Raw genomic sequence first — 231,214 nt, forward strand, 5'->3', positions numbered from 1 at the left:
TGGACAATAGCAGATATGCAAACTCACAGCACATCTCATTCAAGACACTGAACTTGCAGATCTGCCATTTTTGAACACACTATAAAGTTAACCATTTATCATGCTGCTCTACGTGGCACTGCATTCTGTGACATTAAACCAAATGGCATTTTCCACTCTATGACACTACTGTTCTACATTTTTGTCTAATAAAATAGGCTATTAATTTAATCAATCAAACTGCATTAACTAACAGAGATACTACTAACCAAGCTATCCATGTCAACATGCTCTATAGGAGTCTCAATAACAGGTATAAGTAACGTTTAATGTTTAGTAATGTTTAATGTAGCAGAAGAGGCCATTCATTGAACAGAGTTTTGCACAATTTTAACATCCCAGATCGATTGAAATATGAATCTACTGTGCTGTGCTACACCATGATATATTAAGAGTACAATAACATTCCATTGTGAATAAAAACCTATTAACCACAGTGTAATGCTAAAGGTTTCATCACAGGGCTGTCTGCTTCATGTAATATCATTAAAAGTGTTGTTGGTGACAGTTATATGAGTTGGAAGCATTAAGACCCATTTTAACCCTCAATGGCTTCCTTTCTGACAAATAACGTTATTGTAAAAAAAAAAAAAAAAGATTCACGCGTTCATATGTAGCTATTTTGCATTAGAAGCGGATGGGACCAAGGGACCCGGATGTAACGTAAGAGGACTACAATAGATTCGCGGTTAAATCTCGCGGGCGTGGCCTCACACCGGAAGGAAGTGCCGCCGCCCTCAAATACGGAAGAGACGCGTGGAGGTAGGTTTGGTCAGTGTTTGTTTGGAACGTGCCACGTCACCATCGCGGGTCCGTCTTCGGAGCAAGTAAGTGATTAAATGTTATTTAATACTTAACGCTGTTGTTGTTTGTGTGTTCAAACGTCTATCACTTGAAGTTACTTGTTATGATGTTTGTACGAAACTGTAAAACAGTGTTTCAGTAGCCGAATGGTTAGTGTCGAAGGTTTATAAACAACTATGCCCGGCCTCAATGTTTACTAACCGTCGACAGTACCCACTCGACTACCGAAACACGGCTTTAAAGAGTAGTATTTACATATCTAAACACAACAAGTAACTTCAAAAGTGATAACATGTTTGAGCCACGGACCACCATTTCACATTAATAGACTCTCACAATGGTGGTCAGTGGCTCAAATGGGTCTGAGAGACTAGATGGCCTCAAATGGTGGTCCGTGGCTCAAACGCTGAATAAATAATCGACTAGAGGTGAAAATAGTATTGTTTGGTAGGTAAAAGGACAAACATTCTGTGAAAATTGGCACGAAGCAACAAACATTCTTTGAAATTGGTGGGAAACGATCCCGGGCACTCATGTTAACAAAGCTCAGTCACTAACCACTATGCTACAATCAGCATTATATAATCAAAGGATCAAAAGTAGCAATCTTCTACATTCTCTAATTGTGTAGTTTTTTTGGAAATTAAGCAGATGCTTAACAACAATTGAACTATTGAGAGTGTAAAGATCTACTATTGGGGTCAATTTGGTTACCTAAATTAAATTGCTCTGTATTGTGACAGTAATCATTGCTATAGTGTGTGTTCAGTAACAGTGTTAAATAGCTCTATATTGTGACAGTAATCATTGCTATAGTGTGTGTGTTCAGTAACAGTGTTAAATAGCTCTATATTGTGACAGTAATCATTGCTATAGTGTGTGTGTTCAGTAACAGTGTTAAATAGCTCTATATTGTGACAGTAATCATTGCTATAGTGTGTGTTCAGTAACAGTGTTAAATAGCTCTATAGTGTGACAGTAATCATTGCTATAGTGTGTGTTCAGTAACTTGCAACACAGCAGCCAAGTATATGCAGAACACATATACACGCATTTGACATAACACAAACAAGACAATTTACATACATAAAGACATGAAGAAAAGAGCAATATCCACCGCTTAGATTATCCTGTGGCTACTACAACTCCTGATTAAACCCTTTTCTATTTATTAAAGAGCTGGAGAGACAGGAATATTCCTGTTACTGAACACACACTATAGCAATTATTACTGTCACAATAACTTTGTACTTTTGCTACTGATGTTTGTGTGCAACATTTGAGCTGGTGTCAAGTCACCTTAATTCAAGTGATAGATTATATACAGGGGCATGCCGTATGGTCTACCTGCACAGCCTTTGTGATTACTGGTAGATCACAATGTACCTTTTGGGCACCCCTGCAATACAGGATTCCTGTCCAGAATTGTTTTTTATTAAATATAGAGGGTTTAAGTGTAGGGTTTGTCATGTTGGTGTTCTCTATAACTTTTCGTCCTGGGCATGACGTTAAACTGTCCAGTGTAACTCCAAGTTACATGGGGTGGGTATGGTTTGAGAGTTTGTGATGCTCAGTTCTTTTTTTGCGTCTCGGTTCCTCAGGTGGAAGCTGCATAGTTGGGTTTTTGATGGGTTGGGTTTCAAGTGGCTGGTCGTTTGTTTAGATATTGAAAAGGAGGGGGGCGAGCGCGCTACCTTGTGGGAGGCCGTTCTTTTCGGCTTTCCATTTACTCCTCTGGTCATTTAACTGAACATAGAAGCGCCTGTTGTTGAGGAGGCTTTTCCTGACCATTGTGCGGTGTTGGACAGTGTCGTAGGCAGCAGAGAGATCTCTGAATGCTGCTCCAGTTATTTGTTTCCCCTCAAACCCATCCTCAATGTGTTGGGTGAGGTTGAGCTCTGTCCAGCACAGGAGCGGCTGGGACGGAAACCAGCTTGGTCTTTAGTCAGCTTGGTATCTATGAGTGGCAACAAGGCGTTGGAGTAGCAGCTTCTCATATAGCCTTGTAGGTGATGCAGAGGGAAATGGGTCGGTAGCTCTTTGTGGATAATGGGTCTATGCCAGGTTTAGGGATTGCAACCACGTTGGCCTTTTCCCAGACAGAAGGGCTGGTTTTCTGTGCTATGCATGTGTTCAGCATCCCCACAAGCCAGGTCTTTGCGTTGGGTCCCAGGTGCTGTAACATTTCTGCCAGTAGGTCATCAATCCCTGCTGCTTTTCCGGGTTTCAACTTTCCCATTGCAGTTTCAAGTTCTTCTAGGTCGAAGGGTTTGGTTTGAGGGCTGGCTGATTGTGGTTGGTCTGATACCACTGTGCGATGGTATTCTCCTGTGGGTCGGTGGCGGTCTTGGTCACAACTGGTGGCCAACAGTTGTAACCAACACCGCCACCGACCCACATAGAATACCATCGCACAGTGGTATCAGACCAACCACAATCAGCCAGCCCTCAAACCAAACCCTTCGACTTAGAAGAACGTGAAACTGCAATGGGAAAGTTGAAACCCGGAAAAGCAGCAGGGATTGATGGCATACTGGCAGAAATGATACAGCACCTGGGACCTATCGCAAGGACCTGGCTTGTGGGGATGCTGAACACATGCATAGCACAGAAAACCATCCCTTCTGTTTGGAAAAAGGCTGGAGTAGTTGCAATCCCTAAACCTGGCAAAGACCCATTATCCCCGAAGAGCTACCGACCCATTTCCCTCCTCTGCATCACCTACAAGCTCTATGAGAGGCACTACAATTTCTGAACAGACTATATTTACATCAATATGTCTGGGTCCCCACCTACTCACTCAGGGTTGACGTGTCACACCTGCAGTGATGGGAGGGGCACCAAAATGTGGTATTTTGATTGTTTAATGGGGGCACTCCCGTAGTATAAAAGTGTATGTTTTGTGTACACATGACCTGATGAAGATCAAATGGATCGAAACGCTGTCAGTATTTCAACAAAGAACGTCTTTCTTATACCTGTGGTGTGCGGGCTCCATCCAATACCTACACCAGTTGTGATGCAACAGAGTTTGCTGTGACCGTTGTGAATTATGGGTGGTGTGGTTTTTGCCAAGACGGTGGATTGTGGCCCATGCCTTCCTGCTGTTATTTGACATGTTGGTGTTCTCTATATCTTTTCGTCCTGGGCATGACGTTAAACTGTTCCGTTCGAGAGGACCAGCGACCCTCGAATGTAAACGGCCACGAAAGGAAATTATGTGTGTGTGAGGTGTTCTCTATAGGTTGGGTTTCAGGTGGTTGTATTGTAGTAGCTTGACATTTCTTGGAGGGCACTTTCAAGGGCAGACTCAATCTTCTGGAAGTCTGCTTGTTGGGTCGTAATGCAGAGGTTGTCGGCGTAGATGAAACGCTGGCATTAGGCATTGGGTAGTGGCTGGTCGTTTGTGTAGATATTGAAAAGGAGGGGGGCGAGCACGCTACCTTGTTGGAGGCCGTTCTTTTGGGCTTTCCATTTACTCCTCTGGTCATTTAACTGGACATAGAAGCGCCTGTTGTTGAGGAGGCTTTTCCTGACCATTGTGCGGTGTTGGACAGTGTCGTAGGCAGCAGAGAGATCTCTGAATGCTGCTCCAGTTATTTGTTTCCCCTCAAACCCATCCTCAATGTGTTGGGTGAGGTTGAGCTCTGTCCAGCACAGGAGCGGCTGGGACGGAAACCAGCTTGGTCTTTAGTCAGCTTGGTATCTATGAGTGGCAACAAGGCGTTGGAGTAGCAGCTTCTCATATAGCCTTGTAGGTGATGCAGAGGGAAATGGGTCGGTAGCTCTTTGTGGATAATGGGTCTTTGCCAGGTTTAGGGATTGCAACCACTTTGGCCTTTTCCCAGACAGAAGGGATGGTTTTCTGTGCTATGCATGTGTTCAGCATACCCACAAGCCAGGTCTTTGCGTTGGGTCCCAGGTGCTGTAACATTTCTGCCAGTAGGTCATCAATCCCTGCTGCTTTTCCGGGTTTCAACTTTCCCATTGCAGTTTCAAGTTCTTCTAGGTCGAAGGGTTTGGTTTGAGGGCTGGCTGATTGTGGTTGGTCTGATACCACTGTGCGATGGTATTCTCCTGTGGGTCGGTGGCGGTCTTGGTCACAACTGGTGGCCAACAGTTGTAACCAACACCGCCACCGACCCACATAGAATACCATCGCACAGTGGTATCAGACCAACCACAATCAGCCAGCCTTCAAACCAAACCCTTCGACTTAGAAGAACGTGAAACTGCAATGGGAAAGTTGAAACCCGGAAAAGCAGCAGGGATTGATGGCATACTGGCAGAAATGATACAGCACCTGGGACCTATCGCAAGGACCTGGCTTGTGGGGATGCTGAACACATGCATAGCACAGAAAACCATCCCTTCTGTTTGGAAAAAGGCTGGAGTAGTTGCAATCCCTAAACCTGGCAAAGACCCATTATCCCCGAAGAGCTACCGACCCATTTCCCTCCTCTGCATCACCTACAAGCTCTATGAGAGGCACTACAATTTCTGAACAGACTATATTTACATCAATATGTCTGGGTCCCCACCTACTCACTCAGGGTTGACGTGTCACACCTGCAGTGATGGGAGGGGCACCAAAATGTGGTATTTTGATTGTTTAATGGGGGCACTCCCTTAGTATAAAAGTGTATGTTTTGTGTACACATGACCTGATGAAGATCAAATGGATCGAAACGCTGTCAGTATTTCAACAAAGAACGTCTTTCTTATACCTGTGGTGTGCGGGCTCCATCCAATACCTACACCAGTTGTGATGCAACAGAGTTTGCTGTGACCGTTGTGAATTATGGGTGGTGTGGTTTTTGCCAAGACAGTGGATTGTGGCCCATGCCTTCCTGCTGTTATTTGACATGTTGGTGTTCTCTATATCTTTTCGTCCTGGGCATGACGTTAAACTGTTCCGTTCGAGAGGACCAGCGACCCTCGAATGTAAACGGCCACGAAAGGAAATTATGTGTGTGTGAGGTGTTCTCTATAGGTTGGGTTTCAGGTGGTTGTATTGTAGTAGCTTGACATTTCTTGGAGGGCACTTTCAAGGACAGACTCAATCTTCTGGAAGTCTGCTTGTTGGGTCGTAATGCAGAGGTTGTCGGCGTAGATGAAACGCTGGCATTAGGCATTGGGTAGTGGCTGGTCGTTTGTGTAGATATTGAAAAGGAGGGGGGCGAGCACGCGACCTTGTTGGAGGCCGTTCTTTTGGGCTTTCCATTTACTCCTCTGGTCATTTAACTGGACATAGAAGCGCCTGTTGTTGAGGAGGCTTTTCCTGACCATTGTGTGGTGTTGGACAGTGTCGTAGGCAGCAGAGAGATCTCTGAATGCTGCTCCAGTTATTTGTTTCCCCTCAAACCCATCCTCAATGTGTTGGGTGAGGTTGAGCTCTGTCCAGCACAGGAGCGGCTGGGACGGAAACCAGCTTGGTCTTTAGTCAGCTTGGTATCTATGAGTGGCAACAAGGCGTTGGAGTAGCAGCTTCTCATATAGCCTTGTAGGTGATGCAGAGGGAAATGGGTCGGTAGCTCTTTGTGGATAATGGGTCTTTGCCAGGTTTAGGGATTGCAACCACTTTGGCCTTTTCCCAGACAGAAGGGATGGTTTTCTGTGCTATGCATGTGTTCAGCATCCCCACAAGCCAGGTCTTTGCGTTGGGTCCCAGGTGCTGTAACATTTCTGCCAGTAGGTCATCAATCCCTGCTGCTTTTCCGGGTTTCAACTTTCCCATTGCAGTTTCAAGTTCTTCTAGGTCGAAGGGTTTGGTTTGAGGGCTGGCTGATTGTAGTTGGTCTGATACCACTGTGCGATGGTATTCTCCTGTGGGTCGGTGGCGGTCTTGGTCACAACTGGTGGCCAACAGTTGTAACCAACACTGCCACCGACCCACATAGAATACCATCGCACAGTGGTATCAGACCAACCACAATCAGCCAGCCCTCAAACCAAACCCTTCGACTTAGAAGAACGTGAAACTGCAATGGGAAAGTTGAAACCCGGAAAAGCAGCAGGGATTGATGGCATACTGGCAGAAATGATACAGCACCTGGGACCTATCGCAAGGACCTGGCTTGTGGGGATGCTGAACACATGCATAGCACAGAAAACCATCCCTTCTGTTTGGAAAAAGGCTGGAGTAGTTGCAATCCCTAAACCTGGCAAAGACCCATTATCCCCGAAGAGCTACCGACCCATTTCCCTCCTCTGCATCACCTACAAGCTCTATGAGAGGCACTACAATTTCTGAACAGACTATATTTACATCAATATGTCTGGGTCCCCACCTACTCACTCAGGGTTGACGTGTCACACCTGCAGTGATGGGAGGGGCACCAAAATGTGGTATTTTGATTGTTTAATGGGGGCACTCCCTTAGTATAAAAGTGTATGTTTTGTGTACACATGACCTGATGAAGATCAAATGGCTCGAAACGCTGTCAGTATTTCAACAAAGAACGTCTTTCTTATACCTGTGGTGTGCGGGCTCCATCCAATACCTACACCAGTTGTGATGCAACAGAGTTTGCTGTGACCGTTGTGAATTATGGGTGGTGTGGTTTTTGCCAAGACGGTGGATTGTGGCCCATGCCTTCCTGCTGTTATTTGACATGTTGGTGTTCTCTATATCTTTTCGTCCTGGGCATGACGTTAAACTGTTCCGTTCGAGAGGACCAGCGACCCTCGAATGTAAACGGCCACGAAAGGAAATTATGTGTGTGTGAGGTGTTCTCTATAGGTTGGGTTTCAGGTGGTTGTATTGTAGTAGCTTGACATTTCTTGGAGGGCACTTTCAAGGACAGACTCAATCTTCTGGAAGTCTGCTTGTTGGGTCGTAATGCAGAGGTTGTCGGCGTAGATGAAACGCTGGCATTAGGCATTGGGTAGTGGCTGGTCGTTTGTGTAGATATTGAAAAGGAGGGGGGCGAGCACGCTACCTTGTTGGAGGCCGTTCTTTTGGGCTTTCCATTTACTCCTCTGGTCATTTAACTGGACATAGAAGCGCCTGTTGTTGAGGAGGCTTTTCCTGACCATTGTGCGGTGTTGGACAGTGTCGTAGGCAGCAGAGAGATCTCTGAATGCTGCTCCAGTTATTTGTTTCCCCTCAAACCCATCCTCAATGTGTTGGGTGAGGTTGAGCTCTGTCCAGCACAGGAGCGGCTGGGACGGAAACCAGCTTGGTCTTTAGTCAGCTTGGTATCTATGAGTGGCAACAAGGCGTTGGAGTAGCAGCTTCTCATATAGCCTTGTAGGTGATGCAGAGGGAAATGGGTCGGTAGCTCTTTGTGGATAATGGGTCTTTGCCAGGTTTAGGGATTGCAACCACTTTGGCCTTTTCCCAGACAGAAGGGATGGTTTTCTGTGCTATGCATGTGTTCAGCATCCCCACAAGCCAAGTCTTTGCGTTGGGTCCCAGGTGCTGTAACATTTCTGCCAGTAGGTCATCAATCCCTGCTGCTTTTCCGGGTTTCAACTTTCCCATTGCAGTTTCAAGTTCTTCTAGGTCGAAGGGTTTGGTTTGAGGGCTGGCTGATTGTGGTTGGTCTGATACCACTGTGCGATGGTATTCTCCTGTGGGTCGGTGGCGGTCTTGGTCACAACTGGTGGCCAACAGTTGTAACCAACACCGCCACCGACCCACATAGAATACCATCGCACAGTGGTATCAGACCAACCACAATCAGCCAGCCCTCAAACCAAACCCTTCGACTTAGAAGAACGTGAAACTGCAATGGGAAAGTTGAAACCCGGAAAAGCAGCAGGGATTGATGGCATACTTGCAGAAATGATACAGCACCTGGGACCTATCGCAAGGACCTGGCTTGTGGGGATGCTGAACACATGCATAGCACAGAAAACCATCCCTTCTGTTTGGAAAAAGGCTGGAGTAGTTGCAATCCGTAAACCTGGCAAAGACCCATTATCCCCGAAGAGCTACCGACCCATTTCCCTCCTCTGCATCACGTCTTTCTTATACCTGTGGTGTGCGGGCTCCATCCAATACCTACACCAGTTGTGATGCAACAGAGTTTGCTGTGACCGTTGTGAATTATGGGTGGTGTGGTCTTTGCCAAGACGGTGGATTGTGGCCCATGCCTTCCTGCTGTTATTTGTCATTATGGTGTTCTCTATATCTTTTCGTCCTGGGCATGACGTTAAACTGTTCCGTTCGAGAGGACCGGCGACCCTCGAATGTAAACGGCCACGAAAGGAAACTGTGTGTGTGAGGTGTTCTCTATCATTTCATTCCAGACTTCACTGTCTATCTCCTGTGTTTTCCATTCATCTTGAGCGTTACACAGTCGTCTGATGTGCGGGGGGAGGTGCCGGCTAGCGCATAAAGGCACGGACGGGACAGGTGTTGTCTTGACCCATCCCGTGATGATGCGACAGGTGTCATTTAGGGCTGTGTCGACCAATTTGGTGTGACGTGATCGGCTCCAGCTTGAGCAGGCATACTCTGCTGTAGAGAAAGACAGGGCCATGGCAGTTGCACGGATTGTTTGTGGGTCTGCGCCCCACTTGGGAGTTCACTAGTTTTCACAGGATGTTATTGTGGGTGTTGACCGTGGCTTTTGTGTTCTCCAGGTGTTTTTTTGAAGAAGAGTGTCCTGTCCAGTGTAACTCCAAGATACATGGGGTGGGTATGGTTGGAGAGTTTGTGACCATCCCAAGTGACGCTCAGTTCTTTTCTCGCGTCTCGGTTCCTCAGGTGGAAGCTGCATAGTTGGGTTTGTGTGTCTTTCTTTTTCTGTCTTTCTTTCTTAGGACGGAGATCAAGGTAGACGCCATAGGAAGGCTCAACACTAGCCGATGCCCCTAGAGATCCATCCCAAAGCTTCCCTCAGGGAGCACAGCAAGCCAGCTAGCCAGCAAGCCTGCCCAGTCAGCCAACGCAGCCAGTCAGCTCCGCCAGTCAGCCAGTGTAGAAAGTCAGGCTGCCAAGCCAGAGCATATCAGCCCTTGCAGTCAGCCATTGCAGCCATACCAGCCTTGCTCAGTCAGCTCAGCCAGGCCTCTCTTGAGGCCTGGCTCTCTGTCTGCCTGGCCCGGTCTGCCCTGCCCTGCCTTGCAGCAACAGAACCAGCCTTTCTGGAAAGCCAGCCAGCTCAGAATGCGAGCTGAGCAAGCCAGTGCAGCAGCAAGCCCAGACTAGGTTACCGCAGCCTTACTGTGCAGCCACAGCCACTCAGTCTAGACCAGCAGGAGCTGGCCAGGCTCCAACCCTTGCAGCGCAGCCTTAGGCCGGACAGTCCCCCTGCCTGCACTTTGTTGCCTTCCTGGCCTGTCTGCCTGCCTAGGCGCCTCGGTCTTCCTGTCTGTCTGCCTTGGCCTGCCAGTCTGAAACTGGTTTAGACTAACTGCGTGCTTGCCAGCTGCGCTGGCTTGCTGAGCTCGTATTCTGAGCTGGCTGGCTTGCCAGCAAGGCTGGTTCTGTTGCTGCAAGGCAGGGCGGGGCAGACCGGGCCAGGCAGACAGAGAGCCAGGCCTCGAGAGAGGCCTGGCTGAGCTGACTGAGCAAGGCTGGTATGGCTACAATGGTTGACTGCAAGGGCTGATGTGCGCTGGCTTGGCAGCCTGACTTTCTACACTGGCTGACTGGCGGAGCTGGCTGGCTGCATTGGCTGACTGGGCGGGCTTGCTGGCTAGCTGGCTTGCTGGACTCCCTGAGGGAAGCTTTGGGATGGATCTCTAGGGGCATCGGCTTGTGTTGAGCCTTCCAACGGCGTCTACCTTGATCTTCGTCCTAAGAAAGAAAGACAGAAAAAGAAACACACACACAAACTCAACTATGCAGCTTCCACATGAGGAAGGCAGGCAGGCACGCAGGCAGGCACAAGCTGCCTGCGTGCTTGCTTCGCCCTCCAGTTGCTGCTCCAGTTATTTGTTTTCCCTCAAACCCATCCTCAATGTGTTGGGTGAGGTTGAGCTCTGTCCAGCACAGGACGGGATGGAAACCAGCTTGGTCTTTAGTCAGCTTGGTGTCTATGAGTGGTATGAGGCGTTGGAGTAGCAGCCTCTCTTGTAGGTGATGCAGAGGAGGGAAATGGGTCGGTAGCTCTTTGAGGATGATGGGTCTTTGCCAGGTTTGGGGATTGCAACCACTTTGGCTTTTCTCCAGACAGAAGGGATGGTTTTCTGTGCCATGCATGTGTTCAGCATCCCCACGAGCCAGGTCTTTGCGTTAGGTTCCAGGTGCTGTATAATTTCTGCCAGTATGTCATCAATCCCTGCTGCTTTTCCGGGTTTCAACTTTCCCATTGCAGTTTTGAGTTCTTCTAGGTCGAAGGGTTTGGTTTGAGGGCTGGCTGATTGTGGTTGGTCTGATACCACTGTGCGATGGTATTCTCCTGTGGGTCGTGGCGGTGTTGGTTACGACTGTTGGCCACCAGTTGTGATGCAACAGAGTTCGCTGTGACCGTTGTGAATTATGGGTGGCTCCCTGAGGTCCTTGATCGCCATTGGGTCCAACAGTGGTCATTGAAGCGTGCACACACATGCACACATGCACCTACACACACAGGGGCACATGCGTATGCACACCTGGACCTTTAAATGAACAACAACACAAAAACTAAGGCACTGGTGTCGGACTTCTGGTTTACCGGAACGGGGTTCAACTCCCTGCAGTGCCCTGCTCAATGTGTTGTATTTCATTCATTGGTCCATGGTCTCAGGTCATTGAGCGGCGCGCTATAGTGTGCGATTCTTCATCATTGTTGAGGATTTTTTAAAGGTGAAAATCAAGGAAAAGCAAAAGGCTATAGTCCATGGTCACGGACCGCATACTGGTCAAGGTCATTTATACTGGTGAAGATCATTTACTAGTCTTCTAAAGGTCATTTATACTGGTGAAGATCATTTACTAGTCTTCTAAAGGTCATTTATACTGGTCAAGGTCAATTACTAGTCTCATGAAGGTAATTTATACTGGTCACAGTCATATACTGGTCACGGTCATTTATACTGGTGAAGGTCATTTATACTGGTCAAGGTCATTTGTACTTGTCAAGGTCATTTATACTGGTCAAGGTCATTTACTAGTCTTATTGAAGGTAATTTATACTGCTCAAGGTCATTGATATTGGTCAAGGTCATTAAGTGGCACGCTATAGTGCGCGATTCTTCATCATTGTTGAGGATTTGAAAAAAGGTTAAATTGCAGAAAAGCGAAAGGCTAAAGTCCATGGTCACGGAGGGCATACTATAGTATGTTGTTTTTCTTTTTTTTGGTGGTGTGCGGGCTCCATCCAATAACTACACCAGTTGTGATGCAATAGAGTTTGCTGTGACCGTTGTGAATTATGGGTGGTGTGGTCTTTGCCAAGACGGTGGATTGTGGCCCATGCCTTCCTGCTGTTATTTGTCATGTTGGTGTTCTCTATATCTTTTCGTCCTGGGCATGACGTTAAACTGTTCCGTTCGAGAGGACCGGCGACCCTCGAATGTAAACAGGTGTTGGGACAGGGTCAGGTGTTGTCTTGATGCATCCTATGATGATGCGACAGGTGTCATTTAGGGCTGTGTCGACCAATTTGGTGTGACGTGATCGGCTCCAGCTTGAGCAGGAATACTCTGCTGTAGAGAAAGACAGGGCCATGGCAGTTGCACGGATTGTTTGTGGGTCTGCGCCCCACTTGGGAGTTCACTAGTTTTCACAGGATGTTATTGTGGGTGTTGACCGTGGCTTTTGTGTTCTCCAGGTGTTTTTTTGAAGAAGAGTGTCCTGTCCAGTGTAACTCCAAGATACATGGGGTGGGTATGGTTGGAGAGTTTGTGACCATCCCAAGTGACGCTCAGTTCTTTTCTCGCGTCTCGGTTCCTCAGGTGGAAGCTGCATAGTTGGGTTTGTGTGTCTTTCTTTTTCTGTCTTTCTTTCTTAGGACGGAGATCAAGGTAGACGCCATAGGAAGGCTCAACACTAGCCGATGCCCCTAGAGATCCATCCCAAAGCTTCCCTCAGGGAGCACAGCAAGCCAGCTAGCCAGAAAGCCTGCCCAGTCAGCCAACGCAGCCAGTCAGCTCCGCCAGTCAGCCAGTGTAGAAAGTCAGGCTGCCAAGCCAGAGCATATCAGCCCTTGCAGTCAGCCATTGCAGCCATACCAGCCTTGCTCAGTCAGCTCAGCCAGGCCTCTCTTGAGGCCTGGCTCTCTGTCTGCCTGGCCCGGTCTGCCCTGCCCTGCCTTGCAGCAACAGAACCAGCCTTTCTGGAAAGCCAGCCAGCTCAGAATGCGAGCTGAGCAAGCCAGTGCAGCAGCAAGCCCAGACTAGGTTACCGCAGCCTTACTGTGCAGCCACAGCCACTCAGTCTAGACCAGCAGGAGCTGGCCAGGCTCCAACCCTTGCAGCGCAGCCTTAGGCCGGACAGTCCCCCTGCCTGCACTTTGTTGCCTTCCTGGCCTGTCTGCCTGCCTAGGCGCCTCGGTCTTCCTGTCTGTCTGCCTTGGCCTGCCAGTCTGAAACTGGTTTAGACTAACTGCGTGCTTGCCAGCTGCGCTGGCTTGCTGAGCTCGTATTCTGAGCTGGCTGGCTTGCCAGCAAGGCTGGTTCTGTTGCTGCAAGGCAGGGCGGGGCAGACCGGGCCAGGCAGACAGAGAGCCAGGCCTCGAGAGAGGCCTGGCTGAGCTGTCTGAGCAAGGCTGGTATGGCTACAATGGTTGACTGCAAGGGCTGATGTGCGCTGGCTTGGCAGCCTGACTTTCTACACTGGCTGACTGGCGGAGCTGGCTGGCTGCATTGGCTGACTGGGCGGGCTTGCTGGCTAGCTGGCTTGCTGGACTCCCTGAGGGAAGCTTTGGGATGGATCTCTAGGGGCATCGGCTTGTGTTGAGCCTTCCAACGGCGTCTACCTTGATCTTCGTCCTAAGAAAGAAAGACAGAAAAAGAAACACACACACAAACTCAACTATGCAGCTTCCACATGAGGAAGGCAGGCAGGCACGCAGGCAGGCACAAGCTGCCTGTGTGCTTGCTTCGCCCTCCAGTTGCTGCTCCAGTTATTTGTTTTCCCTCAAACCCATCCTCAATGTGTTGGGTGAGGTTGAGCTCTGTCCAGCACAGGACGGGACGGAAACCAGCTTGGTCTTTAGTCAGCTTGGTGTCTATGAGTGGTATGAGGCGTTGGAGTAGCAGCCTCTCTTGTAGGTGATGCAGAGGAGGGAAATGGGTCGGTAGCTCTTTGAGGATGATGGGTCTTTGCCAGGTTTGGGGATTGCAACCACTTTGGCTTTTCTCCAGACAGAAGGGATGGTTTTCTGTGCCATGCATGTGTTCAGCATCCCCACGAGCCAGGTCTTTGCGTTAGGTTCCAGGTGCTGTATAATTTCTGCCAGTATGTCATCAATCCCTGCTGCTTTTCCGGGTTTCAACTTTCCCATTGCAGTTTTGAGTTCTTCTAGGTCGAAGGGTTTGGTTTGAGGGCTGGCTGATTGTGGTTGGTCTGATACCACTGTGCAATGGTATTCTCCTGTGGGTCGTGGCGGTGTTGGTTACGACTGTTGGCCACCAGTTGTGATGCAACAGAGTTCGCTGTGACCGTTGTGAATTATGGGTGGCTCCCTGAGGTCCTTGATCGCCATTGGGTCCAACAGTGGTCATTGAAGCGTGCACACACATGCACACATGCACCTACACACACAGGGGCACATGCGTATGCACACCTGGACCTTTAAATGAACAACAAAACAAAAACTAAGACACTGGTGTCGGACTTCTGGTTTACCGGAACGGGGTTCAACTCCCTGCAGTGCCCTGCTCAATGTGTTGTATTTCATTCATTGGTCCATGGTCTCAGGTCATTGAGCGGCACGCTATAGTGTGCGATTCTTCATCATTGTTGAGGATTTTTTAAAGGTGAAAATCAAGGAAAAGCAAAAGGCTATAGTCCATGGTCACGGACCGCATACTGGTCAAGGTCATTTATACTGGTGAAGATCATTTACTAGTCTTCTAAAGGTCATTTATACTGGTGAAGATCATTTACTAGTCTTCTAAAGGTCATTTATACTGGTCAAGGTCATTTACTAGTCTCATGAAGGTAATTTATACTGGTCAGTCATATACTGGTCACGGTCATTTATACTGGTCAAGGTCATTTGTACTTGTCAAGGTCATTTATACTGGTCAAGGTCATTTACTAGTCTTATTGAAGGTCATTTATACTGCTCAAGGTTATTGATCAATATCAATGACCTTGATGACCCCAAGGTCATTAAGTGGCATGCTATAGTGCGCGATTCTTCATCATTGTTCACGATTTGAAAAAAGGTTAAATCGCGGAAAAGCGAAAGGCTATAGTCCATAGTCTCGGAGGGCATACAAAAATGTGTGGTGCTATACAGGCCGTTCTGGAAAATTTGGGACAGAGGTTCATCGTTGGCATCCAGGGAGTGTGTGTGCAAAATTTGGCATCGACCGGGTTAATGGTGCTGGAGATTAGCTGTTAACAAACTGACGGACACACACACACACACACACACACTCACTCAGAGTGCAAAACATACTCTATCCCCATGGCTTTGGCCTGGTGCCATACCGTTATTAATTATTGCCTACAATGTCAATTGTGAAATTACTTTACCGTTGCAATGCAAAATTTACATTTCAACGAATGGACCTCGTAAAACAAAACAAAAACCAAGGCACTGGTTGTGGTACTTCTGGTTTACCGGAATGGGGTTCAACTCCCTGCAGTGCTCTGCTCAATTTGTTGTATTTACATGGTTCATTTTTATTTTCTGCTCATTGTGTTGCCTTTTCATAGATGATAACCCCCAGGTTCTTTAATGTGTTTGCACTCCCTACAGTTAGGTTACCAAGTCTATTTATTTATTATTTCTGTTCACTAGAACTAGAACCAATTACCAAAGTAGGCTTTCTAATGACACAACTCGCCTTTGTTTTTATGTGTAGCAAAAACGTTCTTTTTATTTACGCCAAAGAGTAGAGGCTGGTCATGCGAGCGGGGAAGTTTAGAGTAACATAGCTCTAAATGAAACGCATTAGAGCTATGGACCAGAGCTAGTAGTCATAGCACTTCATGGTATATGCATAGTTTATATAGTTTCATTATAGATATATTAAACAGAGAGGACTGGAGTCAATTGGGTTATATTATGTTTAACACTAATTTGAAGCTGTCAAAATCTGACAGACTTCTGGCGGCCATGGCCACGCCCACCTTTTGGTAACGCCCACTTTCGGCCAAGCCCACAAAAAGGACCCCCCATGTCATTTGCCAGGCAGGCTCCACTCTCAGACAGATATTTGGCTCCGTCTTATGAGCTAATTTAGAACTTCCTGTCTGAGAGCTAGCTAATTTAAGACATCCGGTTGCCTTCAGAATAAAATAAGGTTATTTAATTCGTTAATTAAATAATTGTCAATGCCCCAAGGCACAGCACTTTTTTGAGCGTTGACCTCAGTAGAAGGTCTGCTGCCGTGAATTTTACACCTCTCCCACTTAGCGGAGAGTGGGGTGTGGTACAGGACATCTCCCCGAACGCGTGGGTATACTGCATCTACAAGTAGTACAAGATAAATTGAAACCATTGACACCTACTTCGATGGTTCAGTTGTCATCTATGCCGGGGAATTTAGCAGCTCTCATTCAAGCGTTTTTTCAAAATCCAGGTCACACATTTGATTGCAAAACAATCTGTGGTGTCACTCAACAACTAGTGAATAGCATCTTACTTGGCCTTAGGAATGCACAATGACCCATTAGATTTTATACACAAACTAGTAGTTTGGTTGAGTATGTGTGGTGTCCACACAGTTGTTCAAGCAAAACATACAGACATCTGTACATTCTGTGCCTGGACAGTTGAAAGCAATTAACAGAACAATAACGGAGGACAATTTGGAAGAAGATGATGATGATGTGGTTTTATGCAATGAAAGTCTAAATGACAATATGTGTGAAGCTATACCATTACCAATTCTAACATTTCTACAACAGACATCTGCTATCAAAAAATGTCACACACGGCTTGAAGAAGCAGCAGCGCAGGACTCAACATTTAGACGGAAACTTGAGAAATTCAATCTAGCCAACACATCAGTGTCATTAGTGTCTCAGAAATGTTCTAGGACAGAAGTATGCACCATATTAAATAGATTTGTAGAATACACACTTCGGTCTCCTTTCCTTGGAGATGACCTGCTTTGCCTGAAAAGTCTTAGTCTGTATAGTTGTACTCAATGTGGTGACAAGGCCTTACCATCTACAAAGAACATGTCACAATTCATAGTGCAGCCACTTGACGTGTCACAAAAAGGCATCTTAGACACTATTGCACAAATATTACCTGCTCAATCTGAACAATGTGAAACATGTCAGCAGGAAAAGAGCTTATCAACATATGAAGTAATTAACAGCCCACAGACCTTACTTCTCCTGTTAAGAGCTGGCACAAAAATTCCAAAAACGTTCAATTTATCCTGTCTGTACCACCAAAATGAGTATGCTTTGACCAGTATGTGTGTATTTTTCGACAGGCCACCATATGCGTCATTGTACATCCTTAAAGATCATAAATGGCATATCTGGACAAATGAATCGAATGACACAGCAGGCTATACCTTTGAGCTGATGCAAAGAACATCCGCTCGACAGCACACAAAGACAGTAGTCACAAGTAGTTTCTATGTCGTGTCATACGAGAAAATAAACAGTCGAGAAATAATCAAGTTTCGTCAGGACAAACAAATGCATAAATGCACAGACAGATGCAATCAACGCACACAAGTGACACCCATTCCAAAGCTAGAGGTAACTCCTTGACCTGACTTAGCTTGCGTAGAGAAAGTGATTTCATGTCAATGCCCCAAGGCACAGCACTTTTTTGAGCGTTGACCCCAGTAGAAGGTCTGCTGCTGTGAATTTTACACCTCTCTCTCTTAGCGGAGAGTGGGGTGTGGTAGAGGACATCTCCCCGAACACGTGGGTATGTCCAGATAGTTGCCTCGCGGAGGCCTCTTTGTCCAGTGTCCATTCTGGGTCCGGAAACGGTACTTTTTGTCAGCATTGACCCCAGTAGAAGGTCTGCTGCTGTGAATTTTACACCTCTCCCGCTTAGCGGAGAGTGTGGTGTGGTAGAGGACATCTCCCCGAACGCGTGGGTATGTCCAGATAGTTGCCTCGCGGAGGCCTCTTTGTCCAGTGTCCATTCTGGGTCCGGAAACGGTACTTTTTTCAGCGTTGACCACAGTAGAAGGTCTGCTGCTGTGAATTTTACACCTCTCCCGCTTAGCGGAGAGTGGGGTGTGGTACAGGACATCTCCCCGAACGCGTGGGTATGTCCAGATAGTTCCCTCGCGGAGCCGTCTTTTGTCCAGTGTCCATTCTGGGTCCGGAAACGGTACTTTTTGTCAGCCTTGACCCCAGTAGAAGGTCTGCTGCTGTGAATTTTACACCTCTCCCGCTTAGCGGAGAGTGTGGTGTGGTAGATGACATCTCCCCGAACGTGTGGGTATGTCCAGATAGTTGCCTCGCGGAGGCCTCTTTGTCCAGTGTCCATTCTGGGTCCGGAAACGGTACTTTTTGTCAGCATTGACCCCAGTAGAAGGTCTGCTGCTGTGAATTTTACACCTCTCCCGCTTAGCGGAGAGTGGGGTGTGGTACAGGACATCTCCCCGAACGCGTGGGTATGTCCAGATAGTTGCCTCGCGGAGCCGTCTTTTGTCCAGTGTCCATTCTGGGTCCGGAAACGGTACTTTTTGTCAGCCTTGACCCCAGTAGAAGGTCTGCTGCTGTGAATTTTACACCTCTCCCGCTTAGCGGAGAGTGTGGTGTGGTAGAGGACATCTCCCCGAACGTGTGGGTATGTCCAGATAGTTGCCTCGCGGAGGCCTCTTTGTCCAGTGTCCATTCTGGGTCCGGAAACGGTACTTTTTGTCAGCATTGACCCCAGTAGAAGGTCTGCTGCTGTGAATTTTACACCTCTCCCGCTTAGCGGAGAGTGTGGTGTGGTAGAGGACATCTCCCCGAACGTGTGGGTATGTCCAGATAGTTGCCTCGCAGAGGCCTCTTTGTCCAGTGTCCATTCTGGGTCCGGAAACGGTACTTTTTTCAGCGTTGACCACAGTAGAAGGTCTGCTGCTGTGAATTTTACACCTCTCCCGCTTAGCGGAGAGTGGGGTGTGGTACAGGACATCTCCCCGAACGCGTGGGTATGTCCAGATAGTTGCCTCGCAGAGCCGTCTTTTGTCCAGTGTCCATTCTGGGTCCGGAAACGGTACTTTTTGTCAGCCTTGACCCCAGTAGAAGGTCTGCTACTGTGAATTTTACACCTCTCCCGCTTAGCGGAGAGTGGGGTGTGGTATAGGACATCTCCCCGAACGTGTGGGTATGTCCAGATAGTTGCCTTGCGGAGCCGTCTTTTGTCCAGTGTCCACTTTATAAAGTCCATGCACTCCAGTGAATAGCATTTATCCATTTAGATAACTTTATTATTATTATTATTATAAGGATTTAATTACTTATTCTTACACAGAAACATAATGTGTGTCTTATAGCATCATATAGCATCATTTAAATGCTTAATTTGTAGTTTTAATGTGCAAATTAAACTTTTTTTCAATACTCTAGAGGGTACTCTTATTTTGAAGAGATAGTCCACCGGAAGTCTTAAATTAGCTCACTAGATTAGCTCACTAGACGCTGCCCCCACCCCCTGCCTCCTTCTCCCTGGACTCTCCTGCCTCCCTATTTTCTTCCGATGCTGCAGAATGGTACCTTAGATGTTACTGGATCTAGTCCCCGTGCCGTGAAGCTGTTTCCGCACAGATTTCCTGAATGTAAAAGGTAAATGTTTAAGAATTTAAGAATGTGTTTGGTCGAGGGCTTTTCTTATTTGCGATTTTCTTTTAAGCCTATAGGCCTATTAATTAACTAGAAAGGTGGAGCATTGTCGACACTGCTGAATGTCGCATTAGCTTAATATTTTAAAACAAATCTCCGTATTAACACACTCTTGTAAATACCGTATTTAGAAGAGTGTGTTTATATTGCAATTGCAGCTGTACGGTGTAGTCAACTAACCTGCATGGAGGTAATTGTACAGTATAGGTGAATGTGAATCAAGCAAGTGCAGCGTGTGTCGTGTGCTCGCATGCGTGTGTTCGTGGGCGCGTGTTCCTGTGGAAGAATATGTATTATGTACCTGTCCTAAACTCTGTTCCAAAGCGAGAAAAGACACATCATCCCAATAGATTGTTCTCTAACTGGCTTTACTGTTTGGGGTGAAGGGTGAGCCTGTGTGTGTGAGCTTTATCAGGAACACAAACACGACAGCATTACGAAGTGAGTGACTGATTTGTAATGTGATTTGATCATACTCATAGTCATCCTCCAAGAATCCTTGTTGGATTGTGTTGCAGTGAACTATGGAGAGGAGCAGATTTGTGTGTGTGTGTGTGTGTGTGTGTGTGTGTGTGTGTGTGTGTGTGTGTGTGTGTGTGCGAGCGTGCATGTACAGGAATCACATGCTATTTGATGTGTCTGTTGAGCAGCAGTGAGTGACAGACCAGTGTTTCTTTGCAAATAATACAAATGTAGATGAGTGTCTGACTGGTGAACTGTACACACTGTATCAGATAATCAGAAGACCCTATAGGCACAGTTTCCATACGTACAGTAGGCCCCACACAGAGGAATGGTGGTAACGGTTTCTGTACTCATCTCCTCTCAGTCTGTTCCTGTAGGTTGGTGGGTTGTTGTTGTTGCTGTACACAAAGAAGACAGTATGGAAGCAGCTAGGTCAGGAGTACTATACCGTATGCCTCCATTTTCACTCATCTTCAATATTTTATGGTTCCAGTTCAGTGGTAAGCAGAGATCCGCAGAGAATTTACTATCACGATCTGTGATCCAGTTCAGAAATCAGGCATGGATGTAATTTCACTTAGGATGGAAGCCGTAAGCATGTCACACAGTCACACACAGGCATGCACTATACTCATGGCAGAATAATGCTCAGATGTGACAAGGGGTGTTGATGATCGAAGGTCAGGCCACCATGTTGCCTATACCAGGAGGCAGGTAGTGAGGTTAGTGGAGGATAGGTGGGTGAGGGATGGGGGAAGGGAGCGTACTCATGGAAGCGCATTGGAGGTCTGGGCATAAATCTTATAGCATAAAGGCTCGGCAATAAAAGCAGTGGGGGCATAAACAACAGAGGGGAGAGCATGAGAAAGCCAGCACAGGCCACAGATGGGTATCATGTGCAGTGTGGGATAGGATTCATTCTAAATAAACACATAACCAACAAGTGGAAGAAGATAAGTTTGTCTAAGAACCTAGCTGTCCTCCCTCTGTGTGTGTGTGTGTGTGTGTGTGTGTGTGTGTGTGTGTGTGTGTGTGTGTGTGTGTGTGCGTGTGTGCGTGCGTGCGTGTGTTTGTGCGTGCATGTGTTTGTGCGTGCGTGCGTGTGTGCATGCATGTGCATGTGTGTGTTCATAGAACTTCTACGCTAACTGAATAAACTCCCATTTCCTCATTAGTAATTCAGTGTGTCTTTTTGTAGTTTATTTTTAATTTTTTACAAGGGCAACTTACTTGAATGACACATGTGCCATAGTCATCATGTCAGATCCTCCTCCAGGAAGATACTTTGCTGCTCTGGTCTTCCGGTGGGCTGCACTATGAATTTTAGGATAGTAATCAAATTTTCAGAAGCAGGGAAAGCAATCAAAGTGGCAGGACAGTTGTGGAATGATGGCTCCATGGTTCTTATTTTTGTTATCTGGTGCTTAGGCATTGCACACATTTTGTGAATCTTTATCAGGACATTAGCTTTTTTTATGCAGCTGGACAGCACTACATCACCCCCAGTATAATGTATGAGACCGGATAGGGAGACCAGAGGGGCAGGTGTAATGGATTCTGATTTATTGGCCTCAGTTCTGCACTGCAGGTGCTGAGGCAGCATTTGTGTGTCTGCTCGACAAGCCACTCCCACAACTGCTCAAATGGCATGTTGCATTGAACTTATCTCTCTGCTGAGTCCACCACCCACAGAAGTGGATTACTAATTACTAATTAGCTTATTTTACTGGGGAGCACAGGTTCGAACTGGGAACCTAGTGGTTCCCATCCGGCCACTCTACCCCTGAGTCACCGCTGCTCCTGTTTTAACTGAGAGTGTAACTGTGAGAGTGTATGAATAAATAGTATTAAAAACGACAATAAATATGTTAAAAGGTCATATCACAATTTAAAAGGCTATATAGGCTATACCCTTGGAAAGGAGTCACATGATCAGAGTGTCACCTGTCAGAAGCGTGAAGAGTTGCTGCAGAGAAGTCACTTTTATGGGAATGTCAGAGAGAGAATAATAATTCACCTGCACATGATTCAAGAGGCACAGATGGTAGGCTACATGTTCTTTATTGATTGTTTGTTGTGATGTGTTTGTTGAATGTTGCTGTAATGTAGAACTGCAAACTTTTGATTGAGAATTGGATGAACCTGTGTGTAATCACTAATCAGATGACTCGTAGGGACATACCCTTGTTTCTTTGAGTTGTCACTGTGTCTGGGTGTCTGTTTGGAGGAGTTGGATTAAAGGCCCATGTTAAAATAAAACCAAGATAAAGACATCTGTATGATGCGTGGACAACTGGACATTTTATTGAACCTGTGGCAGTTGCAGAGAGTGTACCAATTGTCCCTTCTGGTCCCATTTGTACTCACTCTCTCTGACTGTTGGCGTGTTGGGTGCAGAATAGCTGAATTAAAAGAACAACTTCACCCATTTTCAACCTATCTTCATATCATATCTTCATCAGACTCCTCACTAAAACGGTACAATTTGCCTTCTAGTCGGTCTGTGTCTCATAAGAGGGCTATGGAGTGTGGACACTTCAGCCTACCAGTGATATCATCATTTGGCGTGTTTTCATTATCTATTATTTTACTAACACGAGAACAATGGCTTCCATTATAACATACTAACTGTCTAAACCTGCAGTAACTTTCTATTGGCTTGGATTCCCCAGCAATGAGGATGAGCACTGGTAGGCAGGTTTCTGAACTGTCCACAGCCCTCCTCTGAGACACAGACTGAGTAGACAAAAATGGTACCATTAAAATGAAAATTAGTGAGGACCAATTATATGAACTTAAAGGGCCACTTCACCCCTTTTGCAATCAGAGCTTATTTGAATGATGCTTGGGAGACAAGACACACTTTCCTGAGGTTTTTATGTGTGTAATATTAGATATTTTAGTTCATGACCAAAAACCTGTCATGAACGCGAGCATGGGATATTCAGCGTGTTTGAGTAGATGGTGCACTGTGATTGGCCAGTCGCTGTGATTGACAGCCTGAACCTAACCGTAACCCTAAACCTAACATCAGTAAAACTATTCCTAAACCAAGAGCCATAGCGTAAGACAGAGTTCTGACAACTCCGTTCACTTCATGGGGCCAGTCCAATGGCGGCTCTTCTACATAGACTTCTATTGGTGAAGAGCATTGTGAGTATGGACCGTCCCGAACAGGGACAGTCCTGGACCGGAAGTTGGCAGAAATGCATTGGACTCAGGCAACAGCCCAGCTTTAATTATCTTAAGTCCCTTTATTTTATATTGTTTTTTTTAGTAATAGTACAACAAACATTACAGAGACTTATTTCCATTAATACATTCATGCAAGTTTCACCATACTAGACAACTAAAATAGCAAAACAACAACATGGTATTGTAAATGGAACCTGCTTCCACTCAACTAATTGATGATTATTAGGTCCAGCAGCTCTTTATGGAGGACTTGAAGTTAACAATGGAGCTAATCGTCTTAAGGCTTGCATCTGTCATGAGCATCTGTCACGAGCAGCCAAACCTTAGGGTTGTTGATCCTTTGAGATTTACAGTTTTTACACTGTTAAACAAGTTCCTTAAATGATCTCATTGGGACAGTCAGTGACACATGATGTTTTTGTTGGCATACGGTACTTCTTTCCACCTTAAGTCACAGGCAGGCTGGTATGATTTCAAGTTTATGATGTCTTCAGACATTAGCTGATGAGGTGGAACCAGTCTTTTGCTTTATCTGCAGCAACAATGTCATCTTTAAAGGCTGATTTTCTTTAGTTAAAACTAAATTCAAAAGTTAAAGCTCTATATTCATTGCTATAGAGTTTAATAACATGGGGTCTCCCCATCTCTCTATCTGTAATAATTAGAGGTGGATTTGAGGTAGATTAACAATTCCAGCCAACCAGGAGAGACATTTCACCTGTATATCATGTATTAGTTCTTTCTCCTGATTGGATAAAATTTCTATCCCGAGAAAATGCATTTCTTTTTGTTTACTGAACATAAACTTGAGTCTATAGCGATGATTATATATGGATAGTTTACACTTGGATAGTTTATCCATATATGGATAGTTTACTAGTATGTTTGTGTTTACACAGCCCCTCAAACTGGACATAGCAAGCTCCCCTAAAAAAAGAATAAAAGAAAGTACTGCTGTATGCATGCACATAATCACCACAACAATCTCTGTTTAGTTGTCAGATATCTCTCATTACCTTCTGATAATGTGACATCTGGATTTACTAGCATTTTAGATACTTCCAGGAGAAATTGAAACATTGAATGAATTGTCAAAATGTAGGCTACTAACCAGACATTGAGAACATCTGTGATTGAACTGGGTTACTGCTTGGATTTTGTGTCAAAACGAATGAGTCTTGTCGACAAAGTCTCTTCTCAGCTGTTTCACACTGGGACCAGATTTTTGCGTTAAGGGTATTAAATAATACAAACTTCCTCTATAAATTGGTAATAATCTCTCAGAACATTTGGCTCCACCACCGACTGTTATGAGTCCCCATTGGTCTAATTCAGTGGTTCTCAAAGTGGGGTGCCAGGGCCCCCAGTGGTCCTTAGCCCATTCTGAACGGGCACCCATTTTGGTGTCAGCATCATGTTATGCTTTGAGCTATTTAAAAATAGCAGATCTACAAGCTCATATCGCGCCACCGAGTGGCGCGATACGAGCTTGTAGGTCTGCTATTTTTTTTAAATCGAAGAGCGACTGACATTTCTAGAATCTGATCTCAGGTCAGAATGGGTTAATCAGACCAGTGGTGTGTCCGGCGGAAACCTCGTATGAATATGATCTCAGGTCAGAATGGGTTAGGGTATACTGGGTCCCTAGTACAACACAAATCTCTTATCATATCATATCAAATACATACTGCATGAAAATGTTGTGTTATAGGTCGCACCGGAGCCTCATTCTAACAAGAGCGATATTCCAGCATAACTGTGCTCTTGCTCTTCAGAATCAGCAGAGACAGTTATTTTTCTTAAAGGCCCTACAATAGTCTGTTGTGTTGTCCTTGCCATACTGCCCCATTTATGAAGATTTGTCTGCAACTGGATAGGACTGCGTTGTTTTCTCATAACAGAGACATTGTTAGTCACATGATAAACCATATTTACCCAGTTGTAGAAAATCACCATGGTTTTGAAGACCCATTGCATACAGACTCAGAGTACGTACCTTTTCTAAATATTATTTCAAGCAACTGCACAAAACACTTTCAGAAAAAGATGACAATGGCTTTGGCAAAAGTAGGTCATACCAGTGCTTTCTAAAAAGGCATTGAGTTAGTTCAGTCAGATATACTCGAGGGGTTTCATGCTGTGCTCAAGGGCGCATATATACTCAAGGGGTTAATTTGCTGCATTACTATGTGGGTGTACTGCGTCGCCCGCGTGAATCTCGTTTGCGTCCGAGCATAGGCATGGTAACGGCCCGCCTGCCTGTGATTGGCCTACCGACACTGCCCGTCTTTGACATGTCCTCCGAGGTGGATATAGCTACCGGTTAAGGTACGGTTACGGTATGATACAAGAGAACTATAACTTGTAACTTTTATTTTTGTAGAAGAGGCAAACTAATATTGTTTATGCCGTTTACGTTGATGGAATAATTGATTGAACATGCACTTCGTAATATTATTTGATTTGGGTGTGTTCTAAAATAAAGTGTTTGTTGATTATGGGGGAATTTGTTTGTATGTGTAAACTTTAAACATTATTGTACTATAAAAAGGTCTATTTTCCCTTAATCTTTATCCTTTTTAGTGTAATAGTATTAGTTAACTATAATTAGATTAATACACAATAATCAACACTAACACTTTATTTAGAACACACCCAAATCAAATTATAGTACAACGTATGTGTTCAATCAATTATTATTAAACAATATTAGTTCGCCTCTTCTACAAAAATAAAACGTACAAGTTAGTTACAAGGCTGCATTCTGTCGCACGTGCCAAGCTGTCATTCTCTTGTTGTATTATTTATTTCTCAATCTCACCACGGAGTAACCTTGCGTCCCGACAGTCAAGACAGGCAGTGTCGGTAGGCCAATCACAGGCAGGCGGGGCGTTACCATGCCTCAGCCATGCCTATGCTCGGACACAAACGAGATTGTGCCGAGCAGGGAGAAAAATGTAGCCAAGATAAAATATTATATGCACACGTGTATTCTCATTCTATAATAAATATTGGTTAAATATATTTGTGAGTTATCTGACTGAACTACCGTCAATGGTATTTATTATAATGGTGTCTATTATACTCCCCTGTGGTTTTTGTTCCTTGCCAGTTTGTGTCACCTGTGTTAGTTCTTGGCCCCCTGTTTCCTTGTAGATCTCCCAGTATTCCTAGTGCTTTATCCCCTAGTGTTTTCTTTAGTTTATTGTATAAATAAACCCCTTGCTTTCATACTGCCTTTCCTTGACTTTTCTGCACCTGGGTCCTGACTCGTACTGGTACTGTTCTATCAATGTGCAAAGCTTTATCAATACATATTTTATCTGTCAAGTGCCAAAATATAAAAAGGAATTTTCTCTTCTGTCAATGCACAGTGAAGTTTGATTTGCTTATATTATACAGAGTACGTAGTCTTTTATTTAACACGTACACCACAGTGCAGAAAACACTTGTTTGTGTGTACAGTATGCTTATTGTGATTTGTACATTAGGCTCTATGACTTAACCCATTCTGACCGGGCACCCATTTTGGTGTTGGCATCATGTTATGCTTTAGCTATTGAAAAATAGCAGATCTACAAGCTCATATCGCGCCACCGAGTGGCGCGATACGAGCTTGTAGGTCTGCTATTTTTTGAAAAATCGAAGAATGACTGACATTTTTAGAATCTGATCTCAGGTCAGAATGGGTTCATCAGACCAGTGTGTGTCCGGCGGAAACCTCGTATGAATCTGATCTCAGGTCAGAATGGGTTAAACATTCTTCCTGATTTATAACTGATTGTTTAGGTAGCATTTTTCATTTGTATGTTCGCCAGATTTGGTAACCTCTTGTGTGGGACAGTTGAGAACCTCTTGAGTCTCTCAGGCAGTGCCTGCAATTAATGTTTTGTTTGATGGCTCCTAGTATAAGTCAACTAAGCAATATTAAGATAATAGGTTAATAACGTAATTGTTCTATAGTCTCTCTATAAAAACTTTTGTATCACTACTATTATTAGTTAACTTCAGTAAACTTCAGAAGAATACATCTGGAACCTCAATCTAAGCTTTTCCGACGCTTGTAAGATATATTCTCTGGAATAAACCCAAATATAAAATTTAATCTGTTAATTGATGTAATGAATTAATATACTGACAGATGGATATGGACTGGTATTTACTAGAGAAAAATAACGCTATCACTGATAATGCCGATGTTTTGTTGATTCTGTCTTAGCTTTTGTTTTGGTTCACTTATCTATTAAAAACAATGTTTAGCTTTAATCTTTGAAACCAAGATCAGGTCAAGAAATGGTGCAGCAAGTTTGTTTTTTTATTGGAGGCTGACTGATTTTGGAAATTATACATATACATTGTGTGTGTGCGTGAGTGTGTAGTGTGTGTTTTGCATTGTATTAATTATGTTTTTCTTTTCAACTTTACTCTGCACAGGATAAGGGCCTCAGATGTCATGGCGAAACAACACCAGTGTGATATCATGTTCTACCCTCTGACTGTCTGAACATAGGAGGGATGTGACCATCATGTCAGGCTCATACTGTGCCACTCAGACAAGTGACAGGCCCTGAAGCGACTTCTTAATCTGATGACATGGATGGTTGATTGTTCAACTGTTCCTGTGAGCTGTTTGTAAAATGAGTGAGCAAGGAGAGCCCATTGTCCCAGGGGAGATGAGGAACAACAACCAGCGGGACTGCAGTGTGACATCTGATGGGGATGCCAACGCCAACGAAATCCAGGCAGGGGAAGGCAGCAGGGGGACGGGAGACATTGGCACTACTCTGTATGGGTTACGGAGTCAAACAGCGGAGCAGGACAAGGTCATCATCTGGGGCACAGACTCCCAGTGCGACGACCCAGAGCTGGCTGAGTTTGAAATGCTGGAGTGTCAGGAGCTGGAGGCATACCTAGTGGGGGAGGGAGAGGATTATGTCGGGCTTGGAGAACGGAAGGAGCTTCATGGTCAGCCGGTATCACACAGTGGGGATGCAGCAGAACCAGCAACGGACAAAACTAACAAAGAAGAGAGTAGGGCCATTCAGTGTGGTGCCAGTGACCAGGAGACCAATGCCTCTCATGTCTCTGAGAGCAGAGGAGGTGCTGGATGTGTGACCAAGACAGAGTGTGGTTCTGAAAATGATGTCTTTGTGACATGTCTGTCCACCTTGTCCAGTCTAGGGGGAAGCTTGGCCAGTGCCTTGGACACTGCAGGCCAGACACATACAACAGATTCCTGGCACATTGTATCCAGTCCTTACCGGACGATCTCAGAAGACCTGACACTGGCCTCTCAGTCCTGCACCGTCTCAGAAAGAAGCGAGGTCCCTCAAAGGGCCGAGCGTCATTCACTTCCCTCTGCAATAAGCACAATACAGACGAAGGATATGGATGTGAATCGTAATTCCACGTCCACGTCTCCCTCTGAGGAGGCCATTTTAGAAGCACAAGTGACCAAAGCAGTTCCTCAAAATATAGCACACATTGAGGATGTTTTTGGTGAGCACAACGGAAATCTTAACCAGGCATATAAACTGGGACATGCTACTGTGGTAGAGAGAAACGGATGTCATGGTCAAGGAGGCAGCTATGCAAGGACTACTCAAGACTGTCGTACTGACTCTGCAACAAAGTCACAGGAAGAAAGCTGCAAAAGAATTGATAAAAGCACCCAAGCAAATGAGACCCTGAACAAAAACCATAATCTGCCTAGAACAGACACAAAGGCAACACAATCATCAATTGAATCCAAAGCCATAAAGAAACAAGGTTCATTTGATAGAAGTTTAAACAAACAAAACTCATTTGACAAGACCTTGAAGAAACAGACCTCCTTTGAGAGTTCTTTAAAGAAGCAATGCTCTTTTGAAAACTCCGTCAACAGACAGGGCTCTTTTGAGAACTCACAGCAGCGTTCTAGAAATTCAAGCCTGGAGCGGAGGAAGCCATGGGGAAGTCCTAGTCGACCAGTTACACCTTCGTCCCCCAAAACCACATGTTCCCCTAACAAGAGGCCCCCTGTTTCTCCGGCCAAGGTCCAGGGCACCAGAGCACCCAGCTTGGAGCATAGTGACCCCTTCCAGAGAGTAATCAGTGGAGTCAAACAGCTCAGTAAGGTGAGCAGTAGCATTCCGAAACCTGTTACACCCCAACAGAAAGAAACTGAGACTCCTCGTAGGTCCTCTCCCCCACAGAAGCCGAAAAATGTTCGTCCAAAAATCATCACCTATGTCCGGAAGAGTCCTCAGACAAAGGGCCAGGTCACAGAAGCCCCACATGAGGCTTCTGCTCTACCACTTAAACTGTCCTCTTACCCCAGTCCCCCAGCTCATAAAGAACCAAACGTTGAGCCTCAGCTCAAAGCCCCGCCTGTACTCTGTTCCTCCAACCTGCTGTTTGACAAATATCGGCAAGAGATGCAGAAGACGGGCTACTATCCGGCAGGCATATCTGTGTCTGGCACGAAGGCCACACACAGCACTGTCCCTCGTAAAAGTAGTGACAAATCTGAGAGCTTTCATGGAGAACTGTCTGAGAAATATCTACAGGAGGTAAGAGAAGTATTGATGATTTTGTGTATTATCATAATTTAAGTGTGTATTACTTACATTTTGTGTCAGTTTCCCTCCTTAGACAGCCAATGGCTTTTTACAGTGTCATTAGTTTATAGTTTCATTGCTGAAAGTCTAATAAATGTTCAGTGTTGCAGTGATCATTTGTGATATTACTGTCAACAGCACCCTCCTCAAGATGCAGGCGGTCACTTTCGCGCACCCAGAGCCCTCAGGCCTCAGCTGGGGCTGGGGGCTGTCAACAGACAGACTTCAACCAAGTCTAGGGTACCTCAGACGGGTCAAAGGGCAACGATGGCCCTCAATCAGTCTGGCCAGGCAGCTGGAGTGTCCACCCATGGCTACCAGGACCTGACAGGTGAGACCATTCCACAGTTGTTTGAGCATGCTTTGTTTCATTTGTTATTCAGTGATAATTAGAAGAGGAAAAATAAATAATAATAATAATCTGGTGATAATTAATTTGATTCTTTATCCTCCTACAGCCATTATCTGTTTTGCAAAAAATAAAAAAGCCTATCCTTTTCTACTACACAGTAAAATTAAACGATGATCTCTTTAATGGATTTTATGGCATATACTGGAGACACAAGAATGATGAGAGCTTATTCTTCCATACTGTACTGTACAGAGTCATTACCAAGCCAGTGTTTTCTGAATGAATGGTCAAGCTATTATGGGAAAGTATTTGTGTAAGCACTTTCCCTGCTTGCTATCAAGCACCAGAGTAGAGTAGATTGTAGTGTATGTTAGTTATTAACTCAGAACTGTATCCAAACTGGGGAGGTGAATGTGTCAAAGTGGACGTCAGATGGATGAACTTTAAAGATCAGTAGCATTATGTTAATTGGACATAATCAGGTATGTCAGAGCGGGTTTATCTGACTTGCTGCGTCTTCTTGTGTATCTTTAGCAGATCACAGGCGGCCAGGGTCAGAGACCACCCCCAAGGCCCCCCTGATCAAACCGGGCCAGTCTGGAGTCTCTGGACTTCGACCCCCAGGCTTCTCTGCCCTGCCACCTGCCCGTCTGGCTGCCTTCGGTTTTGTCCGCAGTGCCAGCGTCTCCTCTGTGTCCAGCAACCAGTCCAACGACAGCACCCATAGTGACCCCTGCCGACCCTCTCAGTGTGAGTAACACATCCTTTACATAATGTTTAAAATATATTCTCTTTATACATGTGTTTCCTTCCAAGTAAAAGGAAATAAACAATATATAGAAGCTTGGAGATAAATCCACAATATTTATAGATTCAAAGAAATATATTTCTCTCCTTGAAAAAACAAATATTGTTTAAGATTAATATTTCGGTTACTTTTGTCTTCTAACTCAAGGACCTGAATCACATTTTTCAGTGTATATATATGTGAGTACATTGCATAATATACTGTGCATGTATCATTATCCCCTGACTGACTACTGCAGCATGCAATCTCAATCAAATCCAGTTGCTCAGCTTTAATCTGCCTCCTGCAGTCATCATTTGAAGGAATCACTAACTGTCAAATTATATTGAAAAGCGCATATGTCAAATGGAATCTCTCTGCATGAAGGACCTGTTACAGGACCTCAAGCTGTTTTGGGTTAATAATCTTTAATACACAGTACACACAGTTGTCACAGAGGACACTTGCTATTTACACGAGGATGGTGTTCATATAAGACGTCAAAATAAAGTATCGTTTGCTGCTGAAACCACCTCCCAGAGTGGAAATCTTTCAGAACGCCGTTTCCTATGGTCTCCATATAAACAGGCAAAACGGTGAATCCGCAAAACTTATGACATCATGGCTCACGTTGGCTCACAGGGCATATGTTTATTACATTGATGCAGAGCCATATAATTATGATATAATGGAGTTCCTGAACAAGCCTCCCTCCTCGCCTACAAAGTGCTGCTCATCAGCGATGTGATAGATAGATAGACGGCAGCCGCGGCAGCAGCGTTTATGTAGCCTAATGTATTATAAAATATATACCATCCCGTGGCGCGCCCAGAGCCGTGTTGCGCAGGCTTGCGTGAAGGTTTCTTCTTCTTGTACGTGGGTGACCTGTCTATTTGGCAGCCCGTTATCGCCACCTAGCGACAGTATAGCATAATAGCACATCATATCATAACGTGTGCGTTCTCGTGTAAAGGGTAAGAAAAAATGAGAACGCAACGGGACTTTGACGTGTTATATGGAGATGGTCGCCGTCTAAAAGAGGCCTTAAACCTTCTGTGTAAAACACCCCCCTGTGAGCCAGATTTTTTGGCTCATGGATGTAATTTGGAACGTCTTAACAGGCTGTGCTCTTCTTGGCTCATACATTCTTGGCTCATACAGTACCTCCTTAAATTTTTAGCGGCTCACACCGTGCCATATTAATGTCTCACAGCTTTGATTGGTTAAATTAAGTATAAAATGCCCAGTCATGAGCCATGTCTTATACAGTTTAAATTAGGCTACATTTTCTGTTCTGTTACAAATGTTCTGTTACAAATGTATAGAAAACAAACAAACAAAAAACTGTGAGTGGTTTGTTTTTCCAGCCCTCCAATTAAGGTGGTTGCACACCTTAATGTTCGGAAAACCGATGGAGAAACCTTTAGTCTTGCACACTCCTGTTCCACTGCAGGTACAGTACAATAATAAGTGCTGATTCAAACCAGCTATTGTCTGCATATAAAATGCTGACATGTTATAGAAAAATGTCCTCTACCTGCTCTCTTTATTATTAGCTTCAGACGGAACGCCTCCGTCATCGTAACTGTTTTTTACCTAAACTACTCCTTACTACTCTGTTTTCACCAAGTGGGCAGAGTGATCCGCTCCAATCGGGGCAACAAAAACTATGCCTACACCTAACCTTAATCCTAATAACATACTTTGCAACGCATTTTAGATAAGATAAATAAGCACCGGGATTCGTCTAGTGCTTAATCCGGTAGGAAAGAGAGACTCATGGTGCTCCCTGTCTTCTATGGTGCTTCCTATGGTTCTTCCCTATCTTCTATAGTGCTAATCACTGTATAACCAGGAGGATAGGAGTTTTTCTGATAGTGTATACCGATTTGCATGATGTATGGATACAATCTGTACGAGTAATGTAAAGAAAAGTGTTTTGGAAAATGTTGCCTCACAGGCAGATGTGAAAAATGCAGGGCAAAGGCTTTTCCTTGGCCTCTAGGGAGTGCGCATACAAAGTTGTAAACAAATTGGTGCAGTTATAGGTAAAAACATGATTCGGGCTGTTATAGTGCCACCATGAGGCTGATTTGAAGAAAAAAAATGAAGTGGCATTTCTTCCTCAGCATAGTGGGAATGTGCATGCGTAATTTTACAGAGATTGCATGCTGTGTTTTGAGCCATTTTGTTCGAAACGGGCCAGTCATGCAAACTTTAGATGTCAATCATAGCCAATCAAGATGGAATATGAAAAATTAAACAGATCTGTGTTGATCACATGACTATAGAGATAGTGTATACCGATTTGCGTGATGTATGGATGAAATCTGTATGAGTAATGTAAAGAAGTGTTTTGGAAAATTGGCCTCATGGTGGCGCTATAACAGGCAGTTGTGAAGAATGCAGGGCAAAGGCTTTTCCTTGGCTTCTAGGGAGTGCACATACAAAGTTTTACACAGATCGGTGCAGTTATAGATTAAAACAGGAATTGGCCTGTTATAGCGCCATCGTGAGGCTGATTTGATTTTTTTTAAATGGCATTCGTCCTTGGCCTAGTGGGATATTGCGTGTATAATTTTGCAGAAATCGCAAACTGTGTTCACGATTTGTGGCATTTTGTTCGAAAGAGATCAATGCTGCAAGCTTTGGAAGGCAATCTTAGGGGATGGATTATGGGAAATGTGACAGATCCGTGTTGATCACATGACTATAGAGATAGTGTTGGCTATACCGATTTGCGTCATGTATGGATAACATGTGTATTGTGTACGAGTAATGTAATGAAATGTGTTTCGCAAATGGTGGCACTATAAGAGGCTGTTGAAAAAATAAATTGGGGCAGAGGTTTGTCGTTGGCAACCACTCTTGAAATCTCATTTAAATTCATGTGAATGGAGTCTGGACTCTGGTTACGAGACTACAGCGTTGGCAGACAATTAGCTGAACACGGAATGTGATGTATGAATGTGACGTATGATGATAAGAGCGCCCCTCACTTTACATGAGTGTGATTTATTTATTTATTTATCACTTGTCAAATAATTTCAGTTATCAATGTTTATATAGCTAATTGTGTATATTGCTTTTTTATTTTTGGCCTTATTGCTGCTTGTAGTTATATTTAATTGAATTGACTGGACATTCCAGTAAAACACTTTCATGAGCTTATTTGTGAAGAGACATATAATATCATATTTAGGTTCAGATTCCATCTAGGATCAATCTTGACATGATTGATCTTAAATAACTGTAGATTAAATGAAAACATTCATTTTAGAAGGTTATGAGATATAATGATGTGTTGTGAGGAAAGGAGACATTAACATTTGTGTCAGATTAATTCTGACAGTAGTGGAGGTTGCATTGTGCTGAAGCATACTGCACCATTCTGTGGATGCTCACAGCAAGGGGTAGACTTTTGCATGTGGGATAGAAACATACATTTGCCAATGAGAGTCAAATACAAACCCTCCCTCAGCCAATCAGCTCTTGCCTTACCATCCATTTCTAGTGGGTACTTTGACCGGGAAAAAAAAGGCATCTGCTGCTTCTCCCAGGTGAATAGGTTCCCTAGCAATAAGACGACCAACTGTGCTTCAATTATAATTTGTGGGGTTCACAAGGCTGCAGGCATTTTAAGCTCCAGAAAAAGCTTGTTATTTTCTTACCCACCGTATTATGCTAATTATGTTATGTATAACTTGAGCCAAAGAAGTAATGCATATTGATATAGCAAATCACAAAATGGTAGGCTACAGTCTACTGTACATGATCAATCCAAGAATTGGGGCATAATTTTCCCTGTGATTTGTCTGTAATTTAACCACTTTCAACCAGGTATCCATATTTTGAGCTGCCATTATACAGGAAATTGAAAATAGCCTATGTACAGTACAAGCTCACAACAGTAGATAGTTTTGCTATTTGTCTTACAATTAAGTATATTTATAGGCCTTAATGATTAAGGCCTAATTAACCATTAAGGCTTAATGGTACAAGGGCTATGGTCTTACTTCAACTGAAGTGAAAGGTGTAATTTCACTAGATAATACAATTTGTACTGTGGTGCAATTAATAGTAGCAGTGCCACTATGATGTTAAGTGCATGCAGAGCCTGTGCAGTATTTTATCAGCCGGTGTCTCAACCCACCGTGTTGACCAACCTGAATAATAAATAATATATAAATCCAATGACATAAACATCCTCCTACTCTACCCTGTGTTTCTTCCTGACTGGAGAGTACAGGGTTCTGTTTCAGTAATGTTATGGGAGCATGCTGGTATTGATTCAATAAGTAGTGCTGCATATTGTATGACAGTCATTCAGAGGTTCGGTTTGCAACTCCAGCATTTACAAAGTAATTTTAGATGATGGTGGATATATATGGATATATCAGGTGTTGGAGTCTTTTGTTAAAAAGGAAGTTCAACAGAAACTATACACTATAAAGGGAAAAGGTTGCATTCATAAAACATGTTTAAGTGGATGGAGGGTTTTCATTCTTGCGTAAATGTTATTTCATACTGGGACTAGCATGACCACACTCTTGTAATGATGCAGAAACCTTTAATGTCTCCACAATGCCAAAGGCATACCACATATTAAAATGTGGTCATGAATAATTTAATTGTATTTATCTTGCCTTGATCATTTGTACTGTACAGTTTGGAAGAAAATACAGTACAATGAATAGTGATAATACCTTCTCTGATGGGCCTCCGTGCTACTATTAATTGCACCACACTACAAATTGTATTATCTAGTGAAATTACACCTTTCACTTCAGTTGAAGTACAGCCAGCCCTTGTACGGTTGGTCAGTTCAGCTGATAAGGCGGTCACAAGACGACTCACCCTTTTTCACCAAACACGTGACTCAACTCACCCCAGACATCTCACCCCGAAGGCCGGACGACTCACCAGACATCTCACCCCAAAAGTCCGGACGACTCACCAGACATCTCACCCCGAAAGTGAAGACAGCTCACCCCGGTGATCTGTCTTCACTTTCAGGGTGAGTTGTCTCGGGGTGAGTTGAGTGTTTGCACAGAGTGTGTGTGCATACATTTGATTACCCTTTGAGCTCTTTTTGTATAGTTTACTGAATATACCCTTTGAGCTCTTGGAGTGGTGCAACCACTCCAAGGAACAGCAATGTCCGTGTACACCTACCTACCTATGCGCTGTGCCAGAGAGAGATAGTGCTGCGCTGTTGCCTGCTAATGAGAGAGAGAGAGAGAGAGAGAGAGATAGGAGGAGGAGGGGGGGAGGGGAGTTGCACCACTCAGTTCACACGGGTGTGATTTTTTTAATATAGTTTACTGAATATTTCACAATAATATAACACAGAGTGTTGCCAGTTTCATACAAATAACAATAACAATAACAAGTAAGTGTATGCAGCAGGACAACTGTGGATACTACAGAATAAAACAATACAAATATAATCATTATCGTTATTATGAACTACTATTTTACAACGTTATGCAATTTGTTCTGTTAGCACCCTCACCTATCACCCTCTAGGCCTACAGACAGTAGGCCTATTGAACAATAGCATGTACAGGGGAGGATGCTAGATTGCAATTTGTTTTAATTACCAAACACATAGTAGCCTACGATTGATGTACCAATCTGATGGGTCTGTTAGCACCATCCCTCACCCATCATCCTCTGTGAGCTGTCTGTATTGAACAATAGCTAATGAACATTCTTCAGACAGCAAAAGGCAATAACAGCTTATTTAACAATGTCTTAGTAATTTATACTGTGGTCGGGAAATATTAAGGCGAGCTGTCCGCGTCTCTTGGGCGAGCTGTCCGTCTTTTCCCTTTACTAACTCGCCCCCGCAGGAAAGTACAGACAACTCACCCCGCCATGTCAGAAAGTGAAGACAACTCACCGGGGTGAGTTGTCCAGTATTCGATAAGGCACTGTCTGTATGAAGAGGATTGATTTCACCAAAGGTTAATGCAATTACAATGGAGCTCCCCTAAGTTACCATAGGTTCTAAAATGACATGCATTACATAACATGTCTCAACAGTCATGATCATCATCATCATCATCATCACTATATGAATCTTTACTTATACATTGGTGCTTAATCCAATACAAGCCAATACAAACTACTGTAATATTACTACTATCATTCCATGCATTTAAGATACCACAGTTCAAAGCATTAGTTGTAAAAGGAATTATCTATTCCATTTAACTTTGATAGACGGATAAATGGCATTGCCACAAAAGCTAAAGTAAATTAATAGTATAACACAACACGTTTCATTAGCAGGAAATTGAAAACAATGTTAATTTTCAGATTATTGTGTACTGTATCAATGTATAGTTTGTATACAGGTAAAATGTCATGTTAAAGGAGAATTTCAGACTAGAAGGCTTTCTTACCTTTATTTGTAGTTGTTACGTCCCCACCAAAGAGGTCCAGGTGTTATTTTGTGCAAAAGTGCATTATTGGCTATTTCCCCTACCATAAGCCCTCAATGAAATTAATTGTATTGAATTGAATTGAATTGGGCATTGGGGTGTTGTGCTAATTCGCTTATTTCCATCGCTCAAAAATCATTTTTTTGTATATATCCTCTCTTCATAATGTAAATAGTATCCCAAGCGGCACACTTATTTTGATGGAAATAAGCGAATTAGCACAAAAACCCTACCCCTATTGAGGGCTTATATTAGGGAAAATAGCCGATAATGCACAATACGTGGGGACGTAACAACTACAAATAAAGGTAAGAACGCCTTCTAGTCCAAAATTCTCCTTTAAATGAGCTACCATCAAAGACATGACAATAACACTGATGACATGTTGTCTCCTCTACACTGTAGATCCAAGCAATAGCAGTGAGGACATTCCTCTCCACAAGGCCCCAGCGCCCCCCAGTGATGCTTCCTGCACTCCCACGCGCAGCAGTCCCCAACCTCCCAACGCCCCCGCTCCACAGCGACGCAATCTGGTGCCCCCGCCTCGGTGCTCTCCACTCGGTATGTCTCCTCAACTCACTGTGTGTTAGGGCTGCTATACATACATACATACATACATACATGCGGTCTAGCTTAACTTGGACTCAGGGGGGTGGACGCCTCTGCCTTGCATAGTCCCCAGTGAATAGGCAGTTTGCCCTTCACTGGTAACCCTATTTTGGACTTATTTTTAAATATATGAAGGTATTGCGGCCAGGGATTTTTACAAAAAAGCCCCCCTTTTAAAATACATACACACATACATACATACATTTTAGAAGTTGAAGCAGTTTTTAAGGACCCACTTTTAGGCCAGTGCACCAGAGCAAGCTTTTGCCTTTTTTTAAACCCTACCCATTTTAACCAAATACATACATACATACATACATACATACATTTTTTTAACTGCTCCGGTTGCTGTGCACGGTTTCTAGGGCCCGCCCACACTGTCTCTTTCTCCATAGCCATTAGCTTCTGTTTTAGCCTCAGCCTTTGCACGCTTCTTTCTCTGAAACTACGGCACTATCCGTGGTTTTGAACTAATCGCCGATGTTCAGGGGTCTTTTCTGATTATCCGGTGAGCACGATTCAGGAGGCAGGCGGCACTCATTGTGTTAACCACTGTTAAACACTTAATTTATACTTTAGCTACGTTGTAGCTTTTTTTTCTTTTTGTTTTAAATTCATAAAAGATATTACCTACAGTATATGACCAAAATAGGAATTGATTATTAATCAATTATTTAATTGAATTATCGAGTATTTTTTTATATTGTTAGATTAATTGTTTTACACCTAGTTGTGTTGTGTTGTGACTCGTGAGTTGTCCACGACTCTATTTTTGTACGTGTGCATCTTTAGCGCACTTTGCTATCTGTAAGGACAACATATTGTCCCTCCCGTCATTCAAGGTCATTCTGACTGCCGATCACATGATTAGAGATGCAGTGCATGTCGTGGGGGTGTGGGCAGGGAGGAGCTTAGCTGTGGCATGCACATGTTGGTGGTTGTTGAGACAGACGACCGTCATACCTCATGGCCACTGACACAAACCAGTGTCGCTGTGACGACAGACTCACACCTACTCACAAGCATTCTCTTGTATCTGTCCATTCTATAGAGAGGAAGCTTCCAGCACTGGAATGACAGCTCTGTAACTACCAGACATGTCATTCTCAGAAATGGCTGGGTGCTGAATGTGTCATTTGTCTTTGTTCAGTGCTGTCCTTGTTTTACATAATGGAGTTAGGAGCCAAAGACAGCTAACGAATGCTGGGTATGTGAGAGGTGGTGGTGGGCAGTGTAACTGAACCTGCAAGGAATGTCACTGTGCTACTCTGTACAATTGTGTAATTGGCTAGTGGTAGCCATTGGCCAGGCCACTTGTTGCTAACGAAGAGAAACTACTGGAGTCAAAGAGAAGGGACCACCGACCTATGTCTATATTAATAATAATAATAATAATAATAATAATGTATGCTTGTTAACATGTTTGTGAACAACAATGTTAATGTTTTCAACCAGTGAATTTGAAATCATAACATTGTTGATTTAATTTATGCCTTACATGAAATGAATTAAACCACTTTAAAAACATCTTCTTCCTAAACATACCAAACTGTTAGTAGGCTACTGTAACTTTGTGAAGGTAGCTGATTTACGACCAGCAACCTTCACAACTGAGCCAAACTGAACCAAAGTTATTTATTTATTTATTTTCACTATTGTTTACATTTGAAAATTCTACACGCAGGCCTACAACCGCCGCCCTATCATTACTGTACATGCCTGTACTCTTAATCAGTGGCATAGTACCTTTATGATGAGTACAACCTCTGCTAATGATGGCTATGTTTTTGTTTCTTTTTTGCTTTGAAAGTGCATTTGAGACATCTAGTGGCCGTAGAGAGGATTGTAGTATAAAGCAGTAGGAATTTGTCAGCATGATCATAAATCAGGGTTGCTTATAAAGGATAACTGGAACAGCAGCTCCAGCTAGTGGTCACTCTACTATATTGATTTCACTACTTCTATTATTTTTCTATACATACTGACTTTATAATACATACTAGGCTCTCATTGCCTTGTGCCTAATATAATAATAATAATAATAATAACCAGTGGCAGTAAGGTGTCTTACTTGTTATAATAATTTTTAAATCTATTCTGTCTTTGACCAGTGGAGGTCATTGAGGACTGGTGTGATGTGATCCCTGCTTCTGGTGAGCAGGCAGTATTGTACATACTGTAGAATTTTGGGAACCTTGTTGGTGACAGGCTATTGCAGTAGTCAAGTCTGGATGTGATGAAGGGCAAGGCATGGATGAGTGTCTCAGCAGCAGTGTGTGTTGGGCTGGGACGGAAGCGGGCAATGTTACGAAGATTAAAGAAGGCAGTTTTTGTGATCTGGTTGACCTGGGACTGGAAGGAGAGGATGGGGATCCAGGATGACACCAAGGTTGCGAACGTCGCTGGAGGGGGTGACAGTGGAGCCATCGATATTGAGGGAGATGTCATGAGGTTTCAGTTTTATTTCAGTTGAGTTTTAGAACGTTTGTTTGCATCCATGTTTTGATGTCGGCCAGGCAGGAGGTGAAGGTGGAGTGGGTGATGGCAGTGAATCGTGATATGGTTGCGGAGGGGAGGAGTTGAGTGTCATCGGCATTACAGTGCAAACTGAGGCCGTGTCTGGGTGGCCAGCTGGTGGATACTGTTCATTTTGTCCTGAAAGCTTAAGAAAGTTAGCACGCGATTTCCAATTGACCCTATTTTCTCCTATACCGGTATGTTCTTTGCTTTAATAAAGTTTTATGTTTTGTTTCCTGTAGTGTAAAGTGTCTTTGAGTACTAGCACTATGTACTGTAAAAGCACTATGTACTGTAAGTCTGATGTTTAATTATTATTACTCAGCTTCTAGAAAGGATGTAATGAAGGATACAGAGATGGTACAACCACCAGCATCTTCCCCCAAACGCTTTGCAGTGGTTCCTCCCAAGCCTCAGTCCCCTGGTGAGTGTACAGTATAGACACAGAACGTATCAAATTTCAGCATGCATTTGTGGCTCAATGGTGATAAATACAGTAGATCACTGAGCAACACCATGACCATCTTTGTTTTCCCCTACCAAATAATGATTGTCACCAGCACAAAGTATTGCCTGTCCTCTTTCTCTCATTCTGTCAAGGTCTCTCATTGCTAATGTAATGATAGTCTGCTGTTGTCATAGAGACCATGCTAGCTGCCATGCTACTCTAGTGTAGGGCATAGTTGGCTGCTGAAATGTTGCTGTTTTGGTCAGGTCAGATTTCCCATTCACAAGTCAGCAATTTCTCCTTTTGTCAGAGACAAGACTATAATATATGAAATGATGATGTATATGTGTTATACAGTACAATATTACAGGAAAATGTAATAGAAAATGTGAATGTAAAAGAGCTGATTACTAATCATTATATATAAGAAAGACAAACGCATAAATGAATGTAAAAACAAAAACAAAAGAACAGATCTAGCTATATACATCTACCATCTCCACTCTCTCTGTCCTATTTGTCTGTCATGATGATGACTGACTATACTTTCCATGCTCTCTCCTCCTGTAGTCCGTGGGTCATCTGCGATGGGCCGTGGTACTGCCCGGACTGAAAGAACACGGGAGACAGAGCGCCTTCTGGTCCAGCAACTGCAGGAGCGCTGTGAGGAGCAGACCAGGCAGCTCCACAACCTCCAGGCCCAGCTGAAGAAGGCCTCCGTTGGCCTAGAGGTCTTTGCCATCACCACACAGCACTTCTGTCAGAAGGTAGGCTACCCCAGGTCGGACCTCATTTAAATACTTCTCCATATGTAGGAGTGCAACCGTTAATCAAACTAATCAATTTAGTTGATTATAAAAATAAATCACACCTGAAGTGAAGTGAGGGACACTCTTATCATCATACATCATCATACATCATACATCATATACTGTACAGTACATCACATTCTGTCCTCAGCCACTCAAATCATCACAAATGTCATTCCGTTCAATCACAATTTGCGTCTTCACTTTTCTGCCCTCACTTTTGTCTTCAATGTTTGTGTTTACATAAACACGGAAAGCTGGGCATAGGAGCCCTCAAAAATGACATGATACTGAACAGATCAACATGGGCACGCATGCACCTTGAGGAGGCACGCAAGTTGTGACTCCTTATTTAGGCGGAGGAGAAAATTCCAGTATCTTACTGCCTTAACTGTCTAATGCTATGGTGCCAAATTGTGGTTGTTTTTAAGCTTATATTTAAATTAAAATAGTTCATGGATCGCCTTGGCTCATTTTGGTGCCCCCTCTGCACTGTGGTGCCCTACGCACAGTGCATGCTGTGTGTGTGCATAGTGGCGGTACTGATACTGACCATTTTTTCAGACATGATACTGACCATGATAATGACATGATACTGACCATTTTTCAGACATGATAATGACATGATACTGACCATTTTACAGACATGATACTGACCATGATAATGACATGATACTGACCATTTTTCAGACATGATAATGGCATGATACTGACCATTTTTCAGACATGATACTGACCATGATAATGACATGATACTGACCATGATAATGACATGATACTGACCATTTTACAGACATGACACTGACCATGATAATGACATGATACTGACCATTTTACAGACATGATACTGACCATGATAATGACATGATACTGACCATTTTACAGACATGACACTGACCATGATAATGACATGATACTGACCATTTTACAGACATGATACTGACCATGATAATGACATGATACTGACCATTTTACAGACATGACACTGACCATGATAATGACATGATACTGACCATTTTACAGACATGATACTGACCATGATAATGACATGATACTGACCATTTTACAGACATGACACTGACAATGATAATGACATGATAATGACCATTTTACAGACATGACACTGACCATGATAATGACATGATACTGACCATTTTACAGACATGATACTGACCATGATAATGAGATGATACTGACAGTTTGACAGACATGATACTGACCATTTTACAGACATGATACTGACCATGATAATGACATGATACTGACCATTTTACAGACATGACACTGACCATGATAATGACATGATACTGACCATTTTACAGACATGATACTGACCATGATAATGACATGATACTGACCATGATAATGAGATGATACTGACAGTTTGACAGACATGATACTGACCATGATAATGTCATGATACTGACCATTTTACAGACATGATACTGACCATGATAATGACATGATACTGACCATTTTACAGACATGATACTGACCATGATAATGACATGATAGTGACCATTTTACAGACATGATACTGACCATGATAATGACATGATACTGACCATGATAATGACATGATACTGACCATTTTCAGACATGATACTGACCATGATAATGTCATGATACTGACCATTTTACAGACATGATACTGACCATGATAATGACATGATAGTGACCATTTTACAGACATGATACTGACCATGATAATGACATGATACTGACCATGATAATGACATGATACTGACCATTTTCAGACATGATACTGACCATGATAATGACAGGATACTGACCATTTTCAGACATGATACTGACCATGATAATGACCATTTTCAGACATGATACTGACCATGATAATGACCATGATAATGACATGATACTGACCATGATAATGACATGATACTGACCATTTTCAGACATGATACTGACCATGATAATGACATGATACTGACCATGATAATGAGATGATACTGACAGTTTGACAGACATGATACTGACCATGATAATGACATGATATTGACAGTTTTACAGACATGATACTGACCATGATAATGACATGATACTGACAGTTTTACAGACATGATACTGACCATGATAATGAGATGATACTGACAGTTTTACAGACATGATACTGACCATGATAATGAGATGATACTGACAGTTTTACAGACATGATACTGACCATGATAATTACAATGTTGCGGCGGCGCATCAGCTCACTGATTTTAACTGAATGTTGTGCATGACACCGTAGTGTGAAGAAGTATAAAATAAGGCATAAGTGGTTAATCAGACTAATCAATTTTGTTTATTTTTGTTTTTTTTCAAATGTGGTTCTGGATTATTATTGATGATTCATGGGAAAACATAATTTGCACCCCAATCCCCTGGCCTACACCACACCTGTATTGTAACTGCTAATGTTGCTGTCAGTATTGCTGTGTTCATGAAGGCCAGCTGTTGCTTTGATATAGGACTGGGGAGCTTCCCAGAGCTTCTTTTTTGCAAACAGTGTAGTATCAGAGAGATCTATCAGTGAGAGAGACAGTTGAGAGAACACAGGGCACATGCAAAGGCTTTGCCTGCCGTCAGTGCAGCGATATAAAACAGTGCAATTTTGTGATGTACTGTATGTGGCTGTGTGTGTGTCAGGAATCAAGAGAGATTTATGCTGCTTGTACCTGCTTGTACCTCATTCATTCATGCAGGTACAAGCAGCAAAATGTGTGTCTAAAAGACAGGATGTTGTGTTCAAGACATTTGAGGAATAATTATGTTAAAATGAATTACACCAGCTATTATTATTATGTTTCCTTATGGTATGATATCATCTGACATTTTATAAAAGTCAAGATGCCATGGCTTATGCTTGGTATCTATAGTTTAGGGTACAGCTTGGTCCCATGACACAACCAAGCTCCCCTCTTATCTTTGTATTTAGTGTAACTAATAGGCTCTCTCCCTGCTTTCTCATGAGAACTACTGCACCACCACCCTGAATGTTGTGTACTTCTCCCACAATCTCATGTATTAAACTTCTGTCTTAAAACATATTATAATGTTTCCGACTATAGTGTGGAGGCAAACTGTTGCCTCAACAATTATGAATTCATTGCACCTGTGTACTGACTGGTCCAAAAAGGTTTGAGAAACACTGCTCTATCGATTTGCAGTACCACTACTCCATTAATTTCTACCCGTATTACATGCATCATTGAAAGAAATAGCCAAACAAATAGCCCAAAAAAAGCCATTATTTGATTATTTCAATAGCTTTACATAAATTGTTTCATGTCTGAGTGTTGATTAGCCATTTACAATTCACTGTGGCTGTGTGAGCACATGTGTAATGTATGCACATGATTGTACTGTATGCCTCCTTGTGTGCTAGACCAGCTAATTGGCAACTTATTGATTACTTCCATCCTCCGTGTTTTGGTGACGAAAAAGCCCTGCACATGTGTATATGCATGCCAGCGCATTGTGTGTGTGTGTGTGTGTGTGTGTGTGTGTGTGTGTGTGTGTGTGTGTGTGTGTGTGTGTGTGTGTGTGTGTGTGTGTGTGTGTGTGTGTGTGTGTGGAGGGGTGGTTCAAGGCAGGGCAGGGTGTGTTTGTGTCTGGCTGGTAGCCTTTGTTCGAGCAGCGATCATGCTGGACGCATCAGGAAAAGAGAGGTGAGGCTCCCGTCCTTCTATCTCCCCTCCCCTCTCGCTTGCTTTTCCTGGTTCCCTCCCTCCCCTCCTCTTGTTCTACCCTATATCTCTCCGTCTCTCTGTCACCGCCGCATCCAGCCTCAGGGATGCTGTCTGCCAGCTTAGTATGGGCCACTGCTGCTCTAAGCTACATCTCCAACGACTGCACTGCCTGGACCAAACGGTAAAGGCAGCATCCTTTGCCTGAGGATTCCTTTGTGTGTGTGTGTGTGTGTGTGTGTGTGTGTGTGTGTGTGTGTGTGTGTGTGTGTGTGTGTGTGTGTGTGAGTGTGCGTGCATGTGATTGGAGGGAGGCGGTTGTCTTGCAGTGAGCATCTATGTGAGGTTTTCTGTCAACTGGTTTCCTACTAGCAGCTAGAGTGCCAAGGAGGCAGTGAGATTAGCTCTGCATTATTCTGCTGAGTCAAAACTCTCTCTCTGTCTCTCTCTCTCTCTCTCTCTCTCTCTCTCTCTCTCTCTTACATTTTGCAGTGCTATTAAATACCTTACTATGCTACTTAGCTTGTAGGTCTGCTTGTGTTGGTTCCTGGCAGGCAAGCATACTGTTCATACATAGCATGTATGCTAGTGTGTAGTCCGTTCACTTCTGCATGTGTCTGTCCTGAGTGACTCCCTGCATCAGCTGTGTTTCTACTTTCTGAGAGAGAAAGTGTCACAATACTGATCTGATTTTGCTGCTCTTGTCTGAGCATGGAATGGGCAAGTTTACATTTATATCACTTTTGGATTCATAGAAGTGTCCTTCTTCCGTCTTAACTGCCATGTAATTTGGTTCTCAGGGCCAAAGACATTGACCCTTGATTTGTGACCTGCTTGTAAGCTAGACATTTTTACAGATTCTTTTTTTTTTACAGCTGATGTCCTTGTAGAATGTAGAAGCTTGCTTGTGGAAGCCATGTTTATTCTGTTCACTAGCTGTGCTCAAGGAACTAAAACGGATTAAGTTGCCACAGAGATGGCTGAACATGAGATGGAAAAATTGTAATGCATGTCACGCACTCCCTTGAGACAGTAGGCTGGGCTGGGGCAGGATATGGGTGGGGTGGGATTGGATGGGGGTCTGGGCAGGACCATGGGGGGTTTATATGCTGGGTGGCAGCCTGACGAATTACAAGTGAAACCTTTAGTGACCCTCCTCCACCCTCGGTGAGGTCACTGCAATCTCTGTCTGATGACAGTATATGTTACGAGCAAGACCTTTGAGAGGGGTAATTGCTGCATTCAGTGGATGTATATTACTCACGCTAAAATCCTCACTGTTAATTGAACTCTGAGAATGTGAAAATAGACCAATTTTTAAACACAGAGATAAATGATTGAATACTGATGATTGTACTGTGCTGGCTCTCACACATCACTGTCCATCATTTGTCCAATGAGAAGGAGGGACTCTGAGGAGGTCACGCTATGAACAGTCCCCAGTGGATACAGTGTAGGAAGCCACCCACTGACATTCTAATGCCTTGTTCTGTTACCAGTACAATTACATTGATTTGTGTAGTTAAATGGACAGACACGTTGTCACTGCCGTTGTTTCAGGTTTTATGATAACCACTTTCACTATGATGTGTATCATGGTCAATATTAGGGGTGGGACGATATGGGTACCTCACGATACGATATATATCGCGATATTAGGCCCTCGATAACGATAATATCATGATATTCGATATATTGCGATATTTGCGATATATCAATATATTGTATGAAATTTCATCAACGATATATCACGATATCTGCAACTACAAAATACTTGGAACTGAAAAAAACGCTATTTTCGTGCTCGGACACAGGGAGACAACACAGCTGTCTATAGGAGTGGTTGCACCACTCAAACACAAAATTAATACTCAATAAACTCCCCCTTTGCATACCCTCATCATAATACCTCACAAACACCACCAACTGACCATTATCACTGCACTGGTATCATCATAATGCCTCACAAACACCACCAACTGACCATTATCACTGGCATCATCATGATACCTCACAAACACCACCAACTGACCATTATCACTGGCATCATCATGATACCTCACAAACACCACCAACTGACCATTATCACTGGTATCAGTGGACTTGTCCACTGCTGGGGAAATGCATTCTGCATTTTGTATTCCCACAAAGCTGTTTGGACAAATCACCATCCAGTAATTCAGTATTTCTGGTTGCTGTGGAATGTGAGAGTGGGATTTGCTTTATTTTAGCTGTCATTTCCTCCTTTTCTAAACATGTTTTTCATCACTTCATTATGAAGTTTGTTTTTCTTTCGATATCGATATTTTAATAATCAATATTGATTATTTATCACGGGAGGACGTATCGATATATATCGCAATATCGATATTTCAGCACACCCCTAGTAAATATCATATCATTGATACATCGTGTCAGTATCATGGTCAGTATCATGGTCAGTATCATGTCTGTATCATGGTCAGTATCATGGTCAGTATCATGTCTGTATCATGGTCAGTATCATGGTCAGTATCATGTCAGTATCATGGTCAGTATCATGGTCAGTATCATGTCAGTATCATGTCAGTATCATGTCTGTATCATGGTCAGTATCATGGTCTGTATCATGGTCTGTATCATGGTCAATATCATGTCAGTGTCATGGTTAGTTTCATGTCAGTATCATGGTCAGCATCATGTCAGTGTCATGGTCAGTATCTTGTCTGTATCATGGTCATAAGGCTGGCCGATATGGATACAATGGAAGATATCTCAGTAATATGAATTAACCAAATACCTTGATAGCGATGTTATTGTGACGATAAGAACCAACATGCTGTGCTTTCTGTGTCTGTGTTTTAGAGTGAGACTGCCATTGTGAAGGAGAGGGAACTGTCCCTGGAGCTCGCCAGAATCAGGGATGAAGTGGGTAAGTGGGATGTCCCTCTGCAGGACTTGTGTAATGCATAAACATTATACATATATTTCCATGAATCACAGTGAGAACAAGCATCCCCTGAGTGCCCATCCCCTGTTGGTCATTTAAGTGGTATATTGTATGATGTCATGGTGCACCAGTGTGGTGCACCATTGACTGATGTCATGGTACGTACAGTAAAATCATCAGTGTTCATTTAACTTCAGTGTATAAATTAACCCAATCCTAGGAATCCTCAGATTTGTTATACTAGCCCTTACCCGTTGGGAGATATTTGCCCCCCCTTGTGGACGTGGGGGGTACTGCGCCCGGGTGCGTTTGTAATTGACTAATCAATTCATTAATAATCATTAATGTGTCAAATCGAAAAAAGGGCTGTTTTACGCCCTCCACATGCATATGGTCAATGATTGGTGCAGGCAGTAAGGAGTTACGACACTCAGACATTGTTAGAATTATAGTATGATGATGATGATGATAGTACCTCATTGTAATTATTTCACGTATAATTATTTTCAGTACAAGTGTGATATTACACTGTATGCACATTAACAACACAACACAACACTCTCGCAAACCAATTGGGTTTAAAGTCACAGAGTCAGGGTGCTCAGTTACAAACACAATGCCTATTGAGGACCCCTATTACATTGCTCCATTTCAACTCGTTGACACTTCCTTGACACACTCATCACAATAACACACAACCTTGGATCTCTGGTAAATCCAACGGCTGCTGTGCCTTGTTGTGGTCCAGCTTTCAGTGTTGCACGCTGGGAGCATCTGCAGCGGGAAAAGGAGGAGCTGGAGCAGCGTTTTGAGAGCCAGCTGCAGGGTCTGCGGGAACAGCAGCGGGTTGAGCTGGGGGCGCTGGAGGAGAGGCTGAGGGCCCAGCACACAGCAGAGACACAGCGCCTGCAGGACCAGCAACACAGCGAGCTGGAGGAGCTACGCACCACGCAGCAGGAACAGGTGTGTGTGTGTGTGTGTGTGTGTGTGTGTGTGTGTGTGTGTGTGTGTGTGTGTGTGTGTGTGTGTGTGTGTGTGTGTGTGTGTGTGTGTGTGTGTGTGTGTGTGTGTGTGTGTGTGTGTGTGTGTGTGTGTGTGTGTGTGTGTGTGTGTGTGTGTGTGTGTGAGAGTTCGTAGCAGGCTGTCTGTGGAGGCACGTGAGCAGAGTCTGCATTCTAGTCCACTATCCATTGATATCATGGTCCCAAGACACCTTTGTTTCATATAAAGTAGGTCAAGACCATAATCTTACAGAGATCCAACAATTCCCCCCTGAGCTTGGCAATGGTGACAAAGGAAAACTCCTGTTTAACGGGAAGAAACCTCAACCTTGAACGGTTGGGTTGAGACTAGAGTGAGGGGTGAGATGGACAAAGGACACTTTGACACTAAGCCAGCAGGAGCCTACTAACCTCCTGAGCTACTGACGCCCTCCACACATATATTGTTAATTACAGTACAGGTATGTTAGTTCCCATTATAACCATGGTGTTATTAGGGTGACACATTTTGTTTAAGCTTTAAGTTATGATGGTGCCTGACCATTAATGGCCTTCTGAGGAGGAGGATTTAAAAGTCAGTTCCTTATAAGTGCACATGTCATTGTCCCAGATTGAGGACATGAGCGATAGCCATGAAGGCTCCTTGATGGAGATGGAGACAACTCACAGTGACACTCTGGCCACCCTGCAAGAGGAACACGCCAGGACAGTCAAAAGTAAGCACTACATCCTCCACCATCATACCGACTGAAATCGTACTTGACAGAGAAAGGTGTTAAAGGGCCGCTTCACCCCTTTTGCAACCCGATCTCATTTTAATGATGTTTAGGTCACAAGAAACACTTTCCTGTGTGTAATGTGTGTTTTTAGATATGTTAGTATTTCAAAGTGCCTGTGATGTCACAGGCTGCACAGGCACTGATCTCACTTCCTTCCTGGACTACATGTTGTCTCGTCTCAGTAACACTGCATCCACACTGTAGCGTCAAAAAGATGCCAAAAGCTGTGAGCGGCAGGTGTCTCTTCCTCGTTTTTAAATAGCTGGTGAATGGAAATGAAGCTCCCCACCACACGGTAAAATGCAGCGTTCACCAGCTGTCTAAAAACCAGGAAGAGACGCCTGTCGCTTGTGGCTTTTGGCATCTACATGACGCTACTGGCTACAGTTTGGATGCAGTGTGTGACAGCCCCCCCCCCCCCCCCCTCTCCACAAGGAGGAGCAGTGCACCAAAGCATCATGGCCATTGTTCTCCACCATTACCCTACCCTTTTTTTTGTTATCAAATGTTTTTTATTTTAAGACAAAAATCACAATAAGACACGTTAACAACATGAAAGACTTAAAGCAAACAAAACACATATAAAACAACACATAACAGCAAAAGCAAGGAACACAAAAACAAACAATCCCACCCACCCCTCCCCCCCGAGACCAAAGATGCCACAAAATGTCATTACTCCTACTACTGTGCAATGGAAACAAAAAATAAATAAATAATGATAATAATAATAATGATTAAACCATGCCCTTAACCAAATCTGCAATACCAGACCAAATCTCAATGTTTTCCTCTTTTGCACCATGCAATCTTGCTGTAGACATTTCTAGATAAATGATATCCAGAAAGGTCAAAGCCCATTGGCGAAATGACAATGTATGAGGCGGTTTCCAGTGCGAAGCAACCATCTTCTTTGCGGCCGTTACGCCAGCAAAGAAGACACGAATACGGGTGTTATTTAATGGCAACTGGGATACATCATTTAATAAGAATAGAGATGGGGAGGGTGTGATGTTAACTTGTAGAATAGTCGAAAGGTTAGTAGCAACCAAATTCCAAAATGTGAGGACACTCGGACACTCCCACACCATATGAAAGAATGTACCTATGGTGTTTGACTGTTTGAAGTGCAGAAAGTGCAGTTGTGATTATTTAAAATCCGCATAGCACACAATCTACGGGGGGTTAAGTATGTCCTATGAACAAAATTTAGATGAATTTGTTGATGATCAGGATTCCTAGAAGACAGGACAACATTAGACCACACTGTATCCCAGCTCCAATCTGGATCTAGATTTGGTATGTCATTCCTCCATACAGTATCGACAAGCAAGGTCCCATAACTAGATTCTAATAAATAATCATACAATACGGAAACAAAACCTCTTGACCTAACATCACAGATAAGTCTATGCAAAGGGTGCATTGCAAGGGGGGTCTGCCATGGCACCCCATATGTCCTCATGGCAGTTCTCAATTGTAAATAGAAAAAAAAAGAGTTACCAGGCAAGTTAAAAATATCACATAAATTCTGGAAAGAACGTAAACCATTAACATCAAATAAATCACCCAAAGTATCTGGGAAAACGAATAGGACGATTGTCCAAAAGCAAACCATCATTGTTGAACACTGGGGAAAACGAATTCCATTTCAAATCAATCTTGCGCAATTTTTCAGCCGCTCTCCACACTGTTACTAAATGAGAAATGATTGGCCCAAAGCGAACTTTGCATTGATTATTCGTTATGTTTGAATAGATCAGATCTCTCAATTCAACAGGATGAACCAAACTCTCCTCAAGCTCTCGCCAACAAACCTTTATAGTTGTGTCGAAATATCTTAAAAGGGGGCGAAGAGTGAAAGCCCAATAATATAATTTGAAGTTAGGCAACGAGAGACCAGCTCTGGTCCGCTGTAACAAGGAAAGTTTGAGACGTGGGCGTTTCCTATTCCACACAAATTTAGATATAGCATAATGAATCTTAGTCCAATACTGTGCTGGCGGTGGCAGTGGGAGCATAGAACTCACAAAATTAACCCTAGGGAGGACATTCATCTTTATGATTGATACTCGAGCTCGAAGAGAGTTGGGCAATGACGACCATCTGTCTAAATCAAGACAAATTTTGTTCAAAGTGTCACTATAATTGTTTTTAACAGTAGCTTGAAGAGACGGGAACACATCTATGCCAAGATATTTAAATTTGTTCACTATACTGGGATTATGGGAGGCAGAACAACAGATCGCATCTCCTCATTTGGCGGCAAAAGGGCTGACTGATTTTGTAGCCTGAGATGGCACTGAACTGATCAAAAATCTTAAGAATGTGTGTAATTCTTAAGTGTGTGACTGTGGAGCATTCTCAATAAACAGCAGGATGTCGTCCGCATATAAAGAAATACGATGTTGTGTGTTGTTAACTGAGATAGGTGTGATCGCTGTGGACTGACGTACTGTCTGCGCTAACGGTTCGAGCGAGAGGGCAAAAAGGAGAGGACTAAGGGGGCAACCTTGCCTCGATGACCTGCCTATCATGAACAGTGGAGAACAAATCTTGCCTGTTAATACCATCGCTGTTGGATTTGAGTACAATACCTTAATCAATGTGAATGAATGTGGGACCAAATCCCATCTTATCTAGCACCGCCCACAGAAAAGGCCACTCCAAACGGTCAAAGGCCTTCATAGCATCGAGCGACAGCACCGCAGCAGGAGATCGGAGGTCACCAGCTCGGTCAATAATATGCAACAATCGTCTAACATTATCAGTGGCCAATCTGGTGCCTATAAAACCTGTCTGATCACAATGTACCAACCTAGTCATGTAACCCTGTAAACGACGTGCGAGCACCTTAGCAAATATTTTTATGTCAGCATTCAACAGTGAGAGCGGCCTGTAGCTCCCACATTCCGTGGGGTCTTTGTTCTTCTTCAACAACAAAGATATAATGGCTACATTAACGTCTCTGGAGAAGGAGCCCCTTTCAATCTCAAACTGAAACATATCATGCATGTGCGGACCCAGATCGTCCCAAAACAGAGTGTATAGTTCAGGTGGTATCCCATCCAAACCCAGTGACTTGCCTTTGCGCATCCCACTGACTGCTTCCTTTAATTCCGCTCTAGAAATTGGTCTGTCTAAAGCCTCTGCGTCGGCCTCGCTGAGGGTTGGTAACTGAATTGTAGATAGAAAGTCATTACATTTACCTACATTATGAACGACCTCAGAGGTGTAGAGCTCATTATAAAAATCACGAAACACAGCATTGACCTCTTTAGATTCTGTAATCATGGCTCCAGTTGTTGACTTGACACTTACAATATCTGCAAAATGCTCATTAGACTTAAGACGTAGTGCTAGTAGATGGCTAGGCCTTGCACTATTGAAATAATAATTTTGTCGTGTACGTTTCATTTGAAACTCAGAACAACGTTTAAGAATGGAGTTCATTTCTTTCTTAACTAGCTCTCTCTGGGTTGCTGTGCGTTCATCAAAGCTATTCTGGAGAGCAGAATCCAACGTGGCAAAGCGGGCCTCTAGTTCAACCAGCTTGGCTGACCTTAACTTTCTCACAGTAGAAGAATAGAGTGTTGAGTTACTTCTGATAAATCCCTTAATTGAATCCCATAAAATTCTAGGGTCATCAACTGAGCCCACATTGATATTTAAGAATTCAATTAAGAATTAAAGAATTTAAGAATTAAATTCCGTCAAATCCAATAGAGTTTTAGTTAGTCATTTGTAAAATCCTTTGTCCAGAACATTGGGAGCGTAAACAGACACTAAAGCAAGCATTTTGCCCTCCAAGCGGATTTTAGCAATAGTTATCCTACCATCATTGTCAGACCAATCACCCAAAAAATCTAGTCTAATTCTGCGTCTCGCCAAGATTGCCACTCCTTTAGCTTTGGAAGTTGCAGCAGAAAAGGCCAAGTGTTTATTAGCCAAACGATTGGCATCCTGTTTTAAAAGATGAGACTCCTGAATAAATGCAAAATCAATCGATTTGGAACGCAATACCCCTAAAATACTAGTTCGCTCATGAGGCACATTCAATCCATTTACATTGAAGCTTTAAATTTAAAATTCTGTCATAGTTGTGGCTCAAAACTAATACAAGACAAGCACAGTAAAACATTACAAAGACATCCCTCTTGGTCCCGTTCCAAACACCCCACCCAACAAAAAACCACAACAACCCCACAAAGAAAAGAAAACAACAATATAACAACATTATAGAAAACACACAACAACTAGAAAAAGTGCCCTTCCGGGCACAGGTCTCCACCAGGTTATCCACAGATCCGTGCAGTTAGAGGTAAAAACACTTTTCGGCCAGTTATAGCGCCACCTTGAGGCTGAGTTGAAATTGTTCATGTGGCATTTCGTCCTCGGCCTAGTGGGAATGTGGGTGCACAATTTCACGGAAATCACGCGATGTGTTCATGATTTGCAGCATTTTGTTTGAAACTGAGCACTCCTGTGAACTTTGGAAGCCAATCTTAACCAATCAGGATGGAGTCTGATAAATCTGAAAGACCCGTTTCGTTGAATGGCTCTAGAGAGACTGTGTACCAATTTGCGTGATGTTTGGACAAAATCTGTAGGTGTACTGTGCAAAAACTTGTTTTGCACAAAGCGGCCTCCTGGTGGCGCTATAACAGGCCGTTCTGGAAAGTTTGGGGCAGAGGTTCATGGTTGGCATCCAGGGAGTGTGTGTGCAAAATATGGCATCGAAAAACTTGTTTTGCACAAAGCGGCCTCCTGGTGGCGCTATAACAGGCCGTTCTGGAAAGTTTGGGGCAGAGGTTCATGGTTGGCATCCAGGGAGTGTGTGTGCAAAATATGGCATCGACCGGGTTAACGGTGGCCGAGATTAGCTGTTCACGGACACACGGACACACGGACGGACACGCGGACGGACGGAGTGCAAAACATACTCTCCCCACATGCCTTCGGCCTGGTGGAGACAATGAAGCTTGTAATGAAACTACACTCCCACTACAGCAGTCTTGCATAGAAAACAATTATATATTGAAAAGTAAATAAATTAAATTAAGAATTGTTCTATTCCCAATCATGCTACCTTGAAGAGCCTCAGTATTGATAATGAAACAGGAGAAGAAAAAATATATATATACATCAAAAAAAGAAAAAAGAAAGAAATGCGTCGTTCTCATCTAATCCGCCTAACATACACATACAAAGTCCCAATAATGATAAAATAAAATACAGTAGGTTCATTTAAAAAGAAAAAGGGGATCAGTGATAAACAACAACAATTGTAGTCATAGTATATCAGACTCTTAAAATGAAAAAAAAAAAAAAAAGGTTTCTCCAGATGAAACAGGAGATCTTTTTTTTATATATAAATGTTTTCTCCTTTTTTCCATCTAGTCCGTCTAACATACATTTAAAAGCCCCAATAATGAAGAAAAAATAATAATAGGTTCATTTAAAAAGAAAAAGGGGATCAGTGACATAAACAACAACTATTTTAGTCACAGTATATCAGACTCTTAAAATGAGAAAAGTTTGAATAAATGAAAATTTTAGACAGTTTCCCCAATGTCACAACCACTAGATCCTCTCTCATCCAAGCCATCTAAAATAAACATCGTGTAGGATTGTCAAGTGTTCACTAGGTGGGGCCAGAGACCACATACACAGGGAGGCCTAGCTCACTGTTTCAAAGAATTGTGTGGAGGAGTATGGTAGGGGGGCAGTAGAGGGCCGAAAATCACAAAGAGAGGAGATTACAATAAAAAGAAAAAGGAAACAAAATGCCGGATGTCAGGGATGATAGTGATGTCATTGTCCATTCCTTCTAAGGTTAACATAGGATTCTCCTCTTTTTTTTCCACGTAGAGGGAGGAGAAAAAAAAAAAAAAAGAAAACGTCGCCATTGTTTGTCACTGAGCCGTCTGGGCTTAATAATGTTCATGATCACGTCCAGTATACGCTTGGTATCACGTTACTTCAAGTAGGCCTTTGCATCATATTAAATAACAACGTTCAATCTCACATACACGCACGCACACCCGCACCACACAGATCTTCACGATGCTTTAAAATAATAAAACAATTAATTAATTACAATCAAGCAACCTATCAGCGCTTAATCCCGTATGCACGCACGCACTTACATTCACGTACACTCACACACGTATACACACGCGCACACACATACATACCCACACACAGTCACACACACACACACACACACACACACACACACACAAAATAATAATAAAATAAAGAACAGGTTACATTCGGACCTCAGAATTAAATCTCTCCATGCATCAGCCCCCCCCCAAACGAGTGTCGGAGTTTAGTATAAAATGTAATAGATAAAATAAGAAATATAAGAAATGTGCGTCCGACCCCTCCCAGTCCCAGCTTCCATCCAAAAGTATTGTCGCTTGGATAATTAAAAAAAATATATATATATATATAATAATAATGGATCGTTTTAAGGGAAAATAAAATATTAAGTATGGGGAAGAGGAATCAAAGTAACAACAAAAAAAAAGAGGAAGAGATGTGGTAGCTAGCTTGGGGATAGTTCTAGATGTGTGGTAGTTACCACACTTAAACAAACATTACGCGGTACCGTTGTCGTCGGCGGGAGGAACGTCCTCGTCAGGTCCAGCAGGTCCAACAGCAGCAGCGTTCGGGCCCGGCAGCGATCCGTTGTTCATAGGACTTCATGGCTTCTGCGGCGGTCTTGAAGTTATGGGTAGAGTTCTTGAACTGAGCATATGGGAGCAGACAGCACTAGAAAAATGCAGACTTAAACCGACACATTACTATAGGTTTCTGGATGATATATTTGGAATATGGGAACATAGCAAAGAAGAATTCCAGGAATTTATTGATGTTCTAAATAGCCATCATAGATCCATAACGATACAATTTGTGACACACACTGAAAGGATTGACTTTCTTGATGTAACAATCTTCAAGGGCCCAAACTTTAACACAAATGGGAAACTAGACTTAAAAGTATTTTTTAAAGAAACAGACACCCACGCCCTATTACACAAAACGTCATTCCACCCGACACACTCCTACACAGGGATAGTCAAATCACAACTACTAAGATTCCATAGGATTTGCACGCAAAGAAGTGATTTCAAAATAGCTTGTAAAACACTATTTAAGGCCCTCAGACCAAGAGGATACACTAGGACATTCCTCCGGAAAGCCCAAAATACCTTCTTAGAAATAAGAGTGCGGGATCCAGGCCCTAAATTGGCCCTGATAACCAGTTATTCAACACAGAGCACACTAGCCAACAACAGAATAAAAAGGAATTTAGAGAACCGAACGGATGATCTTCTAAAAGATTATAAAATTATATCGACCTACAGAAAAAACAAAAACCTTAAAGATTATCTATTACACAGCAAGCTAAAAGAAATCAACACACCAGCACGCCAGGGACCAGAATACTTCAAACCCAAACAATTAGTCAAAAATAAAACTACAAGACGCGTGTTAGAGATTAAACAACAAATAACAGCCAGAACCAGCAACTGCATTTACTTAATCACATGTGAAAAATGTGGTTTACAATATGTCGGAGAAACAGGTAAAACAATAGGTACAAGGCTGGGACAACACAGATACAATATTAACAATGGAAAAAAGACAACCACAAGGTTTGTGCAACATTTCATGGCTCACGGCATTGAAGCTCTAAAATGCGCTGGTCTTCAACACAATCCCAACTGGACAGTAGGACAAAGACGTTTTAATGAAAAACAGTGGATTAAGAACCTCAACACGGATTTTCCTGGAGGCTTAAACATGCCTAAAATCAGATCTTGAACACAACAAAACTTAAACTCAGGATTAAACTGGAGAAATCTAAAAGTGATTGGATCAGACTTCCTTCGGATACATGGCGAATGCATTTATTCCTTGCACTGTGCCTACACATGTTGCGACCTTCGGTCGCAACATGTGTAGGCACAGTGCACTGAAGTTTTTTAATTCCCCCCCTCTCCACAAGGAGGAGCAGTGCACCAAAGCATCATGGTCATTGTAGGAATTCAGCAATCTAGTAATTTATCTACTACAAAAATACTATTAACATTGAATGACTGCAGTTCCAGCGGTGAAATGTCAGTTTAATGAACTATTATCACCTTTTATGTCAGACCTGAAGATGGCTCATGAGCAGCAGAGGAAGAGTCTGCAAGAGGAGTTTGAGAAGCTCAGACTGTCACTGAAGGTACACACACACACACACACACACACACACACACACACACAAACACAAACAAACATGCATAAATATTCATATTTTTTATCTACAAGACACAACACTCTGTCAGGTGGAAATATTGTATGTCAATTTCCGTAAATGGAAAAAAGAAAGTGTGTTCAGATGTCTTCTTAATACATTTAATTTGTTAATTATTTTTAAAACCCACAGACAGAAAGCACTTTCAACCTGGCGTCCCTAACGTTAACGTGAACGTTTTCCAACCTATTTCTATTCATACATAGAGTAGATGCAGATGCAGACTTAGATAGCACTTGATACAGACTTATAGCATGTTATGTAGACAGCACTATAATTGCATTGTATGTAGTCATAGCACGTCATAGTACATATGTACATATGTATAGCATAGTAGTATATATAGTTTATATGTATAGTTTCATTATATAGATATTCCACTGTTACTTTCTTAGCTTACGCATGTTTCATGATAAATGTTTTTATGTGATGTATTCCCATGCTTTTTTGTTCTTGCTTAATGTAAATCGCTCTGGATTAAGAGCGTCTGCTAAATGCCTAAATTGTAAATTGTAATGCAGCATACAAGGCCACATGCCATTTTGCTACTTTGTGTGACACTGTCATACAACAAAATATAAAACAGAAACAGTTCATCAATTTATGATTTTTTTAAATTAAATTATGAAATTTGGAGCTATAAGGTTTACTGACACAATATGATCAATTATTCAGTTACTGAGTGTGTATATAACTATAACAGGGTTATGTTGTGTGTTGGGTGAACAGGATCAAGTGGACACCTTGACATTTCAGAATCGCAGCCTGCGAGACCGAGCCAAGCGCTTCGAGGAGGCTCTGCGAAAGAGCAGCGATGAACAGATAGTGGTAACATTTTAGGCTTCATTTATGTTGCACGCCAAAAATAACAGATCTACAAGCTCACAAGTTTGAGCTTGTACATCAGCTATTTCAGTGTCATGTTTTTCCCTTTAGTAGCTATTACACTAACCACAGAGGTTACTAGGTTAGTTACTTTAGCTGGTGTTGCACTTAATAGCAAAGAAATAAATCCTCAGCACTAGTTTAACTAGTATACTAATGGACCTGTGCGGATTTTACTCTGCCGTATGATTAGTTTAGCAATTTTACTAAGCAATGATTGTTGATAGTAACATTTACTGGAGCTTTTCTCCTACGGTTTAACAGGATGCCCTGGCTCCATACCAACACATTGAGGAGGACCTGAAAAGTCTGAAAGATGTTCTAGAGATGAAAAATCAGCAAATCCACCAACAGGAATTGAAGATCTCAGAACTCGAGAAAATGGTAGGCTCAAAATTGCTGCCTCCTATTTAATAAAAAATATATGCTGTGCAAAATTGTGTATGTGAATAGGACAATAACTCTCACCACAAGTTACATTATTTGTAATCTGAAATGTGCTTTATGCATTTATAGATAATATGAAGAATTTAATGTTGTACCTTTACCCATGTGTTTTTGAGCAGGGCGAAAAGAATGCATACCTGGAGGAGCGAGTTCAGGTTTTACAGCAAGAAAATGAGGACATGAAGGCCCGGATAGATAACAACCTCGCTGTGTCTCGGTCAGTTCTGTTTAAGGGTTGCTAAATATATTTCAAACTACAGTATGAAACCTTTGGATGTGGTAAAAATATAAAAGAAAAAACGTTTCAATGAAAGAGTTCATCTTCAGTAGGTTTCCAGGTTTGATTGATTGACATTTCAAACAAAAGTCAATACAAAAACTGTTCCTGTGGACAACACCATGATTAAGCATTACACTTGTTTACAACAGGATCCACCATATTCAATTCATCAGAACATTTAGAGACATACAAATATACACTTCTATAAAAACAGGAAATCATCATATAAAGAATTACAGTAAAAAAGGAAAAAACAAGTACAGTATGGGGAAAAAGGGGGTGTGGGGGGAAACTCAGACTTAATTTACGGGGTGCTCTTTGAGAGCGGTTTTAAAGGAGTCAAGAGATTCACATGTCTTAATGGCTGTTGGTAGGGCGTTCTACAGGTAAAACGTACTATTTTGTATTGTAATTTAAAATTGTCTCTCATTACCCACTCCCTCTCCAGGCAACTGTCTGAGGAGAACGCCAACTTGCAAGTGCACGTGGAGAAGGAGAGCAACGAGAAGAAGCGCCTCAGCCGCAACAATGAGGAGCTGCTGTGGCGTCTGCAGACGGGCGAGCTGAGCCCCCGCATGTCCCCCGCCTCGTCGCCCATGCACCGCGCCTCCCCTGCACCCGGCTCCCCCGCGCGGCCACACTCCTACCATCAATGAGGTGCACTGGAAACCACACACTTGTCTTTTATCCAACCAGCTCTTACTTTGATCTGACGTCTATCAATCATCGAGGCATTTAAAAAACTGTGGAAGCTCCGAATGTGTTGTCCCCCGTCATGAAAAATCACACCTGTGTGAACCGAGTGGTGCAACTCCCCTCTCCCCCACCCCCCCCCCCCCCCCTCTCTCTCTCTCTCTCTCTCTGTCTCTCTCTCTCTGCTCCGTCAGATTAGCTTTATTATGGATATCAATTAACCTAGACAGTCAGTAGTTGGATTTGCGTCCAGCAGGTGGCAGCCATGTCACATACTTCTCTCTTTCCAATTTCACGCATGTGCACACCACTCGTGCTCATGACTGATACAGGATACATACACACATGATACATGGTACATACGGACATTCCTGATTGTAGGAGTGGTTGCACCACTCAAAAATGTGGATTGTTACACTATGTAGATGGCTAGATACTGTATACATCACTTTACCGACAGTTCCTCTGGAAGTTCCCCTCTTTATCTGAATCGTTTCTACAAATCTAACCCCATCTGATTTTTATCACGGATGGAAAGTGTTATGTTATTGACCAAGCCTGTACTTTCAAACCCCAAGAAAAGCTATCGTTTCAGAAAAAAAAGAAAGGATAAACTGTACGCTGCTCCTGTTCTAAGATTAATGTCCCACAACTCAAGGTAGGCGCTATGGTACATGAAGGACTCCAGCTGTGATACACTTCATCAGACTCAAGATCACACATGGTGCCTCCATCATTTCCATGTTTGTGCCTCTATCTGCAGTAGTACATCCCATTGTCGCCCAGGGCTCAGAATGGTGGATGTGTGAGATTATAAAACATAAAATAAAAAACAATCTAAAGTGCAACAGTAACCACAAGAAGCGCCTTTGCTATACATTTTCTTCCACCAGCAATCTCTCTCAAGGCACAGGCAATATTTAACATCACACATGAACCAAACTACCTGCTGTAGCGTTCTGATTCATGTAAAGCTCTGATTGCTCTCTTTTGTATGAACAGTATTAGTGTTGGATCAATTACTACCTGGTCACCTAATGGAACCTCAGTCGTTGGTTTCTTCTGAAACTGCAAAGCCAATGATCTCAACTGGTCCAAAATGTATGGTTACTAGATGGCAATTTCAAGTTGAATGAACTGCCAGACAGTAATGTAATCATATTCTTAATGTTCATTTGTAACTACTGTTCTTGTATCTTAAGTTTTATTTTGCTTATAGTAAAGCATGCACTGTCTTCCAGTTAAAATCCTACTCCTTGATGTTTTAGCAGCAGCCTGCAGTGTGGTGAGTAGAGAGGACAAACTTTAGGGCCGAAGCTTAATGCAACTTATCATCAAAATGCAGGCTTGCACAACAAACGTGACCTCTCATTTGTAATAAAAACAGAGTAAAGCTCCAATTTAATTGAATGATACATTTCATTACGTAATGGTGTATTGTTGATTGACAAAGTAGTTTTGTTTTGCAGGATTGCCTATTGTCTACACTCTACACTTTGTTTTACAGCACTAGTTATGTGACATGTTTAATAGCAAAGGCTATGATGTATTATAAAAGCAACACAGTACATTATGCACTGTCACAATCATCTGAAATTAATTTGCAATCCCAGAAGAAATACACTTTAAGGGCATTAAATACACTTTAAGGGCATTAAACAGTAAAGTGTAATAGTTTTAGTATCTGCACTTGAACCTTTGGCTACAAATCTAAAATATAGGACTGGTGTTAGACAGACAGTTCTATATGAGTGTTGTGTGCTCACAACACTCATGCTCTTTTTCATGCCATCTTCAAGTGTACCTTATCATCTCTCAAAGACTGGCTGAAAACATTTAATTATTGCAGTTTGCAAAGCTTTATATGTTTGTTTGCATTGTAATTGGGGTTACAACACATCCAACTAACTTGAATGCAGATGTGTGTCCATAGAAGGCATTATGGCATCAAAACATTTGTGTTCGATTGTATCCACATCCACATGTGGCTTTGTTGGAAAATTCATACTCACGGAAATTGCTCAATTTGATATAAAAAGATATTGTATGTACCATAACATGGTAATAGGATAATGGTGGGATTTTGCAAGCCGTTACCTCATCTCTCATATTGGAGAATAATCTCAGGTCTTGGAGACAGTCATGACTCATCATAGAAAAGCAACTGCCATCACTTTCTTTTTTTATTCGTCAATGGTTACGTTATTGTACTTTATCAGCTGATGCTCATACAGTACTATACAGTATGTTTACATTATCCTCTTAGCTCAATTGTATGTAATGTGACATGACATCATATCCTTGTGTGGGACATTATTTGGATGTACAGTATTTTTTAAAGTATCTCTAAGAGCCTTTTGCTGTTAGTGATTACCTATAAAGAATGTTTTAATAACTGCTAGAGAATTATCAAAACACCCCCTTTCAAAACATACTTTCAACTCGGAAAATGACTGAACTAGACATTGATTAGCTTCATGTAATACTCACAATAGCCATGTTTCAACGGCAGTTTGTTTGCCAAGCTAAATGCATTTAGCTTTGTCTCTGGTGGCTTGAAATGTATTTGAAATGGTTTTACTCTCTATCAGGTATTCCAACTGCTGCACTGATTGCCTCTGTGTCCTGTGGACATGATCTTGTACTCATTTACTGAATGTTTGTTTGACACCAGATTAGGAGGTATTGTTTACAGTAAATCAATGTCTTAGCAGGTTTGGTGTACGTATCACACAGATGTTGATACGCTTTTGATTGTTACAGGGCTTATGTTGTAAAGATTGTAATTATTTCAGCATACCATTATGCTGTGCATAGATTACTATGAAAGCATGTCTTTAAGATTGTCTTGCATTGTTTTGTTTTTTATATATCTACGTACTGTATATCATTTCAGATGTTTCCCCGCATAACTGCAACTGTAGCTTAGCTGGTTAAAATATTGTCGTCAGTGATAAGACACCAACATCTGTACTGTAAATGTTGCACTTTGAATTTAAGTATTAAACCTCAACAAGAAAATGTGTTTATAAAAGTAATAGGCTATATTATCTCGATATATATCATTGCTCTATATTCCTAGCAAGGTTCTTTTTTTTGTGATTATACAGACAAAAAAAAGCATAAGCATCTTTCTGTGATTTTTAATGAGCAGTTATTAGATATTCAGTTGTAAAAATAGATTACTATCTTTGACGATGAGAAAGATTATCACCTTTTACATACATTTTAATTAACTGTAGATATACATATTTGTCTGTCTGCTCTGAGGGGTAAAGGAAGAACCTCGTTACGTGTTGAGTTTGTATAATTTATGCTATTTTCAGCACGCACCACCATCATACAACAGAGTGTAAATTATTAACCACTTGAACCCCAGTATCCATAATCTGGGAGGATCATTAGCCGGAAATAGCAGATCTACATCTTGTAGATTGGCTGTGTAGACGGAAAGAATACCATAATACAGCCCACGTACAGAGCCAACTAAGGTCTGGTTTACCTCGTCTAGAGGGTTTAAGTGTTTACGCATAAATTTGTCCATTATTTCCTTTGCATGAAATGCTGCAGGAAGTCTATAGGCAGAGGGAAAATTATGGTGGAGTTCTTCTCTGCTGCGATGGTGTTGAGGGTTTGCAGGTAGCGCAGCTGCAGAGCGGAGGGGGACTCGGCAATCACTAGGGAGGCTTCTTTAAGTGCTCTAGAGGCGTTCATCTCTCCCTCAGCGGCAATAACCTACAACACAGATAAACAGTGGGGATGACACTCATGTGGGTCAAATGCAGGGTAATTTGTAGACATGTTCAGACACAAGGTCACACCCACATTACTGATTTGTTAGTCATTTTCACAGCAGTCATTTTCACATGAAACAGTAGGCCTAGCCGTGTGTTGTGTTGTACCAGCACTGTTGTTACCAATGATTCTAATTACAGATCAGGGTGCTATTGGGCATGTTTGTTCACTGGAAAGGCTCTTCTCTGCCAAATGGGATGGAACCTTAGTATCATTGGCGGTAGCACCTGTTTACTCTACTATTTCAGGTAAAAAATCTATTGTTTTTCCTCCTCACCTTGGCCCTAGCCTCCCTGGTGGCCTCTGCCTCTGCTGCCATGGCCCTTTGTAGCTGATGTGGCAGCTTCACGTCCTTGATCTCCACACGCTCCACTTTAATCCCCCATGGATCAGTTGCATCATCCAGGGATTCCTGCAGTCATCGTTTGAATAGGATACATGTCATGAGCAGTCTGGTTTTATTTGGGCTTTTATGCCTTCATTGATAAGACTGACAGGAAATGGGGAGTGACACGCAGCAAAGCTCGTCGGGATCAGGATTCGAACCCGCGACACGCTGTCAGGCTGACATTGCAGTCTAGGGTGGCTGGATCACCACGCCGGCGGCCCGGGCCAAATTTTTGATAGTTAGGAACCATATGAACCGTTACAGGTCAACTCAGAGAGTGTAAAGAACCAATGCTTTAGATTCAGCACGTTTGTTCTCACCTGCATACTCCGTGAGATGCCCTCTCTATCAGACAACAGCTCTGCAAGGTTCTTGGTACCAAGAACGTTCCTTAGGGTGGTCTGTGATAGCAGCCGTGTAGATGAGTTGGCATTGGTCACATTTGCCACAGCAGAGATGGGACAATGAATCCGGAAGTACACCACACCATCCACGGATACTGTCACTGAGTCTTTGGTTAGGATCTGCAGAGGAGTAGTGCCTGAGTTACACAATGATGCTTTCTTTGACTGAGATCAGTGTACTCTAGTCTAGTGGTGTATAAAGTTTCTGAGTAACTTGTAATTCTTTGTGAAACATAAACATTGAGAAAATCATTACCTCTTGAGGAGGGATGTCAAAAGATACTGTTCTCAGATCCACTTTCACAAAGCTGTCAGTGCAGGGCAGGACGAAGACAAGTCCTGCAAAAAAGAGTGCATCCCTTTACAACGGCCATGCGAGCTGAAACATATGGGGAATTAGGAAACTAATAGTACTACAAGGTTATGTCCAAAAATATATTATTTAAAATGATTTACTGTACTGCATTGCATCTTTATTAATTTTCTATGAATACTATATTTCAGATCAATGTTCTTATTTAAGCACAAATTTATTTCCAACGCGCATTTGGAATCCTCTAACTGGAGAAGCAATCCACATTGTATATTGTAAATGTAAACAATAGATGTAGCAGTGTACCTGGACCTTTGGGTTTCTTGTCTATAATCCGACCAAGCCTGAAAACAACAGCTCGTTCATACTCGTTCACTATCTGGAGGTCAGGGAGAGACAAAATGAGAAGAAGCGATTGAATTACAATTCAGGCTTAAGATGTGAACAATATGATTGTACAGTTTACTTCATAATACTCTACCTTAAGACAAATGAATATTGACAACGGGAACGTTACTGTGATGAAGATCATTGATATGATGACTATAGTCCAACCAAAACATCCCAGTGTACCAGAGTTTTTATCTGTACAGGAAGTAAAGAACAGCATGATGTCATCTTTGACTTTGCATATTCTCTGTGGCAACAACTGTACACACGCTTTAAAATGCTCCCTCTCTCTCTGATGAACCATTCATCGCACAAGCAAATTCATTTATAAATCCCAGACAATTACCAACTACAATCTAATTTGTAATAATGGACCTGACTCTAACCTGCACAATAATGCATCTGGTCCTGACCTGTTGTCATGTTACTTTGATTACTTCTACGGTAGTTATAAAGAGTCACTGTTGAGAAAGGAAGTGTTGCTTGTCTGTCTGATTACAACAATCCAAGGCAAGCTGACAAGAATCATTATTTATTTTCAACATATCAGAAAGTGAGAAAAGAACGTTCACATACCTTCTATGTTCTCTGGGGATCGTGGGGAACTTATCTGAATCTTACCCTGCGTAACCATCTCTGCAGTGCTGGACGCTGTGGATAGCATTAGCGAGGATGTTTCAGGTGTGCTGCACCAAAGACTACAGCGATGGGCTTATTTACCTGCACCTGTTCTCTCTCCCACAAGGGTGTGGTCTATCTGGTCTATTACCTCATGGTCTGCTGACGTCCATGAGAGACTGCATCAGGGATGCTCCCACTCACTGGCATGTGACTCTTGTTTGGCTTGCCATCAACATGAATCTTAAATATTATCTACATTGCTCTTTTATTAGAGAACTAATATGAAGTATAGTTTTACTTCCAAGACAGACATTTGATGAGTGCAGTTTATGAATAAACAATACATGGTATCTTGACACCAGGCTGTGGAAACATGATAGTCTCTTCAGACACATAGGATGATGGGATCATGTGTCGCAATTTCTCTCCCTGGTATTTTTCTCTGGGCGGGAACCCCTTTTGGTGTTCTAACCATTCTGGACGGGAACCCCTCTTGGGGTTCTGTACAGGGCTTTTTAGAATTGGCCTCAGTCCAAAATGGGTTAACCACTTGAACCCTAGCATCCCTATAGGGATAGCGTTCAGTGAAAATAGCAGATATATAAGCTTGTAGTTGTAGATTGCCTATTTTCGGCAAAGACTTTGAAGTAGATATTGACAGGACTCTTCACCAGTATGATGAGATAATGATTCAATGATATGAAAGCCAGTCGGTAATGTATCTTCAATATAAAGGTGTCACGGTTCGAGACCAGAGAGGGTAGGACCCAAATGCAGGACGACAGTCAGGAAAGGTCCAAGTGTTAATTAATGCCAAAAACAGGGAACACGAGGAGCACTGGGAAAAAAACACTAGGAACCCGAGATAACTTCAAAAACAGAAGCAACAAGAAAACTCTGACTATAACTAATAATCCAACAAGGAACTGAAACCAACAGGGGAGTATATATAGACACAGGGAATACAGGACAGTGGACACAGGTGAAACTAACTGACAATAAACACAGGGATAGGCTAAGACTAAAAGGACGCAAGTGCAGAACATAGGCTAATCACAGTACTGGTGAGACAAGGCAGGTACAGAATACACATACAGGGGCAGACAGGAAGGCATAAAACAATACTACAAAATAAAGGTACACAGTGCAAGATCAACCCTAACTGGAAATAAGAAACATGGAACACAATACTACAAAATCCCAGGAAAACAGTAAAGTAAAAGACTAAATAACTAAAAACCAAGAAACACATGCAAAATGCAGAACCGGTCACGGAATGTGACAAAAGGTTTATTGCGTCCTGTTCTTCCTGTCCACACTTTTGGGATGAGATATCCACGGTTTGGAGAGAGTTATCTGCACTTTCTGAAATTCCAGGGTGACACATCAGCGGCGTCAACTCCGCGGGTGCTCAGGAGCAGAAGCACCCACAGGCAAAATAATAAGCCAATATCAATATGCAGTATATGCACCCACTGTCCACTGAAATGTCCCTTTGTTGTCATGCACGTAGCCACATATACCTTTACGGGGGGTTGAGGGCGCTTGGGCCAAGATAGGTGTTGGGCTGTCGCCCATGGGCATTCAAATGCTAATAAGGTGGCTTTTACCAACCGAAAAAACTAAACTTGTTTTTTTTCCACCGCTGGGGGGGGGGCTGCACCCACCGCCGTTATAGGAACCTGACGCCTCTGTGACACATCTTCACTTTTTGCAAGTTGGTAAATGGGCAACATCGGTATTCGTTACAAATAGCAGATGCCAAGCGATGGTCAAAATCTGAAGATCACACCACAGTACACATCAGTAACATTGATATATCCTCTCAGGCATCTATTGTGATTTGCTCTCGTTCACTGCAATGCAATTTGCGGCATTTCCAAAACAATATTGCGCAGAGTAGCGATTATCAAACGTATTTGCAATGCCATGAGTTTAAAGATCTGTTGCCCGTGGACAAGGCACGCTACCTCCGCAAGTTAGATATTATCGGCATAGATGTTTGTCCGTATGTGATTAAGGATTGGACCAAGTTGCATTGACAGCCATAGAAAGTTCTTACCCCGGGATAAAACCGGATGTGACATAACCATTTGTGGGCGTTCCTGTCTAGCGTGGTGTCAGTCTATAGTGAAAACAGGAGGGGGCTAGTATATAGCCCTTGTGAATCTTATCAACTAAGTATCGGATTTGAAGTCTTTGAAATTACGTTGTATCATGATAATATTTTTTTACATTGGCACAAATCAATATTAGTTTAAAACTGAAATCAATGTTTTTATTGTGCTCATAGTGGAATTACATTAGTGTGACTCCTAAATAACTAAACCTGACCACATTATAAATGTCATTCATTATGACTATGAGCATACTACTATGTGTTCCTCTTAGTAATAGTAGACATAATAGTTGTAATTGTGCTGTTATTGTTTTATAATTACATATTTGTGAAGTTGCTTGACTGTGTGACCACCGTCATGTGATTGTGAGCATGCAGGATTGCGTGCTGCAGGTGGCAGGTGTCCATTGTCTTCTATATTCTAGAAGACAATGGACACCAATCTAGAACATAGAGATCTACTGACAGAGGTCACGTTATGTAATATCCTACCTCTACCATGTATTACTTGCGCAAGCAGAGCGCGCAAGTAATAGTTTCGCCCGGCTCGTATGCACCGTCCCAGCCAACCCGCCACTTTTTATGCGTATGCACCGTCCCAGCAAATTGTGCCTGATTTGCTGGGACCAGATTACATGGTGTGTATATGTATAACTAGCTTTCAATGATGACGTAAGAAATATGTGGATTAAAGGACCCAATGCCAGAGTGTAATTGGTTTTCGATGGTGACGTAATGACGATATGTTTTAGTGTTGGGAGGATTAAAGGTACATGTATGTAATCTGGCACCACTGCCGTATCAGCCATTTATGGCCTACTAGTGTGCAACAAGCAAGTATGCACTCGATAGAGTGCAGTTCTAGTTTGCCTAATAGCTTGTGTTTCATAATCAGTGAGCTTGTCGGTCACGTGTAAAGGTTTGTGTGTGGACTCATGGGTGATGATGAACCATAGCATCCCTATGGAGATAGCGTTCAGTGGACTCATGGGTGATGATGTGGACCAACTGTGTTGTGTTGTGTTACTGTGCCAATTGTACTGTACTGTACTGTACTGTACTGTACTGTACTGTACTGTACTGTACTGTACTGTACTGTACTGTACTGTACTGTACTGTACTGTACTGTACTGTACTGTACTGTACTGTACTGTACTCTACTGTACTGTACTGTTCTACTCAAACTGTACTGCACATACTGTATTGTACTGTACTATTTGTACTGTACCGTACTGTAGTACTCATATTGTACCATACTGTACTGTACTACTACTGTACATTACAGTGCTGTACTGTACTGTAGTGTTCATACTGTACCGTAACTACTGGTACTGTACATTACAGTGCTGTACAGTACGAGTAGTACGAACACTAGAGTACACTCTAGTGTTCGTACTACTCGTACTGTACCATACTGTACTATTCGTACTGTACCGTACTGTATTGTACCGCAAGACAGGAAAAAGCAGGTGAAGAAGGGGGAGGGGCCCAAAACGATGATGATAAAGACGTTGCACCAGTTCAGGAAATAGCCAGCGGAGGTATTGCGTAATACGGCAGTGTTACGCTTACTTACATGGTAGAAGTACAGTAAGGCTGCAGAAAGTGGCTATTATAATAACCAGAATACTGAGGAAGATGTGTGGAAAATGTGGAATTATTTGGAGCATGCGTGTGCGGGGAGACCCCGGTCTAACCGTCTAACGCTCCTCTGGACTTCGTAGCGAGGTGTAACTATTGTCGCTGGATGGAGCGGGTTTAAAGAGAAGGGGAGGAAGTGTTATGAATAGAAACACTGGCATTAGGTACAGTATAACACAATACAGTGTGTCATTCATTCACCATCCATGCCATACACACCCCCAGCTCTGTAAATACGTTTTTAAAGATAATTCTGCTATTGCTTATGGTAATTATGCCCAATGCACGGGGGATTGTCAATATTTATTTCCAATAGTTTTTATTTATGACACTTCCTCCCTTTCTGTCCTTCCTGAGTTCTACGTGAAGGATTTAAAAATATAACACTGATGATACTTTAAATCTGAACAGAATGGATTCAGGTTTTTCCTACACTCTACTGGGAGTACCATTCTGTTCCCTTCCCTCAAGGTAAGATCTTACCTAGATAATAAAAACTCGGTTTCCGAGGCTAATAGACAAGCTGTCAAAACCAATTGCCCCCAGCTTGCCCAACAGTATGGAATGATCCAGTGTCGAACGATTTTGACACTGTACTTTCATATTGCCTGCTTGGCAGTGTCTACCTCACGCCTGAGGCTGAAGGCGCTGAGGTAAGGAGGTCACCATGGGTTCAGTGTGCTTTGCTTAGGTGGGAAGCTGGAAGGTGACATCCACCTTAGCCTCCTTAGCCAGAGACACAATGTCAGACAGCTTTACAACCATTTTAGCAGCTTCGTCCAAGCCATCACAGGCCAGGATCTTCAATTGGCTGGTAGAGAGCAGTAATTTGGCATTGTCCACATTTGTCCCTTGTAACCGCACAACAATGGGGATTTTCAGTTCTAGATCGGTAACAGCCTTGATGATGCCCTGGGCGATGACATCACACCTCATGATGCCGCCAAAGATGTTGACCAGAATAGCCTGCACCTTCCTGTCAGAGGTGATGAGCTTGAAGGCATCTGTCACCTGATGGGCTGTGGCTCCACCCCCTACATCCAGGAAGTTGGCTGGCATGCCACCATGCAGCTTAATGATGTCCATGGTAGCCATGGCCAGACCAGCTCCGTTTACTAAACAGCCGATGGTGCCATCCAGTGCAATGTAATTGAGGTCGGCGTTGGCTGCCTGTCGGTCGCGGGGGTCTTCCTGAGTCCAGTCTTGCATCTCAAATACTTTCTTCTGCCGGTATTTCGCATTGGGGTCAATGTTTATCTTAGCGTCCAGGCATATCACAATGCCAGAGGAGTGTTCTACCATGGGGTTGATTTCTAACATGGTGGCATCATACTTGATGAAGACATTGTACAGTTTGATTATGTTCTCTGCTGCGTCATTGATAAGTGCTTTAGGGAAGCCGATTTTCTGTGCAACCTTGACAGCCTGCTCCACCTTGATGCCCTCCACAATGTCAATAGGTTCCTTGAAAATGGCATCTGGATTCTCAGCTGCCACGTCTTCAATGTTCACCCCGCCCTGTGAACTACCGATCAACACAGGGCCCACCATGGAGGATGTCTGCTCCATGGTGATAGCAAAGTAGTACTCGCTGAGTGGGTACATGCGCTTGCAGATGAACACCTGGTTACAGATACGCCCCGCCTCTCCGGTCTGCTTGGTGTACAGCTTTCGACCAATCATCTGAGACGAGATATCACGGGCCTCTTCTGACGAGGAGACAATCTTGACTCCTCCCTTTAGGCCACCCTCAAAAGTACCCTTCCCCCTTCCACCAGCGAGCACTTGTGCTTTCACCACCAGATCCTTAGAACCTAACTGCTTGGCAACCTCATACGCCTCCTCTGAGGAGCTGGCTACCATGCCAGTGGGCACTGAGATGCCAGCCTGTTTCATCAGGCCGATGCTCCTGTACTCATGCAGGGAGAGTTTTCTCTTTTGCTGCTGAACGTGGGTGGTCCACTGTTGGTTGCCATGGCTATCAAACAGCAACGGAGAGCCACATAGCACCTTAGATGCAGTGTCAACTGTGGTTCTAGACCCTAAATGTCTCAGGCTAGATATCAAGTAACCACAAATCGGCAACATTGCCGTATCTTCTTGAGTGGTAAAATACTTGATATAATGCCATATGTCTGTCAATCTGTCTGCCTTTGTCCCGTTTATGAACATATATGGAGTTTGGTGTCAGCAATGCCTAAATATAGAGTACAGGGCAGTCTATGACATCAGGCTACTGATATTGGGGATTTGTGCTTAATATATATATATTTTTTTGTCATCAGTTTTTTAATGATTTTAAATAAAGCATACAAAATTCACATGACTTACACAAAAGAAAAAGACAAGACAACAAACACAAAACAAAACACACCTAGCAGTCAAAAAAAAGAAAACCCCTGGACAACACCCCTCCACACTCTGTTGTTGACACTCATGGTTATATCATATGTAATGTACAAATACAAAATGTTACAACAATCCTTTTGATATATAAATAAAAGTAGTCCCATATCTCATGGAACTTCCCTTTGACATTATTCCTCCTGGCAATTGAGTATTCAAAGGGTGCTTAATATTTCTTATTATTATGCTATACGGACATATTATGGTCTGATGGTCACATGCTCTGTGATAAATTCTCAAAATGTTCGGTTCTTAAAAAGGTCGGAAAGAATCGAGACCTACACCATTTGATTCTGCATGCTCTGAATAGTGTGTGTGTGGGGGGAGAGGGTGATAAATAAATCATTTGAAAATCATGCTTTTCGACCGCGTTGTTTTGAATGGTTTTCGATGATTATAAAAAATAAATTGGGAAAAATAGTTTTTCAGAAAACGTATGTCAGTATTTAGAAGGTGCCTCAGTCCCTTGGAATGGCCACAAATAATTTTGGTTGAATTTTTGTTCTTGTGACGGAACGTTCCGCCAATTAGAATCCAACTGGTAACCGCTATTGGCAGAACGTTACGTCAGATAAGCTTTATTATTGAACCGGATCGTTGATTTCTTCTTCTTTTTTTTGCTTAGCCTTTCCTTCTTCATCGATCCTAGACAGGTTTCATGCACGCGCACTGCCGTTCACTTCTTGTATATAGGACAAAAAATCTAAATAACAACAAGAGTTGGCTTTGTACGAGGCTTAAAAGGTCTTTAAATAAATACTTGAAATGTCTATGTCCTAAATGAACAGGGAGGGAATCATTTCCTGGGTTTCGACTGGTGTAGAGGGATCATCATTTTTCAAGATCATGATTTTCACAATGCCACGCCAGACTTCCCGGTCCTTCATTGCCATCCCCAGTTCTTGCTTACTGATGCATGTGTCCCTAGCGGTGACCTCAGGGAAGGATGGTTTTCTACCTCTGGTGCTTTGAGGCAGGATTCCAGAGAAGAAGGGAAGGTGACGAAATACGGGTAAGGTTGCCTTTCTCCTAATGTATATGGAGACTGGGGTGGTCACTTTTCAATTTTACTCTCTGCCATAGGCCTATTACTTATTTTTAAGGGACAAACTTTGTCTTACACAAACATAAAATTTCCATTGACAATGAATGGACAATTTTACGTCATAATTTCTGAGCAAATAGACATAGGCTATAGTGTCTATTTTATGTCACTCACTATAAGTACCTCTCACTTCACACGGGTGTGATTTTTATATTTTATAACTTATCTTAGATTATTCTAACCAGCAGCAAATGAGAAGTTAAGGCCTCAGGTATACTGTATGCTCCATATTTGTCTCCACCAGCCGAAGGCATGGGGAGAGTATGTTTTGCACTCCGTCCGTCCGTCCGTGTGTCCGTCCGTCCGTCCGTCCGTCCGTGAACAGCTAATCTCAGCCACCGTTAACCCGGTCGATGCCAAATTTTGCACACACACTCCCTGGATGCCAACCATGAACCTCTGCCCCAAACTTTTTTTATATGATTTGATCTTTTTAAGGGTCACATCACATACAAGTGATTACCGGTATGTCAATTCCTGATTGTCTCCACACTGCATGTAGTCCATCCCTGCTAACCCTCGTGAGTGTGGGTGTACAGTATGTCTCCTCTGATCAAATGAAGTTGCTAGAAATCTTCTGTGCTCCTAATCAGTATCAGCCTGCTAGTGGTTAAAACATTGGGCCACCAGGGGGCGCCATTTCGGCTAGTTTGAAATGTTAGGGGGATATACTGTATTAGCTATTTCACAAGGGGCCACAGCCAGAAGCTATGACTATGTGGAGGTCAACTGCATGGAAAAGCCTGGGAACTCCTGTCCAATACAACACTCCAATCTCTGTTCATGTGTTTGGCATACTCACTCAGGGCAAAACGTTCACTCACAGTCACAACCTCCCAAAGTGCTGTCACTAGTGGTACCAGTTTGTAGCAAGTTCTGAAGAAGATTTAGCCCCAACAGTGACAACTTTGACAAAACCTGGACTGTCCTCTCTCATCATATGAATTATGCATAATATTAATTCAGTAATACACATTTAATATAATTAAATTATGTCAAACTAATTAAGGGCTACGACTTTAGTTGTATCAAACAGCATATACAGTAATTATAACTTAAATGGCTTCTTTTTTGCCCCATGCTTAATTTCGATAATCAACGAATGTATTTATTTATAGAGGTGTAACGAATCCCTTATACATTTTAACACAATATGATACGTATCACAATACATGGTTGATGATACGATACAACTACAAGGGCAATAGGTTCATTCATGGCGATATGATTCAATGATTTTAAATCGACAATGATTGAATCTGTGTGAAACATGTATTAATATGGATATAAATAAGTAATTCTCTGGCAAATACATGGACATATATTTGAACACAGACAAACCCAAACTTTGACATGAAAACAGAGAATACACACATATCAATAGACCAAGTGTAGCGATATTGCATGGAAAAGTAATTAAACCCCTCTTTTTCTTTTTTTCTTCTTAAAATTGCTTAAAAAAAGTACTTCTAATACAATCGATTATTTGCATTGCAAAATGATTCGATACGATTATTTGAATTGCAAAACGATACGATATGATACAAAGTCAACCGCTATGATATGTTGGTGTTTACATATATACATATATAAATGAAAACCAATTTTTCGATGCAGTTAGTATAAATGTTACACCCCTATATAATGTATTCTATACCTTAGGTTAGGTGCGACCCATTACCCCTTATCCCTAAACTTATTTGGCATTTTTTACTCTTTAGAAAAACATTTTAAAATAGTTGAAATAGCTGTGGCTCTAAGGAAGTGGTTCCCACATGGTGTGCTGAGGCACACTGCTGTGCCATGAGACAAGTCCAGGTGTGCTTTTTTCGGGGGATTTTGTGACAACCGCACTTTATTATATAAATTCCCACAAAATAGCAGATTTAAAAGATCATAACACATCGTATTGCAACATTATGATGAGAGTTTTGAAAACACTGCTCTAAGGCAGGGGTTCTCAATGTTTTTGGCTGGGGACCCCCGGAAATGCTTTGGCCGTGTCTCGCGACCCCCGTCCCGCCCCCCTCCCCACGCTACAATATCCTTAATAATAGCGAAAATACATCATACATGAAACCAGATAATCATTAAGGAAACTTTATGCAAACTCTTAATTTCCATTTTCTAGCCATTCACAGTTGCAATATACGGTATATATATATTTTTTGGGACCCCCCAAAATAATTTGGCGACCCCCCGGGGGATCGCGGCCCACGGGTTGAGAACCCCTGCTCTAAGGAGTGCTGGACGGTCTTAGTGTGAGAGTCTGTGTTTGAAGATTTGATGTGGTCCCTCAGAAGTCCCAACATGGCATCCAGCAGGGCTCCTCTTCTGTTGGAAGGCCATGGAACAAAGTGCAACAGGCAAGTCTCTGATTATTGGTGATTGAATCAGACGTACTAGAGGAAGCTAGTACGCTTTGCAGAGATGTGTGTCTCACATTTGTTCCTCTAATCCCACCCTAATATCTGAAGGTATGGTGGTCATATGAGGCATGAAGCTGAACGTGCATCCACTTAAGTTGACTTTTTTCCTCTCTACCCCACCCTGCACCAATGACAGTCATGGGACAGGGAGGGTGTGTGTCATTGGGAAGCATGTGTATGTTTATGTTTGTGTGTGTGTGTGTGTGTGTGTGTGTGTGTGTGTGTGTGTGTGTGTGTGTGTGTGTGTGTGTGTGTGTGTGTGTGTGTGTGTGTGTGTGTGTGTGTGTGTGTGTGTGTGTGTGTGTGTGTGTGTGTGTGTGTGTGTGTGTGTGTGTGAGTGCGTGCGCGCACGCGCGTGCGTGCATACTCAAGTGTGCCCTCATTTGTGTGACAGAGAGATTACACAGCATTTTAGACATAAAAATATGATGTTGACTTAACGTCAACATAATCTTTAGTTATATATCTTTAGAACTAATATCTTAGTTTATCTGGTCTATAACGAGTGTTTATTGACCGCTAGCACACATCTGACCTGGTTATAATATCCAACCCAACCCATAGTTAGCCAATAGATCCATTCAACTCCATTACCATATAATTTATTTACAACAGTACATTTTCAATGTTCATAATCGTCAATAGTATAGCATTTTTTATTTAGTAATGGCTTTGAATTTATGGCTTTGGAACCAGGCCATTAGTGGCTATTTGTTGTACCCTTGAATTTTGGGCATACCTTTGAATTCTGTTCAAAGATCAGCCAACTTCAATAACACAATGTTAGAGAGAATCCCTCTTTTGCTAAAGCTAGCTGAACTTTAAGCTTCTTCAGTCAAGTTGCCAAGCACACATGAGAAGCATCACATGAGAAATAAGTTTCCTTAATAATGGTACATATCATTCTCTTTGTCGTAACATCATTATTTTCTTTGCTCATTGAATTTGTTCAAGAGGTTTTAGGACTCAAGTATCGATTTTCAGTTACAAAGTAATAGACACACACACACACACACACACACACACACACACCCACGCGTAGCCATGATCAAACATTAGTTGATGATTGATTATTTTAGATAATATCAAACCTTTCCAAACTTTTCCACACAGGTTTACAAATCAGTTTCCGATGTACTTTCACAGCACCAGCTACAAAAGGGGAACTGTCTATTGAAGGGAACATTATATAACATTTATACAGAATGGTTTTGTTTAATGCAAAAATGTTTTTAGCAAATAATTTAATTATAAACTGAGATCAAAAAGTAAACTTTAAACATATCAAAAGGGTTATTCATTGACATAAGTAACGTATCTATGTATGAGCTACATAATTTGATCTAGCATGAAATTTGTTTTATAAATTTGTAATTTCAACCTTTCATCTTGGCTTATGATTGAACACCCTCCTCTCCATACTGCACATTAATGTCAAATTAAATCTAATCGATATTAAAATGAGCTTACAGTAACATAGCATTAGGTAAAAACACAAGCCGGTAGGCCTATTCCTAATTCCTAACCAAATGCCTAAATGCATTTTTTTTACAGAACCTGCCCTTCAAACCACCACAAAAGGCATTGTCCTAATATGGTGACGGTATCATGCAGAGAACCACCAAAGATTACTTCACTGTTGGGGATTCCCCAAATCAATTCTCTTTATAAGGGAGCACCCTAATATGGTTGCCCCATGATACACATTGAGTATCTCCACCTAATAGGGTGGGGTGATGAACATTTTTAGGTCAGTGGGACTCACACCAGATAAAGTGAACTGAACTTGACACTATAAAATATAAACATACTCTATAAAGCCTGTTTTGAGTTATCACGCTTTTGGCACTTTACAATTATAGGCTACATGCTAAAATAAAAATTGAGAATGTACTGTATACATTTATTGAAACCATATGAAAGCACTGAATGCTCTGATATAAAGTAATAAGGCCCCAAGATATGCTACTGTAAATGCTGCACATTAAACATGTGTAAAGCCAAACTAAACTAAAGTGAGGCTACTGCAATAAGCTTTATGGTCTGGAGTTTACTGGAGTTTACTCTCAAAGTTCAGACTTTGAATGTTTACCAAAAAATGTAATGCCTAAAAGACACAGAGATGCAGGCCTGACAAAACAAACTAGGCAAACAGACTAAAAATACACTATGCTCATAAGCAAACATGGACAGTCTGGTCCATGCTTTGATGTTCAGCTCACATTGCCATTCCCAACATCAATTTACACATTTTCAGACTCTTAATTAATACAGAACTACTTACAAGTATGAAATCAGAGTCATGAACCCTCATCAACAAACAATATGGTAAATGTAAGTAGAGTGCAAAGAGAACAATGTTCGAGCCAATTAAAGGCCACAATGTTCTAGGTTTGATCTGGGGTATCACCCAATGGAAAGCACTGGGTGGAGCTGATGGTAGGGGACTGTGGTGCTTCACCTTAGCAATCCATCTCCCAGGGGTTTAGCGCATAGAAAATAAAATATATACCAACAATAAGCCATTTCAACCTATTTACTTATATTAATATAAGGTTGAAAATGGTTGTGCTTTAAGTTAGCTTTATCGACTAATAATTAAAGGTATATTCAGTGATTTCACTTAATTCAAATATCACTTATTTTTTTGTTTTGTTGTGATAATCCTCCCTACTATAGAGTGTGCTGGCCATATAAGGAGTTCCTCCCTGTCCCCAGTTAACCCCTGGGGGTCAAAAAACCTTAGGTTTCGTTTTTGACTCTCTATCCTGATTGGACGAAAGGCTGGGTCCCACAGCCAAAAACGAAACCTAAGGTTTTTTGAGTGAAATCACTGAATATACCTTTAATAATGTGTATCCAATTACAAGTATAGAGTAGACTAGACATGGTAAATTGAAGGCACATGTGTCACACACAGATTAATATTGATGTATGTAAAATGTATAAATACATGGCATTTTGAGGATGTCAGGCATACTTGTCGGTGTGTTTATGTTTGGTGCTGTAGTAACACAGTACACACTGTTGCATTGCAATTGAAACATGGTGGCTGTCTGTGTTTTGTGTGAAGTGGGCGACAGTGTGTCTGACTGACCTAGGGCACCAACATGTTCAGAAATGACCCAAGTCCGGTGGTGTTGTGTCAAGGCCCACCCAAGCCAAGAGCAAAACTATTACATAAAAGCAGTAATAGGTACCCACACGGACAGAATCATGTGTATCCCCTTAAGATTTATTTGCGTCATTAGAAGAGTGGTTGTACTGTACTATTGGGGGCTGTCATGGATATGTTGGCTACATTGACCTGTCACTAGTTTGCACGCTACCCAGCCTGTATCTCACAACAGAGAACCAAAAGGCATTTTGACAATACCATTGACTGTTGAAATGACTCACTATGACTGGATCGATCAGGTGTGGTGCTGCTTTTAATAATGTCCTGTGTCAGCTATGGCAACTATGCTCTGAAAAAATGTCTGGGTTGCTGCTGACTTCACGTTTTGTGTGGACAAAGGATCAAATTGTGTTATGAGTTTTGCTTGACACACCCTGGCAGTTGGGGTCAGGGACCGCAGACGACCCATTCTCCTGCCCTGTCTCTTTCATACAGAGGCCAGTCAGTTGGTAACACAATTAGGCCTACACCATCCACAGCAACTCGTGGCACATGATCTGGGCTTGTTAAATAAGCAGCTCTAATTATGAAACTAAGAGGGCGTATGTATTTTATTCTGCAGTTCAAATGAGTAAACTGCATTTTCCAAAGAATACTACATGCCAGTAAGGCTCAAATATGTACTCTTTCATTGCAGAATCAATTTCCAAATTCACCACACTCATGAGCAGCTGTAACAATCTATCCTTTCTTTTGGTGCATTCTGCATTCTGGCTTGCCAAATCCACTATGGTTATGTAACACTTTCCCATTAGGGAGGTTTATGTGTTGGAAACATTTATTATTCTTGACACTTGAGAAAACTTTCAGAACAAATCATGATACCCACAAACAAACAAACAAACAGACCTATATCCAGTCTGACTACTTCAGCCTACTTGAATCTTAAGCCACTTTAAAAGTATTTTTTGTGTATTTTATTTTTGTGTTCTCTGGATGCATATATAGCTTATTTTTTGTTTTAAAGTTGGTTCCTTTAAGTGACTTTGGGTACTAACCCTAAGCGCTACATAAATCTGAGCTATTATTATTATTACTATAACCATTTGGGGATATCTAGATATATAGGCTTGGAAACACCAAGTGTGCAGTGCTGCCAACACCCCTGGATCCTGCAGGAGTCTCCTGCATTGTCACTTCTGTTGTGTTTTATTGACTAATTTCTGGTATTGTATTTTGTATTGTATTTGATCTATGCTGTTTTTATATGATTTTTTCTGTTAAGCACATTGTGACTTGCTCTTAAAAGGTGCTATACAAATAAATCTTTATTTTATTATTATTAGTATTGTTATTTCTCCTGGATTTGGTATCAAACTCCCAAAATTCACCAGAGCACATTCACTTTATCTACTATTCTTGTAAAAGCCTGGTGACGACGTTCAGTGTTGAGGGCTATGGCTGAAACTGTACCCATCATTTTCAATGCTAGTAAAGCGAGCCTGATAAAAGTATCAACCTCCCAAAATTCACCAGAACACAGGAAACTAGAAAAAGTGCCCCTCGGGGCACAGGTCGCCACCAGGCCAGGTCAGGTTGTGGCCTCCTGGTGGCGCTATAATAGGCCATTTCTTCTTACGCCTTTGATGGCAATTGGATGATTTGAGGCATTTTGTTCCATAAATGTGTTTTGCAAAAATCCACCTGTTGGTGGTGCTATAACAGGGAAAAGTGAAAAGGGTGGGATATATTCCTCAGCCTAGTAGGAAAGTGCGTGAAATATTTCACGTAAATTGCATGCTGCGTTCATGATTTGAGGCTTTTTGTTCAAAACGGGCCATTCCTGCAAACTTTGAAAGCCAATATTAGCCAATTAGGATGGAATATGAAATATCGGACAGATCCGTCTTGAGCACATGACTATAGAGATACTGTGATGTGTAACGATCTGCTGGATTTTTGGACATAATCTGGAGGAGTAATATCAAAAAATGTGTTTTACAAAAGTCGGCCTCTTGGTGGCACTATAAAAGGCAGATGTGAAAAATACAGGTCAAAGGCCTCTAGGGAGTGTGCATGCAATGTTTCATGCAGATCAGTGCAGTTATAGGTAAAAAGTCGAAAATGTGCCTCATGGTGGCGCTATAACAGGCCATTGTGGAAAATTTGGAATCCAGGGAGTGTGTGTGCAAAGTTTGGCATCGACCGGGTTAACGGTGCTGGAGATTAGCTGTATGCAGACGGACGCACACACACGCACGCATGCACGCACACGCACACACTGACGGACGGAGTGCAAAACATACTCTCTCCCTATGCCTTCGGCCTTGGTGGAGAAAAGGTAGATAGATATATAGAAGATAGGTATAGCCTACACTACATGGGTATCTTGGTGGTGTATCGAATCTTGGACCAGACTCATTGCAAGATGTACTCTGTCAACCCTAAGCTATTCCAGCCTGTCAAAATGGGCAGGGGTGAGGTGGGTTCGGGGAGTGAGGCCAAGTAGTATAGCCTGACCAGTTTGTTTTGGGAACTCTGGAGCCTTGTTTTAAGGGCCTTTGAGGTGCTGTGGTACCAAGAGGTGCATGCATAGTCGAAGAAACCTAGGGCTTCTGTTAGGGTCTTCAAGATGTTTAAAGACCAGTGAGGAGATTTTTGATTACGTTGGTGGCCATTTTATCACCAGAAGGATTTGCCTCCAGGATGTATCCTACTCGTAGGTACCATATTTTCGTGTGATATTGTCACCCACTTGCTTGGGGTGTCCTAGCTTAAGATTTAGACTCTCGTAGATGGATGTATGTATTTATCGATTCCCCCCGCCCCCTCAAAAACTCTCCTGGATTCTCCCAATGTTGGTAGCCCTGATTGCTTATATGGACCAACTGGGTTTGTTGGGTTAGCTAGCATATCCCACCGAGACGTTCACTGACTCAAGCGAATACTTGAGTACAAGCGAATACTCAACTGAGTATTCACTAGTCACTACTGCCTTTCGGCGCATCCATTCATGGAGCCAGCCTGGCTGCAGTGGCTGGAAGCATAGATATGGCTGGCAGCCTGCTGCATCCTTCATGATCTCGGCCATTCGCCACAGCGTCAGCGACGGCAACTTTGTCACGTGAAGAGGTAGTGATAGGGCGGGCTTTAAACGACACATCAGCCAATCAGAGTCTCTGTTGTGCGGCTTCCCATTCGTCGATAAACATTGTGAGCTGTCTCACGGCGCTCACTCAGTGAGATAGAGGCAGGCAGGCACGGTGTGAATGTGAGGCCGACTCATTAATGCATCTGGGGGGATTTTCCATAACATCGTATATTAGACACACACTATGGTGAACAAGCATTATTCTGATTTACGAGGAGGAGACCCACAACTGCTGCTGCTCTGACTCCTAGGTTGATTTCTCCGGGCGGTGCAGCGTCAGCTGCTCGGGGAGCTAACGTTAGCTTAGGCTGCTACCGTTAGCTGTACATGTCCTCGTTTTTTTTCTTCTGGCAACTGACTGACCTCCACCACAACAACAACGCAGACTAATAACACTGACTAGCTGATTTGGAGGTTTCCCTGTCGTCGTCGTCGTGACTCCCCCTTTCCCGAGTGGAGTCCCGGGGACGGATCCTGAATAATGCTAAAGAATGAGTCAGAGAGACACCATGGTTTATCTGTTTGCTGGAGGGTAAGTGAAAATGTCAGACATATGCGACGGTTCAGCTAGCTAGCTGCTCTGCCTCTGCGACCAGGCTAGCTGCAGTGGTTAGCCAAGTGTTGAAGATGTGGTAGGCGATGACAATATTATTTAGATCTTTAGCCACATACCTATGACTATGTTGGGGTTACCTATGGTGGTAGTGTCTGATACAATAATATCACTGTGTCTAGCAATAGCAAACGTTTGTGAGTCGCAGAAGGTTGCGAAATTAACCCAATTCACGAGTACGTAGTGTTTAGATCCAGTGTCACCACTCACTGAGGACTTGTGGGGGATGTTGTTGGTTGGTTGTAAGATCTTTGAAATTACGACTCAGTTTAATAACGACATTATCTTTATTTGAGTCATTTAGTATCTCTATTTAGGCTACCACGGTCGACTCGAGGTGGGCTTCGATCGGCTCTTATCATGTACAATATAACTAAGCCATAGACAACCAAAACAAACACGCCCAGATGACACAAGATAACATGCCTGCGTAAAATTATAGGCATATATCCAGTCGGGTCAATGTTTAGAGAAATGGCACGTGGTTGGTTTAGCAAACCGGGACTGGGAGTCAGTACTGTTTTATTTTGATTGCACTTGCACAAGACAAGGAGATTAAAAGTAGGCTAGTGAATGCTTTTATGTTAATCATTTTACAGAGACTATTAAAAAATAAAAAGGTAACAAAAAATTCACATTCCTCAACCCTTGCAGTTAATATTTTGTCAGGACATGTTTCCTAAATAATAAGGCATCAGGTTAGGGAGCGGCAGTGGATGGGTGACGGTATAAAGATGATGTATCAGTGTCCCTGCACTCCTGCAGTCAGTTACAAGCAAAGGAAAACAGACTAGTAAAATCCCCGAAATCGTGCGAAATACATTGTCACTTGTTTTATGATTAGCACACTCATATCTGTTCTATATATTGTAACGACCCTGTGAAAGACCTCCAACTCAGGGTGCTAAATGTTACAATATTAATGATTTTCTGATTATCGTATTATGATAATGACCCTTTCAGCACTTCCTGTAAGGCTTTTTAGCTACAGTCCATGTTTCAGCTGTTTTATGTAGATTGAAAACATAACATTAGTGACACTCTATAAAGGTCCCCGATAATACAGTCAGTGTCAGTGAGTCAAAATAACTTATATAGTATATATATATACTTACTATACTTGACAAGTGTCATTTATAAGTCCTGCTATTCATATTGTAAGACGAACCCATTGATCTCCATGGGGAAACTAACTAAAACGAAATTATTATTTTTTATTATTTAATGATGTTAAAGATAACACATTGGCATGCCAATGGACAATACTCTTTTGACAGGACTTTGCTGCCTCGACTACCACGGCTGCTTTACTACTGATTTAATATTAACCCAGACTAAAGATAACTGTAGTCAGTTATTCTGTTGCTTCAGTTCAAGCCCAGCCCTGTCTAGCACCACCAAGCCCATTATGATCTTGTATTATAGTTTTTCTGGCTGTAGGTAAAACTTCAGATCTTATCTTAGTGTTCTCTGTTATCTGCCTCTCTATCATGATACACCACTGGAAGGGGGTACTGCTTCTCTCTTGTCATAAATCGGATCTATTATAGTATGACAAAAAGGCAGTAGTATTTTCTTGTAAAGACCTCCATATGCAAACGGAGAGCTTGTGTTCAATTATTTTATATTATTTATAGACCTTATTAATATGCTGTTTTTCAGCTTCACTGGGTTTGGCCAGTGGGCGAACCAGTGACCTTCTGATTACCAGACTCTCTAAGCTAATACATCTATTTCAGGGATTGGTCATTTGTGTGCAATTGTCAGACTTGAAACAATTTGATGGTTTGTTTGGGTGGGTGGGGGGGGGACTTTTTAGACAATGCACTGAGTGACATACCACTCAGTCACAGGGTCAATTTGTATGTGACTGTCAACTTAATAGAAGTGACTGATTGATCAAAACTACTGGGGCAGAATGTCTGCCTACTGCTCCTAATAGTTGAGGCAAAATTATGGTTATTTGTAAATTAATGTACCTACCTGGCAACTAATACACCTAGCTTACAGTTACTAACTTAGCAAGTTAGGAGCCATTTATCAGAAGCGTGGTGTTGTACTAGGAAACAAAACATTCCTGACTGGATCTCTTGTTCCCATGCTGGGCCATTCTGCAGCCACGTGTCACAGATCTTTAGAATTCCAGAAACAACAATGTTGTACCATGTCAGTTAGTGATGGTCATTCGGGTAATGGCCAGACGCCATTTTTTGTGGGGGTAAACATGTACAGTTGGAATATTGATTACCTGCACATGGCATCATATTTGTTTCTTGGACACACCAACTGCATCATTATGTTATGTGTTTTGTAACTTACTTATTTGAATGCAGCAACAGTCAACAGCTAAACACTGTTCGTTCGAAACACAGAGTTCGTCATCTGTCTTTCTGGAAATGTTTCTTTTCCACTGCCTTGTGTTTACTAATAGTCTCTTCATCAGCTATGGTTTCAGAGCTATGGTCTTTGTCTATTTCTAAGCGAAGACATTAAAAATTAAAGTACAACTTTAACTGGGATTTATATAGAATACAAATCTGCCTAAACCTATCCGCAACCCCTGCCTTTAGCAGTTATGTACTGTAGTTTTTGTAGCAGCTCTGGAGGACCCAGTAGAGAGATTCATTGTCATAACCCCATCAAACACCTAAAGCCTGGCTGGTACATCAACTTTACTTGCGTGTCTGACTGTAACAAGTGCTGCAGTTTACAAACTTTGATAGCAAGAAAGGTGTGTCCTATATTAGAACCAAGCACGTGCAGTACACTTAATGAGCATCTTGTCTGAGAACTGCTGATCGTCATTTAAAAAAAGAAAAAGGAAAAACGTGAAATTGTGTTGCATGCTCTGCTTGAGGAATAATTAAATATAAAATGTGAGTAGTTCATTCATATTCATAATTCATATTCTCTTCTAATTTATTTGAATTTTGAAAATGATTTTTTTCTCCAACTGGATGGTGAATCATTTTCATGTACACTGCCCCATCCCTAATGTCTGTATTGAAATCAGCACTCTCCACCCTCGTGCTCGCCTGTCTTGCATTCCCACCTTGCAAAGCTTTATTTATTTGCATCACTAGAGCGAGGAAAGTACACAATGACTCTTGTTCCATTCATTTAGACTTGAAGATGCACAGACACACACACACACACACACACACACACACACACAGTATATATGTATGCTGTCTAAATGTGCCAGTTTTCATAACTGTAACCCTGGCTTCCCTACAGTATGTCAGTTTTATAATGAAATGGCCAATTTATAAGCCATTTGGGGTTCCATTTTGGGATGCTTGGCATGGAAAGGTTTGAAAACTACTGTGCTAATTGTCATATTCTCTGTTCAATGCATATTCTCCCCACCCACATCCTTCTGTTCTTACCATATCCCCCTCACCCTTGTTGTCTCTGTCCCTCTGCCAGATGTGGAGGAACGGTAGGAGCCATATTGACATGTCCACTGGAAGTAGTGAAGACACGGCTGCAGTCGTCCTCCGTCACCTTCTATGTATCTGAGGTGCAGCTCAGCACGGTCAATGGAGCCAGTGTTGCCCGCATGTCCCCGCCTGGCCCCCTGCACTGCCTCAAGTGGGTACCTAAACAAACAAGGCTGATCACAGTGCCATTAATTTCAATGTCATTTAGTATGTTAATTTCATCTTGGATAAAATGTACAATAGGCTGCCTTAAGCATGCATTTCAAGTTGTTGTTGTGTCTTTATGATCATTATTTAGCAAACTGAAAAATATTTGCGTTTAACCAAAGCCAGAGTAACTATTCCTGATGCATAACGCGGCTGTTCCTCCCCCTTGGCTGACCAAGTCAGGGTTGGCTGCAGAGTTTGTGTTCCTTCTTCAGCAAGAGCGATTGAGCGTTGTTGTTGGTTTTGTTGTTGTTTGACCTGGAAGGTGTCCCCCTGGAAAGGCCAACCAATCACTGAAACCTACTGCTACAACGATGCCCTCAGGGAAAGCTGCACATAGTGGTCAGCTTAGCCAAGCAGAACTTTTTACAACTGTATTAGTGTATTCTCAAATATGGTTTTATTTTCATTTATTTTTTGAGCAAAAGCTCTCAGCCCTGTGAGTCCTTTATGGCTGGCCTGTCTGGGTCCTGATGGTGTGCTATAAAGAGGTAAAATCAGGACTGTTCCACTACTTTCCACAAAATTCATAACAGTTCAACTAGCTTTACAAGAAGTGGTAGTTGTTACTCTACCACTAGACATGAATTTTGTACTTTTGATTGATACGTTGCTGTCTCCTCTTTATTCAATTCCTCATTTGGTCTTTGAAAGGACAGAAGATCGGTTAATTTATAATTTTTGACGTCACTTTTAAATACATTAGTATATTTCCACTCGAGGCATATTGGCTGTCCATCTTATTCAGAGCAGCTATAGATCACCTGCATGAAGTATAAAGTATTGCAATGCACTTTCATTTTATTGTGCCCAAAAAGCATTTCTGTGATCACAGAGAGAGCATGAGCTTGTGCAGACTCAGAGAGGTAGCATGTATGCGTTATATCAAGAGGAGGGTCGGTTACAGTGAGCTGAGAAAGTAAATAAAGTATGGGAAAACGGGATCTAATTGGGGGAAGAGCAGAATTGATCTCCTTGATTTCCTTCTGGCATGAAATTTGCACCAACTGCTTAAAGGTAATGACAGTCTGGATTAGTGTTGACACAGAGACTATATCAGATTATAAGAAACTAATACAAAGATAAATTAGCACACTTTCCTCCTGTAAGATGTAAACAAGCTCAAGGAAATGTACATGCAGTGTATAACCATATGAACCTCCTGGCTGAAGTAACTTTTCAGTTAGTTCTCTGAATAGCTCAAAATCTATTTATGCCGTTTCAGGAACTCCATGATTTGTACAGTCTCGTTGCATTGTTGAACAGAGGAGATGTATGTTTCTTCTGTCTTTTCTTGTTTTCATCTACCGTAACATTTACCCTAACCTCGGAAACCCAGACGTTTTTATTTCCAGGGAGGAAAAAATAAGTCTGGGTTTGAGTCCACTTCAATTCGGCATAGAGTAGCGCAAACGTCGATCACTCTCTGCTGATTTCGGATTGTCTGCATCTTTGTTAAATTGACGCACACACACATGTACACACACACACACACACACACTCCTCTCTCTCTCTATCGCTCTAATTAATCAGTCTCATGTCGCGCAGCTGTGTCTAGATTCTCCCGGCGGATCCGGCCGGGAGCTGCCTATGCCATAGAAAGCATAGGTGGACCCCAGGCTACATTTACCCTGGTCAGTAATGTATCAACTGTTCAAATTTGTGTGCCTGACATACAGTAAAACACATCATTTGATTTAGTTTTGCCGTGGGGAGTACTAAGAGGAAGAACATGGATTGTGCTCGGTACAATCCTTCTCTGCCCTTGCGGTTTGCATTTAGAGCCCTGCACGGTCCTAAAATATAGGCCCGTGGAGTTAAGGCCCGGCCCGGCCCTAAGCCCGTTGGTAAAGTCCAGAAACGGCCCCGGCCCGAAGCCCGACATATTTTTATTTAATATTTCAAGCATGCGTGCCGCCGCTGCGGTCGCTCTATTGGTGCACGGACGCAGCAGCAGCAGCAGCTACTCACTCACAGCTGCACTGTCTGGCGCTCTGATAGACCCACATTAAGGAACACAAGAAGTCAATAACACACAGACATCACACTAAAAAGTAGCCTACTTAATTATAGTTTTATACAGTAACTGCTGCGCAGCACGTGCACTGTCAATCAGCGCAACGCATTGTGAGCTTGTAGATCGGCTATCGCGGACTCACGCTGCATTATAAAACCCTGAGTAGACGGACAATAATAAGAACACTTACGTTATGTATCTGCAGTTTCTGCAATGTACAAATCCAACTTTGTTTAGTGTGGTAATAATGCTCCCGCAGTATTTAAATTGTTTTTATTGCGGACTGCGGAGCTCCTGAGGTAGGTGTAGGTGTGTGTGTGTGTGTGTGTGTGTGTGTGTGTGTGTGTGTGTGTGTGTGTGTGTGTGCACACAGCTGCGCTGTATAATAATTAGGAGAGAGAGGACGAGAATTTAGGCGCAGAGCGAGAGAGATAGAATGTAAAACACGTTGTTTCAAAGTCTTTATAGTTTTGACCAGATGTTAGTGTGTGGGTGGGTTATTGTCACGTCACTATGGAGCAGACAGCAGTATGCTGCCGCGCTGCTGAAGCAAGTCCAGTCTGGGTGAAATTCACATCGGAAAATTATTATAACGGTGCGTGAGCCCCCACGGCCCGTTGGTCAGGGACAGAGACGGCCCGGGCCCGGCCCGTTTTGTCGGGTCCCGACTGGCTTGCAGGTCTCTATTTGCATTATCTGGCTTGTATGCAAGGAATGGCGTTTGCACAGCTTTTTGAAAACCTTATACCCACACCACGCCAAAATTCAAAAACTAGTCACCAGAAGCCAAATCTTTATAACGAGATTACCGTACCAACAGATACGGGAGAAAGAAATGACGATCCCGTTTTATATCATTAAAAAGGACCAAAAGACATGTATATACATCCACGGCACATCCCGGTTTGATTAGAGAAGGCGTGTGTATACACGTTTTTAGCATCATAGGTGTCACCTATACATACCTTATCCACCCGAGTGCAGGCATCTCAGCCCAGCCTTGGTAAAGGTTGATGTTGCTTCCGCAATGTTGGATAATATTATGTGGACAACAACATATGCTGGGTCATTTATTTATTAGAGCAGAAAGTTGTGCACATCAAATTAACAGTCCAAATCAAATTGTAGCAAATATTGCATTTACATACATGTATACATACATACATGCATGCATACAAACATACATATACCCGACTCAGACTAAATATTGGCGTTTGGCGTAATGTTAAAAAGTTTTAGACGGGTAGAGATGTGCATGGGCGATTATTTACCAAAGTATCTAATGTAACGTATAATTTATGAAAGTATATAATGTGAAGTCTAAAGTATAAAAACAGCAGTCTGTTCCAGTGCCAGTTCAGTGTGGGCTATTTGGCAGCGCTGCAGTATAGCGGCTTTAGCTTGAGGTAGTTGGTCAGATGATGCTCTATAACCGGTCCCCTTGTGAAAATACAGACAGATGACCATTCTTTCACCCTTTCAGTCCTCTATCACTCCCCTCCCAAATACATACTGGGAAAACGGGTGCTGTATATGAAAATGTTCTGTATTTGTCCTACACCTACATACAGTACATGTGTGATCTGGCTCCCCTGCATGAGTTGGAGATGTGTTGCAATAGTAACAGTGAGTTTATAACTTTATATCTTCTACAGGTTGATCCTAGAGAAGGAGGGACCTCGCTCTCTCTTCAGGGGCTTGGGGCCTAACTTGGTGGGTGTGGCTCCCTCCAGGTAAGTGTATATTCCAACATTTTCATCACCGTTTTAGCAATCTGCATCCAATTTATGGAATATATGTGGACTGCACAGCATGTCTTTGAAGGTGGTCAATAATGGGTTCGGAGGTTAGTAACACTGACGGGTTATAGACAGACCAAGGTCAATTGAGATATGCCCAGCGTCAAAGAATAGACTGTGCCATGATAAACACATTTGTATTTTCTGCATTTTGATAAGCTTTTATAGAATAGATGTTTACTGGATTACTGTCACTGTCTCCCTTACATAGGCTACACAAGGTCAACTGCTTTGTCCTATAGAGGGCAATGTGGGACATGAGAGAAAGTGGAATAGTTGATAAGAGCATCTTTCTTTAAATGTTAGTCATCACATCATGGCAGTGTATCATTGTCAGTTACAGGCATAAACCTTGTATGTCCATATTTCATCATAATTTTATGTTTTTAATAAGGCTGTCAAAATTATCTCGTTAACAGTGTTAATTAATTACGTTAAAATATTTTAACGCAATTAATGCATGTGCAGTCTTGACCCGCAGTGTTGTCCCTGAACATATGTGAATTGTGAACGTCAGTCTCTTGACAGTTCACTTCGTACAACAGTGACCCAGATTTCCAGAGTCTTCTAGGCGAAAACCCAGCTAAAACACACCCTAAACAGGCCTGAATATGTAGCGGAAGAAACGCCAATCTGTCCCGACTCCTTACAGCAAATTAAACTTATCATGATGCGTGCAGCTCAGAGTCACAACATGTCATGTCCCCACCCAAAAATACTGAGGTAAACTTCATGTTTGATAAAACACAACATGCCACGCTGCCACCAAAACTAGCTTCCCATAGCATTATTTTTGCGTCGAGGAGCGCTGTGTAACGACACCTCGGCCAACAAAACACAGCTGTCAAGTGAAGCCTGACTTGTGCTTCGTCGTACGGTGTGTTGCATGCTGATGAGAATGGTTGATCTGCAAGTTCACAACGTGTCGCATCCAGAACGCATTGTGAGCTTGTTGTTCGGCTATTTGCAGGTACAAGAAAATATGCAAGATGTGAGACGTTTAGAAACTTTTGCCTTCACAGTAAAAGCATTTCAGCTTTCACAAGTTGAAAAGAGCTATTATTACATAATTATCAGCATATATCGGCATATTTCACATAGCCCATATATGACAGTGGAAAAGGATTAGGGCTACTGATTCAGTCGCCTTTTTTGTTCCTTTTTTATTCTGCAATGTTATAACGTCGTTAATCATTCATGATATATTTGCCCATGTGGTATGATACTGAAATACCCTCAGGAGCAGAACAGTGCAACCACCAACTATAAGCTCTGCAGGGTGTTTGCTATGTGTGTGGAGCCCTGCATCACTCAATCTGATCTCCCAACGTAGTCTGTAATAGTCAAGACAAAGACAACTTAAACATGGTGTGTTCAGGTTTTTTGCTAAATACCACTGGGGTCTTTGTTTTTTGTTAGTCAAGTCAAGAGCGGTCCTGTACACACGGTAACCTTCCTTGGTCAGAACTGTTGGCATTGGTCTTGTGATAATTAGGAACATGGCAGCATCAGCAACATGGCATTAGGCATGTAAAACTGTCTGTTTTAAGAATTTAGTCATAGTCTGAAGCAGAGACGCCAGGAAGGGTGTTGGATATGAATAATATATTATCTAATTAGTGGAAATATAAACGGCGCTACAATATTATTAAAAGCTTTTCAAAGCTTCCTTAGCTTCATGAGCTGTGAATCAATCCAACTCATGAGGGAGGTTCTGCTCCATCTGCCTGATAGGAAATTAATACCCCACTCGCCAGGGTTTTAATACTGTTACATAATACTGACACTGAAAAAAAACATGAAACTAGCGGGTTTTTTTGAATGACAACACCATAAGAGGATCAGAGAAGCACTTCTCACTCGTCATGCTGAACTGTGAGTGAGTGGGACAGGGCAGAAAGAGTTACCAATTAAAATGCCCAGTCTGCTAATTTTGCACTAAAGCTATAGCTACTGAGTGCTAGCGCTAAGCGCAAGTCAAGTGTTTTGTTGACGGGCTAAAATATATAATGCTGATGCAGGCTCCCTGTAAGGCAGAAACCACCTGTGCTTCTTGAGGTGTGATGCAAGGCTTAAGATGGGCAGATGGACACAGGCAAATACTGTTGTATAATATAACTGATGCAATTTTAGAATCCCGCTACAAAAAGCACGGTACTACTGGGTCTGAAATGATGGCAAATAGTGACCTATGGGTGTATGTAATATGAAAGGCTGGTAAAGGAGAATTGAAATTACTACAATGTCTCAGGCATGTCCACTGTAGTGGTAATTAATACAGTAAGTAGTAGTAATATAATATAATATATATATAATATACATATATCGGTGTATATAATATATACCCCCTAACCCCCTGTTTCTCAACCAATAGTCCATGGACTGCTAGTAGTCCATGGTATAATTACGTCTGCACTGGTGGTCCATGGGGAAATGTTTTAAAATGGAAATTAATAAAAATACCTTAATAAATGTATTTAAATACGTTTAAATAAGCTTGAAAATGAATAATTTGTGTAGTACACGCAATAAATTATATCAAGCCCATATCTGTCATTATTTAACTGAAATATGCTAGTGGTCCAGAGTAGAGGGCAGAAACGCGACCGGTGATATCTGAACCGAACCGCTATGGATCGGAGAAGTTCGGCTTTCGGGTATTCGGGACCCGTGCTGCCCTCTAGTCCAGAGCTCAACAAAACCTAGTTCTCTTTACTTATCAACCTTCCATAAACTCATGATACTGATTGTATGAGTCGAGGTATATGTGGTATATTTCCTAATAATTATGACTCAACCAGGCAATCTGTACACTTACCTTCTTGAGATATGAACTCCCTTTTTCTGTGGAATGTCTTCACCTCCAACTTCCAGTGTATTAGAACATGTTTTGGTCATATAGGTCACCAGGTCATTTTGTTTCTCAACTAGTGGGAAAAATAAATACAATCTAAATCTTTCTAAATGCATGATCAGGGATCACATGCAATTCCTTTATGGAACAACAGTGGTCCATGCAACAGTTGAAAACCTCTGAGGTAGATGAAAAATGAATTCTCATTGTTGGAAAAAAATCTGGTCTTGTTTGACTCGAACCCTAACCCAAAGCGTAGCACATCAGCAGTCACTTAGCTTCCAAGCGCACCTGTCTGTGCGTAAACATGGAGTGCTGGAGGGGATGCACACTCAGATCCGACAACAAAGGTCCGACATGCAGAAATCACCCGTCGCTCCCGACAATGTGTTGGTCCGACATGCATTGCACCGTGCTTGCGTTTAGGGTTAGGTTAGAGTTTTGGGTAGGGTGTCGGTCGGTCTAATGACAGTCGGACTAATAGTATGTCGGAACAAAAGCTTGTACCCTGTGGGGAGTGGGGACTTTCTTCATCTCGATAAACTTGTAAACGTCGGAGGTCTGATTCATTTTGTGCTGCTGTCTGCGCTGTTCCTCCACATGCCCAAAGAACAGTGCGTGCGTGCGCAACTGTGCACACTTACCCTAATTTTACGTCCTAACTATTACTCTAAGTATAATTTTAACACCACAGATCTCACTGTATAGTTTATGAATTGAACACATTGATAAAGTTCCCTGCTGCGTTTCCAATTGCTGCGGATCACAGCACAGTGAGAAGACAAATGCATTAAATTAAATATGCAAGAATGATGCAACTTCTCCCCCCATTCGCATCGAGTCTACCGAATTAGAGGTGAGATGCGACCTAAGACTAATTAGCTATGATTTCCCCCCCACACACACACACCCACTTTTTTTTTTTTTTTTTTTTTTTTACAGTTTACTTTACTGTTTTGACTGTCCTCTCCTTTTCACTACCAACAGAGCCATTTACTTTGCTGCGTATTCCAGTGCCAAAGAGAGACTTAACGGTGTGTTGGAGCCCGACTCCAAGCAGGTGCACATGTTATCAGCTGGACTGGCAGGTAATCATATATTTCAGGCCTATGTTTTGGTTCAGTTTTTATGTTTATATTCTTTCACATGGAATTCATGTAATTTGGCAGTAATATCCATTGTGCTAGACAGAATTGTTAGTAGAATTGAGTTTAGTAGCGGTAAGTAAGGAATAAAAAAAGATGTTGGAATACCTACAATAACTACTTTGTATCATAATCCACTTGACTTGTGCTAGATTTCACTGATTGCACTCACTGATTAAGTTTAGCCTCTGGTCATCAATGTGAAGCTGCAGCCACATTTCACTCATAAATCTGTCAGCCTTACCTAATAGCAAGTGGCACTGGTTTTCAATTCTAATGACCTCTTGTAAATTATTCACTGCTTAAAAGTTATCTTGGATCTTGTGGGATTGTCAATCTGATCCTTGTAGAACTGGAGCATGCTATACAGTTGTTTAAAATGTAGGCCAGCTAGGCTGTATCACCTACAGTACATGAGGAGTATGAATGCACGAGCATTGCATACAAACTGTGTGTATGTGTGTGTCAGTGAGAGAGAGAATAATTTAGGTTAATGGTAACCATATCCAACTTTGAACAAACCATGACTCAGATCTTCCTGCTGCTAAATCCAAGGTCAATCGTGTTTTGCCAAAGGCCCTCTAGTGGCCAATGTCAGTAAAGCAGCCAAGTACCGAACCCTACAGATCAAGTGAGCTCAACTGAATAGCCTCTCTATTCTAAGAGCGATGAGTTGTTGACAGGGCAGTGATGAAGCCAGTCTGTTTGCCAAAGGCACATAGATGTGTGAGTGATACAGACAGTAGCAGAAAGCTGCCTTCTCCCATGGCTCAGAAACTCATATGAATAGAAGTAGAATAGACCAGACCTCATATGAAGATATCCTCTGGAATAAAACCGACAAAACTCACTGTAGTGTCATAATTTATGTGCATTGTACAATCTGGCCAGGTTTGATCTTGTGAGTTTAGCTATTTCATATTATACTTCATATTTCAAATGAAGAATGTGAAATGTAAACTCCTTAGGATGACTAATGGCAGCTTTACACTAAAGTACTTTATAAGCAATTTCACTGGCTCATAAATCTCAATCTTAAGTCAGCCCTTTTCTGTCTCTCTTTGTGTGAAACTGTCTTGGGAATAACTCAGGCACTGTCTGACCGATGGAGTTGGTGAAACTTGGTGTGTGTTGCTGATGAGAGGGATATTTGGTCGGACCTGTGGTTGTCCAAAACTGAAAATCCACGAATGTCTGACAATCTGTGTCCAAAGACATTGGCTCCCCTGAATGGCAAATCCAAACCATCGGCTTCACGTATCAGCCAAGCTTTCAATAAAGTTATGACTTTTTTTTAATACCCATGGAGATCCCTTTGCTGGCATCGTAAGCTAGCCTCTGAGCACAATTATAATGGGTACTGTACTGGATAATCTTACAACGGGTACAACATGTTCTATGACAACGTACAATGGGTATTGCATAACCAGATATATGGCATGAATTCCCACCTTGCATCCAGTGTTAATTTGGTTGAGTAAGACTAAAACTTAAGAGTACAATTGCAGATGACTGAAACTAAATGGTGTGTTATTCAAAAGTTTTTTCTTTTGAATAAACTAAATCAGAATTTGCTGTCAAAATTAACACTGCTTGCATCGTTCACCCCACATGACAGCAAATGACTGCTGCAGAGAGCTCTTTTGCTCAGGGTCTGCTATATAGGCCATGTGTAGTCTACGTGTATTGTATATATACATATCCACACAGACCCAGGGTCTGCTTTATAGGCCATGTGTAGTCTACGTGTATTGTATATATACATATCCACACAGACCCAGGGTCTGCTTTATAGGCCATGTGTAGTCTACGTGTATTGTGTATATATATATCCACACAGACCCAGGGTCTGCTTTATAGGCCATGTGTAGTCTACGTGTACTGTATATACATATCCACACAGACCCAAAGCCAACCCTGAGTGCAGATCCACCGATGAGGGCAGCACAGCAGTCTGTCCACTTAGTTGATTTGCAGCTTCTGAATTTTGCTTATGAACTTAGCTTTATACTGATAAACATTTCTTTCAGGACCAGTGCCATACGTATTAACAGCATTTATTTCCTCCAGAGATAATATTACACAGTCTGCTCTAGGTCTATGGATAAAAACTATTTGTCTTCGTAGTCTTCTAGTGCAGTGCTTCTAAAACTTTATTGGCTTCAGTGCACCACAATGCAATCATAATTATGTCATTAGTGGAACAGTAAGTTATCATCAGCCCTCTGAGGTAAACTAAGGAGAAGAATTATGCTATCTATTATTATTAAGCTAATCTATCATTAAAATAATTTCGCAATTGTTCCACACTATGAGCACTTAACGGTTAGAGCATTCTCACACTGACAACACTATTTTACAGATATGAAACACACACAGGCACACACAACAAATTCATGAACTAAACTGATTTTAACATTTTCAGATGTTATACTATGTTATGATTTATATGATTAGAATATACTTATTAGATGGCAATGTTTTAAAATATATATATATATATAATAGTCCGGTAAATTTTCACTTCAGAACGCCTGCTAGTGTTTGGGGATGATTCTGGATTCTGAAAGTGTGTATAGATTGAATTGCAGTTTGCTACATTGTCACTAAATTATATCCGTGTTACTCTGATAGGCTGCTGTACATCTGTGATAGTAGATTATCAAGCCATGCCGTGACACCCCCCACCCCCACCAAAAAAACAGTTTGTTTGATTTCTTTAAATCACCTTTACTTACAACCCCCATGAGTTTCCTGGTCTGGTCTGGTCAGCAGGGAGCAGAATGGGGAGGGTTAGCATGCTTGTCCGTGTTACGCCCTCCCGGTGAAACTCCTCACTGTCAACTTGAAAAGCAGTGGCTGGTAATTCCATGTGTATCGGAGGAGACATGTGGTTGTCTACACCAGTGGTTCCCAAACGTTTATTAAGGACCTAAAAGAGCGTTTGGCCGGGGCCCAAACTAGTGAAAATAGCAGCTCTACAAGTGCACTTTCGCGCCGCCTTGCGAGCTTGTAGATTGGCTATTTTAAGTACTACTTAATCTTTTGTAATTTGTTTAAAATGTTTTTTGTGTTTTTGTTTTGTTTTATTCAAATGAAATGTAGGAAAAGGAAATGAGATTTTAACTTGAGTCGTGACCCATCAAAATTGGTCCGTGACCCACAAATGGGTCCGACCCACTGTTTGGGAAATGGTGGTCTAAACCCTGACAGGGACACAAGGGGAGAATTACCAAAGAATAAATTGGGAGACAGTTTAAAAATATATAAATATATTATTATTTTTTCTTTTTCTGAAGAACAGTTACTCCAGTCTTCTGAAGTCTGTCTGAAATGGGGATGATATATATTTTTCCAATGCTTGGTTAGTGGGGTAAATCCTGTGGAAGATGGGGGGTGGTGTGTGTGTGGGAAGTGAGACGATTGCATGTCGCTCAGTGTGCTACACACCCGCCTGTGTCTGTTTTAGGCCTTTACTCTTACCGTAGCTCTCCTCTCGCAAGGGCATGAGACCCCCACACCACCAGGGGTCTCTAGCTGCATCTGTGAGGAGTAACTTGGGTCTGCGTGAGTACTCACCACAGATCTGTGCTTCTTCTGTTTTTGTTTTTTTATTTCTCTCTTTCTCTCTCTCCCTCTCTCTCTCTGTCTCTCTGTCTGTCTGTGTCTTTCTGTCTTATGCTCCCTTTCTCATCTAGGCCATTGGATAAGATGCACAGTTAATACACGTCTTTTGCACGCACTGACCCCATGGGCACATTTGAGCCGACAGCCGCGGACAGAAGAAGCTGTGTTTTACGTCATTTCCGAGTTTTTAGACAGCTGGTGGATGGAAAAAAAGCTCCACCCCCGCGGCTGACTGCCGCAGACAGATTCCCGGAAACTCTCATCTCCGCAGCAGTCAGCCGCGGAGGTGGAGCTTCTTTTCCATCCACCAGCTGTCTAAAAAGCCGGAAAGACGTCGGGTGTCAGCTTCCTTTGGCCGCGCCTGTCGGCTCAAATGTGCCAATGGTGTGACAAAACTTTGACAGTATTAATCTCTCCCCCTATAGCACACACATAAGGCTAACGATGAAAAGGGTTAGATCTCTCACTAAGCTGCCTTTATGACTTTTACATTGGAATTAAGCTAAATAAAAGTTTACATTCATACAATATGCAACATGTACAATTTACACTTTGTTCATTTATTAACATGACTGCAGCTTATTAATGTGTGGGCCATCTTTGTTGTGCCGCTGGCAGCAAGGCACTTTAGACAGCCATGTTATTTGTGGGTTTAAAACCTTAATTCAACTGTTTTTTAACTGTGTCTCTCTCTCCACAGGGTTCACAGCTATCACAGCAACCAACCCCATTTGGCTGATAAAGACTCGCCTACAACTGGATGCCAGGTACACACAGCGAATCAGAGCAGCATGGTTACCAGTCACATCGAGCCTAATATTTCAGTGCATTTCCCCATCGGTTTATGAATAATACATGGCAGCCTTTAACTTTCTGCCTGGTAGTGGAGATACGTTACCCTGGTCTATAGGGATTTTGAGTAGGCATCTTGTTTGGCCTTTTTCTCTAGAATTGTGTCTAAATATTGGGTCACAGCCACAAGGGAACCATTACAGTGAAGTTGGTTTTGGCTTATTTTGCCTTCCCTCTCTTAAGTCGTCTTCTTTCTTGTAGGACCCGAGGGGAGCGGCAAATGAATGCGTTTGAGTGCATTCGGCGCGTGTACAGGGCGGATGGCCTCCGAGGCTTCTACAGGGGCATGTCTGCATCCTATGCCGGTATCTCAGAGACTGTAATCCATTTTGTGATCTATGAGAGCATCAAACGACGACTCCTAGAGTCTAAGGCAGCACAGAACATGGATGAGGAAGATGAGGGGACTAGGGATCCATCCGACTTCGTGGGCATGATGCTCGCCGCGGCCACCTCGAAGACATGTGCCACATCCATTGCTTATCCTCACGGTGAGAAAATATTTATTTTTATCATAAATGTGATGTGAATAGCCACAATAAACCTGACCGATACTAGATGTTTGAGGCCTATATTGTTAAACAATTAACTTGATTGTCCAAAATGACTGATAATTGCTGATAATTATTTTATTTTTATTTTTTAAACATTTGCTGATAATTATAATACATATAATTATAAATACGTACTTTTAATAAATGTAAAGAACAGTTGCATAGGAATTGGAGCAAGTGATCACACATGACCTTTTCCCTGTTTCCTTCCTCTTGCAGAAGTGATTCGCACCAGGCTACGAGAGGAGGGCACCAAGTACCGCTCCTTCTTCCAGACTCTAATGTCAGTGCCCAAAGAGGAGGGCTTCCGCGCTCTGTACCGTGGCCTCACCACACACCTGGTCCGTCAGATCCCCAACACCGCCATCATGATGTGCACCTATGAGCTGGTGGTCTACCTCCTGAAGGGTTAATCCCCGTGCCTCCTGTTTTATGTGTTTATATAACCCTGCCCCTAAAACTGGAGAAAGCGAGAGACTGACAGAGAGAGAATGCCTGCCAGGACCGACGTGCAACAGATTGCCCCACACTAGAAACAGACAGGAGGCGGTGACTTCACATTCCTCACCGAAAGCTTAAGTGTAAATTTCAAACGGCGTAGCAGTTGTTTTAAATTATGTGGGCTTTTGTTTCTCTGATGGGTACAGGCGATCGGTAGGATCTTCACATTGATTTTGGAGATCTGGCCAACGGCCAGCCCCCGTCATTCTTTTTGAAAGTCTCATTTTTACATCCTGCTGCACTCCCATGGCTTCTCCTTGAGTTGCTTGAGGAAGCACATCGATGTACAGATGAGAGCATCTAAGTTATATTCTTACAAGCCACGGCGCTAACAATACTAATAATTGAAGTGAAGTAGAGGGATTCTACTTAACTACATGTAGTGGATCATAGAACCTCAGAGGCAGAAGGCGTGTCTTTTTAGATTACTGCGCAGCATTCCTCCCTTAAGCCTGTTTAATACTTAGTTGTGTCCCTGCGTCGCACATGAAAATAGCTGATATACAAGCTTGCAACACCATTGTGTGGTGATATTGATTGTAGCCATTTTTGTGTGAGACACCGGTACATCATTAAGTATAAATCAGGCTTCATTGGACCCAAAGTTGTCCAGAACCCACACTTTATGAGTGTTCACTACTGTGTATAAGCAAAAATCTTATCATCTGGATTCTTGCTGTTGATGTATAGCAGTGGGTTCAGTGCTGTAGGCTTCATGTGGTGTATGCACAGAGGGAGGGAGCGGATGTGCCTTGTGTGAAAATGTGAACTGGAACTGTACAGAGACGCACAGTGGTTGTCCAAGAAAGGTGGGAGTTCTGGTCACTGTAACAATATGACAAGTGTATGGAGTAGCACACTGGTGTTAGGCAATACACATGGTCAGGAAACTTATGAACACGTTGAATACACACAGACAAAAGAGGTGGGCGGGAGTGTGTGTGTGTGTGTGTGTTTTTCTTTGGGGGTGGGAGGGCATGATAACTATAGGACCTGCTCCCAGTATCGATAAATATCATATCAATAACATAAACTAGCAATGCATTACATAAATCTGACATGGTAATTGTAATTGGTTTGTAGTGTGCATTTAGACAATACGTTAACGATATATACAGTGGTGGACAAAGTGTTCAACCTCATTACTAAACTCGGACAAAGTATAGATTCTCCTGGCCAAATACTATTTAACTCAAGTGCAAATTAGAAGGAGCAACTTTCACTTGTAGTTTAGGTGCTGGAGTACGGTACTTGCTTTTAATAAGATTAAGTATTCAAATGTACATGCTTTTAAAAATGCATTTAAAAGTACAAATTGTACCTTTTTTTTCCCCCTTTTTAATATCAATGTAAGCATAAAAATATCAAAGGTGAAAATAGGCGAACTACAAGCTCACAATGTCACATGTTGTAAGCTTTCACTATAATTGAAATAGGGATTAAGTAGTTAATTATAATTTTTTTCCTTTCGTAAAAATGTAGTGGAGTCAAAACTACAATAATGGTCTTTGAAGTCACTGTAGTGGAGTAAAAAGAATCCAAAGATATTCAAATATCTATCTAATCTAACGTACAGATTCTTTTTAAATACTTAAATATAGTACTCAAGTAAATATAGTTTGTTACTGTCCACCACTGTATCTTGTGTGTGTGTGTGTGTGTGTGTGTGTGTGTGTGTGTGTGTCGGTCTGTGTGTGTGTGTGTGTGTCGGTCTGTGTGTGTGTGTGTGTGTGTGTGTGTGTATATATATATAATATCGGTATGCACACACCATAATATGGTTACAATATTGATATATTGCACAGCCCTAGACACCATTGTCTGCAGATTTTGTTAGACCTAACTTTCAAGACACCATGCTATTGTCACAAATATGGGCATTTACATGCGTTTACATTTACTTGACACCAAAAGCATATTGTGATTGACCATATTCACACTTGGGCCATTTTGCTCTTATGTCATACTAGACAGCCCAGAAAAATGACGGGAGTGAAATGGCTGCCGTGTGAATATGGTCAATGTGGTCAGAACTTCAGTTCTGACAGCGTAACAGTTGATTCTAACCTTTTCATCTCTAGTGTGCTTGTGTTCTGTGGATTGTCTGTGAGGTCTGACAACGGTACAGTGTCAACAGAATAACCTTAAGCAGAGTCTACCATTCTACATACTTGAATGTAAGCAGATATGATAAATAAACTTTACTAGACAAGGAAGTGAAACACCGACAAATTGTGAGGGGGAGAGAAAATAAAGAAATAACTGAATAAATAAAATTATACGTTATAATGGAATTATAGTAATATTGATGAAGGCTATATTAATATACAGATGAAGTATGTCCACACAAAATGTGACTGTTGTGTTTGTCTGACCTTTATCGTGAAATGCAAACCATTTCTCTTGTTTTGGCCCTCACTAGTTGTTTTCTACTCTGAAAACAACTGTGTGGTTCTTTATGCACTTTTCCATTGGCTCTACAAACCTTTTTTTCATGTTGTCTTTCTTCAAGTTCAGAATTCAGGCTAGTTTTACAGGCGAGGACAATCCTCTATTGAGTTGACTCTGGAAAATTGTACACTTTAGCCTGCAAGGTGTGTTGGGGACGAAGAAATTGCAAGAATTATGTTCTCTTTGGAGTGTACCGTATATGTGTGAAATTTGTACTGGAGACATTCGTATCCTGTTTTGTCGGTTTCCTCACCCCATGCTGTATGTTTCGCTGCAACGTGTTTTTTGATAAAAAGAAATATGGCTGCATTTAAAATAATATCCAAACTAAGATGAATAATTTTGGAACCATAGTATTTTTGTTTTAGCTTATTTTGATTTGAATGTTTTGTTTATGATGTCCTTGCCTTGGAATTTAACGATGCTTGCTCTCCACCCATTGGTTTTTATTTAATTGGTTTTGCTTTGGTTTTGTTCTTTTTAAACCGTTAAACACATGTTTTGTTGTCACAGCATCCAGCCTTGTAACCATGGAGATGCCCTCACCAATGACCTTTCCTCACATGACATTGACATGAGCACAAAGAGGCTTTCCCAATCTGTGTAGCTTCACTGTTTGCATTTCAATCACAGGCTGTAATGTCTACTCTATATTGCACAGGCTGCAATGTTGACTCGATCTAGCATGTGTTGACTGAAACCTCACATTAACAGCCCAACCCCATTACTTTTCGATGATGACTTCTTAAAACTCTTAATTATATTTGAGTGTAAGTGTGCAACATTATGCTTTTCCAACCCTTATTTGGAACATTTGGGGAAATTATGGCAGGCTTTAATAGAGATCTCTATGTGCAGCTCATACATGCTAACTTAACTCTGTGCCATTCAACATATTGAGCCTGTAGACAAACTGCTTTAGTCTGGCTATACAAGGGCCTTGGACATTATAAAGAGTCCCAGTGAAGTGATCAAAAATCCTTTTTACTGTTAACTTATATCTGTGCAAATGGATGCATTAGACCAGTGGTTCTCAAAGTGGGTTCCAGGAACTCGGGGTTCCTTGAGTGTTCTAAATAGACTTACAAGTCTGTAACTCTGGTGGTATACAAATGTAACCAGATGGAGCCTAATGGTTCCATTTGTTTACTGTTAGAGTTAAGGGTGGTCTTTAAAAGTTTGAGAACCACAGCATTAGCCAGATAGCCTCATTGTAAATTAATTGTTAACCAATATTTTATTGAATACCATTTACGCTGCAGCTGATGTAGTGCTTGGGGCTCTACGTCCATGGGTGTTTGTGTTGCTGCTAGTAATGACTTGTGTCCTCAGTCACGGTGCTGGCTACACTCCCATGGACCTGAGACTGGTTCACACAGTATGCAAATGGTGAGTCCACTTGTTTGCACCTAGAGTACTTTAGCCGTTTAAACTAGTTGTTTCCATCTGTCACCTGTATGAACGTTGTTTGTCCCAGGACACATTCACAACTCTCATGGTTATTGTCTTGCCTCTGAATGTTTGCGTTGTTTCAGTGTGTATGTTTGTGTGTGTGTGCGCGCGCGTGTGCGTACTTCAGTTGCCTCATACTGTATGTCAATCAGTTATTTTTGTCTGCGTGTGTGAGACCATAGGAGGATGCACTCAGTTGAACAACCGCTAACAGTGTTTTATTTTACTTTTATAATACATCGTTTTCCCATCCCTCTCCCCCTCGTGGTAACTTTGGTGAGGCTACTGGAAGTGTGTCTCATGCTATGCATTCTGTCATCCCTATTTTTTGTAAAACAAAATTCAATAAAATGGAAAGAGTGCAGATATGTTCAGGCGCCAAGCTGTCTTGTCTTGTTTAAAATAAATTGTGATCATTAAACTTAATACCACCAGGAGGCAGTATTGGACAGTGCCAGAGTTGACTTTTACCTTGATTGCCTCATATTATCCGGTAGAGACAGAAGACATGGTGATGGTGGTCTGCCCACTTGACCACATTCTTTCCAGAGTCCAGACCAAACCGTGATGTAATGAAAAGCAGACTTAAATGTATGAACACACCTCACAAAGAGCAGATGTGAACCTCTTAGCACTGGAGATGATTTTTTAAGCCTGCACATACGTATATGGCAGTCACTTTCATTCATTGCAGATTTACTGCCACTATACTGTACATAATCTGAGTTCCCAGAAGTTTTGGTTGTGCCTCCGCTCAATTACGCAGCTATGAGGGTCCCTATACGTGTCCCTGTACATGTCCAAGCACAGAAAGCTGCAAGACGGTAACTGTCATTTCTCAGCTGTTTTCAGACGCGGGAAGGCTCGCCATAACAGGGCCTGTTCCTGGGGGTCTGGATGTTCCAGGGATCCCCTGGGAGCTCCCACGCGGTAACATTTCTCTAGTACAGTACAGAGCCCAGCACAGTACACTACAATACAGAGCACAGTACAGTAACTACAACAATAAATGTATAGTTGCAAGAATATGGGCCACACCTGGTGTTATAAGTTGTCCATGTACAGTACATCTAAGTCTGTGTACTTGAACTTGAGATACAGTGTACTTGACATGATTATCATGTCTCGTAGCCTATCTATAAAGTATGCTACAGTACAGGCAGTACACAATACATATCAAGTACGCAGACTTAGATGTAGGCCTACTGTACATGGACAACGTATAACACTTGGGGACAGCTGGAGGTGTTGGCTCAGGACCGAGTTGCTTGGAAAACTCTTGTAGACGGCCTAAGCCTAGAAGGGATAATAGGTGTAAGTAAGTAAAGTGCATGACGTTTCACGTTGTCAATGTTTGTTTAACTGCAGTATCCAGCTGCTCCACTAGAGAACTCCAGACTTCCCTCTCCAGAGCAACATTAGTAACTTCCTCCTGGGGAGGAAGTTCCAAGGCCAGTTTGGAGATAATTATAATCCCTCCATCTGATCCTTGGTCTGCCCCGGGGTCACTTCCCAGTAGGACATGCATCAAAGACCTCCGTAGGGAGACACTCGAGATGCATCCTAACCAGATGCCCGAACCACCTAAGCTGGCTCCTTTCCAAGCGAAGAAGCAGTGACTCTACTCTGAGTCTCTCTCACGTGACTGAACTCACCCTATCTCTCAAGGGAGATGCCAGCCACCCATCTGAGAAAACTCATTTCGGCCGCTTGTATCCACAGGACCACAACCAGCTCGCTCTGTGGTATACCTCTTGTGGCTCAAGTCCGCTTCTGACGGCGCGCCTCTGAGCTGATTGGAACCCAGGACGTTGGGGCTGAAACTGTAATGATGGCTGGTGCTGCTGTTCTATGTGACACCCCATGAAAGCACATGCAGTAACATTGGGCTCAATGGGCTCCTGGAAGGTCAGTAGGGACCTAGCTAGCTATTACACGGCTACTTCATTAATAAATAACTAACTAACTAAATATAACAAGGTATTTTCTTGCTTACGGTAATGAAAGTATTGCATAAAGCGTTGCGCAGGCCACCTGCCCAGCTGCAGCACAGTCAGAAAACAAGGAGGTGAGTTGATCAAATACCGGTAGAATCAATTTTAGGTTACTGAATCGTGTTTTCAAAAACATTTTGAGAGCAATGTTTAGCTATAAATGACATGGTATGCCAGGTATCCCACATCAGCAACATTACCCCAAATAAGACCTCAGGCATTTCATGTGAGTATTCTAAAGGGGCAGATGCCCAAAGGTACTGCTGCACATGCTAGCAACATTGCAATGGGCAATGAAACGACAGCATAAAAAAAGATGTAGCTGGCAGGCTGAGTCCTTGTTTACCTTTGGCTTGGGGGAAAATGGCATAGAAGGGAAATCAGTGTATTAATTTGGGTTTAAAAGGCCTTGTGGACCTTTCTTAGGCTGTGGTGTTTTTGGTCTTCTGTTGGGGGGAAAAACTCAGCCAGAATGGTTTTCATCATAATTCCTGGGAAACTTTTCTTTGTTACTTGCTGTTGTCAGCTTTTTGTCCCAACCTGCCGTTCCTCTTACTTCTAATTGCTCTTATCCTCTCTCTCTCTCTCTCTCTCTCTCTCTCTCTCTCTCATTTTCCTCTTCCAGGTGACTCAATGATTGGCTGAGCACTTGAGCAGAAAACTGCATTCTAATGGATCCAGCTTTGATTTTAACCGCTTAAACGCTTTACTTTAAGTTGGGGACCCCCAGGGATCTATACTAGTTCCCTGGTGTTTAATCTCTCATAGGCAATATTCAAACTCACAACGGGAAAGTTTAGTGTGGCTTCGGATATCTATACCGCTGTAACCGCCCACAATGTGGTCTGACAAAAACCACAGCCACAACATATGGTATCCATACATGTACGGCGGCGTGCAAGCACACACATGCACAACACATAGCCTACTCATAAAACAGACAAGCAAACTCAACTTCAGCTTTGTCTGAACCCCCATGGGTGTATGAAACAGTGTGGGTGTGTGTGGGGGGACTTTCTCTCTTTCCCATGCACAAACATACGAGATCACCCACACATAAGCGAGGCAAAGTGAAAGGGAGTTCAGCCAGTTGGAGACAATGTGCTCTTGAGGAACTGAAAACCTCATGGTGGCTTGGTGACATTGTTTGACTGGCGAATACAGTGTTCAATTATATGCAGTATGCAGTGTCATGAGAGAAAGATCCACAGAGTGCAGGAAGAGTGTGTGTGTGTGTGTGTGTGTGTGTGTGTGTGTGTGTGTGTGTGTGTGTGTGTGTGTGTGTGTGTGTGTGTGTGTGTGTGTGTGTGTGTGTGTGTGTGTGTGTGTGTGTGTGCGTGTGCGTGCGTGTGTGTGCGAGAGAGAGAAGAATGAAAGAGAAGACATAATGAAAGGCAGACTAAGAGACAACGGGAACCAGATGATGAAACATGGGTGTCTGAGGGTTTGTGGAAGTTTCAGGCGGTTCTGAGAGACCGCCACTCATGGCAACTGTCTCTGAGGTTTGTGCCAAAAGACAGACAGACAGAGGGGCACACACATGCACTCAAGGCCACACACACACACACACACACACACACACACACACACACACACACACACACACACACACACACACACACACACACACACACACACACACTCACTCACTCACTCACACAGACACTCACTCACTCACTCACTCACTCACTCACTCGCACAGATTGACTCCCACCAACACATATGTGCACATGGCACTTTCACAAATTCACACATGCACTGCACACACTCGCAGTATGAACTATGAAGGTTGTGACTCATCTCCATTTGGAAGAGTGCTTGTATTGTGTGAATTATGATTATGTCTCTGACTTTATGAGGAACACACAGAAAGCGTTCTGTGGTGATAGATAGAGGACAGAAAGTGGGAGACATTAATCATAATCAAGTCATAAATTTAAGTAGATAAGAATGCTGACTTGGAATATTTACTCCTTATGGTCAAGTTGCACCTGACACCTGAGCTGCACGCACGCACACACTTGGATGCCAAGGATGTATAACTAAAATAATATGTTATTCTGGGAATAGACAATGTGTGGGAGCAGGCACACAATGTTCTCTCAAAACAGTTGGGTTCTTAATCTACAATACTAATAAGTCTATTAGGCTATTTAGGCACGTGCAGGGGGGGAGCTTCCTTTTATCATGCCAATATGTATGGAGGTCGGAGGATCATGTGCCACCATAACCAAAGTAAAAAATAAATAAAGCATGTATTTTATATACCATAAAAAAACGAAACAAAGAAACAACATTGTTAAATAAATAAAAACACATGATGTATTTGTTTGTTTAGGCTAATTGTGTATTTATGTGTGTGTTTATAAAATGATGACGCATGGTCTTCCATAGGTCGACAGCACTGCACAGCATGTCATCCTATACAGTACAGGTCTCCGTCTCCCTTCAAACTCGTTAGCTAATGAGTTAGAGCTAATAATCCAATTTAGTGGCATATGGCCCACGACGTAGGCCGGGGGGGTAGTAATTCTACAAGGGAAAGGGCACAAAAGACAGTTAGACAGTCAAGTGGCTTCCACGCTCGTGTCTCCATCACCTAGTGCTGATCCCGTCCCTCTAGCAGCGACGTGGCCAATCAGCGCGTCTCCTACACACACAGACACACACACAGACACACACACACACGAACGTCTGTGGCTGAGGGAACAAAGAGAGCCGACCGACGGGAAAATCCTGCTCAGACACACATACCATAAACAACACGTCTCCAATGCAATGTTATCTGTCTAGCGCTCTCTTTTTTCTTTTTCTGTTCTTATTTAGCGGACTTTGTAATAAGTAGGCTACTACACACGTCGCTACACAAATCCCTTCGACGAAAACAAACAAACAAGTCTGCCCCGACTGTTTTGAGCGAGAAAGAGGAAACTTGGCGTCGTGAGATATTTGTCGGCCGAGACAAGGGTCCATGGTTGATACATTGGCGCACATGACTGTAGTGTAAGTATCTCGCATATTCTTTGACCGTCTTTGTTGCCGACAATACGCATAATAATCACCTTATTACATTCTGTTACGCTGCCTGTACCGTTAAACGCCAAAACTTGTGTTTACAACTTTGCCTACCTGTGTTTTTGAGTCATTATATATACTGATGTGGCTCTTTTATGTTAGAGACCCATTTAGCCAATGTTACAAGAAAACTGAGTTATTCTTTACGTTGATCTGGGCTGCTGTTATTCGTCGTAACATGAGACAGAGACACCACCAAGAAGAAACCGGAATACCTTTTATATAAACAAGAACACTTTCCTGCATTTGAACATTTCTTTCAATGGTTGTTGCTGGTTAACTGTGTGGTCATTGGTCGGTATACCTTTCACTCTCAGGATCTAGGCTACTTTTTAATGGGAAACTTTGCAACACTATGGATTGTTTTGTTTTGTTCCCAGGCACGTGAGCAAACACAACATGTGTGGATAATGGATATAGGATGCTGTTCCCGTTTGAATCGATGTCTGTTTGCATGCTATTCAAAGGCTAAATGTTTTGCCTGTAACCACACACCATCTGCCTTGCCCTCCAGGGCCCTGACAGGCTACTGTCCAGATCAAGTGTTCAGTGAGGAATTCTGTGTGGGCGGGTGAAGCACAGCAGATGGTAAGATGGAAGGGATAGCTGGCAGATATAATGGATAATTGTTTGTCTTTTCTGTGGTTGAGAGAGAATATGTTTAATCTAGCCAAGGTGTTGTTTTGTTCTTCTGAATTATCTGCAGAAACAAGTTGAGAGTTGGCTTGAATTTCCACACAGGGACCACCTACATTCGAAACACCTATTGTTCCCCATATGGCCTATGCCCTTACTCAGTTACTCTCTAAACTATTACCATCTGGCTTTTGACCCCATAACCTCCATGACATCACTTAACCTCTGACCTCATCTCTGGCCTTGGTGGATGGACTGTGTGCTTTTTGAAAACGATGCCTCCATCAGTTTTAATTGTCTAGTTTTAATTGGCTTCCTTTGGCTGAGTAGAAGTGATGTGCGCCTGCTTGAGCCAGTCTGTTCATGTCATGTATTGTAGTGTACACAATACACATCATGCTAGCGTCATCATGTGCATTTTGGAAACGGGGCTATTCCGTCCATCATGGCATGCCAAATTTAGATGACAGTGGGGCCATCGGCTGCTCGGAGCGGGAACTCGCTCACTGTGGCGTACTCAAGTAACTACTGGCCAATCACAGCATGTTATTTTCCGAACGTCCACCCTGTGATGTGACGCACGCAGAAGCTTCTGTTAAGCACTAATCTCGTGTTGCCAGACTGTTGCCTCTCGCAATAGTTGTCTGGCTAGTGGCTACGCGAGACTAGTGAAGCACCAGCATGGAAGCTTGCCCTCACTTGAGTACATGTATGGGGCTGGTGTCAACAGCATGCTGAGTTCAGTACCAATTTATCAGCTTCTTTGTGTCAAACTCATCACTTCCAATTTCACTTGTTTATCCTGTATGAGTTCTCTCCTGATTAGACAAAATGTGTATCCTGAGTTGAAATAACCTTTTTTTGACGTTTTTTATCGCATTTTTAGACGGCCCTTTAGAGTTTAGATGAATATTAGACGTCTATTAGACCAAAAGATTCTCAGTGGGAACCCTACTTCTCGGTTATCATGAGCACATGAGCAAAAATGTATAAGTCGTTAAGAGGTTCTAAATGTCGGTTTTCGATACATTTTCAGTTAATTGTCCAGCCCCAATTGGCAGGGATGAATATTCTTTGCTGGCCAACTTTGTGTGAGTGCCACTGCCAATGGTTTAGGTGTTTCTGGGCATTACAGTTGGGACTGCGTATGGCATGCATTAATCTTGATCTGTTTGTGACTCACTGAAGGGGGCTTCATTAGAGAGTGTTCTTTGGTCCTGGACATCCAGACAGTGATAGAGTAGTCAATTTGCCACAACACACCGTTTGCAATAGTGAGAATGTAATAAAGTTGTCCCAATTGCAGTTACAATATAGGGTAGGGAACGCACACCTAGTGTATTGTTCAATGGTGTGGTTTTGTTACATCCCTTTGCTTCATTCCCGCACAGCTAAAACGACAAGAACAGTGTTAAACACTACAGGTTAGAATTGAGTAATTTGTTTAGAGGGAGTACATATACATTATTTATATTAATATTACATCTATTTTGTAGATGCTTTTCATGTCGACCTAGTCTCGTGTGGCCAGAACGTTTCCTCCTGCAATTTTCAAATGCTACCGCCATACAGACTCTGGAGCAACGGAAGCTCTATCATGAGTAAAATATAAAGCGGAAGTAAGCCTCCTCCCCACTTCCGTTTTTAGAAAACATCTGCACATATAGCTTGCTGCTCAGCAGAAATGGAAATAAAAAAAATAAAATGTAAAGATATATATATATTTTTTTTAAGATATTTTTTTGCGGCTTACGCCTTTTATTGATTTTTGAAGGGACAGACAGTAGGCTGACAGGAAACGGGAGAGAGATGGGGGGATGACATGCAGTAAAGGCCGTGTCGGGTCCGGGAGTCGAACCCGCGGCACACTGCGACTGGATTACCAGTCCGGTGCCCAGACGCTACGGCCTGGGCCTAAAATGTAAAGATATTTTAAAATATGTTTTTGTGAACGGAAATGGCAGCTTCCTTACTCGGATTTCGGGAAGTGTACTGTAGTTCCAGACTATATAGCATTCGGAGATTGTGGAATTGTTATCTGGCAATGCAAGACTAATGTCGACCTGATGGCAGTAATTGGAAGGATTGGTGGAGGGGGTGAGAGAGGGATCTACATACTACATGTGTATGTATGGCGCGACTGTGGCTCAGGAGGTAGAGCAGGTCGTCCAATGATCCATGGGTCGGCGGTTCGAACATGTCGAAGTGTCCTTGGGCAAGACACTGAACCCCAAATTGCTCCCGATGTGCTGGTTGTTACCTTGCATGGCTTCCGCCGCAATCGGTGTATGAATGGGTGAATGTAATGCACAATCCATGTAAAGCACCTTGGATAAAGGCACTATATAAATGCACCATTTAGCATCACACACATATGCACACTGGCAAAACACAGCACCCCTAGTGAAACAAGCCTGAGTTGGAGAGTGTGTGTGTGTGTGTGTGTGTGTGTGTGTGTGTGTGTGTGTGTGTGTGTGTAAAAATAACAAGAATGACGAGTCATAACTGCCAGGTGCAGAAAGCTCTCGTTAAACATCTACAGTATAATCAGTTTGTGTGCCTCTGCCTCAGCTCACGGCTTCACGTTGCGGCAGAGTCAGTATGGGTTTTATGCCGGCCGTTCAGACTATGGCTTTTATGGGTAATAACAATCTAGGCATTTATCAGACGCTCTTAATCCAGCGCGATTTACATTAAGCAAGAACAAAAAAGCATGGCAATACATCACATACATAAAAAGTAGTTAAGTTATCATGAATCATACGTAAACTAAGAACGTAACAGTGGGATATCAATATAATGGAACTATGCATGTATACTTTATAGTGCTATGTCTACATAAAAATGTTGTGGCTAGGGCAAGTGCTACGGGCCATGATGGAGTCTGAAGAGGTGGGTTTTCAGACTACAGTGGAAGGTTGGGAGTGAGGCTGCAGTTCTGATTGTAATGGGAAGTGCATTCCATAGTTTTGGAGCCAGAAGGGAGAAGAGTTTGGGACGTGTGGAGTGCTATCCCGCCGTTTTTAGTGACGGTACTTACAGCTTCCCTGCGTTGGCTGATCTGAGTGTACGAGAGGGTTTGTAGGGTTCGATCATACTTGCAAGATATGCGGGAGTCATACGTTTGGTTGCTGTGAATGCCAGCATCAGAGATTTGTATTCTGTGCGGGCAGCGACCAGGAGCCAATGAAGGGAGCGGAGAAGGGGGGAGACGTGAGAATTTTGGTTGGTTGAAGACCAAGTGAGCGGCGGCATTTTGGATCAGTTGGAGAGGCTTAAGTGTGCATGCCGGTAGGCCAGTGAGGAGGGAGTTACAATAGCTTTTCAAGCACCTGGCAAAAAAATAAACTGCTATAAAAACTAGAAAAAGTGCCCTTCTGGGCACAGGTCTCCACCAGGATAGGAATGTAGGACATTGCAGCTTGCCTTCATCTGGTGGTTGGATAAAAGGGCAACAAAAGTAAATCAGGATGGAGTCTGAGAAATCTGAAAGACCGGTTTCGTTGAATGGCTCTAGAGAGACTGTGTACCAATTTGCGTGATGTTTGGACAAAATCTGTAGGTGTACTGTGCAAAAACTTGTTTTGCACAAAGCGGCCTCCTGGTGGCGCTATAACAGGCCGTTCTGGAAAGTTTGGGGCAGAGGTTCATCGTTGGCATCCAGGGAGTGTGTGTGCAAAATTTGGCATCGACCGGGTTAACGGTGGCCGAGATTAGCTGCTCACGGACACACACACACACACACGGACGGACGGACGCACGGACGGAGTGCAAAAATACTCTCCCCCCATGCCTTTTTTCGGCCTGGTGGAGACAACAACTCCACCAGTGTTGGGTTGACCTGAAACACCACTAGGCGGTGATGTAGGGTAATTGTGACTGTGTGTTGTGTTAAAAGCAGAAAAGTCCATGAATACAACAATGCGTTTATTAGTGTGGTTGCCCGAAAGGGCAACCAGACTCTTGTAATTGTAACACTTTATTCCGTATTATTAGTGTGGTTGCCCTGAGGGCAACCATGCTATTGCTTTTGTGCTAGCTTTATTTTGTCGTGTTACTCCTCCCACAGTTTTTGTCGCACACACTCGAGCCATATGTCAAAACGACGTGTGCTTGTATTTTGCTAAGACATTTGTTGGATAATTTAATTGATATTAATTAATTAAATTTCCCCATAGACATGAATGGGAAAATGCAAAAACTCACTTTCAAGTATTTTTTCCTCTGAGACCGTAAGGGCTATACTTACAAGACTTGGAGGAGAGATTCATAATAATTACTAAAATTAATTACCGTAGAACTATATCGTTCAGCCTCATGGTGGCGCTATAACAGCCAACTTTACCTTTTGGGGTATAACTCTTGAACCATAGGTCGTAAAATCAAAAATATGACGCATCTCCCCATATAGGCCACGCCCATTTGTGTCTAGATAGATTTCCCGCCATTTTGAATTTTGTTCAAAACACACTTTTTGATCCTCCTACAGATTTTGTCCAAATCTCACAAAAATCTTCTGTATCGTTCGGCCGTAATCGACTTCCGAATTTAGTGGGAGGGGCCTATTTTACAAAAAACGCCACAATTCACGCACGGAATGTCCGATCCATCTCAAATCTGAATCACATGTCGAGGGTGGCTTAATCAACGCAGAATTTCGGGGGTTAAATCCCCTCCGAATTTCTTGCGCATGATCACAGGGGTGACGCGACATTGTAATTGGCTGGCAATATTAGTGGGAGGGGCATATGTAAGCCACTGCGGCAACCACACTCTAGTTTTCTAGTTTTACACAGCACTGGTGTCGGGGCAACTGGCCTGTTGTCATTCAGATCCTTGGCATGTGTGATTTTGGGGAATGGCATTATGGTGGATTCCTTCCATCGGGTTTTGTGTTATTTGACATGCTCAGTGTCCTAGAGCTAACAAACGCAGTATAACATAAGATCTCTCTATATATGGCAGTAAATTAAGATCACTCAAGTATTTTTTGGCATGGGTGCACTTCTTTTCAGTTGTGCTGTAGGCCTACTGTGCTTGGGCAGTAACAGAATGATGTGGTCAGTTGTGCTGTAGGCCTACTGTGCTTGGGCAGTAACAGAATGATGTGGTCAGTTGTGCTGTAGGCCTACTGTGCTTGGGCAGTAACAGAATGATGTGGTCAGAAGAACAACAGTAGGAATATGGGCTGTTTGCCAGTTCGTTTGACAGCTCTGCCTTCTATTAGCATCTAGTGTGAAATCAGACCGGGTACTAAATAACAGTGATCTGTTCATCAGTTCATACTAGTGCTTGCCGCTTGAAGAACTGTCTCTCACTGTAGAGTCTGTTGCCCACTGTTGAATGCCATACGATTCTACGAAGCCCACTCCATCAACTCCAGTCTCTGTCAAAGTGTATGTTAAAACCATGAAAATATCTTATGTCCGACTCCTCAGAGAGCCATAGCCATGTCCTCAGAGACAGAGAGCCATAGCCATGTCCTCAGAGACAGAGAGCCATAGCCATGTCCTCAGAGACAGAGAGCCATAGCCATGTCCTCAGAGACAGAGAGCCATAGCCATGTCCTCAGAGACAGAGAGCCATAGCCATGTCCTCAGAGACAGAGAGCCATAGCCATGTCCTCAGAGACAGAGAGCCATAGCCATGTCTCTGTAAAACAGAAGACTAGTTTGCCGGTAGTCTTGAGTCGAAACTCAGTAGTGTGGAAACTTTGGAAAGCTGCTCAGTCTTGTTCTGTAGTGATCCGATGTCTGACAGGGTGATGGCAGGTAGTCAGCTGCCCCTTCTCCCATGCTGGGCAAGACCTACGCTGTAGACGTTATCTATTTTTTGGGGGCGGAAGTTGCAGGACTTTTGTACCGCTCAAGGAAAATATTTTGACGCTTTACAAATCAGTTTACATGTGAATGAAACAAGTGTTGTGATTAGGGCTGTCAATCGATTAAAATATTTAATCTGATTAATCGCATGATTGTCCATAGTTAACTGTGATTAATCGCAAATTAATCGCATATTTTTTATCCGTTCTAAATATACTTTCAATCAGTGGTTTTCAAGATTTTTCATATCAAGGTCCACTATTTATTCTGCATTTGAGCCACGGACCACCATTTGATGACATTTAGCCTTCCAGACCCAAACTAAAGAACTGTATTGATGTTGGCCAATGGTACCATTACGAGAGATAACAGGCCATGTTGATCAAAATAACATGTTTTCTAAGTTTTCTAATTGTGTAGACTTAAATTAACTTAAGTAATGCAGCTGTTTAACAATTATTCAACTCTTCAGTGTAAAATTGCCATGCATCTCTCAACCATTCTGTCAAACTTCACAGTGCGTTAATCACGCGTTAAAAAAAATAGTGCCGTTAAAAGGATTGTGAGTTAACTAGTTAATAGTGCGTTAACTTTGACAGCCCTAATTGTGATTGGTCGAAAAAATATCGCATCCGGGGGAAATACATCTGATGGATGTTCTGGTCCGAACTTCTGCCGATACCGTCTCTGCCTTAGGTTGTGACCAGTCTTTTCTCTTCGCAGATGAGTATGGCTGGGACCGAGGCTACCCTTCTCCTCAGTTTGTTCTGTATCCCTCCTTTAGACCCTTTTCCCTGACTTTGTTTTCGCTCTTGTCAGTCTTGTGTGTGCATGGCCTTGAAGTAAATCCAAAGCTATTTGATTAGGGAGGAGGGATACCAGTTTCCAGGTGCATTGTGCCTGAGCAAGATCTATGTGACATAAAACAAAACGTACAATAAAATGCCACAATGCCACTTCACTTTGAGCTATGTCGGAAGTCACTCGACAGAGTTGCGCACCCACTATTACTGGGTCTCACTGCCTCCATAACACTGTGCCTGGGAGAATACAATATTATAAGGCTAGCACAATGTATGCATCACAAGTCAGAAATTGATTTAAACACTTCATGGAGGTATAATTGGATCACTTGGGCACATACTGTATTGCTATGACAGCTCTACTTTGGTATATTTGGGTAAATGATGATGACAAATGATTGTGGTGTCGCTCCCTGGCCTCTATTGTGTCAAGCATCATTCGCTGGCACGGAAATAATCAAGAGGCTCTCCTTTTCAGTGTTCTCATTTTCTGCCATTTTTGTCATTCTCTTGTTTCCCTAGCCAGTGCTCAAAAATGGATGTAGTTGATTTTTTTCTTTCTCAAATTGTTAAAAATGAGTCATCCGTGATCAAAAGTAAACCAGAGCATTTGAAGACGGGCTGCACTTTTAATCTCGAGTTAAGTGTCACCTACTGTCTCTTGAAGAGGAAGGCTACTGTATCTGACAGATGTGACATCTGCACAAATAATACTTTGGCGAATGAGAATTATTTTTAACGAGAATATCCAAATCTCTCCGGTCGATGTCCCTGCAGCCATGGTAGCCGATAGGGTTCACTCGCTCCTTTAGCCCTGCCCCCTCCAAATGACCTTCTGCCTGTCTCCCTTTTCCTCTTGTGACAAATATGATGAATGCTTTCCATCTGTGAACATGCAGGTCTCATGCTACTGTATCAGGTATGGCAATCCCCACAGAGGAGACACACCTAACCTCCCCTGATCGCCCTTTGTTCCGCCTGCTCGTTTTTGTGAGAACACATTCGCTGTAGAGTGTGCATCCAGTAATTCTTATTCGTGCCCAGTCATGCCCCTTCCCCTGTTTCACTCACACACGCACGCGCACACGCGCACACGCACACGCGCACGCACACACACACACACACACACACACACACACACACACACACACACACACACACACACACACACACACACACACACACACACACACACACACACACACACACACACACACACACACACACACACACACACACACACACACACACTCACTCACTCCAACTCAGGCTTGTTTCACTAGGGGTGCTGTGTTTTGCCAGTGTGCATATGTGTGTGATGCTGACTCAGGAAGAATGTTAATGTTGTAAAATCCCATTAAGAGTGATGTGGCGGGGGCCGGGCAGGGGTGTTCAGGGACAGTACGGTTGTTTAAAAGGCCAGTCGTGCCCTCATGTTTCCCACCATGTAATAGAATGTAATCACTTGCACGCTTTGAATTAAATTGAATCGTCTCCTCCTTTTACGCCTTTCCAGGCATGCTCCCCCACTGATTGTTAAAATTAGTTTGGAGTTGTTAAACTGTGAAGGAATGATTGCATTAGGGAAGATTTCATTATTTAAATAAAAAAAGCATATAAAGTTTGCTATGCTTTTACTGCCTTTACTGTGGAACGGCATTCATCTTGTAACAGATTTCATTGGACAATTAAACACATTGGAACAATATGCAAAACGTTTGCCTGCAGGACCTTTTGTGAGTACAGACAGGTGGTGGATGGTAGCTATTCTGTGCCTGGATCCTAATGAATCAGGTGTGTGACGCAAAAGCGGTGCTAAGCTTGACAGGTTGTTAATTGAGCGACGCCCACCCACACTGTCTGGTGCAGCTTGGCTGCAGTGGCAAGGCTCCAGCAGCTGTCAGCCTATCTGCACTGATTAGATTCAATAGCAGATATTTTCCTTTTTTAAAGAGGTTTTTCCTCTAATATGCTCCGCTAATTGAACTGCCACCTTTCCCCCAGTTTATTCCACGGTCACACTTTGTATTATAACAGAATAGTTTATGGCACTCATGCGCTGGGGCTGCCTGGGGGGCTCCTTGGGAACGATGCGGTAGCCACATAGTGGAGATTGGATTCTCACCCTGGCCCTTCTGGAGTGATGATGAATGCATCTCCCAATGGACATTAAAATGGAGAGGAAGAGAGAGGGCCCAGCAGTGACTGGAATCGTTTATCTCTCTCGCCACTGATCTGATCTGGAGCTACTGGAAGTGAGTGACTTCCACCCACACATGTTTCTGTACCGGACTGGTGCCTGTAAGGTGCACTGAAACACTGCTTCCTGTACAGTGTGATTAAACATAATGAATCAAATTGTATGTTGGATTATTCATACATAGCATTCCCTGTTCCCTCTTGCCGCCATTGTTCTTTATTTCCTAGTAGAATACATATTTATTTGCTTGATTTCATGTACCTGGTTGGCTTGATTATACCGGAGTGTGCATTTTTACAATTGTATTTTTTTGTGATTAGCCTATCTGTTGTTGGATCAGTGGAGAGGCTCAGTGATGTTTATCCAGATGGGCAGTGTGAACTCACGTCTTCTTCCTCCATCTGTCAACAGCAAGGACAGGACAGGCAAATAGTTCTACTGACGGTTTTGCATGAATTCCAGACAATACACACTGAATGATCTATGGCAGAGGTGTCAAACTTTAGGTCACAGGCTGGACTGGGCTTGGGCTATCATAAATGCAATTTAATCCGGGTTGGACCTGATGTGCATCATGTAAGGTACAAGGTTGTGACAAGTAAATAGACTACCAGAAATCATGGATTCATCGTCTGTGACTGAAAAATAGTAAAATACAAGGTACGGCAGGAGAAAATGTTATGCATTTGACCCAGATAGAGATGAGGATGGAGGATAATGGGTGGACAGTAGTGATCAATAATTCTAGGGTAGTAAGAAGATGAGAGCAAGGCCTGGCAGCGAGGGGAGAACTTGATAGCCTCTTCTTACTGCAATTACATTAATCGAGCAGTTAGTAGGACTGTAGTCATTATCACAAGTACTTAACTAGGATGAAGGGGCATGGTAGATGGCTGTGCTTGTGACAGTGGCAATTGTTGTTTCGGGATGTAGAAGAATGTACGTGAATACAGCCTATTTATTCATTGTGATGGAAATACACAGAACTCGTTGCTATAGGAATGGAGCACAAATCGTATGTTGTTCTCAATTGTCCATTTTAGGTGTGGCTGTGTTTCCATCCTTGGTAAATGAAAATGTTAAATCAAATCCCCCTCGTTTGTGCTTGTCATTGGGATCAAGAGGTCACCTCACTACATCACTGTTGCTAATAAATCACTAGCCTGAAAGTACCCAAGCTTTTCTTGGCATAGAGGGGCGAATCAAACTAGCGCTGGAAACGGATGCCGGCTCTCTATTGGTTCACCAACCTATGTGCCCCTCTCTTTCCCTCCCCTCCCCGGTAGAACACAGCAGAGAAGAGAACACTGTCCGTGACACCACCATATTTGGAGCGACGCCCCTCTTCACTCGGGCCCGGATTTACACTAGTAGGAGCCCCCGGTCTAGATAACATTTCAGGGCACCCCTCGTGGTGTGCTATTTGGGAGCGTGGTGAAGCCACGTGGCCGATTTCACTTATAGCGATATCAAACGAGCCTAGTCGCCATGAGCACCTCACATAATTAATTTATAGGACGAGTATACCTGTCAATAGCAACAAATGTATTAAACATCAAAAGAACAAATTACATAAATGTCAGTTGTGAACTTGTGACTTGGATCACTTTCTTTGCACCCAGGCTGCCCGGGGAGTGATGGATAAGCCTCGCCAGCAAGGATCCGATGAGCCTTTCCCAGTACGACCCAAACATCCCGAGCGCCATCTCTGTTCTAGGATTATGCTTATAGGAAGTCTCTAACGTTTGCCGTCCGCTGTCGAATGTACCATGTCGCATAACGGCGATGTCACTGACTAATCTTGGGTCACTTGAGACACTCGCAACTATTTTTTTAAATGTCAAACAATACATCCCAGGTAAAATAATGAGTCACTCACATAACATAATGATATATGGAATGAATAGCAAGACAATCTATAGCATACCTAGTTTACCTTCATACATACAGTACATACATACACTGTACATTCAGCCACTTTTCTTTTTAACTATAATTTTTATCCCACGATTTTGCAACCCATTCTTTCAGTGTCGATTTATCTAATGTAATCCTGGGCACTACCTCATGCTCCTTCTATGCATGAGGAGTCGAAGCTGCTTCTTTTCACCAGGATTACTGCATGTTTTTTGTGAGGGTACCTACCCTAGGGGACACAGGGAGAACATGCAAACTTCACACAGAAAGGCCCTTTTTCCAACCCCGCCTCGGGTATGGGCACTGATGACGCGGAGGAGTGTGATGAGTGGATACGTACATAGTCTTGTGTTACTCTGAGGTCATTGTAGAAAATCAACTATGGGCATTTGTCATTGCATGAGGTTGGTTCCCGAAGGCCAAGGGTGTGACACATTTCTTGGTGATCATTGATTCATCCCCCCGTGCATGCATGCGTGCGCGTGAGAACCTTTTGCTTGTGCTGATTGATCAGCTACTGCTATGTTATAAGCCCTTGGAGCTGATATCAGTTATCTGTTATTTTTATCTCTGTCTTTTTTTTATCGCAAATACAGCCTGGGTATGGGTTAAAAGGACATTCAACCTAACCCAGCCAGGATGTTGCAGTGATTCAATCAGTTGGTGCGCTGACCTTAAATGCCTAATCACAAAGTCCTGCATGTGTTAAAATGCTTCTCACAATTGGTGTCGTATGTCATCCGACCACTCTACTAGCTGATGGATTAGAAAGACTTGTATACTAAATACTAGGCTGATCAGGCCATTGGACTCAACCCACTCTTATCACCGGTCCAGGAAGTGGAACACTTGTCCCAGACCCGACAGACCAGATATAATGCTTCGTATCTGCACACACAGCTTGTAAATCATCACAGTGTAGCTGACAGTAATGCTGAGATAGAAAATGTGCTCTCCACCGACCACTGACATTTAGCATGGCCTCGCGTATGTCCTTGCTCATGCGCGCGAGCACACGCACATCCCATCCTAGTTCCACTTTCAGCTTTCCCCTGTGTTAAGCCATTGTTACGCACCCACAGCACCAGCATGAATAATTTAATTGTCTTCTGTGTTGGGTGTTGTGTGCTAGAGTGAGTCCATTGCTTGGATGACGTTCCACAGCTCTGTTGCTTGCTGAGTCTCCAGCTTGCCACAGCTTCAGCAGCACAGGGGATCTTTGCTCACAGCAGCGAGTCACAAGCTAAAACACTTAGAAAAACAGTGGGTCGGGACCCTTTGTGGGTCACAGACCAATGTTTATGGGTCACGACAAATTTTCTTTAACTACATTTTAAAAGATTTTTTTTATATAAAAATAAATTCAAGTAATTTTAAAACAAACAAACAAATCTAAGAAATTCCATAAATTCAAAACAATAATTGAGAAGTAGTGAAAATAGACGATCTACAAGCTCGCAACACGGTGCAAAGTGACGAGTTGTGCGCTTGTTGATCTGCTATTCTCACTAGTTTGGGTCCCAGGCAAATGTCTAATCCATCTTTTGGGTCTCGACTTGAAAAGTTTGCGAACCACTGAGCTAAAACATGCTGTTATTTCTTTAAGAGGCTGATGGGAAAGGCCTGTTCGTGATCCAGCCGTATGCTGAGTGACAGTTGCCCGTCCTTCTCAGCAGTTGAGATCTCCTGAGGTTTGTCTTCATGACGCAGTGCAGTCCTGGGGCATTTGGGGGAGGGAGGATCAAAGGCACGCACAAATGGAACTGACACTTTGTCACGGTAGCTTCCGTCGGAATCCATCCTCTTCCCTTCAGAATTTTGTTTTAGACTTTTAATCAAGACTTAAACGATCTATACATTATCTAACGGGAGGCACGCTGCGTATGGTAATGAGGAGGGAGATAATCAAACAATAAGATATTGTGAGCAACATAGCCTACCCATTACGTTGTCCTGCCTTTGTGTGTGATTAACCTTAACCCAAATGCAGCATCAGTCTAGGGGCTTTAACCGAATATCCACAGTCTGTTCCACACGAGTTCGTAAATGGGGGGTACATTTGAATAGGTAGTGAGCCTGTGTTAACATTAGTCTAGTCCCCAGCATTTGTGGATTGAATTAAGTGGCACTCTTTTAAACTAAAGGACCACTTCACCACTTTTCAACCTATCTTCATATAATTGGTCCTCACAATCATGATAAAATACAACCATTTTTTCCTACTCAGTCTGTGTCTCATAGGAGGGCTGTGGGCAGTTCAGAAAACCGCCCACCAGTGACATCATTGACTGTATTAGGCTGCAGGTCTGTTTACTAGCTGTAGATGGATTGTTGGGCGCAGGCTGCAATGTTTGTGCTCAGAGTTTCAGAGCGTCTGCTCCACTGCTCTGGCAATGACACCATGTCTGGAGGTGTGGCTGGACTCGGCACTGTGTATTTTTGGAGCTGATTTACAGCTTTTAGCTCTGGGGGTTGCACATGGAGCGTGAATGGAGGAGGGTGGTAGAGGGAGCGATGCACCCACGGCTCCTGGCTAGGTGATTTATCTGTGCTCCACATTGCCGTGACGCGAGCCTCTCTAGACTAGAATTTAATGACTGAACCTACGGACACTCTATTCAGCCAGTGCTCATATACCACCAATTCTCCAGGGGATGTGATTGGCTTCCTGGGAATGTGAGGAGTGAGAGATGGAGATTGAGAGAGATGAGGGTTGATGGGACAGAAAGGGAAAGAGAGGCTATTGTGTCTCCTGTGGTTCCTAGTGATTAATGGTTTACCCGTTCTCCCCTCCAACCATCATTAAATATGTCAAATCATTAAAACGGCACTACTCTATACGTCCCCCTTCGCTGCATCCCTCCCAAACCACTTCTTGCAGAGTCGGACAGAAATATTGATTTGGCCAATATAGTTGCCATTATTGTTCAGCAATATGTTTGTCGATATACTGTAGGTATCCGCAATTTTGCAGCCAATTTGTCCCAGTTTGTCAACCTCTTTCAACCTTGGGTAGCTATTTTGGGCATGTCCGATTTTGCGTGAGTGACAGTCCTTTTGTGTGTATTTATATTTGCTTGTTCATTGTATAATGCATGTTCTTTTCATATTAATTAATATATTAATATTAATCTAGCATTTGTTTATTTTTGTTAAATGTTCTCAAACAGGAACTTTAATCAAAAGTAGGTAGGTAGGTTACTGTAAGTGCTGTTCAGAACACAGGTCTCCGCCAGGTCAGGTAGGTTACTGTAAGTGCTCTTCAGAGCACAGGTCTCTGTCAGGTCAGGTAGGTTACTGTGCTGTTCAGAACACAGGTCTCCGCCAGGTCAGGTGGGTTATTGTAAGTGCTCTTCAGAGCACAGGTCTCTGCCAGGTCAGGTATAGGTTATTCTAAGTGCTCTTCAGAGCACAGGTCTCCGCCAGGTCAGGTAGGTTATTGTGGCAGGTGCCTCCCGCAGGACAGAAGCATGACGATCGCTTAGCCGTTCGCTAACTTCTGGTTAAGACCCGGGGTAATTTTTGAATTATTTACAGAAATACAACTACATTGCTTCCTACGTCTATAAAACTATACAAGCTAAATAATATACAGTACATTACACTCAAAAGTGATGTGGACAGTTGGGAGGAGGCCCGGCAGTGTCTCAGTGTCCTTCACATGAGGAGCCAAACGCCAGAAGCACACTTTTCTCTAGTTTAATCAATTGAATGCATTCACAAGAGCTTCTGACTAAATAACTACATTGGATCTAGTGGAACACAGTCTCCTTTTTCCATTTCCTGAAATTTACACCTGAGACCAAGAGCGACAATATGATCTATATTTCCACAGCGAAATAAAACTTGTGTTCCTCTTGAGACTCTGTCTTTTTTAGGCTAACCTACAAGTGATCACTGTCCCTGAATCTATAATTGTTTTCTGACTTATGCCAGTGACATGGGCTGTCTCTTCTGTGGTCAATCAAACATCTCAAATGGCCATGCGTAGAGAGTGTGTATTGATTCACGTCTCGGCCACCTTGACCCAAGCTTCCCCACTCCGTCCTCAGTGACAAGGGCAAACATGGGCCTGAGAGCTGTGTCGGAAGCTAGAGGAGAGACAGGTGGCCAGTATAGTGGTGCATACTGTATATAGAAGAAGTCTTCAGTGTAAATGTAAGCTGTTCATCCTGTTGCCTTGTCTGTCATGGAACTCATGATCAGGGACTGGATCAGGAGTAATGGCTTTGTAGGCCTGAGGCAAGGGCATCGTGAAATGTTCCATAGTTGACTATGCGTCCCGTCCAGCCCCTGGTGGCGAATGGCAAACTCAATGTTCAATAGCTTCAATCCATGAATCTTAAGACGTTGCAGATGAAAATGTACATTTTTAGATGCAAATGATGTCTCCTGACACTATGGTCCCAGGTGCGCACTCAGGACCACTTAGATGTTGTAGTAGTGTGAATGTTGCGTACTGTTCCCCGGAGTGGATCACACAACCCTTCCTGGGACTGCATGGAGGTAGTCTCGGAACCGATTGAAGTGCATTCAGATACGGATCGATGCAATGTGAAAGCGTTGAATACAGTTGAATGAAGTGTACTCTGGTGAGGAAATATCAAGGCCAATGTGAATCATGGCCAGCGGGGACCAGGCAATCGTATTTGGGAACAGTTTGAATCTGTTTGAATCAGTGTGAATCTGCCCTTAATTGACTGAGCCTTTTTTTTGTCCAGGGGCCATAATTTGTTGTTACGGCAGGCAGAGTCCAAATAAATGAAGTGTGTGTTTTGTGTATCAAGTATTGGAGATGAGAGAGTTGTCATTTTACACTAAAATATATATTTTTTGTAAATGGCATAAAATAGATTAATATGAACACATGTCTCAAATTAATGCATTTTTCATGGATGCCAAAGATACGACATATGTGAAGCCCACAAAATTGTTTAATCAGTTCCACTTCGGTTTGATGGACAATTTAACCGGCAAAAGGCCAGATGAGCGTTTATTCATGCTTCATAAATGTTTGAAGGGCTGAGGACTTAACATTTGATGAGCATTAACATTGCAACACCTCATAAATACTCAAAAGAGCAGAGCTGAGGTCTTCCCCATTCTTCCATCTTTCTTCTTATTGTTTTCTCTCTCAATCCTTGTCCTCACAAGATTGGCCTGAACTGAACCCATAAAACGTCATTCAGCATGCCTTCAGCCAACACAGCGTGGTTCTCTAATTTATAATTCAGTATGCACTATCAGAGATCATGACCTGTGGTTCTGCCAGGGAATGTTAGTGTTTCAGCTCATCACCATGCCCCACCTATGGCGATTGCACCTACCATTTCTAACTGTTATATTCTCATTATTGTCCTCTGTTCCTACTGTATAAACAAAGCATGATAACAAAATATTTTAGGCAAATGGTTGAGAAAATCATAGCAAGCACATGCCATGCATACACATTATCATGTCAAATGAATGAAATCTCCCATGTCGTCATGTAACTTTCTCTCACCCTGTTGCTTTTGATATCTTTACAGGAAGTGGGCGGACTTTGGGCACTAACCTGTGAGTTGTTGGACTGGCAGAGATGCATTTTTATCAGGACACCAGCTCTCAGATGGATTAACAGGTGAGCTCGCTGCCTCACAGCCAACCTGTCTCATGCACTATTCATTTGATACTTAGAACACTGTCTCCATTGTATGTTGGAGGTTTTGTTCTTTTTTTATTGGTCATTCCAACTTCATTTGAACTGCAAAGGTGACCATAATGGGGGATATGGGAGCTGATATATGTGGTGATTGAATGATTGTTTTCTATTCAACAGAGATGGAATGGATAGCAGCCACAGAGAAGTGGCTTGCCTATGTTTGAAAATGACAATGAAATAGCTGACCGATGAAGCAAATGGTGTATTCTTGGTGCCGATGACTGATTGAGTGGCTAATGAGACATTTCGATGTTTGGCCTCAATTCTATGACCTAATGCCGGGAAACCTGATCAGACTATTTTGCATTTACCTGCAGGCATGGGAAACGGATCCAAGGTTGGTCCTGAATATTTCAGCAGGGCTCTGCCCAAATTCAGCCGAGAAAGCTTACACAAGGGTTGGCCAAGGTTTCAACCTGTGGAATAGGGTGGTACGGTTTTATACGTTTTTATGAAATCTTGACAGTATCATCGACCAAACCGTGTCATGTGACATGTGCGTTGGGTGCCCGTGATTATTGTTTACGGTAGCAGTAGAGAGAATGACAGTGTCAAATAACAGCTGGAGACAGGTCTCAAACCAAGTAATGCGACACTCCCACTATGGGAAGACTAGTAAGGTTGGGTGATATGCCAAAATATTGTCAGCTGCAAACTCAGCTGCGATCACGCTTGAAAATGAAATGTGAGAACAGCTCCGCTCCCAAGCTGGAGTTATACCTTGCTGTACAGCGGCCCGCGTGCAGACAATAGCAGTTCTACAAGCTTACAGCGCATCACGCTGGAATCTTGTAGATCTGCTATTTTAGGAGCACAGCACTGTCCTACCACAACATATAGGGGGAGGGCGTAGTGACGCGTTCGGTAGGATTTTGGCTTATTTGGGAGACATCTTCCTGCCTACATGTAGGCTAATAGGATGCTAGGCTACTTGGCTGCCAGTCTGTAGTTCGTAAGTTTGCTTAATTGTCAGTGACGCTGGTGTGTACACTGTCACTGCAGTACACCATCTTCCATCTCTCTATCTTTGACTTGTCACAACTCTTCTACTCTATTGATCTGGATTGACAGTGGTTTTATTATTATTCGCTAATTCGCCGTTAGAAAATGTTCAGGTGTTCTGATCTGATCTGAGCCTCCTGTCCCCTCACAGTTCTCAATGTTTACATCTTACTTGACAAGAAGACATGTGGACATATCCATTATGGAACCAGTGAGAGAGAGGGAAAAACACCACGAGAGTGACGAGTGAACAGTCAAACGTGTGTTCTCTCCGCAGTAAATAAATAAATAGCAGTGTTATGTTGTAGTTGTACCGTGTCTGTGACCACGACGTGGATCTGTCTGTATGCGATCTGACCATTATTATTTTGATTACACTGTCATGCTTGTTTGAGGACAGGTAGAGAGCAGAGCATTTATGTGTTTGGGAATGTTGCTGAAGGTTATGTTATTTTGTAACACTGTATGGTTTTGTAAGAAACCATACAGTGTGTATTTAATTATTTGATATCTCTGACAGTCAATGAACTGCGAGGCTACAATGGAAGCATAATTCTGACGGCCCGCGGTGGAATGGACAAGTTAGGGTATAAAAACGGACAGGGCAGACCCATTACTGTTGTGGATCAAGGTTATGTTATTTTGTCACTCATCTGACACCCAAACCAAATACATATCTACAATGGTATATGTCTCCACAGTGAGGCTGGAAAATGTAGCCTAGCAGGCTAGGCTAGGCTACTAGCTAGCCTACTAGACTACCGGTACGGTAGGCAGGAAAATGGCGACCAGAAAATGTGGTTCTGAGTGAAACTCCTCCCTACGTCCCCCCACAATACATTCAGCTTGAAACTCCTCCCTATGTCCCCCCACAATACATTCAGCTTGAAACTCCTCCCTACGTCCCCCCACAATACATTCAGCTTGAAACTCCTCCCTACGTCCCCCCACAATACATTCAGCTTGAAACCCCTCCCTACGTCCCCCCACAATACATTCAGCTTGAAACTCCTCCCTACGTCCCCCCACAATACATTCAGCTTGAAACCCCTCCCTACGTCCCCCCACAATACATTCAGCTTGAAACTCCTCCCTACGTCCCCCCACAATACATTCAGCTTGAAACTCCTCCCTACGTCCCCCCACAATACATTCAGCTTGAAACTCCTCCCTACGTCCCCCCACAATACATTCAGCTTGAAACTCCTCCCTACGTCCCCCCACAATACATTCAGCTTGAAACCCCTCCCTACGTCCCCCCACAATACATTCAGCTTGAAACTCCTCCCTACGTCCCCCCACAATACATTCAGCTTGAAACTCCTCCCTACGTCCCCCCACAATACATTCAGCTTGAAACTCCTCCCTACGTCCCCCCAGAATACATTCAGCTTGAAACCCCTCCCTACGTCCCCCCACAATACATTCAGCTTGAAACCCCTCCCTACGTCCCCCCACAATACATTCAGCTTGAAACTCCTCCCTACGTCCCCCCACAATACATTCAGCTTGAAACTCCTCCCTACGTCCCCCCACAATACATTCAGCTTGAAACTCCTCCCTACGTCCCCCCACAATACATTCAGCTTGAAACCCCTCCCTACGTCCCCCCACAATACATTCAGCTTGAAACCCCTCCCTACGTCCCCCCACAATACATTCAGCTTGAAACTCCTCCCTACGTCCCCCCACAATACATTCAGCTTGAAACCCCTCCCTACGTCCCCCCACAATACATTCAGCTTGAAACTCCTCCCTACGTCCCCCCACAATACATTCAGCTTGAAACTCCTCCCTACGTCCCCCCACAATACATTCAGCTTGAAACTCCTCCCTACGTCCCCCCACAATACATTCAGCTTGGCTGTATCACACGTGTAGAGCGAGGTTGACTGTAGTGTGTGACTGTCCCAAGGCTAGTCATAAAATTAACAGAAGAGAGGTGACAAAAGTCTTTCTGCTGCCATATGCTCTCGTCTCCCAGTCAAAGTGTTAAGTGTAAGATAATTATGTAATGCGTAAAATCACGATCCACGAGCAGATCAGAATGTGGCCGCATGGCCACATTATAATTAATTCAACGGTAAAACTGAGTACCACAGTTCTTTGGGGGACATAAACCGCGGTTTAAAAATGTGGAAACCGCCCAACTTTACTGTGGAAGATGTACAATGGAGGACCGACTAAAAGTGCCAAATGTACTTGCTGCCAGCCACCCCTATTGTTCAATTATATATCTTAAGATATTTTTTTGGAGAGGAGGGGGGGGGGGGGGGGGGGGGGGGGGGTGTGCATGGTGGCACAGTCGGCAGTGCTGTCGCCTCACAGCTAGAAGGTCCTGGGTTGGACGCTGTGGGTGCTGGGGGCATGCTCCATCCTCCACGTCATCAGTTTCGGTTGGCGAAAGGGCCCTTCATGTGAAAAGAAGCTTGGACTACTCATGCATAGAAGGAAGCATGAGGTCAGTCCACTCCCCCCCCCCCCCCCCCCCCCCCCCCCCAGTGCAGCACCCAGGATTACATTATATAATTGACACTGGGTGAAAAAAATGGGTTGCAAAATCATTGGATAAAAATGTTAAGAAAGTTCGGCGCAGCAATCGGAACTCGAACCTGCGACACGCTGTCAGGCTGGATTACCAGCCTAGGTGACTGGACCGCTCGGCCAGCCCATGAGGCCTCAAATAAGGATCTGTGTGTGGCTCAACGCATGCGGTAATGTGCCATTGTTTCGACCGCTCATTAGTCCGACCCATTTCTAACCCTATCCCAAACCCTAACTGACTAATGTGCAGTCCCCAATGCATGCTGGGAAGTCCATTGTACTGTACAACATTATGTGCAAGCAGAGTATCTTGAATATTGATAACTGCAAACTATTTTGTCCATGTTGTCTGAGGGAGCACACGTATAAACCAAAAGATCGACTACCAAAATTTTATTTCTGAACAGAGCATAGAGTTGATACACTGATGTTTAACATAGTAAAAGCATAGTGAAGTAGAGGGGTGGGGGAGCTAAACTACTTTACAAAATATGGCTCCATGTGTTGATACAATGTTGTGGTTTCAAAACTTAAACAACAGCCTGTAAAATTGGATCTATCAATCAGTATGAAAGATAGCAGTGGCAATATGAAGGCTACATATGTCTGACAGCACTGTATTCTGTATAATGGACGGAATGAGGCTGAGTTTAACAAAATGCACATCAGTTTGTGACGGTTATAATTTATCCTTCACTGATTTTATGATTAGCTTTTGTATGTGATTCATGTATGTAACAGATGTTTTTGTGTGCATGACTGGTTCAAACTCAGGAAAACTAGGCCACCACATACAACACGTAAGCCTGTTGCACTTCCAGTAGTGCTACTTCTGCTAACCACTGGCTCAGCGCAACAAGAAGCTCATTGTGCGGGTGCGGTTGCGTGCGTGCGGGTGCACATGCGCGCGTGCAACGCACACTGACTCCAGCCAGGTGAACATGGCAGCCCTACAACCATGATTTTCCTATCTAGATCCATCTAGTTAGGATGAACTCAGTGGCCCCACTCAAGGTCTTCCCTGTCAGCCTCTCTATTGTTACGCCTAATGGATCAGAAGAAAACGCCATCAGTGCCTGTAGTTATTGAGATGACCTGGTTAATTACAGATCTTTGAGTGGCCGCTGCTGAAGAATGGTAGGAATTATCTGCGGTTTGTTCTCAACCATGTGAGCCACCCATTTATAATCACTTACCAATCTGTGATGGCTCCATGGGTAGTCTTGTGTAGCCAATCAGAGATCTCTGCCTGCTGATTTATCTGAAGAAATCTAAATTCAATATATGGGCTAGAACAGCAGCGGTAACCTACTGTATGCCTACTGATTTGGAAACCAAACCGGATGTCATCCCATATGAAGGTTCTGCCATGCTGTTATTTGGTTTGTTTTCATACAGTTTTAACTTTTTAGCTCCTACATTGAATTTGATGTCACCAGACATATCAGTAGGCAGAGATCTCTGACTACATGAGACAAGACCGTAGATTCCGTATCTGTGAGAGTGACTGTGCATGTGCATTCTTCTGAAGGTATGACACGGAGTCAGAGAAAAGCAGCCAATAGCCTCTAATGCCAATTTTCCAGGCTCATGCAGTAGCTATGCTCAAATAAAAATATAATGGACTGCTGCTACCAGGCTTCTGACTCGCTGTCTAAGAATGTCAGGAGAGCATGCTACAAACTGATAACATTTGAACATCAAATATTTGGCACAAAGTTGTACTACAACTAGGGCAGGAGACTAGTTCAATTCCACTGGTGAAGACTATTGTGTCAGCTAAATATTTTAGTATGATATAAAGAGCCTTGCCAAATACTTAGCTACTGGCTCTGACAGTTCAATGTTTAGCTTATGGCCTGATTTTTCAGTACATGATGAGACCTGAGACCAGATTCTAGAATTGTTTTCTAGTTTTCTGAAAAACGTGTTTCTATATCAGTTGTTCTCAAACTAATTCATGTCATGACCCTCAAAATAATATGTAATTGGCCACCAACCCCCATCTGAAAATGTTGTTCCAGGGACCCCCCCAGAAGCAAAGATATGAGCTAAAAATGTTTGTTGTGAAATATATAATATATTCAAAGATTTACACATGTTTTCAGATCTACAAGCTTTTACAGATCTACAAGCTTGTATATTTGCTATTTTGGAGTGGTGCAACCACTCCAAGGAACAGCAACCGTCCTAACCTATGTGACTATGTTTAGAGTACCAGTAGGGGCAAAAGTGGCATTGAGAGAGAGATAGTGTTGCACTGTTGCCTGCTAATTACAGAGAGAGAGAGCAGGGGGAGAGGGGAGTTTCACCACTCAGTTCACATGGGTGTGATTTTTAACTTACTCTGTGCCAAAATAGCCTCTTCACACCTGTTTTCCAAAAACCCCGGGCGTCGAGATCCCCTTTTCATGCCTTTTTTTAATTTCAATTGATTGCGGTGATCAACTGTATCCTGTATGCACTCATAACACTCCAGTTCCGGTGTGGTGAAAAAAACAATGTAAATGGAAATTCCACTGGCTTATGCTGTCTATGGCCACGCAGTTTTTAGAATCGTAATATCTCGGATTCTTCGTGTTTTTTACTTTCTGACGCAGTTTCTGGCTAAATCGGCTTTCAATGTAAGAGTCTCGCCTATAATAGTTATATGGACGGCGCTCTGAGCCACCACTAGATGAGGCTGTTGGTGGTCAATGAGTTAATAGTCTAAAGTAATGGTTAAAGTGGTTAAAAGCTGAGGTGATGCAGATGCGGTCCAGGTCTTAATACATTGTTCAGAAAATGTGTTTTACAGCTGGAATCTTAACTCATGGATAGAGCTCTACCTCTGGATGTGGCAGATACATTTGAATCCATAATTGACTAGAAAAAGTGCCCTTCTGGGCACAGGTCTCGACCAGGATAGTAATGTAGGACATTGCAGCTTGCCTTCATCTGGTGGTTGGATAAAAGGGTAACAAAAGTAAACTAGGGAGTTGGCGTACAAAGTTATCCACAGATCCGTGCAGTTAGAGGTAAAAACACTTTTCGGCCAGTTATAGCGCCACCTTGAGGCTGAGTTTAAATTGTTCATGTGGCATTTCTTCCTCGGCCTAGTGGGAATGTGCGTGCACAATTTCACGGAAATCACGCGATGTGTTCATGATTTGCAGCATTTTGTTTGAAACTGAGCACTCCTGTGAACTTTGGAAGCCAATCTGAGAAATCTGAAAGACCCGTTTCGTTGAATGGCTCTAGAGAGACTGTGTACCAATTTGCGCGATGTTTGGACAAAATCTGTAGGTGTACTGTGCAAAAACTTGTTTTGCACAAAGCGGCCTCCTGGTGGCGCTATAACAGGCCGTTCTGGAAAGTTTGGGGCAGAGGTTCATCGTTGGCATCCAGGGAGTGTGTGTGCAAAATTTGGCATCGACCGGGTTAACGGTGGCCGAGATTAGCTGCTCACGGACACACACACGGACGGACACACGGACGGACACACGGACACACGGACGGACGGAGTGCAAAACATACTCTCCCCCCCATGCCTTCGGCCTGGTGGAGACAATAATTATAGATGCTAGGTCTGGGTGGCCGAGTCCTCTTATCTTCTGCGTGTGTCTGTGGAGCAGGAAGTAAGGGCAAATGGTCTATTATTGACCGGGAACTTCACCCACCACCACCTTTGCTGGTCAGACTCTTTGATCCCTGTTTGTATGTGAGAAAGAGAAGCAGAGAGAGTGAAATGTTGATGAATCGGATTCCATTTCTAAAGCTGAGGCGGTTGAATTTTCATCCGCTTATTATAGGGTGTCTGATTTATAGCTGCTTTATAGCTGACTTTACTTTAAAGTTTTGAGAGAGAGGGGAATTGTCTCGGGCACAGTGATGTAGCTTCACATGAAAAAAACATCACAGACATAACGGCACATTGATTTAGGCTGGAACAAAGGATGGCTTCAAGCGCTTTGATTTACACTCGTAGTCTTTCTTCCAAATCCCTATTACCTTCATGTGCATACTGGAAATCAGTTGCACTGATACATTGCCAAATGATGCTCTCTAGCATTGCCCGGTAGATCATCATGAACACTCGGTGTATAACACTTAATTAATTAATCATAAATATTACACAGTTCTGACCAAAAAGTAAAGAAAACGTGTTTATAGAAAAACGGGAGGAAAACAGAAACTTCTAAATCTATAATAATAAGAAATCATAATACATGATGACATGTATTGTTATACATTATTTTATATATATATGTATATATATATATATATATATATATATATATATGTATATATATATATATATATATATAGATATAGATATTCCACTGTTACTTTCTTAGCTTACGCATGTTTTATGATAAATGCTTTTGTGATGTATTCCCATGCTTTTGTTCTTGATTATTGTAAGTCGCTCTGGATTAAGAGCGTCTGCTAAATGCCTAAATTGTAAATTGTATATATATATATATATATATATATAATCTACGCTCCATAATGCAATACAAGATCAGAACACATCTCTATACTCATTTATTGTCTTGTTTAAAAAGAAGGAAAAAAAAGAACTACACACGCTCAATTCCTTTTTCACAGCATTTCCCTTAATAGCCCTTTCAGAGATACACAATGTTGTTTGGTATTAGTTCTTGCCCATGTTGTTTCGAACATGCCTGCATTTCTAAGTTCATATTTGATGTCTTTGGTCTCAAACCAAACGTCTCAATACGACCTCAAGTTGTGTCAGTCACGTTTAAACTGTGACACTGCCTCTGAAACGTCGGTCAAGACTTCGGACCAGGTACAAATGTCTATGTTTTTCCACATGTGTGGTTTTACTGCGTAATAAACCTTTTTTATCAATACGCCTATCAACAGAATCATTATGCCATAGGTATACATATGGGGGCCTCATTTGGTCTTGAAACGGGCCTCCAGATTCCTATGGCCACCGGTGCCTCGCGCACCGAGTACCCACACCCACACCCCTGGGGCACACTGTATGTGTGTATACCGTACAGTACCTAATATGTGATCTCCTGCATGGGTGTCTTTTGCACAGTACCTACTTGTACTTACTGATGCTGGGGACAAGAGAGCACATGCCTTTTCAGTTTTCTCCCTTCTTCATTCACGTCTCAAAAATGATATAAATGCAGACATGAAAATAACCACAAAGACTCACAGTAGACCTAATTTTATTGAGTGTGTGTGTGGCTCTGACCTGCTCCTTTGTTCTGTGCGGAGGTCATTTAGCTTCCCGCTGCGCTGGCCTATCCAAACACCAGGCCACGTCAATTCAAGGCTGCCCAGTGGCTGGCAGGCAGCGGCTTACTGTGTGGGCGGGGCTGTTTCAATGCATTCTGAAAGTGGTGAGTGTGCAGTTTTGTTTCTTCCGTTTTTGTTTTTACTGGCACAGTGAAAGCTGAAGCCTGTTTTTCTTGCTTGACTTAATTCAGGAGCGATATTGTGTTTTTGTAGGTATGTGGAATGTGGGGCGCACGCGTGTGTGCGTGCGTGCGTGCGTTCGTGCGTGTGTGGTGGTGGTGGCGGCGGCGGAGGAAGAGGGGGAGGGCTCTATGTCTCCCAGGAGAGAAAGATGAGAGTGGAAGAAGCAGAGATAGATGGGTCGAGAGAGGAGACAGAAGGGGGATGGTGGCAGAGCTACGGAGGGATGTAATATGAGAAGGCGGGTTGAAGTGTACTGTCATAATAACCAAGCTCATGATATTAAAACAGGAGTACCATCTTTAATAGATTTGGTGTGCAAATTGCTGGTATTGCTGAAGAAAAAAAAGCTATTTCCAGCAAAATGTGCCATTAATTGCACTGTTCCTGTTCATAGACTATAGATGTTTTTTGTTGTCTGTTGTCGAAATGCTTACTTGGTAGAAACCACTGATGTCTGCAAGGGACTGTAGCACCCACTCAAGATTATGGCTTGGTGATGCAAGGTATCAATTGTTTTTGACATTGCGATGCTCTCTTTAAATGTGACCACACTAAAAGGCTGTCTGTGTCCCGGCCCTCACCTTCCTCTTTCTGTCACTTTCTGTCCTTTTCTTCTTCCCTTGTCTCAGTCCAAGGCAGCGGAGAAAAGAGGGCAGTTATGAGCCCCCTCAGTCGAGCTGTGAATCTGCAGATTCAACACTCACGTCCATGCACATTCAAGAGTGTGTGTGCATGCATGGTTTCTCTCCTAATGTCTCTCGCTCACTCCTCTCGTTTCTCTGGAAGCGTAGAGCGAGAGTGGGTGGTTTTTGTAATCCTTGGGAAAGACTTTCAGCATGCGCCTCACTCACTCTGCCCTCCCCCTCTCTCTCTCTCTCTCTCTGTGTGTATCTATCTCACTCTCTCTTTCCTTCTCTTCCCTCTCTCTCCAGCGGTTGTTTTCCTACCTCAGCTGGGGGACTGGAGCCAGGCTGTTTCCCCGTCCTCGCGTCACGAACAGGAACTCACCGACACACACACACACACACACCGTTTTTTGTCTCTCCTGCCCCTGTCCTGCACTCTTCAGGCTGCTCTTCGCGCTCCCGCCTCGTTTTGGACGAGGCTGTTGGAGAGTTCCACTCCTCCACTTGGTTGCTGTGTGTTCACATCGCTGTGTGAAAGAGACTAGAGCTGCCTGCTTGTCTAGGGAGCTGCTTTCATGGTAAGACATATGTCTCTTCTCCCAGCTCCCAGACTCCTTCCCTATATCTCAACCCTTGATTATTTCTCTGTCTGCTCGCTCTCTCTCTCTCTCTCTCTCTCTCTCTCTCTCCGTATCTCTCTCTCTCTCTCCGTATCTCTCTCACACTCTTTCCACTCCTTCTCTTCTTTATTTGGTGAAGACTGTGGTACTGTTTGTCATACTGAGAATTCCTGTGTGTGTGTGTGTGTGTGTGTGTGTGTGTGTGTGTGTGTGCGTGCGCGCTACAGCTTTTTCCCAGCTGTGTAACTCAGAGGGTTTTTTATTAAAGGTCTTAAACTTTTCTTTTATATATATATATATATATAAATTATATAGCTTATGTTTAATCTGATATATAATATAGTTATGATATGTATGTAATTGGTAGTATATTCTTCCTAAACAGTGCCACACTATGCCTCAGAAATGTTGTAGATGTTATTTCTGTCGTCCCAACACTCATGAAGGCTGCCATTTTCTGTCTGTGTGTCAATAATATATCACACGTGATTTCAGTCGGTGAAGAAAGCTAACCGAATGTTCCCGTATCACCAGTTCATCACAACTATGCAGACATAAGAAACAACTCAAATAAAACAAAGGCCTTTTGAAGGAGTGTCATTCATCATATGCTTGTGCTATCTTCATAACGATTACGACTGAGGTGACCTTTCAATTATTTCATTGAATTATTTATTTTTGTGTTGTGAGAACCTGAATATGAAGAAGGGGCCTTCCTTCCTTCCCTTGGTTGCGTCTGTAGCCAGCCACTCTGTCTCCCCAACATGACATAAGCTGACTCCTCGTCCTGCAGGTATAGTGTTTCACTTTGGCCGAGTGGTCGGCTGGCTTGGAGGAGTCAGATATGATTAGAAGTGCACCAGCAGCTCTGTATTGTGTTTCACCTCTTCTACGGTAGGCTAGTTCAGTCCTAACTCCTAATTACACATCTCAAATTGACCTAGCATAATTATGAGGTCGTTGAAGTTGAATAACTCTGAATTCATTTTAGACTTGTGTGTGTATGTGTGTCTGTGTTCTTGATTTTGTAGTTGTTTTGTACAGGTGCCATCAAAACAGCACTGTTCAGTGTTCACATTGTCGAGGAATTCATCCTCGACAGTCTGATTGTTGCGTATTATGTCATCTATTTTTACTTCCTTTGATTTCTCAGTTATGCCTAGCACTGCCCTAAGACAGTAGTGACTGTTTCTTCAGCTCTTTGTCTGACCTAATCAATCAACAGACCCTCATGTAACATGCAACATGTTTGTTCCTAGTTGTAGCTGTGGGAAGGTATAAACACTGTGAATCCCTGTTGTTCAATGAGTCAGACTGGGTTTCCATTGCATTGACAGGTCATGTAAGTTTTGGCTTCTTACTCGAGTAAAATGACTTATACTTCTGAAGCCTCATTGTGTATAATATGTTCATCCACTGCAGATTCTGCTTTCACAATATGCATGCTAAATCTCCACCAACTGTTAAATAGCCTGTGTCATTGATGGCACAATCCAAACCCATACTGTGCTTCCACACCCCATCATCTACCACATACAGTATCATTGTGTTTTCCTAATGGTTCAATACAGTCAAACCTGCGGGCGATCGTGGCTCCAATAGGAGCTCTATCGATCCCTGCTGGTAGCCAATGAGCCGAAACTCGGACAACACAAGATGCTAATGGTTTCCATTTACAGTAGGCTCCGCAGTGGCTGATGGACAGAGAAGGAACAGAAGGAGGAAGGCTGTGGGGAGTTGAGAGGAGGAAAGGATGGAGTGGAGAAGAGGGGGGCATTACTGTATACTGTTTTACAAAACAAATGTATGCTAATTCTGTGCCAAGAAAATGAGGCAGTGCTTTGGATTAGACCACCGTCTGTTGCTTGGGCTTGCCAGTCGATGTACTCTGTTAACACCCCCATCGCCCAGGACGAAGTTCTTTGTCCTTTCTATTATTAACGCCCGACGCCCAAGATGAAGTTTTATCCAAAATACGAAGTTTATTGATATGAAAACGGATCGCATCGCTCCACAGCCTGGGAGCGCCTGTTGCGCAATCCTCGATGTTGCGCAACAGTGAGACGTCATCAAAAATGTTCCCCCCCTGTTTAGCCGACGACAACGAAAATCTTAAAACGTTAATAATAATCTAAATCATCCCATCTAATTATATAAAGATATCCTGTGTTAGACGGCCCTCCGCTGTCCAGTCGCTAGTCGCGATAGATTTATTCTTACCTCCCGTTGTTGTTGATCGCATCGAGAGTGGTTTGGCTACATCTAGCTGCTACACAGCCACATCCGGAACAACATCTGGTCCGTCGGTAAAAGTGCTCCGTTGCTATGAATTGACTGGGCGCTATAATTGAATGGATTAAATAACCCCGGGCAATTAAGGCGTTAAGTGTGTGTGTGTGTGTGTGTGTGTGTGTGTGTGTCTATCCCACCTTGTCATCTTGTCTCACCTTAACACTGACAATAGACCTGGACTCCTAAAAGCCCATCGGGTTGACTTTGGCAGCCTGTGTGAGAGGACTACATATGTGCGGTGCCATGTCATCATTGCTCTCAGCTCAGCTGATGTTCTTACATCTGAGCACTGATGTGTGTGTGTGTGTGTGTGTGTGTGTGTGTGACAGACTTCAAAGCCCTCGCACACCAATGTGTGCTCGGCTTGCGTAGCCTGGAGCTGTGTGTGGGTGTGTGTTTGCATTGGACTGGCGCAGAGCGTTTGATATGTTAACAATGGTCGTCACAGTACCAGTGGCCTTCATCATATGATGGCCTCTCGTCCTCTCCAGATAACAAGTTCATATATACTGCTTGTGTATGTGTGTGTATACTATATACAACAGTCTGCTCTCAGAGGGGGAGAAAATCAGTGGGGAGGAATTAAAATTGCATGGAGAGAAGAGTCAAACGGAAAAGTGGGGGTGGTTCTGTCAGTTTTGAGTGATTTCCACAAACTGACCCTGAGTAAGCCCTGCAGTGGCTGGTGGACAGTAAACTGACCCTGAGTAAGCCCTGCAGTGGCTGGTGGACAGTAAACTGACCCTGAGTAAGCCCTGCAGTGGCTGGTGGACAGTAAACTGACCCTGAGTAAGCCCTGCAGTGGCTGGTGGACAGTAAACTGACCCTGAGTAAGCCCTGCAGTGGCTGGTGGACAGTAAACTGACCCTGAGTAAGCCCTGCAGTGGCTGGTAGACAGTAGCTGGAAGAGCTGTTGGGGGGGAGAGAAAGGTCAGAAGCAAAGGAAAGAGGGAAGCAGAATCATTCAGACTGACATATCAGGCATTATGTCAGTATCGCCAATGGTGCAACCGATTTGTCCCATCATTCAGACAGACACATCGGACAATATTTCAGTATCGGCATTGTGCAGCCAATTTGTCCCAACTTTATTTACCACTTTCAACCTGGTGCAGAGCCGTATCCAGCACTTCACAGATGGGGGGGACCAATCCGAACCGGCCCACATTCACGGGCGCGAAGCGCCCGTGCATGTGGGGCGAAAAAAATCGGGTATTTGTGGTTATAAAGTCGTTATTTTCGGGTAAAAACGGGTCTGCACAGCAGAAATAGCCTAGTGCAAATCTTACCTTTTTGATGAGCCTGCCCGAGACATACACGGCTTTAACCAGCACTGGGCATAACATATAAACAACTTCCTGAATCCTATCCAAGTTCCCCCATAGAAAATAAATACACTGAAATCTCCACTATAGCACAATCACACGCACTCGCACAACACTGACAGCGAGTCAGCGGCGGCCGCATGGTCCAAGTGCCTGCCCCATTTGAGGCTTTTTTATTCCCCGTGGCCGGCGGCCCAAAACGGTTCGCGGCCCCCCGTGGGCCGCTCCGCGGCCCACCGGGGACGTGTCCCCGGGGACCCCCGTGGTTCCTACGGCCCTGACCTGGTGTCCCTATTTTAGGCATGTCATTGTAGGCTAATATCTTCCGAAATAGAACATCTACAATCTCATATGCGCTTCGTTACAAAGGCTTGTAGATTGGCATATTTTAAATATAATTTGTGGTTTTCAGTGGTCTAGGACTAGGAATTTGGGGATTGACATAAAGTTTTAAATAAACTTTCACTCTGTGAAGAGAGATGTTGGTTTCTAGTAATTTGCGCTAACTGACCCTGACCATTTTATTCTGAGAATCTGTCAATTTTGGTGTTTTCATCAGCCTTCCTCATTATCGTCAAACAACTGTCCTGATTTTTCCTTTCCCTGTAAAGTTCAGGTCCTATCTCTCCTCTTCCATTTCTACTTCTCAAGTTCCGCCTGTTCTGTACATCTTGCTTTGGGCTCCTCAGAGAGATTCACCACCAGCCATGCCCATGTGTGTTGAAACTTCCTACATTAATCTCTTGACCCCCTCAAGATTCTCTAGCCTTCGACATTAATCTCCTCTCTTTCTGCTACTCCCTGTCTCCTCTGTGTTTGGCAAAGCGAACAGAGAGTCAGACTGGTTGAAACTCTTTGTAAACACCAGATGGTGTGTGTGTACCTTGCTGTCCTCTGAGTTTAGGGATGTGTGTTTTTATCACGTGTAGACTGCGCAGGCACGCATGTGCACACGCGCATGTGTTTGCTGCTTTACTTGTGGTAATGGTCTAAGAAGTGATGTGCTTTGAGAGATACACTTGTGTGTACAAATCGGTGCATCTGCATTGGACTGGATTTGTTCTTGTCCTAGTTGGTGGTTGGTTAGCAAACTCCTCTGTATGGATCTTGGATCAGCTATAGATCGATTTGTCTCTGATTGTAGGACTGGTCTGAAACACCATGCTGCTTCTTTCTCATCACTTGCTCTCTATCTCTTCATCAAGGGTCCTTCTCTTTGGCTTGTCATGTAATTGTCTTATCTGTCCATGCAGTGTTTTCCCTTGAGGGCAGTGAATCAGTTGTGTCTGTGCTGTGTACTGAGCGCCTGTGTAGAGCGCCTGTGTATATGTATGTAAGCAATTTGTGTTGGATTCATGATGCACGCATACATGCATGCACCCACACCCGTACACACACATGCACCCACACCCGTACACAGGGAATTGGTTCATGATGCACGCATGCACCCACACCCGTACACACGCATGCACCCACACCCGTACACACGCATGCACCCACACCCGTACACAGGGCATTGGTGACTGAGCCCATGCGCCACTGTGAGCACAATCTCTTTGTCCCTCAGTACATTATGCTGCAAGATAAATAGTCCCTTCATTCTCTTCCAAATGGCAGGGTACATCATTCATGGCTGTAAATAATGGAAACTAAAACCTTTTCATTTGTGGTGGCCATGAGAGACTTGCAGTGTGTGTGGACTGCATTTTGTCTCAGCTGTGTTGGGGATGTAACCCCTGTTTGTAATCACCTTAATTGCTTTCACTCACTCCCCTATCTCTAACTTTCACTGTTCAATTTTGATATGCACCACATATTTGGAAGAAAGAAAAACTCCTAGGGTTAGGGTTAGGGTTGGGTTAGAACCCCCTTTCAGAACGGTGAGTGGCCCAGGAAATGAATCCCAATGCATTTTTCCCATAGGCATTTCAGAACGTATTTATTTAAAGACCTTCTAAGCGTCGTACAAAGCCAACTCTTGTCGTGACAAATCATGACAACACACACAATTTCTCGGACCAAACAAAGAATTTGAAAGTTTTGTTGTTTTTCTTCTTTGTAATTATTTGTTTGGTCCAGAATATTGTGTGTTGTCATGATTTGTCACGACAAGAGCTTCGTACGACGCTTAAAAGGTCTTTAAATAAATACGTTCTGAAATGCCTATTGGAAAAATGCATTGGGATTAATTTCCTGGGCCACTCGTCGTTGTGAAAGGGGGAGGGACTGCGACACACTATACGACTGTGGAATGGAACAACGAAAACATGCTGTGTGATGATGTAACGCGGCCCGAAGAATCTTGATTTCATTCAACTGTTTGACTGTTCGATTCCCATTGCTGCACGTTCCTTCAAACAGAACTACTCTCATCCATACAGTGTACTCATTTTAAACTTAATCAGCAGTACGCTAAAATATGTATCTACAGTAAAACATTATTGTTTAGAAATAAGCCACGTAGTTTTTTTTGCTGCAGCTGGCCATCTGTCTCTCACTTGTAAACAAACTGTGTGTAGCGGAGCTACTAACATTCCATAGCTTGATGGATGCTCTGATTGGTTCAGAAACGTACAGGCTTCCGTTTCAGACTGAAACTGTTTTAACTATACAGTAAGTGGCCGTGATAAACACACGTCTTTGAGCTGTGCTCATACTGTTTCCACTATTATTTAATTGGAGGTCACAATAATGAAAGCTATCATAATTCGCTTCTCCATTGTTGTCTATGGCAATGAAGTGATTTTCCCTAGAAATGCTCAGAATGGCCTGTTCAAATTCTAGCAGCTAATGAATTCTCATAGATTTGGACCTTTCGGAGCTGACCAGTAAATTTACACAACGATATTGCTGTGGAGGGAGGCAGAGACGGTCAAGGTCAAGGTCAAGGTAAACTTTATTGTCCACAAGGGAAATTTGTCTTGGGCTTTCACCCCAGCTACAGCCACACATAAAACATCAATGACAACAAACATACATTACAGAGGAAGACACAACATTACACAATTGCACACATGATGTGGATAATCAGGCCTCACGTAGTTACCGCTGTTTCAGAGCCTCGTTCAGCATCTTAGTTGATGCTGATACAAACGATTTTTTAAATCTAATGTACTTCCACTTTGGTTCTTTGTATCTTCTCCCAGAGGGCAGAAGTACAAACTCGCCATATAGAACATGGGTAACATCACTGACAATTTTTTGAGCCTGTTTTAATGTAGCCTGCTCATAAATAGACTGAAGAGAGGGGAGTTGTCTTACCCCTATGATCTTCCCTGCAGTCGGTGTGAACACAAACCAGACCTAAATATGAAAAATTCAACAATTTGGTTCTTGATTCGACCAGAGCTTTTTAGAGGTCTTTAGAAGGCACCCGAGTGTTGTGCAGAGTGCTGCGCCTATCGATTTCTGTTCTGCTAGTCGGCTGCAGACGTGGTCCAGCAGATGAGGTCACTCACGGACAAGGTTTCCAGCAGACATGAAGGTCACGTGCTCATTCTGCAGCCAGTCATCCAAAGGTCGTTCAAAGTGACTCACTTAGGACATTTCTGTATAGGCTCCCTGGCTGTTACTTACAGCCAGTGGCCAAAAAACCTTTGTTTGCAGCTGAGTCTAGTCAGGTTACGCTCTTAAAATTTCAGTTTTATTTCTACTTCTCTCGCACGCACGAGCACGTGCGCACACACACACACACACACACACACACACACACACACACACACACACACACACACACACACACACACACACCAGCTCACCATCTTTTTCAGCTGGTACAGGTCACTAGGAGGCAGGACACAACACCTTAACCTGGGCTTCTCACCCAGAGCCCTATAGTTAGTTGATCAATACATAGAGTTGATGTTCTTTCCTCTTTGTTTGCACTGGTGTATGTGGTACAAAAAGAAAACGCAAAAGCTAAATAGCAGAAAATGGTGTGCTGTGCTCCAGAGTGAAAATAAGCATGGCAGGAGAATTCCATTCCCTAGGTTTTTATCACAATGAACGCAATAAGCCCAGATGCTGTGTCACATTGCCCAAATATATTGTCATCCCAAATATGGTCATACCTGATGTCTGTGTAAATGTGCAGGTCACATTCCCAAATCGACTTTGTTAGGCAGCAGTTGTAATTGCCCATAATTCATGCTCAAATCAACGATTTATTTTGGGAATGAGATCACATGCGTAGATATATGGAGATCTCCAATGACAGGGCTGAGAGAAAGGCGGAAATGGACGGAGGGAGGGAGAGCTTATTTTATCCACGCAAAAACTAACCAATGCTGGTACCGGAATCTCAACATGCTGATTGACGCATCAGCTTCACGTTCCTTTGTTGGCGCAATTACCCTGCAGCAATGGCGGCCAAACGGATAACTTATGATTGTACTACAATATAGATCTAATATACAATAACATCAGCTTCTTTTCTTTTTTTTTCCTATGCTCCATGCTAAAAGAAAAGCACTCTCTGCTGCTGTTACCAACATGGAATCATGATGGCATGTGAGATCCCAGTGACTCAGTGTGTGTTAGTGTGATACAGCAAGTCTACTTTGTGACTCTAAATGTGCGAGCCCTCCCCCATCCTAGTGTGGTTTCAGTCAGTGGGCTTTACACGTTGGGTCAGAGACACTTCAACTGTACTGTTCTCTCCTTCTTCACATGCCGTCTCTTCCTGGGAAACTGACTGGGAGTGAGAGGCCATGACATAAGGGGGGTGGGGTGTTGATTTTTGAAGAGCAGATTTATTTGGAACAGCTGGTTCTGAGTCTTGTACAGAAGCAGAGGTGTCACATGTGGGCTTGCCTTTCAAGGTGCACGTTTCTGAAAGACTAGGCCTACATCTTGCCAGACTATGCTCACAGAAAGTGAGGAGTATAAATGTCCCTATATAGATTCCCTGTATGACAGAAAGATGGACTGAAAGGTTGCTTAAAAAAACGGTGTCATGCGGAGTCACCCTGCCCTCATCTTTCATCCTTTGTGGGGGTGGCACAGAGAGAGAAAGAGGGGGGGGGGGGTAGTAGTGAAATAGTTTGGTGGTCAAGAGGGGACAAGGCAGAACCGTATGGGCAGACGACTTGTAGTTATTTCCATTTTGGTGTAGCATGTTCTTGGCTGTCTACTGAATGTGTTAATGTGTGGTTGGCAGAGATGCCTCCATTTGCTTATGTTTGGCGCCTAGTTTGTAAAGCAGTTTTCACTGTATCCAGTGACAGAAATACATTTGTACACATGCCTTTGGGGAGGGTGTGTGTGGGTTGGTACTGTAACTGAGGAGGTCGGGAGGAATGTGTTCTGTCTTCAGAAGCGTGCATGAGGAGTTCATCCTCCCCTTTCTCTCCCTTCTCATCTTCCCTCTTTTCCGGAGCCTTATGGAAGCTGCTGCAGAATTAGCCAAGGGCGTTCTCACTCTCTCTTGTTAACTCCATTGGATTAAGGGGAAGAATCCCTTGGCCGAGGAGCTAAGCTTTTTTTAAATAAAATATTAGCCTCCTAATTGTCTCCACCAGGCCGAAGGCATGGGGAGAGAGTATGTTTTGCACTCCGTCCGTCCGTCCGTGTGTCCGTCCGTCCGTCCGTTAGAAGCTAATCTCGGCCACCGTTAACCCGGTCGATGCCACATTTTGCACACACACTCCCTGGATGCCAACGATGAACCTCTGCCCCAAAATTTCCAGAACGGCCTGTTATAGCGCCACCAGGAGGCCGCTTTGTGCAAAACAAGTTTTTGCACAGTACACCTACAGATTTTGTCCAAAAATCCCGCAAATCGTTACACAGTATCTCCATAGTCATGTGCTCAAGACGGATGTGTCTGATATTTCATATTCCATCCTAATTGGCTAACATTGGCTTTCAAATTTTGCAGGATTGGCCTGTTTTGAACAAAAAACCTCAAATCATGAACGCAGCGTGCAATTTCACGTGAAATCTTTCACGCACTTTCCTACTAGGCTGAGGAATATAGCCCACCCATTTCACATTGCCCTGTTATAGCGCCACCAACAGGTGGATTGTGCATGCGTGCCATCAACACGGATCTGCACCATTTCCCATATTCCATCCTGATTGGCAAAGATTGGAACAAACAAACAAAAAACATGTTTATATTACTCCTAAATATTCCTATCCTCCTGGTGGAGACCTGTGCCCAGAAGGGCACTTTTTCTAGTTGCTTCTTGAATGTTCACTGAGTTTTTACAATGTACACATTGTACAATTTTGTATTGCCGATAATGTCTGTACTCATGTACCTGTTCATTTATCAAATTATTGCTAATCTTAATAGCCACGTTTAAAATAATTTACCTGCTGACAGTAAAATCCGACAGCATGCAGCCAGCTCTGTAATGAACTGATGAAAATAGCCAACATCACTGCCTGCAGCAAGAGCAAATTGATCACCTATGTCTATGATTTACTGCACAGTGCAACCTACGGTTGGGTAAATTCTAATTACGCTATACATGTATGTGATGTTTTATTTTTCTTTGTTTCAGGAGCCTTCTTTCTGTGGTAGAGACCTTGTGAGTGTGACAGCGTCTCTCCGGGTAGGACACCCCTAGTGGCCACAGAGTCCATGAGGTAGCGGTGGAACCTACCCCTCCATCATCACCCTTGCTTCACCTCTCCCCCTGTCCCTCCCCTCCATCCATCCCTGCTGAAACTGCCCAGCCATGGGCCAGAAGATCTCTGGTAGCATCAAGTCGGTGGATGTGCGTGGTGAGCCCTCGTACCGGCCAGTACGGCGCGAGCTGCGTGGCCCGGACTTCTGCCGCCCCCCCAGGCTGGACCTGCTGTTGGACATGCCCCCGGCCAGCCCAGAGACACAGCTGCGCCACGCCTGGAACCCAGACGACCGCTCGCTCAACGTCTTTGTTAAGGAGGACGACAAGCTGACGTTCCACCGCCACCCTGTGGCACAGAGCACAGACTGCATACGGGGCAGGGTGGGCTACACCCGGGGCCTCCATGTGTGGAAGATCCACTGGCCAGCCAGGCAAAGAGGCACTCACGCCGTGGTTGGCGTGGCCTCTGCTGAGGCCCCTTTACACTCGGTAGGCTACACGGCCCTAGTGGGCTCGGACTCTGAATCCTGGGGCTGGGACCTGGGCCGGAACAGACTCTACCATGACGGGAAAAACCGGCCTGCTTCCACCTCGCCGCCCACCTACCCCTGTTTCCTAGAGGCAGACGAGTCGTTTGTGCTGCCGGACTCTCTGACGGTGATCCTTGATATGGACGAGGGCACTCTGAGCTTTATGGTGGATGGACAGTATCTGGGCGTGGCCTTTAGGGGGTTAAAGGGCAAGAGGCTGTACCCCGTCGTCAGTGCCGTGTGGGGACACTGTGAGGTCTCTATCTGCTACGTTAACGGACTAGATCGTAAGTACAACACACATGACACGTCATCTAGTTGCACTGTAATGATGTATGAGCTGCATTGGAAGAGAACTGGGAAAAGGAGAGAAAAAAATTAGTTATTTTCTGCATCTTGCGTTCTCTTGTTCAGTCGTGTCCATTTGGGTTGAGCAAAGATTTTGTCTTATATTTCAAAATGGTGCTCTATCTGCCTGTGCTTGTGTAATGTATAAATGCTGGATGCAAACACGCTACAGATCGAATTGTTATGTGCCGTATCGTGTCCCAGGCTTACAAACCAAATGGCTTACAGAGAAAACCTCTTTATTTTATTCAATCTTGGCAAGTTCTGTGCACTAGCTTGCCCCCATCCCCCACCCTTTTTCTTGTCTGAGGATGTCTATTCAATATTCTTCCAATGAACTCCTCATTCTCATTCCAGGGATTTCCACCTAATCCTGTTGAAGTTTAGCATACTCCCTCATCAACAGAACTCTGCGTGCAACTTCATGAAAAATACCCTGGTATACCAAATTTTGCATTCACCGAACTCTTGTACAGTTGTATTTGCCATAGGACTAGGTACACATATTGGGCTTCATTTCAGGGGCGATAAAGGCTATAAATTATAAATTATAAACTATAAATGACTTGCAAGGTCTGCATGTGTTTTTATGCAGCGTTGCAGATGAGAAGGGGCAGATGTCGGCATGTAATTCTTTCACAATGTTTTTCTTTTTTATGATGGCATTTCTTCACAACAGGCCAATGTGTTTGGGGGGTTGCTGCTCATAATGTAGAAGTGCTGAGGCAAGGCTGTGTGTTTCCCCAGGGCAGATAACTGCTGAATCGACCCAAAGTTCAACAACACAGCCATGGCTATAGTACCAGGAGAGGGCTATTGAGGCAATAAGATGTAGAAATGAAGGGTGAGGAGGAGATGTTTTCGGTTCTATCGTCCGTGTACTAGAACTCAATGGGCCTGAACATACCCAGAGTCACACACAAGCATAGTGAGATCTTGGATGGGCCCCACCAAGCTCACCTTTATCTCTGTTGAGCTGGAGGTGGTGGGAGAACCTCCACTGTGAGATGTAAGCCAGGCATGCAGCGATGTGCTGAGAACGTTCCCAACCTCAACCAATTAGCATAAAGGGTCAGCGTGAAACCGGGCCCTGTTGGGCTTGTGCTGAAACTCTACTGTGTAAACACATGCTTGAAGACATAGCCAGTGTCTAACTCTACCGTGTAACACATGCAATATAGTCTGGGAACCCATTCGGTAAAAAGGGGGAGAAAACTTTATGGGAAAGAAACAGGAACTTGGTTTGGCTCCTCCCCTTTCTTAGTCCACTTCCTCCCGGGTGCTTATGTGTTTATTCCCACTAACTACAGCAGTAGTGATAGGTTTTGCTGTTAGCAATTGCAATCAACCAATCTCAGCTGGAGCCAGCAGATACAGTACTAAACCATACTAAGAAGACTGCCAGTCGGCAAGGATTTCATCCTGAAAGTTTAGTCGCTTCGACCACTGAGCAAGATGCAATGACTATTAAGGATCCCCATTAGCTGGTGTCATAGCAACCGGCTAGTCTTCCTGGGGTCCACGTAAAAAACACACGGTTTCAAATAAACAAATTCAGTTGCAAATACTAAATGAACTAAAATAAATAAGACTGATTTAATTGTTTGTCAAATGTATAAGATTTAGGTTAAAAACATGCTTGAGAATAAAGTGAGTGAGGAAGCGAGAGATGCAAATAGCATGCTGTGATTTATTTTATACCTTATTTTCTGTGCCCTGCATTGATCTATAAAAAGCCCACAGTTTCAGTGACTGCAGCCTTGTTTACTCAGGAAGCTGCTTTAACACACATCGTTTTCCAACATTTCTCCAGTAGCATGCCATGTCTCTGCTCTGGCACAGTGAAAATAGCAGAAACAGCTGATCTACAAGCTCAAGCTATGAGCTTGTATATTTTCGCCGAATGTTCACTTAATTTTGCCTATAATCATCATGATCATGATACTCTACGTATACTGGGGAGTAGTGGGGACTTAACTGACATCCAAGCCAATTAGAACATTGCATTGACTCGTATCACACTGTAATTTGACTTCTTGTATTTCTTAGGTTAGTTTGCAACTCACATATCCAAGGAACGGCAGAGATCAGGACGTCGTGTACAGTAGTTGGAATGAATTTATTGGCAAAAAAAAAAGAATATCTTCCCCCTGATCTTCTCTGTTCTCTGCTGGTGGTGTCATTGAATAATGGAACACCACCTTGATCACGTTGTTGTTTAAAGAAAGAGGGAGGATAAAAGGTTACATTCAGGGGGTGTACAAGACGACACATATTTGACAAAATCCCCAAAAGCATGGCGGGATAGTCTGAAGTCTCTTTAAAGGACCACAATGGAAATAAGACTTTTTTGTGTGATTGTGACACGTGCGCATCTGTATGTTGTTTTGTTGCATACAGTATGTACACATTCAATTCAAAGGAGCTTTATTAGCATGAGAAAACATACATTTCCAAAGCAAAACACAATAACAAATAATAATAATTATGATGTGTGCGATTTGAAGTTTGAGATTACCATAACAGTAATCCTTAATCATATGTGTGTGTGTGTGACGTGGTACATTCAGTAGATTTTCTGGATCAAACAAGCTAGTTTCTCTGTTTATTGCACAACAGTGCCACTTTTGCACCTACTGGTACTCTAAACATCGGAACATAGTCCCGATGGTCACGAGCGGCCATGTGTTTGCGTCCTCGCAAACAGCAAGAATAGTCAATCTGCATGAGGAATAAAATAAAAGGAAGCAAAAATATCCTACGATTAGGGCAACAAAATGTTCAGCTACGTCCCTGGTTTGAGTTTTTCTTGTGGATCGTGTCTGGGTTGCTTTCTGTTAGGTGGTTATAAAATGTAAATGCTCTATTCTTAACTTTGAAAATGAGTGGGTATCGTCCTAAATCTGTCCATGTAACATAACATATTCCCATGTGGAACCCAAGATGATTTAAAAGTTTTATTTTATTTGATCTAGTGTCTCACACAGTCAATTATGTGACATCAATACACTTATCTGACAGACACAAGGCAGCCAGTTTAACAGTCATTCACTGGCTGTGCATTACAAGCATGAAGCTGGTGGGTAAAGAAATGTAGGTTAGAATTCTCTCCCTTCCTCTTCCTACAAATTGTCTCTACCCTTTTGTTTTAGTGTCTGTTGTATTGTAAGCATCTTTATAGGCTAAATGAGCCTTGACAAATGTACAAATTGTTTTCTTTTTTTGTGTCACTAATGAAGCTTGGAGGAAGCAGGCAGAAAACACCATCATCTTCTGATCTAGTGTTCCTAGAGTCACAAGCAAGAAATCGCTTCTACTGCCCTTTCCCACCCTTTCGTTATCTCCCCAAGGCATCATCATACAGAATTCTGTGTGATTCTTTGTTGTGATATCCGTATTGCCTCACTAATAATGACATGTTTCCCAGTATGCACAGTATGTGGAATCAATTGAGCCTGTGTAGGATGTTCCAACACATGTATGCAACAAGGCATGTGTCATACAGCCAGGCATGTATCATACAGGGCATATCCCTGTATGATGTAGTCATGTACCATGTTGCAGTAATGATGCATAATCTCTATCTGAAGAATGAAAGTATCATCATAGTATCATATATGCATGCTTGAAGATGTCACTGGCACCCTTTTCCACAACTCGGCATTCTACACTTCCTCTTGAAGCTACTTTGGAATGGTTCTAACTTGTAATTATTTTAGCCGCTCACCATGTTTTTGCTCTTTTGTTACTTTATTGCTCTTTAGAATCTTTTCACATTATTTTGTTCTTCTCTCGCCCTTCTACCAGATGGTTGTATTCTCTCTCTTACTGATAGGTGTGAGGGTATATGTACATTTATGTAACACTATGAATCCCCCCCCCCCCCCCCCCTGCTGCATCTCTGCATTGTCCCTTAACACTTTGCTTTAATGCAGCTCTTATCCTGCCTCGCTCTTTCTATCACTCAACACTTTAGTCCTCTGGCTCGACGTCTCCCCAGATGCCTGACAGCTTAACTCCTCTTGAGGCACACCATACCTCCTTTCAGTTTTTATGTACCCCGCTGTAGTGTGAAATGAATACAAAATTATGGTTTGCCCAGACAAACTGGTTTACATCTAAACAAGGCCAGCAAGAGAGGATGCATTTATCTTTTTTTGTATGATTTTTTGTTTTCTTTAATCAGTGGCTCATTGTGGTTTGTCTCACCTAGTTTCTTTCTACTATCTTTCTGCAACCATAGCAACCCCCCTCCCCCTATTTGGGCCAAACATAAATTGGGCAAAACCCGTTCAGTGCATACACGCCTAAATGTGGCAGTTAGTTTCCGTGGGAACAGTTTATCTTAGTGTTGTCTGTGAAAAGGAGACAGTGTTTGGTGTTTGCTGGGTGGGCAGCATGCTTGCTGTTGTGTGTCTGAGGCCTTGCCACAGGAACGTTCTTATTTGTCCCCGTCTATGGCTGTGATATGACTAAAGACAGATCGCTCCAACTTTTAGTACATTTTAGTACATTTTATTATTTTTATTAATCATACAGGTGAGATGGGTGCACAATAGATGCCAGCATTTCTTTTATTTGGGGGGGGGGGGTCTCACACATTATTGTTTTCCTTTTTTATTAACTCGAAAATATATCTCGGCGAGAATGCGATATGAGCATGTAAAAAAAATAAATGTTTCTAGTGCATTCCTGTGAGAAGAAATAAGAAGAAAAAACACACACACACACACACACACACACACACACTCACACTCACACTCACACTCACACTCACACTCACACTCACTCACACACACACTCACACAATTTACAATTTAGGCATTTAGCAGACGCTCTTAATCCAGAGCGATTTACATTAAGCAAGAACAAAAAAGCATGGGAATACATCACATAAAAACATTTATCAAGAAACATGCGTAAGCTAAGAAAGTAACAGTGGAATATCTATATAATGAAGCTATACATATAAACTATATATCTATACTACTATGCTATACATATGTACTATGACGTGCTATGACTACATACAATGCAATTCTAGTGCTGTCTACATAACATGCTATAAGTCTGTATCAAATGCTATCTAAGTCTACAGAAATGCTATCTAAGGGGGTGGGGTAAGTGCTATGGGCCATGATGGAGCTCACACACACGAGCATGATCATAAACCGTTCTTAGCAGCCATAATATATTAGCATATACTCTCTAGTCTAGTATCACCAGTGTTGGGAAAGTTCTTTTTTTTTTAGGAACTAGTTCAGTTCACAGTTCAAATTTTTAAAAAGGAACTAGTTCCGTTCATAGTTCATCATTAAAAAATTTGAACTAAAGTTCATCGTTCCAAAAAATGAACTATTATAGTTAGTATATTATTATTATTGCCACAGCCCATAGCCATATAAAACCGCAGACTTTATTCCAATGAAGTCTTTTGGGATTAATAAAATGACAACGTTTACAATATCTCCATTACAATTATTGGTGGGTTTTCCGCTAGATATTAAGGCATGTTTAGGGTGTGTTTTAGTGCCGGGGATTTCGCCTGGAAGGCTCTATTGAAACACTCACTCTTGAACGAAGTTGAACGGGAAAAACGAAAAAGTGACGTTCACACACGCCAGAAATGAACGCGTTCACAATGACGTTCATCAAACAGAAATACAGTACGTTCAGTTCACGTTCACCCTAAATATGAACGAGTACAACGGGTACAACACTGAGCATCACATAGCATATTGCCAAAAAACTGTGAACTCTGATCATTGTTAAGCAAAACGGTCACGGTAACGGAGGGTTTGCTTTTGCCCTGTGCCCACTTCAATGCGCTTCTGAGAGAGTACACAGGTGGAACAAATTAACAAGTTAACAATTAACAAACGAGCAAGCTACGCTGTCGTTTTAGCTGCCTGCCAGCAAGCTTGCAGATCGTGTGTGTGTGTGTGTGTGTGTGTGTGCGTGTGCGCCGGAATTAGTGTGAGATTGGTCCTCAATATAAACTGTCCTCAGTGTCCTGGGGAGCCTGTCTGCCCCGAGTGGAGGAGGACAGGGAACCTCCTTAGAGAACAGTGGCCAGCCATATGGAGCGGACTGTGTTCTGATCTGTCCCAGTGCTGCCAGGTAATGTTGAGTCAGATATTATCCTGCTCCCAACTCCACATACACACACCCCCTGCCCCCCCTCCTTTGAGTTGGTTCGCTGAGCAATTGCATTCCACCACAAGTGGACGATTCAATTTGGACACTAGAATTTCCAATTATAGTGGAGAGTGATGGCTTGCCCACCTCCCCTACTCCCTCCTTTATGTCATGTTATTTTTGAACTCATTCTGTTCATCTCCAAATATATTCTCCCCACAACCCTCTCTGTGCGCTCCCTGATACGCACTCTGGGACAATGATGCGGGGCTGCTTTGGAGACACACTGACATCTTAACTAGGTCACACGCAACACCGATACACTGGTATGCTAATTTATTAGGTAAGAAAAGTTTGAAATCAACAATCCTGCCATCGCCTTCCACTCTCTTCTCGGAGGGTGGAGCAGCCGCCAGAGAGGAGTACTGAGTTCAAACGGAGAAGTGGAGGATGTGAAATGGGACCTTTTGCAGCCCACATTTCCAAACGAGACAGAAGTGGGTCTTGTTTATATTGCACGTGTGTGTGTGCACACACACACACACACACACACACACACACACACACACACACACACACACACACACACACACAGACTTATTGGACCACATGCCTCTTATGGTGTCTGTGTGAAGTGGCCTGTGCATGCGTCAGAGATGGGCCTGTCACCTGTCCCACCTCAGTGAGAGCAGACTCACCGACGCTCTGCTGTCCCAAATTCACCTCCATTCCTTCATCCTCTCCACTCCTTCATTCCCTCCTCATGTATTAGATTGTGTTTATGTGTGTGTGTCACTCCATCTGCCTGTCCGGGTCGCGAGTGACTAATTCCCGTGCCAGTTCCCGTGGGCTCCCCACCCGCCTCCTCATTCTCGTCGGGATGACAGCGTGAACTGCTAGCGGAGAGAGAAGGAAATGAATCCGCCGCATGACAGGCAGCTGAGCCAGGCATCGCTGAAGCGCTAAATAATTATAATATAGATATAGGCGTTTGTAAAGCGGTATACTATTTTTTATACTATTAGTATAGAGCCAAAGTCCTGACGCAATCGCTCATCCCCTGGTTCACTGAAGTTTTTCTCTATGGAGAATAACATGGGGTCATCTTAAATCGTCTCATATAAGAATTGTGGTCCTAGGAGTAACTTTTTTAGGTTTCTACAGGTTAGGAACTACATCCGTAACTTTTCTCCCACTTTTGAGAGAGCTACACCTTCATCCCTAGATAAGTTCCTTCTTAATAATATAGAACCAGACGTGAGGGTGTCACATCTTTATGAATCATTTCAAGTGGCAAACCTACCTGCTACATCAGCTATTACGTTGGCATGGGAAAATGAGCTCGGGACTTCAATTTCAGACGAGCTCTGGGAAGACAGCCTTGAAGAAGTTAATGCCTGCTCTATCAACTCCAGACATTGCCTTATCCAGTTTCGAGTCATACATAGACTCCATTATTCCAAATTAAAATGACATAACCTATTCCCAGATATTTCTTTGCACTGTGACAAATGTAATGCAATAGATGCAAATCTTCTTCACAGCTTCGCCCCTTTGCCCTCGGATTCAAAGATATTGGATTAAGATATTTGAGACGCTCTCTGATATTTCATATTGTAGTATTCATATTGACCCCGATCCTGTACTAATTATTATGGGTTTGTCAGACTCCATGCCTATGTTGACGAGAGCACAGAAACAACTCTTCTCATATGGTTTGATTACAGCAAAAAAAAATTTTTTGACGCACTGGAAAAAGGAGGAGGCTCCTGCATTTAAGCATTGGCTAAATGAAATGACTAGTACACTTCATCTTGAGAGAATTAAGGTATTTCCTGAGAAACAGGGAGAGACAGTTTGATAAGGTTTGGCTGCCCCTTGTCCATTACCTGAGTAGAAACAATTCTTATCAAATCTTATTCTATAGTATGCGGTGTCACTGTATGCAGTATGGGTGGGAGGGTTGAGGGATTTCTTTCTCTTTTTTGTCTTTGTATTTTTTCTTTAATTTTTGGTTTTCTATCAAATATGTTTGTGTAACAATTTATAATCTGTTCAATAAAAACCTATCTGACCAAAAAAAAGAATAGTGGTCCAAAATACACAAACCGTATCGGCAAAATTGTTGGGGAGGTGTCTCTGTATCGTTCATTCATACAGTATTTGATACAGTCTGTCACGTGGTCGCAGCCAGATGAGCGGGGAGGCGGGTGGGCGCGTGGGAGCCCACGGCAACTGGCATGGGAATTAGTCACTCGTGTCCGGGTCTGCCAACTTTGCGTCTTCCTGTTTCGGGGCTCCTTGTAGACCAGCAGCTCATCAAACACTCATTCATCCTTAACCAGATCCTAGTGGTGGTAGACTACACTCTGTCTGGCCTTTAAGTGTGCAATAAAGCTGTCCCAAGCTGTCCTCTGACCATCACTCTGACCATCAGCAGGCAGAGTGCTGGAGAACAGGCTGAGTGATGGAAGGACAGCTCCATCACTGGGCCCAGGCATAGAAAAGGACTGTTGGCTTGCTTCCTACTCTGAAGCACCTCCAGCTCGTTAACGAGGATTCATTATAAACCTGTCTTGTTCAGTATATCAAAGTTGAAAAAGTAAATCAAGTTTTTTCCGTGTGGGGATTCTGGGGAACATGCAAGGCTGTGCTGAATTTATGACCCGTTTGCCTTTTCATAATCCTAGTGCACTGAAGGACACCCTTTGGATTTTGATATTTGACACACACGCAAACGCACACACGCACGCACATGCACACTCACATGCACATACATACCGGTTCTGTTACAAGTCATGGCTGGAAATATGTATTAACTGACAAGACACAAGAAGCATAAAGTTGATTAAACCATAGCAGGGAGTGCTTTCTTGACAATGTTGGATTCATTATTCCAGTGCCTGTTGTACATATGGTGAGTGTTAACAGTTGTAATGACTAATTATTTAATTACACTCATTTCACAATATCACACACTGCAAGTGACTGCATAGTGTTTAAATTAAATTACCCCGCTTAGTCACGCAATCGCATGTATTTCCTCTCTCACAAAACGGATACACGCACACACACACACTGGGCATGTAGAGTATGTTGCTGGAATTTGGAAGAAGCAGGATTTTGGCAGAAATGCCGCTCAAGAAAATTACTTTGGCGCTTTGCAAATCCTTTTTTATTCTCCGTGTATGAAACAAGTGTTGTGATTGGTCGAAAAGATCTTATCCGGGGGAAATACATCTGATGGATGTTCCGCCCTGACACTCTCTGCCTTAGGTTGTGACCAGGCTTTTCTCTTCTGAGATAAGTAAGGCTGTGACCGAGGCTACTCTCTAAAAGCCACACACCATTTTGTAGTATTGTACTATCAGGTCCTAATTGGGTCAGTTGAGTGACAACTGATGCTCTTTCTGCTCAGACTTTCACCACTGTTTGACAGGACCACTTATCGACCACATCAACCCCAGCCGTGGAGAGCCAGCTAGTGTCAGCACAATACAGGCCTGGAATTTTGTATTATTATTATTATTATTATTATTATTACTAGACCTGTACGTGCCCGTCGGCTACCGGCCTACTTGAGAACGATGCAACTTCTGACAAGCTCTGACATGGTTGAAATGGTGACCATTTTTTCATCCTTGGAGTGAATTCAATGGGAGTTAATTGTATGCCACTGCGGTTGTTGTGCTATAGAGTAGACCGAGGTTCTCATGTCAGAAAAGATTACCCTATTGGCCTGAATATAAGATGTTTTTTTTTCCAAAGGAAATATCCTAAAGTGTTGTATTATAAGTGGGTTAAAAGAGGTAATCTCTAAAAGAGAAAACGCCAGCACTCACGGAACTTTTTGTCTTTTTATTTATTCTTATAAGAGTTGGCATGGTAGCTGCAGAGCAGCAACAACGAACGCGTTTCGACCCTCAAGTCTTCATCAGCGTTGAATGCTACAAACACGTGTGTCACCCCTTTTATGGTTTCCCTGGGTGCAACAACTTGGTCTGTACCATGTGAACTAACATGACTACATAGCCACCATATATCAACAGTGCAACCTTAAACAAATTAAGAGACATCATAAATGACGGACAGTGTCCATGATACATTTACATTATATATCGCATCAGAATATCAGGGTTATTTCATGTAAAGGTTCAAAAAGTTGGGCGAGCTATTACCTGATAGCCAAGATGTATTATAATCAGGGACTAGAATATTTGACATTCAATGTTCTTTTTCCACAAATGTGTCTTGGAAAATATAATCAGAATACGGTACTTTACCACCAATTGAGAACTAACATACTGATTATTATGTGAATCTCGCGCACTCGCCCTTCATCTGGCCAGCCTGTGATGTCAGTCTGACTCCAAATTTGAAGTATAAAATATACCAGTATTTGATGATCTCTGGACACACAGACAGACGTATAGACTGCAGTATGTGATGATCTCTGGACACACAGACAGACGTATAGACTGCAGTATGTGATGATCTCTGGACACACAGACAGAAGTATAGACTGCAGTATGTGATGATCTCTGGACACACAGACAGACGTATAGACTGCAGTATGTGATGATCGCTGGACACACAGACAGACGTATAGACTGCAGTATGTGATGATCTCTGGACACACAGACAGACGTATAGACTGCAGTATGTGATGATCTCTGGACACACAGACAGACGTATAGACTGCAGTATGTGATGATCTCTGGACACACAGACAGACGTATAGACTGCAGTACGTGATGATCTCTGGACACACAGACAGACGTATAGACTGCAGTATGTGATGATCTCTGGACACACAGACAGACGTATAGACTGCAGTATGTGATGATCTCTGGACACACAGACAGACGTATAGTATCCACATGGGAACAACGCTGTCATTAGACCCTGTCTTGTTCACTTAACACGCGTGCACACACACACACACACAGGCAAATCATGTGTGACATCACACAAAGAGGTGTGAGGAGCTGGTTGTCATGGTAACCACTCTTATTGGAGGCTACAGGGGGCTGTGTAGGCGAGGGGAGTCTGATTGATGGGAGCTGTTAGGCTATCGCTAGATGCATCCATCTCTAGGCTTCTCTGCGCCTCGCAGGCCCTATGTGAAGTTGTAAACACCAGCTCCTCGCTCAAGGCCTTCTGTTCATGAGGGAGACGGAGAGGGTGAGCTCACAGGGTCAGGAAAATGCTTTTGAGGATTGGTTGCTTTAGTGGTTAAAAAGTGTGTGTGTGTGTGTGTGTGTGTGTGTGTGTGTGTGTGTGTGTGTGTGTGTGTGTGTGTGTGTGTGTGTGTGTGTGTGTGTGTGTGTGTGTGTGTGTGTGTGTGTGTGTGTGTGTGTGTGTGTGTGTGTGTGTGACATGCATCTATATCTTTCTACACCGCTTACCCCTTTGCCATTTTTTACTTTTTTTAAATTGTTCAAACAGCTGATCTACAAGCTCACAACTTGTCGATCTAGATTGGCTAGTTGAACTGTTTTAAAATATGGCAAATACGTTTAGGGATAAGGGGTGAGCATTTCTTTGTACAACAAATGCTGATCTGCAATCTCACATTGATCTGATATTTTTGTATATTATAAAAATAGACAGTGTAAGACAATAATATAACCAAGGCATATACATAGATGGACATGGAAAAAAAGAGCAACATGATACATCTAAGGAATGGCTTTAGTGTACAAATATGTTTTCAAATGTGATTTGAACGTTGCCACTGAGTTAGCTAGCCTTAAAGCGAGAGGTAGGTCATTCCAGAGACTGGGTGCCCAGGCAGCAAAAGCCTGGTTTGCCCATAGTGACCAGGCGAGTGGAGGGAACTTCCAAGAGGGCCAGACCTGAGGATCTAAGGGTGCATGCTGGCCTGTATGGTTTCAGCATATCTGAGATATAGCTGGGAGCCAGGCCTCGCAGGGCTTTAAAAGTAATCAATACAATTTTGAAATCAACTCTAAAAGTCACTGGCAGCCAGTGTAGAGCAGCCAGGATTGGTGTAATTGTGGTCCTGCCTCCGAGACCTTGTTGGTATTCTAGCTGCGGAGTTTTGCACAGGTTGAAGACTGATTATAGTGAATTGCAATAGTCTAAGCGAGATGAAATAAAAACATTAATGACTTTTTCAAGGTCTGCAAATGATAAAAATGACTTTTAGAAATAAATCTAAGTTGAAAGAAACAAGATTGTACAACTTTCGTTAGGTAGGACCGTTTCAGTTAGTTTACTTTTTTATAATTATTTGTTAAACAGTGCGGACAAGTATGTTTTATATCTTACTTTATACTTTAGTAAAATGTTTATACTAGTCTTTTCTAGTTCACTGGTGAATTGTACATGAACATCACTGCATACTGTTTCAGTTTACATGACAAACTCAATAACATTGCATAATCTAACATTGCCTGGATTTAGGTGTTAACTTATTTCAACATGCTATTTTGGAAATGACATTGTAGGCAATTCTTTATATATATTTAATAGCCTATCTACAAGCTCACAATATGTTGCATTGTGATGTGTTGTGAGCTTGTATATTGGCTATTTTCGCCACTTGACACCATTGCACGGCTACGGCAATTTGGACAAATTATTCTGGAAAAATATGGAAATTTAAAATGGAAAATGTCTAGGAACCCTGCACCTTTTGCTGCATACATGTCCTATCATCTCTTCACTGTACTATAAATAAAGTCAGAAAATACCCCAAAATAGCTAGTAAAAATAAAAGGCTTTCTGGGAAAAGGGAGGGAAGCAGAAGGTGACGGTAAGTCACTTTGCTTCAGGCGCTATTTTAGTGTGTGGTTATGTTGTGTAATGACTGTTGGTAGATTTAATCATCAATTTCCCTATCGTAAAAGGTCATCTCTCAAGAACAGATTCAGAACGTGTATACACTGTTAGTGGGAATGAAAACCTAGGCACCCCACTGAAAGAGCAAGGGCCTAAGGTGGAGCAAACGGGCTACGCAACGTTTGGCACCGCCCCCAGAGGAAAATTCAAAGGAAAACAGGCCGCTGTTTCTCATTCTTTTCCGGATGGGTTCCCAGATTGCATAAGTGTCAGAAAAAGTGCCTTTAACCCATTCTGACCTGAGATCAGATTCATACGAGGTTTCCGCCAGACACACACTGGTCTGATGAACCCATTCTGACCTGAGATCAGATTCATACGAGGTTTCCGCCAGACACACACTGGTCTGATGAACCCATTCTGACCTGAGATCAGATTCTAAAAATGTCAGTCGCTCTTCGATTTTTCAAAAATAGCAGACCTACAAGCTCGTATCGCGCCACTCGGTGGCGCGATATGAGCTTGTAGGTCTGCTATTTTTAAATAGCTAAAGCATAACATGATGCTGACACCAAAATGGGTGCCCGGTCAGAATGGGTTAAAACAATTGCCCCAAAATTGGGAACCACTAGAGAGAGTGTGTGCTCCAAGGGTGGCGGTCTCAGTCGTTTCAACTGCTTTGGTCGGGTTGGATGTTTGTGTGTGTGTGTGGGTGTGGTAAATTGTGGGGGTTCATTTTGCTGCAATGTGTGTACCTCCTTCACAGCTGGTGTCTATAATGTTGTGTGAGAGATTTTGAAGCAGATGGTGCTTCCAGGGGGGGCAGACACTGGCTTACATCAACACCTATTTATGTTATCAGAGGATTTAATCTCCGTCATCAGCCCTTATATATGGACATTTCCACATATTGATGTTGTTGTCAACCATTGTCCGATGTGGCGTTGGTCGCGTTGTCCGACTATTACTAACCCTAACTCTAGCCCTAGCCCTTAACCGGCCATGTAAGTCTCCTAACCTCAAATCAGTCTTAACTGGCCATGTAAGTCAGTTTCACCATGTTTTCACTTTGGCAGCAGTAATTTCACTTCCGCATTTTTCAAGTATACTCATGGTAGGCAGTATGTGGAAATGTTTGCTTATTTTAACCGAATGTTTGCATACGGTACTTTTTCAGAGCGTTCACCTAGTTTGACATGCATGGCTAGAACAGGGACGCTATAGGTTAGATTCCATGTCTTTTATTTTTTGTCATCAAAGTTTTTTAATGATTTTAAATAAAGCATACAAAATCCACATGACTTACACAAAAGAAAAAGACAAGAAAAAACAAACAAACAAAACACACCTAGCAGTCAAAAAAAAGAAAACCCCTGGACAACACCCCTCCACACTGTCTGTTGTTGACACTCGTGGTTATATCATATGTAATGTACAAATACAAAATGTTACAACAATCCTTTGATATACAAATAAAAATAGTCCCATATCTCATGGAACTTCCCTTTGACGTTATTCCTCCTGGCAATTGAGTATTCAAAGGATGCCGCTTCAAGGTTCCATGTCTTTACCCATCCTAACATTATGTCTCTCTTGGTGTGCTTCACAGCTGAGCCCCTGCCCCTCATGGACCTCTGCAGACGAGTGGCACGCCTGGCGCTGGGGAGGGAACGCATCCACCACATCGACACACTCCCCTTGCCGCAGACCCTCAAAAACTACCTCCAGTACCAGTGACCACCACATCAACAACACGCACGCATGCATGGAGATGCCAAGGCCACGGCCGAGCTCCAACAACAAACTTGTCAAACCCACGGGGTGTCTGCTGAGGATGCTGATGATTTTAACGATGGAGATGGTTGTTGTAAATGAGGAAGAGTTCTGCTGTCAAAGCCCTTCTGTTAACACCAGAGGGAATTCTACTTTTTAGGACCTCTATCTCCTAGTGTTATCTTTATTGTTTTATGTCTTTTATTTTTTACTTTTGTTTGCTCACTGCTGTCTTTTTCCTCGATGGACAGAACAAAATGGATGTATGGACTTATGTACAGACTTACATACGGACGGACGGATAGATGTATAGAATACAGTTGAGTTGAGAGAGAGAGAAGGAGATTAAATATTGCAATCCTGTCTCCCAACATGTGCATCGATTCCCATCGTTTCCCTGAGTGAGTGAGCTGTTGGAACTGCGGAGAGAGGGAGTGCTTTTGTTCAGTGTGTACATACATTCCATCCACCCTCAACAGGCTCTGTTGTCGAGTCTGTTGAACATGTTGGTATCTATATATTCCTATTTATACCCAACCAACCACACAGCAGGCACTGCAGAGACCCAACAGTCGCTTGGAGCCATAGGAGACGGAGAGAACATACACTTTGAACATATACATGTGCATAATGTGCACGCATCGACTCATCAACAGTTCAACACAGACGCACACAGTACAGAAAGGGTGGGTGTTGGGAGAGTGTGCCTGGGATTTTATACACACATAACACCCCTCAGCATGTGCTGTAAGATCACAAGAAAGCTGCTGACATGCAGGAACCAAAAAGAAGAAAAAATAAAATCCTACAGAGATCAGTATAATATAGAATCCCCGTCAACTAAGTAGGGTTTAAGTGGTTTTAACCATAGACATGATATACATAGACACTGCTTTGGCCACTGAGTCCTATGTCAACATGGCCACCATATTTCCTGGGGCAACTTGCCAAGAAATTTGCCTGCAGCCTGCGTCGTACATTACCTGAGACTACAATGTTTCTTTTATAACCCTAACTGTTACTAGCTACATAAGATAATGTGTTTTGATATAAAAACCCACATTTTAAATATAACCAGGAATCCTATATCACAACATAAGTACATGGCTAGCATTTGTAACAAACCAAACCGCTTGAAAATCAGCTGAGAATTCAGCGACTTATGATTTTAATTGTGGAGTTACCTCCTGCTTCAATAGAGGGTACGTGCATGCATAAAGTGAGTGGCAAAGTGAGTTTAACGTTGTTTAACGTCATTTAATGCAATCAGCTGGGACTTTTCTGTTTGGATGTATGGGCTGTCAATGCCAGACAGTCGTTTTTTTGCCATCAGTAGGCGTACCAGCATAACTTCCGGGTATGATGATATCGCGTGCATACCCTCTATAGACATACATGGGGTGTACATGCATTAGGAGGCACGGCTTGCCCATCTTCATATGGCAGGCACGTCGATGCATCGTTCCAATCAACATAAGCGGCCAATGAGGTATCTATGACTATTATAACTATGGTAGCCAAGCCCAAAATCCATGTCTTTCCCTCCAGTCCCCTCTCACTCATTCTCTGATTCATGCCTGCATGTGGGTACGACATGTTGTCTCAGCTCCTCTAAGGCTGATTGAGATTGACTTGAAAGCAATGCCGCTTTGACTTGCTATTGTGCCTGCTCTGAGATCCTACAACAAAAATAGCACATGACACCTCTGTTAGAGCAGGAGATGGGTTTAGTTAAAGAATGAATTAAAAGTGCTGTAAGTTTTAGTACCGGTAGCTCTATTTCCCATAGCAATCATTAGGGGCTTCAGGTCGGAGTTACTACACAGGGCTTCTGAATGTTTGTGTGATTTGATATTTATTTTTACATCTTACATCTTACATTTTACCATCTGTATTCTGAAGAGAACTTTAGACAAAATACTAAAATAGCATATCTACAAGCTCCCAATTGCGCTGCGAGACGTTGTGAGCTCGCAGATCAGCTGTTTTTGGCAAAGAGGTTTGGTGTAGAGGGGGGGAAAAATAAGTATTGAGGGTTTTAATTTAAGTGGTTAAATATCTGAAAATACACATTAAGTATCCTGGCTCCAGACCATAGAAGACCCCACCTACTCTCTGAGTGGCCTGACAAGCTTCACGCTTCAGTCTAACAATCAGGCTACACATTAACATGAATCCAACATATTAATAGAAAAACATTCAATTACACTTTACTGATTATAGTGCTGTCAAACAAGTTTATGAAAACACTATTTTATACAATATCTAGTGGGGGTCCCTGCTTCATCCCTCTTTCAGCTAGTAGGTTACATTGAAGACCGCTGTATCAAAGTGATTGTCCAACACTTGTTTATATTAAACGGGGAAGAAAAGAAGAAAATATACCAATATTGGAATACCAATTTGATCCAATCAGGAGAAAGAACTTGTACAGGATACAGGCTAAACAAGTCCAATTGGATGTGATGAAACAAATACATGAGTAGACAAAATTGGAGAACAAGCTGCATGATCTTTGGGGGGGTTCTCTCTCCTGATTGGATGAAATTTGTAATGTATGTGAAAATATGTTTTGTGTTTACTAAAGAGCTAGAGAGACCCCTGTTACGGAAAAACATTTTAGTCTATAGCAGTGATCGGAACATCGAGCTAGAACTTTCTAAAAAGTAACTTTTTTTTTAACCAGAGATTTTAACTTACAGCACCTTGAATCTTCTGCGTTCTCTGTTTTCTCTTTTTATCAATGCTTCTTTCACAAACATTCTGGTTTTTATGGTTTTGTGATTTTTATTTTAACTTTTTCTTTTTCTACAGATTTGAGATTTGTCCACAGGACAGGAAGTGAGTTTAGTGGGACATGATGTCTTGCTGGAATAGGTGGAGGAATGTGCTGCAAGGAGCACATTTTTAAATGTGAATAAAAAACATTTCAAACCAAACCCTGGACCGCCTTGTTCAATGGTTGGCTCAATCTAATGTTGGTAGGCCTTTCATTGACCATTCTGTCTTTTTCTCCTTCTGTGCTTTGTCTGTTATGATTTGTCATAGAGTAGAGCAGATCAGATTGAAGATCAGAGAGGGGTTTTATTTCATCACTACTTAGGTTGCTGAAAGGTTTAGAATTAGCTCCCCTACATTTCTCTCTACCAAAAAGTTATTTTTTATTTAAATTGTTATGCTTTCTACAGTGCATCTTTTTCCCATTGTTGTAAGCTGCTCCAGGAGACAGACAGACAACAGAGAGTGCTAATGTTAGCCAGAAGAGCACAGGTGCTTGCTAATATTGCCAGGAGTACCAAATTGGCTTCCTCTCCTGCTATCTCATTCTCAACCTTTTCAAATGTCACACACAGCTATAGGCAGAGACTAAGTTACGGCAAGAGTGTCCCTAAAATGTCTTTCATCGTGAATATAAAGTTCAACTTTTTCAATTTCTTTTGTGTTTTTGGGGCTCCCATATGTGTTTTCGATCCCCACAAATAACCAATTTTGAACAATCAGGCTTTCATATCATATAGGTGCTTTAATGGAAATTGCTCTCAGGAACAGCTCAACTGATTTTGTCCTCATCATGATGTCATCAATGTCACCCTACTTTGTATACTGTAATTGTCTCCACCAGGCCGAAGGCATGGGGGGAGAGTATGTTTTGCACTCCGTCCGTCCGTGTGTGTGTCTGTGAGCAGCTAATCTCCGGCACCGTTAACCCGGTCGATGCCAAATTTTGCACACACACTCCCTGGATGCCAACGATGAACCTCTGCCCCAAAATTTCCAGAACGGCCTGTTATAGCGCCACCAGGAGGCCGCTTTGTGCAAAACAAGTTTTTGCACAGTACACCTACAGATTTTTTCCAAACATCGCGCAAATTGGTACACAGTCTCTCTAGTTCACATCTGGCTTTTAGAGCGCCACCAGGAGGCCGACTTTTGTAAAACACATTTTTGGATATTACTCCTCCGGATTTTGTCCAAAAATCCCGCAAATCGTTACACAGTATCTCCATAGTCATGTGCTCAAGACGGATGTGTCTGATATTTCATATTCCATCCTAATTGGCTAACATTGGCTTTCAAATTTTGCAGGATTGGCCTGTTTTGAACAAAAAGCCTCAAATCATGAACGCAATTGCAATGCAAATGCAATTTGACGTGAAATCTTTCATGCACTTTCCTACTAGGCTGAGGAATATAGCCCACCCATTTCACATTGGCCTGTTATAGCGCCACCAACAGGTGGATTGTGCATGCGTGCGATCAACACGGATCTGCACCATTTCCCATATTCCATCCTGATTGGCAAAGATTGGAACAAACAAACAAAAAACATGTTCATATTACTCCTAAACATTCCTATCCTCCTGGTGGAGACCTGTGCCCAGAAGGGCACTTTTTCTAGTTCCTCCTCTTCTTCAGTTAAGTCTTCAGTTCCAAATTTGCATTTCCACTTTGTTTATAATGTCCACCATTGTTGATTTTCCAAGCTGGCATGGAATGGAAACAAGCCTGGTTTTATCTAGCATCAGTATTATAATAACTGAAATATTAAATAATCTGCATATCGGCACCCAACAACGATCTCTGGATGAAAACTAAACAACAGAAGAAATTGGACAAAGAAGATGGATTGGGCACACACTGCGCAAGCCAGTATCAAACACCACCAGACAGGCTCTGACTTGGAACCCTCAGGGAAAGAGAAACAGAGGCCGGCCCAAAAACAGCTGGCGGCGGGATCTCCAGGCAGACACCAAGAGGCTGGGATGCACCTGGTCGCAGATAGAGACGAATGCCAGTGACCGAGAACTCTGGAGGACCCTTGTCGACAGCCTATACCCCAGTAGGGGTGTCAGGCGTAAGTAATATCAGCACCCCCACCACCTCAGGAGATTGTGGTACTGCAGCTAAAACTGCTTTCAAAGTCCAGAAATAAATGACAAGGACTGATTATATCAGAGTGGTGATTGAGGCTCAAACCATTAGAAATAACTTTGAGGGACATAGACAATATGATATTATATATTAAAATGTTATTTGCGCTTGAAACCAAGTGGGCTAAGTATTAGGCCTGGTAGCCTACCATATATCTCAGCAGCTGTGACCCAACGTTTACAAGAGCTTTGGGGTCATGTTAAGGGAGAGTTTCGCACAAGCTGTTTTCTTACTGTATATATATATTCATTGAAAAAACAAAACAAAAAAAACATGCCGAGCATTCCATACCAAACAATACTTTCGCTCCAATGAACTGCAGCGGCCAATGAGGCATCTAGGTTTTTGAGTGGCGCAACCACTCCTATAGACAGCTATGTGTGTCTCTGGGTCCCTGGCTGGCTGGCTGTGTCTGTCCGAGTACAAAAATATTTGGATGGTTTTCACCACCAAGTGTCACTGTTACGCAGCCTAACACACACACACACACACACACACACACACACACACACACACACACACACGACAATACAATTCTTTTTTTCTTTTTTTCCCTTTTTTTAATGGATGAAGAATCTTGTGATCAGTGTCATAATGCAGTACATGTGCTTGTGTGTGCGTGCCACCAGCTGGTTGCTTCCATATCAACCACACACACACACACACACACACACACACACACACACACACACACACAGTCTCTCTGACAGTCTCTATAGTTACACACAATGGTTATTTGTGCCCCTGGCATGTCTCCTTAAATAGCACCATTGTTGTTTTGATGCTATAGGCCTGAATGTAAACACACTCAGGACAGAAAGTGAATATCCTTATAAGACGACATCACCATTTCAACCTATATCTTCATATAATTGTTCCTCACTAATCTTCATGATAAAATAGCACTTTTTTCTACTCTCTCTTGTTATTTATTTATTATTAATTATTAATTCATTTTTAGATTTGTATTATCGCGAGAACGATGACTTGTATTATCGCGAGAACGATGACTTCCATTATCATATTGTAACTTTTCAGGAATGGAAAGCCTGCAGTTTCTATAGCTTGGATTCCCCATCTATTTTCTGAACTGCCCACACAGCCCTATATGAGACACAGACAGAGTAGATTATTATTATTATTATAGATAGGCCTATATTTAAAAAAATGCTAATTTATCATGAACATTTAGATGACCAAAATGAAGATAGCAGATAGGTTGAAAAGTGGTATAAAGTATTTTAAAAGGAGCTTGATGAGATGAAAAGGAAAGCTTCTCCACTATTTACTCTGTTGTGTTTGTTTGGACATTTCCTGGCTCATTGAATATGTATGGCGCTTTATACATTAATGTACCACCTTACCTAGGGGCTTATAGTAACTGTAGCTCAAATTCAGAACCGGTATCACTGCTGACATCTTCTGGTGGCCTGGTGTTAGTACAACAATTCCTCTGCTCCTTTTGGATGATTAGACCTAGCCTGGGTAAACCCACTCCCCCTGCTGGACAACATTTCATTCTGCCAGGAGGGGTGAGTCTGGCTAAATGGTAATACAAAGTCCTTAAGATTGTATCAGCTTTGGTACGAGCCAATCCGCGACCGAGCTCAGGGCTCTGTGATTGACAGCGCACGTTGGCCAATCAGGAACGATTTGAGCAGTTGATGACGTGTGAACTCCTCGACTCATTCACAACAACAAACATGGGAATGAGGAAGTAGGAACAGAACGCGTTTAGATGACGCCTCTTGTTTTGATATACGCTGATTGGCTGAAGGGGTTGTCCGTCAACGCTACTCTCCCACCCCACGGCTAAACAGCCACACAGGCGATTATGCCAGACTCACCCCTCCTGGCAGAATGAAATGTTGTCCAGCAGGGGGAGTGGGTTTACCCAGGCTAGATTAGACCTGTGCCCGTCGCCAGCAGTCCCATCCCTGACCCTGACCATGTGTCACTGACAGCACTCCATGTTTACGCACAGACAGACAGACAGACAGACAGACAGACAGACAGACAGACAGACAGACTACACTGCAGTGTTTTTATGTGTTTCCTTAAGCAATTGATTAATGTAGGCTACTCGTCCTCATTTCGACCAGAGCTTCGGTCTCCTCATTCGACCACGTCTATCCACGGTAACGGGACATCTTTGCGCTGCGTAAAATATGCCTTATCCGTCTCCAGACTCCAACTGTGTTTAGCTCCTCACCCGCCACATTTTTTCTTAATTTGCTTTATTTGCTGCGGATTGCATTCACACCTGCAGAGCTGCGATGAAGAAGTGAGCAAATTAAGTTAGGCTTTTATAATTACCAGGTGCTACGCCGTGCAGATTTCTGCAATGGGTGTCATCACTTACCTGATGTTTTCTGAGGCTGATTTGAAAACTGTCAAGTGGCATTTCTTCTTCAGCCTAGTGGGAATAGGCTAACCTGACGCTGCCAGATCCAAGAAGCTTGCTACACAAATTTGTGGGGAACATGGTTACCCAATACCGCCCTCATCTGGCAGCGTCAGGTTAGGAATAGGCTTGAGCTAATGTGTTAGGTTTCTGGTCTAGAGGGGCGGGTCGCGGCTGAGATTTGCGCACGCCCTGATTGGATCTCATCGATCTGTCCGTCACCCCCGGCCCCTCCTCTCCCCCCTAGTGCAGCGCTACGTCACATCATTTGTAGCGACGCCCACCCGGAAGGGTTGACTCCCAATTTTAGACCAGAGCGGCTAATGAGTTCTTCCAGGCTTTCAATTTTTGCACCAACAAAAATGAAAGCCTGGTACCGAGGCTAGGAATAGGCATGCACGGCTTGGGATATCCATGGATATGCTCCTGAGGAGGAGGATTCTAAAAACGACTTATAAATCCTAAAGCCTTGTTTATACTTCACTGTGCAACGGTCCTATGCTGGAAAATAGCAGATATGCAAACTCACAGCACATCTCATTCAAGACACTGAACTTGCAGATCTGCCATTTTTTAAATAGAGTGAAATGCATCTTACATAGCCTACATAGGGCTGCACCGTGGAAGCGAAGTGAAACCCCCGTTTTTGGTGGGAGGAGAATGAGGTTATTTGATGCGCATTAGGAATGGATTCGAATGATGCTTAGTTCACATGTCACCTGCCAAACGAATTTTCCGACAATATGCAGCACGATTCGTTTTAATCGCAGTAAAGCTTTCTGGTGTGAAGGTCACCTTAGTCTTCAAAGTGAACTGTTAAATGGTTGAAATGTGGTACATATAAGTAAAAGAGCCCATATTAAACATTAAATGCCATAGGCTTTATTGGGTTTTTAAAATTATATAGCAGCCAGCAGATTGAACTGTAGGCTACTTTCCTGTGATTTTTTTCCGGCAAACTGTTAATAAAGTCAATCAATCAATCAATAAATCAATCAATCAATCAATCAATCAATCAATCAATCAATCAATCAATCAATCAAAAAGCCTGGAGGAGCAGGAGACAATTAACTGGCCAAGTGTGCATGCATTGCCATGCTTTGTCCAGTAGATGACGCAGCGAGCTTGACCATGCAGAGATGCTACACTGTGGAGCCTGCAGTGACGTTGTGTACAGTCACAGCCAGCCAGCGCTCTGTCGGTCTGTCAGCAGTCGGCAGTAAGCGGAGAAGAGAGGAAGAAGCACTCTGTGGCTGGTGGTTTCTGTGACTGACTGACTGACTGGGATTCCTTCAGGTATAGAGATGATCAATGATGGTGGTGTTGTGACAATGATTCTATCGTCTCTCGTCAGTGTCGTGCATGCGTTTACACTGGTTATTTGCATGTATTCTGCAATGGCAACTGATGCATCTTTTTGTTACTATTGCTAACTAGCCTGCTAGCATTCATCATGCAGCATTGCAACTTTTTGTAGTGTACATGTGTAATTAAGCCTGCATAAAGAAGTAACGGTTACGGGATAGACTCGCAATAAAGTTAGAAAAACTTACAATAACATAATTGTCCCCTTTGCGGCATTCCTTTTGTGTTTTCACTTCGCAATAACGTTGCGCGAGAAACGTTAACTTATTTAGTTAATGTTGACAAGATTAGCTAACTTGCTATAACTGGTTAAATGGTAACCACTAACCAGTGTGGGTAGCCTTTCTTTTATCTTTAATGTAGGGTGAATTAATGGGTTGTGCGTGTTTTCTGTAAAGGTTTGATTGGATGTGAGGCTGAGCTACTGTGCGCTTTTCTGCCTGAACACTCAAGCACCCATTTATCAGCGCTGCTGGGTGTATTTATAGACAGTGTGTCGTGTCTGTGTAATGGTAGGGTTTATTGTGTAGGTCTACAGTAATAGGCTGCTGCAGGACGTCTCATTTCCCTCCTCCATGTCTGCTGAGTTTCCAGTTGCCTGTCTTTGCATGGGCCACGCATGAATGGAATAGTGCCAATGAGTGGAATGGACTCAGTGGAAGAAAAAGGGTCTGGAGACTGGAGACTGGCACTAATTGTACTGTAGCCTACGAGAGAGACACACAGAGAGAGAGAGACTATCTGTGAATGACGGTTCTGCATCCTCTGCAATGTCGTGATTATTACTCCAGGACCACAATAATAGAATCGCTTCAGTTACCACCACCAAGTATGGCATCTATTCATGGCAAATGAACTGAGAGATGTCAGATGTTACATTCGGGAAGCCAATCATTGACTACTTGCGATCGCTAATAATATTCCTTAAGCTGCAATGCCATTACAACACTATTAATGTGACACCTGTTTTATTATATTTACGGTGATATTTTCTTACTAGCAGGTAAGCTGCGTTATCAGCCTGTGGTCATCAGTGTCAGGGTTGTATTATTGCTTTTTAACAATGGAACAATAGTGAGTTTACATAATAAAGCTGCAAATATGAATTTAAATTATATGTTGTTCCTGTTTGTCACCTCATTATTTAACCTAAGTTGATATTTTCTCCAGACTGCGGGAATGAGGCATGGTGTGGATGGCTGACGGACAGGGACGTGGACCTATCACGTGACAGGATGCTGGCTCGGAACCGCTTCATCCTCCTGGTGGTGGTGGGGGCGGTGCTGGCCATCGTCAGCCTCAGTCTGCAGTTCTGTAAGTTGGCCGTGTGGGCTTTTATCATGCAGTCCTCTTCAGGTTACGACTTACCACCAATTATACACATTTTCCATATCTATGGACCTTTTTTTATGACGTAGTGGTTGCCCTTTTTGAGGGGCGCTAGCCCTATATTCAGATATTAGTGTAGATTTCCGTCCTACACAAACATTAAATTCCCATTGACAATTAATGGATAATTTTACGTCATAGTGTCTGAGCACATAGGTATAGTCTCTATTTTACGTCATGATGATATACGATGATTAGAATGCCCCACACTTCACATCACACAGGTGTGATTTTTATTATTATAATAACGCAACAGATGTTTGTCATTGTCAGTCTTCCTGCATACATGTGGCTGTTTACAGTATATGATCAGTTGATCACGCATATGCATATCCTATCCTCTCACCCTTTTCCTCTCCATTCACACCCAAACAAAGCCCAATTCCCTATAGATGTTCTCGTTCTGTAAATATCCCCCACTACCACTGTGCACCAGGATGCTCCACAATCAGGGAGGTTGTGGGACACAAGACAAGCCTGCTATGAAGTCAGTATAGTTGTACACAATGGTGGCCTCCTTTGTATAGAACTGGATGTGGCCTTTTCCATTAAGTCATTACCCAGCATCTCCTGCAGGAATTGTCTAGACAGTGTGTCCCTGCTAGCCACTTTGAATGCAAGGAAACTGGACCGCTCAATATGTGGAGCCAGCCTCCCTGGCACTGCATGCAGATCTCAAGCCTCTAAGGCATTATTAGGGGAGAGAAAGACATCAGATGAGGAAGCAGGCCACGGCTGTAGTGGAAATTTGATGAAATTTGTATTTGGTTGAAAGAGTAAGCTATTTATTTTGCTCTGATTTCCTGACAAGTCACTGCTGTGGATGTGTTTCTGGCAAGCATCAAGCTTCCCAGGACACGTGTATAGGATTGCACACACACACACACACACACACACACACACACACACACACACACACACACACACACACACACACACACACACACACACCTCTCTGCCCACATCTTTTTGTGTGTTGTTTAAATGCCAAGCAGTACAGGGCTATGGTTTGAAAGACAGAGAAAGAAAGTTGTTTCTCACTCGTCTATAGTGTAGTGTGCTTGCACCTTTTGGTTCTTTTTAAGTATGAAGGGTAACCCAGAACCTTCCAGAACCTGTTAAGTTTTGTTTTTTGAGGGGCACTATTATAGCCCCCCCCTATAAACAGCTTTTGTTCCCTCACGTCTCATATTTGCCATTGTCAATGAAAGGAGAAAGTAAATTTGTGGCAACACAAACATTAAATCGGCTAACCAATCACATAAATACAGTTGTTCATGACTTGATGTATAATAAGAGCGCCCCTCACTTCACACTTTTGTTAACGTTTCCATAAATTAGAACCATCCCTGAAGGGGGATGAAAGTAATAAAAAAAAACTTGTAGATGTGCTATTTCTTTTAACATTTTGAAAGTTTAAGTTGTGAGTTCTACTGTAGGTTCCCAGAATTTAGGCTTAGATGCTTAGTACTGCCTCCTGAGCAGTTCTGAAAACCTTATCTTAATCCAAGCCGTGGCATATGGAATCAAATCCAGAACATGTAAATATATGTTTCACGGCACAAACCCAATTTGTGCCCAATACGTCTCCATACGTCCTGGGAATGATAGTTTTTGTAGTTGAAAATTTTAGATTTGACAATTTCGATTATTTTGTGACAAATTAGGAACAATTTTGATACATAAATTGAAAAGGCCTTAAAAGGCAAAGCAAAATGGTGAATGTAGCAAGGCAATGTACCTGCAAGATAAAAAATCACACCCGTGTGAACTGAGTGGTGCAACTCCCCTCTCTCTCCCCCCCCCCCCTCCTCATCTCTCTCTCTCTCATTAGCAGGCAACAGTACAGCACTATCTCTCTCTGTCACAACAGCGCCCCTACTTGTACTAATAGTCATATTCGTGCTCATTAACACATACATAGGTGAACACAGGTGAACACATAGGCGGACACGGACATTGCTGTTCCTTGGAGTGGTTGCACTACTCAAAAATAAATGTGTTTACTGTGTCTTACCACTGGGGCCTATAACATTAGCTATTCCTCACTATCAGCCTCTGTGCCTTCTAATCTTCCTCTTCGGCAACATTGAGAGGCAATGAAAGAGGTTACAATGAATTAAATCCACTCTCCCGCTGATTGAAATGGCTGTGGGTTGATAAAAAGAGAGAATTAGTTACGTTGTTGCATTCCTGTAGATCTCTTTACGGTTTCCCAATCTAAAGGACTGCAAACTGATTAAAAGGAACCTCTACCCTAATAATAATAATAATTATATGATATGATATAGTACTTTATTGTCAGTTCACACTGAAATTTGTCTTGCGACACTGCAGCCAAGTATGCAGAAACACATATACAAAACACAAATAACAAGACAATTTACATACATAGAGACATGAGCAATATCCACCGCTTAGATTATCCTGTGGCTACTACATCTCCTGATTAAGCCTCAATGTCGACTGGTAGACAAAGGACCTCTTTAGTCTGACCTTATTGTATGCTGGTACACCATATCTCCTTCCTGAAGGTAGCAACCTATATTCTCCATACAACACATGCTTAGTATTAGAGGTGATATTCCTTGCTAACCTTAGGATGCTGTTATCATATGTGGATGTATAAAGTTTCTGAAGTTGTTGTCCAACAATCTTTGAACAAATGTTCAGTTGTTGCAGCAGTTGTGACTTTAGGGCTGCAGACAAACATCCATACCAGGTGGTACTACAGTACTGAAGAACACTCGTAATAACAGAAGTGAAAAACAAAAGAAGAATCCGTCTACTAGAACCGAAGGATCTTAGACGGCGAAGGAAGTAGATTCTTTGCTTTGTTTTCTTACACACTGAATCAATCTGATCTTTCCATGACAAAAGATGGTCTATTACTACTCCTAGGTATTTGTACGTACATACCTGGTTGATCGGTTCACCATGAATAGTAATGGGGGATCTGTGTATCTCTGGTGGTGTACCAAAAACAATCTCTTCTGTCTTTTTTGTGTTAATGATGAGAGCGTTGTTATCACTCCATTCAACCACCTTATTTACTCTGTGTTGGTGCAGTCCAGGATCACTGGAACTATCTAGGAGAGAAATCAAAACTGTATCATCTGAGTATTTTAGAATGTATTGGTCTGGTGTGTCAGTGCGACATTCAGACAGGCATTCCTCAATACGACAGCTGTCAGTATAGAGGGTGAAAAGTACAGCTGAGCTCACACAACCCTGGGGAGCACCAACATTAGTAGTTCATGCTGATGAGAGGGTTGTGTTCACCTTCACCCTCTGTACTCTGTTAGTAAGAAAAGAAGCATACCAGTGAATTAAGTATGGATTCAGTTCCAACTGTACCATTTTTGACACTAGTATATCAGACTGTATTGTGTTGAAAGCTGAAGAAAAGTCTAAGAATAGCACTCTCGCATGATTCTTATTTGACTTATCTAGGTGTTTTGTAATTAAGTGGACCAGTGTGACAACCGCATCCTCTGTACCGCAACCCTTTTTGTAGGCAAACTGACTGGGGTCGAATTTGTCTTTGGTTATACTGACAAGATGTTGTAACAGTATTCTTTCAAGTGATTTCATAATCACTGAAGTGAGAGCTATGGGTCTGTAATCCTTATGTTCTTTTGGACATTGGATTTTGGGTAGTGGTTTTATGTGTGAGGTTTTCCAAGACAGGGGAATTGTGTGTGTGTCTACAGAGGTTTGGAATATTGGTTGCCACACTGGAGCCAGCTCAGATGCAAAGTGTTTGAGGAGAAAAGCACTGCATTCATCTGGCCCATTAGCTTTCCTTGTGTTAGTACACTGAAACACTTTCCTTACATCCTCTTCAGTGATGGTAATTCTGTCTGAGGGGGCAGGTGTTACAGCCTTCAGTATTTCAGTGCACTTTGAGGAATTGTCCAATGATTCAAATCTGGCGAAATTGGAAAAGACAAGTTCATTTTCGGTCACAATAGGTTTCGTTGGGGTTGACATTCCTGTCATAGATTTCATAGTATCCCATGCCTTTTTGTGATCGTTGACATTAAATGCATCCTCCAGACGCTGTCTATGTGCCAATTTTGCCTGTCTCATTTTCGTTTTTAACTTTTTATCTGCCAATTTAAGTGCACCAAAATCTTTGTTTATGAAAGCTGTTTTCCTTTCATTTATTACATTTTTTATATCTTTTGTCACATATGATTTGTTGTTTGGATAGATTTTTATCTCCTTTGTAGGAACAACCAGCTGTACACAAAAATTAATATAATCGTATGTAACTGTGGTGATTTCATCTAATCATCTAATCTCTGAACGCAAGTTGTTCCTTGTTGTCATCTGTCCATGTCCTGACTACCTTCTTCTCTGGCTTCCCTCTTTTTAATTTGGACTTATAGACTGGGGTCATGCACACAACATTGTGGTCAGAGGTCTCTATCGGTGGCCCAATCTTGGCTACATATGCATTTGGAATGTTTACATAGCACTTGTCCAAAATATTATTTTTCCTTGTCGCATCCTTGACGTATTGTTCAAATCCCGGCAGCACAGTGTCCAGATAACACTGGTTTAAGTCTCCAAGCACGACTGCTGGTGCGTCTAAAGTAATCTTTATTGTCCCGAAGGATATTTGTCTTCCCTGTTGTGTTGTCAACCCTGTTGCGTTGTTAACCACTCCTAACACACACAAACGCATATTAACTGTATATATGATGATTTCGGGTGTGACAGTCACAGTACAGTACAGTACAGTACAGTACAGTACAGTACAGTACAGTACAGTACAGTACAGTACAGTACAGTACAGTACAGGGACCCCCCGGGGACCCCACACGGTAACTCATTTCTCAACCGTTTCGCCCGAACCGGCCCGGCACCCTGGGCACGTTCCTGTGGGTCTGGAACTTCCGGGGACCCCCCGGGGACCCCCACACGGAGTTGCATCACTCACTTCACACGGGTGTGATTCTTTTATTCTGATAATCTCAGTACACCAGTGTGTACCATGGTCTGCCATGAGACAAGTTCAGGTGTGCCTTGGGATTTATGTGTCAACTACACATTATTATTGCAATATACAGATATACAAATATGTTATGAATATTTGTATTTACTCTGAAAATAAACATTTTAACCAGATTCCTATTTTGGGCATGTCATTATAGGAGAACATTTAATTTTTATTTCTTTTCCACATAAACGGATTGACAAACTCACAGCGTGGTGCGAATGCGATGCAGCTATTTTTGTTCTGAATATAGATGTGCCTTGAGAAACTGACTTGACCATTGGTGTGCCTCGGGTCACAAAAAGTTTGAAAACCACTGCACTACACTATCAACTGGCATGCTCATTATTTTAGCAGTACTGCTGTCATATTTATTTTTAGCGCATTCTCTGTCTTCCTCTCACATACACAAATACAGAGATCTTGAGCCATTATCCAGTAAACCCACAGGCAGTTGCATGTGGGACAGTTCATGTTTAATAGATAAGCTCTTGTTTTTTCCACCTCTTAAATCTTCTGCCGTGCCCTCTTCCTATTCTCCAAAACTCCCATCATCTTTACCCCCTTCTCTTCAATTATCCCTATCTAAATGTCTTCCTGTCATCTCAGTTTGAATATAAATACATAAGATTTTGTTGACACTGTTTGACCACTACCATGCAAGACAGACAGACAGACAGACAGACAGACAGACAGACAGACAGACAGACAGGCAGTGACAGAGTGTGATGCATGATGCAGTGAATGTTGCTCTCTCGCTTCCTGCAGAGCCTAAAAGTGAAACTGCGGCAGTTGTGGACTTGACTGTAGTGGCATCATGATGATCACCACATGCTGACTGACATGTGGGGGCTTGCACAGCAAAGCTCCTGCTGGCAGAGCACAAATGGTAATGAGAGTCAGGGAAGGAAAGGATAAATGGGAAAGAGTGTGTTGAGTGAGATGAGATTGTAATGCCAGGAATATGTAATCAAGAAACAATTTTGAGATGAATAACGATGGGGCAGGGGAAAGTGACTGAGGTGTGAGGAGAATGCTGTAATACGTATGGTTGTTGGGTGAATTTCACAACAAGGAGGGGCTATCGTGGTGGGATGAGAGAGGGAAGGATAAAGGGAAATGGGCAGAGAAAATAATTGGAACATACAGATGATACAGTGTTGAAAAGAGTGTTGAGAGAACTAGGCTGGAACAAATGATGTGGCAAAGAGAGAGAGAGAGAGAGAGGTGGACACACTCTGACTCTGCCCCTTTGCCCTTGTTCTGAGCAGGTGAGTTATAGTCTGTCAGCCACAGATACACTGCAGGGAATAGTCAGTGAAGAGGCTGATTTAGGACTCACTTGTTGTGTCGGGTCATGCCTCACGTTTAAAGTTGCTCATCGACACCCTGCCAGACTGTTCTGCTGATTGCGCTGTGCTGTGCCTGCGTGTGAATAATGTTCTAGTAACAACTATATTTAAAACTGATGCATTCCAACTATGTTTGGAATAGCTGTAATGTTGTACTACATCTACAACACCAAGAAAAAGACACTGGATTATGTTCCGCATGTAGTTTGTTAACACTTTAGAGCTGAACAGAGCTAGGAGGCTTGTCAACACATTTAACCAGGAACCAGGCAAAGCATAAACAAGATAGATTTGATTATGCACAGTTAGCCGTAGACAAGAAGGCGAGATTTGATAAAATAGCATTAATCTAGCATTAAAAATAATATTTTTGAGTGGTGCAACCACTCCAAGGAACAGCAATGTCCGTGTTCACCAATGTTGTTGTTCACCTATGTGTCCGTGTGACGTTAATGAGCACCAGTATGACTATTAGTACCAGTAGGGGCGCTGTTGTGCCAGAAACAGAGAGAGAGTGCTGCACTGTTGCCTGCTAATGAGAGAGAGAGAGAGGGGGGGGGGGGGGGGGGGGGTTGCACCACTCAGTTCACACGGGTGTGATTTTTTACCTTATTTTAGCTTCCTTCGCTAACCACCGCTTGCTTCCATGGTAGAAACAGCCATATCCCAAATCCTCCGTTCACGCGCCCGCAGTCTTTAGTGCTCATAATGGGATAAAGTACGATGTTCTGAGCTTAATAAAACATTAATTCAAGCTCCAGCAAACGATATCAATGCATTGGTCACTAAAACACAGCCGTGACCCCTAGTAGAACATGGGCGGTTAACACTTCCGGTTCAAAATACCATTACACAGCTTTTCTTTTTTTCTTATTTTGTGCATTTCACTGGCACTGGCCACTACCGCCTACCTGCCATTGGAGACTATACTTGTTATTTCAATCCAAGGCTCAGAGCGCCATTGACGAGTCACTAGTCATTTGGTGTTTTCAGTGGTTTACGATAGAGGCTGCTCTTCTGCTATATTTGTGAATGATCCAGGGACCTCCAAAGGAGATTACACCCGGAAATCACATTGCCGGGTGTACATTTTCAAGTCTGTTTAGAATAATATTATAGGATTTATTTAAAAAAAAAAGTCTCTGCTTTCTGTTGCTTTTTAGCAAAAACAAGCTACATTCAACTGCCTATAACTATGGAACAGAGGGTCGCAATTACATTTTTTTTTTCTCCAATGGAAGCAGAGAGACTCCTTCGTATTTCGTGATCTCGATCTTGAAAAGTTAGTAAAAGCGGTCGAAATAAGTCCAGCAATAGACAATGTTTTAACTCTGGCAGAGTTAAAACCCATAAATCCACTTGACGTCTTGACTTGTTAGCTCATCACTAGCAAAATACTCTGAAAACAAACACTCGTTTTATGTATTCCTTGTCAGTTTGTATAGCTAATGACTAGCAAAATACCCGGAATGCAAACACAGGTTCTAAAATAGACCAGTCCTTGATCCTCATTGGCTGAGGCACTTGTCGTGCCTAATGCCTATATCCCTAGTGTTAAAGGGATAGTTCAGTTCATTCAAAGTAAATGAGTCCACAAAACTAACGTCATTTGTATTGTTGACCTATTTCTAAAATATTAGTGCAACTTTCGTAAAACGTTTTGCCCCTCTATTACACGGAACTATGTTTTTTGTGTCCATATCACAAACTATCCCTTAAAAGGGGAATTTCTTCCCCTTTTTTTTACAAAAGTAAGTTGATAATTATGTTTTAAAAAAAAAGAAAAAAATATATATAGGGCGCGTGTCCTGGAGCTGGTCCTCCAGCTGCTCCTGGAGGGGTCTAACGCTAGAACTCCTATTCAATCGTGCAATTGGTTTTTGTTTTTTGTTCACATCTGTTCTAGATGATGTGACAGCAACACTCACATGCATTGTTGACACTGCACTCTTCCTGGTCTACGTGAGCTGATGTGAGCTGACGCTAAAGCTCAGCCTTTTTGTGAATCATTGCTTTATTTTATGTATGGCTTGTCTTTGTTCTATGGATTTATTACCATTAGCTATTTTGTTTTTCATATGGCAAGGTAAGAGAAGCAAAGTTTTTGTCCTGTATATGTGCAAGGTTTACAAATCTCTTTAAAATGCTGCAGATACCGCCACACTGACCGATCGGGCTCCAGTACCTTCCATTCATTTGCAGGGATTACTTTCTTGTAGAAACTAACTGTAGTCACTATACAGTATGAAAAAGTTAGGCCCACCAATGCAACCAACCAACTAGTCTAGAGAGGAGTCCTGTCATGACTAGTGAATACCTTGAAAGACACAATTTATATCTATGTCTTGTTTTTGTCACATGGCTTGTTGCCCAAGACCAGTCAATGCTTTGCAGGAGTTCCTCAAATCAACTTGTTGATGTGGCAGTGCAAAACCTAATGTTATGATATGACTTAATTTAGCCTGTCTGTAATTACTCACCTAGGCCTACACCCTATAATTCCACCACACAAATGTTATGTCTTAGTTCAGTACCCTCATTGTTGTGTGTAGATAGCTCTGACCTAGAATGAAAGAGCCTTTGACCAACCCAAGAAAAGTGGAGAAAAAAACGATTTCTTTTTAAATGTGGCCATTTTCTGATGGATTGTTTTTCTGGCATAATGTAATCCTTCCATGTCTTATAAAAGCTTTCTGTATGGTCAGTGGCTGTGGGTTTACTCTCTCACTCCCAGTAACAGCTAGCTGCTGTTTGCCTTGTTATATGCTGCCAACAGTAGTAATTAAATGTGAGTTGAGAAAGATGTGACTCTGCCTCTTCTCTTTTTGTCTATTAGCTGTGTTTGTCAAGGCACACAATTGTTCATAGGAAAATATCAACATGTTTTATAAGTAGCACAGGGAGAAGTGTGGGTGTATGGGTGAATACAAGAAGACTCACCCTGTTTCTGTTTTCCTGACAGAATTTTCCCCAGTGAGGGGTGGGAGAGGCTGGACAGCAGACGGCTGGATTTTGAATTTCTCTAACTATAAACTTTCATGACAGCAGACAGCCTAAGTACAAATATAATTTATGAAAAGCTACTACAGTGAAGTCTGTTCACAGAAGTTGTTGTAGGATATGTGGGGATTATCTGACGAGGTACCATTTGAGGGGGCAAAACCTTACATATACTAAATAATACTAAATTGTTTATAGGGTCAATATAAGTAATATAATATAGCCTTTCCACAAGAGTATCTTTTTATATTTTTCCAAAAAGAATACAAACAGCCAATAGCATTACAAAGTTATCCCCCTCACTGGGGAAAATTCCGGGAGGAAAAACGGGCACGCACCGGTGTGAGTCTTCTTGTTACCGTATGGGTGCCTATTCGTGTGTGTGTGTGTGGGGGGGTGTGTGTGGGGGTGTGTGTGTGGGGGTGTGTGCACACGCGTGTGCATGTGTGCGCGTGTGAGAGGAACCACTTAAAGCATAGCATTCTTGCCAACAGGAATTCAGTAATAGTGTGGAAATAATGACTTGTGCTACTAAGGTTGTGTAGCTGACAGATGGTGAGCTGCAATTGGTTTTGTACCCATCTCTCCCTTACACCCACGGCCTGTTAGCATACACTTTTCCAGATGCCTTTTCCTCCCATGGTACAGGCAGTACACAGCACTAGTGCCAAGTTGGTTGGAACCCACCTGTTAAATTCTGAGCCAAATCACTCATACTACATCTGCATGTTTACACCCGATTATACTCTGATATTGTGCCTGCAATAAATGTATTGGTGTGCATTTCTGAGGCATCATCATCTTTCCTCAATGCTACTGCAGTTGAGCTGTGCCTGTCAGTCACATACTCTCAGTGATTGTGTGTTGGTACTGGCAGCCGAAGAGGAGTCAGGTTTACGATCTGTGGTTTCCTGAAGAGATTGAAGAGGCATTGTGAGTGGATTGACTATATTTAGTTTCTGTGTGGGTGTGTACGTAATTAGTTCTGGAGGAGTAGGTATAGTATATTGTAGAACAGATGCTAGTTATGTTATTTAGGCAGAGGCTATTTAACATACAAAATAACATAACGAACAGTGATGAATTTATTGATTCCTCCTCTTCCTTTCATATAGTGATATGCTAAAAACACAACATGAGATCACGACATCGGTATTCGGTATCGGCTAACACAGAAATTGAGGTATCGGGATCGGATTGTAAGCGAAAGAAGTTTATCGGGACATCCCTATTAAATTATGAATATTTAAAGGAAAACAACATCAAACTGTAACTGTAGGGTATTTCTTACTAGGCCTACACTAGCTCTGGTCCATTGCTCTAATGCGTTGCATTTAGCCAATGCGTTGCATTTAGAGCTATGTTACCGATGACTTCTGGGGCTCGCATGAATGCAGACCAGCCTCTCGTCTTTAGCATAAATAAAAATAGTTTTTGCTACTCACCAAAACAAAGTGCTTCCACTAAGGAAAGCCTACTTTCCTTAGTGGAAGCACTCTGAACCCCCCACCACACGTATATACATTTCCAAACCCTCACCAGGCGCACCTCTTCTACTACAGTGAACGGTAGAGTGACTGATGTTAGTCTGCCTCAAACGTTACTCTTTTACCTGCTTTTTACTAACACTAACATTACAAAGATGCCCAGAACATCGAGATGAACCTCTTTAGTTTATGGCTGCTAACCTGCTTAGTTTATGGCTGCTAACCTGTTTAGTTTATGGCTGCTGTTTATTTTATGGCTACTGAGTGGCAACATAAAAAAATAAAAATAAAACGGAATGTCAAAATATCCATATCTGAGACCAGAGCCATTGAATAATGGTTGAGACGAAGCAGTGAAAGATACATAGCGTCAGTCTTACCCAATACCCAATCTTTCTGTTTTATGAACACAAGGCTACTGTACTTTATACCTAATACTTTAAATGCTTAGTATGACGAAAAAGCAGGTAAAAGAGTAACGTTTGAGGCAGACTAACATCAGTCACTGTAGTAGAAGAGGTGCGCCTGGTGAGGGTTTAAACCTCACAGCTATGTCGAGTCCACCTACAGGAAATACGTAAGCTGCGACCATGAGGCCCGTTTCTGAATTCGTCTATACCAACAGCTGGTGCTGCTTGGTGGACCTTCCCATGAGCAGCTACTGGGAAGAGAGGCGTTGGACCTGGCCTTCTAGCGGTGTGTCCGTCCGCTGTGGGAACAACATTGGGTGGATTTTGGGCCCATGGGATTAGCCACGCTACCGGGAACGATATGACACCGGGCGGCAATGCAAGGTTGTTGGAGGGGGTTCGAACTTGTATGCCTACACTACTTGTGCCATGGAATGCTGGGTGACATGACATTCTTGTTGTATCGCGACATATTCCTTGATTTTGTGGATGTAACTTTGCTGCACCTGAACTATTTATGTCCTTGTATGCAATGTCCTCTGTGTGGACATAACTTGTGTGTGTGTGTGTGTGTGTGTGTGTGTGTGTGTGTGTGTGTGTGTGTGTGTGTGTGTGTGTGTGTGTGTGTGTGTGTGTGTGTGTGTGTGTGTGCGCAAGCGTGCGCATGTGCGTGGCATGCATGCTCTCGCTAGTGTTAGGGCAACCCCGTTACAAAAGCCCCTTTGTGTCGGCAACCATGACTGAGTTGGCCTGGTGGACCGTCTGCGCAGGCGTGTGTGTGAGAGACAGTGTGTTGGTTAGCAAGGGGACAGGTTGTGGCAGTGAATGGGCTCCAGTGTGTGGCAGGGACTCGAGCAACTGAGCACTCATCAGAATGTTCTCCCTCGTCTCCGCTCGCCTTCTCCTCTTCCTCGTCACCGGTGAGTCTTCTATACCCACACCACATATACGGTGAAACCCAAAACCGCTCCAGGAAGGCTGCCACTTTGTGTACAAAAACCTGGGGAACGCCTACAGGCGGTGTGGTTTGTCTTCGCTGAATTCACTGATGCTTTAGTTTGCTGTTTATCAGTGGTTGACTGTTATGTAAAGCTTATGTCCTTGTGGCTTCGTTGTTGGTAAAAATCAAACCACTAGTGCTGCAACTATCGATTATTTTCTTAGCTTTTACTTTTAAAATTAAACAAACAATCAAGCATGTCTTAAACTTTGGTTAAATACTTAATATCAACAAATCAATATAAAAAATGTATTGAAATTTACAAATTAGTCCAATTAATTGATTCAGCCCTTTTGGACGCAACTGTCCATTTATGCTATAGACATGCCCTTGAGCATAGGATGGCAGACAGACATGATGATAACTAAAAAAATATTATGTTCATATGATACGATCACCATTATGCACACTTGTAACTTTCACCAGGAAAATAATTAATAAATACCGGTAAGTAAAATAGTTCCAAAAAAGTTCAAATGGCAGACTATGACCTTGTGAATCGACTATTTTTGGCGAATTTTCCTCCCAGTCGCACACAGGGATGCTAGGGTTCAAGTTTAGTTTTTTAAGTCATATCACCCAGCACGACATGCACATCATAGCATCATTGTTGAACAGCATCGAGGTATAACGTCTAATTTGAGTATTATGAAGGTGATGATCATTATAGAGACTACATGAGAAGAATGAGCAACAGTTGTGTGAAACTGCACCCTGCCAGCCCCTTTGACATGTCAGAAACCACTGCCTTTCAAACAACACTGTGGACTTTATGAGCTCAGCTGGACTCTGAGGAGATGGAACATTTTGTGTGTGTGTGTGTGTGTGTGTGTGTGTGTGTGTGTGTGTGTGTGTGTCACACACAGTGGCAATGGAAACTGTCTAATGTGCGCATGTGTGAGCTTTTGTACACTGAAGAAAATAGTAGAAAATGACGACGCAAGTCGCATAGCAAGACCTATAGTTTAGAGTTGGGGTTTAGTTTAAGGGTATGTTTAATTTCAACATCAAGATCAAACTGGATATTCTCTGTGATTTTGGATATTGTACTATTTTATATTCCTGTTTTTTAGAGTAGAGCTTAAAACAAACCAGTGACATTAGGGAATATTTTTATGTGTCTGGATTGGAAATCGTTTAAAACCTTTATTTTAAGTAAAGTAACTACTAACTAGTTACTTTCATAATTTAGTAACTAGTAAAGTAATTAGTAAGTAGTAGTAAGTAGTAAGTAAGTAGACTAGTAAATATATCTATAACTAATTACTTTTTAAAAGTAACTTGAACAACACTGACTCATCAGAGTGGAGAATAGAAATGGCGGCTGTGGCTCAGGAGGTAGAGCAGGTCGTCCAATGATCCCTGGGTCGGCGGTTCGAATCCCGGTCCTCCCGTCCACATGTCAAAGTGTCCTTAGGCAAGACACTGAACACTACATTGCCTCCAATAAGTTGGTAGGTGTGAGCTTGCAACCATTGGTGTGTGAATGTGGAGAGTGAGGACGCTGGAATCGACTGTGTGGCACTTCACCTCCCAATGTATGAATGAACGAACCATTGTAAAGCGCTTTGAGCACTTGGAAAAGCGCTATAAAAATCCAATTCATTATTATTATTAAGTATAAATCAAGTTGAGCAAAGCTACTCTTCTCTGCCCCTCTCTTTCTCACACACACACACACACAAACACACACAGTTAATGATGGCTCATTCTGTGTGCCTGCCAGACAGACAATTAGCTCAAATGAAGGCAGCTGTACTGTGTGTGCATGTGTGTGTTTGCGCACGCGGCTCACACACACACACATACACACACACACACACACACACACACACACACACTCAGTCTATGCATGCTAGAGAGACAGCATTTCATAGAACTGTGTATGTGTGATTTGTTCAGAGAGTTTTGTAAATGTCTGAAAGGTTGTCATAGAAATGAAAGACCATTCTTCACTGTGTTTTCTGAAGGTGCCTTGCTCCCTTTCTCATTGCAAAGGGATGTGATATTTGCCCAGTCCACTGCTTGCTTTCAGAGTGTGTGTGTGTGCGTGCGTGCGCGTGCATGCGTGTCATTGAAATAGTTCCGACACCTCTTCCTCTCATTAGACCATTTCTCTGCATGTCTTTGGTGTCCAAGACAACAGTGCTACTGCCAATGGTGATGGGATGAGGAGAACAGAGTTGTTGGTATGGAGAATGGAGATTAACTGGCACTATGTGTTCATGCAAGGGTATGACTCTGACTCAGTTTCATTTCACTCTTATTCTTACCAACTAAATTCTGTCATTTTCATGAACAAAGCTATTTAAGTTTTAAACCTCATACATTATTAATTTGGTCATGTACAGTAGGTTGACAGGAAATGGGAGAGATAGCCTGACAGTGTAACGCTGTCAGGCGTTACACTGTCAGGACACTGTCGGGACTGTCAGGACTACCAGCCTAGGTGCCCGGACTGCTAGGCTGGCCCGGGCCTGGTCATGATGACAAGTCTTCATCTCTCTTGGGCTGTCACGAAATCAAATTGAAGTTGACGATTGTCACTCAAATAATTGTGATTAACAATTTAATTGTGTGTTTGGAATTGAACATATGAATACAAATGTAATTCCTGTTTGCCTTTTAGGCTTCATAATAAAAAAAAATCACAGGACACATTATGATAAATAACTTAAATATACAAATACAATTATTGACATATTTAACAATGTTATCTCATGTAAATAGCAGAAATTGCTGATCTACAAGCTTCGTGACTGTTGTGACTGTTGTAGAACTGCTATTTCTGCTATTTTCAATAATTTAAAATTTGTGAACAGTTTTACAACATGGAAACAAAAGGATTATAGGGACTGCCCATAACGCCGACATCCCATTACTCCGACTACGTGGCTTCACGTGCGGTTAGGGACCGGGTCAGTAACGTTTGAGTCGGACCAACACGCCCTCGAAATAATTCAATGAGACGTCGGATTAATGACACACGACCACAATTATGACGATTATGCAAAAATAATTGCAATCATATCAAATAATTGATTACTGTTAGACGATGATGTAATAATTTCTCTCCTCCAGTGAACCTGATCCCCACCACTCCCATGGGGGAGGAGCAGAGGGGCCTTGGTGTTGTAAGCCAGGGGAAGAGCAGGAAGAGGGTGATCCCCGTCCCCCACACTGAGCCCCCAGAGCCTGACCCCGTCGCTGAGGCCTACGGCTACTGTAACACCCCCAACCGCAGCGAGCAGGCCTGGGAGGGTGAGTCTGCTCTACTGCATGGATATGCACACACGTTTGTTACTATACTTGTGAGGGTATCACCATTTTACGACAGCCATTTTATGAATACCATTTGTAAAAACAAACAAAAAAACCCAGCACGATTCAGACTGCACAAATTCAGCCCCATTTCAGCCTGGTTTTACCACCAGCGCCAATGAATGTCGGGAACGACACAAGTGGCTCTTTTCCTCTTGTAGTGTGACATGTCTGACTGTCTGCGATGACCCACAATACTACGTAACATGTTTAATGTTTGTAATGTTTTACAATAATGATAGGCTTGGATAATAAAGGCAGCAATGTTCCGATTTCTAGTGCTGTGATGAATCTCTCGTTAGCCAGCAGTTCAACCTGTCACACATGCTGGAGGTCAGCTGTGGTTTATAGCCAGGTCAAGGAACAGCAATGAGAGATCGGAGCATGTTCAACAGATGTGTGAGAGAGGTATAAACTCAAGTCTAGTCCATACCATTCAGTGTATGTAATGTTATGTAAATGTATTCTACTGTTTGCCTGTCTGTTTTCCGTTTTGTGTTTCTTGTGAGGACTGCGGATGAAAATTAGCAACTGTGCTATATCCGGTGTATTTACGTCCAAGTGACGTCCATTAATATGCTTTGTCCTGTCCAAATAAACAAATAAAGTAAAAAGTAAAGGATATGAGCATCCCGTGGCCATGTCACGGACACCAGCACACGCGACCCACTGTGGCGTCGGGTGCAGATGCAGGTCTGCTCCAGTGTTAACACACACATGGTTTGGTGTTAACACACACGGTCTTCTCGATGGCGTCACACCCGGTCTCGCCAAGATCCCACCAGTAGCTGCCGCTGATTGGACTGGCCCGCCACAGGCCCAGATGGAGGCTGTATTGTGAACTATAGTCAATCAATACTGCCCCCATCTGGCAGAGTCAGGTTATGATATAGTATTATATATATATATATATATATATATATATATATATATATATATATATATATATATATATAGTGTATTAACAATACAGATCTGTGATCAGATAATGGTATCCCGTCTCTTCTACTAGGTCACAGTCCAGCAGACTACAGGCTGCTCTCAGTGCAGGTGATGATTCGTCATGGAGACCGCTACCCCCTCTACTACATTCCCAAGACCAAACGGCCTGCCATCGACTGCACACTGTCCCCGAGCAGGTACACACACACACACACACACACACACACACACACACACAACTGAGGTCCAAATTGTTCAGATTGGTGCAGATCTTTTCTGATCATAGGGGTAAGACAACTCCCCTCTCTTCAGTCTATTTATGAGCAGGCTACATTAAAACAGGCTAAAAAAATTGTCAGTGATGTTACCCATGTTTTAAATGGCGAGTTTGTACTTCTGCCCTCTGGGAGAAGATACAAAGAACCAAAGTGGAAGTACATCAGATTTAAAAAATCGTTTGTCAAAAGTCAAATTTCCCTTGTGGACAATAAAGTTTACCTTGACCTTGACACACACACACACACCAAAACCAAGCAAGGACACAATAAATATTCTAAGTGGTAGCAGAAGGATATACCGTAGTGACTACATAACAGAGATGCATAGTCAAGTCATGATATCACAGACAAATGTGATGAAATGTGTAATTCTAAATGTAACTAGACAGAGGAGTCTGGACGGTTTTATTACAGCACTGCATTGTCTTGCAGAGTGCTGGAGAGTATGGAACAATATGCAACCTTAATGGTGAGAGACAGACGAGTAGTTGCACTGAGAGACAAGAGATTATCTGAACAGTTAGATACGAGTACAAGTTCAGAAAAAACTAATCTTTGATCCATTTGGAATGATGGGTCTAGACCATTATTCACTGTTCTGATTCTATGTAGATTGGAGGCTATATATTGCGCCAGTGTGTCGATGTAGATCGTCTAGTTAAACTATTTAAAAATATATTTCAAAACAGTATAAAAAAAGAAGTGAAATAAGTTTAGGAATAAGGGCTAAGGGTTGGCGAAGATGGGGCCCAAAAGACCAATGCTTATAACCTTTTAACAGAGTGTATGTAATTTCCTGTGTTCTGGTAAATTTTGGGAGTTTGATACTTTTATCAGGCTTGCTTTACTAGCATTGGAAAATGATGGGTACGGTTTCAGCCATTCAAACACAAAAAGTAGGCCTACAGAAATTGATTTGATGACTGAAGCAATGCAAGACCCATGTTTAATAATAACCATTCATTATTTAAGTGAACATCTCTGTATGATTGCATGGACTGGAGATCCTCCCCCAGAAACCTTTTAATGTAGTAGATGTAAGTTCTGTGTTCTGCTGCATTTTGGTAAACTGACTTCACCAGGTGGAGCTGGTATTGTGAACTTCCAGGGGTGTTGGCAGCCCTGAATAGGGCTTAAGTGGTTAAATAATAGCAGGAAACAAGCAGCGATTTTCTGTTTGTCAAGATTGAACTACAATGTCCTACAATGTTTTGGTCTGCCATCCATAGAAAAGGTAGACAAGGCAGACAAGGCCTCGAAAAGGCATTTCAAGCTTTTCAACGTTTTTTTGTGAATAATGTTTTTGTTTTTACCTACGTATCTGTATGGTAGAGTAAGTTAATACAAATTAACCAATAACTAACACGACTGTGGTGGTTGTAACTGGTCTACCTCCTCTTCTATTGAGGCATTTATATCCTGTGGTTGGCTAGTACCACTACTGCTTGACAAGAGGTATTGCATGAAGCCCAAAGTGTCTTTTATCCTCTGCCTAAATGGGATAGCAATCCCAGGTAGGAGGAACAAGTTACGGATTGCAGCTTTAAAGATAAAAGAAGAAATGGGACTCAAACCCATAACAACAGGGTAACTGGTTGTACAAAACAATTACAATGTGTGTGGACACTGGACAGTAAGTAATTTATACTTGGATGACTTGGACTGCTGTGCAGATGCTCTTATACGTATTTAACAAGCCTGTGCCACCCTGTGCCTCTCTCTCTCTCCCTCTCCTACCGTATTTGGTGCCATGTGGCTCTAAGCAGCCAACATTCCACACTGAGGCAGAGTTGAAAGGAGAGGAGGATGAAAGCACTGAGGGTCCCTCCCTCAGGAGGGAGGGATGGATGGATGGATAGACAGACACAATGCTCTGAACGATGGAGCTATAGACTGGGATTACTGGACTGCCAGAGTGGGTGACTGGGCATGCATTATTGGAGCTGCAGCGGTTCAGTGTGTTGCAGGGACTGGCGAGCTTTAAAGCTCATTGCCGACTTCCAAACATCCTGGGCATAATCTGAGTCTGTTTTTATTTAGGCTAGGGTGTAATTATATGCATCTGAGCCAGCATATGTCTTGGGCAGGATCTGTGGATGGGGTGCATCTCTCTCTCTCTCTCTCTCTCTCTCTCTCTCTCTCTCTCTTTCTGTGTGTGTGTGTGTGTGTGTGTGTGTGTGTGTGTGTGTGTGTGTGTGTGTGTGTGTGTGTGTGTGTGTGTGTGTGTGTGTGTGTGTGTGTGTGTGTGTGTGTGTGTGTGTGTGTGTGTGTGTGTGTGTGTGTGTGTGTGTGTGTGTGTGTGTGTGTGTGTGTCTGTCTGTCTGGCACCGGCTCGCCGACCCACTGTCTCCATCTGTGGTTTAACTGGGGAACATTTCCACTCTTTCTTCTTCTCCTTTCCAAGCATGGTTTGTCAGGATTGTCATATCATAATAGCTTTAATGCCGTTGCATTTGGAGCTATGTTACCGATGACTTTGAGCCCCCCACCACAAGTATAAAAGGTTCTTTTTGGCCACAAAGGGATATCTTTTCCACTGGAGGAGCAATATTCTCTATGAAGGTTTTCTCTTGGCAATATCGGTAGAGGGCGCAGTGGAGTAACTAAAAGTTTTTTCCGGTGGAAAACAATTCCCTTTTTGGCCAAAAAGTACCGTTTATATGTGTGGTGGGGGGCTCGGAGGAGGAAAGTAGGCTTTCTAATGACACAACCCGCCTTTGTATTGGTGAGTAGCAAATAGTTCTTTTTATTTTTGCTAAAGACGAGAGGCTGGTCTGCATTTATGTGAGCCCCGGAAGTCATCGGTAACAAGTAACATAGCTCTAAATGCAATGGCATTAGAGCTATGGACCAGAGCTAAATCTTCTTATAGAATCCATCTTGTTTAGTTTCATTGCACCTCACTGCCATTGATCACTGTGTCCTTTCTCCTCCCTGGATACCCCCAACCTCCTATTCTCTCTCTCATTCTCACTCTCTCACTGACCACTAATCTCTCTCTCTACTATCCGACCGGAGATAATAATCCCTGTTTAATGTAATTGGACTCTTCTAATGTCACATTGGTGACTATCAGCCTAATAGACACTCTGACTGGCTCTTTGTCTGCAGTGCGGAGCTCTATTGACATGCCACCGTTTGACTCTCCCACAGCAGACAATTAGTGGACTGTTCCTATCCACACTGTTCTGTTGACAATGGGCAAAACGGTGGCTTATAACCAGGAGAGTGTGTGTGTGTGTGTGTGTGTGTGTGTGTGTGTGTGTGTGTGTGTGTGTGTGTGTGTGTGTGTGTGTGTGTGTGTGTGTGCGCGTGCGCGCGCACATGCGCTTGCAACGTGTGTGTATCGCTGACCATTGCGTGACAAAAGGCTGCTAAGATGAATTGTGACTGGTGACTAAACCCATTAGTACACTACTTTGTGGACACAGCCCTTATCTCTGCATCATGAGCTCTCATTCAGCTGATAACCTTTGTGACCTGTGTGTGTGCTAGAGATGCGTAATTAATCAAAAGTAATCTGAAATCTATTTAGGTTTAGGTTTCACACTTATGTCATCGTGAAACATGGCAATTAATGCAAGATCACACAGGCCAAACATAAGGCCTGATTAACAGATAGTATTATACATGTACTGTACATGATGTTTTTGCACCAATTATCCTCCTCATCGGTAATCATGATTAATACTCATGTTTCCAATATTCAGCTAAATAACCAGGATTGTAATTTGACTCATAATCATGACTTGATGATACCGTGTTAAAGTCTGTGAAGTGCATTGATTGCCTCCTTGCACTCAAACCCGTTTGAGTGTTCCTGTCTGTCGGTAGGAGATGCTCAGTTATGTATACTGTTTCAAAAAGCACCATTCAACCTAGGTTGCATGGTTTGCACCCCTGAGTCAAATCCTTGACTGCTGTTGGAACCTGGAAAGTGTGTGCACTGTGCAGGCGTGAACACTGTGCATTTGTCTTTCTGTGTGCGTGTGTGGGTGTGTGCCGGGTCTAGTACAATATAACTAACACGACTGTGGTAGACGTGCGTGCCTACCTCCTTATTTCCAATTTGCATGTGTGGCAACTTTATCTACGTATTCAAGCACCTTCTCTGCAGTGCATTCTATGTTTATATTTTACAGCCTACATATAGTGTTGGTACCACCAGGGTGTACTACTGTTGTTACTAACTTATATTACTATAGTAAATTACTTTATTAGTCACTCAAACTAATATCTAATCTTCCATATCTCAGTCTCATACACTCCTCTGAACAGGAGCTGTAGATTGTGGTATTGTAGGGCCACCTGGTGGGAGATGTGGGAATTATGTAACTGTTTACTGAAAAGCCAGAGTAAGTTGAGTAACTTGAGTGGTAATCAAGTGGTCATCAAGCTGCAAGCTAAGGCAACACTGTTGCTCAACTACTGTATACAGTGTAGGGCTGTAGGCAGTATATAATATCATATTACTGTACAATATATTTCATTTTCATTTGAAATTTCATTGAAAACAGACAGGATACAATGAAAACCAAAGAAATATCAGAAGACACAAGAGCAGCTTAATAGTACTTAACTACAACTTAACAGCCACACCCAATGTTTACAATAATTACCAATATATAAGTAGTAATTTTGCTGGAAAGTTCTTAAAGATTTGTTTTAGAGATTTCAGTGAAGCTGAAGCAGTGTTCTTAAATTAATTCTGAGAGCATCTTCACTGCTTCCTTGTTTGGGAGTTCAGAGTGTTCAGTCTATTCCAGTTTGGGAATTCAGAGTGCTGTACAAGAGCCTGCCTCGGGGCATGGCATGACTAGCTAAAGCAGAATGTGATGGCTGTGGCTTGTTTGGTGAACAAAATGCATGGACCCAAAATGTCACTGCATCATGTCGTTAGTTGGCTCATAACTGCATTCTGGTCGTAATGAGACATCATGTTAGAAACCTTACACAATGTCTTACAAAAACATACTACTAATTATATTATTCACATATTCTTCCTTGTCGCTGTCTAAAGAAATCCTCTAAAATTGTGGAAATATTATTTTATATTTCATAACAATGATGTTTCTGCTTAGCAAACCTTGTTTCTAAATAACAAATTAATTCGGTGCTGTGCCATGCTTTGACGAGAGCACTGTCATTCCACAAGCAGAGCACCAGAGTGGATTTACAAATGTATCCAAAGTAATGGTGAACATCTTGAAACATATTGAACACATTGTAGTTGCTAAATGCATTCAATACAAATGGCAAGTGAATTATTACTTAAAATGTACTGGGCCGTTTGCTATTGGAAATGCTGAGTCATATCTCATAATGTTAACCACATATTTATTGGATTTCTTCTTACATCAGTGATCAGTCTTTCCTTCTCTCTCTTCCTCGCTCTGTATGCCATTCTTTCTACTCTTCCTAACCTCTCACAGGAAGCCTTCCCACCCCCAGCTGAGCTCTTTCATTGGACACATGGCACTGGGAGGACATGGTAACTGGGAGTCCACACTGGCCTCTGTTCCACGGCTACCCAATCACAGCACCTGTGAGATGGGAGAGCTCACGCAGACAGGTAGCATGTTCTCCTCTCCTCTCCTCTGTGTTGAAATGGGTGTACCTTATAGTCTCCACAGGAATCCGCGGAGAAAAGGTCTTGATTCCGCAGAGAACATTCCTAATTCAGCTGAGAACAATCCTTGATTCCACGGCTTAGTTAATATTCCACGGACATTAACTTATTTAACCTAAAATTCTCAGCTGACAGTTATGTAGAGAAATCTGACAGGCATTCAAAAAGGAACTCAAATGTCATGTTAACATCCTGTAAGTAGACTTAGAAATAAAACTAGTGTTGACTAATCATTACACGTGGCACAGGAAGTCCGTTTCAGTTGTAAACAAGCACTTTCCCAAAGTTATGCTTGTCCACCATTGTGACTGTATCTTCATGTCATCCGTGTTTACCATGCAGGTGTAGTACAGCACCTGCGCAACGGTCAGTTCCTCCGCCAAGCCTACAAACGCCACAAAATCCTCCCCTCCGATTGGTCGCCCCGCCAGGTGTGGGTGGAGACCACAGGTAAGAGCCGCACACTACAGAGCGGACTGGCCCTCCTCTACGGCTTCCTCCCGGACTTCGATTGGACGAAGCTGACTGTCCGTCACCAGTGGAGCACACTGTTCTGCAGCTCCGCATGCGACTGCCCCTCCAGGAACCGCTACCTGGAGGAGGAGCAGAGGAGGCAGTATCGACTGCGGGTGGCCGACACCGAGCTGGAGAGGACCTACGCTGACATGGCGCGCACATTGGGCCTGCTCACACGGCAGCTCAGGGCCGCCAACCCCATAGACTCCCTGCTGTGCCACCTGTGTCATGGCCTGTCCTTCCCCTGCGTGTCTCCGGGTGAAAGTGACGGCGGAGGCTGTCTTACGGTGGCCCAGTTCGCCGTGATCCGCCGGCAGCAGTTGGAGGACGAGGTGGACCGGAGGAGAGCAGGGCTGTATCATAAATATGCCATCCTGGCCACACACCCTTACCTCAACCGCACGGCGGCCAAGATGGAGCGCGTGGCCAGGGCTAACGAGGCCGGCCGGCGCCCGCGGTCAGGTGGCGAAGAGGTGTTCACGCTCTCTTCGGCTCATGATGTGACCGTGGCCCCGCTGCTGAGCGCCCTGGGCCTGGAGGAAGCCAGGTTCCCTCGCTTCGCTGCTCGGGTGGTGTTCGAGCTGTGGAAGAGCCCGCCTGCCGCTGCAGAACAGCAGAGGAAGGCAGTGGGGAAGGGAGCGAAGGCCAAGCAGGCGGACGGAGAGCCGTTCATCAGGGTGCTGTATAACGGCGAAGATGTGACGTTTCACACCACCTTCTGTCGCTTTCACGACCGCCGCTCTGCCCAGCCGCTCTGCCCCCTGGAGAACTTCCTGTCCTTTGTCAGGCGGGACATGTTCGTGGTCCTCAATGCTACGTCCTACCAGGAAGCCTGCTACAGACGTCCTGGATGACTGCTGCGTTGAGATGTGGCAGATGGTCATGTTTTTGTTGTATTTTAAATCTTCATTTTGGAACGATAACGTGCACTTTTGTGCTGCTCATAGCGTCTTAAAACATTGACTGTAACAGTATAATCCTCAACATTCCTCTTTTTAGTTTTTACTTATCACACCCACACACACACACACACACACACACACACCACCACCACGCACCACCACACTAAAAAGCCTTTTGATGTTGACAATCACACCATTACACATACAGTTGTAAACATTATTCTTTTTTACAAACTTTTCTAATATTATGTGTTCCAGCATGTTTGTTTGTAAGAGATTAGCAGTTTTAGAGAAATTGTACGGCACATGGCCACTTTATTCCTAACATTCCGATACAACAGGTAATGTTGAGATTCCAGTTTTCCGAAATTCCTGTGAAAATGGAATGTTTGGAACTGGAACACTATGCTGGATTAATAACTTCCTGTAAAACGTTTGCATTAATAATTATATAATTAGAATGTAGACTTTTGTATTTGTTTTTGATGAAGCCATTTTGGTCCATAGTGTTTCTCAATATGGTTAACTCAGTTGTGACGCTTTAAGTCACGTTATGATGCACCAATACTTATTTCCTTTCCTCTAAGAAATACTGTTGTGGTACGTGGAAACAACAAATGCTTTAACCTTAAAACACTTAATTGCTGAGAACCTTTCCACTACCCAATCAGGGCAACTGTTTTACAAGGCTTGTTATGGTATTTTACTATCCACTGTGATAGTAGCACAGTAAAAGTTACTGAAAAACAAGGAAATCAATGAAATGTGGACCACTTTGAGTACTTGTTTATACTGTAAAGCACATTTAATATTGAGTAAAGGAGTGATGACACCTTACTTTTTTTTCTCTTGTCCTTGTTTTATGGCCAAATATTATTACAAATACACAGACTAAACTAAAATATGTTGGAAAAATGAAATCAAAGACAACAATTTATAATAGCTTAACTCAATAGAAAATGGAATTAAAAACACAGCACAGTCCTCTATAACCCTTATGATAGATAGATAGATAGATATACTTTATTAATCCCAGAGGGGAATATTTATATATTTATTACAGTAGCGCTACACTTACTTTTGTTTTTATCAATGTCACTAGTGTACCACTAGAGGGTACACTAGCTCCACAGAAGATTGTCAAAATGACTCATCTGCTAGTAGCAGTTCTTCACTTTGTCAGCAGGTTGCCATTGCAGAGCGCAGTCAATACATACTTACAAATAAAGTAAAAATGGTTCTGGCAGTAGTCACCACTGCCAGAACAGTACTGTGTCATCTTCAAAAGGAGCATAATATAACACTGACAAGACATCAATTGCACGGCTCATTTTCAGAAGTGCTCTGCTATGGCTGCTCAGCTTCTCTGCTCTCAAAATGCTCGGAATCAGGAGAGTATCGATTGGAATAATACAATAAAAAGCTTTAGTTGGGTACATTACATCTGCACTAGGTTGGCATGCTATTTATCAACCTTGTCAATGCTTAAAAATGTACACAGTTGATGAAGATCTTGCAATAATCTTCATTAATACATTGATTAAGATGTCATTACGCAAAGAGAGGTAGGCTAATGGAGTTGTAAAATCAGAATTTTAGTCACAAACCCTAGTTTAGTTTAGTTTAGCTATCTTGACAGCTTTTCTTTTCGAAGTACTTCCTTGTAGATACAACTTAATTGTTTCTGTCTCTTCCCAATGATTTTTGAGGCTAGGTTCAGTATTCGCTGCAGCTTCCTTTTACATTAAGATTGCCATACTACATTGCCATGTTAAAAGTAAAGATTCCCTCTATCAGGTTCTTATAGACTGTTTCCATAATATGCTTGCTCACTCTAAAGAAGTTGAGCTTGCGTATAGTAGATGGAGGCAGTTTAAAAAAATCTGTTCAGTATATTCACTGAAATTAAGTTTGCTGTCAATAATGTGCCTAAATATTTATAATTGTCTACTATACCTCCACTATTTGACCACTAATTGTAATATACTGTACAGGTTCCTTTTCATGGATGACAAGTTATTTTGTTTTTGTCACATGAATCCCTAAGGAGCTTTTATCGCACCAGTTCTGGAGAGATGACACATATGTATGCTGTATGCTTCCTTCCCCGCTGTGTCCCCCTTCTTCAGTAAGGCAACCAGGGCCATATCATCCACGATATCATTCACACAGACCTGTTGAGGACGGTCATGAGGACGGCCATTTGATTTAGCAAAACTGAAAAACAATTTATAAATGTTTGCTAATCCAAGTAAGAAAAGAACAAACACAAAACAAAAAAAGAAACCCTATTATCCTCAGTCTGGGAATAAGACAATTGTTCGCTGAAAATAAACAATATATCACAACGTAGCAGCATGTTGATCAGTGTTGATCAGTGATTTTCAGAGAAGATATTAAAAAGAAAGAAAGAAAGAAACAGGAAAGGACCAACACTCCTGGGAGACCCCGGTCAACAAAGTATATATTCTGCATCCCACCAAATGAACAGTGAACACATTGTGGGAAGTCCAGAAGTGGACTCTTGGATGTTTCCACAATTTTCTCCCCTCTCATATGATATATTTAAGATATCAGTAGGCATTGAATTTAAAACCTTTTTATTTAATTTCCTGTTTTTGTATCACATTGCATTACTGAGACAGCTGTGAAAGCACTGCTTACATATCCATCTGCCTGCTGGTCACACCCCACTTGATCTTCCACTTGAAGTTCACGTGAGCAACGTAAAACTTTGCTAATTTATCCCACACTCCACTCGGTGACTCTCCTCACACACCACGCTTCCTTTCTGGGGTCATGATGACATCAGAGTAGATGATGTGATAACCTGTGTGGTGTGCTAACCAGTTAGCCGAATCTCCCTCCTCACTTTCTAACTACCACTATCTCCTCCAGACCTGACCACCAACTCCCCCCCCCCCCCCCCCCCCCCGAACACCCACCTTTGTGATGTCATCCCCCCAGGCCTGAAGCAGAGAGCCATTTGCTCCCAGTGCTCTCACCAGAACTGAACTCCACAAGTCCTGTCCACCCTGCCTCCGGCCTTGGCTCGCACCGCTACCGCTGGTCCACACCGTTTGGGGCCGAGGGAGGAAGAGTGAAATAAAGGTGGACGTGTTGACTGGAGTGTGTGTGTGTGTGTGTGTGTGTGTGTGTGTGTGTGTGTGTGTGTGTGTGTGTGTGTGTGTGTGTGTGTGTGTGTGTGTGTGTGTGTGTGTGTGTGTGTGTGTGTGTGTGTGTGTGTGCGCGTGCGCGTGTGTGTGCGTGCGTGCGACAAGTGCGTGTGTGCGTGCCTGCCTGTGTGTCGGTGGGCCTGTATTCAAGGGTGTGTTTTTGTTGCTGGTCTTCTGTGTATTTTGGCCCGGTTTGTCTGGACCCAAAAACAATGTCCACTTAACCCTGCACTCCACCTCCCAGATCCTTCGTGTAGCTTTTCAAATACTCCCCTGCCGTTTTGAATCAATATCACATGCATGCATGCATGCATGCACATGCACGCACACACACACACACACACACACACACACACACACACACACACACACACACACACACATAGTGTGTGTGGATGGGAGAGGGGAAGAGAGTAGTGAGTAGAGAACACGGGATGACTTGATTGACAACGCAGACAGTACTGTGTGGATGGAGGGAAGAAGGAAGGGAGAGGCTGTGGTTATGGCAAACAGTAAACTCACGAAATATGAGCACTTTTTCCCCAAACCACAGCTACAGCCACAGGTGGAGGAACAGAGAGAAATGTGGGAATTTGATTTCATGTTGTGAAGAAATTTGGCCTCAGGACAGCAAGAAGACTGACTAATATTGAGAATGGAAGTATAGTTATAGGAGAAGTGCAGGCCAGAGGAAATGGTTAAGGGTTCAATTCAATGCCACCAACATAATGTAAACTCACATAATGACACATAGCTAAAGACCTGTTTCCTGCTTTCTTTTCGCTCCCCAAAAGTATGTTTCTAGTATTTTACAGTTTGATACTCGGCCAAACCTGTAACCTGCCAGACAAGGAAACATATTTCCAGTCACAGAAAATAAGGAGACGTTATTCGAGGGATGACTTGGAGACGTTTGCTTGTGGGTGATGGCTGAATGTGTGTGTTAGGCTAAGGGTCACCTAATTGGGGTCCGTGTGTGAGTGTGTGTCCTGTCTGTCAGTGTCTAGACTTCCCAGCCGCTATGTTTTCTCAGATGTTGGGCTTTATTAAGTCCCTTTACTTAAACAAATAGCTCAACATGAGAGATGACTAGTGGAGAGTTAAACTACTGTGTGTGTGTGTGTGTGTGTGTGTGTGTGTGTGTGTGTGTGTGTGTGTGTGTGTGTGTGTGTGTGTGTGTGTGTGTGTGTGTGTGTGTGTGTGTGTGTGTGTGTGTGTGTGTGTGTGTGTGTGTGCGTGCGTGCGTGCGTGCGTGCGTGCGTGCGTGCGTGCGTGCGTGCGTGCGTGCGTGCGTGCGTGCGTGCGTGCGTGCGTGCGTGCGCGTGCGATGTGATGTAACCGCAATACCACATGCGCATAGTTTGTGCATGTGAGAGCACATCATGCATGCGCAGAATGCATGAATTTGTGTTTGATGCTCACTGTGTGTGTGTGTGTGTGTGTGTGTGTGTGTGTGTGTGTGTGTGTGTGTGTGTGTGTGATTTATTGAGACGAGTGTAAAGTGCTCGTTAGCTAAAATAATCAGGATTTATGAGTGTGTGGGTGCTGTAAGGCACAGGCCAGTGGCTCGGCCTCTCAGAGGCACCAAGCCGGCTAATTGAGTTTGGTCATTACTGCCCGTTCTTCTATCAAGGGCTCATTCAGACAGACATTAATCATGATGCGCGAGCGCACACAGACACACACACTTTGGCTGTTTATGTATCTGTATTTCTGTCTTTCTTGGAATATGTATACTTCTACTTTTACAAACATTTTCTGTTTGTTTATTTGTGTCTCTTGATTCTCTTTCACGCCGTCCCTCGTTCCCTTATCTGTCCTCACCGGAAACATATTTGTGTTTATTATCTTCACCTGTCTGTCTTCAGACAAAGAATGTCAGCTCTCGTTCAAAGCTCACATCACAGCTGTCACTCGATCCTGTAGGTTCACACTCTATAACATACGACGAATTAGACCGTTCCTCACCCAGGAATCAGCCCAGCTCCTAATCCAGACAACAGTCTTGTCAAAACTCGACTATTGTAACTCCCTCCTTACTGGCCTACCAGCCAGCACTTAAGCCTCTCCAGCTGATCCAAAATGCCGCAGCTCGCTTGGTCTTCAACCAGCCAAAATTCTCACATGTCTCCCCCCTGCTCCGCTCCCTCCACTGGCTCCCGGTCGCTGCCCGCACAGAATACAAAACTCTGATGCTGGCATTCAAAGCAACCAAAGGTATGGCTCCCCCTTATCTTGCAAGTATGATTGAACCCTACAAACCCTCCCGCGCACTCAGATCAGCCAACGCAGGGAAGCTGGAAGTACCCTCACTAAAAACGCCGGGACAACGCTCCACACGTCCCAAACTCTTCTCCCTTCTGGCTCCAAAACTGTGGAATGCACTTCCCATTGCAGTCAGAACTGCAGCATCACTCCCAATCCTCCGCCGTAGTCTGAAAACCCACCTTTTCAGACTCCATCATGGCCCATAGCACTTATCCTACCCCCTTAGATAGCATTTCTGTAGACTTAGATAGCATTTGATACAGACTTATAGCATGTTATGTAGACAGCACTATAATTGCATTGTATATAGTCATAGCACGCCATAGTACATATGTATAGCATAGTAGTATAGATATATAGTTTATATGTATAGTCTCATAATATAGATATTCCACTGTTACTTTCTTAGCTTACGCATGTTTCATGATAAATGCTTTTTTGTGATGTATTCCCATGCTTTTTGTTCTTGCTTAATGTAAGTCGCTCTGGATTAAGAGCGTCTGCTAAATGCCTAAATTGTAAATTGTAAATTGTAAAGAATATACCGTGAATGTCTGACTGACTCTTGGAGTGTGTGTGTGTGTGTGTGTGTGTGTGTGTGTGTGTGTGTGTGTGTGTTTGTGTATGTGTGTGTGTGTGTGTGTGTGTGCGTGCGTGCACGTCAGAGAATATTAATGTCAAACGTTTCCTCATCACACTGTTGAGAGGTGGACAGAAGACACAGATACAGGTGCTCGGGTGGTGCAGTGGTAAAGTCCCTGCCCACCACCACAGAGATCAGGGTTCAAATCCAGGGCATCCGGTTTGGTCAGGCGTCTGTGTGAACACATTGACCTGTGTTCGTGGGAGGGAAGCCGAGTGTGGAGGGAGATATTTGTCACTGCATGTACTCCTACGGGCTGGGGCGGTGCCTGTCAGCAGGGAGTGTTGGCTATACTCCCTGACAATACTCCCTATATATATATATATATATATACATACAGGGCTTGACATTAAGGCTTGTCTGCTTGTCCGGGACAAGTATTACATCTTCCCGGACAAGTGCATTACATTTTTACTTGTCCAAGTGACTCTTGGTTTCACTTTTTCTGTGACGCTCATACCAGCCAAAAATATTGTCTGGCATTATTGTCTGGCTTTCCTAATCATCACCTTTCCAATATTGTTAACAGCCCTATAATGTCTGTAATCTTACATACATTTCATGTATTCCAAATACCAAATACACAGCCATATATCAGTCCTATCAGAGCAGTTAGCAGACTGAACACATCAGCATGTAAACTTGTAGCATAATTAATTCATAATACTTTGAGTCAGATATTGTCCTCTAGTTTCATATCCATGTGAAAGTTCTGGCAGAAAACATATGTTATGTAAAATATCACCACTTTTACATGAGGAAAAGATAGATAAAAACTTCCTTTGGGAACAGTCGATGTTCTAAAGTTTTTATATATTCAGTCCTGCACTCATTCCGGGCCCCTCACCGTGTGCAGCTCGTGGAAAAGTGGAGATATTTGACTAAATACACATTTTCGGCCAGAACTTTCAAATTAATATGAAACTAGTCCCCAAAATGACTCCAAGTTTTAGGAATTAATTATTGGGTGGGTGCACAGGCGGTGCTATAAGCTTAAATGCCGATGAGGTCAGTCTGGTAACCGTGGTTAGGACCTATAGGATAGGATAGGATAGGACAGGACCGATCTATGGCTGTGTATTTGGAATACATGAAATATATGTAAGATCATAGACATTCTAATCTAGGGCTATTGACTTGCAAACTTAGAATATTCACCTAATATTCAAACATGTATTCACCAAGTAAAACCAACTTACAGTTAGTAGGCCTATTTGTGTGCTCGTGCTCCGGACAAGTGACTTTTGTGCCCGAGCAAGTGCCTCAAAAAGTTAATGTCAAGCCCTGATATATATGCGGACAAAGTCAGAGAGAGAAGCATGCAGAGGCTGGCAGGGCACTGCGTCAGGCACCCAGAACTTGAGGCAAGTAAATTGACCCTAAGGGAGCCAACCCAGGGCAAAGCCAGGAGGGGAAAGAAGCGTACCACCTATGTAGACGTGCTGCGGCGCGACAGCTTAGCTGACAACACTGAAGAGCTCAAGAACCTGATGTTGGATAGGAATTTGTGGAGGGAAGCGATCCAGGAATACTGAGTTGGTGTTGGCTAGACCTCACTCTCGCAGCAACTAACTAATATATATATGCAGAGATGCAATGTAGTATAGCGCCAGAGAGCTAGAGAGAATTGCACACAATACAACAGCAGAGAGCTGCGGATATGCATGTAATACAGCAGCAGAGAGCTACAGACATGCATGCAATACAGCAGCATGCAGAGAGCTACATAGATGCATGCGCTACAGCAGGAGACAGCTACATAGATGCATGCATTACAGCAGGAGACAGCTACATAGATGCATGCACTACAGCAGGAGACAGCTAGTCAGCTACATAGATGCATGCACTACAGCAGGAGACAGCTAGTCAGCTACATAGATGCATGCACTACAGCAGGAGATAGCTACATAGATGCATGCACTACAGCAGGAGACAGCTACATAGATGCATGCACTACAGCAGGAGACAGCTACATAGATGCATGCACCACAGCAGCATGCTACAGAGATACATGCACTACAGCAGGAGATAGCTACATAGATGCATCCACCACAGCAGCATGGAGACAGCTACATAGACATAGATGCATGCACTACAGCAGGAGATAGCTACATAGATGCATCCACCACAGCAGCATGCTACAGAGATGCATGCATGCATGACTAGAGCATTAGAGAGCTGCACAGATAAAAGTGTATTTTTCTTTGGTAAATGGGTCAGGCCCGTCTGCCCGCCATACGCAGCATGCAAACACTTCCCTGGAGAAATCCCCAGAAAACTACAAGATGCAGCTGAGAGAGGAAGAAGGAATGGAAGAGGGGGGGGGGGTTCCTTGGATGAAACTGAACTCACACAATGCTGTTTTTTACCCAATTATCAGTTCTCACTATTTATTGTGATTTCAGAGAGTACAGTATGCACACAGAGTGAGAGAATGGTGATCCTGTACTTGTCTCCTCCACTCCATGATGTTGTGAGTAGCCCACTGATCCACAAGAAGTGGATCATTAAACCACTTTGAACCTGGCATTCCTATTTTGGGCAGGTCATCATAATGTAGGCAAAAGGTTAAAAAATGTTCAAAAACATTAGCAGAACTACAAGCTCACATGGCACGACGTGTTGTTGTGAGTCGGTATCTCTCTTTTTTTGCCTCTGCCAACCTGTTGCCCTTCACAGCCATGTCTATCCAGATTGTGGAGTGAATGAAGACTTTGAAGGAAATTAATGAACATATTTTATGAGGTCAAAGTGACTTTGACCTTTGACCACTTACTTCTGATCACTTCATCCTTGAGGCCAAGTGGAGAATAATAAAGACACAGGAGAGCAGAGAATAAAATCAAGACAGGTTGGAACTAACGTGAGAAATCTTTGATGGGTAGGTGTTAGGCCAGGTACCCTGGGAGGCATCCGACAGAGCATTGCTCCAAAGGAGCAATGCTCCGAGGTGCGCTGCGGGTCGGGAGAGGGTTGCGGTTAGGTTTAGGTGTCTGCCCCGGGGGAGGTTAGGGTTAGGGTGAGGGAGGAGGTAGGTTGTCGTTCGGACCAATGCTCCGTCGGATGAAAGTACTGCACTTGGGTACCCTTTGAAAAGATGAAAAGGTTATTCTCATTTGACAAGAAACGATGAATAATGACTCCATGTCTCTCCCCATTCACCACCCCTGTGCCAAGATACTTTTTTCTCCCACAACTTGACTTGAAGCGTGGCCTTCTTTGTCGTTTAGCCACTGCTACATTTTGCCTTGTTTGCCTCCATTGTATGCACAGCAGTCTGCCTGTCGTCTGTCTGCGCCTAGGCAAACACATTTTGGGAATAGCAGCTAATCTATCACATGCGTCACGCTGAAATGTTTCCCCCAGGGCCCTGCGGAGCTGTGGTATCAGGTGGAAGGGTTCCAGTTCCTGTCTTTGTAGGCAGGTTCCTGGCTGAGGGGGATATTCTCTATACTGGCCCTTGGTGGACTGAACACACAGCCCCTGGACACACTACCTGTTCCACCAGCACAGCCCAGGACGGCGCCACTCTGGGCTATGTGGAAGGGTGGTGGTATGTGGTATGTGTGTGTGTGTGTGTGTGTGTGTGTGTGTGTGTGTGCGCGTGTGTGTGTGTGTGTGTGTGTGTGTGTGTGTGTGTGTGTGTGTGTGTGTGTGTGTGTGTGTGTGTGTGTGTGAGTGAATGTACGGCTCCAGGAGGGAGGCGTGTGCGCTTGTGTATCTGTCACTGCATGGGTCTCTTTCTCTCTCTCTCTCTCTCTCTCTCTCTCTCTCTCTCTCTCTCTCTCTCTCCTGAACACACTATGGGTTACATAGGGTTACTCTTCCTTCTCAAAAGTCTAACTTTTCCCAACTCAAAAGTAGTCATATCTGCACTGCTACCCAGAGGGGATATCAAAGATGATGACATTGACATTAGTCCTGCAACAAACAGTCAAAAAGTGCTTTAGTTTTCGAGATACCCCTACCGGAGTTAGGACCAAACACAACATAGTTTTTCCTCATCTCTAAGGCCTCCCATACATGAAATGGATTCTTGTATAAAAATATTTTACTGCAAAAGTGGTGAAATTGTTATTTAAAGTTATACACCTCAAACTAAAAATAAAGCCTGTCCGTCTGGTGGTTGAGGCACTTAAAGGCATGTAGATTCACAATGGAAGCTCTGAGAGGTTCAAAACTTGGCATACTTGAAGCCAGAACATACCTCTACATTCTAGAAAAGACTGAATGTCAATATCTGAATGTCAATATGAGATATAGTCATTTGAACACATACTTACAGTAGGCGGAATTGTACATCTATGTAGATGTCTTCTCTACTTTGTAGTGACTCTGGAATGGATTGTCATAGCAACACATATGATGGCTTGTAGGAAAGGTGAGGTTCTACTGAATCCAGCAATACCAATTGTGTAAATGTAGCTTGCATAATAGTGGAGTTATGGCACAAAACATATATGGTGTCCCAAACGGGGGGAAATAAAACTAATGAAATCTACAGTATCACATTAGTTTTATTTTTACTTCACTTATCAAGGGTGGGAAAACATAAACAAATCACTTGAGTAGAAGTCCCTAAAATGTATGAAATGTCTCAAACTTGAGAAATGAGAAATTGTGAACAAATAGATGCCGCTTCAATAGAGAAATATGCAAGCCTAGATTGGAACTACTAACTATTATTATGTTGCAGCACATGACCTGGATGTTCCCTCATCAAGCTCAAATCTCAATATTATCCTCATAAATATAAATAATCAAGTTATTCATTTCTGTTATTTGAGTTATTTGGTTACAGTCAATTTATACTACAGTATTTGGCTCCACCTATGTGCATCTTATGTGATCTTATAATGTGAAGTGTATCGGAAATCGGGGCCGATCATGACATTTTTAAATGATCAGATCAGGAGCACAAAAATGTGATTGGGACATCCCTAGTATCAATATGATAGCCATATCATGATATTAGACTGTATATTGTCCGTGGTTTGGGATATTGTACTATTGTGATATTGGAGGAGTTGCATAAAAATATAATTTTCAGATGGGGAAAAATCGGTATCGGCAGACTCAAAATTAAAATGATCTTACTAAATGTTGCTCAACAGAGAGATGATGATGTTCATAAAACCGTGGCTCTATATACAGACAATATGCTGCAGTAATGAGCAAGTTGCAAATGTTGAGTGAGAGCATGCCTGCACCAGTCTCATCAAGAAGTCTGAATAGGGTTGATACAACATTGTTTAACATACAAAGATATTTTTCAAAGATATTTTTCATTTGTGTGAAGGCCAGTACAAGACCAGAACATCTGACAGCCATTATGGCTGGTACTGGTATGTGTACCAGAGACTTATGGTCCTTCATGCAGCATCAGAAAGGTTGATGAAGTTGTACATCATCTGCTCCTCTCGTACCCAGATCTCTTTGTGTATGATGACAAATATACAATAATACTGGTAATATGCCGAGGCGGCAGTGCCTCAGGGATAGAGTGGCCAATAGAGCGGCTGGATGGAGAACCGTGAGGTTCGCAAGACAAATTTCAGTGTGAACTAACAATATACCGTTAGTACTATATCATACCATATTCTCAGTTCGATCCAGGGCTCCCCCAGAGTTAGACTCTGAACCCCTAATTGATCCCGATGTGCAGGTCGGTGCCTTGTATGGTTTCCTCTGCCATCGGTGTGTGACTGAATGTGTGAATGTAATGCACAATCTATGTAAAGTGCTTTGGATAAAAGCTCTATATACTGTAAATGCACCACTTTCCATTTACGGTATATAAACTCCTTGACTGTTATGATGACATACTGAAGACACTGACTCTGAGGAAGAAGATGATATTGTCTAAATACAAACCCTGGAAACATACAGCATTATAATTTGTAGAACATGGAAAGTCTGATGTTGCATGCTCTAAAAGTGTGCCCATGGGAAATGGGCACAATGAGAGAAGATGCAAATATCCAAGAAAATCCAGAACTACTACATAGACCTGCAGATATATCGATGAAGAAAACCATGGACCAGTCAGTGTCTTCAGTATGTCATAACTCTTATTTATTGAAAGTGATGACTTGTCATCACTTTCATTTATTTAAAGAAAGATGTTAACTATTTCAGTGAGATTAATAAAAGCTTTGACATAGATACTGGTCTGCTGTTCTAATTCTTTGTTTTATAGCTGCTATATTTCGTTTAGATATTTAGTGTTTTAGGTAGCATTTATGATATTTGTCATCATATGCAAAGAGATCTGGGTACGAGAGCAGCCGATGTACAACTTCATCAATCTTTCTGATGCTGCATGTGAAGGCCCTGTCTCTGGTACTCTGACCAGTGACCATGTGAAGGCCCTGTCTCTGGTGCTCTGACCAGTGACCATGTGAAGGCCCTGTCTCTGGTACTCTGACCAGTGACCATGTGAAGGCCCTGTCTCTGGTACTCTGACCAGTGACCATGTGAAGGCCCTGTCTCTGGTACTCTGACCAGTGACCATGTGAAGGCCCTGTCTCTGGTACTCTGACCAGTGACCATGTGAAGGCCCTGTCTCTGGTACTCTGACCAGTGACCATGTGAAGGCCCTGTCTCTGGTACTCTGACCAGTGACCATGTGAAGGCCCTGTCTCTGGTACTCTGACCAGTAACCATGTGAAGGCCCTGTCTCTGGTACTCTGACCAGTAGTCCTGGTTTTGTCTATGAACTGATTGCAACAAGACCGCGAGGACTTTTTTGTGCTATCCCTTTTGGACTAATTGTATGACTGTACTCTGTTGCTGTTTTTACATTTATGTCTAATAAACTATTAAATCCATCAATCAATCAATCAATTGTGCTGGCCTTCCCACAAATGAAACAATATATTTGTATGTTAAACAGTGTTGTATCCTATTCAACAATGTTGTACCCTATTCAGTCTTCTTGACGAGACGGCATGCTCTCACTCTGGTCTTACTGGAGTAGTTTTCTCAACATGATACAGTATATGATGAGGAGAGGAGAGTATATTGAATTTGGGTTTGCCAGGGTTTTATGAACATCATCTCTCTGTTGAACAACAGTTAGTGTTGAAGGTCTTCTGCCGTGGGCTTTATACATTATGGGTCTTGTTTCGTGCCTTTTTCCAACTGTTTAGCAAAGATGATACAAAGATTTGGATCCAATATTCCATTTTGGTAAAAGTTTAAAGATACACTTCAGAATTTGTACAGTATCTATGTTGTGCATTGCGCACACTATTTTTAGGCTATAGTATGTGCAGTAACCATATTACAAGTGATACTAATTAAGTCTATTTTCCATTCTGGTGAAATAGTGTCAGGGCAGGGTTCTGCTATTGTCAGTGTAGACTACTGGACAGGCAGTAGGCTCTGTTACACTAAAGAGAACTAAATGCTAGGTCACTCTCCACTCCAGTCAGCTAAATAGCTACTTGATTTGACAAGGTTCATCTCATCTTTTCACATTCCAAAATATGTGAAATGATTTTACCTGTCATTTTATGAAGAAAGCCACATACTGTAGGCAATAAGATGCAGGTGGAGCCAAATACTGTAGTGTAGTATAACTTGACTGTAACCAAATAACTCAAATAACAGAAATGAATAACTTGATTATTTATATTTATGAGGATAATATTGAGATTTGAGCTTGATGAGGGAACATCCAGGTCATGTGCTGCAACATAATAATAGTTAGTAGTTCCAATCTAGGCTTGCATATTTCTCTATTGAAGCGGCATCTATTTGTTCACAATTTCTCATTTCTCAAGTTTGAGACATTTCATACATTTTAGGGACTTCTACTCAAGTGATTTGTTTATGTTTTCCCACCCTTGATAAGTGAAGTAAAAATAAAACTAATGTGATACTGTAGATTTCATTAGTTTTATTTCCCCCCGTTTGGGACGCCATATATGTTTTGTGCCATAACTCCACGATTATGCAAGCTACATTTACACAATTGGTATTGCTGGATTCAGTAGAACCTCACCTTTCCTACAAGCCATCATATGTGTTGCTATGACAATCCATTCCAGAGTCACTACAAAGTAGAGAAGACATCTACATAGATGTACAATTCCGCCTACTGTAAGTATGTGTTCAAATGACTATATCTCATATTGACATTCAGATATTGACATTCAGTCTTTTCTAGAATGTAGAGGTATGTTCTGGCTTCAAGTATGCCAAGTTTTGAACCTCTCAGAGCTTCCATTGTGAATCTACATGCCTTTAAGTGCCTCAACCACCAGACGGACAGGCTTTATTTTTAGTTTGAGGTGTATAACTTTAAATAACAATTTCACCACTTTTGCAGTAAAATATTTTTATACAAGAATCCATTTCATGTATGGGAGGCCTTAGAGATGAGGAAAAACTATGTTGTGTTTGGTCCTAACTCCGGTAGGGGTATGCCGCAGTACTACATGTACATAGGCATTGACCAGTCTGCCCTCAGACGCCTCCAGCTTGTACAGAACGCTGCCGCCCGCCTCCTCACCACCACGAGGAGGCGTGGCTACCTGTTAGATTTAGAATAGATTTCAAGATTTAATTATTTGTTTTTAAAGCCCTAAACGGGCTCGCTCCCCAGTATCTATCACTCCTTTTAAATCCGTACACCCCAGCCAGGTCCTTGAGGTCAGCTGCCCAACTGCTTCTGACTATGCCCTCAACAAAGTACAGGTCTGCCCTTGTGGATTAGGTCTGCTCGCTCCCTAGGAGCTTTCAAGTCTCCATTTGATTCTTGATTTTAATTTTTGGTTTTGCTCTATTGTACTACAACTGTGTAATTTGTTGTTTGTGTTGTTTTACCATGCTATTTTTGTCTTATTTTTCTTTTACCTGATCCTGTACAGCACTTTGGTTGACCCTTGGTCTTTGTAAATGTGCTTTATAAATAAAGTTTGATTTGATTTGACATCAACACCATCAATGCACAGATCTCCAGAATCTGTGACACGAAGCACGAAGTCTACTTTGCAAAACACCCAGACCTGGACATTAGAAAGCTACATGTATAGCTTCTTCACCTGATTTGTTCAAAATGTGTCTCCTTAAAACAGAATTTGACACGCTTCTGTTTCTAATTAGAAGTGCTGCTCAAATCAAGACACGCCTATTATGAGTGAAAGGCAAGTTAAGCTTTTGGCTGATCAGCATAGACAGTCTACATCATCTTGTGTTATTTCTGAAATGAGATCACATAATGGCTTCACTCCTGACCATCAGGAAATGAAAAATGGATTTAGAGAATTTTGTGACACTTCATAGTGCTGAACAAAGGCCCAGTGTTGAGGACTTTGATCATTTCTAGTACTTTCAAGTTGGTACAGTATTAGTGTAAGTTCCTTGACAGTTCTTCTGTATATCTCTGGAATACGTTTCTATACGTTTTTTCATGGCTTAACAGCTGAATTCTAAAAAAACCCAAACTAAAAACAAGAAACAAATACAGTTTGTCTAATATTACAGTACATACCATGTGATAGCATTATAATGTTTTTAGATCCTATAGATTTAGTATGTAGATCGTATAGATTACTTTGATTACCTTATTAGTCCTGTGGGGGAAATTCCGTTTTCAGCTTCACCCCACTGATGGCTACTACTTAGGGAGGCTGTGGCTCAGGAGAGCAGGTGGTCCAATGATCCCTGGGTCGGCGGTTCGAATCCCGGCTCCTCCCATCTACATGTCCAAGTGTCCTTGGGCAAGACACTGAACCCTACATTGGCCCCAATGAGTCGGTCTGTGTTAGCTCGCCACCATTGGTGTGTGAATGTGGGAAGTGAGGACGCTGGCGTCGACTGTTCGCCGCTTCACCTCCCAATGTATGAATGAATGAACCATTGTAAAGCACTTTGAGAACTTGGAAAAGCGCTATAAAAATGCAATTCATTACTCAGATGGATATGATGAGTAATCGGGGGGACATCGAGACATAGGTGAATCAGTGACCTTCTGATTACAGTACCAGACTATTGATTGTCATTCCCAACTTCAACTCTTATGGATCCGTCATACTGCTGCTTTTCTTCTACTTGCTGCTATGTTTGCTCTGAGTTTTGTTTCCTAGGAGAATATCAAAATCATTGCTACAGTTAAACCCCTCAACCTCAAACTGTGTTCATCCATTATTTATCTGATAATTTATTCACAGCCTCCATTTTTCTATCCCACAGAAAATGATGAGAGAGTTAGAGAAAGACTTTTATTTTAGTACTGATTTTTGTGCTTGCTTTATAGCAATTTCATCCAATCAGTAGTAGATAATAGTTAAATTGGAAGTTATGAAACAAATAAATGAACAGAAATAAACACTATACAGCAATGATTAGAGCTTTAAATTTTTAACAGCCTTGAAAACAACGCTTACCTATACCACTTTACAGTATACTGTACCATTACCTAGCTATAGGGCCAACCAGGACAAGGTGAAAGACTAATACAAACTCACAGAGCTGCAACCTATATTTGGGAAATACTTCCACAATATAGTAATAAGGGGCTGCATGACAGCTCGCATACATTCCCGGTGGAGAGTGAATCCCAGGACAAAACTTCAGTTCCTCTACTCCAGAATAGAACGGCAGAAAAGTTTCTTTCCATGTTTTTATGGGAGCAAACTGGGAAGTCATACAAGTCGAAATAGCTAGAATTTACTGCAGGAATGTATATGATTCACATCAGACATCAGATCACATTTCATACTAATACACTCTGGGAATTAAGATCTGCTATAGTAGTTGTTTTGGAAATGGTTTACTAATAATAACACTGAGCTAGATCACTTTCATGACACAGAATGTTACTATTTGCATGAGCATTCCCAGGATGACCCATAATATGTATAGGATTAAAAGCCCATTGATAGGCCTGGCTACATTCCCCTGAAACCAGTTTCCCCTTTAAAATCGAAATTTCATCATCATATTGGGAGTGCAATATGTAGCAAAATGGCAAAAAAATATTATTTTATTACAGCAATAAAGCAAACATTAAAAACAAAACAATTAAAAACATGCATCATAGAAAGACTCCTGGGTGGCCTAATATTGTTCTGATTTAACCATGTGGAGCATACATGTAAAATAAATAAATAAATAAATAATAATAATAATAATAAAATAAAACATAAAAGACATTCTACACTATAGGCCTACGCAAAATTAATTGTTCAGCTCTCCCCGCTTCGTTTATGCATGTTACGTTGTTTTCCACAATGTGGTGAAATGTAGGCATTTCATTAAACACAGGGCAAAAAAAAGAAGTGCGCACATACACGCGTAATACAACGACGACAACAACAAACACGCAGGTGTGTGTGGGAGGATGTTCCTTCAGTTGATGGTGGAAGAGTCAGTGCTTGTGCAGAAAGAAGTTCAAGAAATGTAGGTATTTATATTCAGAAACGTAACTGTTCTGAAAATAACAGTGTTGAACCAAAACAACAAGACTATAGCTAATCATCATGGAAAAAAGACATGTCCTCGTTAGCATTAGCATAGCATTATGTAGCTTCAGCATTAAAACATCATTTTATGTGTCTTAGTTATGAATATGTCAGGGCTCAGTCAGCTACAGTAGTTGTCACTAAATCCTTCTGGTTAACTGTCCAGGCTCCAGCTGATCGTAACTTAATCGTTTCTGGCTTAAATTAGTTTTTCAGCTACATTCAATAGGCTATTTATACAAGAATAAAAGTTCCCCCTAATGTTTTCCGAAAGCAGTATGATGACATTTGCCTTGCAAATCCTTAATTGTTTGTGGGTTAGTTCTAATTTGTAGGCCATAGTAGAAATAAAACCGTTAACATTTGCATAATGTATGATGATAGGTTGTGCTGCTCCTAGCCCTCCAAGCAGAACCCAATGGTACTGAAGTTTCTGACATTTTGTTCGACCCAGACCATGGGGTCCTGTTCCACTGCTACCATGCCACCTGGGACGCACCCATTTTAAAACATAAACAACATGTTTCGTGGCTCCCCGCGCTCTATGACGATATTATTCAGTGTGAGGCTTTCTGAATATGTGAAGTATAAGTATCCATACATGCCGCTGCGAATATCTCCTGTGGCGCGGAAGCCGTTAAGTATTTTTAATCTATGTTTGCCCGATTTGGAAGCTTGGATTAATCTCTTCCTTCCTTGTTTATTGACACCTCATTGTACCGCCTATCTGGCTAGCTAGTGGCGCTATAGCTATGACAGAGCAGATCAGAGGCAGGGACGTAGCCGCACAAGCCAACCGCACACCGGGAGGCGGTACAATAAACGGTAAACAAACAAGAAGAAATAAAGCGACCAAATCGGTCAAACAAAGATTAAAAATACTTAGCGGCTTCCGCGCCACAGGAGATATTCGCAGCGGGATGTATAGCTACTTAAAGTTCCCGAATTCAGAATAACTCAAGTAAAATAACGCCGTCTTTTGGCGCAGATCCTATTTTAGAGAGAATTTCTACATCCGTGTCCAGGGATTTCCATACGAAAATATAGTCATGAACAGGGACCCTACGTAAAACTCATAAAAATTTCAGAAAAGCTTTACGTAGGGTCCCGAGAGGGGCTATGCTGCTCCCTGCATGGCAGGAAGTATTTTTTTAGATAAATCGTTTGGAAGCACTGAGCAAAACGTGTTGCATTACAGTACAGACAGAGTGTGTGTGGACGTTTTCGCCTATGGGTGGCAGACAGTGCACTCCAGGTAAGGCCATGTCAGTAAGGCTGTCAATTTGCCTAAGAGAGATCTTGTGTGTGTGAAAGTTATAATGTGTGTAAAAACTATATATATATATATATATATATATATATATATATATATAATAGTTTTAATTCATTTATGCTCCCAGACAGTATAAGAGTGTACTAGCGTACTGCGGGTTCTCTGGATAGATGAGATGGAGTAGAAGGCAGCTAGTCAGCCAGGCTAGATATGCAGAGAGGGATGCACAGCAATGTTGAATAGAGCAGGGTTTATTTCAGAATCAGCCTGTTGTCACATCACATGAGTACAGCTGTAGAAGAGTGGGTGGAAATATTTCTAGTGTGCAGTCTCAACATAGCAGTTTACAGAGTTGGAATAGAAGAGAGGATGGAGAGAGGAAAGGAACACAGAACAGGTCAAAGAGCAGGAAGGCACACTACAGTCAAACTCAAATACACAAAGTCCAATATAGATATGGTGTATGATACACTTTATATCTACAGTAGTAGAAGTAGGTCGGGAGTGGCTTATTGTCGGTATCAGCCGGTAACACGTGGGAGTCTATCCCCGTTACAATGCGCTAGACCCCTGGGAGATGGATTGCTGATGTGGAGCGCCACACCTACCATCAGGTCCCAGTACTTCCCGTACGACTTGCTGCACCAAGCCGTGCTACTTATACGCTGAGTTGGCGGTGCTCGGGATCGAACCCATGAACTTGTGGTCCAAAGGCGAGAGCTCTACCGACTGCTACCCAGACACAAAGACACTGTGGGCTGTATTGTGCGTGTCTTAAGTACCAGGTCTTATTCCCTAACTTGAGTAAACTAAAGACCTGGAGGCGTGATCAATGCCATTTGGCTATTCTGAGTGGCCAAAGAGCATTGATCACGCCTCCAGGTCTTTAGATTACGCAAAATACAGCCCTGTATATCTAATCATGAGCAGGTACATAAACTCACATTCTCATGTGCATGGCCAAAGGGACAAGTAAATGATAAACGGAGAACTGGGTTGTTTTTTCCTCCAGTTTGAAGATCTAAGGATTACATGTACAGTAATTGTGTTTAATAGAGATTGGGTCGTATTTCATTGCCCTCTGCAGGAAGGTGGAATATAGCTTTTAGATGAAGTGTAAAACCTAAGCAAGTAGGCTACAGCTTGACACAGGGCATTGTATGGGTGATGGGAAAGTAAAACAGGGTGATAGAGTAGGAGGAATGGCACCACCCTACATTGCTTATCTTAACCCTGAATAGCATCTATTTCCTCTCCCTCTCTCTCTCTCTCTCTCTCTCTCTCTCTCTCTCTCTCTCTCTCTCTCTTTCACCCCCAGTGTGCGCAGCCAACACAAATCTAAGTCTCAATAAAGCCATCAAGCTTTGCAATACAACAGAAATCCATTATGTTGTTTTGGATTATTATCATAAACATCATTGCACTTGTTTTCCATCTTTGCTGCTAGAAATGCTGGGGGGAGGCTGTCAAAACAATGAGAGGAGATCGATGGCACAGCAATGCCTGTGGAATCCCCTGGCATAGGTCAAGCCAAATAATGTTATATTATGATTAGCATTATTCATTACTCCCTCCTCTGTATTCCATCCAGAGCGGGTTGCATTTTAGTTGAGGGCAGGATAGATAAATGAGAGATTAAGAGATGTTTTTATGTGACTTTCAGACCGTCCGTGATGAAGTCATCATTCCCCGAGTGTGTGGACCCCACGGTCTCCTGATGGTGAGTCATCAGCGCTTGTCGTGCCCCACACACACACACACACACACACACACACACACACACACTCACACACAGGCAATTTCTTTCCCACACAAAAAGGACAGAAAGCAACTCATGTAATACTCTCACGCATGCGGCACTCGCACACCCAACCTCCTTGACTCTTAACCCTCACAAGGAGGACACACGTTCCCTCCAGCCAAGAGTTTATGGTCACATCATAACAAATCACTATTATTAGACATAACACTGTTCCCACAGACACAGGCTCGTAAGGTAATATTGGAGATGAATTAAGAGGGTAGGAAGGTGATGTTGAGCGCTCATGTCCAAACAAGAGCAGCAGCTAACATCACACACATGCTGCCTCAAATCAGAGGAACGCCGCCGCGAGGTTCTGTCCACTGTGTATATACTCAGCCAACCTTAAGTGTATCTGAGTGGATGTTGTGTATGCGTGTGTCAGGCAGCGCGTCTATATCGGTATCTCTGCTGCTTCTACCACTGCCTCCGTGACCCCCCTATTATAAACCGTCCTCATTGGGGCAGAGCGCATTCTTAACCACTTGAACCCCAGCATCCATATTCTGAGGGGAACATCAGCCAAAAATAGCCGATCTACAAGCTCACAATGCGTCACACTGCGACGCATTGAGCTTAACATGGGAGGAAGAAATTAGGTGTAGACGGAAACAAGTGGTGGAAGTACAGTTGTAACTCGTAACTCAAGTTCGGTTTTCTACTAGAGGGTTAATTGGTTAACCCATACCTTATTGGGCACTGTGTGTTCTTAAAGTGTGGCTGTGAATATGCCACAGCAGGGGCGGTGGTGGCTCGCTGAAGCAATGCTTGAGCGCCAGAGGACAGCTGAGTTCTCTGTTTGACACATGCTCCGGATCCCAGAGGAGCCGAATTAAATAGTTTACATAGTTTGGATGGGGGATTTTCACGCCCTTCTCTCTCTCTCTCTCTCTCACTCACTCACACACACACACACACACACACACACACACACACACACACACACACACACACACACACACACACACACACACACACACACACACACACACAGACAGACACACAGCTCTCGCCTGGTGTACCTCCATGTCTGACAGAACATAAACACGTATTAGCCGTATCATCTCTCATTGACACTAAATGCCGGAGCCTGGTGTTAAAACGCTACAGGCCTTGTTAATGCACTGTGGCAAACACACTTTAAATAGTGCCATTAACTTACACTTACAGTATATAACACTGATGCACGTGCACATGCGTGCACACACAGAAACAACATGGGAATAGCAGCTCCATGGGAAATATTGACCCCAAACTCACACTTAAACTCACACAGTTAAAGTTTATCAATACATTATGCAACGCTTAATGTGGAAATTATTTGTTTTACAGTATATCCATTCTGCTCGGCTTATGTCCTGCTGTGTCTTTTCCTGTCAAGCTGTGAGTAGGCTCGCTAATCTCATTTCCCCCATGTACATAGTGGCTGCTTAATTGTGCAATAATGGGAGGTGGAGGAGGGGAGGGTTGAGGTAAAGTTTCATTGGTTTTTTCAGCGGTGTGTGCGTGCCTGGCGTGCACGCAGTGCACACTTTGCAGCGTACATCACACGTATTATCCCCGGATTATTCCACCAAATCCACCCGCCTCCCCATTTACCTTAACGGTTCAGATGGCTAAGTACCTTCCGTATCCACATGACACAGTATCATATGAGTTTATAGACGCCTGTTCATTCAGCAGGGATCAAAGGCTCAGTGGAGAGAGAGGGGAGTCAGCCCAAAGAGGGCAGAGGAAAGGTGGACAGGCGTGGATGAGCTTTGGGGCTTATCTGCCCGCAGCTTTGTGAGAGGGCATGCAGGCCTGCGTCCGCATGCACGTGTGCCTGAGTCTTCAGCAGCGATAAGTCAACCCTGACGAGGCATGATGGAATTTATAATTGATGGACCTCAATAGCTGCCACTTCAAATTTCTTTTGCGTTGAAATCAAAACCTTTTTTTAGTTGCTCCATCTTCTAGTAGGCCTTTCGATATAGGATTTTGACATGGTTGGCAGGTTCGTTGGCCAATTCATTTCTCTCATTCCATCTCATGCTTTCTCTCCCTCTCTGTCTCTCTTGCTGAGTCTTTGTCTTTGTTGACCTTGCACAGTTCCTTGATCCTCTTCTGAGCCATTCTCTCCTAGACTCCTGTTCTCTATTTATCGCACCTCTTCTTGTCATTTATTTGTGCTATAACTGCCTTTGCCACCTGCTTCTTTTTGTTGAAATTGACCGAATGCTGGTTTTAGAGAGTCCTAGTCCAACAATTACCAATGTTTTGGCCGATATTTAGTATAATCTTGAAATCTACAGATTTGGTGAACGTTTCTATATTTAACTTACAAGCAAAAAAAACGTATACCGGTATAATAACTTTAATTATAGAATGAACAAGCACAAGAGTAAATATAAAATACACATTAATTGATTGATTGATTAATTTTATTTAACCAATTAAGCCCTATTCAATATTCATTTTTTTAAAGCCAATCTAGCTTGTATTTGGAAACTATGTGTGAGGGTCGCATAGCAGCCCGAACCTCTAGTATTCAATACACTACTAGAGATGGGACAATTAAACTGTTTCACTAACCGTTTAGGACTTAATAATTATTAACAAAATATGAATGGAACAAATCACTTAAATATCTATAATTGTTCCTCATAAAATATTTTACAATACCATAAAAAACATTTTAAAAGAAGAAAGCAACCTCTTAGAATGAGATATCTACCTAATGTATGTTACGATACATGTTTTAAGCCCTATTTGAACTGCCCACACAGGACTGCAACTTTATTTATTGATATGATGTCATAACATAGACCAGGGGTTGACACTAAGGCACTTCCCGTCAGTCAAGTACAGGTCAACTATTTAGGTCCTGCCCGCTGTACCTCTTTTCTGGGGCTGTTCAATAAAGAATGTCATGTCAATTGTTATGCCAAATACCTAGCTATATGTCTTATGTGTTCACATTTGATATTTTATTTTGTTTTTATTTATAGTGTAGCAAGTTAGCAACAGTGAAAACAGTACATTATAGATAAATAGTGCTCTTATTTTACATTCCACAGATGAGAAGACAGAGCGCTCTGCCACGTTCAGGTGTTTAGACAGATGTGTTGTGTTTATAGACGGTTGCGACCCCTCTCAAACGAACACTTGCCCGTTTGCCCCTCAACCTGAAAGCAAACTCCACCTGCCCGAAAACTAAATATACTTAGTTGCCAGGGCATGTGCCGGAAGGGGGGGTCATTTGGGTCATTTTCCCGACCGGCTGCGCAATAGTCGTTGCAGTAACTGCAGTTGCTCTTAGTCTCAACTCGATCAAGGTGTCAGACGGGCAAAAAATATGAAAAAAATAGAAAATATAAAAAAAAAACTGTGGAAGGGTTATCAAATATTAATTTACTTATATTGACAATTTAATATAGGTATGGTTTTGCCCACTCAATTCATAATTAACGTTCCAATTTTGGAGGTCTGGTTCATGGACTAAAAACTCATGGACAAAATTTTTATCATTACTACATGATGAAAGCAAGCAGACTTTCTCAACTGCGAGCATTTCAGCTGAGTTGTGTTGGGGAGCCGGTATCCAAAATCACATGTATTTCATGTCGCTGATGGCTATTCTTTGTAGGTGCATTGCACGTGTGAGTATGTGTGCAGTTTGTGCACGCATGATGTGGTACTTTTCAACAGGGTGATTTTAAGATTGTGCAGGTAAATCATTAACATGTCACTAGACTCACTACCTACACTTTCACTGATCGGTTGACCTTACTTCCATAGAACTTTGCACTGAAAAAGTGTGTTAGACACGGAATTCTGCTTTGTGCTGAACTTCAAAGAATAGTTCACAGGAAGGTTTTCATGATGGACGGTTATTTTAAGACGAGTTAATGAGTTAATAAGTTGGAACCCCGCCTCCTTGTTGTAATCAGACTCTACAGACTCACTCCCAATCTTCCGCCATAGTCTGAAAACCCACCTCTTCAGACTCCACCTTAGCCTGCAGCACTTGCCGCAGCACTTGCCCTAGCCTCTAGTCTACGACCTTCCAGGATTATGCAATACTAAATTATGTAATTTAGCTAGCATATTATGTAGACATAGCATTCTATAGTGTTACTTATAGTTTCATTGTACAGCTATTCTACTATTGACATATGTTAGGTTCTTAGCTTACTTATGATCCTTGTATTTGATGTATTATGTGTTGTTCTTGCTTACTGTAAGTCTCTCTCGATTAAGAATGTGGCCAGGTCATCTGTGTTGGCGAGAGATAAAAGAAAAGCAGTGAGGGAGGCGGGTGAGGCAGGGCTTGATTTGAGCATACAGAGCCAAATAGATGAGTAACCAAATAGAACGACTCAGCCAGCTATGACCACAATCAATGGGCTTTCTTTAAGCGTGTTCGATCTAGGCTCTCAAACTCTGGCCTCTTGCTGGCTCGCTCCCTCTCTGTCTCTCTCTCCCCCTCATTCACTCTTTGCTGTTTCTTTTCCTCTCCCTCACTCTCCAACTCCCCCCACCGCATATATTCCAGAAAGCAACCCTTCCATCCCGCCCCATCTCCACCCTCTTGCCTGGTCCTGAGCTGTATTGATTGAGCCAAGCACAACTTCATTAGGTTTCTCTTGCTCACCTTGTGAATGTAGCCTGGGGAGAAATCCAGCCAGAGGGCTCCTCAGAGAGACACCCTGATCAGGTTACATGTCAAGTGTCCCCATATTCCATGTATTATCTGTTAGTTCCAGCGCTCTGGAGGATGATTCCCTATTTCCCTCCTCACAAGCATGTGTCAGGAGGAGGAGCAGGCTGTATCAAGACCTCATCTGGGAGTACTTTGAATTTAAAGTCTCTCCCAGGAATTACATATTCTCTACTGGTTTATCCTCTCCATCACTCTTCTCTTCTCTTTTCTCTTTTCTCTTCTCTTTTCTCTCTTCTCTTTTCTCCTCTTCTCTTCTCTTCTCTTCTCTTCTCTTCTCTTCTCTTCTCTTCTCTTCTCTTCTCTTCTCTTCTCTTCTCTTCTCTTCTCTTCTCTTCTCTTCTCTTCTCTTCTCTTCTCTTCTCTTCTCTTCTCTTCTCTTCTCTTCTCTTCTCTTCTCTTCTCTTCTCTTCTCTTCTCTTCTCTTCTCTTCTCCCCTTTATTCTACTATACGGCCCGCTTGTCTCTCAAATAATATCGTATCTGTCATACGACAACGTATACAATAGGGCATTAATTGTGTGCAAAAAAATGAAAACGTTAAAAGCTTTCTGCTCCACAGCAACAATACTGTATAGCAAAGAGCAGTTTGATTAATGACCTGTAGGGTGTACTAGTTTTGATCAAGTCAACGTCTTTTCGCATGGAGATAATGTTCACTGTCACACCTCTGGTGCTGTCAGCACTTAGTGACCGAGACACTCGCTGTAGCCACTCTGCTTCAAGATAAGAGTCAATCACTGTACTAAATAGAACTGTACTAAATAGTCCATTTTACCGCCTCCTACTCTCTCCGTTTTCTTTTACACCCTTTCAGCTAATGTTTCACGGAGCCGATTAGTCATGACTTTCCCTAAATATGTCAGCCAGTGTTCGATTGACAGAAAGCAGAAACATGGGAGAGTGAGAGAGACAGGGGAAGGGAGGGATAGATAGAGAATCGTGGATCGAAAGACACACAACCTACCAATAACACACAGATAACACCCATGCATATGTATGTAAACTCACATGTGTTACGGCAGTCAATGATAAGATTAAATGGTAAGATGAACCTCAGTAAAACACACACGTAACCTCTTTCATTCTGTCACATTCTCTCTCTGTCCCTTTTAATTTCTCTATTTCTCTGGAAAATGACTTAATTCCAGCTGCTCTCCTGAGACAATACCCAGACCGGGTGTTCTCAGAGAGGCGTGTGTGCTATATCTGCCATTGTACAGTATGTTTTGACTGGACAGCTGCCATCTCCCTTCATGTGCATTGTAATGCACCACATGATTATGTATCAGACGGATACTATTGTGTGTCTTGGATTCCCTGATTGCGTGTTTTTGTTCCTGAGTACTTGGGTAATTGGCCTGATGGTTTTCCTTGCTTACCCTTCGACTGATTGGTAGACACAGGCCCAAAAAATATGTATATATGCACAGCCTTTTGTGTTGCATATTTAACATACAGTACAGTTAATCTGCATAAATAACAAATAACACCATGGTTAATAAATGCACTGGAGAGTCAGACTGTAAAGGGAGGGTTCCGAATGAAAATAAATTAACCACTAAATAAACTGAATTCAATCCTAGATTGTACAGAAAACATGACATGTCTTTTTCGGATCTGTGAAAAAAGATGTCCTGCAGAAAATGAAGCATTAAGTTAATCAATCCACTTAAGCTGTATGAGCCACTGAGGCTGATATTGTGTTATAATTGGGGGCACAGTTGGTAGTGCTGTCACCTCACAGCTAGAAGGTCCTGGTTTCGATTCCCGCTGGGGATGCTGTGGGCGCTGGGGGCGTGCTCCCTCCTCCGCGTCATCAGTGCCCATACCCGAGGCGGGGTTGGAAAAAGGGCCTTTCTGTGTGGAGTTTGCATGTTCTCCCCGTGTCCCCTAGGGTATGTACCCCCGCAAAAAACATACAGTAATCCTGGTCTCTCAACTACCTCCCCCTGGCCAGCCGGGGCGCCTGATGGAGGGGAAAAGGAACTGGTCGGAATAACGTGTTCCTTCCATGCGCTACATCCGGCCGGGGAAACTCCCCCCTGTCAGGTGAAAAGAAGCAGCTTGGACTCCTCATGCATAGAAGGAAGTATGAGGTCAGTCCGCTGCCCCCCCAGGTTGGCAGAGGAATTGTAGCGCCCAGGATTACTTTAGATAATTGACACTGGGTGAAAAATTGGGTTGCAAGAACGTTGGGATAAAAAATTAAGATGGTGGCTCATGCTGAGCCACCAATGTTGATATTTTACTGCAAAAAAGTTGTCCCGTGCGTGCCATGTTCTGCCAAGGCTGATATTTTGTTAAGCGCTGAACCATCAATGCTGATATTTTGTTGCAAAAAAAGAGTTGCAGGCCCAAGTGTCGGGTGGCTTCTTCAAATGGTAAATCTACCCCCATTTGGTGCATGGCTGCGGTTAATTTCAGACACTGGCAGTCTGGTTTCCCATGCGGGAGACCCGGGTTGGGATCCAGGTGGTTACACATGCACGTTAAAATGCGTGCATCAGCATGCCATTACAAAATGATACCTTCTTTTTTTTTTTGTGTGGAACCAGAAATGGAGACGGAAACCAGAAAGGCGGCACAACAGTCTTTATACTTTAAACTAATAGTACACCTCACAGCGCGAATGACACTTAACTTAAACACAAGGAAACCCCACCCCAGGCTCGCCAACAGCATGGCATGATGGTCAAGAACCGACAGTACACAGCACTTAAATTATAAAGTTACAAATATTCCAATTGTCCACAGTTGCGTTCCCAGGGGTAAAACTGTCTCTCAGGTAGGACGGGGCGGGGAAACACACGGGGAAGCCAGGGGGGAAACATGAGGGTGGCTGTCTTGGCAATCTTGAAGCCAATCAAGGTGGAATATGAGAAATCAAACAGACCCGTCTTGATCACATGACTATAGAGATCATGTTTACCGTCCGATTTGCGTGAGATTTGGATAAATTCTGTACGAGTAATATAAAGAAATGTGTTTAGCAAAAATCTGCCTCAAGATATTGTATACCGATTTGCGTGATGTATGGATAAAATGTGTAAGAGTAATGCAATGAAATGTGTTTAGCAAAAATCGGCCTCATGATGGTGCTACAATAACAGGCCATTCTGATTTCTGAAGAATTTGGGGCAGAGGTTAGTTGGCATCCAGGGAGTGTTTGTGCAGAGTTTGGCATCGGCTGGGCCAGCGGTGCCGGAGATTAGCTATACACGGACGGACGGAGTGCAAAACATACTCTCTCCCCAACCTTCGGCCTGGTGGAGACAATTAATACATACACAATGGGAGGCAGAGAGAGAGAGAGAGAGAGAGAGACATTTAGGCTGAACACACTTCTCAGTATTTTCATATTTTCTTGTGTGTACATGTTGTTCCGTAGATGTATGCATCTGTCTGTGTGTGCATGGGGTCCTGTTCAGTGTAAATGTCCCCCGCATGGCCCATGCTGCAGAGCAGACACCCTGTTTATTTAGCCTGACATTCCTCCTCTGCTCCCCAAATGGGACCACTAGCTACTCTGCCTTGTCTCATCCTGCCTCACGCCCGCCCTGCCAACGTCAGTGACATCTGAAGTGTGTGTACGTGTTTGTTGAGCACACGTGTGTGTATGTATGGGCTCTATATGCATACAGTAAGTGTACATGTCTAAGTGCACACTGTGAGTTACACATTGATAAATTAACGCTGAGGATTTTACTGTGTGGGCAGATTTAAAATAAATGATGGGGTTTTGTGTGTGTGTGTGCCAGCGCGCATGCTATAGGGGACTGCTCGAGTCGTGCTGTTTGATGGCGTGTTGATGTGTGCAGCGATATGCTATGTTGATAATATGCATGTTTCTGTCTACGTGTGTGTGTGTGTGTATGTGCTTCGGCCTGGCAGACAGTACAATGAAGTACATGTGTTTGTGCGTTAGGCCTGGTTTGTGTCAGCAGCTTATGTACTTGGAGGGCCTCTCTGTGGGTCTCCTGTCAGTCACGCCACCTTTGGCATCATTAGATGGCCGTTGGACAACGTGGTGCCAGGAGCATGTCCACCTTGACAGGCGATTGTGTGAAAGCGATATCGCTGATACGTTTGCTCATTTCGAAGGAACTTTCTGCCGAAAGAAGGCTTGAAAGGAGGTTTTGGCACAAAATGTCTGCCCTGTCTCGCCACGGTGAGGAGTTTATTTACCCTTCACTTCTCATTAGCCAATTGACTTTCACCTGAGTGGCATGCTATGTGGGCGCCATTTTGGTTCATTGAGAGACAGCCTAATGTGTGAATCAATCAATATGTCAATATTACTCCCACTTCCCCAGTTTGATATTTCTCAAATTCTCCCTAATTGATATCGACTGCTTGCTGTTATTTTGATTAGTCTGTGCTCATGTTGGATTTGCTGTCACTCAGAATTAGCCAATAGATTTTACTACCAGCCATTAGCAACAGGGATACACACAAACTGAAGCACATTGACTTGATTGAAGTGTGGTTAACAACACAATTTACGATATATTTGCTTTACTTTTGTCGTTTGGCTCTGGCAGTATATTTCCCCTGCTTTTCCTTCCTTTCATCCCCAAAAGAGAGCTCGCTAACACATTTCTCAGTCCCATGTCAGAATTCTGAGCCAGAGTATCAGTTTTCTCATTAGAGAAACTTCTGCTCCTTTCCTATTTATTTATTACAGTCCTGTGCCTGTTTTTGGTACCGTATCATTCTGCATGAGCTGATAGCGTGCATTTGTGTGTTTCAGTGCAGTGTACAGTAGATCTATGAAACCCTATGGTGTGTTTCAGTGCAGTGTACAGTAGATCTATGAAACCCTATGTGTTTCAGTGCAGTGTACAGTAGATCTATGAAACCCTATGGTGTGTTTCAGTGCAGTGTACAGTAGATCTATGAAACCCTATGTGTGTTTCAGTACAGTGTACAGTAGATCTATGAAACCCTATGGTGTGTTTCAGTGCAGTGTACAGTAGATCTATGAAACCCTATGGTGTGTTTCAGTACAGTGTACAGTAGATCTATGAAACCCTATGGTGTGTTTCAGTGCAGTGTACAGTAGATCTATGAAACCCTATGTGTGTTTCAGTGCAGTGTACAGTAGATCTATGAAACCCTATGTGTGTTTCAGTGCAGTGTACAGTAGATCTATGAAACCCTATGTGTGTTTCAGTACAGTGTACAGTAGATCTATGAAACCCTATGTGTTTCAGTGCAGTGTACAGTAGATATATGAAACCCTATGGTGTGTTTCAGTGCAGTGTACAGTAGATCTATGAAACCCTATGTGTGTTTCAGTGCAGTGTACAGTAGATCTATGAAACCCTATGGTGTGTTTCAGTACAGTGTACAGTAGATCTATGAAACCCTATGGTGTGTTTCAGTGCAGTGTACAGTAGATATATGAAACCCTATGGTGTGTTTCAGTGCAGTGTACAGTAGATCTATGAAACCCTATGTGTGTTTCAGTGCAGTGTACAGTAGATATATGAAACCCTATGGTGTGTTTCAGTGCAGTGTACAGTAGATCTATGAAACCCTATGTGTGTTTCAGTGCAGTGTACAGTAGATCTATGAAACCCTATGTGTTTCAGTACAGTGTACAGTAGATCTATGAAACCCTATGGTGTGTTTCAGTGCAGTGTACAGTAGATCTATGAAACCCTATGTGTTTCAGTACAGTGTACAGTAGATCTATGAAACCCTATGGTGTGTTTCAGTACAGTGTACAGTAGATCTATGAAACCCTATGGTGTGTTTCAGTACAGTGTACAGTAGATCTATGAAACCCTATGTGTGTTTCAGTGCAGTGTACAGTAGATATATGAAACCCTATGGTGTGTTTCAGTGCAGTGTACAGTAGATCTATGAAACCCTATGGTGTGTTTCAGTACAGTGTACAGTAGATCTATGAAACCCTATGTGTGTTTCAGTGCAGTGTACAGTAGATATATGAAACCCTATGGTGTGTTTCAGTGCAGTGTACAGTAGATCTATGAAACCCTATGATGTGTTTCAGTGCAGTGTACAGTAGATCTATGAAACCCTATGTGTGTTTCAGTACAGTGTACAGTAGATATATGAAACCCTATGTGTGTTTCAGTACAGTGTACAGTAGATCTATGAAACCCTATGTGTGTTTCAGTACAGTGTACAGTAGATATATGAAACCCTATGTGTTTCAGTACAGTGTACAGTAGATCTATGAAACCCTATGTGTGTTTCAGTACAGTGTACAGTAGATATATGAAACCCTATGTGTGTTTCAGTACAGTGTACAGTAGATCTATGAAACCCTATGTGTGTTTCAGTACAGTGTACAGTAGATCTATGAAACCCTATGGTGTGTTTCAGTGCAGTGTACAGTAGATATATGAAACCCTATGTGTTTCAGTACAGTGTACAGTAGATATATGAAACCCTATGTGTGTTTCAGTACAGTGTACAGTAGATATATGAAACCCTATGTGTGTTTCAGTACAGTGTACAGTAGATATATGAAACCCTATGTGTTTCAGTACAGTGTACAGTAGATATATGAAACCCTATGTGTGTTTCAGTAGTGTACAGTAGATCTATGAAACCCTACAGTATGTGTGTTTCAGTGCAGTGTACAGTAGATATATGAAACCCTATGTGTGTTTCAGTGCAGTGTACAGTAGATCTATGAAACCCTATGTGTGTTGGCGAGGGGGAGGGGTTACTTCTCTCACATTTGGTCGGGTTGTTTCTGGCCTGTTTCAGTCGTTACCCTGTCATAACAAATGATCCACACGTCACACACACGCACACACACACACACACACACACACACACACACACACACACACACACACACACACACACACACACACACACACACACACACACACACACACACACACACACACACACACACACACACACACTTCATCCCAAGCTAACATCTGAGTTTTCCTCACCTCGTTATGTTGTGGCAGAGGGTTGGACGGACGGAGCGTGTGATGGAGCGATTGAGAGCATGAGGCACACAGGAGTATTGTATGTATTGTATGTGCATTAAGGAGTCTTAGTGTGCATGCTGCTAAAATCCACCCTACTCTTTCCTTGTGCTGTGCTGTACCCAACCAGCACGAATAGACACCGTTTCACACATACCCGTGCACACACACTGACACAGACATGCACATGCACTCTCTCGCATCCCCCTCGCTCCTCCTGTACACCAGTTGTCCGCAAGGGACCTGCAGCTCTCTCAACCATAGAGGTCATGGAGTATATATACTGTACTGTACTGTAGTTCTGGGGCAGAGCCAGAGGCCAGTGTGATTCTTTTTACAGGGGAATGTCTTTCAGCAGGGTAACTCTGTCTGGGTCCCTCTGGCTCTCTCCTCTTTAAAACTGATTCAGTGTTTTCCCCCCCGTGTCTTTGACACATGAGGAGCGGCTGGATGAGCTGGTTTGGCAGCTGTCCTTATACTGGCCCCGGACCGTTCACAGCGGGAATTGATTGGCAGAGGGGAGAAGTTGGGGGTTATGTGATAGCGACCTTGTCATATTAGACTAATGCAGCCTCCATAAATGCAGGATGGATAGCCTTGTCCAAGATGGCCACCGTTCAGACCACTGCGAAATCCATATCCTGTAAGTTTTTGCTGGAGGCAGTGGGCTGCACTGCGGTTATTGAACATAAGCGCAGATATGCTGAGCTAAAGATTCATGAACATTGTTTTGTTGGATATGGAATATTCCATCACAGTTGAACCTGGAGACCGCAAGGTTTTCTGGCATTCCGTCTTGTGTCTACAGGGGGTGCAGTGCTTGGACCTGGGTTGCACTCAGAATTTGTTTTTTTCCCCCAATATGATTCCCAACGACAAATTGTCATGTCACGCTTAGAGCTGCAACTGTCAATAATTTTAGCTATGAATATCAATTACTTTTTCGAGTAAGGAAATAATTCAGATGTGTTGGGGGGGGGGGGGGGATTTTGTAATTAAAAATCGATGCTAAAAGTATTAAATTAATTTCATTTTCATAATAATTCATTATTTAATTCATTATTCATTATACTTTAAAGCCCTTAAACTATTTTATACTTTGTTATACAATGGTGTCGTGCAAAACTAGCAATACAAAAGTGTTCCCCAAAATGTTATAATCGATATTTCGATTAACTGTTGCCACCCTAATCAGGTGCACAAGCTGCACTGGGTCTACGCTCTCATCTGAGTCCTCTGGTTCTGCAGCAGGTTTCAGAGGTTAAATCCATGCTGCAACAGAGAGAGATGACTGAAAATATTTGGACTTGCAGTATATCATAGCCAGGTATAGCTATACAACCCAAGGTTCTGCCAAAGTTCAACATTTAAATCATGCTCTGGATCAAACATCTCTATATGAGCTCTATTGTAAGCTGCCTTGGAGTTCTGGTCCAGTACGTTTGACATCTGTTTTTAAAACCACTTCGATGAACATGATGAATCATTAGCAGCCTTGCTAATTAGCCAAGTTAACCAAGCAAAGAATTTGGGAATTGAAAATGACTTAGACATGTGTCTTTTCCATGCAGTGCTTTATTTGTAAATTATTAGGTGTAAGTTAGTGGCATAGTCCTCTGTAACTAATGTACAGTAGGAGTCAGATCACCCAGCTCATGGGCGCAACCATTTTTCTAACAGATACTGCATGCTCACAACATAGTATATCAAGCTCAAAGTATACTAAAGTATACTGTATGCTTTACAGTACACACTACAAGTGTAATGATAGCCTGTAATGACTGAAAGCTTACCCTTCCAAAATAAACAACCGTGAATTAATTGTCAAATGAGAAATCAAGCCATTAGAGTTTCCTGTTGGGGCTTTTCTGCGTGCCTGACAGCGATTTGGGTCAGTGTGGGTTGAGGCTGCTGTAGCCCCGGGGGTCGGATGCCAATGTGAACACGTTAACCACGTAGCCCCTGGGCCACGCAGGCTTGACAGGCCCAACGTGAAAACAACACACTCCCCACCCAGCCCGGAGCTAGATAGATCTATCAACTTCAGCCACAGTTCGTGCTCGGCAGGCACAGTGACAGACATTTCATACTTAATCACTGTCAGTCAGGGGCAGACCTGACGGATGAGGAACTAAACTGCTGTTACGAAAATGAACTGATATTGATGTTGTGAGTGTGTGGGCTATATATACATTCATGCTGATTATAGGACCAGATCGGAGGACATGCATGCAAGGACCCATACTGTACATGCACAGTACATGTAGGCTACAGTATGCATGCATGTGCAGTTGTGCACATGCACACACCCACATCCAACCAATTCACCCCATTCCATCACATGTCGCATGCGAATAACCAGCCTTCTCTCCTTCCATTCCTCTCATGTACCCATACTTTCTAGAGGTGCAACAGTTAATATAAATAATCAAT

The 231,214-nt window shown here is 42.8% G+C and overlaps 6 protein-coding genes across 8 annotated transcripts; 4 read left to right on the forward strand and 2 right to left on the reverse strand.

The window, feature by feature from the left end:
- Positions 1-28,008: 28,008 nt before the first annotated feature.
- mtus2b (microtubule associated tumor suppressor candidate 2b) lies at positions 28,009-60,924 on the forward strand (the record flags this gene model as incomplete). Its single annotated transcript, XM_083773251.1, has 15 exons — positions 28,009-29,922; positions 30,109-30,301; positions 30,857-31,072; positions 37,964-38,119; positions 40,279-40,320; positions 41,010-41,108; positions 41,703-41,899; positions 48,478-48,544; positions 49,311-49,525; positions 50,174-50,279; positions 58,511-58,584; positions 59,386-59,484; positions 59,806-59,925; positions 60,108-60,205; positions 60,717-60,924. 15 exons carry the CDS (start codon positions 28,009-28,011, stop codon positions 60,922-60,924), a joined length of 3,804 nt encoding a protein of 1,267 aa, XP_083629377.1.
- Positions 60,925-64,504: 3,580 nt separating this feature from the next.
- LOC310865086 (stomatin-like) lies at positions 64,505-66,915 on the reverse strand (the record flags this gene model as incomplete). The annotated part of the gene is made up of 7 exons (XM_083774082.1): positions 64,505-64,696; positions 65,034-65,168; positions 65,465-65,668; positions 65,805-65,887; positions 66,168-66,240; positions 66,343-66,446; positions 66,828-66,915. 7 exons carry the CDS (start codon positions 66,913-66,915, stop codon positions 64,505-64,507), a joined length of 879 nt encoding a protein of 292 aa, XP_083630208.1.
- Positions 66,916-71,319: 4,404 nt separating this feature from the next.
- On the reverse strand, positions 71,320-72,720 carry LOC310864563 (succinate--CoA ligase [ADP-forming] subunit beta, mitochondrial-like; the record flags this gene model as incomplete). The annotated part of the gene is made up of 1 exon (XM_083773252.1): positions 71,320-72,720. One exon carries the CDS (start codon positions 72,718-72,720, stop codon positions 71,320-71,322), a length of 1,401 nt encoding a protein of 466 aa, XP_083629378.1.
- A 10,219-nt stretch (positions 72,721-82,939) lies between these two features.
- Positions 82,940-104,724, forward strand: LOC310865072 (solute carrier family 25 member 36-A). Its single transcript, XM_083774053.1, has 7 exons — positions 82,940-83,373; positions 86,884-87,048; positions 90,777-90,854; positions 94,762-94,862; positions 99,247-99,313; positions 99,600-99,889; positions 100,172-104,724. The coding sequence occupies exons 1-7, from the start codon at positions 83,333-83,335 to the stop codon at positions 100,363-100,365; spliced, it is 936 nt and encodes a 311-aa protein (XP_083630179.1). The 5' UTR covers positions 82,940-83,332; the 3' UTR covers positions 100,366-104,724.
- Positions 104,725-109,128: 4,404 nt separating this feature from the next.
- On the forward strand, positions 109,129-165,471 carry LOC310864095 (SPRY domain-containing SOCS box protein 4-like). 2 transcript variants are annotated; one of them, XM_083772655.1, is made up of 5 exons: positions 109,129-109,353; positions 126,332-126,423; positions 136,428-136,699; positions 146,868-147,753; positions 162,369-165,471. In XM_083772655.1, the coding sequence occupies exons 4-5, from the start codon at positions 147,045-147,047 to the stop codon at positions 162,494-162,496; spliced, it is 837 nt and encodes a 278-aa protein (XP_083628781.1). In that variant the 5' UTR covers positions 109,129-109,353; positions 126,332-126,423; positions 136,428-136,699; positions 146,868-147,044; the 3' UTR covers positions 162,497-165,471. The 2 variants fall into 2 exon arrangements, with proteins under 2 accessions (XP_083628781.1, XP_083628782.1); XM_083772656.1 differs by lacking the exon at positions 136,428-136,699.
- Positions 165,472-171,048: 5,577 nt separating this feature from the next.
- pxylp1 (2-phosphoxylose phosphatase 1) lies at positions 171,049-197,291 on the forward strand. Of its 2 annotated transcripts, XM_083773380.1 has the most exons (6): positions 171,049-171,164; positions 172,404-172,547; positions 187,958-188,137; positions 189,210-189,336; positions 194,850-194,989; positions 195,389-197,291. In XM_083773380.1, the coding sequence occupies exons 2-6, from the start codon at positions 172,469-172,471 to the stop codon at positions 196,414-196,416; spliced, it is 1,554 nt and encodes a 517-aa protein (XP_083629506.1). In that variant the 5' UTR covers positions 171,049-171,164; positions 172,404-172,468; the 3' UTR covers positions 196,417-197,291. The 2 variants fall into 2 exon arrangements, with proteins under 2 accessions (XP_083629506.1, XP_083629507.1); XM_083773381.1 differs by lacking the exons at positions 171,049-171,164; positions 172,404-172,547 and adding an exon at positions 184,665-184,796.
- The last annotated feature ends 33,923 nt before the right edge of the window (positions 197,292-231,214 follow it).

The sequence above is a fragment of the Protomyctophum parallelum genome (assembly GCF_964188405.1).
Source record: "Protomyctophum parallelum genome assembly, chromosome: 9".
NCBI classification, from domain to species: Eukaryota; Metazoa; Chordata; class Actinopteri; order Myctophiformes; family Myctophidae; genus Protomyctophum; species Protomyctophum parallelum.

Excerpts from the sequence above, each read along its gene's own strand:
- LOC310865072 (XM_083774053.1), top strand. The coding sequence starts at position 83,333 with ATGAGTCAGAGAGACACCATGGTTTATCTGTTTGCTGGAGG. Across the intron at positions 87,049-90,776 it reads GGCCCCCTGCACTGCCTCAA|GTTGATCCTAGAGAAGGAGG; the intron begins GTGGGTACCTAA and ends TATCTTCTACAG. Across the intron at positions 99,314-99,599 it reads CGCCTACAACTGGATGCCAG|GACCCGAGGGGAGCGGCAAA; the intron begins GTACACACAGCG and ends TCTTTCTTGTAG.
- LOC310864095 (XM_083772655.1), top strand. The coding sequence starts at position 147,045 with ATGGGCCAGAAGATCTCTGGTAGCATCAAGTCGGTGGATGTGCGTGGT. Across the intron at positions 147,754-162,368 it reads CTACGTTAACGGACTAGATC|CTGAGCCCCTGCCCCTCATG; the intron begins GTAAGTACAACA and ends TGTGCTTCACAG.
- pxylp1 (XM_083773380.1), top strand. The coding sequence starts at position 172,469 with ATGCTGGCTCGGAACCGCTTCATCCTCCTGGTGGTGGTGGGGGCGGTG. Across the intron at positions 172,548-187,957 it reads CAGCCTCAGTCTGCAGTTCT|TGAACCTGATCCCCACCACT; the intron begins GTAAGTTGGCCG and ends TCTCTCCTCCAG. Across the intron at positions 194,990-195,388 it reads GGGAGAGCTCACGCAGACAG|GTGTAGTACAGCACCTGCGC; the intron begins GTAGCATGTTCT and ends TTTACCATGCAG.